General features: G+C 44.2%; 9 protein-coding genes and 1 long non-coding RNA gene across 16 annotated transcripts; 5 read left to right on the top strand and 5 right to left on the bottom strand.

Annotated features, from left to right (window-relative positions):
* Positions 1–6,795: 6,795 nt before the first annotated feature.
* LOC122231114 lies at positions 6,796–14,532 on the top strand. The gene is made up of 3 exons (XR_006208266.1): positions 6,796–6,842; positions 7,652–7,732; positions 14,261–14,532. It is a non-coding gene; the product is annotated as an uncharacterized LOC122231114 (long non-coding RNA).
* A 2,608-nt stretch (positions 14,533–17,140) lies between these two features.
* Positions 17,141–18,082, bottom strand: LOC102960439 (olfactory receptor 1030-like). The gene has a single exon (XM_007083287.2). The coding sequence runs from the start codon at positions 18,074–18,076 to the stop codon at positions 17,141–17,143; it is 936 nt and encodes a 311-aa protein (XP_007083349.1). The 5' UTR covers positions 18,077–18,082.
* A 6,997-nt stretch (positions 18,083–25,079) lies between these two features.
* Positions 25,080–40,000, top strand: LOC102960164 (olfactory receptor 502). The gene is given in 5 exon segments (XM_015537928.1): positions 25,080–25,172; positions 38,501–38,576; positions 38,579–39,158; positions 39,160–39,434; positions 39,873–40,000. Coding segments are annotated over 5 exon segments (1,152 nt in total).
* An 8,147-nt stretch (positions 40,001–48,147) lies between these two features.
* Positions 48,148–49,140, bottom strand: LOC102959861 (olfactory receptor 10T2-like). Its single transcript, XM_015537927.2, has one exon. It carries the CDS (start codon positions 49,138–49,140, stop codon positions 48,148–48,150), a length of 993 nt encoding a protein of 330 aa, XP_015393413.2.
* A 20,193-nt stretch (positions 49,141–69,333) lies between these two features.
* On the top strand, positions 69,334–70,326 carry LOC102959581 (olfactory receptor 10T2-like). The gene has a single exon (XM_007083286.2). The coding sequence runs from the start codon at positions 69,334–69,336 to the stop codon at positions 70,324–70,326; it is 993 nt and encodes a 330-aa protein (XP_007083348.2).
* A 14,236-nt stretch (positions 70,327–84,562) lies between these two features.
* Positions 84,563–131,612, bottom strand: LOC102959295 (olfactory receptor 481). Of its 6 annotated transcripts, XM_042958847.1 has the most exons (11): positions 131,374–131,612; positions 127,711–127,933; positions 119,577–119,665; positions 118,653–118,729; positions 112,309–112,593; positions 107,398–107,609; positions 104,666–105,039; positions 104,449–104,551; positions 103,326–103,502; positions 102,076–102,226; positions 84,563–85,996 (listed from the first exon to the last, which is right to left on the bottom strand). In XM_042958847.1, the coding sequence occupies exon 11, from the start codon at positions 85,499–85,501 to the stop codon at positions 84,563–84,565; it is 939 nt and encodes a 312-aa protein (XP_042814781.1). In that variant the 5' UTR covers positions 85,502–85,996; positions 102,076–102,226; positions 103,326–103,502; positions 104,449–104,551; positions 104,666–105,039; positions 107,398–107,609; positions 112,309–112,593; positions 118,653–118,729; positions 119,577–119,665; positions 127,711–127,933; positions 131,374–131,612. The 6 variants fall into 6 exon arrangements, with proteins under 6 accessions (XP_042814781.1, XP_042814783.1, XP_042814780.1 ...); XM_042958849.1 differs by lacking the exon at positions 104,666–105,039 and having other exon boundaries at positions 127,711–128,698; XM_042958846.1 differs by lacking the exon at positions 104,666–105,039.
* On the bottom strand, positions 96,461–97,227 carry LOC102959024 (olfactory receptor 481-like; the record flags this gene model as incomplete). Its single annotated transcript, XM_007083284.2, is given in 2 exon segments — positions 96,461–96,951; positions 96,954–97,227. Coding segments are annotated over 2 exon segments (765 nt in total), but the record flags the coding sequence as incomplete, so codon positions are not given.
* Positions 100,863–108,882, top strand: OVCH2 (ovochymase 2). Its single transcript, XM_007083283.2, has 7 exons — positions 100,863–101,019; positions 103,113–103,222; positions 104,877–104,968; positions 106,925–107,097; positions 107,469–107,564; positions 107,825–107,976; positions 108,605–108,882. The coding sequence occupies exons 1-7, from the start codon at positions 100,932–100,934 to the stop codon at positions 108,812–108,814; spliced, it is 921 nt and encodes a 306-aa protein (XP_007083345.2). The 5' UTR covers positions 100,863–100,931; the 3' UTR covers positions 108,815–108,882.
* Positions 131,613–131,965: 353 nt separating the features above from the next.
* Positions 131,966–140,455, top strand: LOC102950775 (NADH-cytochrome b5 reductase 2). Of its 2 annotated transcripts, none has more exons than XM_042959178.1 (9): positions 131,966–132,117; positions 132,959–133,099; positions 133,380–133,452; positions 136,040–136,146; positions 136,423–136,552; positions 137,151–137,234; positions 137,965–138,050; positions 139,185–139,284; positions 140,176–140,455. In XM_042959178.1, the coding sequence occupies exons 2-9, from the start codon at positions 133,025–133,027 to the stop codon at positions 140,346–140,348; spliced, it is 828 nt and encodes a 275-aa protein (XP_042815112.1). In that variant the 5' UTR covers positions 131,966–132,117; positions 132,959–133,024; the 3' UTR covers positions 140,349–140,455. The 2 variants fall into 2 exon arrangements, with proteins under 2 accessions (XP_042815112.1, XP_007083247.1); XM_007083185.2 differs by lacking the exon at positions 131,966–132,117 and adding an exon at positions 132,341–132,461.
* A 1,543-nt stretch (positions 140,456–141,998) lies between these two features.
* Positions 141,999–286,932, bottom strand: PPFIBP2 (PPFIA binding protein 2). Its single transcript, XM_007083180.3, is given in 28 exon segments — positions 141,999–143,940; positions 145,218–145,283; positions 147,514–147,690; positions 149,022–149,210; positions 149,895–150,020; positions 151,177–151,299; positions 151,607–151,695; positions 151,938–152,049; positions 152,305–152,455; positions 158,426–158,513; positions 158,516–158,553; positions 159,199–159,340; positions 159,766–159,798; positions 160,999–161,137; positions 164,500–164,541; positions 165,448–165,505; positions 167,088–167,155; positions 169,124–169,227; positions 170,261–170,336; positions 171,502–171,563; positions 173,927–174,038; positions 178,366–178,458; positions 191,873–192,004; positions 203,044–203,157; positions 207,592–207,684; positions 237,260–237,462; positions 255,156–255,252; positions 286,593–286,932. Coding segments are annotated over 27 exon segments (2,766 nt in total). The 5' UTR covers positions 255,220–255,252; positions 286,593–286,932; the 3' UTR covers positions 141,999–143,868.
* Between the last annotated feature and the right edge of the window lie 1,426 nt (positions 286,933–288,358).

Raw genomic sequence — 288,358 nt, 5'->3', positions numbered from 1 at the left:
ACACACTGGACCAGGTGGACTTAACAGATATATTCAGAACATTTCATCCTAAAGCAACAGAATATACATTCTTCTCCAGTGCACATGGAACGTTCTCCAGAATAGACCATATACTGGGACACAAATCAGCCCTAAGTAAGTACAAAAAGATTGAGATCATACTGTGCATATTTTCAGACCACAATGCTATGAAACTCGAAATCAACCACAAGAAAAAATTTGGAAAGGTAACAAATACTTGGAGACTGAAGAACATCCTGCTAAAGAATGAATGGGCAAACCAAGCAGTTAAAGAGGAAACTAAAAAGTATATGGAAGTCAATGAAAATGATAACACCACAACCCAAAACCTCTGGGACACAGCAAAGGTAGTCATAAGAGGAAAGTATATAGCAATCCAGGCATTCCTAAAGAAGGAAGAAAGATCCCAGATACACAACCTAACCTTATGCCTTAAGGAGCTGGAAAAAGAACAGCAAATAAAACCCAACACCAGCAGAAGACAGGAAATAATAAAGATTAGAGCAGAAATTAATGCTATTGAAACCAAAAAAACCAGTAGAACAGATCAATGAACCAGAAGCTGGTTCTTTGAAAGAATTAACAAAATTTATAAACCACTAGCCAGTTTGATCAAGAAGAAAAAGGAAAGGACCCAAATAAATAAAATCAAGAATGAAAGAGGAGAGATCACAACCAACACAACAGAAATAAAAATAATAATAAGAGAACATTATGAGCAATTACATGCCAATAAAATGGGTAATCTGGAAGAAATGGACAAATTCCTAGAACCATATACACTACCAAAACTCAAACAGGAAGAAATAGAAAATTTGAACAGACCCATAACCAGTAAGGAAATTGAATTAGTAACAAAAAATCTGCCAAAACACAAGAGTCCAGGGCCAGATGGCTTTCCAAGGGAATTCTACCAAACATTTAAGGAAGAGTTAACACTTATTCTCTTGAAACTGTTCCAAAAAATTGAAATAGAAGGAAAACTTCCAAACTCTTTCTATGAAGCCAGCATTACCTTGATTCCAAAACCAGACAGAGACCACACTAAAAAGGAGAACTATAGACCAATTTCCCTGATGAACATGGATGCAAATTCCTCAACAAGATATTAGCCAACCAGATCCAACAATACATTAAAAAAAATTATTCACCACGACCAAGCGGGATTTATACCTGGGATGCAGGGCTGGTTCAATATCCACAAAACAATTAACATGATTCGTCACATCAATAAAAGAAAGGACAAGAACCATATGATCCTCTCAATAGATGCAGAGAAAGCATTTGACAAAATACAACATCCTTTCTTGATAAAAACCCTCAAGAAAGTAGGGATAGAAGGATCATACCTCGAGATCATAAAAGCCATATATGAACGACCCAAAACTAGTATCATCCTCAATGGGGAAAAACTGAGAGCTTTCCCCCTAAGGTCAGGAACAAGACAGTGATGTCCACTCTCGCCACTGTTATTCAACATAGTATTGGAAGTCTTAGCCTCTGCAATCAGACAACACAAAGAAATAAAAGGCATCCAAATCAGCCAGGAGGAGGTCAAAGTTTCACTCTTCACAGATGACATGATACTCTATATGGAAAACCCAAAAGATTCCACCAAAAAACTGCTAGAATTGATTCATGAATTCAGCAAAGTTGCAGGATATAAAATCAATGCACAAAAATCGGTTGCATTCCTATACACCAACAATGAAGCGACAGAAAGAGAAATCAAGGAATCGATCCCATTTACAGTTGCACCAAAAACCATAAAATAACTAGGAATAGATCTAACCAAAGAGGTGCAAAATCTATACGCTGAAAACTATAGAAAGCTTGTGAAAGAAATTGAAGAAGACACAAAAAAATGGAAAAAGATTCCATCCTCCTGGATAGGAAGAACAAATATTGTTAAAATGTCGATACTACCCAAAGCAATCTACATATTCAATGCAATCCCTATCAAAGTAACACCAGCATTCTTCACAGAGCTAGAACAAATAATCCTAAAATTTGTATGGAACCAGAAAAGACCCCAAATAGCCAAAGCAATCTTGAAAAAGAAAACCAAAGCAGGAGGCATCACAATCCCAGACTTCAAGCTATACTACAAAGCTGTAATCATCAAGACAGTATGGTACTGGCACAAGAACAGACACTCAGATCAATGGAACAGAATAGAGAACCCAGAAATGTACCCACAAACATATGGCCAACTAATCTTTGAGAAAGCAGGAAAGAATATCCAATGGAATAAAGACAGTCTCTGCAGCAAGTGGTGCTGGGAAAATTGGACAGCGACATGCAGAAGAATGAACCTGGACCACTTTCTTACACCATACACAAAAATAAACTCAAAATGGATGAAAGACCTCAATGTAAGACAGGAAGCCATCAAAATCCTCAAGGAGAAAGCAGGCAAAAACCTCTTTGATCTTGCTTGCAGCAGTTTCTTACTCAACACGTCTCTGGAGGCAAGGGAAAGAAAAGCAAAAATGAACTACTGGGACCTCATCAAAATAAAAAGCTTCTGCACAGCAAAGGAAACCATCAGCAAAACTAAAAGGCAACTGGCAGAATGGGAGAAGATATTTGCAAATGACATATCAGATAAAGGGTTAGTATCCAAAATCTATAAAGAACTTATCAACCTCAACACCCAAAAAACAAATAATCCTGTGAAGAAATGGGCAAAAGACATGAATAGACACTTCTCCAAGGAAGACATCCAGATGGCCAACCGACACATGAAAAAATGCTCAACATCATTCATCATCAGGGAAATACAAATCAAAACCACAATGAGATACCACCTTACACCTGTCAGAATGGCTAACATTAACAACTCAGGCAACAACAGATGTTGGTGAGGATGCGGAGAAAGAGGATCTCTTTTGCATTGTTGGTGGGAATGCAAGCTGGTGCAGCCACTCTGGAAAACAGTATGGAGGTTCCTCAAAAAACTAAAAATAGAACTACCCTACGACCCAGCAATTGCACTACTAGGCATTTATCCAAGGGATACAGGTGTGCTGTTTCAAAGAGACACATGCACCCCCATGTTTACAGCAGCACTATCAACAATAGCCAAAGTATGGAAAGAGCCCAAATGTCCATCCATCGATGGATGAATGGATAAAGAAGATGTATATCTTACACACACACACACACACACACACACACACACACACACACACAATGGAGTATTACTCGGCAATCAAAAAGAATGAAATCTTGCCATTTGCAACTACGTGGATGGAAATGGAGGGTATTATGCTAAGTGAAATTAGTCAAAGAGAGACAAAAATCATATGAGTTCACTCATATGAGGACTTTAAGAGACAAAACAGATGAACATAAGGGAAAGGAAACAAAAATAATGTAAAAACAGGGAGGGGGACAAAACAGAAGAGACTCATAAATATGGAGAACAAACTGAGGGTTGCTGGAGCGGTTGTGGGAGGGGGGATGGGCTAAATGGGTAAGGGGTATTAAGGAATCTACTCCTGAAATCATTGTTTCACTATATGCTAACTAATTTGGATGTAAATTTTAAAAAATAAAAAATTAAATAAAAAAATTCATGTTATTGACACATTGTAAGAAAAAATGGAAAGAATTATTCAATAATCAATATTATTACAATGCTCATTCTGGGCAGATGAGATTATAGGTCACTTATATCATTTAAAATACTTTCTGATATTTTCAAGTATTTTCCAGCAAACACAGGTAACTATTCCAATATGAAGTAGAACTTCGAGCAATACAGACAAGAAAGGGATGCAGAGTAACTGAGGCCATGGGTGTGGTGAAGACTGAGGCATTTCTGGAGCCCCACTGACCATACAGCTTTTTCCCTGTCACTTTTAGCTCCTCTCAGGATATGTTTGGGTCCATTTCTCCCCTTTCCACTCCATCTTGATATTTCCCTCTGGCTCTTTGATTTCCTCTTTTTTTGATTTTTCTTTCTTTTTGTTTTTCACTTACACTGTTGTCCTTTCCTTCATGCCAGTCCCCCCGACCTTTCCTTTCATTTCTTTTTTTTTTTTTTAAGTTTATTTGTTTGAGAGAGAGAGAAAGCATGAGCAGGGGAGGGGCAGAGAGAAGGAAGAGAAAGAATCTCAAGCAGACTCTGCACTATTAGTGCAGAGCCCAATGTAGGGCTCGAACCCACAAACTGTGAGATCATGACCTGAGCCAAAGTGGGACGCTTAACCCACTGAGCGACCCAGTGGGTGATAAGGCAAGAAGGCTATGCATTAAGTAGCTTTGTCTTGTGTTCTGTAATCTGCAAGACTACAGAGGCCAGCAGCCACCCTTCTGTGTAAAGTGGGCATTTACTGAGGGCTTACCATGTGCCAGGTTCTTCTGTGCTTTACACATGTTCTCTCATTTAATCCCCAGGACACCTATGCAGTTGGTACTATTGTTGACCTCATTTTATGAAGCTGAAACAGAGATTACATGACTGGTGGACCCAAAATTCAAACTCAGGCCACCTGATTCTAGAGCCTTTAACCACTACGTAATCCCAGTAATACCATCCCTAATTCTGGCCAATGGGCTGTTGACTCCTGGCGCCACGCCTGGCCAAATGTTGTGGCATTATTCCTCATTACGGAAAAGAATTCTACATTCTTACTTTTCTGGGTCCTCCATTCACGTAATAAAAAAAGGTGCTCCAAGATTTAAAGGCATTTAGAGACTCCAGAAGTGTATTTACTATACATAAACCCTCTAAATGCTTTCTGAGGTTGAAACATTCACATTCTATCAGTCTTGTAAAACCATTATTTGATCAATAAAATCAGTGAACCTCAAGGTTTCCTGGTATTTTCAGTGGCTCCCTATGTTTTCTTTAGTTAGTGCCTCCTCCTGATTGCCTTCTAATGAATCTTGTCCTATTCCTGGAGGGTGTTTATGGAAAACACACCTTTCTCCCAAAATGTAGATGGCTCCTCTCCTACACCCAGATAGAACAAATGGTTTTCTTTTGCTCCCACTGTGCCCATACAGTCTTCTACCATAGCACACAGGACATATTTCTTCCACTTTTCACTTGTGAGACTCTTGCGGTGTGGGATCATGTCCAATTCAGCCTATCCACTCAGCACTGAGCCTGGGGCTGAGGACATATGAGAGAGAATGGTTTTGGAGGTAGGTGTGTCATCCAAAAGAGGCCGACTTGTAAATAAACTATCATCCTTGCATAGGAACTCTCCCTTTGTCCCAGAGTTGATCTGATTTGTGGATTTTGAGTCACTCTAATAAAGCTCACAAAAGGCTTATGGATATATGGTCAGATGCCACTTTACTTAATTACAAGAAGGAAAATTTAAAATCTAAGTTCAAGTAACCTGGAAAACTTCCTCTCCCCTAAGGATGGAATCAGAGTAGGGGAGTTCTGCTATGATGTAGCCATTAAATGGCTAGAGGTCCTGGTGTCTTGATGCATCCATTCTCTAAATCAGGAGGACCAGATATTAGGGTTGGATCCACAGGGCTCCTCTCCCATAGATGTTTGATGTGTTGTTGTTGTTGTTGTTGTTGTTTTGTTTGTTTGGAGAGAGAGAAAGCAAGCAGGTGAGATGGGTAGAGGTGGGGGGAGAGAGGGGGAGGGGGAGAGGGAGAGGGAATTTCAAGCAGGGTCCACACTGACTCTGAGATCATGACCCAAGCCAAAATCAAGAGTCAGACACTCAAGTGACTGGGCCATAGATAATTTTTAGATGGTACTATTATTGGTGCCTCTGAAAACCTTTTTTCTTCCTTTGCTGATACATTCTCCTTTTAAATGGCACACTGTTCTGAAGTATGAACAATCCTGTGTACTATTCATTAAGGACCAGGACCATAGGATATGAATGGAGGATGATGTAAGCATCAACAAAAATGAGAGAAACTGAGCATCCACATGAGATTATGATGCATTTCCTGTCCTCAAGGAGCTCACAGTCTGGTGGGAGCCATAGGCATGTCAATGACCATTGCAACATAAGTGGTGGGTGCAGTGGAGGAAGCCTGTGGAGGAGAGAGTGAACAGTTTTCTTCTGGCCTGCTCAATCTTTTGTTTTCGTATTATTTCTACTGGGTTCTTTTAGACTGTTACTGCTTTTATAACTAAGAAAGGCATACAAATAAAACCACTTACCAAAAGCAGAAATAACATGTGACTTGATGTAGAGTTTACAAAGGCTACAAAGACCAGGGGCGCCTGGGTGGCTCAGTTGGCTAAACAAAGGCTACAAAGACCAGCTCCTTTTCAAGAGGGTCCAAGTGCTGTAACTTTCCTAATAATATCCTCATAATTTTCTCAATAGCAGGATTAGTATTAAATCCCGGGGGAAAGTTGCAAGAACCCATTTTCTCAAGTTATTTAAAACTCAGACTTGACAGACTCCCCCCATTTATACCACAGTATGAACCTGGAGACCAGACATTCAAGGTAGCAAGGACATGCATGTACGTGGCTGCTAGCTGCAATGCCTCAGATCTTTTTTGAAAAGTGAATTTAAAATTATACAGCCCATAGGCATTATATCTGGCTTAAAGAAGATTAAAAAGTTAGATTTGAATTCATCAGAAGGAATGTGTAATATATCTGACAGTTAAGCTCAACTTGAATTTTAAATCAATATTTTAAAATATTTTTATTACAATATGCTTGAATTCTGCAAAGTTTTTAAGTTATCATAACTTGGAACATTTTTTAAACAATGCTTTAAAGGCTCTTAATTAAAATGTTTCTTCTTAGTTATGGGTTTTTTTTTTCTTGCAGGGGCTTATGAATTATGTGTTGCTGCTCTACTAATCAAGCAAAGGTTTGTAAGGTTTTAGAGGCTGTTCCTTTCTTTTCTTTTATTCTTAGTCCAGAGTGTTAGCAATGGTTAGATGCTCATATATCACATCTCAAAATTTGATTTTCATTACAAAACTGGGAGGTTTAAATGGGATTTAAATTGTCAAAAAAATTGGGTCCACTCTCATGCTTTTTGAATCATGCCAGTAATTTGATCCTGTAGCTTAAGAATATTGAGAAAATGAGAGTATAAAGAAATATAGGGCTCAGACATCTCCTCTGAGGCCAATGATTTACCAGAACGACCCATAAGAGGAGACCCACTTCTTACCATAAGTAGCCTGAAGTGAGTGTTCTTTGGAAGAGAGGAGGTAAAGCCTTCAAAAAACCTGCAGAATATAATAACTCCTTATTATATTTTGGTCCCTGAGAACACTTGGGACAAAAGAACACTTCTGGAGCAGAGGGCGGACTGTGTATGGAAAGCTATGCTGTGCTAGGGTAACCACCAAGAACAGTCTCTGGCCAGGCCAGCCGGGCCTCAGCTTTCCTGTGTTCTCAGCACTGGGCTCTCCCACCTGAGCCGTGGGGAAGCAGGTCAGTCCCACCAGGCAAGAACAATAGGTCACAGCCCACTACCACGCTCCCGGAAAGCAGTATGGGGTCCAAAACCAGCACCACCCTTTACTTTTGGGTTATACCCAACCACCATTCCAATAACATGCCTGCCACACTGCTAGATTTCTTCTCCCCACATTGGAATCTGACCTCCATCAAATGCATGCTCTGTGATCCAGGATGTGTCACTTTGCTTCTCCAACTTTGTTTTAGTTACATCTGCTATTGTGATGATGAAGGGAGACAGACCCTTGCAAGCAGAGTGCTCAGCGCCGCCTGAGAGCCCAACGCAAGGTAAGTGCCGGGGGGGGGGGGGTTAGACCCCTGAGAAGGGCCCACCTCTTTGGGGCTGATACCCTGGGCATTCTGAGCAGACTCCTTGGTGCATTCTCTATGTTAGTTAAGTCCAGCACACAATAAGGAAACGAAATATGTCAGTGACAAGTCCAGATGAGAAGGGCAGAGATTTGTGCTTTCCTAGGCACCAGCTGAATTCTGACAACTAGACAAGTGAGAACAGGAGGACTGGACTTCCTTCTTTTTCTTGAACCTGGAAGTCAGGGAAGACCTCTCTGGAAAAGTGGCATTGCAGTCCCAGGGCAGAACCCCCAGATAGAAGAAAGGCTGAGGTGACTGGGTAAAAGAGATCCGATTCTGATTGCAATGTTTTCTTTATTGTTTTGAACTGCCTTGATCAGTCTCTTCTTGGAATCTCCAGAGAATATTGCCAATAGAGTACTGATACATCAAACTATAATAAGGATCATATGGAACCACGTTCATCCATTAAAGAAACATTCAATCACCACTATGTTCAAGGTTCTGTGTTGAGTGTTTAAATACCCAGCATCTTCCAGCTAAACCATCTCCTCTTTGGGCCAAGGGCCTCCCTGTCAGACAGATCTGAAACTCCAGCATCACCTTTAACTCCTCCTTGTCTAATTTCCCCCTTTTCCTGCTATCCTTACTCACTATATATCTAGACTGTGGTAGCATCCTTTAACTTGGCTCCCTGACTCTGGGCTTGAAATTGGGTATTAGAAAGGTAATTTGGAGTTAAAAATGTAGGATAGAATCTTGGCTAAGGGTTTAAGACTATATACGAATTCTTATTTTTTTATTTCTAAACAGCCAGTAAAAAGCACCTGGAAATGACCAATACCCACCATTGCTAGCAATTTGTATATCTCTATATATTTCACATAATTTTTAAAAATAAAATGATGTCATGTGCATAATTGGAAAGCCTTTATACATAAACCATGAGCATTTTCATGAAAATAAACTATACCCACATTTTTAATGGATACATTATTATATATACTATTGTATCACTATTCCTTAATTTATTTAGCAAATCCTTCATTGATTTACCTTTTTATTGCTACTGATGTTTTACTGTTATAAACATTATTATAGCAACTTACAAAATGCATAGATATTTGTACATTTCTTGGTGTATTTTCATCAAATAAAATCTCATATAGGAAGTTGCTGGATCAAAGAGGTATTTAAGGCTTTTGGTAAATAATGTCAAATTGGCCTCTGGAAATTTTATACCAATTTACACTCCCAAAAGTAGACTAGAAACATGGCTCTTTCCTATACTATCACCCAGTTATTAATATTCTTTAATATCTTTGCCAATCTGACAGGTGACAAGTGATATCATTATTGTGTTAATTTTGTATTTCCTTGAATACTAATGAGATTGAGCAATTTTTGCATATTTTAGGCTATTTATATTTCTTGTTTTTTGAGTTGTCTGCTCATATCCTCTCATTATACTGTATTGATTTACCTGATTTGTCTATATTAATTCTGCTATATATACATTAAATATTTTCCAACTTGATGTTTGTGTTTACCAATTATTGGAATAGAAATTTAAAATTTTGATTTCACCAAAACTGTAACACTTTTATTTACAATTTGTGACCTTAGTTTTTTTTTTTTAGAAAGGCTTTTCCTATTTCCAGACTAGCAAATATTCATCTATTGTTTTATTCCAGTATTTTCAAAGTTACATTTACTACATTAAAATCATATTGATATTGAATTTATTTTGATATAAGGCATAAGATAAAAAAGTATATGTATGGCATCATTTGTTCTAACTTACTGATAAATCCATCATTTCCCCGCTGGTCTGAAATGCTGATATTATCACTGACTATACTCACACATCTGTGAATCTGCTGAGGATCTTTGAGGTGGGCAATTAGAAGAAAAGACACAGGGAGGTTCAGATATGAAGTTACGATAAGGGCGGTAATAGGAATGAAAGGATGGGGATTATGAATGCATAGATTAATAATGGATAAATCTTCTCTTCTCCTTGAAATGTGAAGATAATAAGGAGAGCTAAAGAGTAACAATAGCTTTTTTTGAACCAGAAAAGTGTCATGCATAAAACTGTGAAAAGCAGGAGTTGGTTGTGAAATAGAAGATGATGATTATTTGATCATTAAGATTTTGAGCTTGTGGTCCCCATGGGGCATCTATGTGATGGTGATGATGATGATGATGATGATGATGATGAGAGAGAGAGAGAGCGAGCGAGCCAGGGAGAGAGTGAGGGAGAGAAAGTAAATTAAACTAAGATTCAGATGAATTTTATTGAGCCTCTCCTGTATTTCATAGGCAATGCTGCAATTTCCTGGACGGTTCATTGGCACTTGAAAGATTTTGCTTTCTTCCTCAGAGAAGTAAAGCAATAGCCAGGGGCACCATGGAGTCTGAGAAATGGCGCATCAGCTACTCCCTAGTCCTCCCTCATCCTCCTCCCTCCCCTCCTGCCCAGCCTTAGAGCCTCACATCTCATGTCCCTAGTCACCCTCCTCCTGGTGTGAGAGGAGGTGGAAATCCCATCCTGGAAGTCCATATGGAAGGTAGATAACACTGGAGAGGAGACAGAAGGGAAGAGGCTTCTGCAGGACTGGCACTCTGGGGTTATCTCCCCTAAACTTCCTCCAAGTCTACGGCCAGTGCAAGCAGAGGTTGAGGAAAAGGAGCAGGAGAAAGTGAGCAAGAGCCCCAACACTGCTCCACCACACAGTCTGGCCTCCACCCCACAGCTCACTCCTAGTTGCTCTTTCACAGGCTGGGGTACAGCCAGAGAAGCTCAGGGTAGCCACGTTCATGGGCATGAGAACCCTGCCTTCCACAACAGTAGCTGTAACAAGTAGAAGTGAAGTTTCCAGTGGCCTGATTTGGAATGTCAGACCTTTGTTCTATGGGAACATGTGAGCTGAGTCGTTCAGGGTCAAAGAAATGTCTGTGGAAATTTATATGAATGAAGAAGACTTTCATGGTCTGCTCCCACATGCAACTATGTTTCCATGGACAGTGTGTCCATGTTCCAGGTCACTGACTTGTGAAAAGACATTAGGACTGAGGCTCCTGGAAATTGGAAATGGGCTGTACTAAGTTTTCCAATCAAGCAGATGAAATAAAGAAAATCAATCATTGGAGACATACACAAACTTCCATACTTCATTGAAACATTACAGGCAAGGATTTTCCAAATTCTTGCTTCAAATCAGAGATCCTTGAAGTTGAACACTAGTCAGAAGTAGTAGAATCCGGTTATTAAAAATAAATGCTTTATACTTTTAAAATGTTTTTATTTTTATTTTTGAGACACAGAGAGACAGAGCATGAGCAGCAGAGGGGCAGAGAGAGAGGGAGACACAGAATCCAAAGCAGGCTCCAGGCTCTGTGCTGCCGACGTGGGGCTCCAACTCACAGACTGTGAGGTCATGACCTGAGCTCAAGTCGGACACTTAACCGACTGAGCCACCCAGGCACCCCTAAATGCTTTATACTTTTAAATGTTTCAAATATACTTTAGCATACCTCTACTATTTTAACCCATGATGACCTTGCAAGAGATGATTTCCCCATTTTCTAGATGAAAGCTAAGACTAGGATGGACCAACGCACTTGACTGATACCATGGTTCAGAGCAGAACTAGGACTCATGAGGACCTTGTGTTCTATCCCCACTCTCTATTACCCCACCAACATGCTGCCATCCTTGAAACTCTGCCTTTTGAGGCCACTTTTTTTTTTCAATAGCAAATCTTCAGCTCCCAGACCATACATTTTTTTCAGGCCTCAGCATGGTTTATTTTGCTTGTTTGGCATGCAGGCATCCGTTACATATCCCAAATGTGAATTTACAGATATGATCCGAAGTCTGTTATAAATTTAGCGAAGTGGCCACACAGACATAGCCTCCTTTTGATAAATGTAACAATTTAATGTCCTGGGAACATGAATAGGCCAGGATATAAAAGCTTAACGGATCATGTTTTACTACATAATCAATGAAAACAGAGAACGTTGTACTCTTAGATAAATGTGTATAGTGTTCTTCTGTGTCTATGGACACTTTAGGACATACTTGTGATTTGTGGTAAATATAAGAAGGAAAGATAGCCCAACGTTTGTGAAAGATACTTTAACATTTTTTATAAAAATCACTCCTCTCAATATAAATAGCATTAATCAGAATTTCTTTTCAAGTTGCTCCTCTATGGCTATATTAATTTTACCATTAATTTCAACTCCACTTATGAAAGACTTTTTAGGCAGGCTTCTCCCTAGTTTTGGTGAGCAGATGATAAGGAAAACATACTATTTATGATATCAGCCTTCAGATGAAATAGGAAATGATATGATAAGGAGAGTTAAAAATGAGTCTACTAGGAAAGACACTAAGAATGGAATAAAAACCTGTGGGAAATCCAGAGATTAACCTAGGAGTCCTCCTAGTCTTGCCCAAGTATGAGAAGCCTGTGTTCATGCAGAGTTGAGTCAGACATGGGCTTGAGAGTGCAAGCCTGGCTGGCCCCTTGCCCTATCCCTTCTCCTCATACCATGTCCCATGTGGTCAGAAACAGGACTTCCTGTAAAGAGGGAAAGATGCCGCAAGTTGTTAGGTGTCCAGGTGCCAGAGTGGTCAACACACCCAAGCAAAGAAAGTGAGCTTGTAAGAATAAAACATTCTCTTTCAGGACACAGAATAAAACCATCTGGGAAGTGTCTGTTAGGACAGGTAAGCTGTTGCAATGGTGAGAGAGATAATTATTTGACTTTTATTTAATTTTTAAGAGTTTACTTATTTATTTATGAGAGAGAGAACATAAAAATGAGCAGGGGAGGAGCAGAGAGAGAGAGACAGATAGACAGACAGACAGAGAGAGAGAGAGAGAGAGAGAGAGAGAGAGAATCCCAAGCAGGCTCTGTGCTGTCAGTGCAGAGCCCAACGCGGGGCTGGAACTCACTAACTGTGAGATCATGACCTGAGTGGAAACCAAGAGTCAGAGGCTTAACTGGTTGAGCCACCCAGGTGCCATGAGGTAATTATTCGATTTTTAAAACAAAAGATTATCATTTCCTCACTGCAATTTGCATTGTATCACCAGAGATGGAAGTTCTAGTTATTTTTAGAACATTTGTATTTTTACAGCAAGAAAAGAGCTTGGAGGAATAGGCTAAATCTGTCACCTTCCCAGGAGCCTAAAGTCCCCAAGTTCTGACATTCGTGGTTCCCTATCTCTCTGGTGGATGTGCCACTTAATTGTAGGCAGAAGCCACTCTGAAGCACTGAATTAACATTTTCCTGTCTCACCTTGCTCTCCAAAGAATGTTGGAATTGCACATCCAGGGCAGAGTTGAAGATTTGGGGGCACACATTTGAGATTTTAAAATTCTAAGTTTTTGAAATACTTACTATACATCAAATAATACAAAAGAAAATGAATAGTATTTGCCTTCTCATATTTCCTTTTTCATTATCAACGTCATAAAAAAAATCCTCTTGGTATGTTTCTAAGTATGACAAATTACTAGCGTAGTAAATGAGGATAAATAAGACATCTAAAATTAAGCTGATTAAAAATTCAGCATTTATATGCGAATCAGTATAAATTTATAGACACATATGTAGGTGTCCAATGTTTCGGTAACATATTACAATTACTAATGGAAGTTGTCTATATGGTAAACATTGGCAACTAATACCTTTTTAGGATTACCATGAGGAAAACAGATTTCCATTTTATTTATGAGCGAGAGAAGTTTTATTTTCACTTTTAATGAAATGTTGGACTCTGAAAATCCAATGAAGATAAAACATTTTTATTTTGGCAACATTACATATTGAGTTATTTATTTTGGGCTGAAAAATTAGCATAATTATTATGAGTATTGATTGAAATAGGTTCACTTTATAAGTGAACAAAGATCGTATTGGTTTCTTATATGGCTTAAATATTGTCATGTTAATACTACACATGTGTATAATGTGCTATATATATTTTTTAATGTCACTAATTGATTAGAGAATTCTGCATCTGAGACTTTTCTTACCATAAGGCCCAAATCAGGGAGATAAACTTATAAGAGTAAGGAGCCCCAATGAGAAAGGAAATAGAAAATAGTATCTCAAATTCAGCTAATAATCAACTCTTCTTCATAATCAACTCTTTGTTTTATAGGTCTTCAGGAAATTTGTGAAAACATAGATTCATATCCTTCATAACCTATGAATATATTATTATTAAAATTTTTTTTAATGTTTACTTTTGACAGACAGACAGACAGACAGTGAGCAGGGAGGGGCAGAAAGAGAGGGAGACACAGGATCCAAAGCAGGCTCCAGGGTCTAAGCTGTCAGCACAGAGCCTGATGCAGGGCTTGAACTCACAAACTGCAAGATCACGACTTGAGCCAAAGTTGGATGCTTAACCGAACGAGCCACCTAGGTGCCCCACTATGAATATATTATTATTAATTTTCTACTTTGTTTTACAGAAAATCAAGGAAGCACTTTGAACAAAGTCCAGAAATTCAACAGCTGGGAAGGCATTATGGAGAAAGCAATTTTGATGGGTTTTCTTCAATTTTCTCTAAAAAGAGCCAAAGAACTGATGAAATTTACTCTTAGACCAAATATTCCTTTAAAAACATGAGCATAATACATTCACCAAGAGACATGTGTTAAAACATGATATCTACTTACTATTTTTTTGGTTTCTAAACTAAACTGACATGAAACTAGTTCTAAAAATATTTAAGAAATGGGTATGATTTTTTATAGGAAACATAATTTTCTCATTTGAGTGTTGGTACCTGCTCATTTTCTTCACCTAAAAGCAACCTCTTCCTATTGTAATGGTCCCTTGCCTGTCACTGTCCATTGTCAGCTCTAGCTATTGCCATCTTCCCAACAGACCAACTTCCTGGATGCATCTTTTTCACTGGCCAGGATGTGTTGCATTCATACATCTTTCTGCCTTAAAGATGTAGCCTCCTTGGGGGGACATTAAAAAACGGTGTTCCTGTCATGACTGCTGTAACTTCCTTTTCTCTGTTGCTTCCCAACCACAGGGCCATTACTGGGCACCATGTCCTCCCATCCACCAGAATCAGGAATAAGTATGGAAGAGTTCATTTCGGTAGAGCAAACAGATATGGTGTTTCTGTTCTGCGCCAGGAACTGTGGTAGGTGTTGGGGTGCAAAGTGAAGAAATAACGTTTAGTCTCAAGGAGCTTATGGTTCAATAATCTGTCTCAAATTATCCTTCAGTGTGATCCTATCCACTTTGCTTGCTCCTTTCTTGTTCATTACCTGTGCAAGCTCTCCTAGGCTTGCTTCATATCTTTCCTCCCTTTGTTCTTTAATCCTGTAATATCTTTCTTTTTAACCCCATTCCCAAGTGTTCAGGAATACAGCTTGCAATGGAGGTCTCAGAAAGGCTTTCTGAGCTAAATAAAAGAAGTTATAAACATTTAACTGGTTTTTTTTTTCTCTAAATTACCAGATCAAAAGCAGCAATAAAGCAAAAGATCACATCACATTATCTGAAGTGTTAATCTGGGGACAATAGAAACCTCTTAGTTTCTTGATTAATTTAAAATTTCTATGTAATTGATTGACAATATATGATTTTAGTTACTTAAAAAAATTTTTTTAATGTTTATTTTTATTTTTGATATAGAGACAGAGCATGAGCAGGGGAGGGGCAGAAAGAGAGGGAGACACAGAATCTGAATCCGAAACAGGCTCCAGACTCTGAGCTGACAGCACAGAGACCAACGTGGTTCTAGATGTGGGGCTGGATGCAGGGCTCGACACAGGACTCAAACCCACAAACTCAGATCATGACCTGAGCCAAAGTCGAACGCTTAACCAACTGAGCCACCCAGGCGCCCCTGGTCTTAGCTACTTTTTAAAAAATCAAAACAATAATCACATTTGAAAACAATTTAGGGAGAAAATCTAATGGTTTATGGAAGATTTGTACATCTTAAGAATTTTTTTGGATGAAATATTAAAACTGAGACTTGGAAAAACCATAGAATGCTCATATCCTTGCTTAAATAAGAAAAAATTAAAAGAGATTTTTCTTGTGCCTATCCCCAACAACAGCAAGAACCTGTAGATTTATAGTTTCAACTCTAAGGAAATTGGACTTCAGATCTGCAAAAACAGAAATAAAGAACATGGAAAATGTTGCAAAACTAAAGTATTTCTCTAGATTATTCAAATTATGTAAGACAATAATTTTATTTCTCAGAAACATGCATACTCTGGCCTGGTACCTTAGGAGACTCTCTCTCTTTCCCTTTCTTGAACTCAGGTAGGACTCCCTCCTCTGCCCTGTAAAATCACTGTAGCTGTGGTTTCCAGAGACTAGAAAAATTAAGCCCTAGATGTTGAATAAATGACCACTTATAGCATCTCTGAAAGTAGCCTAAACCTTATCTCTTCTTTTTTTTTTTTCAAGTTTATCTATCTTTGAGAGAGAGAGAGTGAGTGTGTAAGTGCACATATTCTAGCATAAGCGGCAGGGGGTCGGGTGGGGGGTGGGCAGACAGAGAAGGAGACAGAGGATCTGAAGTAGGCTCTGGGAAGTCAGCACAGAGCCTGATGCAGGGCTCTAACTCACACACCATGAGATCATGACCTGAGCTGAAGCCTGACGCTTAATGACTGAGCCACCCAGATGCCCCAAACCTTATCTCTTCTAATTAAACAAACAATTTCACTGATTTCCCCATATTCCCCCAGTTTCCCCATATTTCACTGATTCATGGTTTTTCTGTTCTCCTCTCCACTTATTCTTACTATAATACTATTATTTCTATTGTTCATTGTAAGCATGTAGTATTTCAACTACATTTAGAATAAATAAGCTTCTTGCAACCTGGTCTTGAAACTTAACCACGATCTATAGTAATACATTATGAAGAAATATATTTAAGACTAACAAGTGATTTGCTACAAAACAGAGTGTTTTAAGCTGGAAAATATTTCTAACACTATAGATATTCATGTATGGATTTTGTACTTAGGTTCATTAATTTATAGTTTTACCCAGAATATTGCTTCTTAGGATCCTTTAAATTTTAGAACTCATATTATTATGTAATTGGTAATAAGTCACTTCACATTCAACATACAAAAGAAGTAGGTGTTAACAGTATAGCTTGTAAATCAATTCTGATTAGTCCATGATAATTGGTTGGATTCAATATTACGACATCAAGCAAGTGGTCCAGTACTTTTGCTCTTAAAAACATGCAAATTGGATTGACCGAATGGGAATAGGCTGCTAAATTTCCATCATGTTGGTTATACTATGTCAGAGTATCACACTTCCCCAATGCTACCTTATGACAACTCACTCACTATGGCTTTTTGCCTTCTAGCATCTTTTTCAGGGTGTCCTTTACTTCTGTGTTCCTCAGGGTATAGATCAGGGGGTTGAGCAGGGGAATGACAAGACTATAAAACACAGAGACTACTTTGTTGTACTTCCATGAATTCCCTGCTTTGGGTTGCTGCATGTACATGAAAAACAGCGTTCCATAGAAGACGATGACCACAGTGAGGTGGGAGGCACAGGTGGAAAAGGCTTTGCACTTGCCTTCAGAAGACTGAATTTTTATAATGGAAAGGAGGATGCAAATGTAAGAGATGAGGACAGTCAGGAAGGATCCACTGAGATTCACTGCAGAGAAGATCAAGAGCTGCTTCTCTTTGGTGTGGGTGTCAGAGCAGGAGAGGGCAAGGAGAGGAGGGTCAGCGCAGTAGAAATGGTGGATGATATTGGAGTCGCAGAAAGACAACTGAAAAGTCAGAACTGTTTGTAGTACAGAGTTCAGGAAGCCGTAGGTATAGACGCCTATCACCAACTCCTTGCAGACCTGCTGAGTCATAACGGCTGGGTAAATCAGGGGGTTGCAGATAGCCATGTAGCGGTCATAGGCCATTGTGGCCAAGAGGAAGCATTCAGTAGTGGCAAAAGCACTGGAGAAGTACAGCTGGGCAAAACAGCCTGAAAAGGAGATGGTTTTTTTCTTTGCCAATAAATTTTGTAGCATCTTGGGCCCAATGGAAGATGAGTAGCAAACATCGATGAAAGCCAGGTGGCTAAGGAAATAGTACATGGGGGTGTGGAGCCTTGGATCCACCTTGATGAGTAGGATCATGCCAAGGTTTCCTACCAGGGTGATGAGATAAACTACCAGGAATACCACAAAAAGGGGAAGCTGCAGCTCAGGACGCTCTGTGAATCCCATAAGGACAAATTCTGTCACTGTGGTACGGTTGCCTCTTGCCATTTTGTTCTCTCTCTTGTTGGGAAAAAAAAAAAAAAAAGAAATAAGGCTTCAAAATGATTAGACTAAACAAAAAGGTTCTTACCTCTTTGTTCCAGTACCAGATGACAAAAATTTGGCTTCACAATTCCAGTGGCTAAAGACTGTCATTAGTCATGGGGCTTTACTCTGCTCACTCAGAGGGTTGGAATTCATTCACTTTCTCTTTTGATGGAAATTGACCAATTGACCTCCACGTAAGTTGCACCAAGTTACACTCCCAAAAATGTACAAGAATGCTGATTTTCCCACCAACCCAAAATCTTATCAAATTTTAAACCTTTGCCCCCATGATGGTGAATACTGGGCAACTCAGGTCCTCTTGATTTTTAAAAATGATGAGTAGGGATTAGCATTTTCTCAAACAATTATTTGCATGCGTATTTCTTTTTCATGACCGGTCAGTTCAGTTCCTTTGCTAATTTTACTATTAGGTTCTTGATCTTCTAAGCATTTTATTTACAGGGCCTCTTTGTTTATTAAGGAGATTAGCCATTTGTTTGCTACATGTATTGCAAATTAATTCTTAGTTTGTCACTTAACATTGGTATGGTATTTTTTTTTCTTTCTGCTACGCAGTAAATTTTAAAGGGTTTTGCCAACTTTATCGATCTGCTTTCTGAATTCTGATCTTTGTGACATAGTTAGATACATTTTTCTCTATTTAAACTTATTTTAAAAAATGATCTCTTGCTCTATTCTAGGGCTTTACGGATTTCATTTTTACATCATTATCTTTGCTTTATCCAGAGTTTAAGTTTGATATAAAGAATGAGGTAGTCAACTCATTTTACTTATTTCCCCAAATAGCTAGCTGGGTGTCTGTCCTAAGGCCGTTGGTTAGTGAAACAATTTTCTGGTTGATTCTGCTGATTTAAAACTCCAGCCTTAATGTACAGTAAAACATTCATAAGTACTTGGGTCAATTTCTGATTCTTTTTCTTTGTCCTCTCTTCTAGAACAAGGACCAAACATTTAAATCTGAAGCTATAAATTTAATTTTAATATCTGGTAATATAATTTCTGGCTATTTTCACACGTATATTTTCAAGATGAACTTTGGCATTATTTTAGCAAGTTCCAAAAAAAAAAAAAATCCTGTTTTCACTTAGAGTGCTATTGCATTGAATTGATATGTTAATTTGCTGAGAATTGACAGCTTTACAATCAAAACTTCTATAACTAAGGAATGTATGTATTTATTAATGACGTCCCTAAATAGTCTTTCCTTAGAGTTTTCTTTAAACTTTCCAGATAAATATCTTATATTGTTCTTTAAAGTCTATTCACGAATGTTTTATTTTATTAACTATTGTAAATGAAGCTTTTTTTTTCATTTTGTGGTTTATTTAAGTACTGTTTACATATGGAAAAACTACCAATTTTTGAAAAATTGATTTTATAACTATCTTCTTTACCATAGTTTCCTATCATTTAAAAATAGCTCTTAGTTGATTCTTTTGGGTTTTCAAATATAGATTCATATAATATGAAAAGGATATGAACTTTTTCCCTCATTTCTGTAGAGCATCTCTCATTTTTTTCACTTTTCAACTTGTATTGGCTAGTACTTCCAGAGTATTACCTTTCAACCTTTTAAAGCATGCTCTAAAAGTGCAAGGAGACCCTCAGGTATATAGACATACAGCATAGCCTTTGTAATATAACTGATGTTTGAGAAAGACAAGGCTTTAAAGAACTGCGCATATTTGGTGTGGTTAAAAAACTGACTCCCTAGGAGCAAGCCCACCTTTGACACTGGAAGAGCCCAGGGCAAGAATAACAAATGGGGGCTCACATATCTACGACTTAATAAGAAAAAGCTAAAAATGAAAATAGCAAATTAATAAGATATGTTCTAGATTTCCTCCTCAACAAATATACCCTCATAATAACCTGGATGATGGAATCCTCAGAATTCCATGCTGGAATGAGGTGGTGGGAGAACTTGTCTCCAGCTCACATGTGCACAGCCACACGTGTGTGCATCTGTTCACACCCCTGCAAATAGCCATCCCTTGGTTACCCCTAAGGCCTAAGCACGTGAATATCAGCATTGTGGTTTACCCTTACAAGGGTGATCTTGGAAAGTGACTCTTGTAGACTCTGGAAATAAGTTGAGGGCCATCTGGGCACGGAATTTTAGGGTCCTGTTACCTGGAAGATGGTCTAGAAGGGGTGGATAGGATGAATGCTGTGTGGGCACATACCTTTGGCCTTGTCCACTGGAGTGTGGTACAGTAGGAAGAGGCCCAGAATTTCCCTAAAGAATGTGACCAAGGCGGTGTCTCTTTTCTTTGGCTCTAAGGGTAACCAAACTTACAGGTTTGCCTATAAGTAAACGCATGTCTGGGCTAGATAATTGAGGGTCTCACTCATTTTAAGGAGTTTGGTCTGTATCCTATAGGGAGTGGGAAGCCTTGAAATGAACTGAGATGGTGATTGGAAAATGGAAAGAACCTCAAAAGATGAAAGATAGATTCAAGGAGAGCATTTTAGGAGGGGGGTTGAGTCAGAGCAGCTCAGAGCATGTTTGGGAGACTGTGCATCCCTTCTGTTAAGAAAAGTACATCTGAAAGAGAGTAGTGAGAAACAAACTGGAGGGGGGTAGGGGGTGCTATATTGTTCAGAGCTTCCCATGTCAGGGAGATTTTAATGACTAGATCAGTAGTGAATGTGGACACAGTGAACATCCAAGCAGTAGAATGACTTGGCCAGTGTTCAACTTTTAGGGAGTTACTCTGGGAGCATGTGCAGGATGGGTTGAAGGGAGAGAATAGTCAGAGGGATACCAGCTAGGATATTAGGAAGGAGAGATAGCCCAAAGGCAGAGTCTGTGTCACTTGGCAATTATCTGGGATTCAAGTTTTAAGTCTGAAAGACCAGGATAATGGTAACCTGATAATTGGTAGTTTAATTAAATTTTATCTTTTATCTAAGGTGATCTGACACAATTTAAATACACACACACACACACATGCACACATGCACCAATAATATTGAGAACATATTAAGGGGAAGATAAAAAGATTTCCCACTGTATTTATAACAAGTCACTGTGAGGTGGTGCTTTTAGTAGGAATAGAAAGTCTGGGCTAGGAGTGGAGTAGGAGGGAAGGAGGTTGAATTCAAATTGAGAGGATTGTGGATGGCTATCACACAGACACAGCTGGTGGCATTGATTTGGGAGTCATCAATGGACAGAGGATGGTAAAAGCTAGGGAATCAACGAGATGGTTCAGGGATAGGGAAAAAGGTAACAGAAGGTTCAAAGACAGACCTTTGGGAAAATTGTATCTTTAAGGTTTGGGGAAAGGAGCAGCAGTCTTAGATGCCTGAAGATGTTCAGGTCAGCTCATATCAGGAAATAGTAAGGGATCTTTTAATATGGCCTTTCTAGCACTCCTGGTGTATTTATGGTAGACAGGGCCTGTTTGGTTGTGGTTTTGCTTCTCTCATTAAGAGCTTAAAGCAAGACCAGACATGGAGATCTTCAGGAGTTACACATAAGCAATTTTTTAAAAATATGATTTATTGTCAAGTTAGCTAAAATACAGTGTATACAGTGTGTCCTTGGTTTCAGGGGTAGATTCCTGTGACTCATTGCTTACATACAATACCCAGCACTCATCCCAACAAGTGCCCTCCTCAATGCCCATTACCCTTTTCCCCCCCCTCCCCATCAACCCTCAGTTTGTTCTCTGTATTTAAGAGCTTCTTATGGGTTTGCCTCCCTCTCTGTTTCAAACTGTTTTTTCCCCTTCCCTTCCCTTATAGTCTTCTGTCAAGTTTCTCAAGTTCCACATATGAGTGAAAACATGATATCTGTCTTTCTCTGACTGACTTATTTCACTTAGCATTATACCCTCTAGTTCCATCCACGTTGTTGCCCATAAGCAATCTTGCTCAGTAAAATGTTTGTTCTTCTGGATTCCATGCCATCTAAAGGCAGGAAGACATTCTTGCAGATTTCTAGAATCAGTCAAGACTTTCCGCCTCCATTTAAAGTGTGACCGTTCTCACTTCAGCTGTGACGCAAAGCAGTTTAGTAAGTCTGGAAGAACCCAAAGAGCCAGTAGATCGACTCTGGCTTTATTCAACAGCTCTTGTGTGATAGAATATTTTTCCTATGTTAGCTATCATGATATAATTGCATATTTGCCTATGAAGTTTCTAAAACATGGTTCATGCATTCTAATTTCTAGATTTAAAAAAAATTCTTTTTGAATAGCCATATATTTATTCATCATTTATCCTATGGAAATTTTTTTTTTGCATCCAAAAGACCTCTAATTGAATGCTTTTTTTTTTAAACAGTTTTCAACCCAGTACATACTCTGACTTTCTTCCTTGACAATTAAGTTTGAGGCTTACTGATAACATCATTGTTTAGCCTATTAGTTCTTAGAATATAACTAGACCTTATGATAAATTCAGGGAAAAACAAAATAATAAATTTCTCATAAAAAATATTTGACCTGTAATTTTCTACCTAAGAGAAAACTTATGGTCCCTTTAAGAAATAAAATACTAATGGAGCACCTGGGTGGCTCAGTCCGTTAAGCGTCTGACATGGGCTCAGGTCATAATCTCATGGTTCATGAGTTCAAGCTCTGTGTTGGGCTCTGTGCTGATGGCTCAGAACCTGGAGCCTGCTTCGGATTCTATGTCTCCCTCTCTCTCTCCCCCTCCCCCACTCATACTCTGTCTCTCTCTCTCAAAAATAAATACAATATCAAAATCAAAAAGTAAATATAATAAAATACTGAGGATTCTGATTTAACTACTCTCAAATTTGGTGAAAATAACCAGTGATTAAATACTTTTTCATGTGCCAAGAATCATTCAATTTTACACATTATTTTATTAAATATGTCATTATCATTTCCCCATTTTCCTAATGAGGAAACTGAGATACAGAAATATTCATTAGTTTTTTCCAAATTCACAAAGTAGAGAAAGTAGATGAGCCAGGATTTGAAACCAGGTAGGCTGATTCTAGAGCCCTCAGCCTAAACTATACTGCGTCCCCATTTATGATTCCCTTATGATATATGTATATATAACATTTATAGTGTTTAATATATTCAATGTCTGATGATTCAAAGTATTGGTTTGTGTTTTACCACTCATTATTTGAGTAATTCAAGTAACTTTGTTGAATGACCTAAGAAATCTTCTTAGCCCCTGGGAAGGGAGGGGCACATGAACTACTTTGAGAATCTGGTAAAAACTAAGTATCTGATCCTAGGAAAGTTTCACTCAGACAACATCCTGCATGCAATTTCAGAGGTTTCATGAGTTTATCAGGTGTATCCTATGGTTTCCTCATAGAATGATACACTGACAAAAAATCCCAGCTTTCCTAGGAGTCAACCAATCCTCTCCCATTGGCTTCTCCGACAGAAGGAAAGCATACCTGTCCTAAAGCCCTGTACTCTTCACAATCCCAGAACTAAAACCCTTCTCTTCACTGCCTTGCTTTTACTATAGCAGACTTGGAAATGAATACAACGTACCGAGCACCTATCGGGCAGTCAGTCAGGGTTTCCAACCTTCTGGAAGCATCCACCTCGAGTATTTCCAGTGAGACAAACAGACTTCTTCATGTCTGACTGGAAGACTTGGTTTCTATGTTCTGCACCGGCAAACCTATGAGTATTTATAAAATGTAATGAGTCTGTTATGTCTTGTTATTCCAGAGCTTCCTGGGTACCAAGGGAACGGTATATACAGAGTTTCTATGAGATATTTTACATTTGATTGAAACCACCCTTGGGAATTAAATCCCTGAATCATCCTGGTAACATAATGATGGCCTGGGTTATGATGCTTTGGTGCATGTACTCAGGATGACTCTCAGGTCCAGAACCTTCGGTGTGATACTTGGAGACAGCCTTTCTGCCCTTGGCAGGGCATATGCAGTGGGGTGGCCTTGAAACTGTGGCTGGGGTGGGTGCCCAGGGAATGTGTTTTAGGGGACAAGGTAAGATTATGCAGATTGTAGGACCAGGTTGCACATATGAGACATTTTTTGCTTGCAAAGAAAAGGTGGCCTTGGCTAGCATATTTATCACAACAGACAATGAAAGAGAAAAGCAGTCTTCATTTTCCCTATGGCTATATATTTCCCGTTGAACCAAATTAAGGAATAAAATCATATGCAAAGCCAGGTCAGCAACTAAATGTTCTAATGGCTCCATAGACCTCGCTCCCTTTCTCTCTCCCTTCCCCATTCCCCTCTGGATTGAAATTGGGGCAATCAGCACACCTGATATGGCCAGAGGCAGTTTTCCGGTTTTTGGATCCTGGCCCTCTAGGTCATTAATTGTAGTAATTTGGTACATTCTGTAAAGCATTGCTGCAAGGAACATTGCCCTCAATGTTGGCACTCAAAGCAAGGTAGAGCTAACGTGAGAGCGTTCTCCAACTGGAAAGTGCATTTGCTGTCTCCGGGCATTTCCCAAGTTCATTAACTCACCACACAAGAGGAGGGAGCTGGAAGAGAAATGTGTTTGTGTCAGACCTAGAGACATGGTTCTAGTGGCCATTCCTAGTCAATTTTTGCCATTTTAAGTAACTTACAGCAGGTAAATATATGGCTTTTCATTCTGGTTAGAGGAGAAAATTTCCAGGCTATAGAGGGCATAGACTGAAACAGAAGTTTGATTTGGCAATTGAAGTAGTCCATGATTTTGCAAATGCTATATCTGATCACAAGCAGGTTACCCTGACACTAAGAAACCGGACTTTTATTTTGAGATTCCCTAGGACTGCACCCCTATGTAGTGACCAAGAGGGCTGGAGAAAGGGACAAAGCAAGAGTCAGCTGAACTACTTCCTGTTCTGTCACATCTCATGTTTGGTTCCAGTTCAAATGATAATCAGTGTCCTTTTTATCAAGAATTGTTTTTTTCTAAGGATTTCTCATTCCCAAATGAGCCAATTACAGGAATTAAATATCTGGATGTGGGAAAAGCTAGGCCTCCTAAAGGCTGTTCTTGCAGAAATGCAGGTGACATTGTACATCTTGTCCGAGCAAATGCCTAGCAGGGGGAAGGTGAGGAGAGAAGCCAATACTGACAGAGCTGAGGAAAAGTGGGCCATGGCACTTTTGAGCCAGAACTTACACTGTGCCCCATTCCTCAGCCCAACTGGGAAAGAAGTTCTAGATCTAAGACTAGCGGATAGTCTCCAGTGAGATTCTGAAGGGGAAGGCATCTTGAAGAATCTCAGTCATGAGATTTCATTGCAGTTTTTAGGAAGGACTCGTATTAAAGGAAGGTGCACATATGATTCATGCATTCAGCTGGGGACAAACTTTAAGAAAGAGCATTGTCTGGGTAGGCAAGAATCTTGGTAACATTTGGATCTAAGGGTGGTGACTAGTACGGGCATCAGAGGCATAACTCAAAACCGTTCATATTTTTTGTTCTACCACAACCAGGAATCATACAGGTTTGTCGATTCTTTCACTGAACTGTGAATCAGTGGGTGCTCTGACTTAGTATGTTTGCCTCGGAGTAGCGTTGCACTTGGTTTGAGGCTTAAGTATACATTTAGATTTTCCTTGGTGGAAAGTCCCCATGTTAATAGGCTGGAGTAAGTTAAGCAACTGGGAGCGTTCACTTATAATTCTGTCCTACTGTTACCAAAAATTTAAATAGGTCTGGAAGAAATGTGGGTGTTATCATCTGAGTGGAAAAAGTGCAGCTTTCAGAGTAAAGAAATCACTCTTATATTTACTATCTTTGTGAGTCATGCCCGTGCTGCGACTTCCCATCAGTTTGGCTTGTTTGGCCTTTTTATGATCTGAGGAAAGAGACACGGTGGGCAGTGATTCTACTGGGGGTATTGCAATTCAGGTGCCTGACTGATGACATCCGCCTGTGGCCAATTTGAGTGATATCAACATATTGACCTATAGGATTTGTTCAATAATGTGCTATCAAATAATTTTGCAATAAAATGAGAACCCTTGGAAATGACAATTAATTTGATATGTATTTTCCTTCAAATAGAAAAGCCTGCAGATGAGAGTAACTCAGGATTTTCGCTGTTTACTTTGTAAGCTCAAAATAAACAAGGTATGTTCCACAATATGAGAAATGAACCCCTTCTGTATTTACTACCCACAGACCCCACAGTGTGCAACGGAGAAAAAAGGAGTGGTATAAAGAAAATTTTTATTTGAGAAAATAATAAATAAACAACCGCTAACCAAAATTTCTAATATGGACTGTTACTCTTGTTTTATGTGCAACATTTTGGTTTTCTGCATTTGATAGACTCTGTAATTCAAACATTGTATCCCAGTTTCCAAGGCCACTGACACCAGCTCAGCTTAATTATTAGCAGCAAGAACTGCTTTCCTTTGAAGTACACTCAACAATCTTTCTCTTTGGTGCTGTCCCTGAGAAATGCCTTCCCTAAGAAAGCCTTGAGGTGTGTGACAGGGGAGCCAGAATACTTAGGGCCAGAGTTACCTGGTCCAAGTCAGGACAAGATTTGAGCCAGTTTGTTTTGGAATCTCAAAGAAGAAAGTTGGATAGACCCAGGAATGAGAAGTGGAAGATGTAGCTAAAAAAAAATGTTTCAGATGGGAGAATTGTTGGGACTAAAGCCAGGATGGATACCTGAGAGATGAAGACAGTCTTAATAGCACTAGGGATCTTTACAGAGACATAATAAAAAAGTAGGTTTTCTGTTGAGTAAAATTCCTAACATCCAAGAGCTAGAGTCTGTGGGACTATATAAGACAAGAGGTGGATGATGGTCCAGTCAGCAAGCAGCAGTAAAAAAGGCTATGATTGCATGTGCCCTTGAACTCAAGTGAGCCCTGGCCAGCAAGTTATTTTGGATTTCTTTAGACACCATGATTGCATAGTTCGTAAGGTGACCGATGGACATGCATTTCCCATAGGATACTCTGGCCAGGAGACAATCATCCCTGGTGAGTGGAGCACATAAGAAATGACATCTGTGTGAAGGTGCCCATAGTAACAATGGTTGTTCTCTGTAACAGGAGACTGTGCAGTAACCTGAGGGAAAGGCAGCGCCCCCTGCAGACTAAAATGTGCATAAGACAAGAGAAATTCCAACTAAATGGGTTTATCAGGATTGTCTCCTGTTTCCATGCAAGGATGATGACATTCAATGCTAAGAAAAACACAAAGAGGGACCTTTGATGTTCTTGATTTTTCTGGGAACTAATGGGGGAAGTGTTTGGGTCTGGTACACTGAATTTCTTCAGTCATTTGTTTGTTCTTGAATTTTTTTCTTCTGGAGGGGAGAATGAGAAAATAACAGACATTAAGGGAAACAATGAGTGATTAGAAGGATTGAGATTAGATGTCAACAGCGATCCCTCACCACCCCTCCCGTATCGTTAGTGTGGATAAAGAACATTGAACATAAACTTTTAAAAAATGACATTTGCTCCCATGGATCTTCTCAGTCATATTTTCTTCACTCCTTCCTTGAATTAAGCACTAGAGGCTTGCATTCAGATAACACCCCACGTACATTACAGACCAATTGTAGCAATTGATTTCTGAAGAATAAAAATGTCCGGGTAAAGAGATGATCTAAAAATCTTCAATGGAAGGAATTCTGACGATAGATCATGGTTTGATCTTTACCTAAGAAGATATTAAAATAGCAGCTACCCAGCATAGTAAGTGCAAAAAAGTCACACACCAAGTTATACCATCATAAAATTTCAAATCCTAAAAACTTTTCAGAGAGAGAGATTTTTAAAAAGGTGTTAGAAAAGCATCAACACACCTCACAACGGCTATGCTGAAAACTGGAAGACAATACATTGGTTCAAAATGCTAATGCAAAAGTATTGCTTTCCAGCCAAGAATTCAGTAACTAGCCAAATTGTTACTCAGTTGTGAAAGATAGAATGTATTTTCAACCTCGAAAAAAAGAGGATATTAAGATATAACTGGCATGGGCACTGTTGACATCTTCATATGGTTTAAAGAGTGATGGTAAGATAAATAAAGATTGAATGAATCAGATAATAAGATGTTGGTATTTGGTACTCCAGCTGTGTCCTCCTCCCCTACGGATAGATACTCAAAGAGCTCACAGTAGAGTTCATTGCTGGACTAAACCATCACATCCATTTCTTTCTGCTCTTTGCAATACCAATTTATGTGAAAAATGTCCCATATTGACCAATTGAATTCCTAGAACTGTAACATTAAATAGCTAATTCATTGTTTCAAAGCTATTGTTGCATACTCAGCTCTATTGTCTCCAGCCGTTCTTTTTTTCAGAATTATTCTAGCTTATTCACAAGCACATGGAGTTAAATAAGAGGAATGTTTTGCTTCAGTCCATGTACTTACTTGTGCCCAATATGAAATTTCAAATTCCTTTTTTGTGCATCTCATATTGCTTTTGCATTTGCTGTTGTACTATTACTATATGTTTGGATATTCTTCCCCCAAGTACTTAAAGCTAAGTAAATGGACAAGCTTAAAAATACACTTTGCATGTAATTTGAAAAGAAAAACAAAAATTGAAATATTCATCTCCTTAATTGTAAGAGAACCCAGCTGAGAAAGGCAATTTGATAAAACAGGGCAGAATATGACATCTGTGAGGACAGAATATGAAGATGTCAGTAATTCTTTTAAGCATTTTATGGTGCAACAAAATGGTGAAAGATTCAGTATCTTTTTGGCCATGGGTTATTTCTACAAAGGCTTTTTTTTTTTTTTTTGAGAGAGAGAGAGAATGAGAGCGTGCTAGTGGGAAAGAGGGGCAGAGGAAGGGAGGGAGGAAAGAGAGAGAGGGAGAGAGAGAATCTTAAGCAGGCTCCATGCTCAGCGCAGAGCCCAATGCAGGGCTTCATTCCACACCCTGGGATCATGACCTGAGATGACATCAAGAGTTGGACGTTCAACTGACTGAGCCATTCAGGCGCCCCCAAAGGTAATATTTTTATGTGAGTTTTCAAATGCCTTCGTTAGCCTCATTTATGCTCTTCTAGCTTCACTGTAAGTCAGATTGTATTTGCTCGAAACCTAGATCCTACCATACCTAGAATCTTTCTCATCTCTTGTTTAGTCAGCATGCACACATTTGCCCAGAACGTGGCTGATGTAGGAGAGGATTTTCAAGCCTGTGTTGATTCCTGAATGAAACCCAACCGGGTGTCCCCTCTCAGTGGTGGGGCAAGCTTCAGATTCAGATGGTACTTACCAGTCATCCATAAAGTCGTTAACAGAGATTTTAGAGATTTTACTAGAAATGCTAGTTTTGGGGGCACCTGGGTGGCTCAGTTGTTTAAGTGTCCAACTCTGGATTTCGGCTCAGGTCATGATTTTATGGTTTGTGAGTTCGAGCCCCATATCTGGTTCTGGTATTCTGTCTCCCTCTCTCTACGCCTGCCCCACTTGCTCTCTCTAGCTCTATCTGAAAAAAAAAAAAAAAAAAAAAAAAGGCCAGTTTTGTTTAATTCCAAAGAGCCAGGTACTTTCAGGCCTCAAGAGAAGATGAATTTCTCTAGTATTTGTAATTTCTGTTTGAATACATACACATATATATGTCTCTTTCTATGTGTGTGTGTGTATATATATATATGTGTGTATATATGTATATATACACATATATATACATATATACACATACATATACATATATATACACACACACACACATACACACACACACACACACACACACACACACACACACACATATATATATATATATATATATATATATATATATATATATGGAGAGAGAGAGAGAGAGTTAAGAATTAATGACATCCCCTGTTGGTCTAATGCCCCTGTTATCTGGGTAAGTGCTATGATTTGCAGATGTGTTACCTTGAACTGCTGGGGAGACAGAGATAGGCAGAGACTGTGTCTCACCTATGAGGCCTCTGGGACCAGTCTTCAGTTCTGTACCTCAACTTCAGTTCCGAATATAGGAGATGTAAATCCCTGAACTAATCCTCAGACACAGCTTGTTTTCTAAAATTGATTATGAGCAAAGGCTGCCCTGCTCCCCGAGGAGTCATTAAAGCCATCTACTCTGAGCCATCTAATCCAAACCTAAAGTCTAGCTTCAGGAAAACAACTTCCTCATCAAAGGCAAGTTGTTGTTCTAATGAGCTTGAAAACTTATTTGCTTATAATTGCAATAAGTAGGCCTTGGTTTCAGATCAGAGCCAGCATCCTTGTAGGACTGAATAATAATGCTAATAAAAAATAAGAGTAGCAGTGTGGAGGTTCCTCAGAAAATTAAAAATAGACCTACCCTATGACCCAGCAATAGCACTGCTAGGAATTTATCCAAGGGATACAGGAGTACTGATGCATAGGGGCACCTGTACCCCAATGTTTATAGCGGCACTCTCAACAATAGCCAAATTATGGAAAGAGCCTAAATGTCCATCAACTGATGAATGGATAAAGAAATTGTGGTTTATATACACAATGGAATACTACGTGGCAATGAGAAAAAATGAAATATGGCCTTTTGTAGCAACATGGATGGAACTGGAGAGTGTGATGCTAAGTGAAATAAGCCATACAGAGAAAGACAGATACCATATGGTTTCACTCTTATGTGGATCCTGAGAAACATAACAGAAACCCATGGGGGAGGGGAAGGAAAAAAAAAAAAAAAAAGAGTTTAGAGTGGGAGAGAGCCAAAGCATAAGAGACTGTTAAAAACTGAGAACAAATTGAGGGTTGATGGGGGGTAGGAGGGAGGGCAGGGTGGGAGGGAGGGCAGGGTGGGTGATGGGTATTGAGGAGGGCACCTTTTGGGATGAGCACTGGGTGTTGTATGGAAACCAATTTGACAGTAAATTTCATATATTAAAAAAAAAAAAAAATAAGAGTAGCATCATAGGTAGTAGTAGTAGCAATAAATTAATTCTAGTGCAAACATTCTTTCTTCCTTTGAGAGTGGAAACCAGTGAGTGACAGGCATCTGTTACAGCTGGAGCAGTGAGGGGGCCAGGGTCCTAGAAGCAGAACAATGCCCATTATAAACTGGGTTACTTCTGGCACACCTGGCTGGCTCAGTAGGTAGAGCATGCAACTCTTGATCTCAGGGTTATAAGTCTGAGCTTCACACAGGGTGTAGATATTACTTAAAAATAAAATCTTAAGGGGTGCTTGGGTGGCTCAGTCGGTTAAATGTCCGACTTTGGCTCAGGTCATGATCTCGCAGCTAGTGAGTTCGAGCCCCACGTCAGGCTCTGTACTGACGACTCAGAGCCTGGAGCCTGCTTTGGATTCTGTCTCCCTGTCTCTCTGCCCCTCCCCAACTTGCTCAAGCACGCGCTCTCTTCTCTCTCTCTCAAAAATAAACATTAAAAAAATAAAATCTTGAAGAAATTAAGCTATTTGTATTAAATTGTAAGTGTTCTTTATAATTTGATACAAGGCCCTAATCAGATGTATGACATGCAAATATTTTCTCCTCTTCTGTGTGTTGTTTCTTCACTGATTGATAGACTCCTTTTAAGCACAAAAATTTTAACTTCAACGAAGCAAATTTACCTATTTTTTCTTTTGTTGCTCATGTTTTTGATATCATCCCTATGTGTCCATTACTAAATCCAAGATCATGAAAGATGGAAGGAGTGGACAATACAGGAGCGTGTATGTGTATTAACGTGAATGGCAGAGGTGTTCAGAATGTCAGTTGATGACTATATAAAAACTTTGGCCCAACTAAAAAAATGGCATAAGCTATAGAAATACAAATTTTAACTTCCAAGCTATTTAATTCAGCCTTGACTAAAGTTAGAGTTACAGTCAGAGGGCTCATATCACTAGCTGCAAACTTGAAAGATTAAGAAACTGAAGTTTTAAGTAACACAGACTTTGAGGTGAAAATGAACTGAACTAGCCATTACATCTTGCTGTATAGATATGAGTAAAATGTTGGAAAAATACTTTTTACATATACATAATTAAAGAAACTAAAGAACCATTTTGAGGGAGTAAGATTTGTATTTCTTAGCTAGAATAAAGTTGAGATGCTTATAGGATAGGGAAAGATAGGATATAATAGCCAAGGAGGGAGGCTGCCTGGGTGTTGAGTATCTGACTTTGGCTCAGGTCATGATCTCAGGGTTCGTGTTTGAGCCTGCATCGGGCTTGCTGCTGTCGCCCTGTCAGCACAAAGCCCACTTCGGATCTTCTGTCCCCGCCCCTCCCCCACTCACTCTTTCTCACAAAAATTTTTAAAAAATAGGCAGAGAAGGAAAGGTTAGAAGTTGAGGTCTCTGGGTGGGCAAAAACACATATTTTGAAACAATGCTGGGAGCATCTGACCACAGTAAGCTTAAGGTTCCTCTTTAGAATGTAACAGTCACTCCTTGGAGGATGGAAAAGAATGAAATCTTGCCATTTGCAACAATGTGGATGGAACTGGAGGGTATTATGCTAAGCAATAAATAAAGTCAGAGAAAGACAGATATCATATGACTTCACTCAGGTAGAATTTGAGAAACACAACAGATAACATAGTGGAAGGGAAAGAAAAATAAGATAAAAAGAGAGAGGGAGGCAACTCATGAGAGACTCTTAAATACAGAGAACAAACTGAGGGTTGCTGGAGGGGAGATGGATGGGGGATGGGTTAAATGGGTGATGGGCAATAAGGAAGGCACTTGTTGGGATAAGAACTGGGTATTACATGTAAGAGATGAATCACTGGGTTCTACTCCTGAAGCCAAGACTACACTGTATATTAACTAACTTAAATTCAAATAAAAAAATACTAAAAAAGAAAAAAAAAAGAATGTACAGACAGCACCTACTCTCCCTCCCCTCCTCAGGTTCCCCTCAGGAGTTTGACAATCAAAATATCTAACCAAAATAACTAAACCATGAAACTCATGTTATACAAGGGACAGTATGACCACAGTCTGACTCCTCACACAGCGGAGTCAGGCCGATCAAGAATGGACAACCCAGCACCTAGAGTTATCAAGCCAATAAGGGTAGAACCTGAGAAGGAACAAGGGGGAAGGGAAGTGGGGGGCAGGGGGTAGCCCAGAACCTTATAAAGCAAAGACCCTTGCCTATAGTTGGGGGTATTCAGCTTCGAAAGCCCCCCTCTCTGCAAAGAGAGCTTTCATACTATTCTTACTTTCTAATTTTATACTCTAATAAACTTTTGCCTGCTGCCATTTTGTTCTGTGTCCACCTCTTTGTGGGACCCAAGGAATTTAACAAAAATCCCCTACCCCTGGACAAACAGAGCAAGACTAACTCCATTTTGTGCTACACCCACCATCTCATGTATAACCCCCACATGACCTACTTATTGCTTAAGACACTCCCCCACCCTAGTCAAGCCGCTGAGCACACCCTTACTGGAAACCGGCTCATATAGGAATGCGGAACCCCTAACCACCAAAGAATGTAAACCCCGCCTTTTGCCCGCCAAACTTGCGTACCAATTCTGACCAGAGTGATAGGCTAGTTCAAATAGTTACTATAGGGTAAATTGTAATTCAATTGGCCACCTGCGTGTGGACTGACATGACTGACATGACTGACTGACATGCAACTTTCTGTGTGTGTTACAATCCCATTGGCCACTGGCCCCTATAAAACTGCCAAGCCTCTTAACCTAGGGGTCCAAGTCCCTGCTCCGCTGTGTCAGGTATACTTGGGCCCAAGCTCGAGCTTGCAAATAAACCCTCCTGCGTTTGCATCGGTATTGGCTCCTTGGTGGTTCTCGGATTCGAAATCGGGGGCATTACACTCTTCATTCTTTGAAGTGGCGAGACAACAAAACCCGGGTATTGAGGTAAAGGATCCTGCAACGCTTGCTTTTAATAAACTTGCCTGTGAGATTCATTTTACCTCTACTTATTGATTGCTATGTATCTTTCAAACTTGACACCACCCCATTCTAATGCTTGTCAGCTGTGAGAAATTATTTTTGTGTTTTATCTTTGAAAAATATTGAACTAAATGTATTCTCTCTTGATATCCAATCCTTGATTACTCTGGTCTGACCTAGTTTTAATAAACTTAATGTTAATAATATCTGTAATAATTCTTAGACTTAGAAAAACCACTGTTTTTCTTCTTGTAACAATTATGTTCAAATTAAATAAGTAGGGAAAATAGCAGTAAAGGTTCTGGTCATGAATTCCAATGTAGTGGGTGGGGGAGCCCCCATAACCACCAAGTAATTCTCTGGACGTTGACTGAGTGTCATACAATTCAACTCAATTCTGACACTATCTACCTGGAGGTAACATCAGATCCTACAGTTTAAGGGCTCAGTCCCACAAAACTACTGCCCTATTATCCAACTTCAGCTGCCAATACCAAGCACAGGTTATCATCTGTGCTTCTGACCCACCTGCTATAGATTAGAGGTTCCTACAACCCCTGCTTGGACTTCAGACACCAGTCACAAGTTCAGGTTATTACCTGTACTTCTGTCTGACTGGCTCTAAATTAGAGGTTCCCACACCCCCACCTTGGGTTTGATCACTTTGCTATAGCACATCACAGAACTCAGAGGAACATTTTAGTTATGAGATTACTGATGTATTATATAAGGATACAACTCAGGAACAGCCAGATGAAAGAGATGCATAGGGCAAGGGATGGGGAAAGGGTGCGGACCTTCCATGCTCTCTGAGCAGGCCATTCTCCCCAAATCTCTATGAGTTCACCAACCTGGAAGCTCTCCCAACCCCCTCCCTTTGGGGTTTTATGGAAGCTTCATTTCATAGGCATGATTGTTTATGGTGGCTGATTCAATATCTCGCCCTCTCTCCTCCCCAGAAGTCAGGGGGTAGAACTGAAAGTTTCGGTTCCATTCATCCATCTAATCACAGGGTTCATTCCGAGGGCAATGAGCGCTAATCCCTACTTGATCCAAAAGTCACCTCATTAACATAACAAAAGGCACTTGGTTGCTCTCACCATTTAGGAAATTCTGAAGGTTTTAGGAGCTCTGCTAGAAACCAAAACTAAGACCAAATATGTATGTGTATATATATATATATTTCTTATTATTCATCACAATATCACAAACAAAACACAGAAATCCTAATTATTCTTTAGGAAACCCTCTGATTTACAGACACTGATGAATCTCAACCGTGAAGTAGTTTAAAGAGTCCAAAGTGGTTTCCTACTGGGAGTGGGAATTTGGATTTGTAAAGAACTGGTCAGTGGGCCATTGTTTTCTTTATGAGCCATTTTAACTAAGCGCATGTAATTACGTGAAAGTACAAAAAATGAATATTAAATTCTTTTAATAAATAACTCCCTCTGGCTGCTGTATGGAAGGCCAGATGTGCATATAGGAAAATCAATAAGGACAGCTAGTGTAGTGTTGAGATCCAAAGGGAGTGGACACATTCGATAGGAATTTAGGAGGTAAAATCAACAGGAGGTGCCCACTAATGAACACAGGACAGGAAATGAGGGTCCTGAGTTCTGGCCTGTAGGTCCCGCCAGTTTTAGGGAATTGGACAGAGTGTCAAGGGTAGAGAGAAAAATGTAAATCGAGGACTAGCTGGGAACCAGTGGTCATCATTGAGGCACTCAAGTCTTGAAGTTCACTAGATGACAGTCCTATTAAGAGTGCACATTTTAGCATTTGGTCTGACCTGGATTTTGAACCTGGGTTTAGTTTTACCATTTGAGCACATTTGGACAAGTGGCTTAATTTAAACCTCAGTTCTCTCTTGGTGAAGTTGAAATAATGCAAATACTTGGTTTACTAAATTATCATGAGGATTAAATGAGAAGAGGTAAGTAAAAAGTCAAGCACAGTGCTTGGCAAGGAGTTAAGTCTGGATGAAAGTTGGTTAGTATTATTACTGGAAACCCATCAAGGTGCATCAGGAGAGCGAGATAGGACTTTCTCCAGTTAGGATTAGCAAGAGAATTAGAATGAGTCTCAGGTTGAAGACAGCTGTTTCTACCACTGTTCTTCTAGTCAGATAAGCCACTAGCCAGCTCTTTGAGGCATGCAGGCTAAATCCAATCTGGAAGTCATCCCAAACATCATCTTACTTCACAGCTCCCTGTGTATACAATTTTAAAAGATACTCATTTCATACTTTTTGCTAGAAAAAAAATGTATACATGTCTTTAAAATTGTGTTATTTAAAATTCAACTTTATATGGCATTCCATCCCAAATTACCCTGGGTAGCTAATGGAGTGCCTTACCTACATCACTATAAAATGCTTACAAAATGAACACATGTTGAATGAATGGAGCTAAAGTTATATTTTATATTTTTTAGTATTCCTTAACCTGAAATATCAAAGTAAACTTAGAGCCAATATTTAGCCAGGAGATTATTTATTATATTACACTCCCAGTAATTATCAAATGAAAGTGCACCAATACCTAGATGAAAAGAAAAAAAATAAAGAGATCATTTGAGAACTGACAGAACCTTTAAAGATTAGCTGTGTCTGTGTGAAGGGAACTGCTCAATATTCACTGGAGAATGTGATAATGACCCTGGTGCTTGTGAATTCACATCTGAAACTTCAGAATCTTCTGAGAGATTTATCCCCAAAGACAAACAACAATATAAGATAGCATGGCTGCTAAATAACAATGACTTTGAATTTATTGCTCTAGGATGAATGAATTCTTATTTCAAGAGGTGAGGTTTTGGCTTTTACAGCTTAATACTATTTTCTAAAATTGTATCATTGTGGAGAAACAGGGCAGATGTAATCCAGCAGTCAGCTAACAAGTGACCTGAGCTGAATTAACCTAAATTTCTGCGGTCTATTTAGTGCATATAAACAGGCATACTTCAAGGTACCGGGATTCGTCATTTATCCACTCATAAGACCAGAAACTCACAAGGTCTTTTTACGCTATCCAAACTTGGAACTCAGCCATAATGCTAGTAAATTCACTAGCTTTGTGATGCTTTGTGGACTTACTGTTTGTAAATATCTCATGGAAAGATTTCCTTTGTTTATTGTTCTGAATGCTTTAGCTTACAGGAAAACAGATACTTTGGACAAAGTCTAGAATATAAAACCAGAAAGCAATGGAGATGAGGTTCAACCTGACCACCTGCTGGGCAGACCTGGGTAAACTTCTTAACTTTTTAGGCTGGAACTTTATTCAGGTGTACGCTATGTCAAAAATAAAATTATTTCATTCTATAATTCTCCAGTGAGAAAACATTGCTACATCAGGAAACGATTTGATTTGTTTGAATAAATGTAGTTTAATTATGTCCTAGATATTAATCATCTATATTGCATAGTAATTAGGCTGATATATCAATCTACTTGGTAAAACAATATTTTAATGGTGAATATTACATGTAGAAATTTACAATAGATGACTTCATTTATAACCTTAACTTGAAATTCCCTTCTATTTCTTATTTGTCCTATCAAGAAAATTGTATTTCTCCTTTTAAAAAATGGTCTTGTTTGGGGGTGCCTAAGTAGCTCAGTCGGTTAAGTGTCTGACTCCTGATTTCAGCTCAGGTCATGATCTCACAGTTCGGTTCATGAGTTCAAGCCCTTATTGGGCTCTGTGCTGACAGTGCTTGGATTCTCTCTCCCTCTCTCTCTCTGCCCCTCCCCTGCTTACTCGCACGCGTGCGCGCATTCTCGCCCTCTCAAAATAAATAAATGTTTAAAAAAATGGTCTTGTTTTACTGGCACTGTAAACTTTGTGATTTACTAGTACCTTTTTTATACGATAAATAGGCCTATATCTACATATTATTATCGTTTCTGTTATGCTTACCATTCCTTTTGTTCTTTTCATAAATCTTACGTTTTTTTTTATCTTGAGCTTTAAAGCTACTTTAAATAGATTTTATAAATATATAATATAAAGACAAAAGAGTGTACCCTGTTTGAAGTTTCCCTAGTATTTCTGCTGAAAACTATTCTTAAGATATAGAATACTCATATAAATATATAAACTTTTGACTCTAAAGTCATATATAAAGTGTATACATTTTGTACTATAAAATAAAAAAAGTCCAAACTTAGCTTCAATATTAACTTTGTTATTGAATTTTTTAAAATGTTTATTTATGTATTTGAGATAAAGAGGCGTGAGAGAATGTAAGCATGAGTGGGGACAGTGAGAAAGAGAGAGAGAGAGAGAGAGAGAGAGAGTGAGCAAGAATCCCAAGCAGGCTCTGAGATGTCAGCACAGAGCCTGGTGGTGGGCTCGAACCCATGAACTGTGAAAACATAACCTGAGTGGAAATCAAAAGTTGGATGCTTAACCAACTGAGCCACCCAGGCGCCCTGAATATTTACCTGCTTATAATAACCTCTTGGTGTCTTAACAAAAATGAAACCATCAAATTTGTAACTTCTGTAATGTTTTCATCAGAGCTTCAGTTCGGTAGCAGCTCTGTGGCCTCGTGGATTCCCTGGGGGATGGGAACCACACTGCAATGACAGGGCTCATTTTATTGGGCCTAACTGATAACCTGTCTTCTGAGCCATCCTCTTCATAACCATCCTTTGCATCTACCTGGCGATCATATCTGGCAACCTCAGTACAATCATTCTTATCAGACTCGCCTCTCAGCTCCACCACCTTAGGTAGTTTTTTCTGAGCTGCCTGCCCTTGGCTGATATAGGCTCTTCATCTTCTGTCACACCTCATATGCTTGTAAACTTCCTATTGGAGAGACATACAATCTCCTATCTTGGATGTGCTGTCCAGGTGAGTTCAGCTGTCTTCTTTGGGTCAAGTGAGTGCCTCCTTCTGGCTGCCATGACGTATGATCGCTTCATGGCCATCTGTGACCCGCTGCTTTATTCAACCAAAATGTCCACACAGGTGTGTGTTCACTTACTCACAGTGGCTTGTGTAGGTAGTTTTCTCAATGCTTCTCTTCTACTATTTGCTTCTCTTTTTTTACTCTTCTGTGGAACAAATCAAGTCCATCACTTTCTCTGTGATTTTGCTCCTTTAGTTAAACTCTCCCACTCTGGTATCAGCACCTCCGCAAGTGTCCCCTCGTAGACGGCTGGCTCCATTGTTGTGGTCACGGTGTGTCAGAGCTGCCTCCTACATCTGTATCCTCATCACCATCCTGAAGATGTGCTCCACCAAGGGACGCCACAAGGCCTTTTCCACTTGTACATCCCACCTCACAGCGGTCACTCTGTGCTATAGGATGAACACGCTCATTTATGTGATGCCCAAGTCCAGCTACTCAATGGACCAGAACAAGGTGGTGTCTGTGTTCTACATGGTGGTGATCCCCATATTGAACCCCCTCATCTACAGCCTCAGGAACAGTGAGATGAAGGCGGCTCTGAAGAGAGAGCTTGGCAAAGCTTATTTTATGATACTTGATATGATAATATGCTGTAAATATAATAATAAAAAGGAGAGAGAGTGTTTGTGGTCTAAATATATCAGTCCGTATGTCAGCCAGCATGGAGCTTTTTAGTCAAGTAAAATTTGTAAATCAGAGGCTTATAGTGAGTTACCTTTAACAAAATTAATTTAAATCTAAGTGATAAGCACAAATTGGTTCACATGAAAACATAATCAACTGAAAATCCTTCATAACTTGTATTCATATTTCTTCAAAAGTTGTTCTCTGCATTAGTTAAGGTTATTGTACCTCTGAACCTTTAAGACTATGTCCATTTCAATCACAGCTTATCTTGAAATGAGCGTGATAATTACTAGGACTGAGTATATTCTGAGGGGAAATGACTAAGGGGAACCAGACAGTAAAACAACTGGAAACATTTTTGCAGTAAGGTTATCTGCTGGGGACGGGCTCTGTGGACCCATAAATGCTGGCCTGTTTGGGGACCCTGGCTCCAGCCTAGCTGCAGAGGGCCTCATAAAAGAACAGGACGAGATGCCCCGGCCTAACCTGTGAATGCCTCTGTCAGGTCAAACAGGTGACTTCTCTGTGGGAGTGAGTGTGATTCCTGAACTCCTCAGAGACTAAGTAAACAAACAACTCTTAGAGTGACGTGTTCATGGAGAGACTCACATCTGTGAAGGAAGCTGGAGGGGACTGGGTTGTGTTTCCCCCCCATAAAGCTTAACTTTCCTTTATGTGCTGACCACTATCATGCTTATTTCTCTTTCCTAGCCCTCTCTTTAATGTTTTAGACAAAAATATTTTTGTCTAATAAAAGCCAAGCACAGCTTATCTCAAACTAAAGTATTATTTCCCACCCCAAATTGCTCCCTCCGATATTCTGTAACCCAGTAAGAGGTACCTCATTCAATCAGTTTATGGATTCCAAACCCCAAAAAGAAATTGAATTCTTTCCCCGCCTTCACATTCCTACATCCGATCACAAAGTGTGATACATTCAGAGTCCAATATTTACTTCCTACGTCTTTTCATTTCTGTTGTCAGCAATTCTATTCCAAACTACTACCTCACACATTTATTGTACAGTAGAACTACTGTGATAGCTTACTTTTACTAGGCTATGGCGATCAGTTGTTTGGTCAAACACCAGTCTATGTGTGGCTGTGAAGGTATTTTTAGATGTTAGTAATATTTAATCAGTAGAATTTGAGTAAAGTACATTACCCTCCAAGGGTAATTCAATTAGTTGTCCAATTAGGGTTGTTCAATTAGTTGAAAGCCTGAAGAGAAAAAAACTGAGGTCCTCTGAAAAAGAAGGATAATACCTTTGGACTCAAGACTGCAACATCAACTCTTATGGAATTTCCAGTCTGCTTGGACTGCCCTGTGGATTTTGAAACTGCTGATTGTAACAACTGTGTGAACCACTTCCTTAAAATCTTTCTCTCTCTCTGTATATGTACTTACATACTCATATATATTTTTTTACTGGTTCTGTATCTTTGGTGAATCCTGACTAATACAACCCTAACTAGCTTTCCTCTACCATCTTTTACTCTCGTCCAATTCATTCTCCATACAACAACCATGACCATAAACCTAAAGAGATTACTTCTTTAATTAATATCCCCCAGAGAGCTTAGAAAAGAGGCAAAATTTATCCGTTTAATTTTAATTCCAGTTTGGTTAACATACAGTGTTATATTAGTTTCAGGTGTTCAATATGGTGATTCAATACTTCCATCCATCACCCAGTGCTCATCATGACAAATACACTCCTTAATCCCCCTCACCTATTTCACCCATCCCCCACCCATCTTCCTTCTTGTAACCATTAGATTGTTCTCTATAACTGAGGCTGTTTCTTGCTTTGTCTCTATTTTTTCCTTTGCTCCTTTGTTTTGTTTCTTAAATTCCACATATGAGTGAAATCATATGGTAGTTGTCTTTCTCTGATTGACTTATTTCACTTAGCATTATACTCTCTAGCTCTATACATTTTGCAAATGGCAAGATTTCATTCTTCTTTATGGCTGAAAAATATTCCATTGTATATATATGCCACCTCGTCTTTGTCCATTCATCTATCCATGGACACTTGGGCTGCTTCCATAATTTGGCTACTGTAAATAATACTACTGTAAACATAGGGTTGCATGTATCCCTTTGAATTAGTGTATATCTTTGGGTAAATATTCAGTAGTGCAATTACTGGATCATAGGGTAGTTCTATTTTTAACGTTTTGAGGAAACTCCATACTGTTCTCCAGAGTGGCTGCACCAGTTTGCATTCCCACCAACAGTGCAAGAGGGTTGTCCTTTCTTCACATCCTCACTACTACCTGTTGTTTCTTTGTGTTTTTGATTTTAGCCATCCTGACAGGTATGAGGTGATATCTCACTGTGGTTTTAATTTGCATTTACCTGATGATGAGTGATGTTGAGTATCTTTGCATGTGTCTATTGGTCATCTGGATGTCTTCTTTGGAGAAATATCTGTTCATGTCTTCTTCCCATTTTTAAATTGGATTATTTGTTCTTTGGGTGTTGAGTGTTATAAATTCTTTATACATTTTGGATACTAACCCTTTACTAGATATGTTATTTGCAAATATATTCTCACATTCAGTAGGTTGCCTTTAAGTTTTATTGATTGTTTCCTTCATTGTGCAGAAGCTTTTTATTTTGATGAAGTCCCAATAATTTATTTTTGCTTTTGTTTCTCTTGCCTTAGGAGACATATCTAGAAAAATGCTGCTACGGCTAATGTTAGAGACATTTCTACCTGTGCTCTCTTCTAGGATTTTGATGGTTTCCTGTCTTGCATTTGGTCTTTAATCCATTTTGAATTTATTTTTGTGTATGGTGTAAGTGGTCCAGTTTCATTCTTTTGCATGCAGCTGATCAGTTTTCTCAACACCATTTGTTAAAGAGACTATCTTTTTTCCATTGCATATTCTTTCCTGCTTTATCAAAAGATTAATTGACCATATAAGTGTGGGTTTATTTCTGGGTTTTCTATTCTGGTCTATTGATCTATGTGTCTATTTTTGTGCCAGTACCATACTGTTTTGATTACTGCAGCTTTGTACTATAACCCAAAGCCTGGAATTGTGATGCCTCTGGCCTTGCTTTGCTTTTTCAAGATTGCTTTGGATATTTGGGGTAGCCAAATTTTTGTGGTTCCATATAAATTTTAGGATTTTTTTGTTCTAGTTCTGTGAAAAATGCTGCTGGTATTTTGATAGGGATTGCATTAAATGTGTAGATTGCTTTGGGTAGTGTAGACATTTTAACAGTATTTGTTCTTCCAACCCATGAGTATGGAATGTCTATTTGTGTTGTCTTCAGTTTCTTTCATCAGTGTTTTATAGTTTTTAGGGTACAGGTCTTTCACCTCTTTGGTTAGGTTTATTCTTAAGGTATCTTATTATTTTGGGTGCAATTGTAAATAATACTGTTTTCTTAATTTCTTTCTGCTGCTTCATTATTAGTGTATAGAAATGCAACAGATTTCTCCATATTGATTTTGTATCCTGTGACTTTACTGAATTAATTTATCAGTTCTAATGGTTTTTTGGTGGAATCTTTAGGGTTTTTCATATAAAGCATCATGTCATCTGCAGATAGTGAAAGTTGTATTTCTTCCTTACCAATTTGGATGCCTTTTATTTCCTTTTGTTGTCTGATTGCTCCGGCTAGGACTTCCAGTACTATGTTGAATGAAAGTGGTGAGAGTGGACATCTTTGTCTTGTTTCTGACCTTAAGGAAAAAGCTCTCATTCCCCCCCCCCCCACAACTGAGTATGATGCTCTGTATGGGTTTCATATATGACCCTTATTTTGTTGAGATATGTTTCCTCTACACCTACTTTGTTGAGGGCTATTATTCTAAATGAAGGCTGTACTTCATCAAATGCTTTTTCTTCATCTATTGAGATGATCATATGGTTTTTATCCTTTCTCTTATTGACGTGATCACATTGGTTGATTTGCAAATACTGAACCACCCTTGCATCCCGGGAATAAATCCTACTTGACCCCTCGGTCTTCTTTTAAATCCTTAAACATGTGCATATTCTTTTTTCCTTTTAATGTTTATTTTATTTTTGAGAGAAAGAAAGAGACAGAGCATGAGTGAGAGAGGAGCAGAGAGAGAAGGAGACACAGAATTTGAAGCTGGCTCTGAACTGTCAGCACAGGGCCTGACATGGGGCTTGAAACCATGAGATCATGACCTGAGCCGAAGTTGGACGCTTAACTGTCTGAGCCATCTAGGTGCCTCAAATATGTCTATATTCTTTGCTGCCGCGGTCAGGACCCTCTTACATGCAGTGCCTCTACCTGAATTCATTTTTCCCCTCACATTGGTAACACCTACTTATGCTATAGATACCAACTTGAATGTTGTTTCTTATCCTCTGAGAAGCCTCATTGAGGCTCCAGAACAAATTAACTATACCTGCAGAACTCTGTATATTTTCTTCAGAATACTCAGTGCACTTACAGTTACAGATTTAATATTTGTTTTCTCCACAATTCTGGAAGCTTTCCACAGATACTACAGTGTCTTTGCTCTTCCTCCATGCATCTAGTTTATACACAGCCAGCCTAAATGTGTATTTGAAATCAGTGAATGAAAAATTAATAAGTGAATGGATGACTGAATGAGCTTTTGCTCTGGCATGAACCGCTGACTCCACTGCCTTACAGTCTTGGCCACTGAGCTGCTGAATGCGTCACACCGGCTCAAGTAAGTGAACGTCTGGGTCAGATCCTGCTACAGTCATGAGAGGCTTTTACACAAACTCATGCTCACCACAATTATGCCACTGCCTCCGCATTGTTTAACAGACTGGCAACTAGAATCTCATCCTAGTTTAGTAAAAGTTTTGTAATCGCCCTCCTCAGTCAAATGATGTCTCCCTCATGTATGTGCATGGCTGCAGAGTTAGAAGATCTAGAAATCAAATGTTAGCGAAAGAAGTAATACCAACTACAGCGGTATTTGCAGCAGGAGCTAACACGATGGGATTGCTTACTACACTCCAGGTACTGTTAGTGATTTACACGTATTCACCCAATTAATCCTCAGAATAACCTTATGAAGTCTTTTTTCTAACCTGTTTTTTTTGTTTTTGTTTTTGTTTTTGTTTTTTTTACAGAGGCTGTAACTGAGGTGCATAAAGGTTAAGCAAAACTCAAGGTCACAAATATCCTCTAAATATTTTGCCTTCTTTTAAGGCATATACTCTCTGGAGGGCTGGAGTGAGGGGATCCTTGAAACATCTTCACCGCTAGAGAACTTTTTCATCAGTCCCAGGTACATTCCTTTCCAGCCAACTCTTTCTGTTCAGAGTTCAGGGTAGACATTTCTGTGTTAGATATGTCAGGCTAGCTTGTATTAGACCAGCTTGTCATCACAACATAAATAAGAAGGTGGATAAATATCTTTAAATGTTTGAAAGCATAGACTTCTGGTTCTATTAAAGATGAAGTAGCTCCATTCCTCTCAGGGCCTCCCTCTTGTTGGTAAAAACAAAAACAAAAACAAATAAAAACAAAAACGGAAAAATCCCCCTAAACACTTACAGATAAAACAAATAAGCAAAGGAACTGAGTAACAAACAGCAGTGAGTCCCTGGGTTTCCTTCTATCCTGGACAGGATGCTACAGAAGCCTCCAGTCCAGAACCACCAAGAGACTCAGACAAAAAGGACGCTAAGAAAACCCAGGTTCTCCTAGCCAAAGTGGAAAAGAATGGCCTTAACAGAACAGAAAACCTTTTGGCAATACCTGCCCTACTCCAGACGAATACCTGTGGAAAATCATACCTGCTACCCACCTCCAGGTTTCGGTGGGGCCAAGCAGGTTGCTGATGTTCACCCCACCCACCCTCTGAATCCCCGGCCAGGGTAATGTCAGCGGAGTCCAGGGGCAAAATGAGCCTCCACTGTCACCTGGCAGCATGAGACTTAATGAGGGAGTGTGAGGTGACTGGTAATGGTATCTGCTCCTTGTGCCTCCAGCCCTACTTGGGAGTGCACCAGTGGGGAGCTGAGCTTTCCCCCATACCCTGCAACAATAAGGCAGAGTGAACCAGCTCTCTGCTCCCCTGCTTAGTAGCAGTGGAGCCCAAAAAAGAACTGAGCTTACCTGGAGGCAAGGAGGCATGCGCCAGTGTCATACTCTCTGAGAAAGAGCCATCAGGGCTGAAGATGTCTTCATCATCAGGGATGAAGATCAGGGCTGAGATGGATCTCAGCCATGTGTGGGCAGGCAGCATGAGTTGGCACTCCATTTTGCTAGAGTTGTGTCAGTAGTGCCCAGTAGGAAGCTGAACACACACACACTCACATGGTGCTTGCAGCTACACCTCAACAGGGCTGAAAAGGTGTTTCATATGCCTAGCTGCTGGAAGCCGAGCTATCCAACCAGCCTGATGGCAGAGCCCGGGCGGTGGACGGATCGGGACTGCATGGCGGCCCACTGACAGTGAAGCTTCTTGTACTCCTGCTTTTATGTAATGTGGCCTTAGCGTTGGTCGGGGCAGCCCCCCTACCAATGAAAGTACCTGGGGATTTGTCAGTTGGGGAATTGCCCACAACAGACCCCCCAGGAAAAGAACCATTGGGGAAAGAAAGAAGATTCCGCAGGGAAATTATGTGGCCCTACATCCAGCCCTTGCCACTCCCTATAAAGACTCCTCTACCTAAAGGAAGGATAGCCCCATATGTTTCCCAGCCAAGGAGGGGGACAAATGGGTTCAAAATCCCCTATCTGGCAACAAAGGAATGTATCCATGGATACAAGTTACTCCAGCCCCTAGGCCCACTTGGCCCCCAGGAGGCATTCCAGATGATAACTGGACCTGGTGGGTTAAGGTACAGAATGATTCATTAGTTCCTAGGTATACATTGTCTCTCTGGGAATGCATAAGGCGTGGGTTCCCAGGGCCCTCCTGGCTCCCTCCCGGCACCCCAAAGTGAATACTTTTGTCCCTTGTACTGCAAATGGTACAAAGGAACAATTAAGAAGTCATGTCCTTGTAAAACATTCCACTTGAGGTGTTGAGAGCTAGATGACCTTGAAAGGGCAGGAGGGAATGTTACAAGAAAATAACTATGTTGTTCCCTAATGGGTGACTACACAAAGGAACATTTTTAGAATTAGGTAATGCCGAGAAACATAGATAACACACGCTACAAGGAATTTGCTAACAAATATAATGCCATGCTTGCTACAACAAAGCGGCCAGTCTAACACACTGCTGTTGTCTGTATCCATGTATTTTATTTTATTTTCGCCAATGCTGTTCATCCTTCGGGAACCCCTGGACCTGCTGGGGCTGGACCCCGGCACCTAACCTACAGAACACCTAGCCCAGCCTTCCTTACACATGCTCAGAACACTAGCACTAGCCTACAGTTGGGCAAAACCATTTGACACAATCCTATTTTATAATAAAGTAGTATCTCATGTAATTTATTGAATGCTGTACTGAAAGTGAAAAACAGAATGGTTGTGAGTACAGAATGGTTTTGAGTGTTATCGGTTGTGTGTTCTCCTGTTGTAACTCCATGCCACCACCCAGTATCACAAGTTCCAGGAAAAGGTCAAAATTCAAAACTGAAGTATGGGTTCTATTGAATGAAAATTGCCTTCACACCGATGTAAAGTTAAAAAAAATTACACGCCAAAACTGTCGTAAGTTAGGGACCATCTGTACTAAAAGCAAAGAATTGGCAAATGTATTTACAACTGGCAAGATATAGCCTTCAGAAACGAAGGAGTAATAAAGACATTTCAGATTAAGGAAAGCTATGAAAATTTGCTCTGTTTAACAAAACTACCTTTGAGTGATTGCTAAAGTAAGTTCTCTAAACAGAAAATAAATGGTAAAAAAAAAAAAAGACCTGGGACCTCAGTATTTAAAAAATAACATACAACAGAATGAAAATAAAAAGGCAAATATCAATACATGTGAGACTCAGCTAAAGCAGTACTAAGAGGAAAATTCACAGCACTAAATGCTAAGCACTAAAAAAGAAAGGTCCTAGAATATATAAAATAATTTTTAAAGAGAAGAATAAAGTGGAGGATACTGATGGAAGTGTGGTACTGATGAAAGAATAGATGTATAAACCACTGAGGCTGAAGAGAACCCAGAGAAAGACCTATACAAGTGTGTTCAGCTGATTTTTTTAAAAGGTACAAAGGAATCCAGTGAAAGGAAGGGCTTTCAACAAATGGCTCTGGAGGAATGAGACATCCATGGAGGGCAGAAGCACCTCAACATAAAACCTCACAATTTATATAAGTATTAACTCAAAACACAATAAGGACCTAGATGTAAAATGTATAACGATAAACCTTAAGAATAGGAGAAAAGAGGAGAACATATTCAAAATGTACAACTAGTCAAAAAGTTCTTAGAAATGACACCAAAACAATAATCCATTAACAGATTCATTCAGTTCCTACTGTGAAAATACTGTGTCACAAAACATGTTTTAATTCACTGATGCATTCTTATATGTATATATGCATATACACATATTTACACATATTTTAAAACTATATATAGTTTGTACTAGAAAAAATGCTGGTGCCAGGATATATTAGGTAATTAGTTAATACTTCAAACGTTTTGTACACAAAGGGTTGATTTGATTAGAAATACTCCACTTTTTCCACTTTTATTTATCAACAGTCTGTACATTTTTAATGTCCAGTGTTCTTCTATTCCCCATCTGAGGGATGAACCTATTTGTCTTGCCTAATACCTTCCTTAGGGCTGTCTGCATGTCTTTGTTTCTGAGACTGTAAACGATGGGGTTAAGCAGAGGTGTCAGCACTGTGTATGTGACCGCCATCAGCATGTCTTCACGGAATGAGTCCCTGTCCTTGGGCCTCAAATAGACAAAGCCAGCAAATCCATAGTGTATGCACACCACAGTGAGGTGGGAGGAGCAAGTGGAGAAGGCCTTATACTTCCCCTTGGCAGAAGGCATCTTCACAACTCTGGACACAATGAAGACATAGGACATCATAATGAAAACAAAGCTGCCCACCAACACGAAGGCAGAGAGCACAAAAATAGCCATTTCATGATGGAAGGTGTAATCACAGGCAAGGCAGACCACAGGTGAGATGTCACAGAAGTAGTGCTCGATGATGTTGGAGTCACAGAAAGACAAGTTGAATACAGTGATGACGATGCACAGAGAAACCAGGAACCCAACCATCCAAGAGGCCATGATGAACTGAAAGCAGATCTTATGGGTCATCAAGACCTTATAGCGCAGTGGGCTGTGAATGGCAGTGTAACGGTCGTAAGACATGGCAGCCATGATGAAGCAGTTATTGGCTCCCAAACCAAAGAAGAAAAACATCTGTGTGGCACACTCAGGAAGAGAGATGGCCTTGCTATCTGACAGCAAGTCCACTAGCATGCGGGGGATGATTGCCATAGTGGTACAAGTTTCTGAAAAGGACAGGCCACAGAGGAAAAAATACATGGGGATGTGAAGGTTGTGACTCAGCTTGATGGCCACCATTATGCACACATTTGCAGCTAGGATGGTCACATGGGAGAAGAAAATCATCACAAAGAGGAGACCCTGCGAGTCTGGGAAACTGGAAAACCCCCACAGAAGGAATGTGCTCGCTGTGGTATGATTGCCCATCATCCTAATGCAGGCAGCAACTTTCTTCCAAAGATGCAGAGCTTCTTGAGGTTAAGACTCTGAGTGGAGTCTTAACCTGCCACTGCACAGATCTCACCTAGACTTTAATCAGGGGAACTGGAGGAAGTTTCAGGCAACTCTTCATGGGAGAGTCTGAGAAAGGGATGCTAAATACACTGGATTGATGTCAAGTTCAGGAGTTAGAGTGATCAGAATGATTCTAGTATGAGAATCTGTATGAATAACTGAGGGTGGGCCCAAATATCTTCTTGGATCCTACTCACAAAACACACTCTTATCTCTCTCTTTTCCAATCAGGATCTGAATGTAATCAGGAAAATAGGAATAAAATTGCTTTGTTCTCACCAACTGAATTTTGTGATGACACATTTTCAAATACTTTTTGAGATCTACTGGTAACTTGGTAGTTTGGTGCGCTTAGTAAACTATTGATTCAATGAGCAATATAATTCAAAAATTTAAATTGTTTAAAATGAATATGTCATTTAAAAAATTTAAGGAGGTTAATGCAATACTTTTTCATCAGTACATCACCATGAACCAGCTCCAAAGGTGATAACTGTAGCAATGAATAGACCATAGAAATGAAGATAACATGTTGTAACTTCTGCTAGATTTCTATCCATAGCAGTATTCAGTTCACAAAGATTAAAAACAAAGAGATATACAATATTATTTGCTTTTTAATACATATCAATAATTTTAAAGTTCTTAAAAACTTCTCATTGAAGTTTTTTTCCATTGTGTATATACAATATAATGGAGTAGTTTGAACTTAACGTGATTTTGAAAGTACTGTCTCATTCTAGAATGGCATATTCTGGTCATAACATTCTAGTCAACTTTCGAGTTTTTAGCAAAACATCCAGGATATTTTCTAGCAGGTATAGTTGTTATGTGGTTTGCCCTGAACTGCAGATCTGAATAGAATCAGCTCAAATTTCTCAGATCAATTTGGGAAATCATATTTCTATTTAGATTTTTCATTAAACATCTGGTCTTATAACAGGTGAGGACAGAGAAGTGATAGGAAGACACTTGATAGAATTTTAATTAAAAAATTTTGTATTATTATGTTTATTTGTTTTGAAAGAGGTGGGGAGAGAGAGACAGACAGAAAGACAGACAGAGTACAAGCAGGGAGGGGGCAGAGAGAGAGGGAGACACAGAATTAGAAGCAAGCTCCAGGCTCTGAACTATCAGCGCAGAACCTGATGCAAGGCTCAAATCCACAAGCTGTGAGATCATGGCCTGAGCTGAAGTTAGACGCTTCACCCAGATGCTCCAAGAGAATTTTAATTTTAACTTCAGTCACTGTTAAAGGTGAAGGGAAAGAAAAATAGTAAAGTATCAGCAGTGGAAAATGAAGCAGTGTACAAGAGAAAGAAATAAACACTGTCTGGAAATTCTTCTATAGGGTTCACAAAGATTAAAAACAAAAGAAGACAAGAAGAAAACAAATATATTGTGAGTTGAAGAGTTGCTGTTTTCTATTTGCATTGTTGTTTGTAGGCAAAGAATACAAGAGGAGTCAGGCCAGGTAACCAGTACCTGCTTAATACTTATAATGTGCTGGGGTTAGATAGAGCTGTCTCACATAATCCTCACCAGTCTATATGGAATTCTCATTCTGATTTCTAAAAGATGAAACCAAAGCACAGAGTGGTTAAATGACTATAGAAGTCATTAATTCATTCAATACATATTGACTAAATGCATATGATGTGCCAAGCATTTTTCTACATGGGAAACAACATGGAACCAGACCCATAGGATCTCTGTGATGTGAGAGTGAATGACTGCTTTTGTCTGTGGAGTCAGGGAAGCTCCCTCTCTGAGAGGGTGACATGCTTAAATGAAGACTAGAATGGCAATATGCCACCAACAGGTGAAGATCAGGGGAGAGAACATTACGGGTACGGTTCAGAGCCAACACAAAGATCTATGTGGCAAACTCATCCACCCAAGCGGTCTTTAACCTAGACCCATACCACGCTCCGTTTCCTTGGAAGGTTCCCTGTCTATTCACCTCTAAAGGAAATGTTTTTCCATTCTCATTGCTTCAACTACCACTTACCTTGTGTGATTCTCCAATTTCTGCCCCCACCAAAAAAGAATCCCCAATGTCCTCTGGCACATTTCCAGTGCCAGTGTGCCCTCTAAGTATTGAACGCAGAATTTTCATATTTCCCCCATCAGACCCAATTTTGACTCTTTCCTCACCTTTATTTACCATTAAGCCACTTACAAAATTCCAGATGTCTGATTGCCCTCATCTTTTTTTTTAATTCCCCCTGCTATAGTTCTGGAACTTTCCCACAGGGTGGATATGGTGCCTGCATAGTTGTTATTAGGCATAAATCTGTTGCGTCTTTATTTCATTCACCACCCTGTAACCAGATGTTAGATTCCTAAACACAGGATATGTTAAGTCACTGATAGCATCAAAAATAGTGAATAGCTGTGTATAGGAGGAAATCAATATACCCCAGCATGATGTCCAATCCTCATCACAACTGATCCCCAAATACTGCTCCTGGCTCAGTTTCTATCATATCCTTTTATCTACCCAATCAGGCAAAGTACCCTCCATTTTCCATGCACCTCACGATCCTCATGCTGCCGTGCCTTTTCTCTTTTTCAGATTTTCTTTTTAAGTTTATTTATTTATTTTTGAGAGAGAGAGAAAGAGAAAGACAGTGCACGTGCATAGGAGAGGCAGAGAGAGAGGATCCCAAGTAGGCTTCGCACAGTTAGCACACAGTCCCATCTGCCAGTTGAACCCACCCATGAACTATGAGCCAAAATCAAGAGTCGGACGCCAAACCCACTGAGCCACCCAGGTGCTCCTGCTCTGCCTTTTTTACATGGTGTTCTCTCTGCCTCCATTTTCCCTGCACCATTTTATTTCCTATCAGACTTTTACTCATTTTCCAGGCCCTAGTTTAGATTAATTTGACTCCTCATTCTCTCTTGTTGTCCAAATTTTCTAGGTTCTACGATCCTAACTAAAAAGTGTCTCCTGCATTCTACTCTACCTCTCGTTTGGATTTTTATAACAGCCTCACCTTTTCCTCTCCCAGTTCTATTCTTCGTCTACCGCCAGCTTTTCTATGTTCTACCTACAATCATGCTACATCTCTTCAGTGTAGGCTTCTTTTAGATCTCCTTTGCTTACACACCAGATAATTCTAATAACTTCTAATCTTTATTGCACGAGTCAGTTACACAACCTCCTACATCCTCATAGCTATCCTAAGAGATAAGTACTATTACTATGATCATATTTGCAGTAATAAAACTATGGCTTAGCAAGGTACTTAATTTGCCAAAGGTGATAAGGCTGTAAGTGTGCACATGCAGTGTGTTTACAGCAAGGCAGTGAGTCTGGAGACCTATTTGCTTGATAATAGGGCTAGTTGATAATAAAGCCTCCCACACGAAAAGTGCCCTGGCATGGCATCCAAGGTCTTACCTGTCCAGCCTCATTTCCTGCTGCTAACCTTCTCTATATGGGGAACGTCCCACTGTTTCCAAAAAAAGTACGTCCTTCAAGGCTCTCCTACTTTGCACATGTTGTGTTTTTTTTTTTCAACGTTTTTTAATTTATTTTTGGGACAGAGAGAGACAGAGCATGAACGGGGGAGGGGCGGAGAGAGAGGGAGACACAGAATCGGAAACAGGCTCCAGGCTCCGAGCCATCAGCCCAGAGCCTGACGCGGGACGCGGGGCTCGAACTCACGGACCGCGAGATCGTGACCTGGCTGAAGTCGGACGCTTAACCGACTGCGCCACCCAGGCGCCCCAACATGTTGTTTTTTATAACCTGTAATGGTCTTCCTGCCCTTCTCTGCCTGCTAAAACTTAGCTCTCATGAGCAAATGATTCAATGTCTCCTCCCTCTTGAAGCCTCCTCAGGCCTCCCTGGTTGTGTTGGTCATATCTTCTTTCAGATTCACATCTCATTTTATTGTGATGAGATGAGGCTTTTTTAAATTTTAAATTAAAAAAAAAGTTTTAGCTTGACTCCTATATTTGATAGGGCAGAGATTTATTTTAAAATTTTGTCTCTCCCAAGTTACAGGGTAAGCCTCATGAATGCACAGTTTTTGCTAAGATTAGTTCACAATCTGAAGGAACAAATGGGATAGCATATTCTCCAGAAAGCCTCCATGGTTACCACTTCAATGTACTCATCAATACACTACTTGGTCGACTCAGTATTTATTTTATTCGGACATGCACTGAAGATAATTAGTTGCTCTCTAAATAGATTTTAAGAGTAATGTTACCTAGTAGTGTGAGTGCATATTTAGATGCTTTATACATTCTTATTTTAATTTACAAGAGGTGAACAAAAAATTTCTCAAAATTCTAGCAGTGGTTGCGGAAAGTCCAGGAGAAACCATTTGTGAACTCTAGACATAACCCCTATTTACTATAGTATTGAATCACATTTGACCTACATAAGTGATCATCTACTAAGGGGCATCCCAGTATTGCTAGAGGAGCTTTCTGAAAACAACACATCTCCACTCATATCCACAAGTTTTTTGCAAGCTTCTCCGAGAAACGTCCAGGGTGTGAGGGTATATGTACCCTGCACAATCTTTCTCACGGTTTTTGGTTGAAAAGTTTTGACTTTCATGATACATTATTTTCATATATGTTGATGGTAAATTCTGTTTTTAAAATACTATTCTAGTACATTAGTGGTAGAAAGTTATGTCAATATGACATTATTTCCATTCTTCCCGATGACTTTGTTAGGTGCTGGAGAGCAAGACGCCTATCCAATTTCTCAGCCCTTCTGTTTGTTTTCCCCAAGCCCTGCCCTCTTTATTAACCTGGCTTTTGCCTTGAGTTTACTATCCTATTCTCTGTTTTCAGTTCTCCAAATCTTCCCTTGTGGGGTTTTTGGATTCCCTCTCTACCCAGAAGTAGGGAGTTGACATTTTTGATTTCTAGCTTCTCTGAGGCCACAGTTTCTTTAATACCTCCTAACATGCTATTAACCCCATGGGTACTTAATTATTAAAGAACATAGAAAAATGTTCATTATAGGGAGTAAAACGACTGTAAAATTCCTACCTTCCACAGAAAGATCACCTCCAGTCCTTTAAAATCACAAGGTATTAAGCTACAAGAACGTACAGTCTTGCAACTCAGGTGCTTTTCTACAGTTCTTGCTGTGAGTTCATGTGTCTCCTAATTCAGGGATAAGTTTTAAGGCTATTTTTCCCTTTGAATGCCTGTGATGAGTCCCCTCTGACACTAGAGTCTCCTATAACATAAAAGGTTGAGTTTTCTCCATTCCTTAAGAATGGAACTCAGTACCATGAAGATTTTAATGAGAATTCTTGGGCCACTGGAGACCATTATCTTGAGACCACTGTTTTCGACACCAGGAGTCTTGTGCTCTATGTATCTAGTACCCAGTGTGATGTCCTCAAAAATATTTTTAAATCTCGAGGAAATCCAACATGCTGAAAATATATCTTGGGATATAGATATTCCCTCAGGGATGTTTTACTCCCTGTCAAATATCATTTATTTTGTATTTCTGAAAATTTGCCAAGTCCCTCAGATCTCCTCTGCCCTATACACAGGGCAATGGAAGGACAGGTCTGGAGAAGCTATTGCCTGGGGAAATGTTCAGAGGAAGGGGAGTAGGAAGAAAATGAACACACAGCAGGAGCACTGTGATTTCTCTCTCATGAGGCAACTCTGCTGGGGAAAAACTTGCTAAAAAAGAAATTCCCAAGCACTAACTGCTCTTCATGATATTCACAACAGCTGCTAATTGCCTCTCTCATCAGCTTGGACTTCCAAGTCTTCTTCCACCATCGGTGCCATTGTCCACCTAATGTGCAATCAAGTCTTTTCTCCAATATCTGCTATCATAACCCTCAATAATTGTGGCAAGCCAGTCACTACCCTGTCTCTTGATTACATTCTGTGCTTTCCTCATTCTGAAGTCTATTCTGTCTGGAAATTCCTTTTCCTGAGTTTACCTATCCAAACTGCTGCCCATTCTTAAAGGTTCAGAACAAATACCTATCCAAGAAGCCCTTTATTTGTATAAAGTTAAAAAAACAAGAGAAAAACTAAGGTCATTAAGAAGGAATTCTATTAGGAGAAATATTTTTATTTTCAAATTTTTGTTTAAATTCTAGTTACTTAGCATATAGTGCAATATTGGTTTCAGGAGTAGAATTCAATGATTCATCTATTACATACAACACCCAGGGCTCATTATAACAAGTGCCCTCCTTATTACCCATCACCCAGTTAGCCCATCCACCTCCCTCAATCAACTCTCACTTTGTTCTCTATCTTTAAGAGTCCCTTTATAGTTTGTCTCCTCCTCTCTTTTTTCCCCCTCCCAATATGTTTATTATCTGTTTTGTTTCTTAGATTTCACTTATGATGAAATCATATGGTATTTGTCTTTCTCTGAATGACTTATTTCTCTTAGCATAATACATTCTAGCTCCATTCACGTCATTGACGATGGCAAGATTTCATTCTTTTTGATGGCTAATATTCCTGTGTGTGTGTGTGTGTGTGTGTGTGTGTACACATACATACCACCTATTCTTTATCCACTCATCAGTTGATGGACATTTGGACTTTCTCCATAGTGTGGCTATTATTGATTGTGCTGCTATAAGCATCAGGGTGCATATACACTTTTGAATCTGTATTTTTGCACCCTTTGGGTATATATCTAGCAGTGCAATTGCTGGATCACAGGGTAGTTCTGTTTTTAACTTTTTGAGGAACCTCCATACTGTTCTCCAGAGTGGCTGCCCCAGTTTGCATTTCCACTAATAGTGCAAGAGGGTTCCCCTTTCTCTGCATCCTCAATCTTGTGTTGTTAATTTTAGCCATTCTAACAGGTATGAGGTAGTATCTCATGGTTTTGATTTGTATTTCCCTGATGAGGAGTGATTTTGAACATCTTTTCATGTGTCTCTTGGCCATCTGGATATCTTCTTTGGAAAAGTGCCTATTCATGTCTTTGAGAGGCACTTTTTAAAAAATTTGTTTTATTAAAATTTTTTAATGTTTATTTATTTCTGAGAAAGAGAGACAGACAGAGCACAAGCAGGGGAGGGGCAGAGAGAGAGAAAGGGAGACACAGAATCTGAAGCAGACTCCAGGCTCTGAGCTGTTAGCACAGAGTCCAACACGGGGTTGGAACTCATGAACCGTGAGATCATGATCTGAGCTGAAGTTGTATGCTCAAATGACTGAACTATGCAGGTGCCCTAAGAGGCACTTACTCTGGATGTCCTCCACTGCATTCCAGAACCTCAGTCCTAACAGATGTGATGCAACAGTCTAGTGAGCTGTAGATAATGGTATGATGGAACTTTTAACCCAGACAGACATTTTTTGTGCTTTTCCTAGATGTCTCTTGCCAAGCCAGTGAACAGCTTCTTTGAGAGCTGGCTGCTAATGTTCACAGCCACACTCTTTTGAAAATTGCTCCCTGCTGAAAGGAGACTGGAAATATCTGGGGGTGCATGTTCTCACTCCCAGGGTGGCCCATAGCCAACAACTGAATGAAACAGTGATTTAGGAACAACGATGACAAACACACCCTAATGCTGCAGGGTAGGACAACTCTGAGGTGCCATTCCTTGCTCCAGTGCTCCCTGTGGGATCAGAATGAAGCTACACTTCAGCAGAGCCCACAGCTTTATCTGGCTTCTCCTGCTTCTCTCTCATCCTTAATAGTTTTCCCTAGAGATCACTCCTCACTAAACCACTTGCATAAGAAGTGGTCTCTAAGGCTTTGCTTTTGGAGAACTTGTCATAAGAGAGTCTCGATGCATATGCAGGAATGAGGGCTGTATATACTTTACTATGCACACATAAAATAAAAAAAATATAAACATCAGGTTCTGATTGCTGCCTCAGGTTCCTCCTCCCTGAGAGACTAGTTCTAACACCCACCACTGACAGTCATGTCGGTGGAATTTCTGTCTGTGAGTCTTTTCGCACTTGCTCCTTGCTGTGGGGATTTCTATTTGCTGCAAACTGGCTCTGATTAGTGGAGTCTGGACTAACTCAAGTCAACCATTTTTTCTGTGATTTTGTTCCTTTAGTTTAGTTCTCCTGTTCTGATATCAGTATCCCTGCAGTTATCCCCTCATTGACAGCTGGCTCCATCATTGTGGTCACAGTGTGTCAGAGCTGCCTCCTACATCTGTATCCTCATCACCATCCTGAAGATGTGCTCCACCAAGGGACACCACAAGGCCTTCTCCACCTGTATGTCCTACCTCACAGCGGTCACTCTGTGCTATGGGACCATCACATCCATTTATGTGATGCCCAAGTCCAGCTACTCAATGGACCAGAAAAGGTGGTGTCTGTGTTCTGCATGGTGATGATCCCCATATTGAACCCCTTCATCCACAGACTCAGGAACAGTGAGATGAAAGGGGCTTTGAAGAATGCGCTTGGCAGAAAAATATTTTCTCAATGCAATCTGTTATTTTATGGTATTTGATATAATAATATACCATAATAATAATAAAAGGAGGGGTGCGTGGTGGCTCAGTTGGTTGAGCATCCAACTTTGGCTCATGTCATGATCTCACGGCTCTTGAGTTCAAGCCCTGCATCAGGCACTATGGTGACAGCTCAAAGCCTGGAGCCTGCTTCAGATTCTGTGTCTTCTTCTCTCTCTCTGCCTCTCCCCACTTGTGCTCTATCTCACTCTCTCAAAAATAAACCAACAGTAAAAAAATAATAAAAGGAAATAGTGCCTATGTTCTAAATATATTGGTCCATATGTCATAAGCCAGTATGGAGTTTTCTAGTAAATGAAGGGGGTGGATTTTTTTATATCAAATTGTAAATCAGAGGCCCATGGTGAGTTACTTTAATGAAATGAGATTCATAATTAGAAACACACATTGATTCATGTGAAAAATACCTTATCGAAGTTGAAATTCTTTTAAAATATAATTCACATATTTTCTTTAAAAGTTGTTCTCTGCCATAAGGTAGGGTTCTTGTACCTCCAAACCTTTAAGACATTTTCTATAACATTTTATCTTGCAATGAGTGTGATAATTCTAAGTATGACCGAGTACCTCTGAGAGGAAATGACAAAGTGGAACCAGATAGAAAATTGATGGAACTGTTTTCTTACAGGAAGGTTATCTGCAGAAGATGGGCTTTGTGAACCCATGACATTCTGGCCTGTGTACCTGATCTCTGGCCCCGTAACCATATGGTGGTACCAAGAGAAGAAGAGGAAGGGGTGTCCCTGACTGACCTGTGAATTATATCAGGCCAAAACAGGTGACTTCTCTGTGAGAATGAGCAGGGTTCCTGGCCTCCTTAGGGACAAGGAGTGAACAAACTCTTGGAGTGACTCATTCATGGCAACCCTATCCTGCTCAGGAAACTGGAGAGAACTGGATTTTGACTGCCCCCTGCATAGACTTAACCACTTTCATAGGCTGAAAACAACCACACTTATTTACTTTTCCTGTCCCCTCTTTAGCATTTCAGACACACAATCTCTTTTTGCTGACAAACTCAAAGGGCACTAATCATTTCATTCATTCATCTATTCTTTCATACATTCAAAAATTATATTGAATGATCTTTTTGAATGTATGAAAGAAATATAATCATACTGAATGATCTTATATTCCAGGGATTGTCCTAGGCTAGGGAATATATATGGCAAGCATGCAGAGATACCTGCCTACCTGGAATGTATCTTCTAGCATGGGAAAGGCAATAACATAAAGAAGTTGGTGATACAGATTACTAGAAGGTAATACAGATTATTATAAAGCAGAGTAAGGAAGACTAATGTGTTAGGAGATGAGAAGGGTCAATGCAGGTCTCACTGGGAAGATAACATCTAAGCACAGATGCAGGAGGTAAGGGCATTTCTTGTCTTGTCAGGCCATATGGTTACCTGTGTGCATATGTGCAAGTTTAGTCTTCCACTCATATGCATATAGTTTACCTTTGAGGCAATGGCTAGCTTGACCAATCCAGTGGTGAGCACAACCAAAACAAATGATACAATGTTAAACATATCTTTAACACCACATTAGAGGATAACAAGGAATTGCCTCACCAGTGACTGTGAGAACCCAGAGAAGTAGACCTAACACTCAAAAATACTTTTGGGGGTGCCTGGCTGGCTTAGTCAGTGGAACATTTGACTCTTGATCTCAGGGTTATAAGTTTGAGCCCCATGATGGGTGTAGAGATTACTTAAAAAATCTTTATTAGGGTGCCTGGGTGGCTCAGTCAGTTAAGTGTCTGACTTCAGCTCAGGTCATGATCTCACAGCTTGTAAGTTGGAACCGCATGTCCGGCTCTGTGCTGACAGCTCAGAGCCTGGAGCCTGCTTCAGATTCTGTGTCTTCCTCTCTCTGCCCCTCCCCCACTTACACTTTCTCTCTCTCTCTCTCTGTCTCAAAAATAAACAAACATTTAAAAAATCATTATTAAAAAATGCTTTTGCCATGAGAGAATTTGACAAGTCAGAAGGAAGTGCTGTTATCAACCCAGGCTGTGGATTTAGTGTTCTTTTGGGACGAGAGGAGGATAAGTCAACATCTAGGACAACGTCTAGGTGACAATTCTGAACGAAACACCTCACTTGTATCCTCAGGATAAAGGGAAAACTGAAGTAAACAAGTCTTGTGCAGATCTGCAGCCCTGGAGATGTAGAGTCTCAAGCCTTGACTTGGATAGAAGATGGCCAAGGACAGGTAGTGCCTCAAGGTGAACTGAATAAGCAAAGAACTCAAGCCTCAATTATTCCTATCAATGATTATTCAAATACGATAACAAGCACACAATGAAAGATAAAGACTAGCAAGAAAGGAAACAAGGTACCAAACGTCAGAGGCAGTGCAAACAACAAACAGCAGAAACAGAACCACTCAGATTTAAGATATGGGAATTAATAGACACAGACTGTAATAATACTTTCTTTACAAAAAAAAAAGATAAAGAAGACGATAGCAATGTCAACATCCTGGATGTAGTATTGTACTATAGTTTCACAAGACGTTCCCATTAGGAGACATTGGGTTGAGAGTACACAAGGGCTGGGAAACGGACAATGCCCTCATTAAAAATATTGAAGGCATACAAGAGCTACAAAAGCAAAAATGGCTTGAGTGCCCATGATCCTGGAAAGCAGAAAAAGCCCATTCTGGGAGCTCACCATCCTGTATCACTTTTCACCTTGAGGAATTGGCTAAATGTAAAGTAGTGTCTGAGAGGCTAAAAAACATACAACCAAGATTACTTGCTGATAAACCAAACAGAGATTTTTGAAGCTGTAAGAGGCTGGGGAAGTTATAGTTCAAGGTCAAGCAAGGAGGGAGGGTCCCAGTAAAAATCCTATGTTTTCAACTGAAACACTCAGAGCATTTGACTTCGGCTCAGGTCATGACCTCACAGTTTGTGAGTTTGAGCCCCATGTCCAGCTCTGCACTGACAGATCAGAGCCTGGAGCCTGCTTCAGATTCTGTGTCTTCCTCTCTCTCTGCCCCACCCCCCTCACACTCTATGTGTCTCTCTGTCTCAAAAATAGATACACAAACATTAAAAAAAGAGTTCTTAAAAAAATAAAGAAAAATTAATAATAATGAACAGTGATTTTATAAGTACCACCTTTCAAAGTTCTCTGCACAAAACCCAGAACTCTTACCTCATACACAGACAGAACACAGAATTTTTCATGACTGTTCCTTGTTAGTATACAGAGACACAACTGATTTTTGTATGTTGATATTATACTCTGCAACTTTCTTAATTTGTTTATCAGTTCCAACAGTTCTTTGGTGGGTCTCTCGGATTTTCTATATGTAAGATCATGTTATCTAAAAACAGTGACAGTTTTACTTCTTCCATTCTGATTGGATGCCTTTTAATTCTTTACGTTGCCTAATTGCTCTGGCCAAGACTTCCAGTACCATGTTAAATGAGGGATACTAAGAGCTGATATCCTTTTCTTATTCCTATTCCTGGAGGAAAGCTTCCAATCTTTCACCATCGGGTATGATTTTAGCTGTGGTCTTGTCATTTACGGCCTCTATTATGTCAGGGTCCGTTCCTTTAATTCCTAATTTGTAGAAAGTTTTTATTATGAAACTATGTTGAATTTTGTGGATTCTTTTTCTGCATCTGTGGAGATGATCATGAGATTTTAATTTTTTTTATTAATGTGGTGTGTCACATTTATGACCTGCATATGATGAACCATTCCTATACGCCAGGGATAAATCTCAGTTTATTATGGTATCTGGTCATTTTAACATGCTGTTGAATTAGGTTTGATATTATTTTATTGAGAGTTTTTGCTTCTGTGTTCCTTAGGGAACTGGCTTCTAATTTTCTTTTCTATAGTGTCCTCATCTGGATTTGGTATCAGAGTAATGCGGGCCTTGTAAAATGAGTTTGGGAATGTTCTCTTCATTCTTTTGGGAGAGTTTGAGGAGAATTGGTGTTAACTCTTCTTTAAATGTTTGTTAGAATTCATCAATGAAACCATGTGGTCCTCAGTTTTTCTTTGAAGCGATAATCAAAAACCTTCCAACAATCTCTACTCATTATTGGTGTTCAGATTTTCTATGTCTTCATGTCCAGTTTTGTTATGTTCTTTCTAGGAATTCATGCATTTCTTCTAAGTCCTCCAATTTGTTGGTGTTTAGTTGTTCATAGTAGTCCCTTATGATCCTCTGTATTCCTGTGGTATCAGCTGTGCTCTGTCCTTTTTCATTTCTAATTTTGAGTCTTTTCTCTTTTTTTATTACTCAAAGATTTGCCAATTTTATTTTTACTTTCAAAGAAGCATATCTTAGTTTTGTTGCTCTCTTCTGTTTTTTTTTTTTGTCTCTTATTTATTTCTGTTCTTATCACTGTTATTTCCTTCCTTCTGCTAACTTTGGGCTTAGCTTGTTCTTCTTCTTTTTAGTTCCTTGAAGTGTAAAGTTAGATTTTTCTATTTTCTTAATCATTTTTTGTGGAGATATAATTGACATATTACATTATATTAGTTTCAGGTATACAACATAATGATTAGATATATGCATGAATTGTGAGATATCATCACAAAAAGCATAGTTAACATCCAGCACCACACATAAACAAATTTTTTCTCTTGTAATGAGAACTTTTAAGATTTACTCTAAGCAAATTTCAAGGACACAATACATTAACGATAGTCACCATGTTGTACATGAACTAATAGTTTGTACTCTATGACCGATATTATCCCATTTCTAACACCGCTTAACCTCTGGTAACCACTCTTCTACAATTTGTTTCCCTCAGTTCAATTTTTCTAGATTCCACATAGATACCATGCAATATTTTTCTTTCTATCTCTTGCTTATCTCACTAAACTGTATGTCCTCCAAGTTCATACACAGTATTGCAAATAGTAGGATTTCCTTTTTTGAAGGCTAATATTCCATTATGTATATATGTAAGTTTCTTTATCCGTTCATTTATCAATGGATGCTTAGGGTGTTTCTTCCACAGTTTAGCTATTGCAAATAATGCGGCAATGAACATGGAGGTGCAGATACCTCTCTGAGATATTAACTTCTTTTCCTTCATATATATACCCAAAAGTGAGATTTCTGGTTCATATAGTAGTCCTATTTTAAATTTCTGAGGAACCTCTATACTATTTTCAATAATGGCTATATGAATTTATATTCCCACCAACTGTGTACAAGGGTTTTCTCCACATCCTCACCAACACTCGTTATTCCTTGTCTTTTTGATAATTTTCATTCTAATAGGAGTAAGATGATATCTCATTGTGGCTTTGATTCACATGTCCCTGTTGATTAACGATGTTGAGCATTTTTTCATAAACCTATTGGCTATTTGTACATCTTAGAGAAATATCTATTCCGTTCCTTTAACCCCTTTTTAATCAGTTTGTGCTATTAATTTATGAGGTTCCTCATATATTTGGATATTAATCCCTTATCAAATACATGGTTGGCAAATATTTTATCCCACTCCATAAGCTGTCTTTTTGTCTGATAATGTAATACACTACACCAAAGTAATGGATAAAAATCATATCTCAATGGATGCAGAAATAGCATTTGACAAAATTCAACATCATTTCATAATATAAAACTTCCAAAAAATTATGTGTAGAAGCAACAATCAACATAAGAAAGACCATGTATGATAAGCCCACAGCTAACTTCATACTTAATAGTGAAAAGCTGAAAGCTTTTCCTGTAAGATCAGAAACAAGTTGGAGATGCCTAAACTTGCTACTTTTATTCAACACAATTCTGGAAATCCTTGTCAGAGAAATTAGGCAAGGTAAAAAAAAAAATAGAAGGAACATGAAATGAAAGATATAAAATAGTCTGTTTTTAGATGACATGATCTTATATAGAGAAAATCCTAAAGACTCTACAGAAAACTGTTAGAACTAATAAATGAATTCAGTAAAGTTGTAGGACACAAAATCAACATACAAAAATCAGCTGCATTTGTATACAAAAAAAGGAAAACTAAAATCTTATAAAATAGAGGGCATATGATTTGATCCCATTTGTATGGAATTCCAGAACCTACAAGACAAGCCATGGTGAAAAAAATAATCAGAACAATGGGTGACTCTCTTAGGGGGAAGCTAGGACTCGCTGGGGAGGGGTATAAGGGATACTGTTCCCAGGCTGATACTAATATTCTTTTTTTAATGTTTATTCGTTTTTGAGAGAGAGCGAGTGAGCATGAGTGGGGGGGAGGGGCAGAGAGAGAGGGGGACAGAGGATCCAAAGCAGTATCTGAACTGATAGCAGCAAGCCCAATGAGGGGCTCAAAGCCATGAACCGTGAGATCACGACCTAAGCCGAAGTCAGATGCTCAACCTACTGAGCCACCCAGGTTCCCACTAATATTCTATATAATGAGAGGTGTTTGAGTTACACAGATGATGCATTTACCAATTCATAGTGATCATACATTTAAGATTAGCATATTTTACTTTATGTAAATTTTCATAAGGTTGCATAGAATAAAACATGTAAGAGGTATTGAACTGTAGTTATTGATATGTGTACAAAGGTATTAAGGAGGAAGTGTACTGATGTCTGCAATTTCCTTTGTACCGTAAGATGGATTAATACATGGATAAAGTACAAAGAGACATGTGATAAAGCCAATATAGTAAAATCTTAATGTGTGGCATAATGTATTTTCCAAAAATGGTAACAGCAATAATTCCAGTCCCACATGTTCTTCCAGAACTTTGTCACTGTCCCATCAAGGGCCATAATCTCTTTTTACCTTCTAGAACCTGGGTATTACTTGCAGGCTGTCTGAATGAAAAGAATTCAGTACAAGTGAGGTGGAATATAAAAGTTGATATGGCATCCATTTGGCTCTCATGGAATGCTCACCCACTGAACCCAGCCACCATGCACATGCAGAAAGGTTCAATCCCAATGTAAGGTCTCACACAACAGCTAACCATCAACAACCTGATTAGAGTGTGCAAGATATTTGAGATCTCTGTTAATCCCTATTGAACCTCTCTGCATGAATTTAGTTAGACCCACTAAGATTTGGGTTTGTTTAATAAAATAGTGGATACTAAGAACAGTTTAGGTCCTGGATACACAGATGCCAACAAGATAATTATTGTAGCATGGCTTTGTGTTTCAAAAATTTCAGGGATCCTGGGTGGCTCAGTCAGTTAAGTGTCTGACTTCAGCTCAGGTCATTGATCTCGCCTGAGTTCAAGCCTCCAAGTTGGGCTCTGTGCTGGCAGCTCAGAGCCTGAAGCCCACTTTGGATTCTCTGTCTCTCTCTGTCTCTGTCTCTGTCTCTGTCTCTCTCTTTGCCCCTCCCCCTTGTGTTCTCTCTCACACAAATAATAATTTAGAATAGATAGATAGATAAGAATTTCATTACATACTGGGAAAAAATTTTGAGTGGCCCTGCAGTCAATGGAGGTTTCAATTACAGTGGATTTTCCTCTTCAGCAAGAGTTATTTCACAAGGAAGCAGTCACAACAACGTTCTGTGTTCATTATTTTTTCTCCACCTTTCTTCTGGCCAATTCCCCAGGCAACAGCCTGTATGACAGGCTCCTCTCCCTTGGCCTGCTCATAGGACAGAAAGACTTCCAGGACTTGGCACATTTTCAAAACTAAAAAAAATAATGGTATTGAATATGAAGTAAAATACTTGAGGGACTCCTTCATATTCCAAAATGTATTTGAACAAGTTGAATTTCAAATGCTTGATTTGTTTTTTCATATAAATAAGAGCAAACTTCCCTGAATAATCACTAAGTTATATCAAAATAAAAACAAGGTTTTGTGGACATCACAATGAGTTCTAGGTCCACAGAGAACAATCCTCCTGGTATCTAATAGAAAGGAAGAAACTCGGAGTAGTGTCAAGGGGTCATGGTCTCAGGTGACCACGAACCTCTCACTGGAATGTGCATGGAACTCAGCTCCGACCATAAGTAATAGAGAAGATGCTGCCCTAAGGTTATAAGAGACTTTGTAATTTCAGACAGAGTGAGCTCATCACAGTCATTCAAAGGACAAAATGGCTTAAACACTAATCTTTAAAGGGCACTAGAGAATTATAGAAAACTGTACATGAGCACAAGTTCCTCAAACAGCTTACTGTTTTCTTCTTTTTAAGAGTTTGGAAGTGACTCGTCTTTGACATAAGGTGGGAATTTTATATTTCTATTTATCACAAACATTGTGCTCTATCCACTAATAATGAAGTAGCTGTGGGGGTTAATCAGCAGTTAAAAGTAATGCATATACTAAGGGTACAACTGGATGGAGGGAAATGCTGTAGTTTTCCTATTCCTGGCACAATTAGCACACAGACAAAGCTATGAGAGGTTAGAAAGCTGCAGAGAACAGGACTGCAAACTCCATCCCAAAGCCAAGTGCGCAGCCAAGAGGGAATGACTCCACACAGCCAATAAGCAGAAGGGCAAGTACAGCATCACAGGGGACTTGTGAGCAGGCAAGTGTTGCTGAGCCCCTGTTGGAAAAGTTGTCTCTACACCATGCGATGTTTTAGCAAATGGGAATGGAACTAGCAGGTACTTGTCACTTATTATCTGATAAGATAAGGATATGTGCATAGCATTGTAACCCTGCTAGGAGGTATATTTAGGGCCATGGAGAAAAGTAGCTACTTGTACATATGTAATAGAACAGGGTTTGGATGTGAACACAGGTCCCTCTAATTCTGCTCAATACCCCACCTGCCCCCACCGCCGCCTTACAAAACAGACTGCAATATAATTCCAGGTCTAATCTCAAGGCTAATTTGGTGATTTCATTGTATCAAAAGAATTAAGCAGGAAAGAGTAAAGAAAAACATTTATAAAATCCTGCAATTTCCATATTTTACCCATTATTTCATCATAAATTTCACTGTGAACCATTGGCAATTTGATTCTTTGTGGGACTCCCCCACCCCACATACCTTTTTCCCTTTGACTACTTGGTGGACCATTTGATTTCATATTTAGCAGTTGTGATGTTTAAAAACAAGTATTTCTTTGGTGGATCTAATATATAGCTTCATTAAAAGACCCAAGGAAATAAGTTTTCTCATATATATATATATATATATATATATATGCATATATATGTATATATATATACACATATATATACATATATATGCATATATATGTGTATATATATATATATATATATGAACTCAGAAAGCTATTTACAACTAGAGAAAACATAAGCCTTGTGAAACTATGTAAATCTTGTTAATTTCCTATAAGAATTCAGACCTATAAATCAATAAAGCACTCTTTTATTTTCCCATTAAAAATATCAGGGATGCCTGGGTGGCTCAGTGGGTTAAGCATCCTACTCTTGATCTCAGCTCGGGTCTTGATCTCAGGGTTGTGAGTTCAAACCCTGTGTTGGGCTCTGCGCTGGGCATGGATCCTACTTAAAATTCTAAAAATATCCCTATCTTCTCTGAAAATTGTTGAAAACCTAACTCAAAGCTGACTTTTCTTCTGATTGGGTTGGAAGAAACTTAAATGCACTTTTCCAAACACTCGGTTGTAAATATTCACCTTTGAATGTTGCCCTATGATCACAAATTAAGCGTAGCTGTCAGGAAAATTCTCCAGTTCAGGCTGGTGAGGAATGATGAGTGACATAGTGATCCCAGCACTCCCCAGACTGGCCAAGGTTTTGATGTACCTCTTGGGAGGTAGATTGGCTTATGGTGTCCACTGTGCAGGGTTTCGAATGGTAGTGGGACAAAAGAATCTGCCAGGTGGCTTACATCAAGATGCAGCCTCAAATTATGTAGGCCTCACTGCTAACTCAGAGAAATTAGACATACTAAATCCACCTGCAAGGGTGGGAGCACGGATAAACCAGGAAACGGGTTTTTCAGAAAAATAAATCACTTAGGTCCCTTTCAGTCTACAGAAGTGTTATAGCCCAAGGAGGGTGAGTTGATCACAAAACATCTCCTTCAAACTCTGCCCTTGGAGAGTGACTGGAAGTAATGAGAACGATGTCATACTGACGTATTCTCAATCACTAGCTCCCTTGAGTATTAGGAGGAAAGCAGGATTTATCATCACTACAAAGGAAAAAAGAAAGTAGCAGAGTCATAGAGTTTCAAATAATCCCAATTTCTCCTTATGTTTTTCTTTTCTCCTCTTTGAAAAACATGCCAGAAACCTGGGATGGATGTGAGTGAGGATATATAACTCTCAAGAATGCTTCCCTGGTGACCTAGATATGTCCCTATTATAGGAGAAGCTGTGGCAATTGTGTGCTATTTGGTCAAATAAATATTTGTGGAATTCATGAATTGGCTTTGGATAGCCAGTTAAACAAACCTATACCTTAGAGTCCATGTTTGTAACATCAGGACCGACATCCCTACCACAGAGTCACAGGAAGAAATTTAGTGAGAAAATTCTATCAAACGCAAAGCATATTGACCAGCATATTTCAGATGTGAGTAAATACTGGTTACCTGACTTGCCTCCTTGTATACTTTTGGCCCAGTAACTGAGTACACAAGGATTATACAAACTTTACAGCTAAAGGTATATTTTCTTTTTTTTCTCTTCAAGCTTTGTGGATTCTACAAAACATGTGTCTCTACCATTCTTTCTCCAAACTTCAACTGCACACCAATGTCTTCTCAAGGTTTTCCTTTCCTTTCCAGACAATAGTGCCTGAAACCAAACCCACATTGTGTGGGAAGTACCTGTGTTACTTTCATCATGTCATCTAACACACAGAGTGGATAGTTTAAGAAGCAATGGAAATGACCTGAAGAACTTGAGTTCCTCTAAGAGCTGGGCTGCAAAGAAGCTCTTGCCACCAGTGAACCCATTAGAAAATGTCCTGGAAATTTTCCTGAAAGTTCAAGAATTCAACAGGGTATCATGGACACAAATGAGCCATCCAGGATGGCATAGCCTCTCCATAACCATTTTGTCTCTAAGATATGCCTGAATGGGAGACAGGGATTGAACACCTCCAGCCTCAACTTACTGTCATAAATAGGAAACCAACACAAATTTCAAAATGGTAAGTTCATTAATTACATCTATTCATTGGCATAATTGTTAGTCAAGCAGCCACTGCCTTCTGGGGAATAACTCTAGAGATTCTAGGAATGTTTGGAAAATCTTTTCCTTACTTCTTAAACTAGTAGTGATTCAGTCAACATTGTTAGGCACTTCTGTGTGCCAAGCTAGGACTAAACCACATAAGCATTTTACGCCTGTTACTTCTCATACTCCTGTAGGTGAGAAAGTAACATTTTTTCCTTCATATTTCCCTCTTTCATGCAGATTCTCACTGTACAGGACAGAAAGGGGTGATATGAGGGGGTTCCCAGAATATATTTTAGCCTACTCTGTGGCATTTAGGCAGATTCTTCTACTAGAATCTTTCTCCTCATCACTCTGAACTTGAATTCAGCCAGATGCATTTAGCTCCCATTGCTTAGGTTCTCTCATTAACATTTGTCTTGCTGTTGCCCAGGAGCCCTTGATTAAAGGTCAGGTGACCTCAGTGCTTTTTATTATCTTGAGTATTGACCTCAAGAATGTCTGCACCTGTGGGAGAAAGTTACTGAGCCTAATGAATGATGGACAATCATACTACAGTGAGCACATTCCTTCTGTGGGGGTTTTCCAGTTTCCCAGACTCGCAGGGTCTCCTCTTTGTGATGATTTTCTTCTCCCATGTGACCATCCTAGCTGCAAATGTGTGCATAATGGTGGCCATCAAGCTGAGTCACAACCTTCACATCCCCATGTATTTTTTCCTCTGTGGCCTGTCCTTTTCAGAAACTTGTACCACTATGGCAATCATCCCCCGCATGCTAGTGGACTTGCTGTCAGATAGCAAGGCCATCTCTCTTCCTGAGTGTGCCACACAGATGTTTTTCTTCTTTGGTTTGGGAGCCAATAACTGCTTCATCATGGCTGCCATGTCTTACGACCGTTACACTGCCATTCACAGCCCACTGCGCTATAAGGTCTTGATGACCCATAAGATCTGCTTTCAGTTCATCATGGCCTCTTGGATGGTTGGGTTCCTGGTTTCTCTGTGCATCGTCATCACTGTATTCAACTTGTCTTTCTGTGACTCCAACATCATCGAGCACTACTTCTGTGACATCTCACCTGTGGTCTGCCTTGCCTGTGATTACACCTTCCATCATGAAATGGCTATTTTTGTGCTCTCTGCCTTCGTGTTGGTGGGCAGCTTTGTTTTCATTATGATGTCCTATGTCTTCATTGTGTCCAGAGTTGTGAAGATGCCTTCTGCCAAGGGGAAGTATAAGGCCTTCTCCACTTGCTCCTCCCACCTCACTGTGGTGTGCATACACTATGGATTTGCTGGCTTTGTCTATTTGAGGCCCAAGGACAGGGACTCATTCCGTGAAGACATGCTGATGGCGGTCACATACACAGTGCTGACACCTCTGCTTAACCCCATCGTTTACAGTCTCAGAAACAAAGACATGCAGACAGCCCTAAGGAAGGTATTAGGCAAGACAAATAGGTTCATCCCTCAGATGGGGAATAGAAGAACACCGGACATTAAAAATGTACAGACTGTTGATAAATAAAAGTGGAAAAAGTAGAGTATTTCCAATAAAATCATTAGTTTGTGTGCAAAGCAATTAAAGTGTATTCTAATTGTCTGATATGCCCTGGTCTCACTCCTTTCCTATTACAAAACCACAGGTAGTTTTACAATATTTTAAGATGAAAAAATATTTAAAAATGTTATTACACATATGTGTACATATATGCATATAAATGCATATACATACAGGCACACACGCATGTAGTAAACATATCAAAATGCAGTTTGGAAAACCATTTTCATAACCTTTGTTGCCTTTGGAAGAAGAAAAACATACTAAAATGGAAAAGGAGAAAAAAATGAAAGAGCAATGGAGAAGGAAAGAAAAAACACGAATTCACTTAGTCAAAAGAGGAAAAACTATAAGCACACAAACTTAGACTTGAAATGAGTGAAAGGCTACAAATATAGAGAAATTTCCAGGAATTTTAAGAAATACCTTGCTCAATTCTATTCAAAGAAATAAGGAAACTAGATGGGAATGGAAGAATTTCTGGAAAAATAAACTGATGAAAATTACTGCAAAAGACATTTTTAACATACCAAATTTCAGGAATAATATAGAAAAGTCTGTCAAAGAGCTATTTTTCCTATTGCCCAGCAAAGGAGTAGGCCGGATGGTTTCATAATTAACTTTCTCAAGACCTCAAAAAGCAAATAATTCAAACACTATTTGAGTTAGAGCATAAAGATAAATAGCTTCTAATTTATAAAAATCAGAGAGGTGGAATGTGCTATATATAACTGAAGAATCTAATTGAGGCCATTGTGGTAAGGTTCTCATGTGGACTGTGGAAGATGTTAGATGATGTCAGGAAGTCTAAGCATTTTGAAGTCACATTGTCTGATGGCACAGCCAGATGATATGAAGTTGCCAAAGCTGAAGGTCTGAGATGGGAAAAGATCAAGAGGTTGGTGGCAATTTGCTAATAAATAACAAGAAGTGGGGTGGTCAGTAAAAGACTCTGAGGACAACAGTGCAGTTGACCCTTGAAAAACATAGGTTTTAATCCACTCACATGTGGATTTTTTCAATGTATAGAGTAATGTAAATGTCTTTTCTTTCCTTACGATTTTCTTAAAAGAATTTTTTTTTCTCTACCCTACCTTGTTGTAAGAATACGGTATATAATACATATAACATGCAAAATATGTGTTAATCAACTCTTTATGTTATCAGCAAGGCTTCCCGTCAACGGTGGGCTATGAGTAGTTAAGTTTTGGGGGAGTCAAAAGTTTTTGACTGTGTGGGGATCAGTGCCCTAAACCTCTGCATTATTCAAAGGCCAACGATATATTATTTCTTAGCTGGGTAAGATTGGTGCCAATGAGGGAAATGTTTTGTCATAAATATGCAAACAAACGATTTAGAAATATAGTAAGAAGCTAGGAGAATGCCAAGTTGTGGCTGGCCTATAGAATAAGGAAGTGAGCAACTTCTGTTCAACAGAGCTGAGAAGCAATTGTGCCCTTCTCAGACAACAAGGTTTAGTTAAAATGAAGAGATAGAGAATGAGCTCTGTGTAAAGTCGATGGGTAGAGTGGAGAGAAGATTCCGGAATGGAAGCAAAACGTCTTGGGAGAAACCCCTGAAAAGAAAGAAGAATCTCAAGAGAGGAAGCATGAGGTTGTGCTACAGTGAATACAGGTGAGGAGAGTTCCCGCAGGGCTTGAAACTGAGATTCAAATCACAGCTTCATTGATTATATGTGGTGTCACAGCCTATTGGGTCTCCAGGTCTCAGTCTTTGTTCAGCACTGAATTAAAATTTGGCTAGAAGTTCTCTGACCAACCATTTCACAAATTTCACCATTGCATCTTCACAAATGTCCCCTAATTCACACGAAAGTCTCTGTTTCCTCATACGATCAACTTTACCTTTTTCATCTCATTAAGTCTCAATTTTGACTAAAAGGGATTTACTCCTGGGATGCAAGGTTGGTTTTTTATTATTATTCTTATTACTAAAGTTTATTTTGAAAGAGAGAGACAGAGAGAGACAGAGAGAGAGAGCGCACTCATGAGCAGGGGAGGGGCAGAGAGAGAGGGAGAGAGAATCACAAGCGGGCTCCATGCTGTTAGCACAGAGCCCAATGCAGGGCTTCACCTCACAAACTAGGAGGTCATGACCTGAGCAGAAACCAAGAGTTGGACGCTTAATCGACTGAGCCACCCAGGTGCCCCAAGGCTGTTTTAACATATGCAAACCAATCAATGTAATACACCACATTAATAGAATGAAAGATGGCAGAGCAGCATGGAATTTTTTTTTTTTTTTGCCTCTCTCATCCTTGAATGCAGCTAGATCAACACAAATCACCTTGCACACCTAGGAAACTGATTTAAGGATTAACATAACAATCTGCACAACTTGAACCACAAAACTTGGCAAGTATAGTACAGAGAGGTGAGCTGGGGGAGAGAGAAGGCTCAGAGGGTAGGGGGCTGTTTTTGCTTGTGGAGAGAGAACAGAGACGGGGGGAGAGTACAGGAAAAGCACTCCCCCTCAAAAGCAGCTGGAAAGAAAGAGAGTGGACTGAACAAAAAAGGGAGAAAGGAGAAAGGGACTGCAAGGGAATGAACAGAGAAAGGAGAAAGGAGAGGGTTTAAATTCCATTAAGATGCTATAAAAAGGGGAGTGCAGAGTCTGAAACTCCACAGCTCATACCTGGTGGACCACAGAATACCACCAGAAACTCCAACTCTACAAGCATGATAATGGCAATAAATTCAAATCTTTCAGTACTCACTCTAAATGTCAATGGACTACACACTCCAATAAAAACATAGGGTAATAGAATGGATAAGAAAACAAGATCAATCTATATGCTGTTTATAAGAGATGCATTTGAGACCTAAAGGCACCTTCAGATTGAAGGTATGGGGATGGAGAATCATCTATCATGTTAATAGTCACCAAAAGAAAGACGGAGTAGCCATACTGGTGTCAGACAATCTAGATTTTAAAATAAAGACTATAACAAGAGATGAAGAAGGGCATTATATCATAATTTAGGGGTCTAGCCGCCAAGAAGATCTAACAATAGTAAACATTTATGCGCCAAACGTGCAAGCACCCAAATATGTAAATCAATTAATCACACACATACAGAAACTCATTGATAATAACACAATAATAGTAGGAGACTTCAACACCCCACTCACAGCAATGGACAGATCATCTAAACAGAAAATCAACAAGGAAACAATGGCTTTGGATGAGACACTGGACTGGATGGACTTAACAGATACATTCAGAACATTTCATCCTTAAGCAAAATAATACACCCTCTTCTTGGGTGCACATGGAACATTCTCCAGAATAGATCACATACTAGAACATAAATCAGCCCTCAACAAGTACAAAAAGATCGAGATCATACCATGCAAATTTTCAGACCACAATGCTATGAAAGTCAAAATTAACCACAAGAAAAATTTTGGAAAGATAACAATACTTGAAGACTAAAGAACATTCTACTAAAGAATGAATGGGATAACCAAGAAGTTAAAGAGGAAATTAAAAAGTACATGGAAGCTAATGAAAATGACAACACCACAGCCCAAAACCTTTGGGACACAGCAAAGGCAGTCATAAGAGGAAGTATATACCAACTCAGGCCTTCCTAAAGAAGGAAGAAAGGTCTCAGATACACAACCTAACGTTACACCTTTAAAGAACTGGACCCTCCCCCGTTCATGCTTTGTCTCTCTGTCTCAAAAATAAATAAAATGTTAAAAAAATTTTTTTAAAGAACTGGAAAAAGAACAGCAAATAAACCCCAAACCAGCAGAAGACAGAAAATAATAAAGATTAGAGCAGAAATCAATGCTATTGAAACAAAAAAAACAGTAGAACAGATCAATGAAACCTGGAGCTGGTTCTTTGAAAGAATGAACAAAATGGATAAACCCCTAGCCAGTTTGATCAAAAAGGAAAGGGAAAGGACCCAAATAAAATCAAGAATGAAAGAGGGGAGGTCACAACCAACACTGCAGAAATACAAATAATAGGGGAATATTATGAGCAATTATATGCCAATAAAATGGGTAATCTGGAAGAAATGGACAAATTCCTAGAAACATATACACTACCAAAACTCAAACAGGAAGAAATGGAAAATTTGAACAGACCCATAACCAGTAAAGAAATTGAATTAGTAAGAGATCTCCAAAAAACAAGAGTCTAGGGCCAGATGGCTTTCCAAGGGAATTCTACCAAACATTTAAACAAGAGTTAACACCTATTCTCTTGAAGCTGTTCCAAAAAATAGAAATGGAAGGAAAACTTCCAAACTCATTCTATGAAGCCAGCATTACCTTGATTCCAAAACCAGACAAAGACCCCACTAAAAAGGAGAACTACAGACCAATTTCCCTGATGAACATAGATGAAAAAAAACCTCAACAAGACAGTAGCTAACCAGATCCAACAAGACATTAAAAGAATTATTCACCATGACCAAGTGGGATTTATACCTGGGATGCAGGGCTGGTTCAATATCCACAAAACAATTAACGTGATTCATCACATCAATGAAAGAAAGGACAAGAACTACATGATCCTCTCAATAGATGCAGAGAAAGCATTTGACAAAATACAGCATCCTTTCTTGATAAAAACCCTCAAGAATGTAGGTATAGAAGGATTGTACCTCAAGATCATAGAAGCCGTATATGAAAGACCCACCACTAATATTATCCTCAATGAGGAAAAACTGAGACCTTTCCCCCTAAGGTCAGGAACATGACAGGAAAGTCCACTCTTGCCACTGTTATTCAATATAGTACTGGACAATCAGAGAATACAAAGGAATAAAATGCATCCAAATTAGCAAGGAGGAAGTCAAACTTTCACTTTTCACAGATGACATGATACTCTATATGGAAAACCCAAAAGATTCTGCCAAAAAATCACTAGAACTGATTCATGAATTCAGCAAAGTCACAAGATATAAAAAATCAATGCACAAAAATCGGTTGCATTCCTATACACCAATAATGAAGCAACAGAAAGAGAAATCAAGAATTGATCCCATTTACAATTGCATGAAAAATCATGAAATACCCAGGAATATACCCAACCAAAGAGGTGTAAAATCTACATACTGAAAATTACAGAAAGCTTATGAAAGAAATTGAAGAAGACACACACAAAGAATGGAAAAATATTCCATGCTCCTGGATTGGAAGAACAAATATTGTTAAAATGTCGATACTACTCAAAGCAATATACATATTCAATTCAATCCCTATCAAAACAACACCAGAATTCTTCACAGAGCTAAAACAAACAATCCTAAAATATGTATGTGACCAGAAAAGATCCCGAATAGCCAAAGGGATCCTGAAAAAGAAAACCAAAGCTGGAGGCATTAGAATCCTGGACTTCAAGCTATATTACAAAGCTGTAATCATCAAAACAGTATGGTACTAGCACAAAAACAGACACTAAGATCAATGGAACAGAATAGAGAACCCAGAAATGGACCCACAAATATATGGCCAACTAATCTTTGACAAAGCAGGAAAGGATATCTTCTGGAATAATGACAGTCTCTTCAGCAAATGGTGCTAGGAAAATTGGACAGCAACATGCAGAAAAATGAATGTGGACCACTGTCTTACCCCATATACAAAAATAAACTCAAAATGGATGAAAGGCCTACACATAATACAGGAAGCCATCAAAATCCTAGAGGAGAAAGCAAGCAAAAACCTCTTTGACCTTGGCCGCAGCAACTTCTTACTCAACACGTCTCCAGAGGCAAGGGAAACAAAAACAATAATGAACTACTTGGACCTCCTCAAGATAAGGTGAGGTCCGAGGATGCAGAGAAAGAGGATCTCTTTTGCACTGCTGGTTGGAATGCAAGCTGGTGCAGCCACTTTGGAAAACAGTATGGATTCCTCAAAAAATTAAAAACAGAACTACCCTACAACCCAGCAATTGCACTACTAGGTATTTATCTAAGGGATACAGGTGTGCTGTTTCAAAAGGGCACATGCACCCCAATGTTTATAGAGGCACTATCAACAATAGCCAAATTATGGAAAGATCCCATATATCCAGCGACAGATGAATGGATAAAGAGGATGTGGTATATATATATACAATGGAGTACTACTTGGCAATCAAAAAGAATGAAATCTTGCCATTTGCACCTATGTGGATGGAACTAGAGGGTATTATGCTAAGCGAAATTAGTCAGTCCGAGAAAGACAAATATCATAGGATTTCACTCATATGAGGACTTTAAGATACAAAACAGATGAACCTAAGGGAAGGGAAGCAAAAAGAATATAAAAACAGGGAGGGGGACAAAACAGAAGAGACTTTTAAATACAGAGAACAAACTGAGGGTTGCTGGAGGGGTTGTGGGTTTGGGGATGGGCTGAATAAGAGGCATAAGGGAGGATACTTGTTGAGATGAGCACTGGGTGTTATACATAGGGGATGCATCACTGGCATCTACCCCTGAAATCATTATAGCACTATATGCTAACTAACTTGGATGTAAATTAAAAAATAAATTAAAAATATAAAAAAATAAAAATAAAAAAACAGAATGAAAGATTAAAAACCACACGCTATCAATAGGTGTGGTATACATACACAATGGAATATTATTCAGCCATAAAAAAGAAGGAAATCTTGCCATTTGCAACAGCATGGGTGTTGTAGACATTATGCCAAGTAAAACGAGCCAGACAAAGAAATAAAAGTACCGCCTGATCTCACTTAGATATGGAATCTAAGAAAGTCAAATTCATAGAAGCAAAGAGTAGAATAGTAGTTGCCCGCATTGGGGAGGTGGCAGACATGGGGAGATGTTGGTCAAAGAGTACAAAATGCAATTACGTAGAATGAATTTGTTTTAGCAATCTAAAGTACAGCATGGTGAATGTAGTTAAAAATACTGTATTTAATACTGGAAATTTGCTGAGAGAGTAAATTTCAGGTGTTTTCACCACACCAGAAAAAGGTAACTATGTGAGAAAATGGGTATGTTAATGAGCTTGACTTCATTAATCATTTCACTATGTATATGTATGTCAAAAATCATCTTGTACACCTTAAATATATACATTAATAAGAAAATTAAACATTTTTACAGATTAAAAAATGGCAACTCGTACTTTATTCACATCATTTGAATGGAAACTATTGTATTTTTTTTTAACATTTATTTATTTTTGAGACAGAGAGAGACAGAGCATGAACGGGGGAGGGGCAGAGAGAGAGGGAGACACAGAATCGGAAGCAGGCTCCAGGCTCTGAGCCATCAGCCCAGAGCCCGACGTGGGGCTCGAACTCACGGACCGCGAGATCGTGACCTGAGCCGAAGTCGGACGCTTAACCGACTGAGCCACCCAGGCGCCCCGAAACTATTGTATTTTTAAGAACCATTTCTTTGTGAACTTCTTGAAAGAAAAGCAAATGGCATACTCAACTTTGTGTTCTCAGTTCATAATCTAGTGTCAGGAATACAGACTAAATAAATATTCACTGAATTAGAATTAATGTTTAACCAACAGATATTTGTCAAATGCTCGCTCTGTACCAGACATTGTACTTTGAGCTAAGGATAATTCATTCAACCTCCCACATCACTACTTTCACCCACCCAAGTTTCTGCAACTGCATTTCCAACTAGAAATAATCATTCTACTCCTATCTTTCTGTATGTCTCAGTTTAAATGTCATTTCACCAGTAAATCCTTCCTTGAGCCTCACAAACAAATGCATTTGCAAAATGATATCAAGAGGGATAGAGACTGAGCAAAAAGCTACAGCCTGGGGCTTTAGGCGGCATGGCAGGGTGAGTACATAGAAGTTTGAGGTTAGAGGGGCGCCTGGGTGGCTCAGTCAGCTGAGCGTCTGACTTCGGCTCAGGTCATGATCTCACAACTTGTGAGTTCGAGCCCTGCATCAGGCTCTGTGCTGACAGCTCGGAGCCTGGAACCTCCTTTGGATTCTGTCTCCCTCTCTCTCTCTCTGCCTCTGTCTCACTCTCAAAAAATAAATAAACATTAAAAAAAAGTAGTTTGAGGTCAGAGATGCCAAGGCAGCTAAGACTTTCGAGGCCAAGATCCTGGAGAGGAAAAACTGAAAAGATGTGAGCCCCAAATCCTTTGTGTAATTTCTTTTTAAGGAATGTGACTACTTCCGAGTTGCACAAGGGCTGGCGAAAGATCAAAACACCAAGTGGAAATCAGACTGTGGGAGGCAGAAGATCTTACCAGAGATTCTGGCATTTTGTAGTGCTGGCTTGATAGGCTGTTTAAGGTGGAGGGGACCTATAACACCTTATGCTTTTACTTGAGAGTCCTAAAAGACCATACCTTAGGGGTAATTGCTACATCCTAGAAATAAGTCAAATCCGAATTAGATCCTCCCCAACAAAGCACAGCGCCTAACCTACACTGGGAATACCACCACTGTTTTACTACGATGCAAGTTTAGAAGCTATTGTATAAGAATACATAGAGTTGTTTTATTATGTGAATGACCCATTTGGGGACTATAATTCCATTTCTTCAAAGGGATTAATCCAGTGCTCTATCTGCCTGCTAGAAGAATACTGAATACACTTTGGAGGAAGATAATCTCATCCAGAAACTCTACAATTTTTTATCTATACTGCCTATCATTCAAAACAAAACGATAAGGTATGCCAGTGATTTGCCAGGACCAAATGAATAAAAAACAGGTATTTCAAAATAAATGTTAATAACATATTTAAGAAAAACAGAAGAGTAACATGAAGAATCACACCAGAGAACTAAATGCAAAAACTTTTTTTTTAAAGAAAAACAAAGTAAAAAGTATCAAGTTTAAATCTTGGAAATGAAAAATAAATTAGGACTTCAGCAGATGAATTCATAGTAGATTGGATACAGCAGAAAAGAGGGTTAGTAAACTGAGAGGTCAGCAGAGAACATACATGTTACTGGATGAAGAAAAAATAATAATAAAAATACAAAAAGTGTGAGAGCTATACTGGAAGTTGTGAAAAGATCTAACACATGTGCAATGAAGTCCAAGCCAAAAGGAGAAGAAATTTCTGAAGAAATATTCAATGATAATATTCCAAACACAAAAGACCATGAGCTACAAATTCAAGACATCCTGCATCTTCCAAATATGGTAAATGTAGGAACAATCACACTTCCGGAAATCATAAGACAGGAAGCCAAAAGCAAAATAAAGTGTGAAAAGCTTGAGGGTGCTGGTTTGCAAACTCCTCCTGGGAACTTTCAAGGTAAGATTTGAAGCCAGCCCCCTACACAGAGGGCAGCGAGAAACCAAAGAAAGATTGGACGCCACGTCCAGGTTAGAAGGTGGCAGTTGTAATAAGCAAGGGGAATTTACATACCAGGGCTTGTCTCTGGCGGCAGCAAGACGACAAATGGATCCCCACACCCACCAGCGGAACTTTAACAGCTTGTAAATAGGCCTTAAATGGGTGCAGTCACGCAGACCATGCAGGTGTTTTCAATACCACGTTACTATCTCAAGGCTGTGTTCCTTGGAGCAGCCTCTGGGAGCGGGAAAGGAGAGCGGAACCCACATTCCAAGGACAGGGGAGATGCGAGCAGCCCCTGAATGCCCGGGTCCAGCTCCAGGGTCAGTGGGAGCAGCCCCTGAATGCCCGGGTCCAGCTCCAGGGTCATCCTTTTTTGATGACTTTTGATGTTCCCCAACAAGAGGGAAATGAAAGACATATTCCCTTTGAAAAAGAGGAGGGGAGAAGGAGGGAGGAAAACTGAAAGCTAAACTTTTTAGAGAAATGGTAGAAGCACGAGAACAATTACATCTTAAAGGTGCTTGAAGATATTTCACGGATAACCTAGAATTCTACCCAGAGTTATCTTCAAGAATGAAGGTGCACAGAAGGTTACCAATACATTGTATCAATGTCCTTTTCTTGGTTTTGTGTGGTACTGTAGTAAGCCCTGGGTGAAATTAAATAAAGGGTTCACAGGACCTCTCTGTACTATCTTTGAAGCTTCCTTGAATCTAGAATTATTTCAAAATTAAAAAAAAAAATTAAGTGGAAAAAAAATGAAGGTGGAATAACTTTTTATGACCAACCCCCCCAAAACAAGCAAACAAAAAATCCCCAACCCCAAACCCACCTGAAACTTAAAATTCATCACCAGCAAACCTGTATTAAAAGAAGAAATAAAGTTTTTTAAGCAGAAAGAAAGTCAATGCTAGTATAGGCATAGTGCTGAAGAAAGGAATGAAGGGCACAGAAAGAATGAATGTCTGGGGAACTAGAGCAGGTGCAGTAGTTGAGGGAACAGCTTTGGGAAATAATTAAGAAGTAGAGTTGGTCTACATTAATAGGCAGATGATAATCCTATCACCTCCACTGCCTGAAGCCTCAGATTAAAATGAGAAAGAACTGAGTACTCTCTTGTAGAATCTTCCAAAATAGCAACTTTATTGAAGTATAGTAATTTACATACACACAATTTAAATCTACAGCTTGATGACTTCTGACAAATGTAAACACTTGTATAACCATCACCCCAATCACAGTACATGATGATTTCCTTACCCCCAAGAAATGATCTCTTCTCTTCCCCTTTGCCTTCAATCTTCTCCAATACTCCACTACAGGTAAGGTTCACAGAATGGCAGGAATGTCACTGACTTGCTAAATCCCAATCTACTGCAGAAGAAAAATTTCCTGAAATTTATATAGACTAAGAATATTTTAACAATACAACAGTTTTGGATCTTTAAAATTTTTTCCCAGGTCATACTTCTTTTTTTTTTAAGATATTATTTTTAAGTGATCTCTACAGACAACATGCTTCAACTCACAACCCTAAGATCAAGAGTCCCATGCTCTTCCAAATGAACCAGCCAGGTGCCCCACCCAGTTCATATTTCTGCCTTCTAAGTAGCAAACTTCAATCTAAGTGATCAAGAAGCTTCCAAAAACATTTTTTTACAAAAGGAGTTTTTGATTGTTCCTAGTCTACAATCCATAGTAATCAGGAAACTTCAAAAAATAAAATTCTTACAAAAGGAGTTTTTGATTATTCCCACAGGGATATTCTTTTTTTAATTATTATTTTTGTAATGTTTGTTTTTATTTTTGAGAGAGAGAGAGAGAGTGCACGAGCAGGGCAGGGGCAGAGAGAGAAGGAGACACAGAATCAGAAGCAGGCTCCAGGCTTCGAGCTGTCAGCACAGAGCCTGATGCAGGGTTCGAGCTCATGAACTGCAAGATCATGACCTGGGCTGAAGTTGGATGCTTAACTGACTGAGCCACTCAGGTATGCCGCCACAGAGATATCCTTGATCCTTATTTTTTGATGTGCTGTTTGGGGAAAATGCTTTTGACCATTCCTAATATTCTCTATCCCCCTTTGGAAGAGATATCTACTAGCATAACACACTTAAAAAAATTTTTTTTTAATGTTTATTTATTTTTGAGAGAGAGAGAGACAGAGAGCACAAGTGGAGGAGGGGCAGAGAGAGAGAAGGAGACACAGAATCCAAAGCAGGCTTCAGGCTCTGAGCTGTTAGCACAGAGCCTGATGTGGGGCTCAAACTCACAAACCGTGAGATTATAGCCTGAGCTGAAGTCAGACACTTAACCAACTGAGCCACCCAGGTACCCCCATAACACACCTTTCTTAGCCTTCACTCCTTCCTTCCCTAGAAGTAATAAATTAGCTGATAGTAAATTTGGAGGGGAAAACTAGATATATAATAATATTAGCTCAGTACCTTAACAAAGTACCATAAACTGAGTGGCTTAAACAACAAAAATTGTTTCTTTCACAGTTCAGGAGTCCAAGATCAAGGTGTCAGCAGGGTTGCTTCTTTTTGAGGACTGTGGGATTCCTTCCATCTCTCTCACTTAGCTTCTGATGGTTTGTGGGCAACCTGTGGTGATCCTTGGCTTGTAGAAGCATAACCCACTTCTCTATTTTCATATGAGGTTCCCCCTATGTGCTGTCTGTATCCAAATTCTTCTTTTTTAAAAAAAAAAATAAGGATACCAGTAATATTGGATTAGAAGCCCAGCCTCCTCCAATATGACTTCATCTTAACTAATTACACCTGTAACAACCATATTCCCAGGTAAGATCACATTCTGAGATACTGGTGGTTAGGATGAATTTTTGAGGGACACACTTCAACCCATAACAGAAATCCCAGCCTTTTGCCCTCCCCTTTCTCTTGGGAGTGAGTCTGCCCTCAGTGCTCTGGGCTGCTCTTGGCCCTGCTATAAATGGATGGAGACAGGCCTACTCTCACTGCAGAGACCAGGGACAGGGAAGGAGAGTGTCAGATTCTGGGATTCAGAACATGAAAACACATGTCCACAAATATGTGTCACATACTCTAATATCAGCTCCTTCATTGGTGTAGGTTAATATTTTTGCTCTCCCATATGCCTTCTCTTTTTGCCATCTCCTCGGTTGATTGAGAACTTGGGAGGGAAAAGATAAGTGTCGATGCCTATCCTCTCCACTAAAAGTTGTAACAGTGCCACACACCCTACATCTGGGTGATTGGATTATTGAATCCCTTCAAGTGGAAATATGAAGGAAAAAATCTCAGCATGGACTTACCACAATCAACTGGGGAGTCTTTACGTGCCTAGACAGAAGAGACTTAGATATGGGAGACGCCAGTATGCAACATGTCTTCCACCTGACAGAAGGAATGGGGTGGAGGGAGGCAGACTATTTTGATGGGTGTGCAGTGAGAGTTGCCCCAAATCTCTTGCAGTACTACTAGGCCTTACAAAGAGTTGCCACTAATTGGGAAAGAACCAGAGGAAAAGGAATAATTTTGTGAGAAATACGATAAATATAGTCAGGGCACACTGAGTTTGAGAGTCTTGGGGGGAAAGGCCAGTGAAGAAGTTCATCTGTCCTTCAAGGAAGGTGTGTAGGGACTCTGTCACCACACCAGTGGCAGCTGAACTCATGGGAGAAGATAAGATTACCTATGGGGATCATGGGGAGGAGGAGAGGGAAGAGGGCAGAAGATGAATCCTGGTGAAAAGCAAAGTATAGGAGGAAAGATGAAGACAAAGACTTCCAGAAACACTCATTGAAAAACTTCAACCACCAGAGTGCAGATCTCCCACCGTGACTCGAACATGCCCTTTTCCAAGACTGAAGTCATACCTTTGGGAGCCCTCTCTTTGCAAAGGGCTGTGTCCGTGCTGACTTTGGCGCTTTACCAGCTCAGCTTGCAAAGTGGTCCCTCCAAAGTGTCTCAGAATTTGTCTGACATTATTCATATGCTAACAAAATATATTAGCTAAAATATTAATCATAAACCATTGTGAAAGGCATACAGGAGGCAGGGAATCAATTTAGAGGCAACTGCCATAACCAGACGGGATCATAAGCGCCAAAAGTTCAGTGGAAGAAGCAGGGACAGTGGACGCCTCCTTGAGAGACATTACAAAATGTGTGGCAAACGTATTATTTGCCTGACCCATAATTTCATGCCTCCTACCTATAAATTATTGCTGAAACAAAGTCCCAATGTCCCAGTCTCCCCCTCCAAAGAAACCTCAGCTTCTGAAATCTTACCCTAGACTCATCTGGTAAGACTTACATTGTAAAAAGAGTTGGCACAGGTGTATACAAGGTCTCTTCTGTGTTATCTGGGTTGGATCTCTTAATGGCCAAGCAGAGGAATCATGATCTTTGCTCTCACTTCAATAAAGTGCACATAGAGGCTTTCTGGAGACATGAACATCAATGCTCCCAAATGTTTAAATATACATTGACAAAGGCAAGGCAGTACCTTTAAAGGAAGTGGCCTGAACGTCCTGACTTGTCAATATTATCTTTTATTACAGATCTGTTGGGGACAAATTTTTTCCCCAAATGTTATTTAACTAGATGGAATTCAATTAAATCTGATCTTTGGTGGAAATAGCTCTCTGTATTTAATATAGGACTCACAACTGATTAATGAAACTATTTTGCAAGCGGGTATTCTTACCTTGAACAGTTCATATTTAATTTGAATGAAACAGATTTCCACATTAAATGATACATTTAACTTCTTATATGGAAGTAAACATTGGCTTTTTACATTTATAGGAGCTCTTCACTATCAAAGTGATGAAGTTAATGATAAATATCATTAAAGTATCCAGCACAAATGTTTCCCCGAATCATTGCTTTGTTATTTATGGATTTATATCTGATCTGATTCAGGAAAACCAGTGTGTTCTGGCCATTAGTTTTCTCATGGCCCCTTTCACCTCCTTGTTCCTCAGACTGTAGATGAGGGGATTCAACATGGGGACCACCACTGTATAGATGACAGATGCCACTTTGACCTGATCAGCTGAATAACTGGACTTGGGCATCACATAAACGAACAAAACTGTCCCATAAAACAAAGTGACGGCAGTGAGGTGGGAAGTGCAGGTTGAGAAGGCCTTCTTCCTCCCCTCAGTAGAGCGCATATTCAGAATTGAGTGGAGGATGTAGCTGTAGGACACAATTATGGTAAACAGTGTGCTTATGAGGACGGATGCAGAAGAGATGGCGGGAGATATTTCAGCAATAAAAACATGGCCACAAGAAAGCTTCAAGAGTGGAAAGAGGTCACAGAAAAAATGGTTGATTTTATTTGGTCCACAGAAAGATAGATTCATCAGACAGCCTGTAAATGATGAAGCGTTCATGCATCCACCCAGGTAGGAAGCCCCCAGTAGGAGGAAGCAGACCACTGAGGACATCTGGGTGGAGTAGAGTAAGGGAGAGCAGATGGCCACATAGCGATCATAGGCCATGGTAGCCAGCAGGAAGCATTCTGTAGTCCCAAAAGTGACATCAGAGCCAAGCTGGGCTATACAACCAGTGACAGGGATTGTTGTTTTCTCTCTTAAAAAACTCATCAGCATGATTGGTGTGACTGAAGTGGAATACCCAATATCCACAAAGGCCAAATGGCTGAGAAAAAGGTACATTGGGGTGTGCAGCTGTGGGCTGCTTCGGATTAAGATGATTATACTGATATTTCCCACGATGGTAACTACATAAACTCCTAGAAAAATCACAAAGAAGATGGCACATAGTGTGGGATTATCTGTTAATCCCAGAATAATGAACTCTGTCACTGCTGTGTGGTTTTCAGTCTCCATCTATTCATTTAATGGTGGCTATTGAAATCAGAACCAGAGGAGATTAAAATGGTTGAAATTACCCCACATTTAATGAAGATACATGTAGAGAACCCTACAATTAAAATTTTTAAATGGTAACTTTGCCTCACTTCTAGAATACTTTGTGCACACAAATTTTCTTTTCAAATTCCATGAATATATTAAAATTGGAGACTCAATTACCTTAGAATTCAGCTATTTTACTCCTATACTGTATAAAATACTGTAGAGTAAGTCTTCCCCATGTGTACAAGAATATGTAAAATGATGTTACAGCAATACTGATTGTAATAACATAAACTGTAAATAACCTAAGTGATTATAGAAAGGTCAGCTCTTGATTTTCTACCCTCATCCCAAATGTGCCTCTGCACCAGTATTCTCTTTTCAGTAAATACTATCACCATTTATCCAATTACTGGACCAAAAAGTATCGAGTTGATTTTGACATGTTTTTCTGACTTGATCCTTTTCCTGGAATGAAAAAAAAAAATCACATCCTTAGTTATCATTGATACCAAGGGCTGGAAAGTGTTTACGTTCAAGCTGAATGGGCCAAACACAATTTTTCTTATTGTTATGAGCTAAATCCAGGATATTTTGCAAAATCTTCCAAGATTTATCTCTCACATCATACTTTTTCATGCTTCTTGGATTACATGAAGCAGAGAAGAGTCCAGGTATTTTTATGGACTGGGATTAATTGGAAAGTGAACTGAAGCATTTGGAGACCTACATTGGTAAGTGATGGTTTCATCGGTTGTAGTATGAAACTATAGGGAAATAAGAAGTGGGGGCATATGATGGTGATGGGGGGAGAGAGTAGTTAGAGAGGTATGGATGGAAGTAGCCAGCTAGGGAGGCTAGGAAATTGGATTGGAAGAAAAACGATCATTTCAGAATAATATTCCCTTGGTTCAAATTAGAGCACATAATCAAGGACAGGGGAGAGTATGTTAGTTACATTCGGCCATTTCCATGGCTTTTCTAGATTAAAGAGCAACATATTCTCCAGAATAATTTGATTTTTCTTGAAGAACTTCAATCTGAAGACTTAAGAAAACATACATACATAACTATCAGCAAGCATGGACATTTCCCCAAAAGTTGTGTGTGAATCATGACCATGATATCCTACAATATGAGCAGTACTAGGGTTATGTGTCTGAATTCTCACATTCTGGCTTTTGTTTTTTTTTTTAACAAGACAAAGCCTCAGCCTGAAAAGAATTACTTTAGAAAAAATAAATGTATGAAAGGCACAAAAGCTTTCAAAGTTGGATATGAGTGCCAGGAGGGAAGGCAAAGTGATGTGCACAAAGACCATGGACTTTGCAGCCACACAAACTTGATATCGGTTTCTAGCTCTGCCTATCACTATCTATGGAATCATAGGCACATTGAAAGACATTGTTGACCTTCTGTTTCCTCTTCTATAAAAAGGAAATAATGATACATACCTTATGTGATTCTTGTGTTAAATGAAATGATGTGGATGAAAATACCAAGCACTGTGCACACAACAAATAGATGCTCAATTACTAGTGATGAACTTGAAATAATCAACTTGTAACTTCTGGTACATATAAGAGAATCAAATATTTCAGTATCCCTTAACAAAGAACAGTATAAATTTGGGACACATCCACTACAACATTAGGGATAGGCTCCAAGGAGTTGTCACTGTAAAGCAGTGCCATATTCAAGTGAGGCTTATGTCATTTGAGATAAGGCCCAAATCACTTACGTCACTTGTAATTACAAGTTAATTTCTTTATTTGTCCTGGAAAACTACACTGAGAATCCACTGGGATAGAGAAATTACATGCACATATCTACTGGGACAGAGAAATAGCATGTAAACCTGATTATGTAAAAGTGTGTGAATGAAATACTTTCTCAATACTCTGTGGTTCCTTTTATTTTTTAATTAAATATAATAATTAAACATTTCAATTTAAATAAACTGAAAAATATTATAATATTTTACTACCATTGAAGTTGATTATTAGATCAACATGACTAATATGGCTGTGACAATTTGTGACATTTATGAAGTGTGGCTATATTCAGTGGCCCAGGTTTTCATGTCACCTATGTTTAGAGATAATATGGGTTTCCTAGTACAGTTTAACTTATAAACATGAGTCCATTGGAATTGCAATATTATTTTCAACATAAGTGATGTAACTTTTAAAAAATCATATGTATTTTTACATGTAATGTGGATCTAGGACACTTCACATACATCCCATGCTTATTGGTGGAAGAGATTCTCACGCACATGCTATTCCCTCTCCCCTTTGCCAACCTTAATCCATCAACTCTTAATAAAACAATGAATCTCACACTAACATTTTTCTTAGAACCCTGCCTACCACAACTTCCACATTGACTGGCAGATTGTCAAAGATACATGGCCACAATCAACTCTGGTTGTATTCTTGAACCATGGCCACATAGCAGAACATTCTCTAAGGTTGAAGGTCAGGTACCTTTGATTCTGGGCTTGAAGAGCCCATTAGTCAATAACCTTCAGAACAAAGCTAAATGTGATAATTCATATTAGGAGGTTCTAACACCTCAAACACCTCAAAGCCACCAAATTAGGAAATGGGCATACTATGAGACTCCCTCTGTCCTAGAAAGATACTATTCCTTTAGGTTTTTTTTTTAATATGAAATTTATTGTCAAATTGGTTTCCATACAACACCCAGTGCTCATCCCAAAAGGTGCCCTCCTCAATACCCATCACCCACCCTCCCCTCCTTCCCACCCCCCATCAACCCTCAGATTGCTCTCAGTTTTTAAGAGTCTCTTATGGTTTGGCTCCCTCCCTCCCTAACTTTTTTTTTCCTTCCTCTCCCCCATGGTCTGTTAAGTTTCTCAGGATCCACATAAGAGTGAAAACATATGGTATCTGTCTTTCTCTGTATGACTTATTTCACTTAGCATAACACCCTCCAGTTCCACCCATGTTGCTACAAAGGGCCATATTTCATTCTTTCTCATTGCCAAGTAGTATTCCATTGTGTATATAAACCACAATTTCTTTGTCCACTCATCAGTTGATGGACATTTAGGCTCTTTCCATAATTTGGCTATTGTTGAGAGTGCTGCTATAAACATTGGGGTACAAGTGCCCCTATGCATCAGCACTCCTGTATCCCTTGGGTAAATTCCTAGCAGTGCTATTGCTGGGTCATGGGGTAGGTCTATTTTTAATTTTTTGAGGAACCTCCACACTGTTTTCCAGAGCGGCTGCACCAGTTTGCATTCCCACCAACAGTGCAAGAGGGTTCCCATTTCTCCACATCCTCACCAGCATCTATAGTCTTCTGATTTGTTCATTTTAGCCACTCTGACTGGCGTGAGGTGGTATCTGAGTGTGGTTTTGATTTGTATTTCCCTGATGAGGAGTGATGTTGAGCAGCTTTTCATGTGCCTGTTGGCCATCCGGATGTCTTCTTTAGAGAAGTGTCTATTCGTGTTTTCTGCCCATTTCTTCACTGGATTATTTATTTTTTGGGTGTGGAGTTTGGTGGGTTCTTTATAGATTTTGGATACTAGCCCTTTGTCCAACATGCCATTTGCAAATATCTTTTCCCATTCCATCAGTTGCCTTTTAGTTTTGTTGATTGTTTCCTTTGCTGTGCAGAAGTTTTTATCTTCATGAGGTCCCAATAGTTCATTTTTGCTTTTAATTCCCTTGCCCTTGGGGATGTGTCAAGTAAGAAATTGCAGTGGCTGAGGTCAGAGAGGTTTTTTCCTGCTTTCTCCTCTAGGGTTTTGATGGTTTCCTGTCTCACATTCAGGTCCTTTATCCATTTTGAGTTTATTTTTGTGAATGGTGTAAGAAAGTGGTCTAGTTTCATTCTTCTGCATGTTGCTGTCCAGTTCTCCCAGCACCATTTGTTAAAGAGACTGTCTTTTTTCCATTGGATATTCTTTCCTGCTTTGTCAAAGATTAGTTGGCCATACTTTTGTGGGTCCAGTTCTGGAGTCTCTATTCTATTCCATTGGTCTACGTGTCTGTTTTTGTGCCAATACCATGTTGTCTTGATGATTACAGCTTTGTAGTAGAGCCTAAAGTCTGGGATTGTGATGCCTCCCGGTTTGGTCTTCTTCAAAATTACTTTGGCTGTTCGGGGTCTTCTGTGGTTCCATACAAATTTTAGGATTGCTCATTCTAGCTTCGAGAAGAATGCTGGTGCAATTTAATTGGGATTGCATTGAATGTGTAGATTGCTTTGGGTAGTATTGACATTTTAACAATATTTATTCTTCCAATCCATGAGCATGGAATGTTTTTCCATTTCTTTGTATCTTCTTCAATTTCCTTCATAAGCTTTCTATAGTTTTCAGCAGACAGATCTTTCACATCTTTGGGTAGGTTTATTCCTAGGTATTTTGTGATTCTTGGTGCAATTGTGAATGGGATCAGTTTCTTTATTTGCCTTTCTGTTGCTTCATTATTAATGTATAAGAATGCAACTGATTTCTGTACATTAATTTGGTATCCTGCAACTTTGCTGAATTCATGTATCAGTTCTACCAGACTTTTGGTGGAGTCTATCGGGCTTTCCATGTATAATATCATGTCATCTGCAAAAAGTGAAAGCTTGACTTCATCTTTGCCAACTTTGATGCCTTTGATTTACTTTTATTGTCTGATTGCTGATGCTAGAACTTCCAACACTATGTTAAACAACAGCGGTGAAAGTGGACATCCCTGTGGTATTCCTGACCTCAGGGGGGAAGCTCTCAGTTTTCCCCCATTGAGGATGATATTAGCTGTGGGCTTTTCATAAATGGTTTTTATGATGTTTAAGTATGTTCCTTCTATCCCGACTTTCTCGAGGGTTTTTAAGAAAGGATGCTGAATTTTGTCAAATGCTTTTTCTGCATCAATTGACAGGATCATAGGGTTCTTATCTTTTATTAATGTGATGTATCACATTGATTGATTTGCGAATGTTGAACCAGCCCTGCAGCCCAGGAATGAATCCGACTTGATCTCCTTGAGGTTTTAAGGAAGCCCAACTATGGCTGATAAATGACACAAACAGGTGGCCATCAATTCCACAAAAATATCTCAGATTATATCTGCGAGAATTAAATTCCCTTCATTCCTGTCCTCCTCTCAACATTTTGTTCACACCATTTGATTAGTATCCATTATAGTTGGAACATCTTGCTCTTTCCTTGGTTGAAAGTGCAGTGTCTATGACTATTTTTGTATCCCTCTTTAATGGTGCAACACTGAGAATGTAGGAGGCACTGAATACGTTTGTTGAATTAGTGTTAAACAATTTTTAGAAAATCTTTGTATGTATCAGATACTATACTAGGACCTAAAGATAAATAGGTACTCCCACAACTAAAAACCATTTTATGGTTATATTCATCACTCCACCCCCTTTCAACAGAAGACCAATTCCTAGTCACCTTAGGTCTCAGGTTTAAATTTATTTCACCGTTCAAACTTCTTCTGACACCCTAGACTAAGTCATAGTCTCATGGTGTATAGTTTCAGAGAATCCTGAAATATGTTTTACATCTATTACACTTTTAATTATGATGATACTAGTGTAAATAATTGCTTCGGGTCTTTTATTTTTATTTTTATTTTTTTTTTTTTTTGACTACTTTCCTACACTTACGTGAGGGAAGGATCATGTCTGCTTTGTTCCACACTTTATGCTGAGGACATTGCAGAGTGCCTGGTACATAGCAGTACCAGTACTAGACACGAGACATCTCGACAGGCTTTTGGGTGTACAATACGGTCTTGTTGACTACAATACAACGTTCTGCAGCAGATCTTTAGAACGTATTTCTCTTGCTCAACTGCAACCTGATGCCTGTTGATTAGCAACTTCCCATCTCACTCCAATTCCAGCCTCTGACAAGCATCATTCCACTCTTGAGTCTGTGACTTTGAATGTTTTAGGTACACCATAAAGTAGAATCATTTAGTGTTAGTCCTTCTGTGACTGGCTTATTTCACTCAGCATAATGTCTTCCAAGTTCATCCATGTTATCACATATTGCAGAATTTCCTTTTTTCAAGACTAAAAAAGATTCCATTGTATGTATATATACCAAATTTTCTTTATCCATTTACCTGTGAGTAGACATTTAAGTTGCTTTCTCATATCTTGGCTATTGTCAATAGTGCTGGAGTGAACATGTGAGTGCTAATATCTCTGAGATACTGATTACAGTTCTTTTAGATAAATATTTAGAGTTGGGATTACTGAATGATACGGTAGTTCTATTCTTTTTTTTTTTTTTTTTTTTTTTTTTGTAGTTCTATTCTTAATTGAGCAACCTCCATACTGGTTTTCATAGCAGCTGTACCATTTTGCATTCCCAGCAACAATGTATAAAAGTTTGCCCTCTCTCCACATACTCACCTACAATTACTTTTTAAAAAAAATTTAAAATTTTTTAATGTTTTTAGTTATTTTTGAGAGAGAGAGAGAGAGACAGAGCATGAGTGAGGCAGGGGCAGAGAGAGGGAGACACAGAATCCAAAGCAGGCTCCAGGCTCAGAGCTTTCAGCACAGAGCCTGACACGGGGCTTAAACCCACAGATGGTGAGATCATGACCTGAACCGAAGTTGGACACTTAACTGACTGATCCTCCCAGGTGCCCTTCACCTACACTTACCTTTTGTTTTTTTGATAATAGCCATCTTGACACATATGAGGTGATATTTCATCATGGTTTTGATTTGCATCTATATGATGATGAGCAATGTTGAGTATCTTTCCTGGTACCTCTTGGCCATTTCTTGTTTTTGCTATTGAGTTGTCTTTGCTGAGTTGTTCCTTATATATTTTGGAAATTAATGTCTTATCAGATATATCGTTTGCAAATATTTTCTCATTCTGTAGTTACCTTTTCACTTTGGTGATGGTTTTCATTGCTGTGCAGAAGCTTTAAGTTTGATGTAGTCCCACTTATCTATTTTTGTTACCTGTGATTTTGTTTGCCTGTGATTTCGTTGGTTTTGTTGCCTGTGATTTCAATGTCATACCAAAAACATTATTGCCAAGACCAATGACATGAAACTTTTCCCCTGTTTTCTTCCAGGGGTTTTCTTCTTGCAGTTTTATTTCTTACATTTAAGTCTTTAATCCATTTTGAGTTTATTCTTTTGTTTACTTTAAGATAAGATTTCAAGGGAAGCAAAAATAATATAAAAACAGAGAGGGAGATAAGCCATAAGAGACTCTTAAATACAGAGAACAAACTGAGGGTTGCTGGAGGGATGTTGGGTGGGGGGATGGGCTAAATGGGCGAGGGGCATCAAGGAAGCCTTGTTGAGATGAGTACTGGGTGTTATCTATAAGCGATGAATCACTAAATTCTACTCCTGAAGTCATTATTACACTATATGTTAACTAACTTGTATTTAAATTAAAAAAAAAAAGAGTTCAATTTCATTCTTTTGAATATGGATATCCAGTTTTCCCAACACCATTTATTGAAGAGACTTTCCTCACTGTGTATTCTTGGTGCCTTTGTTGAAAATTATTTGACTGCATATGCATTAACGTATTTCTGGCACTCTATTCTATTCATTGGCCTAGACGTATGTCTTTATGTCAGTACCATACTATTTGAATTAATGTAGCTTTGCAATATTATTTTGAATCAGGAAATGTGATGCCTATAGCTTTGCTGTTCCTTCTCAAGATTATTTTGGCTGTTTGGGGGCCCTTTGTGGTTCCATATGAATTTTATAATTCTTTTTTCCATTTCTATAAAAATTATATTGAGATTTTGGTAGGGATGCACTGAATCTGCCTGGAAGGTATGGATATTTTAACAATATTAAGTCTTCCAACCTAAGAACACAGGATGTTTTTACATTTGCTTGGGTCTTATTTAATTTCTTTTATCAATATTTTATAGTTTTCACTATACAAGTTTACAAAGTAAACAAAGGAAGTTTCACCTCCTTCACTAAATATATTCCTAGATTATTTTATTCTTTTTGGTGTTTTGTAATGGGATTGTTTCCCTGTGAGCAGAGAACTGTGACAGGTTGCATATCTGAGGGCAGGTGCATAGTCTGGCTTGCATTATACTGAGAGACCTTGAAGGGATGAGAAGGAATCAGCCAATCCTTAGATGACATCGTGGACTGCCTGGACAGACAGAAATCAGAAGTAACCCTAGTGCAAAAGTAAATCATTTCACCCCAAAATTCCCTTCCCCTACACTCCAAGGAGTTTATCTAAAAAGCAGTCTTGCATGAAAAGACACTTCTCCAAACAACCCGTCCAGATGGCCAACCGACACATGAAAAAATGCTCAACATCACTCATCACCAGGGAAATATAAATCAAAACCACGAGATCCCACCTCACACCTGTCAGAATGGCTAACATTAACAACTCAGGCAACAACAGAGGTTGGCGAGGATGTGGAGAAAGAGGATCTCTTTTGTACTGCTGGTGAGAATGCAAACTGGTGCAGTCACTCTGGAAAACAGTATGGAGGGTCCTCAAAAGATTAAAAATAGAACTACCCTACGACCCAGCAATTGCACTACTAGGTATTTATCCAGGGGATACAGGTGTGCTGTTTCGAAGGGATACACGCACCCCGATGTTTATAGCAGCACTATCAACAATAGCCAAAGTATGGAAAGAGCCCAAATGTCCATCGGTGGATGAATGGATAAAGAAGGTGTGGTATGTGTGTGTGTGTATATATATATATATATATATATACACACACACATAATGGAGGATTACTTGGCAATCAAAAAGAATGAAATCTTGCCATTAGCAACTGCATGGATGGAACTAGAGGGTATTATGCTAAGTGAAATTAGTCAGAGAAAGACAAATATCATATGACTTCACTCATATGAGAACTTTAAGATACAAAACAGATGAACATAAGGGAAGCAAAAAGAATATAAAAACAGGGAGGGGGACAAAACATAAGAGACTCTTAAATACAGAGAAAAACTGAGGGTTGCTGGAGGGGTTGTGGGAGAGGGGATGGGCTAAATGGGTAAGGGGAATTAAGGAATCTACTCCTGATATTTTTGTTGCACTATATGCTAACTAACTTGGATGTAAATTAAAAAATAAATAATTAATAAAATAAAATAAAATAAAAAACAGTCTTGGAGGAGGAGCTGGTAATACAAGCAAAACCACATAGTTTCACACATTCTCTCAGTAAATATATGTGTTGGCTCTGCCCTTTTTAATTCATACTTGAAACAAAGTAAAATTACAGCCCAACTCTGAGTTTCAAAAGTATAAAACCTTTAGAATACATGAGAGAATATTTTTGTAGCCTTGGATTGGGAAAAGATTTCTTGAACTTGTCACTAAAACACAAAACAATAAGGAAAATGTTGTTACATTAGACTTCATTAAAATTAAAAACTTCCGTTCATCAAGAGACAATTAAGAGAGTGATAAGGCAAACCGGAATGGGAGTATAACTTCCAAATGCAGAAATCTGACAAAAGAGTTGTAGACAGATTATAGTAAGAACAAATCGATAAGAAAAGTACAATCTGAGCATAAAATTGGCAAAGGACTTGAAGAGACATTACACGAAAGGAGATATACAAATGGCTGACAAATGCTTTTTTAAAATGCTCAACATAAGAGGTCCAGAGCGATGAGGGGGAACGCCACCTGATTACTTCATTGTAAAACCTGGTGACTAGCCTCGGACTCTCTGGTGTTATCTTTCTAAAAAACTGTGGATAAATAGCATCATCCACAGGAGACCTGAGTTACCAGGAATTCCTGAAGCTATTCCTTCTGCAAGTTGTCTTCTTATCCCTGACTGTTTGTAAAGAGTTCTTCTTTCACCAATTTATATTCTGGGAACATTGGATTGGGGAGAATTGGAATCCACATTTACTCTAGGATTCATACAACACACATCACTTTTGTAATAATTGGAAAACCATATTTTAATCTTTCAACATGATTAATCAAAAGGTTCTGGAGGCAGGGAAGTAATTCAGAAGGGTGAAAACTGTCCAGGCTCAATCATAAACACCTAAAATAAAGTCGTGACAGAAGTGGTGGCAATGAACACTTTGGGAGATATTTGGGAGAAGGATCGCAGGTGTAGTCCTTGCCTGCATCAGCCTGGGTGTCTTAATCCATAATTTTATACCAATTGGCTTGCTGAAAGAAAGTTCCACTGTACCTTAGCCTCCTCCCACCAATACTCCCCAGTAGTTTTTCCTACTATTCAAAAGCCTGTTAGCAAAGGTTCAAAGACAAGTCTTTGGAGACAAACTTTTGAAAAATATGAAAAATCTACTGGGAATTTTCAAAGGAACTCTCAAAGGCTCAGCCTTCAGAGTTCTTCTGTGTTACCTGGATTGAGTTGCTTTGGTGGCAAAAGTATGGAATAAATTCTTTTGGTCTCTTATTCTAGGTGGAAATAAAAATTTTCAAGACTCCATTTCAAAGGTTATGATAACCCTGTATAAGACAGGCCAAGGCTTCCAGAGAAAGTGACCTGGACTGACACTACTATCAATTGCATTTCCATTGAGTACACAATGCTTTCTAAGATACTAACTTACAAGAAGATATTTTAAAAATAATAACCTAACAGAAGAAAAATAAAACCCTCTGTAATCATGGACTCTAACCAATGAGCAAAGCAGAGAAAAAGTAAAACTATAGTCTCTAGGTCTCCTAATGCTGAAATGTATACATTAAAATGAACCCAGCAGAATTTCATGAAATGATATATTTTGTGACCTAGAAAATTTTAAATTAAAGTTGGTACTAATTAACATACTGGCATTGTGTATTTAAGATAGTTCTTCACATAAAGTGATAAGGCTAATGGACAACATAAACATCTATTACATATGTTCCTGAAACTATAGTTTTTCAGTTTCTGGAATCACACTGAATTTCTTTCAAAACGACCTATTTTTTCTAGCCATCAATTTTCTCATTGCCTCTTTCACCTCTTTGTTTCTCAGACTGTAGATCAAGGGGTTCAGCATGGGGACCACCACTGTATAGAACACAGACACCACTTTAATATCGTCAGATGAGTGGCTTGACTTTGGTATGACATAAACAAATGTGACTGTGTCATAAAACAAAGTGGCTGCACTGAGGTGAGAAGTACAAAAAGAGAAGGCCTTGTGTCTTCCCTCAGTGGGGTGCATATTCAGGACCAAGTGCAGGATGTATAGATATGAAACAGCTATGATAAACAATGTGATTACAATGATTGACCCACCTAAGATGGCAGGAGATACTTCAGCAACATAAATATGGGTACAAGAAAGCTTCACTAGTGGTGGGAGGTCACAGAAGACATGGTTGATTTTATTTGGTCCACAGAAAGTCAAGCTCAATAAACAGCCAGTAAATGATGAAGCATTCACCCATCCCCCAGATAGGAAGCAGCCAATAACACGATACAGACTCTGGAAGACATGTGTGTAGAGTAGAGAAGTGGAGAGTGGGTGGCCACATAGTGATCATAGGCCATGGCAGCCAGCAGGAAACACTCAGCCGTTCCAAAGACAACATCAGAGCCAAGCTGAACTATGTGGGTGCCAGTATGATATGGAAAAGCGTGATGTACTGTTGCTGCAATGAAAATAAAAGAAGACTTCAGAGCCAAAAGCTCTGGGGATAAATTTAAGGTCTGCCACCTGGCAGGTGACCTTGAAAATTATATAATCCTTCTGAGACTCAATATCCTTATTTTTAAAATTAAGATAATATTTGCCTCACATGGCTGCTGTTAAGTGAGATGCTGTATGTTAACACACTTAGGAATAGATAACAGTAAACAAATAATTCATAACTGAGAATCTATTTCAAATAAACAACTAGTAGCTCCTGCTACAAATGCACGGACGTTAATAAATCAATAACAAAGAATGACTGTTACCTGCTGGTCAAATATTATGATAGAGACAAACTCTAGGAGTCATCTCTATATGACAGGGTTTATTTACTCAGGATTTAGGACCATTTAGAATATAAAACTTTTACCTCAGGTCAGAGAAGCACAGGTTTGTCAACATCCCACTGAGAATCCAATGGGAGAAAATCCAACAAGACTGAGAAAATTAGGTGTGTTTATGTATGCCTACACCATTATGCTGTCTGAGGTTCATAAAGGTCTCAGGGGCTTCATTTAGTCTTCTCATTATTTGTATATAATAATGGAGAACATCAAATTTGTTTTGAAACTTGATTTGGACCAACACAATTAATGTGGGCTATCCTTTGGTCATCCGTGATATTTCTAAGAAGCAGCCTAGAACTATTTTCTTAAACACTATCTTGTGACTCACAGTTAGTTCCTGAGGAGTTGCAGAAGAGCCACAATGCTCCATGTGAAAGTGACCCATGATTTAATGCAGCATTGGCATTTCCCACTTATTATATAGATCCCCCCACCAAATCTCGAACTCCTTAAATAGAGATGCAGTTATTGAAGATGCTTCTTCCTTTTCCTGCCCCATATTTTTCTCTACCCCAGTCCTCCCTTTGAATAACCAAGAATCTCTTCCTTGTTCCTGATTTCCATATGGTTTTTCATGAGTGATGTTACTGTTTGTATTGCTCTGAAATTGCTTTCTTTTACTCAAAAATATTTTTTAGGTAATTCCCTGTGGGCATGTACTAATCTCCTTCAATCTTTGTAATGATTCATAGCATTCTAAGTGTTTGATCAGTATTTATTTAGCTATACCCTGCCAATGCTTATATACCAGTAGTTCTCTTGGGTATGCTCTAAGAAGTGAAATTATTGGGTCAAAAGCTTTGCCCAATTTAAATTCTGATAGATAATGCTAAATGGCACTTTTTCATTTTTTCATTTTTTTGCATAGATAAGTATATGATATTCTGGGTAATTCCTAAGATCTATCTTCCACCTCATTAATTCTCTCTTTAGTTATGTATAATCTACCGTCTAACCTATTTTTTCTGGGTATATTTTTTTATTTCCAGACTATCTGTTTGTTTGTTTGTTTGTTTTTTCAAATTGTTGTGGTCTTTTCTAAAACAAAAACCCATCTGAGGTTTCTTATTCTTTTATTCCTTTGAAAATATTAACCAATATGTTATACTGTCTACTAGCTCATTCTATTACAACCTGATGGTCTAAATCTGTTCTTTGATGTGTCTGCAAACATACCTTGTTTTTTACTGTTTGCATTTGGGTTTGTTCTTTTATAATTTCAAATTTTGAACACATCTTTTTTTAGTGGGGTTTTGTCTGCATTACTCTTGTCTAGCCTGGGTTAAAAGTATGTCCTCCCAAATAAGTTTTGCTCTTTATTTCTGTCACTTGCTTCTATATCACTGGTTCAGGATAAATTGTGATGCCATTTTCTCAAATTGAAGGTTTACAGAGGAGGAAGACAGTGTAAGACAGTATATTGACAGTATAAAGACAGTATTTTGAACCCCAAACCCATATTTGGTACAGATTTTTCCCCAGAATTCCCAAGAGAGACATTTTTATCTCCAAAAGATTTAACAGTTTGGTGGATGAAAAATTGACTTTATACTACCATGTCAAGCAGCAACACTTCAATATATCCCTTTCTGCAAGCAGCTACAATGTAGAGTTATTATAATCCTTGGAACTCTGGGAGGCTTGGGGACCCGGCCTTATGGAAATTTAGTGTTCCAGAACCTGATACAATCTCCCTAACGATTTTAACAGCAAGGAGTCACAGTTTACACTCTCAAGAGATTAGATTACCAAACTTTTAATGACCAGCTTCATGTTGGGAAAGACTGTGTTGATAACACTGGTAATTATGATATGTGTTGATACAAGAGCTTAAAGGGAATGTCTTCCTCTGAACTGCAGGAACACGCAGGATCCCATCACATTTCTGTGTGGCAGTCAACAAAAATACCCGACTCTCACATGGCAAGGGAAATCTCATCATTTTTCATTTTGGATTTCTTTTTTCATTTTCATTTTCATTTCATTTTTCATTTTCAATTTCTTTATTCTCTGGTACTAGAAACTGACATTAGTTTGAAAGCTCAAACGCTCTATGGTTTAATGGGGACTCCGTGCCTACTTGAGGCCTGTCCGCCCAGGCACATCCCTGGCACATCCCAGGCAAATCCGAGGCTAAGTCTTCCTGCAATTTTTTACACTAGTATCACACAATAAGTAGACAAAATATAATGATTTAAAGTCAGGAAGGCCATATTCCTAGTCAAATTAAATTGGTCTGGAAAGTGATTGACAAAATATAACAGGACCTGAAAGATCACTTGTACAAAAAAAAAAAAAAAAGATTGAGATTTTGATTATACTTTAGACATGGGTTGACTACTTCTTATTGTTGATACCAATCCCCATACCAACAGCCAAAATTTTCCAGCTTCAGGATTAACGTATTTGTGGAAATGTCTCAGTTGGGGGTTTGAGTGTCCTTCATTTTGCATTTATATTATTTGCACGTGATGTAGTTTTATAGAATTGTGTGGTACAAGGGCAAAACTTGTCACAAGGACGTTAAAGCCTTCTGATTTGGCATTTGCTCTTTGGGGCAGTTAATTTGTAAAAGCTGACAGAAAAAATCTCCTATTCCCGTGTGGGCACACATGGCACTGGCCGATCCACAAGGGTTTCTCACACACTGACCATGTGCCAAGAACTCAGTCAAGGAAGAGGAAGACTTGTGTATAATCAGAGCCACTTTCCTGTGCCACATCGTCTACCAGGTGTAGAAGTGAAAGCGATTTAGTGTTTTCCTTCTACAAATATAAAACACGGTGAGAAAATGTAGATTCACAAATGCCCCAATCGACAGTATCCCAAATGACTGTCTGGTAGCTTGACTTCGTTCCTGAGTGTGCTATCAAATTATCTTTCCTCTCCTCCCCTCTCCTTCTCTAACACATAGCTATAACCGCCCATTTACAATTGGAAAATAAGAGAAAGAAAAATGTTTTAGCATATTCTGACGGGTTGTTTGCAAGCATGTAGTATAGCCTTGCAAATAAGGACAACTTTGATATTCAATCCTCTTGTAGAAAGTGGTAACCTATATACTAAGGAGCAAGTAATGTTTGCATATGAAACCTTAGACACCAACCACTTGGCTAGCCAATAAACTCCGGGGGAAGCAACATATTGATGTGGGTGTAATGGATCCATGTAATATTGCTGGATCAAGACTATGCTTCTGTGGTCGACTCCCCACATCTTGAGAAGATCTTTGCAAGAAACCACATTTAGAAACATTGTATGGACATGGTTGAATGACTCAAGTCTTGGTTAATAAATAACTTTCTTTTAAGCTGGTTTATTGCTGGTCTTACAGGCTTTCTATTTGGTGCTCTTTCATCTCTCTAAATTTTCAAGGAAAAACTCTGAGTCTCAAAATGCCTCTGAGCAAGAATAGGCTGATTTTACTACTTGGAATGCTCTGTGTGGAACAAGGTAAATCTGCAACTCTCTCTCTCCCCAAAGGTAAGTTCCAAACAAACATTATCACTGCCTTTGTCTGAAGGAATAACCTTTGCTGGCAATGGACATCACAACCCCGACTCAATATTCCTTTGGGAAAATAGAAGCATATAAATTTTGGAGATCTAATTGTTTTTCATGTAATTATTTTGAGCTTCTGTCCTGTAATCAGCGTATGAAACTGCATAAAACATTCACGGGATACAATTTGAACAAGATGCATTGATCTGGAGAGAAAACTGGGATGATTCACTTATTTGGACATATCCCACAATCCCATCTTTTTTCATGGAGCAAATTCTGGAAATCAGCATCTATTGGTGCATCTATTGGGAAGCACTGGAAATCTTTTGGAAAATTCTCCTATTGGGAAATATGAAGTCTATTTACTGTGGTGCATTATGAATGATCTTTTTTTCCTTCAAGTACCAGAAGGTGAGAGTAGTTCTTGGAAGGCTTCTCTATAGTCAGAGTCGTGCCAGCCCCAAGAATCATCCTGTTTTCTGTCTTTGCTTCAGCGAGTTCAGGAAATAGTCAACTTCATGTCTAATTTACTTATGATCCATTCAACTGAAACAGTTAGAAAATAAGTTTTTGATTCAATGTCATGCCTGCATTGGGTTCAGAACCAAAAAGGCTCAGTATTACAGCCATACTTTGCTGTTAATTAGCTGTGATTTTCTTAGATTCTTCACTTTCTCATCTGTAATTCAGGGGCGATAGTGCTTGATTCACAGGCATTGAATGGGGATTAAATGAGAAGTTATTTGAAAGAACTTTGTATATTTTACCATGTTAATCCAAATAGCTATGCTCTCAAGGATATGCTCTCAAGAAAAAACATTTGTTCATCCATCCAACTTTTCTAAGTGTCTACTGTATGCTAGGAATTGTGCAAAACCTTGGAAATACAGAGATGAATAAAACATAGGGTTTTTTTCCCTCATGTAGTTTATAGTCCAATGAGAGAGACAAACAACTCATTATCACAATACTGCATGGCAAAGTCTATAAAAGTGGGGAGGAAAGTGTACTACACAATACAGGAGAGATACTTACCACAGCTTGAGGAAACGAAGGAAGACTTCTCAGTTGAGGTGTTGCCCAAGTTGAGGAATAAGGATTAGAGGGTTCAGCCAGGTAAAGAAGCAGGGTGATTATAAGGCAGGGCTTTCTAGGCTCTCCTTGAAAACATGCTGAAAAGAATGACCTGCAGAAGGGGCAGAATTACCATCCTCGAATTACCAGGGAGTCCTAAACATCTTTAATCTATCTCATCTGCTAATTGAGGAGTCAAAAAACACATTGAGGTTAAATAAGTAAATGAAACCTTTTCAGGAATAAAGTCTTGTCCACAAAAAGGAAAGAGTTCTTTTTGCCATTACCTGGCAACCCTTCTAGCCTAACACCACTGTGGTGTGTGAATCAGGACATCTTCTCTCCACCCCACTCTTCTCGAACAACCTGCCACTTTCCACTTGCATAAAGATTTAAATCCAATATCTGACAATGTGTCAGGCAGCATAGACCATGGTCTCCACTCAGTTTCCTGGGTGGAGCAAAGAAGATGTACACACAATTACAATCCAAGGCAGAATATGGCATCATCCACTTCACTACTTAACTGAGCAACTTCTATGCATAATGAACTGTTCTAGACATTTTGAATTTAGATATTTCTAAGGTTAAGCTCCTATATTTGAGAATACCACAGCCTAGCTGGGTTGAATGATGTAAAATTAACCATAATGGCATGTGATAAATGCTATAGGAGTACAGAATGCTGTAAGGAGCCTCTAAGAGGGCAGGTTGCTCAAAACCAAGGGGGCTATAGTCCTGCTAACCCAGTGGAGATCTACTTCACCTTCATATTAAAGGTGAGTCCCTTCACCTTCATATTAAAAAAAATAGGTGTCTTCATAATGTGCCCGTTCTATGTGAGAAAAGCTGAAGCAAATCTCACAATTAACATAAAGCCATTTTGTAATATTTCTACATGCTCAATGTCCTACAGTTGCTTGCTCAGTAAAGTTTCCTGTATCCCTCATTTCCAGGAGCTATCTAACCACTAAATTTTTGTCTTTTCTCATTCCCAGCTCCCACTTGTGGGCAGAGTTTGGTGAAGGCACAGCCTTGGAATTACCTTAACATTTTCAGTCGCATTGTTGGGGGAAGCCAAGTGGAAAAGGGTTCCTACCCCTGGCAGGTGAGTCTCAGGGAACATTCTCTGGCAGGTAGACTATGAGCTGTCTCAGGACTGGATCTCCCAGAAACACATGCTATTCATCAGTGAACTCCATTCTGCCTACCTCATAACCAGATATCTCATGAGTGTGGGCCAGGATCCAAGTCCCTCAAGATGTCCATCCATCGAGTTCCAGAAAATGTGTGTTCAGAATAATCATATGCACTATTGGCTTGCTCCAAAAATTGGAAATGCCATCCCAAACTTTCAGCCCCTAAGACAAAAATTGCACTTCAATAAGCTAAAAAAAAAAACAAAACAAAAAAACCTCGTGAGTTTACAATTAAAAAAACCAATTTTCTTAGTCAACAAATATATTATATTGTTATAGCTAAAGATGCTCAGGAAAGTCAAAGCTGTCATATCCATAGGTCTAATTTCTGTTTGGAGATTTGTACCTATACCATAGGACATGTTAGGGATGTCCTTAGAAGCTGATATCCTAAGAATTCTCTCTCAATCTAATTTCCTGGTCTTCCCATGCCATAGAAATGCCTTTGTGCTTCTGTCTATAGCCTACAGTGTTCGCATTTATTGTCTTTGACATTCTCCCAGCTTTCTTTACCCTGAGAGCCGTGTTGTATTCTTGCCTCTTAATTTTGTGAGCAATAGCCCCTTGCTTTTACTTTAAGTCAGTCACATCAATTTTTGGTAAGTGGCTATTTAGTAATGATTGGTTGATTGAATTTGTGCTCAGTAGGTTGACTAAACGGCTGAGTCATTGTCATTTGATTAACTGATGAATTAATTACTTGGTTGAAGAGTCGATTTGATCTGTTGCTTATCTGGTCAATCGGTTGACTAATCAATTCAGAAGTTCATATTCAAGTCATAGTCAGTGGTTTTACTTCCTTCTACTTACTATTCTTCTCTGTATTAAAATTTTTAATAGTTTATTGAATAATTTTTGGTCAAAAAGAGACAGTTCTAATACATTGATTTTTTTCTAATTTTGACAATGGAATTAACAGCATATACTTGTACCCATTTTAGAGTCAAATCAAATATCATGAACAAGATAAACCAAAGATAGCAAGTAATTTGTAGAGGCAGATTAAAAAATAGGCTTGAAGCAGTGGTAGTTAGAAGCAAATAGTTAAAAGCATGAGGAAATTGTAGATACACACTATTCTCTAAGAGGCTTGGAGGAATTGAAGCATGTGTCGAAAGATTACCTTAGCCCTCACCTTGTTTTTCTCCCAAACCTCTTCATCTGGACTCTGCTATATCTTATACTTTTCTTTCTTTCTCTTCACTCACAGGCATTGTTCATATTATTAGGGTAACAGTCTGGGCCAACAGTATTATGAAAATAAATAAACAAACAAACAAATAAATAAATACCACCAGTTTTACTACCAATTCTACTAAACTCTTAACAGCCAACCATCTCAAATTAACTACCTCTTCTGTAGACCAGGACTGGAAGTATTCTGGTTCCAACACTACCTTTCTGAGCTGTAATGGGACAGATTTTACTCCTTCACACTCCACAACTTCTAATATTTGTATATAAGATATCTGGGCCTATTTTTCAGAATATGCTCAGTCTCCAGGTTTTGTGGGGGGGTCACAGGGCATTGACTTGCTCCCACTTAAGCTCTTTGTAATCCAGGTGTCTCTGAAACGAAGGCAGAAGCACATCTGTGGTGGAACCATCATCTCTGCACAGTGGGTGATTACGGCCGCTCACTGCGTTGCAAACAGGTAGGAAAGGCCTAGTTCATGGATGAATGCCAGATTATCCACCTTCTCCTTTGGAATCAGCAGCAACAACTCTATTACAACATGGAAATGTGTGATGTATGCATTAGCATGGGAACATCCTACATGCATGACACAAAAAGGGCTAAGTGACACTGTCAGAGGGTACTTAACTTGATAGAAAACATACTTTCTTTGCAGGAGTAGAAAATTTTATTTACTCAAACATGACTGGAAGTAACTAAAGAATAACATCCAAGTGAAAACAAAGGATCATAAAGATACATTTGTGAAAAGCCTCTCCTACATTTCAGTGAAAAAAAAAATCTGGTTCATTATGCATCCTAAAAAATTGGTAAAAGAACCCAGTGCTTCTAATTGTGCCTTTGTTTCATACAATAAAGTCTATATACAAAATGTGTATTCTGGAAAATATTGCTCCTACCAGTATTTTGCTTTTATAACACATGTCTGATCATACTGATCCCATTTTTGGAAGATTTATTTGTGATTTCTGTCCTTGTAAAAGGAGCTGACATTAAACATTAGTAATAGAAAGCCATGCCCTGGTAGCCCCTGGCCCTGACCAGCATTGTCCATGTTTAGTCATGGGCTCACTGCAGCTGTTGGAATGCAACTTTATATTTCAGTGACTCACTTCTTGATCCAACTTCTCTTCTTCCTTTTCCAAAAGTGTAAAAACAGTTCTCCCCCAAATGCAAAGGTCATTGTTGTTCTATTTTTTTTCCTTTGAAATCAACTTACAGCATTTAAAGATTAAGACAAAATTGATAGAGGAAACCAAAGGGAGGCCAGTAAAACGTAAAGAAGTCTCTCATGTCTGCTTTTCTACTGGTCATGCCTCTCTGAGCTTCAGTCTAACAACTTCCATCTTTTATCCACTTTCCTGTGTGCTCTAAATGTTCTATTGTTTTTAGTGCTCTGGGTAGTCACTAGGCTGCAATCAAGTCCCATATTTGTTCTCTCTCATTTTAAGTCAGCAAACATCCCCTGGATATTCACTTGGCATTAGACACTTTGGTGGGTACCAAGATACAAAGGTAAGTAAGATGTAATTCCTGCCCACAGAGAGTTGATAGTCTAAAGAAAAGTTAATTGATAATTTCACTGTAGTGTGGCAGGTGGTTAGGCTAAAGAGATGCTGTGTATTAGGTTAGGTACCCAATATAGCCAAGAGCTGGAGGGAGTATACCAGGAGAAAATTACAACCTTTTCAGTTCTATATTAAAAAAAAAAATCACTTCTGGGAATAAAGGGTGCCCAAAGACTGTAAGCCCAAAGTTCTTAATACAACTCAATGCATTCTACCGAGTTCCTTTTAGATAACTTTGCTACAGAAAGAATGGCAATAGAGTGGTCTTTCCCATCTCACACCATGTCTCTAAATTACAAACATAAAGAATGTAAGGAGAAGATCCTCACTTCCCATTGTGTTCATCAGTCCCAAAGCCTTAACTGTGCATACTCGCTGAGATACCAGAGTTTTGGTGTTATTACATCTTTCACAATGTACACTGAGCATTAGATCTCTGATATTAAAGCAGCATACTTAGGGGAATCACAAGTAATTCTCAAAGAATCTTACTGATATTGAAGCCAGGCCAGCCAGTTAGGGTAGCTGAATAAAGTCCACTATGGCTTCAGACCTCTGAGTTACAATATAAATGCATTTTTAGACATTTAATGAATAACATTGCAAAATATTCAATTTATCATATTATTGGCTCCATTTGAGGCCACTCTTTACTAGTTCCTCACTTAAATCGGGAATTTTGCACTTTTACTAGTAGTGATGGAATCATTCTCACTTTCTCTGTTCAGTATCCTCACACTCATATCATCCATCCATGTGATTTGAAAGAGGCCAGATTGTCAACCATTACGAGCATATTCAGAGGCTAAATGAAAGTCAGCCATTTTACCGCTTCTTCTTCATAGAAATATTGCATCAACTTTGAATGTTACTGCTGGAGAGTATGACTTGAGTCATATAGAGCCAGGGGAGCAAACCCTCACCATTGAAACCATCATCATACACCCCTACTTCTCCATCAAGAAGCCAATGGACTATGATATTGCTCTTTTGAAGATGGATGGCGCCTTCCATTTTGGTAAACATTAGAGGTTCACTCTGAATTGTCTATCCCATGTGCTCTATAACTTCTGTTCCATAGCACATTTCCTACAGCGTATGTTATGTAGCATACGTCCAACAGTTCTGGGTCATGCACTTCAAGACAGGAATTTGAGGTGGAGGGTCCCCTATGTGAAGCTCTTTTTGCTTGTGGCTTCAAATATAGGATTATGTGGATTCAGGAGAGAGTCTTTCTTTGTCTGATAAGTGGCCCCTGGAGGTGCGAGGCATAGCTATCACAACTCTCACAAGGTCTTTGGGGGAACCACCTACATACCAAATGGTGAGTGGCTTAGGGTGTCCTCTCCTCCGTGGATGAGACAAACCCTGTCCTGCTCTTTTCTTCAGGCCAGTTTGTGGGCCCAATGTGTCTTCCAGAGCCAAAGGAACAATTTGAGGCTGGATTTATTTGTACAACTGCAGGCTGGGGCCGCTCAGCTGAAGGTAAGAACTTGTATGCCACTTCTCTTAATCAGATGTCAGAACTTCCTGGTGGGTAATTAGAAAATACAGTTGTTTTTAATTTATTTAAAACAACAACAACAACAACAACAACAACAACAATGGTGTAAACATTTCAAAAGAGAATATTCATTGTACATAGAAATTCAGGTCTTTCCAAAGGATACAAACCTGAATGTAGCATCTTCAATTGAGGAAGTGCGAGAGTGCCTCACTGGGGCTCTCATCTCTGTGTTTTCTAGATGGCGTTCTCTCACAGGTACTGCAGGATGTGAACCTGCCCATTTTGACCCAGGAAGAGTGTGTGACAGCTTTGTCAACCCTAAAGAAACCCATCAGTGGGCAGACCTTTCTCTGCACAGGTTTCCCAGATGGAGGGAGAGATGCATGTCAGGTAGGTGGGAGTGGTCAGGCTGAAAGGTCCCTGGCTGGGCTTCCCTCAGCTTTGCCATCAGGTGAGGGGCTGAAAGAAGGCTACAGGCAAAACTGGATTCTTGTCAGGGGTGGCAAGGGAGGTCAAGTTGAAATAAAGTGACAGTTTTTACAATCTGTTTTTACTGGAGAGTGTGAATTCAGAGGAGGTCTTCTCCTTTTTCCAAAAGACCAACTAACAGAGATAGTGCCATCAGTGAGCTTAGGGTTCTCTACAGCTGAAGGATGGCTGGCGTTTTCCTACTTAGAAGTTTCCATCTAGTGGATAACCACTTTCCTTCCATTCCTCCCGCTGACCAAGATCTGGGATCAGTTTCACTACTGGGCAAGACTTCTCTGAGTCTGCAGGATGAGATAGGAGATGGAAGAAAGGGTGGAAGGGGAAGGATGGGGAAGAAAGAGGTAGAATTGATAGGCCCTAATGATATTTGAAGATTTAATGTGAATTGTGCTTGGCTGTTCTCCTGGCCACCGAGTCCAAGTTATTAGAAGTGAAGAAATATCATTGATCCTCCTTTAGCATATTCTTGGGGGGAAAGAGTGAGCACAGACACTGATAATGATGGTAATGGAGGCTTTTCCCCCTGCAGGGAGATTCAGGAGGTTCCCTCATGTGCCGGAATAAGAAGGGGGCTTGGACTCTGGCTGGTGTGACTTCTTGGGGTTTGGGCTGTGGCCGAGGCTGGAGAAACAACATGCAGGAAGATAACCAAGGATCCCCTGGGATCTTCACAGATCTTAGAAAAGTGCTTCCCTGGATCCACAAACACATCCAAATTGGTAATAAACCCAGCACATAAGGTCAAGAAGCTAGGGCCAGAGAGAGCGTCAGCAGAGTCTAGGCAAGACAGGACCACTGAGCAGACAGGTTTGCTTCTGTTTTTAGTGTAGTACATAAGAATTGTGACATTTATGAAATTTAAAACAAGAGTAAAATATGGTGTGCAGTCCAGCATACAAATATACAAAGAAACATGAATCCATTCATCCTAGACTTTGTCAAATTGCCTTTAGTTGAAACAATCAGCTAGAGATGTATTTTCACCATTTACTTCTCAACTGTGCTAGCAAGATTTATTAAGCTATAGAGAAATTTTGCTCCCCAGAGGACAATGTCTGCATTGGTTTTTGGTTGTCACAACGTGGGGGTGCCACCCACCTAAAGGGAAGGAGGTATGGATGTTGCTAAGCATCCTATAATGCACAGAACAGACCCATGACAAAGAATGATCCAACCCAAAATGTGAGTGATGCTGTGGTTGAGAAGGCCAGGCACGGATCTGGGTACCATACGTCTGAAAAGATCAGGGTCTATAAACACCTTCTACTAGACTGATCAGGGAGTTAATTGAAACTTCGGTTCTGCCTCCACATCCAACGTAATTGGTTTCTAACTAGTAGCTTCCAGCTTCAATAGGGCTTCTGTTCTGTCCCAAAGGAGTTAATTAAAATTCATTTGGTAAGAACTTGGGTTTGTTATCAAGTGTACAGTGGCAGGCATCCAAGCCCTCAGCTCAAGCAGTAGCTACCCCAGTAACTCTTTTTTGGTTGTGGGCCACTTATTTTCATCTCCAGCATCCCTTCTCATCAACAATGGGAGAAGTAGACCAGATAACCTCTTCCTCTGTGTAACCTCCCAGCTAATCATGGCCTGATTAGTGCACTTAATAAAGAGAGTGAAATTTCATTAAAACACCGAGACCACGTTCCTGTTTTGTCAAATTATGCCTTCTGTTCTTTCCAGAGATCAGATTTTCATTAGTTGCATAGTGACTTAAAAACCCCTGCACTTTTGAGCCAGGGAAATGCTAACTTGTTGAAATATTGTTCAGGATACCACAAACCTTGAACAGCACGCTTCTTTTTCTTTCTCAGGGAAGCAAAGGAAGAGCTCCAGAGGTGGGTATTTCTTACAGCCTGCTCCACGGGGAGCAGGAATTAATATCTAGTATTTCTGAATATAAGTTCCTTTTGTAATCAAAAATCTTAGGAAGAGCTCTCTCTGCTCACTAGGTAGAAATCTACCCACACTTGGGGCACCCACAGCCATTCCCTGCCAGTCAGGGCAGCCCATCACCCAGAAGGAGCTCTGGATTCTCTCCCATTTCACTTCTTCAAGCCCTCCATCTCAACTCAGCAAACACTTGCCGAATCCTAGCTTTAGATCAGACACTCGAGAGGGAGCGGGAGGTGAGGTGGTGCAGATGGTCACTAAGCTACACGCCTTACCCCGAAAGTGTCCTCATGTGTACAGGGGACTCTCCCCCACATTGCCAAGTCTTCAATGAAGCTGCTCTGTGACTTTGGGAAAGCTCCTTCCTACCTCTGGACCTCAGTTTCCTTGTCCATAAAGAAAAGAATCTGGGAGCTTGGGTGACACAGTCGGTTAAGTGTCCGACTTCAGCTCAGGTCATGTTTTGCAGTTTGTGAGTTCTAGCCCCGCATCAGGCTCTGTGCTGACAGCTCAAAGCCTAGAGCCTGCTTCGGATTTCGTGTCTCCCTCTCTCTTTGCCCCTCTTCCACTTTGCGCGCGCGCGCTCTTTCTCTCAAGAATAAATGGTTTAAAAAAAAAAGTCTGGATCAGATAGTCTCTAAGGCACCTTTGGCTCAAATATTCAGTGTGTCTGTGAGTCTGTGGAACTAAATACAAAGATAGTTTCAGGAAAAAGAGTACCTTGAGAGCTGCAGGAGTAAGCGGCTGGGGGGAAAAAGCCAGAGGAGGCTTTGGAACACAGATGCATTTTAAGCTGAATCACAACAAACAAACAAACAAACAAACAAACAAACAACAAAACCACAAAGAACCAGTAGAATGTTGTCAGGTGGAAATGGGATACAGATAAAGAAAAATACTGCAGCTCAAGGAATCCTCTTCGTCGAAAGATGGATGCTAAAAGATGGAGATAGGAAAATGTTGGGGTAAGAGACCAGTATGTCAGTCAGAGCAGCTGAAGTGAGGGAGATTAGAAAATAAATGGAGACCAATTTGTAGAAATTTTGGATGCCTGTCAAAAAAAAGTTTGGATTTACTGAGTAATAGGAAGTTGATTAATTAAATAGATTAGAGCAGTACTCTGGCGGTATAAGAACAGCACATAGGGGATAGGATGGAGGGGAAATCATTCAAGGTGGACTTATGAGATTACATATTAGTTCTAGAGGCTTAGGGCAATGGCCGGGGAATGAAAGGATGGGAATGGAAACAAGAAGAATTGGCACCTGGCAGTCACTTAGATGGGTGGTGGGGGAGACAGGGAGGAACCAAGAATGGTACCAAAGTTCTGAGCCTGAGAAACGAAGCAAAGGGCACCTAAAAGTAATCGAATCAGAAGTGGAAGCAGTTTTTTGCAGACCATCTGTAGCATGTTAAGGGGATATCTAGGAGATGGTTGAAAAACGAGGTCTGAAGTTCAGAAGTGTAGAATAACAGTTGAAACTCAGAGTATGGATGAGACTAGTCAGAGGGCCCGTGTAAAAAGAGATGAAAGCTAAGGATAGAGGGGCGCCTGGGTGGCTCAGTCAGTTAAGTGTCTGACTTCGGCTCAGGTCATGATTTCACAGTTTGTGAGTTTGAGCCCCACATTGGGCTCTGTGCTGATGGCTCAGAGCCTGGAGCCTGCTTCCGATTCTGTGTCTCCCTCTCTCTCTCTGCTCCTCCCCCACTTGCACTTTGTCTCTCTCTCTCTCCTCTCCAAATTAAATAAACATTAAAATTTTTGAAAAAAAAAAAAAGAAAGCTAAGGATAGAACCAGGAAATACATATATTTATAGAAGCAAGTTATGATGGAGTGAAGGAGAAGGAATCATTGAATCTCAAGGTTAAGCAGGATCTAAAAAGAACAAAAAAGAGTAAGGCATCACAGAAGCCAGAGAAATATTTGACAAGAGAGGAACCATGCATCATGAAGAACCAGGCACTTCTGTACAGGTTCTAGAAGGAGAGGACTATTGTGGCCAGTCACCACTGTTACCCTGATTCTCGTGGCTCTCTTTCCCAGCCTCATGCAGTGAGCAGGATCGTGTGCTCCGTGAGTCTCAGGGGGAGCTGCACTTCCCAGAAAGCCCCTACCTGTACTATGAGAGCAAGCAGTGAGTAGCCTCCCTGCCACTCTTCCCCCAGCCCCCACCTCCAGTCTGGCTGTGCCCACTAACTGGACACTTTCTGTCTCGAAATAACTCCCTCTTAATGTATCTGCCTGCAGGCTGTGTGTCTGGATCCTGCTGGCACCAGAGAAGATGCATGTGCTGCTCAATGTTTCCCACTTGGATGCAGAGTCTTGTCACCACACTTACCTCTCGATATATTCCTTAGAAGACAGACTTCTTGGTGAGTGGATGCTGACATTGTCAAATGGATGTCGTGCTGCGAGGACTTAATGGGGCCGGGCTGCAGGCTGTCTGGCACTGAGGCATCTGTAAATACCACACTTTCTGTCTGCAAGTTTCAGACTCAGAATTGACAGTGGAAAGGAACTGATGTGAGCCTGTGTGGTGGTTGCAAGGCCACAGAACACTTCATTGGCTCCATCTGCTTCCCATGGAACCAGACTTCCTAGATTTATTTGCTGGGTCTGGGGCCTGTCAGGGGAAAAATATAGACATACTGCAGGACCTCTCAGACAGAATGCTGCTTTTGTAGGCATAAAAATGACCTTTACTGCATCATCCAGCTAAGAAGGAAAATACCGATGGATAACCATGAGCAGGAAACAAAGGTTATTTAGGCAAGAAACAAAAACAGGGGAGCATTTCTGTGGTTCTTAATAGGAGATTTTGCCCCCAGGAGATATTTGGCAACGTCTCAAGCATTTTTCGTTGTCATGACTAGAGACAGTATTACTGGCATCTGATGAGTATGGCCAGAGATGCCACAAAACATCCGATAAATGCACAGGACAGCCTGAACACGAAGAATGTTCCAGTTAAAAAATATCAGCAGTACCGAGGTTGAGACACCCTGGTTTAGATAACCCTATACTGTCTTGACAAATCCAGTTCAAGGCCAGTTCTCCTGAAGTCTCTTAATGGATGCTGTTTTCTAGACTCTGAACAAAGACTCTTGATTCTTACATTCCAGGGAAGTTCTGTGGAGAAAGCCTCCCTTCATCAGTTCTTATTGGCTCCAACTCTGTACGGCTGAATTTCGTCTCTGATGCCACAGATCATGCAGCTGGGTTTAATCTCACCTATAAAGCTCTAAAACCAAACTACCTTCCTGGTAAAACCATTTGCTTATATCACGTACAACCCAGGCCTTTTAGAGAAGTTGAGGCCCCGCAGGGATGAAGTGAGGGGCAGGGAGCTCCCCCACAGGGTCTGTTTGGTTCCATCACGGAGGGGGCTACAAGGCAAGTGAGAGGCCATGAAGGTGCCCCTTCTCCCGTCCTGCTGACTCGTGCTGATCACGTACCCAAGTGAGCTGAGAGGGTTGAACGAGTTCTGGAGAATCAGTGCACAGACGTCTTCCTTCTTATTAGCTCTGCCTGAGGAGTCAGCTGATGAGCCATTTGTGGGAGACAGGTGGAAGCACACAGAGGATTGATTCCTCTTGGCTTGAGTGATGCCATTGTTAGGACGTTTTCCCTTGTGTTTCAGATTCAGGTTGCAGTTCCCTTACTGTCCTTTTTGAAGAAGGCCTCATACAGAGTCTTCACTATCCTGAATACTATAGCAACATGGCCAACTGTGACTGGGTTTTTCAAGCCCCCAAACACTACCTAATAAAGGTACTGACCTCGGTTACCCTCAACTTTGCTCTGGTATCTCCACAGAAGAGCTAACATAAACACCATGAGGGGAGAGGTTTTGCGTTTTGTTTTGTTTTAATCAGATCTATTCCCTGGTACCCAGCATAGAAAGTTCTTTGATATATACGTGTTGAGTAAGACTAGCCTATTTTCCCTGTAACTACCCACATATACCACTAGATGGCAGCTGTGCACTTTACTCTGTTGAAGGGCTGTCTCCATCTGGATCTGGTAACTGGTTTAGTCAGTTCCTGGTCCCTTCTAGAAACAAGCATTTCTTCCTTATTAATTAAACTGCTAACAAAACACTTTGTAAGTAATGAATAACAAAAGTCAATGCCAATAAGAGCTCAAACATCAAGCCTTCCATGCAGAGGGAACAGAGCAAGCACAGAGGAGCTAGCGTAGAACAGGCTGAGGGACTGGCTGGCCTCGAGTCAGAGCTGTATTGGGAAGGGTAGTGGAAGAGGAGCTGAGTTAAAAGTACAGAGGTTTTTGAATATCAGGATACGGAGTTTATTCAGCATTTGATTCGTAGCTTTTGTGGTTCGTTAAACACTAGTAGGCCATCTGCGGAGAGATGCCACCAGAGAGTTGAAGGTAAGACTGCAGCCAGAATGAGGTTGGAAAGAGGCATTTATTTAGAAGTCCTTCTCTTAAAATAATAATTGAAAGCGAGAGAGGATATGAAGGAGAGAAAGTAGACTAGAAAACAAAGGGGGAGGAGTAAGGATGGATAAGACCTCCAGGTTCCTATATATATATATACATTTTTTTTTTTTTTGAGAGAGAGAGAGAGACAGACAGACAGAGTTTGAGTGGGGAAGGGGCAGAGAAAGAGGGAGACACAGGATCCAAAGCAGACTCCAGGCTCCAAGCTCTCAGCACAGAGCCTGACACAGGGCTCAAACTCACGAACCACAAGATCATTACTGCAGCCAAAGTCAGACGCTTAACTGACTGAGTCACCCAAGCGCCCCAGGTTCTCATATATTTAAGAGGCAAAAAGAAGTCTGAGACTCAGGAGGAAGTGTGGAGTTAGAACAGTCCAGAGAACAGAGCCTTTAATTTAAAACACAAAGCAAGCAAACAAACAAAAAGTTGTGGCCGAGAGTTTGGATTTACCACAAAGTTAGGGTTTAAAGAGGAGGACTGAGAATTTCAGCCATCCAGCCCTCAGCTCATCTCCCAGCAAAAAAGTAAAATAATTGGATTGACAAGTGAACAATAGAGAGCAGGTGGGAGTGGCGGGGGGGGGGGGGGCACCTGAAATAGCAAGTCTGATGTTTGGAAAAGAAAAAAGATCACTCAGGTTTTATACATGACGGGAGAAGAAAACACAGAGGAAATAAGTTGAGAATTTCTCTTTCTAAAAGCTTCTGGAACCCAAACATTCAAAAGAGAAATTTCAGGAGGAAGCAGCACTAAGGGAAGATTGGTTATGAGTAATGGAGGATAAAAGTTTAAGTATGAGCAGATTTCTGGAAGGAGGAAGACAAAATTTAGTTGAAAATCTGAACGTGCCAGAGCTAGAAGTGATTCAAAAACACACCTATTCAATAAATGGGTACTGAGTGCCATGCATCAGTGAAATGATGATTTCACACCCTGTAGTCAGTGACAGCACCAGTGTGCAGGACCCATTCAAGATAGGAATTTGGAGATTAGGATTACAAGTCAGAACTATGTGCATATCATTTGACTCGGAGAGAAAAGGGTTTACTACTGGAAAGTATTGTAGTAAGGATGTAGAAATGTTTGAATGGATCCTACTTCTGATACTCTCCTTTTCCCTGTGCCTACATTCACCATTAGTGATCACTTACCTCCACTTTGTCCCATCCATGCAGCCCTGTGTCTTTTGCTGAGTGTTCAGGCTCCATTTAATCCCCATCATCTGTGTGTTTAAAATATAAATTCCCACCTCATCAGCCCTATTTCCCACTGCTCTGCTCTTCAAAGTCAATTGAAGACCGGTACTATCAAATTGCTCAGATTGTTCTTTGCTGTTTCTTTGGTCTTCCTAGGAGGGCACCAGGGAGCTCAAATATTTACACCTTTACATTTGGTCCCTGTTTGGTAGCTTAGATGCGTCTAGAGTTTAGGAGTCTGTGGTATAGCATCTTCTCCTAAGTAATTTAACCTACTCATGAATGCCCCATTCACTTTCCTCTTATGGTCACACCCCAGAGCAAGCTGAGCACTCTACATTTCTCTGCTTACTCAAAATCAGGTCAATGGGTCATTTGATTTGCTGTGGCTGTAACGTGGAGTCTTGTCAGCTTTCCTTTCAGAGTCTGGAAATAGAAGAGAATGGAGATTGTTCTTCTGACTATGTGGCGGTGCACAGGGATGTGGAAGGACAGGAGGAAATAGGTCTGTGCCCCTGGAGCCTCGGCTCCCCTGGTTTGCCTTTGGACCCAGTCCTTTGGGGGGAATTGTTCTTGGGAGTAAAAAGGGTCTGGTTCAAGCTTCCTTCATTCCCCTACACCCCCTCCTTCCCTCCTCCCTAAGTGGTCACTACCACCACCCCTTCTCCCAGGTCAGGGGCAGGAAGGGCCAGAGGGAGAACCAAAGAGCTATTTGGACAGAAGGTGTGGAAGGCCCCCAGTGATCTAAGGGTCAGAAGGGGAAAGTGCCACTGAAATAAGCCCATTGACTCAAACTAGTTCCCTAAGGGGCATTCTCAGTGGGAGTCTTTCTATTCTGAAAATGAACTGTGACACCACAAAAAAGTTTATTTCTCAACAATTGCCTAAAGGTTAATTTTTTTTCCCTATCCAATGCCATGCCTATTTGCTGGGTCCTTGACCGCGTCTTGCCTGGGCTGGGCTTTAACCAGCAAGGTTTTGTGGTTTCGTTGCTCCTGCCCCTGTGCTGAGCTCCTCTGGTGTAATGCTCATCAGCTTCCAGTCAGATAAAAATGTGACCTACAGAGGCTTTCAAGCTACAGTCTCTTTCATCCCTGGAACAGGTAAGAAGACAGAGGCATCAACATCTTGGGTCCCGATTGCCATCCTCGTAATGCAGTAAGAATGGGAAGCCTTTACAGCCCAACATGGATGCAGTTGGTCCTCAGCATTTGCAGCATCTCTGTCCTATAAAGTCACCCTGAACACCAAATTAGTGATTACTGAACCTCTGCTCCGAGGAGTTAGGTTCCTGGGAGCCTCTGGTTTTATGGGTGTTTCTGTTTAAAGTCACCTTACATATTGTTGGTTCATTAACACTGAGCTCACAGCCAGTGAGCCTGTGCCTGTGCCTATAGCCTGTGCCTCAGCAAAGATCATCTATCACATATATTTTCTCCATAAGGCACATCACAGCCTCCTTGCCCTTACAAACACTAGATGGCACTGCAGCACAATGTCTAGGGCCATTTCAAACAGCAAAATCACCAACAAAAGGCACAAAAATGCAAAAAACCCATGGCATTCAAGGGACCATGGAAAGGACACTTGTTTATAGTATAAGAGCTAAAACAAGAAGGCAGAGTGCCGCCTCATTAGACCTCAGCTAGGAATACGTGCATCAGGTGACTCAAATTGGTCACTGTTCTGCAGGTGTCCTTGAATGATCATGAAAGCACCATTCGTTCTGAGTTACAAATAAATGTTAGGGTGTAGGTGAATTTGCAAATGTGGAATCCATGAAGAATGAGGATCAACTCTATGCCTGAATCATGGCCTGTCCTTACTATATGTGTGATCTAAGAGTCATCTAAGACTCATTTACTTCAGCCTCACCATGGAAGAATAATACATGCCTAGTAAGAAGGTAGAATTAAATCAGATCACCCTTGGCCATGAGCAAGTGTGTAACACATAACAGAGGCTCAGAAATGTGAAATGTCTTCACCAGCTCTCAGCCCCTAGATACTCAAGCAACATAACTCCCCTCCAAGTCCTCACACCCATGAGCATTCTGCCCAAATCCTACAAAGCCATCTGTTGGCTTCTCAAGTCGTTCATTCTTGTTAGACAAGCAGTTCTTTATGGCAAACCCAGGTTATAGTTAAAATACTCCACTTTTCAATTAAAACACCCATGGTCCAGCCGACTGAGATGCTCCAGAATTCTAACAGTAGTAATTTTCTGGTAAGTTCCAAACACTGGCCCTGTGTGTGTGATCTGAGAAGTTGTATATGCTTACACTCAGATTTAAACATCTCCAGATCAGAGGACAAGTCATTGTTTTCGGAGACATGGAACGTACTACCTGAAGATCACAATGCTTCTGGTAAGCTGTTCTGGGGAATGTGACCAAGAGATACCCACAGAGTGTATCAGCCAGGGTTCAACCAGAGAATCTCAAAAAGATATGTTGGAGTCCTAACCTCCAGTACCCCAGAATGTGACCTTATTTAGTGCTAAAGTCTTTACTGAGGTAATCATGTTAAAGTGAGGTCATTAGTGTGGGCCTTAACCCAATATGACTGCTGTCCTTATAAAAGGAGAAATTTGGACGTGGAGAGAGACACCCGCACAGGGAGAACGTCATATGGACATGAAGGTGGAGACTGGGGTGATGTACCATCTACAAGCCAAGGAACACGGGTGATCACTAGCAAACCACCGCAGGCTGTGGGAGAGGCACCATCACCACCCACAGAAGGATCCAACCACACTAACACCTTGATCTTGGGCTTGTAGCCTCCAGAACTATGACACAATAAATTTCTGTTCTTCTAAGCCAGCCCGTTTATGATATTTTGTTACAGCAGGCCAAGCAAGCTAATACACCAGGAATTGGCCAACATAGTTGCAGGGGATGACCAAGCAATTAAACCTATCTGGCAGGCAGTCAGAAAGAGAAGATCACAGGGGACACCTGGGTGGCTCAGTCGGTTAAGCGTCCGACTCCTGACTTAGGCTCAGGTCATGATCTTACCCTTTCCGTGGGATGGAGCCTTTCTTCCGGCACTGCACTGGGCAGAGCCTACCTGGGATTCTCTCTCCCCTTCCCGCCTGTCAAAATAAATAAACATTTGAAAAAGAAAAGAGAAGTTCACAGGACACTGAAATTCCACAGGCATGGGCTGAAGGTATTCTCCAAAGGCAAAATTTCTTCTCTTTTTCGGGGAAGCCTCAGCTCTGTTCTTAAGGCCTTTGCAACTAATTAGGTCAGGCCCACCCAGATTATCCAGGATGATCTTCTTTACCTCAAGTTCACTGATCGGGGATTTTTATTACATCTGCAAAATACCTTTACAGCAACACCTAGATTATTGTTTCATTGAATAACTGGAGGCTGTGGCTTAGCAAAGTCCACACATCAAAAAAGCCACCACACAGAGCTATATGGGATGCAGTCATTGTCCATTTTGCTCAAAGCAACACTGAAATCTTTCTAGTCACAAGAAACAAAATTCCCATCTAAATAGATTCATTTCGTGGAAATGGGTAAACAGTGTGTCAAACTGGGGTCTGACTCACAAGATCTGTGCACTAAAAAAAAGTGAGTCCACCACTACGTTTTAATGCCAATGAGCATTGAGAAGTGCTGGACTTTCTCTTGTCCTTGTTTGCTCTGTGGCACCCAATGACACACCTGTGCCACATCCTGGTCCATGTGGAAAACCAGGTGAGCGGAGCAGGCAGAGGAGGGAGTAGGGCAGCTTTTATGGTTTGCCAATTTGATAGTTTGTCAAGAGAAAATGCAAGCACTTTATTTTTATTTATTTTTTTAGTTTTATAATCTGTCTGACACAGAACATAATATAGAGTGTGGAGACAATATATTCCTTTTAATGAGAAGTAGAAGTAATCTGAGTCTTTTTGTTCTGTTTTCTTGGACCTCATGATGCATAGATACCTTAGGTAGAAAATCCTTGTAGTGTGGCTGCAGTGGCTCCTTCTCTTGACCACCATGGGGGTGCATTCAGCAAAGCCATTTTTCCCAGCCTAAACCAAGTACAAGATTTTCCAAGGAGTCTCATTACAATGCACAGCAAAGATTTATTCATCTTTTATCCACAGTACCTAGTGCAGTGCCCAGAACATGGTAGATGACAAATAAATATTTGGTGAATAAAACTATATAATCCACAAATAGCCCCTGATATAAAACCTCCATGAAAAAATCTTTCCTGTTTTTCTCTCATAGAACTCACACTTGAGGGCCCTTTTCCTTTATACAAATACCCATAAAAATGTAAGAAGTAAAAGAAAGAGTTTACATGTGCCCTGCTTTTTTTTTAATGTTTATTTATTTTTGAGAGAGAGAGAGAGAGTGGGGGAGGGACAGAGAGAGAGAGAGAGAGAGAGAGAGAGAGAATCCCAAGCAGCCTCTGTCCATGCTGTCAGTGCAGAGCCAGACGTGGGGCATGAACCCACAAACCTCGAGATCATGATCTGAGCCAAAGTCAGACACTTAACTGACTGAGCCACCCAGGCGCCCCTACAGGTGCCCTGTTTTAAAATTGGCATGCCTAACCTGGGTTACTTAAATCATTCAATAAGCAATTTTGTCCTCCACTTTTTCTTTTGAAATTTTGCAAATCTATAGAACAGGTGTTTTATAAGAACAAAACAATGAACATCTGTTTATCCTTCACTTAAATTCATTAGTTACTGACATCCTGTCACACTGGCTTAATTCTCATTTGATACCTTCTTTGTACAAACCTCCATGCAAGAGCCCAGGGCATGGGGAAGGAGGTACAAAAAGGAACAAGATATCGTACCTTTCTTCAAGTGATTTACATCTTTTTAAAAAAAAATTTTTTTTAACGTTTATTTATTTTTGAGACAGACAGAGACAGAGCATGAATGGGGGAGGGTCAGAGAGAGGGAGACACAGAATCTGAAACAGGCTCCGGGCTCTGAGCTGTCAGCACAGGGGCCCGATGCGGGGCTCGAACTCACAGACCGCGAGATCGTGACCTGAGCCGAAGTCGGCGCTCAACCGACTGAGCCACCCAGGCGCCCCAGTGATTTACATTTTAATAATGAAAATTATGTGTATAGACCAGACATGCAAAAAGATACTGTGTTACTTCTATTTACATAAAATGAAAATTACTCAAAACTAATAGATGGTATTAGATGTCAGGATACCAGTTACCCTTCCAGGGAGTAGGGTCTAGAGCAGCTGCTGGTGGGATTCTGCTAGTCTGTTTCCTGATCTGAGTTCTGGAGTTACTTTTTGAAAATTCAAAGTACTTTATCACTTGAGTGTTTTTCTGTGTGCGTTGTATGTCAATAAAATTCTCAACAAAAGAAAAAAAAGTGTACAGAAAAACTTAATACAAAATATACTGAACTTCTGGATGAGACAATTAGAAAACTGGCATTTGAAAAAAAAAAAGAAAAGAAAACTGGCATTTGATTTGGGCCTACAAGAATAATGTCGCCATTATTCTATACCCTGTGGGGAGCCCTTGGATGGTTTTGATCAGAGGAATCACATGGTCAAAGAGCACTTTCTGGTGGTTGATTTGGAATGTGTGGAAGCTAGGGAAACATTACCTGCAGGGGGAGTAATCCTGGTGAGCACTATGGAGGCCTCAAACTCCAAGTTAGGAGATGGATATGAGATATGTTGTGGATTTAGGATCCAATTATCTGGTTTGGAGACCAGATAATTGGAGCAAAAAAAGGGGGAGGTGGGTGGGGGGAAGGGTCAAGGTGAGCTTGATATTTTACTCTTGTGTGAAACACCCACTTCCAGTACTGTATTTATTTCTCTCTGTCTAGAATACAATAAGCATTTCTCATCATTCCCAAGTGTCTAATAAAGTGCCTGGCACAAAAGAGATGTTCAGAGAATATGATCTGGGCTTGATGGTGAGGAGGATCCGTGGGTAATAAAGATGAGTTTTCTTAGTCCCTTCCCAGGTGGTCTCTGCAGAGCCACTCCCCCCAACCCCCGGACCCTTCCAGGTTCCTTTCCAGCCAGATGGTAGGAGGTAAGGAGGCAGGTCAGCCTGCAGATTGCCACCAGGCATCTGTGCGAAGGAACCATCTTTGGGAAGACCTGGGTAGTCACCGCTGCCCACTGCTTCACCAGGATGTAAGTACACCTAGAGAGTGGAACATGGGAGCTAATGGTTTAAGTTGGTTGATCATTAATTCTTCAGCCACCACCTCTGATATCCATCAGTCTGACACCACTTCCCCATTCACCACCACTGTGGACATTCCACCTCCCCAGCAGAACCTGAGCTCCTGAGTGCTCAGGAAAGCTCTGCCCTTTCACACTGTGCTCCTAGTTTATTTCAGTTAAACATGAGGCTGGCAATTAGAGACGTATTTATTTTATCAAGTTCCTCCCTAGGACTTTTTTAATCAGAAAAAGTATTACATTTTGTGAAATACTTTTTCGCATCTTTTGCAGTCATGAAGTGATTCCTCCTTTGATTTATCAATATATCAAATCCTTAATTAATAGATTTCCTAAAATTCCTGCATTCCTGAAACGAATCCCACTTGGGCGTGGTGCATTCATCTCCAATATACTGCTGGGTTCCACTTAGTTCCACTTGTTTGCATCAACATCCAGAATTGAAATTGACTGATAGCACAGGCTCTTAAAATGTGGCCTCGAGATGACTGGTGACCTCCAAGATCCTTTTAGGGGGTCTGTGAGGTCAAAACTGAGACATTATTCTCCCTGTCTACTCTCATTCTCTCACAGCATGCAGTGTTTTCCAGGGGCTACATACCACATGCCAGCAGGTAGGACAGGGGTCCCTGGGTGGCTCAGTTGGGTAAGCATCTGACTCTTGATTTCAGCTCAGGTCATGATCTCATGGTTCATGGGTTCGAGCCCCGCATCAGGTGCTGCACTGCCAATGCAGAGCCTGCTTGGGATTCTCTGTCTCCCTCTCTCTCTGTCCCTCCCCTGCTTGCTTGCTCTCTCTCTCTCTCTCTCAAAATAAATAAATGAAGTTAAAAAAAAAATAACAGGTAGGACATCCTGTCTTCTATTTAGCCAGACATTAAACAATTTTAAAAATATGTGAAACTGAGGCAACTGGGTGGCTCAGTCGGTTGAGCATCTGACTTCAGCCCGGGTCATGATCTCCCAGTTCACTAGTTTGAGCCCCCTGTCAGGCTCTGTGCTGACGGCCTGGAGCCTAAAGCCTGCTTCAGATTCTGTGTCTCCTTCTCTCTCTCTGCCCCTCTCCAGCCCCTCCCCAGCTTGTGCTCTCTCTCTCAAAAATAAATAAAAAAACCTTAAAAAATAAAAATATGTGAAACAATGTCAGTCTTATTTAAATTTTATGTTTTTTATTTGAATAAAATAAAATAAGAGGTACAGAAAGGAACAAAATATGGTACCTCTCTTCAAGTAATTTATATCCTAATAATGAAAATTGTATGTACAAACTAGGCATGCAAATAGATACTGTATTACTTCTATTTACATAAAGGGAAAATCACTCAAAACTAATATATACGTATTAGATATCAGGATAGCAGTTACCCTTTAGGGGAGTAGTGTCTGAACAAACATGTAGTTATTTAAATAAACATGTTATTTATGCTAATACTTAATGGTTTTATTGTGGTTATCTTAAATAAATTAGCAAATACATAATTTTTTAAGCTTCTGCTTTAATTTCTAACATTTAGCTACTGATAAATATAACTTGTATAAACAAATATCTTTAGGATTCTCAGTGATTTTTTTTAAAGTGTAAAAGTGTCCTGCGACCAACAAGTTTAAGAACTGCTGACCTATAGCTTTCTTTTTGTCTGCCTTTGTCAGACTTTGATATCAGTGTTCTTCATGAAAAGAACTAGAGAAATTTCCTTCTTGCTCTATACTTTGCACATAATGTATAAGAATGATAAATAATGATGTCATGTAATTACATATATTAAACATCTATTTCTTGAAGCCTTAAAGGTAAATTTCTCAATTTCCTTCATTCTTACTGTCTTTTAGGTTTAAAAATTTCTCCTTCAGGCAATTTTGATGACTTATAATCTCCTACTAAAAGCTATAATATTCAGATTTTCCTACTACTTACTTTGAGTTGTACAAACCATTTCCTTATAATTAATACCTCTGTGTTTGCATGATTTTCTACTTTCCTAATTTTGTATATTATATAAATCTTTTAAAAAAATATTAGACTATCTAGGGGCACCTGGGTGGCTCAGTCAGTTAAATGCCTAACTCTTGATTTCAGCTTAGGTTATGATCTCACAGTTTGTGAGACTGAGTTGTAAGACTGAGCCCCATGTTGGGCTCTGTGCTGACAGATACCCTGTTTGGGATTCTTTCTCTCCCTCTCTCTCTGCCCCTCACCTTCTCTCTCTCTTTCTCTTTCTCTCAAATAATAATTTTAAAAAATTAGACTATCTACTGTTCGGTCATTTTATAGAGATTTTCTTTTTATTTTAGAAGATAGATGCTTTTTTTTTTTTTCTTTTTTTTTTACTGAACCCTTGTCCTCTGTACCCTACTGAATCATTTTAGCTGACCTAGATAGGCAAGCTGAACAGGGGCAGGGGACCGTGCCTCTGAGATAGTTCCTGCAGATGACTGATGGGCACAGCTATAATCCATGCTGATATTACAATGAAGCTGCAAGACTTGATTATGTTCTCATTAGAGCTCTTAACTCATCGAGTGATGTCAGAGAGATTGCTTCATGTTTCTGAGCCCTAGAATCTTTTACATACAAGGAAGAGAGAACATTCTCTGGAGCCTTGCCCTGCGACTGGAAGGGTTGGCTGTTGCTTTCATTGCGATAGCCAAAATGGTAGCCTTGCTATCTCTTTGATTGCAGGGCTCCTTAGAGAACCACCTCCTAACCCCACATATTTTATTTATTTTTTTTAGTATTTATTTATTTAGAGAGAGAGAGAGAGCATGAGTGAGGGAGGAGCAGAGAGAGAGAGGGAAAAAGAGAATCCTGAGCAGGTTCTGTGCAGTCAGTGCAGAGCCCAATGTGGGGCTCGAACCTATGAGCTGTTGGATCATGACCTGAGCTGAAATCAAGAGTCATACGCTTAATGGACTGAGCTACCCAGGTGCTCCATAACCCCACATATTTTAGTGAAGCCATATCTGAGATTCTTTTTCCTCTTATTTTCCAAGGAGCAGCATGCAGCTGCCTGAGTGGTAAATGGAAGAATCCATGATCTGGCCAAAGACTCCCCTCAGGTAAGAGCCCTAGGGGAGGATTCAAGAGTCAATGCCAAGTTTGTCAACCGGGTCTAGCTTCACAATGGAGGCCCTCTTCTTTTCCTGGAAGCCTACTGCCAAAGATTTGTCTGTAGGCCAACCTTTCCTTGTTTCCAGCCCCAACAAGACTGTAGAATGAACAACAGTTACTTAGGAAATGCTCCCTGAGGCCCAAGTCCACCTGGTGCCATGCTGGGCACTTGCAACACAAGGGTGAGTCAGACACCATCCCACAGGGTGACCACTACCTGAACTTTAGGTTGTTTCCTCCTTTAGGGGAGTTGAAGCACCCAAGCTCCATGCGCCTCCCTTCTTCACCGGGTCTATTTAAGGCTCCTTTTCTCTTATCAGAAAACTTCCATCAAGCACGTGGTACTCACTCCACCCTGCCTCCTACAGCACCACCTTGGAATAGGACTTGGCACCACTGTACCTGGCTAATCTGCTTCAGTTCAATGAATATGTTCATCCCAACCGCCTGCCTGAGAGAGACTACGCAGAGTCACAGAATGGGGGCCGTCATCCAGGTCTGGGATGAGCCCTCACACCAGGGTCCTTGGAACTTTACCTCTCTGCAGTATTTCACAGACTCCTTCCTCATGCACCTTCTGTCAGTTGCTTCTCACACGGCCAATGTGCTGTGAAAGGTGAGGACACTTACCCCACGCCCAGAAAAATAAAAAGAAACTGAGGCGTATAAAATTGAAGTGACAGAGTGACACAAGTACTAAGTGAGACAGAGCCCACACCTAGTTCAGAAAAGCCTAGTGATTTTTCCCCTGCCCCTACACTGCCTGTCTTAGAGAAGCAGTGGCTAATTCGACACCACTCTGGTGCTAAGCCGCCCTTCCCTAGCGAATGATCATTTTTTCTTTTAAATGGTCACATGCAAGTCTTCAAGGAGCACCATCTTCTTGCCAGACTTGCAATTAGGCTCTGGGGATGCGAAAGCAAATAGAAGGCAATCCCTGATTTCTCAAATAGGATTTGAGAGCCATGTTCAGCTGCCCCAGTACAAGGGGATAAATGCTGTAACAGATGTGGGCGCTAGTGTAGAGGGAGCACAGAGTAGGAAGTGATTTCCTAGGAGTATCAGGGAAGGCTTAGCTAAGGATTAGACATTTATGCTGGGTCTTAAAAGAATCATATGATGTTCAGGTAAACAGAAAAGGGAGCACATTGCATTCAGGGGAACTGATATGAATGAAGGATCAGAAAGGCTAAGCAGAGGGATATTTACGGCAAAATGTGCCGTTCTGTGTGGCCAGTGCTTTGACAGGGGGAACTGGGGAGATTGTTTAAAATTACAGCCTAGGTCTCAGTTGTGAAGGGCTTTCTTTTGGTAGAAAGGAGGTTGGACTCCATCTTGTAGTCAGATGAAGGGAGTGATTGCCATTTCAGTGTAGAGGAGAACAAAATCAGACCCGACTAAAGAAGAAGTCAACAGGATGGATGGAGAAGGAGAAAGTGGAGGCCGGAAACAGTTGAGGAGATGCACAGATTAAGAACCCAGATAAAATATGATGGGGACTACAAGAGTGACAGGAGGGAAAAACAGGTTCAAGAAACACTGTGTTCATGGAATCGACAAGACCAGGTGACCACTTATGTTTAAAATGGAGGAAAGAAAAAAATCACACAAAAATGATTCCCACCAGGGCACCTGGGTGGTTCAGTCGGTTAAGCACCTGGTATCGGCTCAGGTCTTGATCTCAAGTTTCCGTGAGTTCAAGTCCCATATCAGGCTCTGAGCTGACAGGGTGGAGCCTGCGTGGGATTTACTCTCACCCCCCTCCCTCTGCCCTCCTCCACTCACTCTCTCTCTCAAAATAAACAAATAATCTTAAAAAATGACTCCCACCTAACTCCAGTGATTGCATAGATAAAAGCTAATTCTTATTTACTCTAGGCCAAATCCTTTCTATGCGTTATCTCCTACAATCCTCTCAGTAAGTCTGAGAAATAGGTACTATTATTAACCCTAATTTTGCAGAGGAAGAAACTGGAGCTCAGTGACCAAGTCCTTTGGCCCAAATAAGTGGTGACGTCCCGCTCTCTGATTTTCCTTCTTTCAGGCTGCATGCATACATGTATCATGTTAACTCTATCTTTAGGATAGACTATAATACAATGGCTCAGACCATAGTTTTCCTAACCATAGCCACATGGTACAGCCATCCACAGAATACTGCACCCTAAACAATGTGATCAGACTCCAGTGTTCCCTACTATCCTCAATCGTGCATTTATAAACAATGCCCTGGGTGGTACTGAGGCCCACCCAGTGTCTGCACGAAGTAGTAGATCCTGTGTGTCTCTGGAAGTTAGTAAGCCAACAAAGTCCTGGTTGTGTTCAAGGAGGAGAAGGGCATGCTTCCCTTCATTTCTCTCTTTTGGACGTTTTCCCTTCCCCCCCCTTCCTAAAGGCCAGCCTTTCTCCATTTATAGATCTGAGGCTCCCAACCCCACCCATCTGCCCTGGAAACTGCATCTGCTGCCCCATTTACTCCCTGTTGCCCCCACAGTCCAAGCTGTGAACTCACAAATTGCTACCGTCTGGACACTCTAGCCCAGCCCCCGCCAGAACAGATGCTGTTGGGGAAGAGTTGAAGCAATTGCTGTAAACACTGGAGGGGGACTTGACTGGTATTGCTGGGGTAGCTCTGCAGATGTAGCTGCTCAGGCGGGACTCCTCTGGGGGTGGGCGGGACAGTGGGCATAGCACTCTGCAAGCTATGTTTTGCCTCTTCCCAAACACACTGTGTCTGGCAAATTCTGCTCATTCCCAGTGTCTGGACACTCTTACCTTTCTACCATCTTACTCCGTCAGGCCCACGTCAGCCCCAGATCACCAGGTAAATGCAAGGTTTTCCATGCCACATTTCTTCGGTTCTACAAGTCAAGGCTGAAGATGGTCCAGAAAGCAAGGCGCTGCTATCGTTCTCTGCCCACCTGCAGGGTGCAGAATTCTGATTCTGCAGGGTGGGGAATTCTGATCAGGTGGTATCACGACACTTTAGTTTGAAATCCTGAAATAGGAAAACCAAGGAAGCTCCAATTCAAGCAATGTTTTACACTGGTCATGGCATTGGGTGCTTGGAATGGGTGAGGTGCTCCATCAGTGTTCTCTCATAAAGCTCACCCCAGTCAACTAGGTTTGTCTGCTGAGACCCTTTGTTCAGGATGACATTTTTGCACAATGCACAAAGGACAGGCCAGAGCCAGGGTGAGGAGGGAGGGATGGAGTGGGTGGGCCGCTCATATGGTCTGGCAGAGAAAACAAGCTGAAGACATGAGTAGCAGCAGGAGGCTGCTGAGGGAGGTGGTTCACGGGAGAAAAGAGTCCCAGGGTTAGAGCAACAAGAGCATCAGCACCAGAGGGGAGGAGCACTTCCTGGCTTTTCTGATCCAAATCACAGGAAATATATTTCTGGAATAAAGCCAAGTATAAACAAACAAGCCCTATGAGACAAAACAATGGTTCATTTAGTATATTAGTTTCCCATTGTTGCTACAATGAATTGCCACAACTTTGCTATCTTTGAACAGCACAAATGTATTCTCTTACAGTTCTAGAAGCCAGAAGTATAAAATCAGTTTCAGTGGGTTAAAGTCAGGTATCAGCAGGGCTGGTCGCTTCCAAAGGCTCTCGGGGGAAATCCTTTCTCTTGCGTTTTTCTGATTCCAGTGCCTGTCTGCATTCCTTGGTCTGTGGACCCTCCTGCCATCTTCAAAACTGGTCACTCCAGCTGCTGCTTCTGGCATCACACTACCTTCTCTATTTCTTCCTGCTTCTGTCATATAAGGAATACTGTGATCATGTCAGGCCCACTGGACAATCCAGGACAGTGTCCCCATCTCAAGATCTTGAAGTTAATCATAGTAACAAGGCTGCTTTTGCCACATAAGGCAGTGTTCACAGGTTCTACGATTTAGGATGTGAGTCTATTTGGAGAAGTTCATTGTTCAACCTAACACAATTTAGGCTTAACAGCTAGGACCTCAGAAGTGGCCATCCGTTCAGGAATAAAATGGAACTAAATCATTTTCAAGGTCAAAAAGCAATCAAAAAGCCCACAACAGCCTGGAAATTGTTTAGAGAGCATAGGCTCCTCAAGCTTTGATTTGGCCACAGCATCAGTCCTCCCCAGGGGAATCTCGGCAGTGGAGGTGGCTGGTCCCCTCACCGGAGAAGGTGTTTTGTGGAGGCAGAGCCTCATACAGGCCAAAACAGTGACAGACGTTCACTCTTTCTTTTTTTCAGCATTTTGTGAACCCATACTCGTTGTCAGGCCTTAGGACCACACTGTGGATTTAGAGAGTGAGACGTGTGCTCATCGTGTGTTTCGGGAGAGTAGTAAAACAGGAGCCAAACCAGGCAGAACGTGAACATGCAAAGGGTGCATCTAGAGTGCACAGGGGTGCTGAGGAGAGAGGGGAGGCATTGCCTTCTAAGAGTTACTGGAAGCCCGGACAAACGCCTGCCTTTATTCTCCAAGATTAACAAAGGGGGCTGCCTCTCTGGCAACATGGAGGGAAAATGAGAAGGGAGAACGGAGGGTAGAGGCAACTACTAAGAGAGCCACAGGAAAAATGATTCCAGAGCCCTCCCCAAAAATAGTTGATTGAATCAGATGGAGAAAATTAAGTTTATTCATTCATTCATTCATTCATTCATTCATCCAATACATATTTACTGGGCATCCACCAAGTGCCAGGCACTGTTCTGAGGCCTGGGAAACAGCAGGAATTAAAACAGAACAAGTCCTGTCCTCATGGAGCTTACATGGTAGTAAAGGAAGAGAAAGAGTAAGCAAGTAGGTAAGATATGTAGAATGTCATCTGAGGACATGTCTTACGGAGACAAAGTAAGCAAAAAAGGGGCACTGACGGGAAGGACTGTTCTCTTAAGCATTATGGGGCTCACTACCATGTGCCAGGCAGGGTGTTAAATGTTACAGGGCAGAGAGGAATTCATTCATTCATTTGCTATGTATATTCATCCATGTGACAGTCACTATGCTTAGCCCTGGAGAAACAAGGTCTTTGTCATAATGGAACTTCTAGATGAATGTGAGAGTCAGCCATTTACAATTAAATAGTCAGGATGTATATTACGAGCTGAAGTAAAAGCCATGAATAGCATGTAATGTGTACATCTACTTAAATTGGGGTGTTGGATCAGGCATCTCTAAAGAACTGATATTTGAACTGAGACCCAATGACAGTATAAGTGAAAGATATAAACAGTTGTAATAAACTATTGTAATTAGAGCAGTATGGTATTGGCAGAGGGGCTGGGCAATGAGATCAAAGGGAAAGCTGATATATGACAGGGGTGGCGTTGCGGGTTAGTGACCAGGTATGGGCAATTCAACAAATATTACTGAGACAACACATAACCCATATGGAAAAAATTAAATTGGATCCCTGCTTCACATCATATACAGAAATCATTTCCAGGTGGTTGAGAGACTCAAATGTGAAAGGAAACACTTTACGTGTGTCAGAGAAAATAGAGACCATCTTTAGGATCTTGGGTAGGAATAGACAGGTCATGTAAAGCACTAGCCATAAAGGCAAAAGATTGATACATTGGACTACACTACAATTACAAATTTCTATTCATCAAAAGACGGAGAGAGAAGAAAGAGAGGAGGGAGGCAGGAGAAAAAGAAAAGAAATAAAGAAAAGAAGACAAAAGAAAGGAAACAAGAGAGAAGAAAGTTGTACAACAGGAGAAAATATCTGTAACTGATATAACTGGCAGAGACGTGGTCTCTAAAATCTATATAAAAAACTCCTAAAAATTAGTAAGAAAAGAACAACTCAAGAGAAAAATGGGCCAAGGTCATGAGTAGGCATTTTTATTTTCCAGAAAAAGAATTGCCATGGGGAAAAAAAATATGAAGAATGTTCAACCTCCTATGATATTTGGTTCACAAGTTATCATTTTCATTTAGTAGGTTGTCAATAATAAGATATCCTGCGATAATATTTCAGTACCTGCAGATGTTAGAAGCGGCCACCATGTACGTGGCTGTGCCGGTGCGTGTTTGGGGGCTGGGGTTGGGGTGGGAATCTACTTTCTCAGTTTCCCTGTCTCCCTTCAGGTACAGGAGGCAGGGATTTACCTTTGCAACCGGCAACGGGAGAACTGATTGGGGGAGAAGGGTTACCAATGTTCTGAAATGTGCCGCGGAGAACCCCCATAATCTATGCCTGCCATCCTGTCTCCTATTGGTCTGATGTTGGGTACCTGTTATCTGTCTCTTTCCCAATGGAGAATGAATGAATGAATGAACGTTGCAACGAATGTCTTAACTCCATTACATCTCCGCCTCGGGGAAATACCCAGCACTAGACCAGGCTCAGAGTAGGAGCTCTTTACGCGCGTCAAACGGATATATTCCTGTGCTCTTTGAATTGGCCTGAATTCCCCTTTCCTTTATCAGCATCCCCTTCTTACCACTCAGACGACCCTCCTTTCCTCCAGCCTTGGCAAAGTTTCCACAAGGTGCAGAGAGGAGGTTCTCCGTCCGCGCTGCTCAGAGGGTGCAGGAGGAAGGGCAGGATGGAGAGGGGGTCACGAATAAACAAGGGATGGCCCCTGGGAACGGGGACCCCGCAGCAGTGGCAGCCCCTAGTCGCGTGCGGCCCCTAGGGGCAGGGCGGGGCAGAGAGAGAGTCGCGCGACAGGGAACTCTTAGGGCGCCAAGGGGGTGGGGGGTGGGTGAGCGGTGGGGGGTGCAGGGGAGGGGAGTCCTAGGGGGGCGCGAGGGCGGGGTAGCGGGGAGGGGTGCGGGGGTAAGCGAGAGGCTCCCCGGGGGTTCGCGCGGGGGACGGGGAGCGGTAGGGGGTGTAGGAGGGTACGCTGGGGGTTTCCACGGGGACGCGCGGGTGGGGGGGTCCACGGGGAGGCGCGCGGGGGGGTGGTTAGTGGGGAGGGGTGCGTGGGGGGCTACGCGAGGGGCTCCACGGCGGGGTCGCGCGGGGGACGGTGAGAGGTGGGGTACGCGGGGGGTTCCACGGGGGCGCGCGGGGTGCTCCACGGTGGGGCGCGCGGTGTGGGGGTAAGCGGGAGTGGCCGGGCGCGCATCGCCGGCCGCGGCTTCGAGGCCTCCGCGTCCGCCAGGCGGAGCTGCGGGCGCCCGACTCGCCGCGGCCTCGCAACCAGCCCCACTTCGACGACCTGTTCGGCGTCTCGTTCCGGGTGGGTGCCCAGGGCGCGGCGGCGGGGCGAGGCCGTGGGAGTCCAACGGGGCCCCGGGCGGGCCTGGCGGCCGAGGGCGTGGGCCGGTCGGCGCCGCGCGGGGCGGGGAGCGGGGCGGGCCCAAGCGGCGCCGGGGCAGGCGTGGCACGGCGGGGAGCGGGGCGTCAGGCGGGAGAGGGAGCCCGCGGCCCTTCCCCGGTCCTGCGACGGCTGGCTGGGTGATGGCCAGGTTGGCAGTGCTGGCGGTGGGGGCGGGGGCGGGAGCCCGGCGGAGTGGCTGCAGGTGAGAGTCCAGGCCTCCTTCACCTGCCTTGGAGGGTGCTGGCGTGTCCCGAGGCGCTAAGGTAAGCCCCCCCCCCAGATCGAAGGTAGTCACCCCACCCCAACCCCGCCTGGATAGGGGAGTAGCGGGGAAGTGAACCCCATCCCTGCCTAGCCGCAGCCACCTCCTGGAGGAGTCAGCGCTTATCCCCGTCTAGTTCTGCCGTTGGGGACTGGGACCATGTTCCAGATTGTGGGTTAGAAGCAGTGTCATCACCTCAAGGAGGGGACTCCCAGGACTTGCACCCTCGAATGTAACCAGGATGGAGGCAGATGGGCAGGAAGGGCTGGCCTGGTGACATTAGCACTCCCTGGCCATCTGCTTGGCGTGGTCTGATGTGCAGCTGACCCCTCCCTACCCTCCGGGTCCACTGTAGGCTCAGCCTGCATTGTTTTATTACCTTTCCCTCTGTCTGGTTTCTTCTGTGCCTTTGGTGTGGGAGGGTACTGCTGTGCCTGAGCACAGTCCTTTCCCCGGGGCCGGCGGGACCTGAGGTGCCCTGTTCACACTGTCTGCTAGGACCCAACCCTGCTCCTTGTCATCACTGTCCTTGGAGTCACAGTGCTTCTGTTGGCCCTGAGGAACATGAACTCAAGGAAGAGATGTATCACCCTACAGGACTCTGAAACCAAGTACCCACTGCCTTTGATTGAGAAAGAGGTAATGGAGTCAGCCCACCCTTTCCACTGTCAGCCTGTGAAAGAGAAGAGCACGAGAGTGGTGGGGGATGTGCTGGCTGGGAAGGCAGGGCAATGGGACAGGAGTTTCAGGGCCTCCAGTTTGCTCCCACTGCGTGTGTGTGTGTGTGTGTGTGTGTGTGTGTGTGTGTACATCTATGTGTTCCGGGGTAGTCCCAAATAGAGCTCCTTTCCCAGGCATCTTAGTTGCCCAGAAAGGCTTCTAGAAAGCTGACAGTCTGCCTCTGTTTTCTATTTTATAGCAAATCAGCCACAACACCTGGAGGTTCCGCTTTGGACTGCCCTCACCGGACCATGTCTTGGGGCTTCCTGTAGGTGAGTGGGGTTTAGTATCATCGCCAGGACTGGGCCTTGCAGGCATTCTGCTCCTCTAAGAAACTCAGCTGGGGTGTAGCGGTCTTCTTGTTATCTTTCCTGACACGTGAGCTCAAGAGAGATAGGGAGATGGGCTTGGGGACAGTCCATTTCTTTTCTCACTGATTTGGGCTGACACAGAAGTGATATCTCAGCATTGAAAAGAAGTGAATCTAGGATCAGAAGGTCTGGGATCTCATCACAGGCTCCTTGCTGGGCAACCTGAGTCAAGTCCTTCAACCTCTCTGAGCCTCAGTCTATGAAATGGGGTTTCCCAGGCCTGTCCGCCGCTTGTGTTGTTGTGAAGGTAAAGTGACTGATGGATGAGAAAATTCAGAAAGTGCCAAGTGCTGTGTACATGTGAGGGGTAGAAGGAACTGATGTTCCCCTGAAGTCAGGAGAAAGGCCCAGAATGTGTGGAGAGGCAGGAGGGAGTCAAGTGTGTCTTCCCCACATAGTGTGGCTTTTCAGCAGGGACCTCAGATTCACACAAGGAGGGACCCATTGTGAATACCAGCCCTAGAGGTCTTAGAGTTCCGAGTTACCCCCTTTCTGGTCTGTACCACCACCAGACACCCAATTTCATGTTGGTGAGGTAGAAATCCTCTGCCAGGTCCACAGCCTGGGGATTCAGAGCTTTGTACAAATTGCTAGTGCTGCTTGCCAGCCTGGTGGAGATCCTAATCCATGACCTACTTGTCCTGTGTGTGTGGGACAAAACCTTGACCTCTCCTCAGGTGACCAGGCAGCCAGCCTGGCTCCTGAGCCTCCTCACTGCTTCCTCTCTCTGTCCCCATCCACAAGAGCTCAGTGTCCGCCTGCCTTCCAGCCCTCTGCCTAGTCTGTGGGGTGAGTCCTGTTGGCAAGAAGGCTAAAAGAACGAAAAACTTCGAGGAATAGAAATTTCTTAGAATCTGCCATGACCCACCCTCTCCTCTGCCCTGGTGTAGGCGGTGCAAAGTTAGTGTGACAGGTAGTTTGGAGGCTTCTGGGAGAGTCTGCTATGAGGACTCGGCGATCACTGATGCTTTCCAGGGAAGAGGAAATGCAGCAGCTTAGAAATGGGGCCAGCTAGGCAGCCCCGTTTTCCCCGGGGACGGACACTGCCAGGCCAGGCCCAGGTTGGCTGCATCTGAAAGAGCCTATCTGAGGTCTCCAGGTTCAGATTTGTTCTCAGAAGGAAACTGCCTCAGGCATATATTTCTGCACATCCCTGATGCCCAGCCAGGCCACAGCCAGAGTCATTGAGCCTGTCTTTTCTTTCTTCCCTTCCTTTCTCTTCTCTTCATTTGAATTCCAGTATAGCGCTTGTCCTTTTTTAACCCCGAGTGTTTGCACCTCAGGCTTCAGGGCCTCCTCACAGACCCTGAGGACTTTCAAGGCTTCCTCCTCTCCTCCTTCTCTTCCTCCTTTCTGTGTCTCCCCAGGTTTCCGCTTCTGTCTGCACCTCTGCTCCATCTTTCCTGTGCATAGTTTCTACTCCCTTGGATGGCACAAAGCTTCATTTTGCCTCTGTCTCTTAGCATCTCTTGATGGCAGCTCCTGCCCTCACCACTGCTTGTCTTAGTCACTGAAGCTCCCACTTTAGATCCAGCAACCATCTGAGTTGCCATACCCACTATGTGACACTGGGTTGTAGTCACCATATGTAGGTCTCTGGCCATACCTGGTCCATTCGGTTCTACCCAGGAGGGGCAGAATTCCATGGCTCAAAACTTTACTGCTGCCCCTCGAGCAGAGCCATTGGCCAGAAAGACACAACACCCTTTCTAGAACTCCTGGTCCGCAGTATCCAAATCCCAGGGCCCAGCATGCCTGTGAGTCTAGGGTGGCTCAAGCAGCAAGAGACAGATGAGGGGGTCGTGATTCATTCACAGACCCCACTGATCCACTCAGTCTAAGAAGAAATGACTTTGTGAAGGCAACATATTTTGCTTTAAAAGGGAAACACTCCTGGGATGCCTGGGTGGCTCAGTCGGTTAAGCATCCAACTTCAGCTCAGGTCATGATCTCTTGGTTCGTGAGTTTGAGCCCTGCATCGGATTCTGTGCCAACAGCTCACAGCCTAGAGCCTGCTTCGGATTCTGTGTCTCCCTCTCTCTCTCTGGCCCTTCCTCCCTCTCTCTCTCTCTCTCTCTCTCTCTCTCTCAAATAAATAAGCATCAAAAAATATTTAAAAGGGAAACACTCCTATTACTTTTAATACTCAGCCTCCAACTTTAATGAGGTCTTCCTGTTCCACAGAATATTTTGATGAGTGAGCGTGCATTCACATGAAGCTCACAGCTCCCCTGGGATGGGGGCAGGGCAGGCATATCATCCCCACTCACCCAGAGAGGTGAAGTGACTTGCCCAGGGTAGCATGCCGAGTGATAAGGGCAGGCCTAGGACCCAGGCCTCCTGGATCTGGACTCCTCCTCTGCTTGGCCGTGCTCCCATGCACCCTGCCAAATGCACCCACTTCCCTGAAGCCAAGTCCTTTATGGGAATCCTGGGTCCTGTTTAGGTTGGCTGTGCTCACATTTAACACTGGATGCTTTTTCTGCAGGTAACTATATCCATCTCTTGGCCAGAATTGATGGTGTTCTGGTGGTCAGGGCTTACACGCCTGTGTCCAGTGATGATGACCAAGGCTTTGTGGACTTGATTATAAAGGTAAATGGTGCCTACTGGGTCCACCTGCCTCACCCTCACAAGCCTATTAAAAGTGGTAGGGTGGAGAGGGGACTCGTGTCCTGGGAAGGGCTTTCCAGCACTGTCATTTAACAGTGAAGCTGTTGATTTGGCCAAGTCTTCAGGGGGTGCTTAGAGCAACTGTGAGCACAGAGGATTTTCTCTGCAAGGTTTCCAGTGGCAAATGGAATTTTCAGTTGTATGCAATTGTGACCTCAGGTCTGCGTGTGTGAAAAACAGGCTGCTTTATTTTTTCAGATCTACTTCAAAAATGTACACCCCAATTATCCAGAAGGGGGGAAGATGACTCAGTACTTGGAGAACATGAAAATTGGGGACACTGTCCTTTTTCGAGGGCCCACCGGTCGCCTGTTCTATCATGAGCCAGGTACTAGGGGGTTTATGCTGGACTTCCTGCTGGGAGGAAGATTCCTGTGGTTGTTCTAGAAAACGTCTCATGTTTGGGTCACGTGCACTTGTCCTTAAAGTCTTCATACATTCATTAAACACACACACTTTATGAGATTGTAAGCTTTGTTATGGTAGGGGAGTGCTGGGGTTTTTCCTCATCACTGTCTGTCCAGCACAACGCCTGATACATAAGAGGTGCCCGCTAATGCTGAAGAATGGATAGATGGATGCCATCCACACTCGCTCACTTACTCACATGTTCACCACCGACTCACTCTTTGACTGCTGTGGCTCAGTGCTCTGCGAGGCTCCATTTAATTTCACTGTGTCCCTCTCCTTCCTCAGAAGAAAAGGTCTAGTGAGTCCTCAAAGAAGCCCAGCCTCTGTTTCCACTTTGTGCACCAGGGCACCGGGACTGGTGGAATGGGCCACGCCGACTTGCTTCTCTGGTTTAGAATGGTGTGGCCACTTCCTCAGGTGGACTTTCCTCCTGGGGGTCCCAAGGAGCGTCTGGGATCTTTTGTAAGCTCTCAGGCAAGAGCTGCAGAAGTCAGAAGTATCCTCTGTGTTTCCAGGGAAGTTTTCAATCAAACCATACAAAACAAGTGAGCCTGAAGAAAAGGTGGTCAGTCACCTGGGAATGATTGCTGGGGGCACAGGTAAGAGGCTTCTGGGGCTTCAGCCACAGGGTGGGTCCCCAGACCTTTTTAGCTTCGGACTCATTTGATGCTAGAAGGGGTGGCGTGGGAGACCCTTTCCTAGCTGTTTTAGATGGAAGTGCAAGGTTGATGATAGGCCTGGAAACCAACCTCGTGTGCCCTGCTCCCTTTACTCAACATGGTGGCTGCCCCAGGAAGTCATGCTGGGGACCATAGAAAGGTCTGGGGACCGAGCTGAGTAGGCCCACACATGGTCCCCCAAGGGCTCCTGGATCCAGGTCAAGCCTGATGCTCCCCATCCCTTGAAAATGAATGCCTGAAAGAATGGAACGTGGGAACACCTACAATGTGCCAGGCACCACAACGGGCACTCGTAAAATGAACACATTTACTTGTCGTTCTCTTTTACAAATGGGGACACGCAGCCAGGCACGTGACTGACCACAGTCAGACAGCAAGTGAGGGAGCTGGGTGTGCAGCCCACTTTCAGTTCCGAGCCAGTCTCCTTCCATCTTGCCACAGGAAAACAAGAAAGGGCCTTTCGATTTATTGTTGCATTGGAAGGGGAAACCAAAAGGAGGGGTGGTTTTCCACTTTGAGTTTTGGGGGCAGACATGAGAAAAGTAGGATTGCGGCTAAGGAAGACTGTTAAGGGGCTGCAGACCAGGGACTGTGGGCAGCAGAGAGGGAGAGAGAGCGGCTAGCTGTGTCCCACCTGCTATTATTCCAGGGATTACGCCCATGCTGCAGCTCATTCGCCACATCACCAAGAACCCGGACGACAGGACCAGGATGTCCCTCATCTTTGCCAACCAGGTCAGCTCTGCCGAATCAGCCCTGAGCTTGCAGGGGTGGGATGGAATGTTTGCTGAGCGGGGCCTCTGCCTTCATACCTCCCCCACACTGAGTTCTCTTGCTGCTGGGGTGCCTGCGGCCTTGGGGGAGGGCCTGGTTTTTCAGTTGTTTTTTTGTTTTTGTTTTTAACTGTTCCCCCAGCCACTTTATGTACTAAGCTTTCCTTCCTTTCTTAATATGTAATTCTGGTTTTCTGAGTATAAAGTCATAGATGCCCTCAGTAGAAATTTCAGAAAATACAAAAATAAATATGACTTTTTTTCTATACATGCCATATATTTGCAATTACATCTATAACACAGTTTTGTTTTTTCACCCAGCATTACCACACAGGCACTTTCTTCTTGTCAAAACTCTTTGTACATATTTTCATCAGTCTGTACCAAGTTGCACCATAATTTACTACATCTTCTGCCTTCAGATTGTTTTCAGTTTTCCCAGTTGTAAAGTATATGGTGATGAACAATATAGCCTAGGCTTGATGCCTTTTAGATTATTTTCTTAAACAGAATCCCAGGAGTAGGATTGCTGGTGCAGGAACTGTGAAGAGTCTTGAGATCCAGGTCCTCTGTGTGGTACCTCTGGGCCTGGCACAGGTTTCTCGTGGCTTTGGCTCCCTTTCCCCAAATGAAGCTCCAGCCTTTGCTTTCCTGTCCCGTAGCTCTCCAGTGCTATGGTGTTAGGTGCGATCTTCTTTCCGTATTATGGCCTTCGCCCCTTGCACTCCCTGCGAGAGGTCCTGGGCCCACACTAAACTCGGTCCAGCCTGGCAGGATAGCCTGGTGCTCAGTGTGGATGGGGGCGGGGGGCTGGGCCGTCAGAACGAGGCCACCCAGCCTGTGCACCTGTGCTCAGCCGTGTCCTTCCAGCTGAGGACAGTCACCACCTCTGCCGCACAGCCCACCTCCTCCACCCACGAGAGAGGGTTGGTAGTGAGGAAGTGCCGCCGAACCTTCATTTGCCCCAGGAGCCGTGGTGACAGCATCCAACTGGAGCAGTGGCAGCTTGGGCAGACGTGTGCTGACCCCTGTGCCCAGTGTTGGGGACAAGCAGGATGTCCCTGGAGGGGCTTTGCTCACGTTCCTTCTTTTCTAGACAGAGGAGGATATCTTGGTGAGAAAAGAGCTTGAAGAAGTTGCCAGAACTCACCCGGAACAGTTCAGCCTGTGGTACACCCTGGACAGGCCTCCTGTTGGTACGATCCCCATTGTCCCCACTGTGGGTTAGCTCCAACCCTTGACCCACCTCAGGAACTGGTCCCTGGGTTTGGTTTTTGGATCTGTGCTCGAGGGCTGAGACCTTCAGCCCTGTCTCTGCATGGGAAATGGAGGGATTTGAGGGAGAGAGGATTTGGGATGACCTGTTTGTGAGAGCACTCAAGGGCATGTGTGTGATATCTCAGCAGCAGTCCATACATGCGCTGAACCTCAGGAGGGACTCAGAGGGACACTGAGTCACTGGGTCAGTCTGAACACCCACTCCATGCTACACTTGATACAGCATCCCACAGAGATAGCACACACGTGGCATCTAATATGGCCAGTGACCCCTTCTCCCTTACCACCCGGCCTCTCCTGGATAGCAGTCATCACGTGCTAAGCCCCAGCCAGCTGCCGAGACCCTAGCCAGCACGTGGCTACCACCAGGCACAGCCCACCATCCGTGGCTGTCACTCTCCTGCTGCGCTGAACTGCACCTGCCTTGTCATATAGCTCACTGCCCAGCAGAGGGCGCCCCCAACTGAGCCATAAACCTCAGTCTGCAGGGCCCCAGATCACTGCCTTGACTCAGACCACACCCCACTATTGTGTTCTCCATCCCCGACAGTGCCGGCAGCATCGGACACCTGCTGGGGGCCTCAGAGTCCCAGCAGTGAGCCTGGGATCTGGGGGTAGACACTTCTGAAGGCTGCCTGAGTCTACCACGTCCTTGACTTTGCGGCTTCTCTGCAGAGAACAGCAATGCAGGCTTCTAAGTCTTGGAGAGCAGCCTGGGTTCCTTGTCTAGGGAGGCCAGGCAGGAGGCTTGGGGTCAGGGACTCCACCTGGCACCCCCACAGCTTTCTTCTACTTCTGCTTTATCTCAGGCTGGAAGTACAGCTCAGGCTACATCACCGCCAACATGATCAAGGAGCACCTCCCTCCTCCCGGGCAGTCCACGTTCATCCTGGTGTGTGGACCCCTGCCCCTGATCCAGACAGCCGCCCACCCTAATCTGGAGAAACTGGGTTATACCAAGGACATGATTTTCACTTACTAATACTTCCCTTGCTCTTAGCAAATCTGCCTGGTCCCTTTCCTCTGTTTCAGAGTGAGCTCTGCCTCAGCACATTAAAGTGGCGTGTGTTCACAAGCGCCTGTAATGCACCCTTAGGCACATCGCTCCTTTTCTGGGTGTGGGCCTACGAAGCAGCATTCACAGGGTTGGAGATAAACTGGTTTCTGAGACCGCCTTGCTTGGGAGGCTCAATTCGTAGCTTTTCCCATAGTTTAGTGAAATAAGCTTCAGTCCAAAGCAGACAGCTCATGAGATGGGGCTTGTGGGACACCTGCTAGGCAGTTTTAGAAGGTTAGAAGGACTTGGCCAGCCCTACATGTGAACTGTTCTCTGTCCCAAGGAGGTCAGGACTGGCAAAAGTGCAGGGGCAGAATTCCAGAAGAATCCAAGTGGGGTCACGTCAGCTTCCAATCTGTCTCCTGAACACCCCTCTTCAGAGTGTTCTGTGTTTAAGGCCAGACCTACTGGAGGGCCTAGGGACCCTCCACGTGCATCCTTCCTTCCTTTGTGGCAGACTCTTGAAGTGGGAATGATGTTCAAATGTATTAGGGTAGTAGTAAATCCACAGGGTAGGCAGGCTCCAGGAATGCTGGACTCCTGGGCTTTGTGCAACAAACACAGGCCAGGGCTGTGGTTTTCCTGGCATCCTAGTGTGGTGCCCAGGGTGGTTAATATAGCAGCTTCTGAATTTGCAAACAAGAGTAGGCTCCAGGAGCTATTCCTTAAATCCTTCACATTGCTAATCCCAAATCATACAACTGACCACGATGGCCTCTGCTGTTCCTGGCCAGGCTGATATGCTTCTCTGTTACTGTGAGTGGGTAGAACCTTTCTGCACTTTACTTCTCATCATTCTCATAACAAGCCAGAGATTCTATGGGGGGAGTTATTCTCCAAGTTACAGAGGAGAAAACTGAGGCTCCAAGATGAAGTTATTGCCCCTAGGTCATTCCAACAGGAGGTGGCAGGGGTGGGCTTCAGATCCGGCTGTGTTTAATCCAAGACATTCCCTTTCTACAGAAACTGGATGGTAGTGTTGCTGCAACCTGGTGTCACCGTGTGTGTGTGTGGGGGGGGGGGGGGGGTCCAGGACAAGGGAAAACGACTCTAGAGATCTCACTGAAGTGCAGCTATGCCCTGCCTACAGGGATGATCCCCTGAGGGCCAGTAGGGGTGCCACGGTGGCGGGGCTGGGGGTGGTGAGCCTTCACTCATTTGTGTGTTCAGCACCCCCTCAGCGAATCCCCTACTTGGGGAAAGATACTCTGCCAGGCACTATAGGGTGAGGAAGAGCCTACTCGAAGATATTTTTCTCTAACACACATCTTCCCATGCTTGTCCCCTGCTTTTACTAGTCCCCACCTGGCCACCTGTGTCTCCAAGATAAATCACAGGGACCTGGCTCACAGGGCCTTTCCTGATCTGACCCCAGCTGACTTCACCAGATTTTTCCTTCCCTGGGCCTCCCACTTTTACCCCATTCTGTGGCCCAGTGGTTCTCAGCTAGGGGGCAGTTTTGCCCCCCCCCCCCCCGCCCCAGAACATTTGGCAAAGTCTGGAGACATTTTCGGTTGTCACAATCAGAGGCGGCATGCTGTTGCCAGACAGGGATAGGGATAGAGGATGCCGCGAAACCTCCTACAACACACAAACCAGCCCTCATCACAACAAATTATTCAGCCCTAAGTGACAGCAGCGCAGAGGTTGAGAAACTGTTCTCTGGTTTTAGCAACTTTGGGCACTTCCTGGGATGTGCTGGCATGTTCCACATCCATCTGCCTGGAATGCCTTTCCCCTCTGGCACCCTTGGGGAACCTGATTCATCTCTGAAATCCAAGTCGTTTTCAGTCCCCTCCCCCAGCTCTCCATTAAAAAGGACACCTTGTTCTTTCAGGCTGTAGAGACTTCTACTGGAGCCTCTGTAACTTTCAGCGCACGCCTGTTTGAAACAGATGTGCACCCCCCACTAGACCATCAGCACCCTCAGACAAAGACCTTGACATTCATGCCTGTCTGTATCTGTAGCCCTTCTTAGCCTGGCATGGAACATGCTTAACCCGCACATATGAAGGGGTGGGTGGATGGGGAACTTGGCAGCATGGAGCCCCTAAGCTGTCTAAGGACCAGCATTGGCTCTTATTCCGGTCTGTACAGGAGCCCATGCATAGCAGGTTGCTTGGTGAGTTTGTGCTGAGAGGCTATGGAAAGGAAGACACAGTACTTCAGGGTGAGCCAGGAAGGGCTCGGGCTCAAGGGCAGACTACACAGTGGGACACAGGGACCTCTAACCAACACATCAGTGAAGGCTTCCTGAAAGAAGTGGTGTCATGCTGGGTCTTGTGAAGGGGACCACGGGGGGAAAGTAGGTCCCACGGTGGGGGAAACGCAGAGACACAGGCTACAGAGTGGCTTCTGAATGGCCTTGGGTGCTAGCAAAGGCTTTTGAACTCTACTCTGGCTTCTGGAACTGAGGCGTTCTGAGCATAAAGGTAACAGGATCAAAACAGTGCTTTGGGAAGGCCACTCTGGGGTAAGGTAGAGAACCTTTGGAGGGACCAATTGGGAGGGTAATGGACCAAGGAGGAGACCAGCGTTGGAAATCAGAGGAGAGAGGAGGCCCAAGCCACCACAGGGAGGAAGAGGATGGGGCTCTACCAAGTGGGGAGACCGTTTGGGAGGGACAGTATGGCTGGGGCATGTGGGGTGAGGTAGGAGACACCCCAGGGGAACAGGCTGCTCTGGGAAGATGGCGAGTGGCGGTGGAACCGTTGGTTTGGGGGTAAGCAAGCACTGTCCACTGGGGGGAGCCATTTGATCAGACAACCGCACTTTGGAGCCTGTGCTGTCAGCTAGGGTGAGCTTGAGTGCCTGCACGTGTTAGAGGGGTCTCTGCTCTGGAGGAGGCCCAGCACTGACAACCTCTGTTGCAGAGGAGGGTAGGATGAGGGCAGTTGGGGCAGTGGGAAGAGAGGCTCCTTCCCTGCAGTCACCCTGAACACCAACGCCCTAGCCAGGTTCCTGTGGACGAAGTACTCCCTGTGTGTGGAAGCAGCCCAGGAGGGGCCCCCTTTCATTCCAGCCACTCCAGTACAGCCAGAACATTGTTTCAGGATTTTCTTAACAGCAGAGCTTTTATGAACTCATTGCCCTTTCCCTTTGGTGTTAAGAACCTCCCAACTGTCTCAGGGAAGAGCATGAGCCATTGAATCGAGTCTGTGCTGATGTCTCACTGCCCTCCCCACAGAAGTGGGGTGCAGTCCACGTATAAAAGTACAAAAGGTATAAAAGCTGTGGTGAAGAGCACAGTACAGTTGAAAACACGGGGCCCCCTGGGCCCACCCCCTGACATCTGTTCACCACTCTGCTCGCTCCTGTCAGCACCCACGTTCCAAGATGTCCTGCCAGCCCGTCTGGACTCTGCGGGTGGCTGTGCCAGCCCCCCTTGAAGCAGAGACTTGGGGCCCCCACACGTGCCTCTCTGGCCTCTTGGCCATGAAGAAAGTCATCTCCAGTCCTCAGGGTTGGGAGCCGCCAGGCGAGAGTCGTTCAGCAGCTGGTCCTGGCTCAGCATAGTCTGAAAGGACACGGGCCCAAGGGGTAGTTGAACAGGGTTTTGGTCAGGGCTGCCCTGTGGCAGCTACATGGGAAGCAGTGGGACACATTGGTGTGGTCCCATCTGACACTAGCACCCTCTAAGTTCATGAGATCCAGGACCCCCACATATTGAATCAGAACAGACAGCACTATCAAGAATATGCACTGCTCATACCTTAGAGGTAAAATTGCTATTTCAAGACCACCAAAGGCCTACTAGTGATAATGAGGACAAGGTTGGGTGCATTCATTTCAGTGTATGAGCCAAAAAAAAAAAAAAAAAAAAGTTAAATAAAAATGGTCCCATTTGGATTCAGGGAGATCACCCTGCCTTCCCCTCTACTTCAGTCTTGCCCTTGGATACAGCCTTCTTAATGTGCCTCGATAGATAAGTGAAGGACAGTGACAGGAGCCTCAACATGGACAGATGATACACCAGTGGGCTCAGTGATGGGACCATCCAGGGACTAATGGGCAGTTGGAGGTACAGGGCCTCAAAAATGTGAATCTTCGCTGTGGATGGTCTTTTACTGCCAGCTCTAGCCTGCCTACAAGCCTTGCAAGGAGGATATTATGAGCTCTGCTTTACAGATAACTAAGCTGGGGTATGGAGAGAGAATGCCTTGCCTGAGGTTCCAGAGTTAGTAGGAAGCAAAGCAGGGCCTTGAACCAGATTGGCCTCACTCCAAAGTGGCTCGCTCCTCCCCAACACCATGCTGCCTCCCTGTGATACAGCTTGTCCTCATGAGGCACATCAGGACATGTTCACATGGCCATGATATCCACTAAGTCAGAAGCCTGACAGGAAATACATGTGTCGAGGGTAGAGAGGGCAGAACAGTGTCCAGCAGGTCTGAGATGAGGCCCAGGCACCAGGCTGATAGGCAGGTGACCCAGAACTGCCAAGCACTGTGGTTTCCTCACCAGCCCTGAGCCTGCGAAGACGACTGAGACCTGGCACACTTCAGCTGGTTTCAGCTCAGGGCCCAGGACCTGTCTCAGTGCCCCTAGCAACTCAAGGCCCAGCTCACGGCCCAGCAGCAGGCCAATGGAGAAGCTTCTGGGCTGCTTTCTACCACAGAGCTGGCTCCAGCTCAGGCCACCATGCCTAGCACCATCCTGCGGATCCCTGGCAGAGGCACTGATGACACAGGTTCAGGGTGGGGTGGGGGTCTCAGGCCTTGTGCACCACTGTACCAAACTCACGGGGCCACCCCGGCACCTGTCCTGCTGTGGAGAGAGGGGTCAGAATCCTACCGTGAGACGGTGAATGTCTTGGGAGAGGAGCCCTATCTGCGTCACAGTGCCTTCCGAAGGCGCCATCTGTAAAATGGGCGGCAGCCTGGTCAACACACGTGGACTCAGCTTGTGATTCACAGAGATGGCATGCAAGTCCTGTCCTGGGGGAGTGGGCGAGGAGGGGGCCAGGCCTGAGGAGTGACAGGTGGGCAGAGCACATGCTGTTTCTGTCCCTGGGAAGGGCAGGGCTTCTGGTCTCCCACACAGCCGTGCGCACACACTCCTTTGGGCCACGCCAGCACCGGCACTGGGGGCACACGGGAAGAGGGCACAGATGGCCTGTGAGAAGCAGCCCTTCCCTTCCGCACACGCTCAGTGCTCCAGCTAGCTCCAGGAGCAGAGAGCGGCAGGGATGAAGGTCTCAGGATGCCGAATACAACCACAATTTCCGGTGCCAATAGGACCCTGGACAGGTACAGGTGGGCACCTTCAGGGAGCTGCTCATAGACCTTCCTCACTACCAGGGGCCTCCCTCGACCCCTCCTCCTGAGGTAATGCTGGTCTGCTCCTTCCTTAAGCCTAGTTAGACACCGTAGATCTAGAAGCATCCTCTGAGGGATTTAAGTACAACCCTTCATTTTCTAGGTGGGAAAATTGAGGCCCACAAAGGGATACAGGCCTTGCCTGAGGCTGCACAGAGATCTAGTGATCTAATTCCATGTGGGGTTTGCAAACAGGCACATGCAGAGATTCTCTTACCAGAAGACTACAGGAAAAAAGGGCCCAAGCCTGCCCTGGGGCTCTATGACAGCAAGGTCCAGGTACCCGCCCTAAGGAGCACCTGTCATTTCGTGTCCTGGGTACTGGGATCAAGCACCAGCCATGCCAGCTGGAGAGTTTGTCCAGTTCTCACTGGTTGACTTCAGTGAGGGGGGCGGGGGGACAGCGGCAGGAGGTCATGGCCTGTGGTCATCGGCCATCCCTGGGGCCGCTGGTAGTTTCAGAAGCAAATCTTGGCATTGTCTCCATCTGGGACAGAAGCAGAGTGCCCTCAGTGGGGCCATCAAGCCCTGCCCCTGCCGCCAGACAGTTACGATGCCACTGTTATTCTGCAGACGAGGTCCAGGGGACCCGGCAGGGCCAAAACCTGCCCCAGGGCAAACTGGAATCTCATGAGCAGGAATCCAGACTGGCAAGATGTGTCTTTCCCTCAGTCCCCGTCCAGACAAGGCCCATCTGGAAGAGCCATTATCAGTTAGCCAGACTCTAAATCAGGAGGCCAGGGCTGTTCCATTTCTGCCAACAGACAGACCAACCCCCATGCTGGTTATGGGCCCAGCCAGGCCAATAACAGAGAAGCTGACAAACCACACAAAAGAAAAGAGGCTATTATCAGCGAGGCCACTTTCTTGTCTCCCCCCACTCCCCCCAGGTGGCTCATGCCTCTGAAACAGAAACCAACTTTGGGGTCTGCATGACAGATGTGACCTACAGTCAGCACAAGGCTTTCCATGGCTTCATAGAGGGAGGTGGGTGGAGCCTGAAGTGAAGAGGCCACGGACCCCTCTGAAGAATACTGGGTCCCTCCTTGCTCCAGCCCCCTTGTCCATGACACTTGGCAAAGGCTGAGTGCACCTGGCCAAGGACTGGCACGGTGCTACCAGCTCTCAGGCCATGCCGTACACAGCACTCCCTCTCCAGCTGTGCCCAGCTCTCATCCCCCAGTGAGGTTAGAGCTACACGGCCCTGTTTGCTTTCTACATAAATATTGTTTTTATTACCAGAAAGAAGCGACCACCTCTGTATTAAGGCACAACATAGTTACACCATCACTGTGGCAGAAATCCCTGCTGCTGTCCCTTGGATCTCAGCCAAGACTCTGTGGCCACAGGCCTAAGGCACTTGAGATCGCCCCTCAACTGGAAGCACAGTGGAGGGCCCGAGAGCCAAGCCTCTGGGAATCATCCGTGACCTCTGGACCAGTGTCCAAGTTCGTGTGTTTCCACCGGTGCTGAACATGGCCATTAAGAAATACAAAAATATACAAGCATCTTTGTGTCTTTCCTCCCGAGTCCACCTCTGGCAACAGTCCCCAAAGCCTGGCCCCTTAGCAAAAGTGCAACTCCGTACCCTGGCCACCCTCAGAGTTCAAAGACACTGGCCTGGGGTACACAACAGCTGGAATGTTCTCTGCGAGGCATGCACAGGTGCAGGGGGTGAGGTGCAGTTATACGGTGACACACACAGTGTTACTGTGAAGTTCTCGGGTGCACAGAGAAGACAGGTAACAAGGCCATCAGCTAATCTGTCCCACCTGGTCCAGCCCATCCAGTTCAGGGGCATCGAGGGGGCTGAGGCCCCGGTAGCCACTGTAGACCCTGTGACTGTCACCAGCACTGTCGCTGGGCTCCATTGGGCAAATGTAGTCTGTCGATTCATCGAATTTCTTTTTTCTTATGTTTCCAAAATGTGAAAATCCCAGTTTCCTTGGCTAAAACACAACAAATGTGAGATTATCAAGTCAGTGTGCAGACAGGACTCACAATACGGTTAAGAGCAGGCCCATGAGGAAAGGAATGAGGCAAACTACTTCTAGAAAAAAATCTCAACAAAATACAGCTCCCGGCTAGGGACAGGCAGCAGATAAATAATCTCGAACGAGGAAGGAGAATCTTGCTCCTTCAAGACTGTGTGCGAGAAACCCAGGTTCTGCTGTCCCATGAGTGACATTCTACTTCCCCCCCAGGGGTGGGGAGGCGCCTAGGAGCTTCTAGAGGGTGCTGAGGCGGAGGACCCGTCTCACACAGCTGCTGCATCAGCTGCTTGCAGCGCCCCCTGCCCTGGGGAGGCCATGCTGGAGAGCCCCAGGTGGCCCTTCCTGCTTGCTCTAGCTTCACCCAGCGCTACTTCTGCTGGTATCCCCCAGACACACTTCTGGTCCTGCTCCCTTGGGGAAGGAGGTCTGTGCGTGACTTGTAGCTAAACCTAGGCATCACCGTGCTGCTGGGGACAGGGCCAGCCTGGCCTCCAGAGATTCTGTCTGTGGGTCTGCAGTCTAAGAAGGACACGGTCTGAGGACAGTGCGGCTCAGGCAGTTTCTAATGGGCTTTGTGAGATTCAGAGACCCCAGTGAGTGGTGCTGGTGCCTGTATAATCTCCGGCCCCCTGGGCCGCTGTGTGTTGGCCACCTCCACAGCACAGGCAATCACGGCCAGTTGTGAACAGGAGCACTCCCTGTGTTGGCAGGACAGCTGTTGTTCTTCTTTTTTAATGTTTTTATTTATTTGGTGGCGGGGAGGGGAAGAGAGGGAAGGGGACAGAGGATCTGAAGCAGGCTCTGTGCTGACAGCAGAGAGCCCAATATGGGGCTCAAACCCATGAACTGTCAGATCATGACCTGAGCCGAAGTCAGATGCTTAACTGACGGAGCCATCCAGGTGCCCCAGGACAGTTCTCAGACCCCATGGCACACAGATGAGCCTGACTGAAGGGAACTCAGAATCATGAACTCATCTACTTGCAAGATGAGTCAAGGTGGCATTGGGGTAGAGGACAAGTGCCAGCTGCCTGAGAAGAGATGCTTCCTGGACATGGTGTCTGTGCAAAGAAAATTGTACTCTCTTCCTTGGACCCGGGTATGGCAGGGAACTGGCTTAACAAACACGGACAAGGAGACCGAGCTCTCGGGGCAGGACCCGAGAGAGCCTCCTCGTCCAGGCGGCACACGCTGGTCTGGCTCCAGGCACTGGGCCAAACTCAGTACAACATGGGTGCTAGAAGGCGGGCCCCTGTGACCACCCCAGAGAGGGTCTGGCAACTCACCCGGACTTTGGCTGTGGTGGTCAGTGGTGTGTAAGCCGGGGAGGCCATTTTCTCTCGCTTTTCCTGTTCAGCCTCAGGACCAATCAGGGCATTGAATTTGGTGGTTAGGTGACGTCTGAGGAGCGTCTTCTGCGGTGGAATATTGAGAAGCATAGCCAGGGTGTCCCCAGTGAAGCGGGGCTCCAGGATCTAAGAAGAAAGCACAGACAGAGCCACATAGTGATGACCACAGATGGCTCCAGGTGGTGACAGTGAGAAGCAGGCCTCCGTGGGCCCAGGGGTGCCTCCAGAGCAAGGGCTGAAGCTTATCCACTTGTCCTGTATCCCACTCCCCTCTCTTTTCCTGGCACAGGGCCTGGCTACCACATTTGTTGACTGACAACCTCATTTTCACAGGCCAGCAGAGAGCTGTGACTCTTTGGATAAGATGGTCTCCCAGGGTCCACTCTGACATCTGAACCATCCCTTCATTTTCCCACTGGCTTTACCACTTGACAGATCTGAGTGACCATCATGATCATATCGTGGCAAGCAGGAAGTTACATTTTGGTGGCCAGCCCCTCACTTCCCCAGCCGCTGCATCACTCTAGGTACAGTCTGACATGCAACCCATTTGTCCTGGGAATCCTCTGGGTCTATTGCTACGGAAGTTCTTCCAGAAACCATCCTGTTTCCATGAGGTATGTTAATTCCCAATTGCAAATTATCAAATATTTGAGATTTCAATTGATGCAAGCAAGGGCTTCAGATGAACTACCACTATTTTTTTACTAGGATTTATGTCTGGCCATTGAGAAATAAGTTTCTGAATAGCCCAGAAATAAGTTTCTGAATAGCATTCTGAATGCCAAAGCAGCCTAAAGAGCCACTCACAATGAGGCCTCCATGGACACCACTCCCACGAAGATTGGGCGCGTACTCCGCCAGGTCCACAGATCGCAACCACTCCATCACCCTGTGGTTAGACCACTGTACAACTTCTGAAGGAGAAAGGTTACTCTGTGAGAGGGAGAAGGAGAGTGAAAAAGTTAGGTCTAATAGGTCCTACCTGTGGTCTTCTCTGGGGGCCAGCCCCTGCGAATAAGCCTGCCTCAGATGCCTGACCAGAAGGCAGCCCTCATGCCCAGAGACCCAGGCAGCCATCCCAGCCATCCGAGAGCCTTCCCAGTTTCCAAGTAGTAGAGCTTTCACAGAATCTTGCAAGCTCTTCTACACTGAAATATCTGATGGCACAGAATCCTGAGACTCCCTAATCATCTGGTTAACACTGGGACCAGTAAATGAAGGCATGGAGTCATTCATTCAGTAATTCAACAAAACTTTAAAGAGGACTATCATTTACGAGCCAAGTGTTTTACAGACAAAAGATCTCCATGGCGTGGCCAAATGTTTTAGGGGAACACACATTAAGACGCTTATACATAAGTGGCATCTTGGTCTTCAGAATGTCCAGCACCGTGCCTGACACACAGAAAGCATCCAAAACATATTTGTATTCGACAAAAACGAAATGGAAGGTAGGGGTAGGAGTTTCTAATCCCTCAGGAAGCAGAGTTAATCTTACAGCAGGGTTATACTAGATCCTAGGAATATAGCAGACAGGGCCCAACAAACGCTCTGAGGTAATATAGAACATTATCAGGCACTTCTCCAAAATGAGGGTTGCTGTGTTTACCTACGTGACTTCTGCTCTAGCAAAACCTGCACAGGGATCCCCTATGCACCTGGACTGGAGGTCAGTTAATTTCATATCTGCAAGTAGGGGGATCTGTTCTGAAACGTCTGGTTCCTTTTCTCCTCCGTCTACTTTGACCCCATCTGTCTGTTTTGCTTTCCCCTCCTTCTCCTTTGCTCCACTTGCTCATCATCTTTGATCACTGCAATGGCTTTGAAAGACTTGCTGTTATCGCCTCTGGCCCTGAGCATGTGTCCCCCCAAGAGCGGTGGGAGCTTGGAGGTCTAATGTCCGTTGTGGGACACAAAATGCAAGCAACGGGTGTTTGGGGCACCATGTGGCACTAGCAAAGGGAAGAATCCTAAGCGCCCTGGTCCGAAAGGCAGCCATGTTGCGCTGAGGTCATTCTTGTTTTCTCACACCCAATCGTGCATGTGTCCTGACTCAGGGTTACCGGGATAGGTACTGTCCTGCCCTTACCTCATCAGCTGGCCGCCGGTGTAGGCAGTGGGGGTTGAACTTGTTGACATGTAGCACATGAATGGCACACTTGATGCTGAGATGATGTAGTTGGCTCGTGACTTTTAAGAAGAGGAGATCATTCTGGAAGAGAAATGTTTTGGTTAATAAACCCGAGTTTCCAAAGTGACTAAGATCCTTAAGTTTCCTACCCAGACCACACACAGACAAGTCTACCACATCTCAGGAAGGGGCATGTGGACACAGCAGCTTTTCGTAGCATGGTGTTCGTACTCTGCTACTTCCGACCTCTTCTGTGATGAACAATACTATTTAAAGACCCTAAGAATATGAGGGAGGAGGTGGAATCAGGTTTAAAATAACTGCTGTGGGGATACCTGAGCTGAGTGCTTGCAGGGACAACTGAAACACTGAAAGGGAAAATCCTCACCACAGTCAGATATTGTAGCATTCGCCCATCAACTCTGGATTCATGAAATTGATCTTTGTATTGGGGTAAGCCAATATCATCAAGCCAACCTACAGAAACCAGAAGAAATGGGTGTGTTAGGGCTCCTAAGAATGGGAGACCATACATGCAAATAAATAAATAAAAAGCAACAAATCATCATCTTGAAGTGCAGCTGTATTCCCCATAAGGTTTAGTAATCTACGTGCCTTTCCCAAGTAGATTGCAGTCTGTGAGCCACATACTCCCAGGGAAATGCTTTTTTACCCTTAGGAGCTACTGGAAACATATTACATATACTGCCGGTCCTTACGTGTCACCCAGATGTGGTCGAGCAGTGCGGACTTCTCCTCCTGCTTGGTGTTGATGGCTTTCACTGCTAAAACCAGCTTCTTCCGGTGCAGAGGTTGCTTAATTCCTAACTCCTGAAATTGAAAGATGAAGACAGATATGAAATTCCAGCTGGCAGTTTGACCCTCAGAGGGCGTCATGGAAGTCCACCTGGGGACCCCTGCACAGTGCAAGGGATCAACCTGCAGTGACAGAGGAAATCTCAGCCTCTTCCACCCACCCTCGTGTGTGTGTGTGTAAGGGCAGGGGATAGAGAAGTGGGGGCCTCACCTTCCCAGACATTGGTTTGAGGAGAAATGGGAACCTCCTTCCCAGGACTCAGCCCTTACCTTTTCCATGTCCTGAGGGGTAGCTGACAGTAAAGTGTGGCCAGAAGTCACCCACTGCCTGGCAAAGATCACGTACTGACCCAGGCCGAAGTCCTCCAGCCATGCACACACACGCTCTGTGCTCCACTGGGCAAAGGGGGCACCGGCGTCACTGGGAAGCAGGAAGACAACATGTCCCTGTTAGTGGGAGAGCCTGAGGCTGCATCTGAACACAACGGAGCCACATAAAAAAGGGAACTAGGTTTTAAACCATCCCAACATGGGGTCTAGTTGTACAAAATTCCACTATAATTCTCATTTGCGGTAGACTCTAGAGTTTCCTTTGATAACACCTGGTCTGAATTTCGAGTCTGCAGTGACTGTCAGCAGGGGCCAGTTCTGCGATCCCCAGGAGGCTGTGTTTACACGCCATCCGTCCACTTACTGGGCACCGTGTGCCACAAGCCCAGAGTCACGCTCCATTTGGAGGACGATCTACAACCAATCATGTTATTTACAAGATTTTTGTGGATCAACAGTGTTTTTAGGGAAATGTATAGAAAACTAGGAGAAGGGGGTCAGTTCTCTAACATTAAAAAAAAAACATTAAAAACAACTTCTAAACAACTAATCCTTTATTAATGAAACACTAGGGACATTCACATTAAAGTCAATAAAAATAATGTTTTTAATCAGGACTAATCACACTGGTCTGAGAGTGCAGCCAGTTCAGGAAGAGAGAGAAAGGAGGATACAAAGTAGAAGGAAAAGCAAGCCACTCTTCTCAGATGAGGTAACTGCCTACCTGGAAAATCTAAGAGAACTCAGTAAGGTGGCTACTTATAAGACACATACATAGTATTTATGGGACTTACAAAATCCATAGCAGAGATACTAACATTTCTCTTAAGGTAATTTAAAAGTCCCACTTATAGCAACCAGAATGCTAAAATGTCCAGGAGTTGCTTTTACAAGCAATGTGTACGTGTTGTGTGCTGGTGGGGGGGGGGGGGCGGTGGGGGGCAGTGCAGGGGGAGGTGGCGACTGTAACACTCAACTGAGCAGCATCGAGTCATGAATAAATGAAGAGCTAGCTCGTGTTCCTAGACAGGATGACTGGGTATTACAAAGCCATCAGTTCTTAAAGACATTAATTTTTCATTTAAAGTGTGACTATAATGGTACACTCAAAACCTCAATGGAGTCTGGGGCGAGGGAGGTTGACAAAGCGACTCTTATGTTCACTGGGAAAAAACGAAGCAGGATTTATGGAATGTAGAAAACCGGAGAGCCTGTAAGGTTCCTTCCAGAAAAGTACCCCAACACACTGGTTAAAAAAAAAAAAAAAAAAAAAAAAAAAAAGAAAAAAAAAAAAATATATATATATATACACACACACACACACACACACACACACACACACACACACACATATATATTTGAATGCCTGGCTGAGTTATTCTTAAAGTGAAAGAGTTAGAAGACCAGAATGACAAGAAAATGTGATTCTAGGTGCCTTGGGGTAAATGCCAGACAACTGGGAGTCTAGAACCTGGATTGTAATGAGACATGAGTAGGTATAGATCCAGGTTTTGTGAGACCTAGAACTTACAAAATTTGGGGGGCCCTCTAAGAAAAGTACAAATAATGAAACTGAAAAACATTATGAAATCTAGACATATTTTTATTAATTCCTTTATGAGTTTGTTACCTTTGTCGATATATTCCATCCCATAGAAATCAAGACATTTCAGTTTTCCAGTGTGCTCATGTGACTCACTTTATAGGAACAATAATCTAGGAAACTATTCATGGATTTTGTTTGGAATTTATCTTTTGCTTTCAACGAATTACCGCTTTGGGTATGATCTGGAATTTTGTTGTTGTTTATTGTTAATGTGAGAATACTTTCAATTTCAAATGTGCATTTTATCACTTTTCTTTCACATTCTATTAGTTTTTTATTGCATTCCTTTTCTGGTTTCTGGAAATTGGTAAAAATGGGTATTCGATATACCAGAGGAGTATTTCAGCACTGAAGGAAAAATAAGTGTTTTTGAGATAATTTGAAAATCTCGGTCTTGTACACATGTTCAGAACCTTCTAAAAATCTGGTGCTTGTCTTCAGCAGAATTCCCATGTCCCTCTTTGTAAATGGTCTCCACCCTCCCACCCCTGGGTTGTTCTCACAGTAGCAGACCCTGATTCTTCTTCACCTTCTTCCCCCTTCCCAGCCCTGCCCCCACCCCAGGTTCTCTCAGTTCCGGGGTCACCCAGGGCCTTAGCTGAACAAACTTTTAAGTCATTTAGAGAGGACAGAGAAGGTACCTTTCAGACACAGCCAAATCCCTTGCTTTACTGACATGTTCCAAAACATCTTTCCAAATCGCAGTTAAAACGATGTAACAAGTTATCAGATATGCCTTCCCCGTGAAAGAGGGAGAACATATGAAGTATAAGCTTCGTTAGTGCATTTCTGCCTAGACAGAACTTCTCTTTTCCCTAAGTGTCCAGGAGAACTGAATCCCTTGCCTGGGATTTTGCAGATCTAACAACTGGAAAAAGTTTTCACAGAATAGCTTCTGGTTTTATACATCTGAAATGTTTCTTTTCCACCACCCCATACTTCTGATACTGAGTGCCAAAGGACACATTTATACTGGGACTCAATCTCCAACTCTGCCTTTTTATATCAGAGTGCGTGTTCATACTGGGACATGATCTCCAACTGTGCGTCTTTGTATCAGAGTGCTGGGCAAACTGGCACATTGGGAAGTAGCAGTAATCCTGGAGCCATTTTTATATTGGACAGCTAGTCAACTAAACATGAAGTGAGTGCAAACCACATATGCACATCCCAACAACTCCAAACCAAATGGGTACCCAAAACTCAACTTCCCCTTAGCCAGGTCCCCAAAATGCCCATGCTGCTCCAACGTCATTTGACAGAAGGCAATATGTAGACAATGGGAAGGTTGGAGTAGAGTTGGCAGTCCCAAACTGGACGTGTTAAAATACCTTAGGAAAATTTTGCGAAACCCATGGCAACACCAGCACATTGACTAGACTCTCTCTAGATACTAGAAGACACTCAGGTGCAAGTAAAGGACCTTGAAGCTAAGGCTTTCTCACATTCAGGATAAACCTGACACTGACCATGAATACAGGAGAAAGGCAATAAAATAGTCTGATTAGAAACCCTCATAAAGCTACAGTTTCAAAGGGCAGTAGACTCAGGAGACCAACTCAGAAAATCCCTGCACAAAGATGAGATCCAACCATGTGATGGAGTCTGCCTGACTTATACATTACACACTGCTGCTTTTTCTTGGAAAAATAAAATTACCTTTCACCACATACCAAAATAAATCCCTAAGAGAAGATTTGAACACAGTTTTTTGCTCAGTTAAGCATCTGACTTCAGCCCAGGTCATGATCTCGGTTCGTAGGTTGACAGCATGGAGCCTGCTTGGGATTTTTCTCTCTCCCTCTCTCTCTGCCCTTCCTGACTTACCCTTTTTCTCTCTCACTCAAAATAAATAAATAAACTTGAAAAACAAATCATCAAAAACATTTAATATGGAAGAAACCACAAAGGAAAAGTTCATGAACCTCAGTTTAAACATAAAAATTCCATATATCAAACTGTCAGAGAATAAAGTAAAATTCTGCGAGAAGCCTAAAAAATAATTTATCACAATGAGACATAGCTTAATATCTTAATATAGAGAGAGCAGACAGAAATTTGTCAGACAGACACTAACAAAAATGGGCAAAACAATGCAGACAGCTTAAGAAAAATGACAAACATATGCAAATGAAATTAACAATAAAAATGTAGTATTTTGTGGGTGTGACAGGCACCCTCTATAGCAGTGCCTCCTGGGATGCAAATCAGTAAAACCTGACACCAGAGGAAAAAAGACAATAAAATTCCTTCTTCTATAACCTCAGAGAGGAGTCCTATAAAGTGTCACTATCAAATATGATACTTAAAAAAGAAATATTTCATTAGGAAAAGAAAGAGATTGGGGCTGGAGACTTGCTGTAACAAAGTGTTTTTCCTACAGGGATGTTGTTGGCGATATTTTATAAGGCTATACTGAAACATCTATAAATACCAGAGGACCTTAGCTTCTATCAAGTTTCTGCTTCCGAGTAATAAAGTTCTTTCTTTTCTACCGGCCAACACATGTTGTTACCACCAGCACTGGTAGTATAAATGCAGCAATCTCCTCAGGACGTCATTTTCTTTCCCTTCATCATCACTGTTCCGGTTAACAAAGCACAAAGACATTCAAACAAAGCAGCTCTGTGGGTGGAAATGCCATTTTTCCTTCAGCAGAGAAAGTTCCTGACTTCGGTTACCCCATCCCAAAATGGTTGCCCAGAATGGCAAAATGGGCCCCCTAACTATGCAGTCCTATGTTAAGAAAAAAGGGCTGAAGGGTCTTAGAAAATTTCTTCTACCCCTGCCAGTGATTTCCCTTCAAGAATCAACCCTAAAGAAATTGCCAGATTTGGAGCCAAGGTTCATCATTCAACCTTACTGCAGATTGTTTTTTCATCTCTGAAGAATCAAAGATGTTGAAGTCTACATTTAAAAATTGCTAGTACATTGGAATGCTCTTGGAACGTATAAGCTTTCTCTGGCTCACTTTTTAAGGGCTGTGAATTGGTCTCTGCCTTCTCAAACCATGTCCTTAGATTCTCTTGCCTTGGAAAGCTAGCATTTACTGAGCATTTACATTTGATTAGAAGGGTAAACACCAACACCCTGATCCTCAGAGAGCAGAAACAGAAGTCTACACACCCTCACACTTCTCTGCAAGGCACCTGGAGAAGACGTCTGAGGATGCCACCAAAGTGTGAGTGGATGTGGAAAGGCCCCGTGTGCACCTGCAAAGCCTATAGAAGCCTGAGGGTGGCAGGGTGGGGGGAGTGTGCATTGGTGGGTTCCCTTCCTTGGGGGTACAGGTCTGCCAACAACATGATGCTTTAGGGAAACGTTCTTTGCTCATCATTGGGATCTAGGCTGTATTGTTTCTGAGAATTGATATCTGAGTTGTGCACATCTTACCACCTGCACTCGGCATTGGTGTGTGGCAATCTCAGAGGGATTAAATATGAGAGTTAATGTTACTTTTCACTGGTCAGATTTAAAATGGCACAATCCAGTCTTGAGGAAGGCCCCCAGAAGCCTGATCTTGGCCAAATAACTCAGACTTTAGGAGAACATTGCTGGAGACAATACACTGTAGAAATTGTCTGCTGGGAACAGAGGATATGGGAAGGGATTTTCCGAAAACACAGGAGTGAAGATTTGCCTGGGCAGATCTGAAGGGGGGCATGCTTTCTCAGAATAGGGTGACCTAAGGAAAGGGGGTAAAGCTAGTAACTGGAGGGTATCTACTAGGGCAGTCCAGGAAAAGTGTAACTTCTTTTAATGCTTTTTCGTTTGGGCACGATGGAAGAGTCATGTGAAAGTTCCCATTTTGATTCCAGTGCCCCATCCCCTCTGCAACCCCCTTTAGCTAACACCCTTCAGCAAACTGCGGTGCTTTGTCTTAGGAGGGATAATGGCAACAGGCCAACACCCTCCTGTGGAGGTCTGTGTGGGAGGGGGACTGACCCAGAGAGGGGTGGGAGACAACGCCCTTTCTCAGATTTCCTAGAAAAAGTGGACCCATGAATGGCAGACCACTGATGCTTGGGTTAGATGGGCAGTGGTGCATGTGATCCTCACAAGAACTCTAAGAAAATACTTCTTTTTACCTCTCACTTCACAAATGAGGAAAATGAGGCAGAGAGAGGTTATATAACCTGGTTGAAGGCTCACAGCTAGGAAGTAGTTGAGCACATTCCAACTCGGGTCTATAATTCCAGAATCTGTGCTTTCAATGTCTGCACCAGTGTGCAAGGCACAGAGCTGCTGAGGTCCTCAGGGAGCCCAGAGGGCCCCCACCAGCCACCTTGGTTTGTAGGGAGCCTTTTGCCTTTACCTTAGTGTACCTGTAAAACATGAGCAATGTCTACTCGTGCCAAGTGGGAAAGGTTGAGAAGTTTTGCACTAGAAACTCCTGCCTTCCACCTCTGGAGCATTCAGCACCCCCTTCCCTCTCCACCCTGGAGGGAGGTTTACCTTTTCTGACCCTTGGAGTCTCTGGTCCTAGAAAGCCTTGGCCCTGCGGTTGCCCGGAGCCCACCGCGTCGAAACTCTGCCATCCCGGAGCATCAGTGTTGAAATTTCCTGACTGAGTTCTTCGGATTCTATGTGGAGAGGAATCCATGGAGACTGTCAGGGGACAGCCTGAAAGCATGCAGCCAGTGTACCAGCCCCCTACACAGGGCCACAGCAGCTGGACCCAGGACTCTCCACAGCACTTGTCCCCAGTGCCTCCCCAGAGGTTAAGGATCATGACTTGTGACAGCTCCCCAGACCCAACCTCCATTTTAATTCTGCCTCTGGGTTTCAGGGCACACCATATGGGGTCAAAGTGAGGAATGATGCTTGGTAGGAGGCCCCAGTTTCTGCCTCATTTCACAGACTGAGTCAACTGGGACGGCAAATCTTTCTTAAGACACAGACTGACCCCTCAGAAAAAAGAAATTGGTCTCATCCAAGTGTCTCTCCCAAAGTACATTGTAGTGTAAACTACAGAGAATGCACTCAGGGTTTGTGGGACAGACAGATGCCTGGAATGAAGGACATGTAAGGCAACTGCTACATTTAATGAGTGCTTTCATAGTTCTCCTCCTCTGGGGCCTACAAGATAACTCAAATCCTTCTAATGACCATTCTGTTTTTACTGCTGTTTCAACATCTGATTAAACAGGGGGTTATACAGTTCTTTGCCCATTCAAGAAGAATGCTAATTCTAAGCAATGTAATTATAATCACGACCACCAACTTACTTTCCCCAGAATTTCCTGATGCCTTTGGGGCTCCGTTTACCATCTGGCGTCAGGGGAGACTGGGGGCTTGAGTCAGTGCCCGATGATGTGGATGAGAGGTCATTGGCCACAGCAGTGTCGTCCCAACCACTTTCTGTGTCTCCTGAGATGGGAAGAACAGAATAGTGTATCAATGAGAGGAAGAAACGGGTCCTCTGGAGACCTCCTCCCCAGGCCCGGGCCATCCTTCAGTGGGAGCGGGGAAGAGTCTGCCCTGCTCTGCCTTCAGGGAAGCACTTTACATCCAGATCTCAGAGACCAGCAGGGGGATCAGGCACACTCCAGGTTCTCTGAGGACTGGCGAAGTTAACGTTTCAAATTTGGGTGAGCTAATGTCTTCAAGTGCTAAAGGTTTTGGGGGTCCAAATACTTATGGATAACTCCAACAAGGAGCTTCCTCTTTTTCCAGGGGGAGATGCGGGAATGCAGGCAGGAGGGGGACATGGCTGAATGTTCCAGAAGGGGAGGGTGTTAGGGTAGGGAAACTAGGGCATCTCACTCTCCACCTCACCTGGAAGGGTACAGTACCTAATACGGGGGCACTGACACTCCGGCCACGATCTCCAGCCAATCAAGAAGTAGAGAAGCCACATGAAGAAGCAAGAGAGGCCAAAGTCCAGCCCAACAGAGTTATAGGGAAGCAAAGAAATAAACAAAAGAGTCATCGAGCAAGAGAGAAAAACTCAAACAGAAAGAAAAACAATCCCATGAGAAAAGAAGGGGGGAACAGGGGCTGAACTTGGCCCACAGGGTCAGTGCAGTGAACAGAGGCCTCACACGAGGGGCCAAATACTCCTGGGGCCACTTCCTGGCAGGCTGAGGTATCCACACACACACAGGGAGAGGGGGGGACAGTGGCAGGGGCTGATATACTGGGCCACGTGCACCTCTTCTCTTGTGTGGGTGCCAGTCTGATCACTTAGATCAGACTAGAATGGTCCAAAGCCTTTCCAAGTCCAGAGTCTCCATATTATTAGGACACACTCATTCAAGAGCTTATTTGGAGTTCCTACAGCCAGAGGCAGAACTGGCCAAGGGCAGAAGCTGACACATGGGCTGGCTCAGGGAACAACCAGGAAGGAGGGGTCGGGTAGGGAGAGCTCTGCAGGGACCAGAATGTTCCCTCCTGGGCTCCACTGATCTGTTGTTGTTGAGGAAAGATGGCCTACTCTGCATGAAAAGCAGCAAAGACCTCCATGGTTCCAGGCCTTAAGCACCAAAACGGTACCTGTGGATGGAAACCCTTGCCCATTGGCCACTGACTCCATTTCCCTAAGGAAACACTCTCCCTTGGAAGAGCACATAATATCATCCTAATGGTAATAGGGAGGCTGCAAGAGGAAGGCAGAGACAGGAGAGCAAAGATCAGGATGACAGAGGAGGAGGGGTGGAGTGAGGGACAGGAAGGGTGCAGAAGGGGTCTAGGAGGAGGGAACAGAGGAATGATGGGATAAAAAGGGCCAAGAAAGGAAGATAGGAAGAGGGAAAATGGGGGTGGGGTGGAGTGCTTGCGGCTGGAAAGAAAGGGTGGACTCCCAGCCTGGGTTTCTGGCACTCTACAGTGTTTACCAAAGGAAATAGTGTGCCCAGACAAGGAGTCATTGTCTCAGCAAGTGACGCCACCCAGAGGGACAACTTATCTCGTCCACCCAACCCCCGCTCCCACATTCTCCAACCGTGGGTGCAGGGACCTTGGGCAATAACGGAATGTGCCAAGGCCACTGCTCCAGGGGCCACCAGCCCCAGGGCCTGGACACTCACTCAGCCTCAGCAGGCTGCCCCCTGTGGGGTCGGGCTGCGAGGCCATGGGAGTTGACTTGGCAGCCTCTCCATTGGGCGTAGCTCCCGAAAGCTTCCCAGGTAATGTGGGGTATTTGTGCTCTGCCAGGAAAGGGCCGTCCTATTGGAAGGAGAGAAAGAGACATGTTGAATCAGCTTATCAGGCTCAAAATCAAACCCAGTTAGGAAATCTCTGGATACAGGCACTGCTTGGCTTTCTAAGGGCCATTTTTCACTCAGGTCAACTCAGAGACCTTTCAAAGATCAGTCAGTCCCGGAAAGGGGACCACAGTTCTGAGAAAGGGCCATGCAATGAGACAGGGACAGAGTCAAGCCCAAATCCAGGGCCGACTGCAGCGGACTCCAAACAGGAAGTGGAAGCATCTCGCAAAGGAGGCCTTTGCCATTTGGCCTAATGCTCGAAGGCTCAACGAATTATAGCCATGAATTATCCTTTGGGTGTTTTGAATATACAAACCCAAATTCTAATAAAAGTATACCTATTATATATGTTGATAATACAGATCATATACATTAATTATATCTATATATTACAATAAGTTATCTTGAAAAATAGCAGATTAAGGCAAAGTGAGAAGGTACACACAACTCGGGAGAGAAAACAGACCAGGGGGCTCCATGCCAACAATTCCCTTAGGAACTTAGGATCATAGTTTGCCCGAGGTTCAGCCCCGGTGCAATGGGCTTGCGCACGCACCCTGGCCATAGAAAGGGTCCCAAAGAAACAAGATAATGTAAAGGGAAAGAAGTGTACTTATTTGGTTAGGAAGGACAGAAGGCAGTCAGAGAAAGACAAGCACCATATAATTTCACTCATACGTGGAATTTAATAAAACAAATGAACGAAGTAAAAAAGAGACAAAAGAAACAGACTCTTAACTATAGCCAACAAACTGATGGTGATGAGAGGGGAGGTGGGTGGGTGGATGGGTGAAATAGGGATGGGGATTAAGAGTCCTGTCATCATGGTGAGCACTGAGTATCATACAGAAGTGTTGAATCACTATATTGTCTGCCTGAAACTAACATAACACTGTACGTTAATTATACTAGAATTTTTTTTTAAAAGAAGGGCATAATGCCCCCTAAACCCACAAACCTAAGGGAAACCCAGTCGAAAGCATGTCAGTAAGAACAGAAAATGAAGCAACATTACCAAGGAAATCAACTGTGGATTACTTGATTGGGCCCAGAAGAAAAGTAATACGCAAAGTTTGGATTTCACAACTGACAAGTCAGAAAAGTAATGGAGGGTTTAATGGCTGAGACATCTTTTGAAGTTTCATTCAGTTAGAAGCCAAATGTCCAATGAATTTCTGAATTCAGTGTGCTTATAAATACATCATCCTAGAAACTGAAGTCTGATTCCCTCACTGAACATGGAGTGGTAACCCCTTATAAATAAATAAACTCAGAAAGGAGACATGTGAAAAAAGTAGACTATATTTCCAAGGTATTCTTTTTGTTGTCGTTTTTAAGTTTATTTATTTATTTTGAGAGAGACAGAGACAGTGAAAGTGGGAGAGGGGCAGAGAGAGAGGGAGACAGAGAATCCCAAGCAGGCTCCACACTCAGCATGAAGCCTGATGCAGGACTTGAATTCATGAAACTGTGAAATCATGACCTTAGCTGAAACCAAGAGTCAGGTGGATGCTTAACTGACTGAGCCACCCAGGTGCTTCTTTTCAAGGAACTGTTCAAGAACTGGCTCGTGAGGTGGAAATAACCAGAGCCTTAAGAGAGGGACAGTGCATGCTTTTTACGTTCACGATGACCCACAAGGTAGAGATTGGACCTGATCATACACTGGCAAGACCAACAGTTTCCAAATGCTAGTCTGTGTACCAACTGCTCCACAGTTACCTGGGACACTAATGAAAACACCAGAGATCTCGGGTGTACCCGGTCCTGGGAATCTGCCCCTGTGGGACTGTACCCCAAGTGTCAGTATTTTTAAACTAGCGTTTGAGATTACTCTGATGCACAGTCAGACCTAGAACCACAGACTGTGGGGAAGGCAATGTTCAAAAGGTTTCGTGAACTGTGACTCCAGGTTCCCATCACACAGGAAATATGGAGCAAGGAAGGGCTCTCAAAACCAGATTTCTGGTTGCACCATCACATATGCTCCCCGAAGACAGGGCAAAGATGACCACGGCTGCAGACGTGGGCTGTCCTGGGTGCTTGATGGGGAGCTGGGAGGAAAGGGACACAACCTAACTCAAGGATGGGTCATGCAGACCTGTAAGAAAGACAACAAAGGAATCAAGGGTAACAGAAAGGGCTCTCAGCTCTGTTCACCCAAGAAGGAAACCTGGGAAGGAAGTGCTCGCTGCCAGAGAAGGTCAAAGTCAGGATAGGCCACAGAAGGAACAGAAGAATAAGCCTGGTTGTGGGGGTAATGGAAATCCCAGACAGGGGGCAGTGTATAACTGCTCAGCTGCCTTAAGTTAGAACAGAGAGGGTAGCACACCAGAGTGACACAACACATCAGACAGGACTCAGGCAACTCTCTCTCTCTCTCTCTGGAGCCTCCCAGAAACTGTTTCGTTGTTTCTAAATAGGGAACAATTCCTGCCTCAGGCTGAGCACACCAGGACAGTACATAAACAAAGGTACAGAAACTATCACATTCCCCAGGGTTTGGACTGACAGCAGGAACTATAAGAGCAGTCCCCAGCTCAAGGAAGGCACCAATTAGACACCATCTAGAATATCGTGCTCAAGAGTGGACCAGGCCACAAGCTAGAGAAACTAGTGCTGACCCTAAGGAGACGGAATAGAAACTCGGAAGGCTTGTGATCTGTGCACGTGAGAGGGTGTTCAAGTCAGAGAGGGCCTGAGGGACTTTGATTCTGGAGCAGTCAGCAGCAGGGGACACTGGTTCCTTCCATGGGCTCAGCTGGGGGAGAGCTGGGATCAGAGGATGCACGTTCTAGGGAAGTCCAGAAGATGTATCTAATAGAGCTGGGAAAAAACACAGGATGTGTCTTCTGATGTGATGAGCTCTCAGTCACAGAAAGCAAGTGCCAGACAGCAACATTAGGGGATGTCATAGGAAGATTCTTGCACCGGTGGCTGAGTGTGCCCCTGTGTTTAACCATGACACATCAGCACAGAAAGGATGAGAGCTGTCACACTCCTCTGATTATATGTGGAAGTCATAACATTCCCCCTTCCTAGCAATCAGATCTACAATGCCTTGTTAAAGATGGGTTTTTTTCTGAGCCTGTAAAACGGAGATAATAATAAATCCTATCCACAGTCAGTGAGGTGAAATCACATTACACAGCGGGGTGCACATAAACAGAAAATGGTAGAGGAAGCTTTGTCTTTCCTCCCGCACTCTTACCCGTTATGATTAATATACTTTACAGTTACAAAAGCCGTAACCTGCTAAATGAAAACACACCAGCAGACATGTGACCACAGATGCATGACAGGGGCATGCAGTTAATATACCTTGGGTTCTATCACTGGGGAGAGCTGGTTCCCATCGACACACTATGCAGTGGCAAGAAGGATTTCACACATGTGGAGAAAGAGAGGCCAGTGTTAGTCGCAAACAACAACTCAGGACCAGCTGCCTGCTTATATCTGCAGGGCTCATTCCCTCCCTCCCCATCTTTATGTCAGGTAATCACCAGCCATGATGGAAACACAGGCCACTGTCCAAGTCACGGACAGATGTTCTGGACAGCTGCCAGCAATCAGACCAGGAGGAGCAAGAGGCACAGGACCACAGGAACAGAGCCACTGAACGGGCCCAGTGGCCCCTGCCAGCTCCAGCCTTCATGGGTTTCCACTGTAATTACCAGCACTGGTACACTGATCAGACCAAGGGACCGTAGGCAGCAGGGCTCCATTAAGGTGCTCCGTCAGGGAAGGACCCCCCTGGTCTCCAGTGACCTTGCTCAAGAACCAGCATAGGGGTCACCCACATGGTCAAGGGCCACCCTCATATATGGGGCCACAAAGCTCTCCTCATATCTTTCTAGACTCTCAAAAAAGCTTCCTCTCCAGTCTTCTAAATTATCCCATAACTCACTCCTGGGCTCATCAACTTTATTCACATTACTTCCTCATTCAAAATCTCTGCAATGCTCCCAAGTGGCCCTGGGGATATAGAGTCAGGATTCAAGACCTTCCATGGTTTGATCTGACTCATGGCTCTAAACTGACATCTTCCTGCTCCCTACACCTCAACATCTCCATCAACTCCAGGAAGCATTTCCTGTCCTGCCTCTACAATGCCTTGGGCCACACTTGACCGGTTTTCTCAAAATGTTCATGTAATTCCTGTCTCCCCATCAGCTTTAGAAAAGCCTCTATAAAGTGGGACCTGTACGTCCCAGCACTGCTGGGTAAGAAGTGACTCAGGAGTCTTTACGGAGAGGCTGACGGGCTGACCTTGTCCACAGGTTCACTTCTCAGGTCTTCTAGACTACATGAGAGCTTTTTCTGAGCCCTGGAAAAAACACAAAGGGAACAAAGAAACAGAAGGAGGTGCATGGGGTCAGTCATGCAGAGGACATTCCAAGTGTTTTACCAATGTCAAGTGGGTTTAGGGTCAAGTTCAGAAAAAAACCACCCTCTAATCATAACCATTACATAGGAGACTGGCCCATTTCAGAGGACAGCCTGGTCAGACAACATGTTGCCGAGGGCATGAGAGCATCATTTAAATCCAAATCAAAAGGCCTTGGCATTTCTGAAAAATCTAGAATACACTCAGTTCTATTACATCAATGGGAGCTAACTGTTACGTAGTCATAAAAGACAACCTGCAGGGTCAAAAGAGAGGAAAGGTGCCAGTACTGTCTTGTCTGTGAGTCTAAGATGGAATCCAGGGAGGAGGGCGCTGTGCCACATTAAAGATGAGCACATTAGCCAGCCACAGCTCCAGAGCACCACCTGCTAGGATCTTCTCACCCTTTGCTCTGGCTCTGTATGCCCTGACTAGTCTGCTCAGGGGAATTTGCTTTCTCAGAGGTTATTTTGCAGCAAAGGGCACTAATTATACAGAGAAGAGGCAATGCCACTGGTGGTCACAAGGGTTACCTTGTGATAAGTCTCCTCAGCAAGGATAGTTCTCTGTTTAGGTGAATAAAGAAGAATCTCTTGGTACATTGGTTTCTTGTGAGTCTGGTCAGTGTGACTTAATCGGTGTTGACTTCCTCTTGAGTGAACTCATAAACTGACTGGCCAACTGCCGTCGCTGACACTGACATTTTTCTCTAGGGCTGAAGGCTCAGGGAAACAGTGGCTCTCTAGAAAGTGGGGTCCTGAACACATACATTCTGAAGACTCAGCAGCATTCTAGAGAAGCTTCTGTCATACTTAAGGTCAATGTTTCCAGACACCTTGGCTGAAAGACAGTCTGTTCTTGACAGTAGAGCTTCTAGATCTCCATCACAGGGGGCCCAACTTGGAAATGTTCTAAATTGTTGACATAGGGAACTAGAAATAGGTTCATTTTGGAGTGAACCAGGCAGATGGCAGCCAGGTAACCCCACAGGCCAGTGCATTATAAGCTCATTGCCATGTGAAGCTTCCCCAAAGCAACTGGACCAACCTCCCTATAGGAGAAATGGCTCTCCCTGGGGAGCCTGGACTGTCACAGGGCTCTAGGGCTCCTGAGAGCAGGAAGGACTTTCAAGAGGGCCTGATAAAAATGAGACACACGTGATGGGATGCTCCCAGCCCCGAGGAGCTGCTGGAGGGCACAGATGACCTGCAGCCAGCTCTCCTTTGAGAATCCAACCCCCGGCCAGGTCTTTTCTTAGTGACAATGGCCCAGACCCTTAGCCCACGGGAAGGAAAGCCCCTCTGTGGCCAGAGGAGGTAGGCACAGTTCACGACTGCTCCACGGCTTGGGCCACATTGTGGCCGCTTCTGGGGCCTGGCATGCTTCTCTGACAGTGAAAGGGCAGGTGTGCCCAGGACATGGTGGCCGTGCTCACCACCACACATGGCCAGTTCCTGCCATGCAGGAGCCCCAAGAGGGTGTGAAGGCACAGCAGCTCTGGAGAAATGATCAGGCCTCCTACCTGGTTTCCAGTGATTTCTGCGGGAGTGGAGGTGGCCCCGCGGTGGGAGAGCTACATCTTGGAGGCATCTGCACCAGAAACAGAAGTCACTGTAGAGGACGGTTACTATCTAGAGACCTTTCCCCTTCTTTGGACAATTCCCCTTGGGGAGTTGCACTTCCTCCCTTGGGCACAGCCACGGTGGCTGTGTCAATATGGATGCCTTGCTCTTTCAAGATGCCAAGGAGAAAGGAGTATCGAAAACCTAAGGCCAACCTGTCCCTCCTTCCCGGGCCTACGTCCACATCCCTGCAGTAGCGTCCTGACACCTGAACCCCTGGGGATCCTGCTGTTCCTGCCCTTTCTGAGCTCGGTTCTTCAGCTTTTCCTTTCATTCAAGGAGCCACCACACACCCTTTCAAAAACGTGCCTCCGTGGTGTAGGCTAGCCAGAGTCGATTTCTGTCGCTTGCAGTGAGAAGCACTACAATTGTTATGAGCAACATCTACTGTCGGCCAGTCCCCATGGGGGTGTGGGGGAAGCGCTCCCCTCACCAGACAGACCATTAGGATAAAGATCAGCGTGCATGTCCTTATGGTCCTGATACCTACACTGCAATATGGGGGTAGAGGGGAGGGAGGGGATACCACAGAAGAAGGTTTCAGAGGGGAGAACACCTGAGAAACAAGAATGGGCTTAGTGAGAAGGCAAAAAGGGAAGAGCATTGCGGGTGGACCAAACATGAGCTAATGGTGGTGTCTAAGGACAACACAGCCTGATGTCTTCAGTACTGTACTAAGTGTAAAGATGGCCTTTTCTCTAGAGCCCAGGAAGTACCTTTTTGGTCTACTATAGGGAGAACCCTGGCATTATATAGGGCTGTTAAAAGCCTGAGCTTTTTGGCCAGATAGATGTGGATCCAATTCCAGGTTCTGCCATCTACCCGCTGTGTGACCTAAAGCAGATTATTGACCCTCTCTGAGCCTCAGCTTCACCATAATAAAATAAGAATCCCAGTGGGGTGTCATGAGGAGAAACGAGGTGAGCCCTATGTACAGGGCTCATCACAGGGACCCCACTGGGGTACTGTCAATCACTGCTATTTTATTACTGTCAGCAATCTGGAATAAGCTCATTATAAGCTCATGTTGGGATGTTTGTCTGACTTAATAACTGGGTCACTCGACGACACTTTGCTCCTCCCTTAATTAAAAGGGTTGAGCTAGACCTCTGAGACCCTTTTTGGTGTGGCCATTCTAGAGTTTCATGAAACTTTTACATCCTGGGCCAAAGCCCCTTCTCCACTCGAGATCTGGATCTATGAGTTTATTTGCTTATTTGTATCTCGTCTAAATGCAGAGAGGTTTGTATAAGAGGACCAGACTTTAAACAAGCAAAAGGGAAAGAAATCTGTATGCTGGTTACAGAGGCTGGAGGGGAGGTCTGCGGAATAGGAACGTATCACAGCAATAGGTGTGTTTATTCTCCTCAACGAGCAAGACACTTTCACTCAACAAATATTTGTATTCTCCTGGGCGTCAGACATTATTACAGACACTGGAGAAACAGGGAGAAATAAAATGAAACCACCTATGGTCTCTGCTTACATCCCAGAGAGGAAGGACCAAAAGAAACAAGGAACTGGATTGAAAAGAAAAGTCCTACCCTTGAAAAGTCCAGTATCCACTATGCCACCCCTTGAGTGCTCATACAAATACTAACACTGTCTGCATGTTGCATTCAGCCTGTGCTCCAAATACGACAGACAGCCCTCCCTGCCCTGTGACCTCCTACAGGAGCCCATGTACCCAGAGACTCAAAGAAGGCTCCCAATGTACCCCGGAAATCTGCCGGGGGAGCTTTTAGAACACAGGTCTGTGCCTGGGCCCCTCTCCACCCTCGATGCTTTCCCCCCGGCCTTGGGGGCCACTCCATCCATTTAATTTCTCACCTGTCAAGATTTCTACCTGACAGGTACCTGATTTGATCCTCCCCCAAGCTCAGAGCAAGATCCTAGGGCCTGCTGAAACCCCACATCACGGATGGAAACACAGCACCTCTGGCTTAAGTAATTCGTCAGGGCCTTTGTTTGCACTGTTCCACTTTCGGAAACTTCCCTCGAGTTCTTCTTCATTGATTGAGAGAGTTCTGTCTGCAGGCCCTAGAAGCATTAACGCAGAAGGAGGGGTCATTCCTGTGGGATTCATCTGAAACCTGTGATTACACCACAGATTTCTAACAGTGCTTCTTCATCAAGAAAAACTAAGACACATATAAAGGGACATTACAGGTGTAATCATAAGATTCTTCGGGGAATCTGAGAAAGGGCTGTCATGAGGGTCATCTCAAGGTCAAAGCTCATGGGAGGAACAGAGAGAAGGCAGCCCTTACTATTCCTCCCTAACCTTCTCATTCCTTGGCCATGGGTCATGATGCTCTGACTCGACCCCAAATACCAAAGGAGGAGGGAAAATAGGGCTGTGATACATGTGCAGGGCCAGCAGAAGCTCAACCAGAATGAGGTCCCTGAACACCCTCAAGGCGGCCCTCTCCTGTGAAGCAGCTGCTTTCCAGGGATCTGTGACAGGAGCCTGGGTCAATGACATGAACGGTAAGGCGGGCAGCCTGGCCCAGGCCCCACTGCGCTCACATGAACACTAACACTGCCCGCATGGTACGTTTAGCCTGTGCAGCAAATATGAAGTACAGATAGTTCTCCCTGCCCTGTGACTTCCTACAGGAACCCAGGTACCCAGAGACTCAAAGAAGGCCCCCAAAGTATCCTGGAAATCTGCTGGGGGAGCTGTCCGGAGGTGGACAAGCTCTAATCCCCAATGAGGGTATCGAACTGGTTTTTGGTCCAGGTTTGACTGCATTCATTGCCTCTAAAAGGTATCCTGGAAAAACACACAGGAGATCCCCAAGGATGGGGATTCCTAAGGGCTCACGTTAAAGGCTCTATTTTCTTGATAATATGCTTAGTCCACAGGAGCTCTGGACTATCATTAGACACAGTTTCTAGAAACCAATAGCTGCCAGTTTCCCACTGTCCAGGACAGTCTAACCAGCTCCATTATCCAGCAGAGGATCTTCTCCAAATGAAGGTTAATAACCTTCTAGCAAAATGCCCCTGGATTTAACACAATTGATGGAATACCTTTGGGAGAAAACAGCAGAATCCTCCTTTCCCTCACCTTGAGTTGCCATCACGATCTCCTTCACCCTCCGATACTGGTTTAACAGCCCTGTGAGCTCCTCTATCCGACGGTCCTGTCACGGTGGGAGAGCAGACTATATGTAAACACCACCACTGGCCCCATGGAGGATTTCATTTGGGGGCCCAGACTACATTCTGGGCACACTGAGAAGAGATGCTATGTGGAAACTAAGGGACACTTCGACGGGAAGTTCAGTGTCCAGCCTCCTTCCCACAGAGCCTGGGTTCCCAGTGGTCTGCCCCCTAGGCAGCTGCAAACATTCTTGCCTCTACCCAAAGGCTAGGAGTCCAATCCCTAGCCGTAAAACAATCCCTTCCAGACACAGCCTTCGAGGGGCTTAAACATTTCAGAGGCAGGAAACGCACTATCTCCCTACCCTCCTGAGGTAGCTTTTGGAATCTGTCTCCTGGATCGAATGCTGTCCTCTGGAGCTACATACAAAGAAAGATTAAAATAAAGCCGTCCTATTTATCCCCAATACCCTCAACCTGTTCCTTAGGAGCCCGAGATTCCTTGCACAACAGGTGAAATTACCAGAGGAGATCAGTTCTTTCAGCAAAGGCCTGGGGACTTGGGAGGCCACGAAGATTTGGGCATTAGACAGACCTGGGTGGGAACCCTGGCTCCACTACCTACTGTTAACGAACCTTGGACAAAACTACTCAAGCACTTTGAAGGTCAGTTTCTTTATCTGTAAAATGCAGGGTTGTGATCCTCAGAGGTGATGGCCATCCCAGGTAAGTGCTCTATAATTACAGAGGTGGCCACTCTAGGATTACGCAGGCAATCAGATGTGAAGAATGGAAGGTGGTGGGGTAAACACATCACGTGCTGCCTAGTGTCTCCGTGACGGGTCTGTCACCAGATTGTGTGCATAGGAGATTGGTGGACTGCTCTCAAGTTTTGCCAAGAGTCTAAGCAGCAGTTATGGCATTTGGCAGTAACCACAGGGGTATTTTTTTTTTCCCCTGCACCAGCACGAACAGGCATGACTTTATTCTGCATTTGGGAGATTTCGCTTAGGCAAAGTCCCCAGGCATCAAAGCCAAAAACAAACGGCTGAGGCTCAGTCTCCAAAAGGCAGAAGCCATTCTCCTGACACATCCCTGGGTCACTGGCCTGATGGGCATGACCCTGCCCAGAATATCAGAGACCAGTAGGGACGAAACAGCCTGTTAGCAGAGGAAGAATAGGGCTGCCTTGATGGACCATCTTACCTTATCTTCATTGGCAACAAGCAAAGTTTCCATCCCCATTTTCAGACGTTGAATTTCTTGGTCTGAAAGAATTTAGGTGTAGGGAGAATTATTTACACACAGACAGCCATCCCCACATGCTAAGCTGCTAAGAATTCCCTTGTGAATGAATTGCATGTGGGCTCCTTTACTTCTTTAAGAGCCCATGACGGTGTCTGGTGTAGTCATTCTCATTAAATATTTGTTGGATTACTAAATGAATGCACAAACCCAATCTCTCATGTTCTCTTTGTAGAAATTAGTGGGGAAAATACAAATTCCATTTACTCGAAGTTGACACAAAAGAACCCAAAAACCTTTCAAAACCAACATCTCAGAAGAATACAGACATTATTACTTGAGTGGGTATGTACCTGGGCTGCTAGCTAGTTTTAGAGAAAAATAATACAGTCCCATGGATTGTAGCAAAGGAGAATTTAAAATAAGAAAGAAAAAAAAAGTCTACAGCTGAATGAAGAAAAGAATGATTATGTAAAAGAGCTGGGTACTTGGCTTAATTTAAAATGCTATAGTCAGAATTGACTAAAGAATATTTAGACACATCTATAAATATATTAAAACAAATTCTACAGTTAAGGAAAACTATCTTATTTCAGAAACCCACAGAATATCTCTATGGGCCCAGGCACTTGTGTCAGTCTGTGGTGGGCAACCTAAGGCCTGCTCTCACTCTGGACCTAATAGGGGCTCTTGATTTCTTCCCAAACTGGTCTGAAGGACGAGGTCAAAGGCCAATGCCTAAGGGAGCTGGAGGTCAGTCTGCTATATATTTAGGTCTAGGGAGTGGCACATAGTGGAATATTCAAAACAAGGACCTATCCCCATTCCTAAACTGATTATTACAAAAGGAAGAGGGGGTGTCTATATGAGAAAAGTCCAGGAGACAAGGGAACCAAAATACAGGCATCCCATTTGCAACAAGAATAGGAAGAGTAGACTTGTGTAAATAGTCATAGGGATTCATTTTCAGAGGACAATACAGAGTGCCCGTTCACTATCTTAGGCTCTTGGCAGCTGAAGAGCAACCCCACAGCCCCGTCTGTGGGACGAGGGTGGTAAGCTTCATATGAAGAGTGGCAAACCTCAGTGCTTTGGGCAGGACCCAACCTGAGCAGCAAATGACCAAAGGACCGGCCCCAAGAGTTACCGGATGATGGATCAGAAGGCCTGGACTCCAGAGAAGCATAGTGTGGAGGGGGAAGGCTACCTGGCCTAGGATCAAGGCACAGAAAGCACTCTGTCCAGATTAAGCATCACAGAGAGTCTGGGATATGTTAGGGGGCCCCAGCATCCACCTTGAGCCATGGCAGGTAGGTGACACACTCAAAGGCTTAAGAAGACACTGAGAAAGACTAGGGGAGGCATGAACATATCGGTCACTAATTTTCTTCTCCAGCTTAAGCCACCGTTTCATGCTGCATAGCTTCCCACCCCAGCCAGGGACCCAAGCTAAGCAGTGCTGAGGCTGAGAGGGGACCCGGTAGTAAGGCCAATCCATAGGGCTACAGGACCTCCTCCAGCATCATTCTGCAGCCTCATGGGAAGAGGAAGGTATGTGATCATTTTGAATACAAGGTGGATAGCCTTAAATATTAAATATGTGTTAATAAGAGTATTTGAGGATTCATCCTCTTTTGAATCAGCAGACTTGGAACTGATGAGGGACCATTCACCATCCTTTCACTTACCCAGTATTTCTTAGGAGCCTACCATGGCTGAATGCTGTGTGAAGTTCTGTGGATATGGTCTCAAAGAGGACAGACACAATTCTTGCCCCACAGTGAGGACAACAATCTACCCAGAGACCTCCCCAAATGCAACCCTGATGAGTTTTAAGTGCTATGAGGGAAACAAAAAGAATGCTGAGCTAGAGAAAAATAGGACTGGGGGCATCTGGTTGAGGTAAGGTAGCCAGAAAAGGCCTTTCTGAGAGGTACCATTTAAGTTGAGATCTAAAGATGAGAACTAATGGATTTGTTTCTGTATCCTCGGGGCCTTGTATGAGTATCAAGCAGGTATCCATTCAAGGAGTGAATGGATTGCTAAATAAAGCCTCCCCTGTGGGAATGACACAAAGACAAGTCCTTCCAGTCAAGTGCAAAGAAAACCTCCAGAGCTTAATGATCAGACTACATGTGAGAGAAGCCTTCAGGGTGAAGTCTTCTGGACAGGGGAGGGGCTCATGGCAATGGTTCCACAGTAGAACTGTGCTTTCTAGGCCCTTTCACGCACACTCACGCATGTATCTGTTCACTTGGACGTGTTTGCACACACGGGACATATGTGCACATCAGTAAGCCTACTCACATAGGCACACACATAATCATCCATAGACACACATGCCCAGAGGGCCCAGGGGCAACTCTCTCCCAGTCAAGCCAGTTACCTTTTTCTGCGTGGTCGCTGTGTAGGGCTGCAGTCCGGGAGAGCTGGCTGTGCAGGCGCTCAATTTCTGCATCCTTCAGGGCCACCTGCTCTTGCAGCTGGGCTACCTCAGCCTGAAAGAGCAACAGAGGATCCCCACCAGCTCAGAGGGACTACCAGACTGTGATGAAGTACCTCAAGTCATTCATAGCCCGGGACGAGTGGGTCCCAGAACATGCTGGGAAGTCAGGGGCAGAGGCGCCAGAGGTGAGCAGTTAGAGGTGCTTACCGCTGTCCCCACCACATGGGGCTCTTCAGACTAAACTCATTCTCCCTGGCCAATCCGGCCCTGCCCTCAGCTCCCGCTGGTCACCTGCATCCTTCTACCTGACCAGGCTCTTACCTCCCCTGCCCTCTGAGGCCCAGTCGCCCCTGAGGCCCGAGGCGCTGGGACTGTGTTCAATGGGAGAGCTGCTGATGCACATTCTCTTTCCGGATGTGGACTTCCTTCTCTCAGGGGATTCATGCAACAGCACAGATGTACATCATTGCAACGAGTGCATGCATCTTTCATTTATCCACACCCATACAGGAAACATAGTGGCAATCAAATCACTACTGGTAGGTAGACAAAGAGTGAGCCAAGAGTACCTCCCTCATGTACTCTCTTCATGCACAGCCACGGCCTCTGCCCAGCCTCCATATGAGCACCTATGCACGCTCACCCGTATGTACCTCTATACAAGCGTTCAGATGTGCTGAGCAGATACACTTTTGCAAATAAAGTATGTAAGTACAGCCACAGATGTGATACATACATTCATATGTAGACATGCACGGGCAGTTGTGCTAGGTGCTTCACACACCTCTACTAAGCACCGCAGGTTAAATCTCACATGTAACAGTAGGTGTGACTGTCCACGCCTTCCCACGCTTGTGAGAAGATCAGAACCGTGTAGGTCCCATCCCAGGGGCCACACTGGCTTTGGAGCCAAACAAACTTGGATTCCCTCATTTCCTAGTTGGAGGACCTTAGGCAAGTTAACCTTTCTGAGTTAACTTCTGAGTCTTGCTTCATCTCTAAAATGGGGAAAACAGCATTGACCTCAAAGTGCTGTGGGGAGGATTAAATAAGATAATGGTCACGGACAACTTAGCCTAATACTTGTTACACAGTAAGGGCTCAATAAATGCTGCTACTCTTGCTTCTCTCGTCTTATTCCTTTCCTAAGGGTAACCAGGTAGTTCTCTGAGCATCAAACCAGACAAAGAAAGGGGCTGAGGACCAACTCAGGAGCCAGCCAACATACAGCAAAGGCCTGTACTCTGGCCATCCCTCCCCATGTGGTAGCCCAATCACATCCCCCCTTCTTTCCTCAAGGTCATAGAATGGGGACGCCAGAGCTAACTTTCGAATAGTTTCAAGTAACCGAAAATGAGCACTGAGACTCTTGGTGGCTCCTCTGCCAACAGGCCTTGCGTTCAGTTTCAGGCACACTGACTGAGCGTCCACTCTGCCTCTGACCCAGTGCTCACTGATTTCTTACGTCCAACCTCACTCAATCCTCACAGGAGCCCATGGGAGGAAGCAACATCACTGCGTGTCGCTACCGGGGAGACACCAGGAAGAGTGCAGGATGCGATGCCCAAGTCACAGGGCCACTTAGTGACCAGGACACAAACCCCACCTGCTCGGGAGCCAGCTTCTGAATCAACAGCACAGATGAAGGCTACTATTATGGGCCGAGAGCTCCCTGAGCCCACCTTAGGCGTTCTGAAAGAACCTTCCCTAACATCCCTCAAATGGGAAAAGAGAGGGCCACGTAAAGAAAAAAAGAGGCAGCAAGGGGTAGGCTCTCCTTCTTCTGAAGTGCCCTATGGAGCCCTGCCCCTCTGCTCTGTGGCATCTACCCAGAGAGGCCAGAGAGCAAGCCCAGCGGTGGCAAGCTGCTAGCTGAGACCTACAGCCACGCAGCACTGTCCCCTAGCTCACTCAGGGCCTCGGTGCTTGCGGGCCTACAACTAACAGCCTCGGTGGCTTCTGAATACCTTAGCCTTGAGCCTTTCGGTCCAAATGCCTCTTATTTCTACAAGGACCATACTATTCTTAGAAGATCTTCTCCTAACCTTTCTTGGACCTTCCACGACCATTTTTCCCTTTCTTTGCAGACCGAGTGAGAGCTGGTCTCTGTTAGGAATCTGCATGCCTGATGCTGGTCTCTGGGACCCACAGAGGATCTCAGTGATATGGGTGAGGCAGAGCCCAGCACAATGAGGTCCCCTGTCTCTGAAGCCTGCCTCTGGGTGAGATCATCTATTTAAAGCCCTGTAGACTAGAGGCGCCTGGGTGGCTCAGTCTGTTGAACGCCAACTTCGGCTCAGGTCATAATCTCACGGGTTCATGAGTTTGAGCCCCGTGTGGAGCTCTGTGCTGACAGCTCAGAGTCTGGAGCCTGCTTCGGATTCTGTGTCTCCCTCTCTTTCTACCTGTCCCCTGATCATGTACTGTCTCTTTCTCTCTCTCAAAAAATAAAACATAAAAATAATTTTAAAAAATTAAAAAAAAACCCAACAACTAAGTGGCTGAGTCCTAGCTGCCAGGTGTCAATTTCCAGAGAATAGGCCAGAAATGACAGGTGCTCTGCTGTGCTTAGCATAGTACCTGTGCCCATAGCTGGGAAGTCTGCAACAGGCTACAAGCCCTCTACCTGACCACGAGGGCAAAGGATGCCACTGCCATGGCCACAGAGGCTGGAGCTGTGTGGCCAGAGGTCTGAGGCAAAGGTGTGCAGGCTGGTGCCAGGCAGAGGGGTGCTCCAGCTCCCTGCAAGTACTCAGCTTCGTTAAACCCAGGGATCACCCCTGATTGCTGCCCTGGAAGATGAGTCGCCTTCAGGGGCTGACAAGCTTTATGCAGAAGACTAAAGAACTTTCAAGAATAGTACAGGCTTTTACTTGCAGGGAATCAGGATTTTATAAGAAAAAGAGCATGGATTTTGGAATGACACAGATCCAGGTCTGGACCTCACCTTGGCCACCTTGGGCTTTGGTTTTCTAGCCACTGAAATGGGGATAATAAATCAACAGACCTCACTAGGTTATTTTTACGGATCAAATGAGAAAATGTGGGCAAAGAGCTTGATGCATTCTGGCACATAGGGGATGCCCTTACCCAATAGTTACTGAGTAACCTGTAGTATCTCAAAGGTCTCTATGCCAAGGCAAAGAGCTCAGGTGACCTAAAAAGAGTTGTTTGGTTTTATAATACATGGTTGTACAACTTCAAAGCCTTCCCCAAGACAGGACTCGCCTGAGTGGAATTCTGTGACAGAAGGCTCTGAGCTATTTGAGAAAATCACTGCTGCTGGAACAGGTACAGCACAGTACACACAAGGGTGCACTTAGATAGAAACAGGGCTGGAGACAAATGTGCTGGGATTGCCTAGGTTGGTGCTGACTTGGTAAGATCTCGGGAAAGTTACTGAACTGCTCTGTACCTCGGCTTCCTTGTTGGTAAAACGGTTAAGAAAATCATTTTATACAAGCAATTATACAGATATCAATATCATGTTCAGAGTTTTAAGAGCATGACATAAATTGCATATAAATTATCAACACTAGAAATTGGAGAAAAAGCGAGCGAGATTCCCCCAAAAGAGAAATTCCTAGAAGGAAATATTAATAGTGGTAGCTCCTAGGTGGTATAAGAGTGACTTTTATCCATTTTTTTATGGTTTAAAGATTCTCTGTGATGAGTATTGTTTTCATAATCATTAAAAGTTAACTTACAGAAAAAAATACAAGTATAACCAGAAATTAGGAAAACTCTTAAGTACTTTTTAAAACCCTAGTAAGAAATAAAAATGAAAATCTAGTTAACACCTCTGGGTGGCGCTACAGAGGCCTTAGTCAAATAGCAGGTGTGCTTTCAGGGGGCTGCCTGGGCCAGGCTCCCGCAGGCAAGAATGCTCCTCCAGGGCTATTCCTTCCCCAGCCCAGGCTGCTGAACTCCCCAGTTCAATAGAAACATGGTTTAGTTAAAACAACAAAGTAGTGGAGTGCATTCAATGCTAAAATACAGCATACCTATTTAAACCAACTAGTTATTAAAAGGGACCGCTAAATTTAAAGTGATGCAGCCGAGGTAACATCGACGTTCATCTGCCTTAAGACTTCTCACTTGCTCACAGCCCCTTACTGGTCCCATGTCAGCCTAGGGGTGCCACAGAACACAGCATGACGAAGGAGCTCAGCTATTCCAGCAGTGCATGATCGCAGGGGGCTTTCCCTAGGAGAAGAGCCTTCCCAGATCAAAGCTATCTACTTGCACAATCTGCGCACTATTGCGTGTGCACACAGTAGGGTCAATCTGCACTTCTCCAGCTCAGATCCCGAGCTTGAACACAGACCCTCCCCACCGGGCCTCAGCACCTCTCCATAAATATTAGAACTGCCTTTTACCTTAGTGGCCTTCAGCTTCCACTCATACTGATTCCGTTCATTCTCCAACTCTTCTACCTTGATTTTGAGGTGCCTGAGCTCTTGCAGTAACTCCTAGAAGGATAAGGGACAAAAACAAAGTTCTGATGGTTACAGAGCATGATGTTCCCTGGATAACCCTGGTTAGGCTCATGCAGGGGATGCCAGGGGCAAGAGATCCAGGGTCATGTTCAACACTGCAGCTCAAATCCTTAAACATGGTCCTGTTTCAGGAAAAGCTGTGGGCCATTCGAAAACAGAAGCCAGGGGTTCCAGGCATACGAAGAGAACACTTTTTTTTTTTTTTTCTTTAGAACTAGTTCTGCCTGCCCCTTTCTGACATCCATGTCCTCTGTGGGGTGTGCCCAAATCATGCACAAATGTGGAGGTGCAGGACAAATAGGACTTGGGAGCCAGAGGAACAGAGATACAAAAATGAAGCAGCTTCTTACAGACAAAGTAGCAGGAAGCAGGCTAGGTGGACGCACCTCTTTGTGCTGGGGCGTGGGGCAAGGAACCCCAAGAGGGGTGTGTGATCCTGGAAGGCTCCAGAGAAGAAGGGGCAGCCAGCAGGACAGAAAACACTAAGATAACAAATGCCAAATGCAGAGTGCTCTGGGCCAGGGGCGGGGGTCGGCTTGAAGAAAGGAGGGAATGAGAAGGCAGACCGGCAGAGGGTGGATGCAGGAGGCACAAAGGGAGACAGTCTGTTGGGCTAGGGCAGAGGACAGGTGGCATGAGTGGGAGGTAAGGCCAGAAAGTAAGGTGCAGCCCTACCAGAAAGTCTTTGGATGAAAATACAAAGAGCTCTGAGGCCATTCTTTGGCAGTAGGGAGCCACTGAAAGTTGCTGAGTGAGGAAGGGATGGTTGACCAACTTGCCCGGGGTGAGTTGGAAGTCAGGTTTGTTTCTTCCAACTACAGGGACCTTGCTCCCTAAACTACTCTTTCAGCAAAGACGACACCACTGAGCACCCTTGTCCCAAACCAAGTTTCCTTTGATGGATAATTGGTCCTGCCAACTGGCTCGTATCAGAAAAATTAATGTGTATGTGATCACTTCCAGACTTCTGAACTCCAGATCCCCACAGACTCCCGACCTAACACCTCTAGACAGGCATCTCACGACTGTCATGGCCCAAGTGGAACACTTAATTCCCCCTTTTAGACATTCCAACCTCACTAAATGGCAGCTCCATCCACCTACCTCCCTGTGCCAGAAACCTGGGGTCCACCCTTGGCATCTCCCTCTCCCCGACAGATGCAATCTACCCCCAAGCCTTGTTAAGTCTATCTCCAAGGAAATGGATCTCTCCTTTCTCTCCAACTCAACCACCACTACTCTGATCTAGCAGTTCATGTCAACAGGCCGGGCAGTCTCTCCAGGGGTTGCTCGTCTGTCGTCTTGCCCTTCTTAAAGCCACTGTCCCCCGCGGCATCCAGGGGAACAACACAATTAAAGGATAAATCTGATCCTGGCGCTCCTCTGCTCCTCAAAACTCATATGCTCTCACCAGCATTGCCTGGACTGACCCGGTGCCCTGCCTGCCTCTTGGATTACTCTCTCCCCCCAGTGATGCACCAACCAAACTGGATACTTTTTAGTTCCTCGTCTACTTGGGCCTTTACACACACCGCTCCCTCTTGTCTGGAGCAGTCTGCCAGGTGAATTCCCACCGATCCTTCCTCAGGCCTCCTCAGCAAAGCTATCCCAACCTCTACACCATATTCGGGTGTGGCAGAGTACATCCTTTCTGGTGTGGCACCCTGTATCTCTCCTACGTCATTTGCAATTAGATACTTACTGGTCTGATCGCTAATGGCTGGTTCTCCTCCTGTGTGAACTCCAGGAGGGGTTTGGTTAACTCCGAGCGTGCTTTGCTCACCACTGGCACATGGTAGGTATGTATTATTTCCCAATGAACGAACACGTGAAATTCAGTTCATCGCTTAACTGACCTGGAGCTCTTTGTGTTCTGAGATAGTCTGCCAGAAAGTTCCACTGCTTACACTTAAACTTTGTAGGGTAATCCACTAAGATTTTCTTACAGCCAAGGTAAACATTTATTGATGCCTCTTTTTGAAAATGTCTTCGAAGTTAAGGTCATTGTACCCATGACCTGCAGCATTAGATTTTAAGGCCTGGTGGGACTTCCAGCCGACCCAGGATGGTTTTCTGAGAATGTTTCCGGCCCTGCCTGAGAGGCTGCCACCATGGAGACACAGAGCATGATGACGGCCAGGCTCTGATGACCTTTGGCACATCCTCCTCTTTCAAGGTTGTCTGTGTTGCCCATCATCGGCTATAAACACTGGTACAAACATTAGCCTCTTTTAGACGTCTTTCTGGGTCTCAACATGGGGCACTCCCAGGACTTCTCTATTCAAATCCACATTTACCTCTGGGCTCTCATTTCTCCCCCTTATCATTTAATGTAGGAGGAAATCTCCCCACCTCAACCCCCACCTGCCCCCAAGCTCCCCCTCTAATGTCTGATTCTGGGTAGAGTTTCAGCATGTTCCACGGTTGAGTATGGGTTGTGATAATTTCCCACAGAGCTGAGGCGGACCCTCTGTAATGCTCACAGCTACTATGACCTTGACCTTCCTTCAGGCTTCCAAGTCCTCTTCGACAGTAGGTCTCAGAGGCACAGACTCCTCTCTGTGCAACTGCCATCACCAGGTCCAGTCAGGTCACGCAGGCCCCGGCCCCACCAGGATGAGGGGACAAGTCCAGAACACCAGTCAGGTATACCCCATAGGGTCCAGAGGTCATGAAATCCCTCTAATGCGATCAGGTGGGGAATTTTTCCTAGAAATTCAGATGATGACCTAACTGTCATAGCAAAAGGAAACTGGTGTTCTATTTTCTCACTAGGGATTAACTTCCTTAAAAATAAACTTGAAAGGATTCTCTCATGATGCTATTTTTTCTTTAAAAAAGAAAATAAAAATCACACGAGATAAAACTTCATTTAATCTCCCAGCCCAGGAGGAGAATCAGCGCCTGAGTCACACCTGGGAAGGGGAATCCTGAGGCTTCCTTTTGCATGAATGCCCGTCCCTCAGGGCACCTGACACACCTCATTCCCAGCCCTGAGGAAGGCCGGTGCCACCACCTGGCCAAGGGTTGGCCTCACCCGCTCAGACCCTGCTCTCTGAGGGTCGCAGAGCTCAGCTCAGACCCTGAGGGGAGTGCACCAGTCCCAAGCTCTGCCCGGAAGTAACAATAGAGCCGTGTTAAGCCACTGCACTCACTTGTGGTTAGGAGAAAGCCCAGCCCCTCCACCAGTGAAATGCCCCCACACGCATGCTCTGATATACTTAAGTGTGGTTCCTACAGGTGACCCCTCCCAACAGGCACAGTCCTGGCTGCAGGGCGAGGGCTCGGCTGCGCCGTCACCAGCCGCCACCTCCTCAGGGCATCCCCTACTGAGTAAGAGGCGCTCTTGAATCTGCCTGTGGATGTCCAGCTGCAGCCTACACATCTGCTCCTGCAGCTCACTGATCACATTCAGAACCGACTGCAGGAAGGAAGAGAGAGGAGAAAAGAGCACTCAGGGTCAGTCAGCTCTCAGACACAAAGCTCCCCAGGAGAGCGGCCCAGAGAGAAGGAAGCATGCAGGGGGCGAGCTGCAGGGGGCGACCCAGAGGTGACCGCCCACTTTCTTCACGGGAACCAAAAGACCTGGTATTTTTCCTGAACCCGCCCCCTCTACGGGGTGGTCCTGCAGTCTGAGCAAACCCCCAGCAGCTCCTCTGTGCCACGCAGTGGGGGTGCGGTGGGGGCATCCTTGCACACCAACGAGGCACCCGGCCAGGTGGCAGCAGCAGAGACAGGCGCACAGACACGACCCCTCTTACACACGCCCGGGTATAGCTGCCCCTCTCCCACCCCCCAAACACACCAACACCCACGCGGTGACGTGTGGCATATACCACGCTCGCACACGCTGGTACGTCCCCAACTCTAAACTCTCCCTCACGCCCATACCAGACCTTACTCCTTCACTTACCATTCCAAACCAGACTTCCTCTGTAGCCTAGAGAACATCTTGGCCCTTATATGGCCACTTTGAAAAGCTGCAGCCCCTGGAATTCATGCCTACTCAGTTCTGAACCCCTGTCGCCCACAGGTCTGCTGGGATCTCCCTTTTCTACTCCCTAGACATTTAGTCACCATGTAGAGGCACACACGTAACCATGACAGTCTGTGAGTGTCACCATCCTGAAAACCATGGGGTTTCCAGGGAGTAGTGAGTGGCTAGTTCTGTGTGGGTCAAGAGGAAGGGGCGGCACGAGTCTAGGTGATGTCAAGCAGACACCTCCGGACCCCTTGCCTGAAGGTGGGAATGGAGAAGAGACTGCCACACGCCTGGGTAACACAGCTCACGACAGTGCCGCTTGTGGCAGCCAGAAACCGGAAAGGCTGAGGGAAACTATGAGCAGCCCATGGGGCAGGGATGCGGACTTAAGGAAACATCACAACAGAGTGGAACAGAGACCTGGGTGGACAGGGTGGCAGCCAATGAACCTGTCAGGCCTCCCTGCCCACCTTTACTGATATTCTAAACACCAGCATCTGGTACTGGGGTCAGCCACTGGCACTGTGGGGACTGCCCAGGCACGCTGGGAAGAAATTGCCCATCCCCACTAGTGACAGCGGGGTCTAAGAAGAAAAACTCCCATCTCATACCTTGTTTTGTACATCCCCTTCTCCAGTGTAGAAGGGAAACGGGGTCTGAGCGGCAGCTCGGGGCTGAAAGGATGCTGGGCGAAGGTGCCCGCCCTCCTGTCTGGTGATGCCATTTGGACTCAGAGCTGCAGGGCAGTCCTCGCCATCATCAGCAGGCCTGGGGCCTCCCAGCCACTCACCCTTTGAGCTAGCTCACCTGAATTGTCCCAGACAGCCCAGGCTGTCTTCCTCCAGGGTCATCTGTCTTATAGCATTTTCCTACCAAGATGAGAGGATTGGGTTGTGAAGTCAGGGTGGCCTTTCTGGGCCTAAGTGCCCTGGACCTCAGATCTCTACCCAGCTTCATTGTTACTGGTCCCTGCACCCTGATGAGCCACTTACCAATGGGCTGGGGCCATACCTGCCGTCTGTGTTCTCAACTGCAGTCCTAGTGGAGACACCGGGCTCTGACGTGGCCTTTGTTCTGTGTGCCACTGGGTTCCAAACCCCCTGCTGGCTTAGCACACGTGCCTGACAAGGGTAGAGGATTCACGCCTGACTGGCCTGAGCTACTAGGCGTCACAGGCCAGCTCTATCTCCTGTTGTGAATTTGCCACCGTTGGAAGGTGCTAAACAAGGACAGTCCACATTCAATTTGTTCGTGCTTTTTCATCTGAGAAGTCTCAGAGTCTTTTGGTACTTTAAATACTTAGCATACCTGCTGGGTGGCAAGAATTAAGAGGGAGGAAAGGAGCTGGAATTGGAGGCCCCAGCAGGGGATGGGGGTTGGGGATAGGGTTAGCTAAGCACAAAGCATGTATCGGGGGTTCAGGTAGACCCTAGATGAGCAACAACAAGTTAACAGAGATCTTTCCAATGGTCTTGATCTTTGTAAAGTAGGTAAGGTTGCCCTCTCAAAAGACATAGCAGCGAAACAAAAGGGGGTACAGATTTAGAATGTGTAGGCATGAGAGGAGGAAAGGTAGGTATGGATAAAAGCAATACTAAGGAAAGGGGAAGATTTAGCTGGGAATTCATTAGCATGGGGGCAATTAACAGAAAAATTATCTAATCCTCTGACCAAGAGCCCCAGGCCGGAAGGAAGGATTGCCAGTTAATCAAGGATAGAGCTAAAAGCAATCCCCAAGGTAAAAGATCGGCATTTACGTCCCCAGAGAGGGAGGTCAGCCTGTTATGGGCGACTAAGCCACGACGGGCATAGGCATGATGCTGTCGAAGCGTGCAGGCAGCTACAGACTGCCTTTCACTTTTGTAGAATGAGGGTCTATCTCATCAGGTTACCTCGAGGGGTTAACCAGGTGAGCCTTAGGTGAAGCACCTGGCACGGGGCCTGGCACACGGGAGGCATCCGACAAATGTGAGTTCACTTCCCCCACTGCTGCTCCTTTACCAGGTGTTTGATCCGTAAGAAATGAACCAAACTGGGAGAACAGAAAACACCCAATGGTGACCTAGTTAAGGCCCACGTGACATTGATGGCTAACAACAAAAGCCCAGCGGCTCCGCACTCTTCTGGCATGCTCACCTTATTGGCCACTCTTTCCCAGAACGTTTAGTCCCTAAGTCCACTGGCCTTGCTGGTTTTCAGACCTGCTTGTCTCTCTTATAGAAGCTTCCCTCAATTGTTACACCTCTCAAATGAGGAGTCTAAACTTGCTGCCTGATTTCATCATCGCATTCATTCCCTCCCCTCCCCCTGCACAAGTGGCCTCCAGGCAGACCAGCTTTGTCCCCAAGACTGATGAGGGACAGGGCTCTTCCTCACGGCCCCAGGGCCCTCTTCCTGCTTAAATCACAGGCGTGCTCCTGTCCTCAAACTGCTTGCCTCCCTCTTGAAGTGTTTCCTTCCCTACCTTTAGCGATTTTCCACCACTCAGGTTCTTACCTCTTTTACCCCTTTTCTGAGAACCTAGCTATTGCTCAAGTCTGTGTAGGTTTATAGATCCCAATGCTGGCTGGTCGAGTTGATTTTTCTTTGGCTTCATGTCATCACTGCTTTATGATTTTCTAGATCAGCATCCACATTACACATTAAAAATGCTCAATTAGGGGCGCCTAGGTGGTTCAGTCAGTTTAGGGTCCGACTTCGGCTCAGGTCATGATCTCACAGTTCGTGGGTTCCAGCCCCATGTCGGGCTCTGTGCTGACAGCTCAGAGCCTGGAGCCTGATTCTGTCTCCGTCTCTCACTAACGGTTCCCTATTCACACTCTGTCTCTGTCTCAAAAATGAATAAACATTAAAAAAATAAAAATAAAATGCTCAATTGGTAGGAAGAGTAAAGGCAGAGGACTCTCACCCTCTACAATAAACCTTCCTAGAGATGGTCTATAGATGCTATTATCATGGGGGTACCAATATGCCCATCTTAGCATCCATCCTATACTCCTCCAGTTCATCCACAAGACTCCCCAAGCAGGGTTTGTGCAATGCCTCACAGAAGTGTGCATTTACCAGGTCTATTCCACTGACGCATTCCCAGCCAGACACAGGAGGTCAAGCTGATGTAACTCACTATATTTTTTTTGTTTTTAATTTTTGAGAGAGTGAGAGTCTGCAAGCAAGAGAGGGGCAGAGGGAGAGGGAAACAAAGGTCCAAAGCAGACTCTGCACTGAGAGAGCACAGAACCCGATGTGGGGCTTGAACTCAGAAACTATGGGCCAAAATCAAGAGTTGGACGCTTAACTAAGCCACCCAGGCACCCCAATGTAACTCATTCTTAACACAATCCCTACTTGATCTTCTGGCCTCCCACAAACCATCATAAGGTTGGCCCCAGCCTCAACAGACTAAATTTTATGGAACCCATCTAACTTTCTTTGCCATCTGGGGAAAAAACAAACAAACACAAAAACGGTTCACTTCTAGTTTGCTAGCAACTCACCTGATTTCCCTGATACCTTAAAATTCACTTATAGCCAGCAGTTTGGGGACCACTGTCCTAAGTTCTTTGTGCCTGAGGCATCAGAACAGAGCCCATTCTTTCTTTGATCTTCTTATGGAGAACATAACTTTAACAAAAAGTCTCTCTCCTGTCCTCAGCATTGTCCTTTTGTTTAGGGTTTGCCCCTGCTGCTGTTACTTGTGCAGGTGCACTTTGTTCAGTCCTTTCTCTTATATTTTTTATTATTTTCTAATGTTTATTTATTTTTGAGAGAGAGAGAGAGTGAGAGTGAGAGTGAGAGAGAGAGAGAGCGCCGGCAAGGGGTAGAGAGAGAAGGAGACACAGAATCCGAAGCAGGCTCCAGGCTCGGAGCGGTCAGCATAGAGCCCAACGCAGGGCTCGAACTCACGAACCGCGAGATCATGACCTGAGCTAAAGTTGGACGCTTAACCGACTGAGCCACCCAGGCACCCCTGTCTTTTCTTTTATACGAGCCCCTTTGAAAACAAGTTTCTCTCAGGGTACTTCCAAGTTTCTCCTTTTTATCAGGAGTATTTGTGACATTGCACAGAGTTACATTATTTTTTAGTTCAATATTCTTGAGTCACCTTCTATGTTATTTCTGAACTTTCCAAGGTATGATTTATGAAAGTCTTGGCCATGCCTGGCTTTCCCTCCCTCCCTGTCATGGACTCACAGAATGGCCGCTCTCTCTCAAGGTACCTGTCACTTTTCCCTCCTAAACTAGTCTCAACATTACAGCCAGAGCAGCAGTTTCCCAGTTTCTTTCTCTGTCCTCTGGGTAGAAACAAATAGGGGGGTGGGGCACCAAGAGCCAACCTCTCAAATACTTAGGTTTTAAGCTGGAGGAGATTTTTAGGAACCATCCAAACTGCTGCGCCCTTCCATTTAAGCCCCTTGTCTGCTTCCATCTTTCTGGGGATCTGAACAGGAGTGCATCTATTTTCTTCCTCTGCTTGGGGTGACTATGTGGTGCATCCCAATGTTTCAGGGACATTCCCCTCTTATTCTCCCAACCCACGTGTTATTTTCCAGTATGTTCATCCTCAGGCTCAGCATTTCAACTTTCTTTTATACTTCGTTCTCTCCAGGGCTGGCTCACCTCCCCTCTTAACAGATCTGTTTCTCCTCCATAGGGCAGACCTATGTCTGTAGGTCTGTAGGTTTTGTAGCTGTGTCTCATTCTTGGGTCCCCTATCACAAAGTCCAGGTGACATTAATGAGGCTCTAAATGCCACTCTGTGTTGAAATCTTAGCTGGCTTTATGACTCCTGATTCACTAACCATCAAAGTTCTTCTTTACGGTTCTTTTCTATGTGAACCACGGGGCACCTCCCATAACCATGTCTTTCCCACTCCCTCCTACCTGTTAAACTTGTTCACGATATTACTTAGTTCTTTCTCTCCCTCCTTTATGCTCTGCTTAATACTGGCCCGGCACTCTTACACATCACTGATGGGAACATAACCTCTACGTTCCACGAGACAAAGTGGAAATATCAGTCAGAATTTCAACTGCATGTACCATTCGGCCCATTGATTCCACTTCAGTATCCCCACGTGTGCAAGAACATTCACAGCAGCATTATTGGAAGTAGCAAACACTTGGAAACCACTTACATGTCCATCAAAAGAGGACAGGCTAAATTAAGGTACGGTCAGATAATGAAATAATAGGTATTTCTATCATAAGTTTTTTTAATGCACTTGGTGTGAATAAACTCCCAGCATGCTACATTAGAAGGTCTAGAATAGTGTGCATTTGCACAAAAATGAGGGAAAGAATGTGTGTGCATATGTGCATATATATCTGTCCACATAAGTTTGCTTGTCCACGGATAACTCTGGGAGGACACAAACTGGTCACGGTGGTTCCTGACTGTGGGCCTGAGGGGCGAGCATGGAAGGAGACTTTTTGCTGCATATACTTTTATGAACTCTTAATTTTTGAACTGCTGGAGATTTCCTAGGCTAATAAAAATCAGTAAGTAAAACAAAATCAACAGAACAGTAAGAATCTCCCGGTCGACTTCTCTGAACAAACACAATCTTCCCAGTCTCCACTCCGTGCTCCATATCCATCATTCTGGTTACCCCAGTTCAGAAATCAGAATCCTTCCCTTCCAAGGTGCTATAACCACAGGAAGGAAGAAGGAAGTCAGCACCACCCGTGCTGTAAGACACTCCGTTTTCTGCCAGAAATCCTGAAGACTCTTTCTGGTTCTCTTCTTCATATCTGTGTATAACCCTGATCAACTGCACGGACACCACTTTCCAGGACATGCTGGATCCCTGCTCCCTTCTTTACAGGATGCTGTAGTTATTACATGCAGAGCTCTTTAATCCCATAAAGAGATCCAGCTGTGGGGCCCCCTCCATCCCCAGGGCTCGGGGAAACCAGACTCCTCTCCATGGAAGACGCCTCTGAGGGACGTGCCTGTGATATAATATGCCACCCAGACATTTTCCTCTGCCTCTGGATCTTTTACATTCCATCCTCCTCATTCTCGTATTTACTTTCCGCGCCAGCCACTCCTCTGCAGTCCTGCTTCTCAGGAGTAAACCTAACTGATTAAGCTTGGGTCTCCTGGAATGACCCGGAGCCACTGCGAGAGGCTCAGGAGGAAAGGTAAACAGGAAACCCAGTATTCACCCACATCTCACTGACAGACTCCTGAGTGAGGCTGGCTGTCAGGATGGTCTCCATTTGACAAGAAACCTGCATCTTGACGTCCTTAGGTTTATAGACAACCATGTATAATCACGTCCATAACTTTCTACAGGCAGCAGGATACAGGCTTTGGGGGGATCAGAGTCCGACAGAAAGAACAGCCTGCAATGCTCTTGTTAACAGTATCCTTTTTCTTTTTCTTTTTTTTTAAATTTTCACTGAAACATAAAATGGAATTTGAGGATAAAGCCTGAGCTACATAGAGGAAATTTCAGATCCAGCTATCCCAGAAAACAAACAAAACAGAGAAAGATCCTGCCTTTCCAAACCACAAGCAATAGGCCTTGGGCTAAGTATATTCACTGGAAAAAACCCAGCAGCAATGCAGGCTGGGAAGCAGCATTCCCCTTGTTCACGGAAGTACAACCCCTGGTGACCTTAGCTCAGTGCTGCACTCACACACGTCCACGCACATGACAATGGAGTCCCCACAGCAGTACTCGCCATGGTTTCAAGCCCCTGGTGCTGCACATATTTGCAAATAGTGGCAGAGGCTCTAAGCATACCAGCAAAGATTATGTTCAATTACAAGAAGGAGAAATGCACTTCAGGTCATGTGGCTGTGCATGGAGTGTCACAGGTTTGAACAGCCTTAAAAAAACTTAATGTTTGTACTAGCAACTGGGAAGGGCCATTATCTGGTAGGAATGAAGCCAGCGGCTCAGGGTCTATGTTGCCTCATGCATGAACAGCCTGATGGAAAACAAAAACAAAAAATTCAGATTGAAACATAATCCCTCAGAAAAGGAAAAATAAAGCAAACAGCAAAATGACTGCTTTCGGTGTACTTGGCCCAGAATTGGGAGCTCTCCTTTCCATCCTGTCTTCCCTGGAAAGGAACGGAGCTGGCTCAGGTTGGTACTAACTCCGCGTTCTTTCCCAGACAGATTCACGCACACATACCTATGTGCTCCCTAGTGGCTGGCTGGTTCGGAACCAGGCATGTGATCCAAAATGGCCCAGGGAGATGCAAGCCCGAGGCTTTTGCTGGAAACTTTGAGAAAAAGGTGCTCTCTCTGCCAGGTCTCCAGGCCGATAGGATGTAGTGCAGAGACCCTTCTTGACAATAAGGCTAAGTCAGAACGAAGACATACGCTAAGGCTGATTTTTAATGACATTGTGAGGTCACATGGATCTAGTGATATTGGACTTTAAACTCTGGACTCTTCAAGCTGTGTGACCTAATACTCTCCCACCTATACTTTTTTTTTTTTTTTTTTTTTTTAATTTAAGTGGTTTTGACTTGCCTCTATCACTTCAAGGCGTCTCCGAGTTTACTGAATTCTGCCCCCAGAGCCCTAACCTATGTTCCCATGTCATCACACACCTCGAGACGTTGGTAAAAACACAACTCCAAACCTGGAGAAAATTCAGTTGCTTCTTTCTGAACATTTAAAAAGCAAAGTGTATTTGAGGTGCCTGGGTGGCTCAGTTGGCTAAGCATCCGATTTCGGCTCAGGTTATGGTCCTGTGGTTTGTGAGTTCGAGCCCCACATCGGGCTCTGTGCTGACAGCTCGGAGCCTGGAAGCTGCTTAGGATTCCGTGTCTCCCTCTCTCTCTGCCCCTCCCCTGCTCACGCTATCTCTCAAAAATAAACACTAAAAAAGTTTTTTTGTATTTTTTTTTTTTTTTAAAGCACTCTATTTAACTAACTCCTCACAAAGATAAGCTTTCATTCTGCGGGACCTTTGCAGTTTATAAATGTATCTTAACCTACATGTCCATTTGCAGGATGCTTTGTGACACAATCAGAAAGTAATCGATAAAAGGTAGCGGTTACTATGTGTCCAGCACTATGCTAAGGACTATACATGAATTATCTCATTCCCTCCTCCAAACCACTCAGGAAATAGGAAGTGTTACTATCTCCACTTTACAGAGGGAGAAACAGGTTGTGTTATGCCTACAATGACAAAGCTAATGAGCAGCTCAGCTTGCATTACAGCTGGAAGATCTGATTCAAGGCCCCGCCCTCTTAATCACTACAAGACAGGGTCTTCAGGTTCATGGAGAGATCTTTTGGCACCTCTACTTACAATGAGCAGCTTCTCAAAAGCAATGCACAGAATTGCCCACCCGTTTTAAGTGTCTCAATCACCAGCATTTACCACTGTGTAAACACAGCAATAGGGCAGGTTTCAGTGCACAATAATGGGGGTGCTTAATAGAAAGGAATGATATCCACTTTTAGATTTTGGAGAGAGCTAAATGTTGCGAGGGAGCATATATGAACCAAGTACCTACAGGATGCCAGGCACTATGATAGGGACTTTTGTGATTTTTATTTGGACTTCACACAGTTACCTACTTTACAGATAAATAAAGTCTCGAGAAATTAAGCAGCTAACTTATTGAATGAAATTCAAAGACCTATTAAGCAGTTAGGTTAGTGATTGAACCAATGTGCTTCTAAACCTAAAGCCTATCTTCCTTCTACATCTTACATGCCAGGTGCAAATATGGGCACTTGTAGGTAGAGACATATGGAAGGTGGTTATCTAAGGTTAAAACAGGATGTTCTTTCTCAACAAAAGCAACTCTGAGCCTAAAATTTACACAAAACATTTATCCTAAAAAGGAGTCTGGCATGTTCTGGCCAATGGCATTATAGAGTGTAAAACAAAAACAGGAACAATGCAGGAAAACATTAACAGAAGGCCTGTACATGGGCCTCCTCCTATGACCTATCAGGAGAAAAGAAACATAATCTAAGGGTTCCATCTAGGTCAATGAAAAGCACATCAAAGAATGTCTCCAGACTCCTTGGATATAGTGATGGTGGCCTATTGGGCAGCTGACTTCATCCCAGATATATCATTACCTTGGCTCTCACAGAGGACATCTTGGGTCCCTTCACATCTTGCCTGATCCTTCCCCCTCTAATGCTTCCCTTTCTATCCTTGTCAGCAGCTTGAGGGAGGATAAAGCCTTAGAGCCAAAACTGGGTGGTTTGGGCATTGCTGAAATCTGCAGCCACAGCAAAACCTGATAACTTGGTATTAACAGATCATTGTGTCTCTAGTGCATAGATGCTTCTGGCGCCCAGTGGCTGCCAGGCTTGGGGTTGACCAGATGGCCTGAATCCACATTAGGATAGTTTCCTCTGCTCTGAGTTTAGAACTGTATGGATCCCCCAGAATTTGGTCTATCACACTCACCTCTGCTTTTCTCTGCTTCTCCTCCTGCTCTCTCTGCTCCTTCTCCATGCCAACCAGCTTGAGTTTCAGCTCAGAAACTTCAGTCATCAGATCAAGCTTCTGGGTCTCAAGAGATGTGCGACTTAGCAGCTCCTGCAAGCAAAACCAGATGTCAAAATCAGAGCTTCCATGGCAACAAGGACAGCTGTAGCTCCATCCAGAGCATACAAGGCAAACTCTGTTGGACAACAGAGCTGAGACTGCTGCATATGAGCTACAGGGCTATTAGGGACAGGTCTCAGCTGATACTGGGTCACTCAGGGAGAGCACAGCCCCTGGCACCACCCACTGTGCTCTGAGAAACAATGTGAACTATAGCTCTCAAAAAACAAGTTTGCCATTAGAAGCCATTATTTCCAAGTACAGAAAAAGGGACAGTTTTGCTCAAAGAACGAAACTTCTCCACCTCTATTTCCAATGCAAAGCAGCGGGTCCTTTCAACCAAAACAAACAAAAAAACACAAACAAACCCAGGCTTATGTTAACAATATCTTTTTTAAAACCAAGGATTCCAAATCACCTCCTGGGCTCAATGTTCAGCCCACATTTTCAACAAATTTCTTTTTAAGGTCTCACTGCAAGGAGCCTAGGAGGGAGCTAGAGCATAAAGCAGATATTCAATGAGTATTTATTAAATGACAGAATCCTGTTTATGTGATACAGACTTTTCCTAGCCTATGTGATAATGGATCTTTTCTAGCCACTACGGTATGTAGGTAAGAAAATTGTTCTTCCCTTATTGTAAGACCAGACTCAGGAAGTTATCAGTCCTGCCCTGCCATAATAAGAACAGTAGTAGACGGCAACCTGCCATTAATATATATAATTAATAAGCATAAATAAGACAAAAAACAAAGGTGATTGACAAAATACCTGCTGGGAACCACTAGGGATTTTGAAGGACCTCAAAAACCAGGAACATTTCTGGTCCAGGGGCAACACTTCCCCATTGGCCAAAGGCCATGGTCCATAAGCTCCAGAGTCTTGGCACACGGGAGACACGGTTTCCAGCAATGAGACTACAGTATGGCCATCAGGAGAGTGACCAACTAAATCAGCAGACAGAAAAGATACACTATTCCATCTCAGTATGAACTTTCTATATTAAGTTGGGCAACCTAACCCTCATACAAGAATGGTGATCAGCATTCTGACCAATAGCTATGATTTCACATATTCTGAACCATCCTCAGACTACAAACCAAACCACACAGGACACAGATCTTAACTAGGAAAACATGATTCCCTAGGCCAAGCCCCTCAATGTGTCAGAAAGCCAGGCTACAAACTCTTCATCTGCTAATCTGAAGGGACGGGTACGTAGAAGTTCAGCAAAATGAACTCACTGAGCACTGGGCAAAGGAGGACAGTTCTTCCTGTTTCAGCTAGACTTGAACTAGCTTAGAGCACAGAGGCAGCGACCCTGCCATGCGAGAACCGCAGCGTACTTGGTCATGAGTAGTCAGCCAGATCTATGTGTATAATGGTGGAGGTGGGGAAGGAGAGAAGACACACAGATTCAATGAGTGCCTCCTCTGTGCCAGACCCCACAGGGTACTTTACATACATGCTTTCAATAAACCCTCCTAGTGATTTGACAGTAAATACTATCCTGACCTGAGTAATAGACAGTAAATACTAACCTGGCCCAGAGACTGGCCTTGTCTTGACCAAAGACACATGCCAGTCAACAACAGCAGAGTGCGTTAGTTTGCAAACCAAAGTCTGTTTGATTCCAAAACTCTTTTCTGTCTAACGTATCACATGGTTTCCCAAACAGAGGAAGAAGTCCAAGGATTTTAAGGAAAATAAAAGAAAAAAAATACCTGCTGAAAAAAAAGCCAATCAACAAATATTCACGGAGTCACGGAGTGAGGAAATAGCCACTCAAACTGTTAAGATTTTGTTGAGCACACACTCTCTACCAGGGCCTGGCGCGAAGGCTCTCTGAAGATCTAATCCTCTCTGATACCACCTACTCACTCCCACCTCCTCTCTCTTCCTTCCTCACCTTCCCCTCTGTTCCACCACCTCATTCTACGTTTCTCTCTCCATCCTTTCATCTACCTGTTTTGTTCCACAAATGACTTGAGGCGGTTTGAATAATGGACAATTTAAGTTAAAATGTAAAATCATAAAAGTTAAAGCAGGCAGGAAAAGAAGTTGAGGCCAGAGCCACCGCTGGTATAAAACTCCTACCCTAAAGTTCTGTGGGTTGCTAGAGATGGACTATACTGTGTACGTGAGCTCTCCAAGCCACCAATGCAAAGGAGTAGAGAAGTAATTCTATAAATCAGATAGCAACAATTGCTTTAGAGTACGGACAATTGAGAAAATGTTGTTCCATTCCATTCCAGACTTCAATCATTTACTCAACATGTTTTTAAGTATCTACCAGAAGTCAAGGCCTAGGGATATGATTATTAAAAACACAGCCCACTGAGTGCTTGAATATCTTACATGCAGTTTGCCCGCTAAGCAACATTCACGATACTGCCGCCTTGGTGGGATCAAAAAAAGCCTCAGAATGTATCTCTCCTGAACAGTAGGAATCTATTCCACTTCTGTTATTGCCAAAATCCCTCTAGCTATTTTAGGTTGCCTGGTTGTAATTGGTCACACCAATGTTCCCACTGACAAGGATAATATTCTAATTGGTTGTACTAAAGTTCCAATAGCCGTTCCAGTTGGTCACGGCAGGGTTCCAATTGGTTACACTAACATCCTAAGTGGGAGTTCCAGTTATTAGTGATTATATTCCAGCTATTATATCTATTAGCATATGCCTCTACCTTTCATTGTCCTTACCCCTCATCCTTGTCATTGGTAAGTACTGTCCTACTCCCTGAATTCAAAATCAGCCTTCAACAAGCTCATCCAGTCCAGCTCCACTTTCCATCTCCAGGGACACATGGTCCCCAGCCACTATTACGTGTTATATTCTCTATCATATGTGTCTAAAGAAGATTTACCCTACATTTTCAACTGTTCCTTCTCCTTCCAGCATAAACTGAATCCCGACTTTTGCAGCCTATCACATACCCTTCCCAGTCATCTCAAGTGGAGTCCATCCTGTTTCGACAATCCAACTTTACCGGACATGCTTCCAGACCACTACTGTCCTTATTGATCATCTACATCTGCCCTCCTCTTCTAAAGTGGTGCCATTCAGTTACAGCACATTCCAGAACCCAAGACAACTTATCCAGAACCCAAGACAGTCTCTCATTTTCCTCAGGGCTTTTTTCTTTTGATCAATGGTTTCTCTACCTAGTTTGGGCACATTCCTTCTCCTCAGTAACTTCAACATCCTTGTTCCCTCCTTGTTAGTCTTCCAATATCCACTCTGGTTTCACCTTTCTTGAGCACAACACCAACAGGTTTGCTTCCACCTTGCCTCAGTTTCTCAGCAGGATGGCCATCACCTTAGCCATCATCTTTATCCAGAATGCATTTGCTCTGCTTCTAAAATCTTCAGCTCTGATACAGTCTCCTTTGGCCACAGTCCTCTAACCTTTCAAGTTTCCCATTTACAGACTCAAACAATCTTTCATTTCTTCTACTGTGGCCAATACTTACCTGTTTTCCTAGTTAATAAACTTCCTTTAAGTAGTATTTGCCTCCTTATCCATTCTATACCTGAGGTCATTTCAAGTGTATCATATCTGCACCAGAAAATTCCTCATTCCAGTTCATCCCTACCCTTAGACCTAAAGTGCATTTGCTTTACCAGAGCCCAGTCCATGCCAAACCTCAAAGTCTTTTGTCTATGTTTCTACTCCCTGTGGCCTGAAAATTGCTGGTAAAAGACACTTGATGATGCCAATTGGTTTCCATACAAATTTACGCTATCTAATTAGAGCTGATCTTCCAATACCACCTGGCACCCTTGCGTTCATCTCTGGTTGGTTCCTTTCAGAGATTGTTCCAAATCTTTCCCATTCTCCTCCAGCCATAAACCTTACCCTTTCTTCCTCTTCTCCTCAAATAACCTCTCCTGTATACTGAAAAGGTATTTTAAATATTTATTTTTGAGAGGGAGGGAGGGAGGGAGAGGAAGAGAGAGAGAGAGAATGTACATGCAAGCAGAGGAGAAGCAGAGAGAGAGAGAGAGAGAGAGAGAGAGAGAGAGAGAGAGAGACAGGATCCAAAGCAGACTTTGTGCTGACAGTGGAGAGCCCAATGCAGGGCTCAAACCTGTGAACCATGAGATCATGACCTGAGCCGAAGTCAGACGCTTAACTGACTGAGCCACCCAGCCACCCCCGGAAAGGTATTTTAAAATAATCTGTTCATTTGTTGAGCTGACATCCCTTTTTTCAAAATCTCCTGGAATCATCTCTCATTCATGTCTCTTAAATCCATGTCTTAGAGCAAGCAAGTCCATGTCTCATGTTGGGTTCTTTCACCTTTAAGAACCACTCTCAAGCCTAGTAAGTTTCCAGGTTGCACATAGAAAGCATATGTTCAAGGACACAAAGATTCCAGAGTGTGCTCTGTAATTACCCCATCTGACCCTCCTTCCCATTGCTGACTATCTCTCAGTCTCTAGACTTCATGTCATACCCACATAGCTTGATGTTCAGGCTTTCAAGTTACCTCCCCGGTCAATCGTTAGTGTTTGGCTGTGATCTCTGAGTTCTGGTCCGGCTTCTCCTTCCAGCCGGTAAGTCTGAAGGACGAAGGACGACTACTCACATGGTCCTCGGCTCCCCCTCACCTCTGTCCTGACTGTGAGGAAGTTCCCACCCAGTCTGTGCTTCACAAGGGTAGGACCATTAATCATCTACTCTGACAGGCATTTAATCTCTTTCACCATCAGCTCCCATTCCTCAGGCTATAAACATGATCAAATTTCTGACATTCGAAAGAACTTTCCCTCTTGACCTTGCCTTCCCCTTAAGCAACCATCATCAACTCTCTTGTGCTCTCGCTAGGCAAATGCATGTTCTGTGTGCACTGTTTCTATGAATGCACTCTCTCCTCATCCCCTCCCTCACCCCTTCCCAGTCAAGTTCTAGAAAGAATAATCTAACCCTTGCTGCCTCTTCTTCCTCACCTCCCTGTCTGGATGCCTGCAACCCAGATTCTGCCTTCACCAGGTAGGGCACACAAACAGTTCTGGTTCTGGGGACCAATGTCCCAACTTTCAGACGCAACCTGTACTTCTCAGCTTTCAAACATTTAACTCTTCACCCACTGATCAGTGTATGATAACACTTGCCATCCCATCCTTCCTTCCAATTTCCTGATCTGTCTTTTTTTTTTTTTTTTTTTTTTCTTCTGTCTCTTTTGCTAGCTTCTTTTACTCCGGTCTACCCCTTAAGAGAAAGGTTGTTGGATCCCTAGCTCTCAGCCTAAAGACTGGATCCAGCCCATTTGTCTGGAGCATGAAGGCGAGGCTTGTTCCCTGCTCCAACCTATAGGGTAGATCTAGCTGGGAGTCTCTCTGAATCATGCAGCTACCATAATGTGGGGGGAGGTGAGGTGTGGGGAGACAGGGGGCTGGAGAGAAGGGGGACGGGTTTCATAAGCTGCATTAACTTCTGCTTTCCCAATTGTTTCTGGGTTGCCTAGGGACAGAGGGCAAGGGGAGAGGAGTGGATGGTACATGAGGCAGGTGATTTTTGTTACTACAAACCATGAAACTAGGTAATGAAACTTTAGGGGGAAAAAAACAAAAAACAAAAACCAATGAACAAAATCATCACTCACCCCTCTCACTTCACCACTACCAGTAACCTCTTCCAGAAGGGCAAAGACATCTCCTTTCCTGGAGATGGAAAAAAAACTTACATCTCAGAGAAAACCATCATTTCCTTTTTCCAAAGCTCAGTCTGAGACTGGAGCTGATAAAAAGAAGTGGCCTTTCAATTTATTCTCTCCTTAAAGGGCCACATCTTGAAGCAATTACTTCCATCTTTAAGTGTGGAACATGACCCAGGGAGTTACTGACCAATGACAGAGGACTGGAGCCAGACTGGCAATCTGAAACCAGAGTGAAGGAAGGGGCCATGGAAAGACATGAAAGGAAAAAATGCATCCCTTTGCTCTTTGAAGTAAGAGGCCTAGGCTGTGCCAGAAAGCCGCTTTCATGAGTAACACTGCAGTGAGGGGCTTGTTGTCAACCTGGGTTCGAGTCCAGACTCAGCCCCCACTACGGAAACCATCTCTCTGGAACCTCAGCCCCCTTATCCGTGAACAAAGAACACCTACTTTGCATGGTGGTATGGAGATTCAACGTCGAATAAGATCAGCTTGAAGAAAGCAGTTATTTCTGGCTCCTACATCTCCCAGGGGGCAGGTTTGGGGAAGAACTGGCAAATCCTGGTTTTCTTCAGTCACAAATCAGGTGTCTCACCTCTGAGACAGAGTCGTGCTTCCACAGAATCAGGGGTACATAGCTCTGTTTACTATTCTTTTTGGGACAGAGATACCCCTTTAAAGGCAGTCTTGGAAAATTTATCTGCCAGGTGCTGACGACACTTTTGAGTTCATAAACCCGGACACATTGTCCTTCACTCAACTCAAGGGCAGGAACTGGGTATCTTAGGCCCTTAATCCGCATGCTCAAGATCTTTTTTTAATGTTTATTTATTTTTGAGACAGAGGGAGAGCGTGAGTGGGGGAGGGGCAGAGAGAGAGGGAGACACAGAATCTGAAAAGGCTCCAGGCTCTGAGCTGTCAGCACAGAGCCTGATGCAGGGCTTGAACCCACGAACCGTGAGATCATGACCTGAGCCGAAGTTGGACGCTTAACCAACTGAACCACCCAGGCACCCCATGTGTGCTCAAGATCTTAAAACTGATGACTTGTGAGAGAGTTCGGTTTTAGCAAAACTGAAATAACAGCTCTAAGAAGTGGGCAATATGGAGCCCATATGATCATCCCTGTTCTCACTATATAAGAACACAGGTTTGACAACTTTCCTGGATCAACAGAAAGGCACGTAGACTGACTCCAAATCCCAGAAATTTGTCTTTCCCCACCTCACCTGAAAGACAGCCAAAACAATGAGGATGCCTAACACCTGGGGCTCTAGGTCAGGTGGGAGGTCTGAAATCGAAGCTGTTGTCCTTCAGGATTTCCCCAAAGTTTGGGTTCCTCACAAGGAAGTTTGCATCCTTTACTTCCTCCCCATTTGGCTCTCCTAGCCTGTCCTCTTTTTGACACTGAACATTGTTTCTGCTCTCGACATTGGTTACATCTGTAAACAGCTAGTCTCTGGAAAGTGCTCCATTTGGCTGTCAGCTCTGTATAAAGTCTATTATCCACTAAGTAGCATCAGCTTCTTCCTCAAAGTCATCATCCTCTGGAGAAGGGTCAACAATCAGAGGCAGAGAAGTTTGCTGTGCAGGGCCCTAATAGACTCCAGAGGCCACTTTAGAAAAAGTCACCAGGGACCTCAATGCATCAGCGGGGCCATGGAGAACCCGCTCTGTGGTGTAGATTTCGTCACCAGCACGGTCTGAGCTAGTTACAACAAGGATATGGCTGGTCCATGCCTATATTCTCAGGATGCTAATTCTAGACAGCCCAGGGGTGCAGCTCTCAGAGATGCTGGTAGGCAATGCCTTGACCTGCTTAGGATACAGAAGGCAGAGGTCAGCCCTGTGAGCTCTGTACCCAGGCCAGACTGTCCCAGACCTATGAAAACAAACCTAGGCTGCGGCCTCTTGGAGACCCATTTATGGATTTCCTGGAAAATCCACACCTGTTCAGGGAGTCTGAGACCATCCCTGAGTAGGTGCTTCCAGAGGCAGTCCCCAAAGAGGCTCAGAGGTTCCTCTTTGCCACCCTGAATTTTGCAGGGGGCTGCAAATATATTTTACCCTCAAATGCATCCATCACCTATGTGCTGCTCACGTAGACCGGCTGGTGCTAATAGTATTTGGTTCTGGCTTGCCTCTCTAACCCCAAGGCCTTCATTCACGCTCTTCAGATGGGTTAGTGCAAAGAAGAAAACAGATGGGACCTGAGAGATCAGCACTCAGCAGGGACAGGCTGAGGGGTGCTAATTCCCTCCCCTCTTGGGCTCCTGCTGGAGGGAGGCGGACAAAGCAGCTGTGGAGAGAGATGGCTCAGTGGGGTTGCTGGAGCCTATGTAAGCACAGGGCATGGGCTATACTGGTTGGGTTTGGGTTTCCTTAAGTCCTCCAGGAGCTATTCCAGCCAGTGGAGGGGGTTAGAGGCTAGAGCAGGGGTTGTAGACTACAGGTCTGCGGACCAGGCTTGGCCTGCAGGTATGCATGGTGTGGTTCACACAGTATTTATTTTTTTCCCTTTAAATTAGTTGCCAATGCTTTAAAAATAGACTTATCTTTAAATCTGGATTTCCCACCTGCTGTGAAGAATGAGACTATCTTACAGCACCAGGCCTACGTGGGCAGTCAGCTAAAGGCGGGGAGCAAGTGCCTCCTTTAGACAAGGCCACTCCATGTGTAGGCGTAGTGCTCCCAGGGATGGTGTACCCAAGGGCGGTGGCGTCAACAGGCAGTTGTCAGAAGGCCAGGCCTCACACTGATTGGGAAGGGGCCTCACTCAGAGCTCCGCAGGCCTCAGAGCAGGAGGCCAGGCTTGGCTCAGAGCATGAATAGTCTCCAAGGGCTGGCAAAAAGAGGCAATTGTTTGCGTCCCTCCTCCTCCTCAGGGCTGGGAGTCCTCCTAGTTCCTACCACCAGAAGCCAAGAGCCCTGCGGTCCAGGATATCAGCATCAGACAAGCAAGTCCCTGCCTGTCCTCAGTTCAGAGGACACATGCATAACATCCTGTAAGCTACAGACGGCATTACCTCAGCACCATGGGGCAAGAAGGAAGTGCCTTTTCAAAGAGCATCAAGCAGATTTCAGGAAAGGACTGGCATGTGCCACAGAGGGTTCAACTCGGGCTTCAGAGCTGGGAACCCAAACGTCTCCAGCTCAGGTACCACCAAGCCCAGCAAACACACAGGTGGGAGCCGAGGCTCAAATAAGTCCCGTGAGTTGAACTCAGGAGGTGCCAAAGAGGAGTCTTCCACACTCCCTTCATTTTATCCTTGAAAGATGGAGGGAACACAGTGAACGTTATGAGCATAAAAATAACCTGGGTAAGTTCAAGGGAAGATCTTTAAACCTGAGAGGTGACAAATAAGACCTACCACACTCCAAAATATACCAAGCCAAGACATCCACCTCTGTGGCACACGCGAACCACAGGCCTGATACCTCACCCACAACACAAAAGATAATTGATCTTAAGACTTTTTCAAAAGTCTAAAATCCAGTCCATGGGCTGATGTTTGAAGAGCAAGACAGCCTAACCAGGTGGAGTTGGGAACCGACACCAGACTCCTTGACCCAGAGACGCTGACGAGGGAGCAGAACCACTGCACAGAGAGGGGTGTAGGGCAGCCCTGGAAGAGCAGCCGGGACAGGCGGTCAGGTAGCTCAGGCACCAAATGCGGCCATGCTCTGACCTCCGATCCCGGGGACTGCCACCAGGCAATGCCTTCCTGAAACATCAACCTGACGTTTTCCAGACACATTCCCTTCCACATTCAAATCTTCTTTGTTCTCTGGGGTTTTGCAATACTCCATCCCCACCTCAAAGCCATACCTCTATCACTCTTTGTGAAAATGCTTTCCCGCCCTTTGAGAGCTTTCCATTTTCTTTCCTGGTTTTCAAAAAGAAGACCAAGCTTAAAAAAATAAACTCAACTCCTCCTGCTACTCAGGGAATAGGATGAGCAAGAGAAATGCACACAATTTAAATAGAAAAATCAAATGGAGCCACGAATGTGGTAACTTATTAATCAGAGATGAAAAGAAAGCAAACTAGAAAGCATACAGCTTCTGAGCTGTTGGAACTGGTTCCATCTAGTTGAGGACATCTACACAGAAGTACTGGCTTAAAAAAAAAAAAGTTCTTCAAATGCACTAAAAACTAAGAAATACTTGGAAGCAAACGTTTCTCCTAAGACCAAAGGTCAAATGCAAAGCCTGTGTTCATTACCATTCTATTAAAATGCTATTTGAATTTTATGCTGATCATGACAACAAAAAACATTCGAGCTCTGGAGGAAAGATTACATATAAGCAGCCATCTACTTGAACCCATGCATGTTAAGGGACTGTCATTCTTTAAATAATTAGTGAGCACCTCCCATGCAACAAGGACGATTCCAGGAACTCCAAAGCATAAACCGTGATTGAAGTTTGTGTGTTTGTGTGTGTGTGTGTGTGTGTGTGTGTGTGTGTGTGTGTGTTTCCCAAAATTGCTGAAAATATAAGAACCATTCAAGGAAGTTAGATCATCTTGATAGATTTCATAAAATTTCTAATCAGCCTCTCAAAAGATTTGGAAAAGCCTGAATAAAAACTCAACACCCCTTTCTAAAAATTCAGCTCATCATTTACCATACGGTAAAATCGTTCAAGGGTAGAAAAATGATTATTTTACTTTCCCTTCAAAAAAAAAAAACCTCTCAGTGATAGTATACAGTAAGATTTAAAAATGGAAAAAACTTCACTCTGATGCTAAGCATACAAAATCAGAGAACCAAATCGTATCTGTGGTGTGCAGAGAGCTTTGTAAGTTACACCTATACCTGATGACAAGGAAGATGAAAAGGAAACAAGACATTTACGAGTTTTAATTGAATGGGATGAGAACAGCTCCATTTTTCATGTTGACAGCAATTAAATTACATTAAAATATTATGTGTGTAATACATTTTACCAAAGAAGACTACGCAAACTGGGAAGGGAAGAGGGAGGTGGGAAGGGGGCACACAGGAAGCTAACCAACTTCCTAAAACCCCAGATGCCACCAACAGTCAAGCTGTGGCTGGTGTCAGAAGGGTGACTTTGCCAGCACAGCGCCCCTGAACCTGAACCTGGCTAGATCAAGTGCCACCTGGGAATCTGTCTAACCAGCTCAACAGGTTATTCCTCTCAGGCCAGCCCTTCTCGCCCCTCCCTGCAAAGCTCAGTTGGGGCAAGTTTCACCTGCTGTACAAACACCACACGCAGAGCACCCAGCCTACCTCCAGGCAAGATGGGGGAGTGAGTAGTGAGAGTGGTGACTGGACACAGCGACTTTTAACACATGAGCTGCGTTATAACCCCAGGGCCTTCAGCCCTCACGCCCTTACCTGTTGAAGCATCTCTTCGGCGGCATTGAGTTTCACCTGGTGTCCTTCCAGGCACACCTCCAGGTCCCGAATCTTTTCTCCTTGTGCTTCCACTTGGTCTGTGAGGACACTCACCTGCCCCAGGAAATAAAGCAACGGTAGAGGAGCAGAAATGGCTCACCTACTGCTGGGAAACCATACTACTGATCCGTACATAAAAATGCCTTTTCTTTTTGGCGGGCAGCAGGTGGGGGGAGTGAGTGTCCTGGATGGAGAAACTCCAGCTGTTTTCTTACCTTGCCATTGCCTAACTGACGTTGTCACATTTCCTGCTCTTGACACACTCCAGAGAAAAATACCCAGCAGTCAGGAGAGCTGCCTCCGGGCTGGACTCCCGCTCCTTAGTCCTCTTACAGAGCTCGCTCTGGCAGTCTGGACCTCAAGGCATATCTCTGCCGGCAGGCCAGGGCTCTGCCACCTCATGTGGAAGAGCAATCCAAACTCCTGGGGAAACTAACCAATGACCTTACCTCTCTCATAAGGGTGTGAGGGCTGCTCACCTATCAGGCGAGTGTTCTGAAGCAATTAAGGAATGTGGGATGTAAAGGGCATGTATTAGCACCGACAAAACTTGGCTCCAGAAAGGTTTTTGTGCTTCACAGGCCAAAACATGATTCTAAGTCATAACACACACATGCCACATTGCACATAGAGTGGCAGGAAAGTCGTCTTTCTAAAAATCATGGAGAAGATCTCTTGGGATTAATAAAGATCCATTTATAGGAAGTCCTTTAAATTATACCCTAACTACATATGGAGGATTTCCATAGTCTGCTCTAGTAGCAAACTGCCCCCAGATCCTCCCTTTTATTAAAAAGGTGCCTCAGAGCAGGAAGATGAAGAAAGAGAATGGATGGCCTCCCCAAATAAAGAAATCAATGACTGGTAAATTAAGATCCTTTAGACACTTTTGGTTTTCAACCAATGGTTGAGTCATTGTCATTTACATATAGATTATCCTAAATGATTTCTCAGTCTGTAAAGGAATGATAGCTGGAGCATGAAGGAATTAATGTAATTCACTTATGAGCGTTTAAATAAACTATCAGTTATAGGGGCACCTGGATGGCTTAGTCGGTTAAGCATCTGACTTTGGCTCAGGTCATGATCTCGCAGTTTGTGGGTTCAAGCCCCGAGTCAGGCTCTGTGCTAACAGCTCAGAACCTGGGGCCTGTGTCTGGGGCCTGGATTCTGGGTCTCCCTATCTCTCTCTCTTTCTGCTCCTCTCCCACTCATGCTTTCTCTCAAAAACAAACATTAAAAAAAAAATTACAAAGCTCCCTTTACAAAGGAAAAAAAACCCCAAATGAATACTGCTACTTTAAGCTCTCCATTTTTATGTTCCCAAATGGATAATGAATTATTGAAACCCATTCTTGGAGTTGATACACAGTGTACAAATATTCCAGTTATAATCCAAAAACAGGTGCCTTCTGCCAGTTAGGCCCATCTTGAACACAAACCTTTGAGGTGGTTTTTTCAATCCTCATGACCCAACACTCTCAGCAGTCCTGGCCTTTTATAGCTACTAGCTCTACTTTCAAAGGGGTAGGAATCCAGAGGGTGGCCTTTCAGAGCTCCCTGGGTTTCAGAGTTTCTGTTTGGGAAGGTTGCGTTATGGTTAATCTTATTATGAGGATTAACACATATCATCTGCACCACACCTCAGGGCCATGCGCTGGCGGTACCCACATGACTATGTGGTCCCCAGCGTTCCATGCCCTGTAGCTCAGCTGTGTGTAAGACTCAAGACATGCAAGGCTACGGGCTCTTTACAAAACTTTTTTTTTTTCCTTACAAACTTGAATACTCAGTAGAAAGATCATGGAGAGAGGCAAAGAAAATTGGGACAACTGTATAAAGATCCTAGAAGGTGACCTTTATTCAATAAAAACAAATACTTTGAGTCCCTACTCTGTGCTAGGCATAATTTTAGGCACTGTGGGGAATACAGAAGTGGAAAAAAAGGGAGGGGGTGAAAATCCTTGTCTTAAAAAAATGACATTCTGATGAAGATATATAAGATTTTGATTTTAGTACATAGGCTGCCAAAGTGAGCACAGAAGATTTTGTGTGTGTGTGTGTGTGTTTTAAGTATTATGAAAACAAAGTAATTTGTTATGTGTGATTTGCCTCGTTCTTCTCCAAGTAGATCTAGGAAAACATTCTGGGCCAAGTGATTGAATTAATTCAGTCTGGCTGAGCTGCCTTGTAAGTTAACCGAAAGGCTCTACCATGTTGAGGGTCTAACCGGCTCCATGGGTCACTACAAAACAGGGTGGTCACCTACGAGCAGCTCTGAAAGGCTGTTCACAAGCTCCTGGAATAGAAACCACTAGGATCCACTTCTGACTTCTGTGATTAGTTTCCCATGTGTGTTAGGACTGGAAATAAGGATTCTTCAAGGATTCAGGGTTAAAAATTTTTTTTAATATTTTATCTTATTTTTGAGACAGAGAGAGACAGAGTGTGAGTGGGGAGGAGCAGAGAGAGAGGGAGATACAGAATGCGAAGAAGGATTCAAGGTTTAAAACAAAACTGTGAATGTCAAAGAGAACATTATCACAGAGGACTTTATTAAATTGTGTACCTTTAAACAGAATGTGTGGTTTCAGCCACAAAGGTTCCTGGTTCAAAGGTTTGTGAGTTCATACTTTTTGCCACAAAATTTCAAATTGGAAACTCTGATCAATTGCTTCATTGGGATGGAGTTTCAAATTACACATCCCTCAAAATATGTGCGATATAACGTGCTATATAATCTGCCCCCTCCTACCTCTCTGAAGGTAGTTCCTCCCCACCAGATTTCTTCACGGTCATCAACTCCAGCCACACAGACCCTTGTTGTTCATCCTATACACCAAGCACACTCCTTGCTCAGGGTGTGTGTGGGGCCAGCCTCCCTGCCTGGAATGTGCTTCTCTGGGCATCCACGGGGATCCCTCCTCCCTCGCTTGCTTCAGGACTCCTATCAGGGAGGTCTTCCCTGACTACATAATCCTTACCCTGCTTTCCTTTTCTCCATAGGATTTATCACTGTCAGAAACCTTTTATGTATTGGTTTATTGGAGAGACACCCCCCCCCCCGAAACACACACACACATTCTGTAAGAACAGCAACTTAGTTTATTTTCTTCACGGCTGCAACCCCAGCACCTAAAACTAGTGTCTGCCAAATTGCAGTCGCTTACATATACATATTTAATGTTTATTATATATTTTTGAGAGAGAGAGAAAGAGAAAAAAATGAGCATGGGAGGGGGAGGGGCAGAGAACAAAGGGGAACAGAGGATCTGAAGCAAGCTCTGTGCTGATAGCAGAGAGCCTGATGCAGGGCTTGAACTCATGAACGAACCATGAGATCACGACCTGAGTCGAAGTCAGATGCTTAACCGGGTGAGCCACCCAGGTACCCCTCAAATATTTTTTTAATTAACAAATTAATGGGAAAAAAAAGATATAAATTATATAATTGCACATTTGGCCCAAGCTTATTTAAAATAGGGACAGGAAAAAAAAAAGAAAAGGCTAGGGAAAAAAGGCCAAAATGTTAAACTCTCTTTTTGACTTCCAAAATTCCTAAAATAATCATTCATTACTCTTACATTCATAAGATGAATAAGATGAAATAGAAGGAAAAAAGCCAAATAGCCTCTTAATTCCAGTGCTCTAAGCTAAAGCCCACAGTGGAGGGTTCTAGAACCCTACCCTGCCCCCTCTCCCAATACACTACCAGCCCTGTCTACCACGCTTCAAGATTTTGAAGGAGCCAGGACTGGAATATGTCCTTTCTGATCCTCCAAATCATCAATCACAGTGCCTGATACATACCAGGCACTGAACAAATGCTTGATTTATGCGTTTGAGAGTGAACACAGCAAAGAGCCCCTATCACAACAAAAGGCCTCATGTAAGAATGCTCAACTTCATGTCCTGCCAAGGAACAGGAGTTTTCAGAACTGAAATGTTCCTTTGACGATCTTTCTCCATAACAAGTTTTGGAGTTCCTTTCTTTGAGGCAAGAAAGTCATCAAAGGCTCATTAGCCCATGTTACCAGCTCCAGGGGATTTGGCCTCAAAGTGATCAGTCTAGATCCAGCTCCAGACGATTTGGGCCTGATCCTGTCAGCATCCAACCTTACATCCATATTACTCATGGCTGTTTTATTAGAGACATGAGGACACATCTTATCTCCCTTAGAAAATTCCTGGGCTCCTAGAGGACAGGGCCTCATTCATCAGCCTGGCCACAGAGCTTCCAGTGTACAGGCTCAGTAGTACAAGGATGAGTAAAGGAACACATTCACGGCCCGAAAGCCAGTCCAGCGTTTCACTGTGGCCTCAGTGACTTTCTGCTTTGTTTCAGGAAGAGTCTATTTAAAAAACATACACTTCAGGAGCAGGATAAATCCAAAGGGAAAAAAAAACCTCTTGTACTTCCCTTCCACTTAGGGCACCTACAGAGGCGGAGGTAACAGGATAAGCCGTTTCCCATGAAAAAGGACCCACCTGTAAAATGAGGGACTCCTTATCTCCTTCTAGACGTGCCAAGCGTTCCTGGTACGTTTCATTACTAGCAGCACCGTGGTGATTCACCTGGGACTAAAAAGGGGGTAGGGGGGAAAGAATTACACTTAAAAGGTTGGGAAAACATCTTACCAACTTTAAAACGAAGTGTGTAATTTGTGAGGACAGCACATGCTGGTTGCATGTGCAAAACCACCCACCTAAACAGGAAGCCACAGGATTTCAAAACTACTACGAGGAGGACCATTGAAAGGTGCGCCTTGAAAGCTGGCAAAATCATCCCCCCACCCCGATGACCTCACCCTTGGCCAGGAAGGCCTGAATGGAACTCCAGACCCAGTGGTGCTTGACTTGACTGGGCGTGTTGGGTCTGGTTTAGGTGGAGGCACAGCCTGCCAGACGCACCAACTGCAATGAGGCTACTCTTTGCGGAGGCCGGGGAGCTGGTACCATTCACCAAGGAGCTATGTGGGAACAAGTTCTGCACAGATCTCGGTCTCTCCTAACTCTCACACCAGAGTTCTCCAGACCCAAGGCACACCTCACGGCATGGAGGCCCATCCTGAGCACCGCAGGGAGCACAGAGGATGGGGGACACCAGCCACAAGGCCCTTCATCCACTCACACATGCCTTCCAGGAGTGGCTAATCCCTCCCCTCCATAAGGGCTCTAGCAGGCCAGGCTGGCATGCTGCATGCTTACTTCTCTCGGTTCTCACACTACAGGGGAAGATGAAACATCCCACGAAGACCCCAAATGATAGCCAGAGGGACCTCAAAGGACTAACAGGAAACAGAGAGATCCAGAAACCAGAAAACAGCATAAAGGGAGAAGAAATAAAATGGCAGATGGGAGGCAGAGTTCATAAAATGCTCTGAGCAAGAGACAGGAGGCTTCAGTCACTTTTTGGGTGTATCTGACCTGGTTATAAGCAGGGAAGAGGGAGAGAGGTGGCTGCTAATGTGACTGAGCTGGCCCAATGCCACCAACACTCCCTTCCTCCATGCTTAAAGGAAGGCCGAAACCTAGAGGCCCAGGGTAGGCCATTCAGGGGCTTGGCAGCCTGAAAAAGCAGATCTGATTGCTAAATGGGGAAGTGACAATCATCAGAATCTGGGCTAGTCCAGAGGAGTAAATGCTCTGAGGTTTATGAGGCAGTCTCCTCATTCCAGAGGCAAGTCATGGTTTGCAAAGGAGTGGGTCAGAGAGGAACCCAGGTGGAGAGGTGGGCCCCTTCTCCTGAGCCCATTTCCCCACATTCCAACCTTCAGAATGGGCTTGCCAACCCCAGGCTAGCCAGGCCTGCAGCACCCGCCTCGGCACGACTGCCTTTCACTCCAGCCTCTCTCCAGTGTGCATCTTGTTCATGGTTGTGGAAGCTCTTTCATACCAGAGACAAAGGGCCTTAACAATCACAAACGACTTCTTTGTGTTCATGGCAGTTTATTGTTGCTAAATTAATTCTGATCCTCATATGGTCAAACTCTGACTAGTACACAAGGATATAATTACAACCGAAGTATTCTCAGAACCTAAAACGAGAGGAAAATAATTCTTAACAGCAGGTCAAATGCTTCTCTGTCAATGAACTCACATGATGGTGATTTTCAGGGAATAGCGAGAAAAGGACCCAGGCACCCAAGGGAAGCTGTGCACGTCTGATCCCACTACCAAAGTCGACACACGTATAGGGCCACCCACCCCTGGTAGCTGCCATTTCTCCAGCAGGAGGTGAAGGAGAGAAGACCAAAGGGAAGACTGCAGCAAGCCACCACACCACTGTGCCTAAGTAGGACCCATACAATCACCCAGAGGCACAGCTGTTTTTACTAACTGGCCAAAAAGCAAGTTGATGCCATAAGTTCAGTTAATACCCAAAATGCACGCCACAGAGTCTATAACAGATGACAGAAGTAGATTAAAAAACAAACAAACAAAACAAAAAACGAATCTGGATCCACTCTAGCAGCTGAAGGAAAAAGACGAATATGGTAAATAAAGTCTAACTGGGAGAAACAGAACTATTCCTACAGAATGGAGAAACTTTCAGATTTTCAGAGACTCTATGCAATGGGATAAACATCCCAATATCCATGATGATATCCTCACTGTAAACAGAGCCCAGGAGAACTCACTGCTTTGCTATGATACCCTCTAAATAGATCAAAGGTTAAGGGATCATATAGGCTAAAGGCCAAAGCAATTCAATGGAGAACCAATGCAATGTGGCCCAAGCAAAGGACAGCAGATCTATAGCAAGAACTTATATAGTACTAGACATGAGCCAGGTGCTATTGACTGTACTTTGCATGCCTTAACTCTTTTAATACTTCCCATAATCCTGTAAGATGAATGTTATTTTGATTCCATTTTGCAAACGAAGGAACTGAGGCACCAAATGTATGAACGAGGCATACGTGGATATTTTGCCTAACTGACTACGTGGGAAATTAATTTTCTGTTGTAGGTTAATTAAAGAGATCAAGTACAAATTTTGTTTTAGATATTGAGACTGTATGAAATTTCACTTAAAATAAGTTTTAAAACACTATCTGAACCTAAATGTCCATTAATAAAGGAGTGGCTAGAAAAACTACGGCTCATCCATATTGTGGACAACTTGTGGCATTTCAGAGCATGAGGTAGGTATTTATGAACCATCACAAAAATATCAGATATCTTGGAGAGTGAAAATAGCAAGATCCAACGAATCATACAGTGTGGTATTAGAAAACAGTACTACACAGCTCCGTGGGTATATGGCAGATGTATGAAAATAAATAGACCAAGTGTCTGGAAGGCTACACAACTCAGAACAGTGCTGTCTCCTGGGGATGTGTCTGGGCTACAGAAAGCTGGGGGTGGGAGGTTCGGTCAAGGTGGGATTTTACTTCATCCATAAACATTTTTGTAAGAAGCTCAAATATTTTCTTGAGTAGTTAAAATACATTTTAAGATCTAGGAACACTGAGTACCAACAACAGTGGTTTCTGGTACTTGCTTCCTCTCATAGCAGCCTTGAGGGGCACACCCTCTCCCCCAGCAGTCACACTGGTCCACGTGATGGTAATCCTCATGGCAGAAAGGCACCTCCCTTGTCTCAAATCATGCTTCTAGAGTAATAGAGCATCTTCCTATCTTGTTCAGTCTACCAAAATCACTTCTGCTCTCTAGCAAGCTTTCAAGAAGTATTAAACAGCAGTGAGATGGAGAGGACATCCCAGACAGAAGTCTGCAGTATCACCATTCTTTGCTTTTCCTGACATACAGAGCCAGGTCTTCACAATATAGAAAAGATTGAGGTCTTGAAAACTGCAGTCCCTTAGAAAGGCACAGACCAGGATAAAACACCATCTCCACTTGAAGAGCCTGAAAAGCATCTGAGAACAGAACCAAGAAGAGGATTATTTTAGAACTATCTCGTTGAATGCCAATATTTATCGGCTGAAGGTGAGGATTTCATTACGGCATAAAAGACACATGGTTAGGAAAATGTCATTCCAATTATTCAGAAACATATTCAAAGAGAGATGGGGAGGGCCTGGGTGGCTCAGTTGGTTGAGTGTCTGACTCTTGATTTCAGCTCAGGTGGTATCTTGTGGTTCGTGAGATTGAGCCCACGTCAGGCTCTGCACTGAGTATGGAGCCTGCTTGGGATTCTCTCTCTCTCCCTCAGTCCCAACCTCACTCATACTCTCCCGCTCTTTCAAGATAAACAAAACAAAAAAAAAGAAGAAGAAGAATTAGGACACAGTTCTGTCTTGTCCTACTTTAAAAAGAGTTTGTAGGGTGTTGGGGTGGTTCAGTAGGTTAAGCATCTGACTTTGGCTCAGGACATGATCTCGTGGTTTGTGGGTTTGAGCCCTGCATTGGGCTCTGTGCTGACAGCTCAGAGCCTGGAGCCTGCTTCAGATTCTGTCTCTTTCTCCTCTCTGCCCTTCCCTCTCTTTCTCCTCTCTGCCCCAAATGCTTGGTTTCTCTCAAAAATGAATAAATCTTAAAAAAAAAATTAAGAAGAGCTTGTTTAATCAGAGGGTATGCCAGTTTCCCTAATTCTAACAGTGGAATTGCAATAGAAGACTCAGATCAATTTGCAGATCTGGGTCCCTGAGTGACTCAGGTTTGGGTGTCTCTGAAAACTCTTGTCCATGTTCTCTAGGAGGTAAATCAGTGATAGAGTCGCTGCTCAGCTCTCCACACCTGAAGTTGGACTGAGAGACCCATGCTGGCAACCAACCAAGGGAAAATAGTCAAGTCAAATTCTGAAGGGTGCTACATGCTAAATTTCTATTCCTCCACACTCTGGCACGGCAGGGGAATTTAAAGGAGAGTTCTACCCTGTTCTACTCTATCAAGGATGCTCACACTATTGATGAGTAAAAACGAAATTATTTCTTATTTATATTCAACTAATGAGGTTAGCCCCTAGGCTAGATCTAAAAGACTGCTGATGTACTACTAGGTAGGATATACATCAATTTGATTTTCTGTTTTATTATTTCTACAAATGTGACAGAAGAAAAATGGATCTTCTCATTCAAATTTGCTACAGTCAGAGATGTTCCTGAATCTATAACTGAGGTTAGTTACCTGGTACATTGTGTGGGACCAAGAGATACTGTGTGGAAGCAAGGTATCTGTGTACTCTATGGAGGTGAAATGGCAAGTACAGATTGACATTTCCATGTCCTCTTGCATCTTGACAGAACGTCACAGTGAAACATGCTCCCTCTCTCGTATCACAGAACTTAACAGAATGGGGAATTCTTCTTGTATGTATGTTGTCAATAACTGAGTAACTTTAGCCAAGATTATTGAAGCCAAACCATCTTTGCCTTTATCAAGGCATTGCTCTCAAGAGTCTGGGAAATCCATCCTCTAAAAGCCAGAACTCTTGAAGGCAAATATGAAACACAGTCCAGAACTTTCAGATCAAGCACTTCCTGAGGCCTTGAGAGTGATGTTACTGTGAGTCCTCAGGAACAGAGAAAACACAGCACTTTGACTCTGGCAGGTTATGGATCTATTTTTAGAAGACCCCAAATGCTATTACTTCTAGGGCTGGGCAAGCATAGTATAGAGCTCTAATAATCAACAGTCTAAGGTGGGGCTATTTCCTAAGCCATTATGAAGCGGAAAAGAGAGGCTTTAGGATGATTTAGCAGCCATGTGGGGTGTTCTATGGTTGGGGGTCATGGAGTTGATCATAAAAGTTAATCAGTCTCAGTGATTAGGAGGGCAGGGAGAGGCGGGAGAGAGGACTGTGTGTGTCTAGGAAGGAGAGCACTGACCAGACAAGATTCCAGCATGGATAGTCTCTACATAAAAGGAAGTTTGGGCCAAACAAGGACACTAGTCTAATCTAGACTGAGTCCTGCCTCCACCTCTCCCAAAGGTTGGTGAATAAGCCACTTACTCTTAGTAAGTTCCTCATGCACAGAGAGCTGAATACCAACAGACCCAAGAAATAAAATAGGCTCTCCATATCTTGGGGGTCACTGCATTTTAATTAGGGATGAGATTATCTGGGGGACATTTAGAGCCCCCAAAAGAAACTTATTAGTTATAAAAAAACAAAAAACAAAACAAACCAAAAAAACCCTCCAGACTAGTCAATTTCCCTCTTGTTTTCTTGTTCGGGGGGGGGAATAAAAGACGAATACAGAGAATTCTTCTGAACCCTGGAATCTACTGTCTGTCTAGAATAGGCTGGGCCATTACCTTTACTGTAACCACATGGCACAGGTGAGGGCTGCCACCTTCTTAGAGATATTCTCACCCCTCCCAGCCACCTGATCTAAAGCATGGATGGTTGAATCCTTTTAAACTGAAATTTTAAACTTGGGAATAGAAAATGGTAGTGGTTGTGCTAGAAGGTTCTTACGTTTGTTAGTAGCCATGTCCTCATTCTGTGGAAGCAGCTGGTTTGCGGAAGTCAACAAAGAAACCAACATGCATGGAAACACAAATAAAAGCCAAGAAAGAGACTGGTGGCATTCTCATCTCAGATTCACGTGGTCTCAAGGCAGTGAGATTTCTGCCCTTCCTGTTGGTTCCCTCTTAACCTGCACTGGGTTCAAACTGAGTTTCTGTTGCTTGCACCCGACAGCCCAGTCTCATGCATTTGTCTAAAAAGGTACTAAATCAATTGACCGAAATCTACTCCTTTGAAAACAAGAAAGAATTCCTGTGTTTTGGATAGAATACTAAGTTACAAAGAAATTCTGCTTACTGCTGATTTCCTTGAATGGGCAGTTGAGGAAAGAATGGTCAGTTCTGAGCCAACTATAGTCAATACCAGGATCATTAGCGAAAGCCAGTGTGGCACAGAGTATGTCTGTGTGGGATGCACTGGGATAAAAATGGCACTCAGTCTCCTTCATGTGTGAAATGGAAGACTTCCTATCTACCATCTGTTGGCCTCCATTAGTTCGCATGTAGAGAAAGAAGGTTAAGGCAGGAGATAATACAAGATGTGATAGACCCATGGGTATCAACTGGTGTGTGTGGGGGGGGGGGTAGTAAAAATAAATTAAAACACAACAATAAATAGGAAGGTAAAACAGAGCTAAAAGATGTAAGGGTGAATGAGAAACGAATAAATAAAGGGCAATAAGAACATGAAAACACCTAACTGCCATTTAAGAAGTTATATTGAAAGACTGACATGTCTGTACATGCTGTACAAATGTGAGGTCTGGGAGCTGGGGGGCCAAGAGCTGGGGTACCCACACCCACCCTTTGCCCATCTGGAATTCAAGGCAGGGGATCCCTGGAGACTTTGTTGTGGGCTTCCATATGCATGTGCAGAATTCCTATAGCCTCCTCCTACACAGGCATGACCTCTGCAAAATGACAGCTACGAATGTCTAGGAGGCAGGGCTGTACTAACCATGTGTACTCTTAGGTAGGTCATCTCATTTCAGGTTTTCCTATCCTTTAAATGGAAAAAATTATACCTCACAGAGCAATGTAGAGGGTCAGTTAGGTCATTAAGCCTCAAAATCTACAGGAATAAAGGCACAGAATGTTCTTTATAGAGGGATGCTCTAATATTTCCTGTCTAATACAAACAGCTTTTGAATGATGGTGGAAATATGGAAATCATTTAAACGGCTTTGTTTAAGCTAAAAGACCCAAGTACGGTTACAAGCAGTTCATCCCTTGTACTGACAGTTTTAATTAATTCATTCTTTTTGTTCAAGAGAACAAAAAGGCAATGTTTCTGATTAGGACACCTATGAAGTATCTGTAAAGATCTGTACAAACAGCCCAGGGGAACAATAACCAAAATATCTTCAGGCTATAAAGAAAGAAAGAAAGAAAGAAAAAAGCCCAAGTGACAACATAGAACTCACTGCTATCTAAGAGCTCTGGAATCATACTTGTGGTGTAAACAGCTGAGGATGTGTCACTTTTCCATCGTCCCTGAAAAGATGCCCATGCTTTGAGTCAGATCTACAGGACCACAAGTTTTTCTTCCTTGTGAGCATTTTACTACATATTGTAAGTAATATGTACTACATACATTACAAAGGAGCACAATGAGAATTTCAATAGCTGATAATCACCAATCATAAAAACTTGAATTTTTATTTCTGTTCCAATCTGGAAGTCAGGTCCAATTTAAGTTAAACATTAGCATTCTAGCCAAATCACCCCTGGCAGCTTCCCCAGAGCCATCACCCTCTGACTCTAGTGGCTAGTTAGATTCCATGATGCTTGCTCACTCTTGGCTGGCCCCTCCATTGTAGCTTGGCCAAGGAAGAGCCATGTTAGGTCTCTGCAGAGGTCTGGAGAAGAGTGCTTGATGCCAAGGCCAGGAGCCATGCAGAATCCCCAGGAGGACTCTTTCTCCTCCCGGCCAGATTCTACCAAAACGGCATGCCCTTTGCGTATGGTATGGTCCCCTCTCAGGAATGCTGGGTAGGCCACTTGTACAGTATTCCCCTGACTGGTACAGGCTAGAAGACCTCCTGTCAGCATCTCACTTCTCTGAACATGGGGAAAGAGCTGGTTCCAGAACAGTCAAGTGGGGCAGATGAGAGGTCACATGGGGGTATCATGGGGCATGCAAGCATGGAGTGTGGGCAAATCCTAAGGCTGTATAGTGTGACAGCTCTAGCCATCACGGTGTTATTCAGAGCCAACAGCTACTTCTCAGAGCTGCTGCCTTGGGCTCCAAAATACATCTGCCCCCATGTTTTGATACCAAGATCTTCAGTCTTCACAAGGTAAAGTCACATTTCCTTCAGTGCTTCTAATAAGCTGTGAATTCCAGTCCCCTCAGGATCCTGGCCACATTTCAAATACTGTCCCAACTGGTCAGATCATTTTATATGATGGCCTCTTGCTTGTAAATACATGAAGATTTTGAACAACATACTGGATAAGGCTCTCCCTTCATTAGTCATTAGGAATGTGAGATGACGTGTTTTTAGCTGAATAAGAAAACAAGGGAAAATGTGTAGTATTTCCAGGCTGCATAGTCAAGAGGATTTTATCAAATCCAGAAAACCAATTTTAAGTGAGTCATAGCTGCCAGGCACAGAAGAGAGGTCAGAGTCACTCAGGCCAGACTTCAAGCTCAGAAGTACCACTCACATACCAAACTTTTTAGAAACTTGAAAAATGTAGACCTTAAAAATAAACGGACCAAAAAAAATAAAAAGTGGGTCATGAGGCAATACTCAATTCCTGTTACATAGTTCAGGTTACCTATCACCAAGGGAACCAAGCAGTAGGAGTGTAGGTGGGTGCTTCTAAATAGGAAAGTCTCCCTAGATTTTTTGGTTAGGGAGTTAAAGGTTTTCTGTCAGTTATTATAAAACCAACTGTTCCCAGGACCAGTTCCACCTTTTCTAGGCAAAGAATAGTCAAGCCAGTTTACAATCTTTGGCACAGAGTTAAAGAAGTTTCTTCCAGATGCAGTAGGAGTGGAGTGCGATCAGCTTCTTGACTACTCAGAGTCCAACAAGAGAAATCCCATCCTGACCTTGACCTCTTTAGGTCTTCCACCTCCTGGTTTCAATTATATCTAAGAGGAGGATAAATGTTGCTGGTAGAGGTGTCACTGTCAAATGATCTAAATGCCCACCTTCGAGGGAAAGTAAAGCAAAGTTCATAAATAGCAAACAGGTTGGTCAACTAAAGTTCATGTAATCACACATTCTTTCTTCACTTATCTATTCAATGACTCAAATATTCCTGAATACCTACTAGGTGCCACACTGTGCTAAACAAATGATTCATTCCCTGCCCTCAGAGAGCTTTGTAGTCTGACAGGGAGATGTGATAAGTATGGTCATAGAATAAGCCAGCAGCGGTGGTACAGGAGAGGGACAAATGGATTATACCCTCAAGGGAGAAGACAGGCTTTAGAGTGGAGTCACTGCTTGAATGAGCTTGGAAAGCTATGAAGGAACTCCCCCAGGAAAATGGGAGAGCAGAATCTCTGGAAAGTTTTCCTAATAAAGACTACCCATAAAGCGATGACCATCAACTACCCTTCAGACACTCTGGTTTCCCCCAGACTAACACAGAAAACAAAAGACCATCTACCTATAAGCTCCCTAATCAAGGAGTTGGTGTGATGTGCATGATGGCTCCTAAATGATCATCCTAAGGACGATCTGGAGTGAAAGAAATGCACTGGATTTACTAAGATCTTGTTCCAAAAGTATAGCCTTGGAGAAGCGTGGTCCCCACTACAAGCTCTTGATCAGGTGGCTGGATACAGAAGGGACCGACAGTGTTGGGCTGCAGAAGAAGTGGCATTTGTAAGTGCGCTGGTATCTTGTGAAGGGAGGACATTAAAGCCAGGGGGATAGTACAAACAGGAGGTTCTATGAGTGGTGCACTTTCCTCATCTTGCCAATACCAACAGACACACTGGCTCATTGTTATTAGTAACATTTCAGGGACAGAGGGGTAGCATCAGGTGCTGGGGCTGGGGTGGAGAGCATGCTGTGACTGGAGACATTAGAAGTAAGTGCCCAGTGCTTCTTGGACTGTCTGGACACTCTGAGGAGCCAACAGTCAAATCAGCATGAGACAAAGATCCATAGGTGGAAAACACGGGATTAGGTGGAAGGCCAGAGTGAGGAGCTGGTTCTCTGGTCACAAGAATCCTGTTAACCCTATGAAATTCTCAAATGGGAATGAATCCTGGGGGAAATGGATACTAAAAGTTGCTAGGGAATCGGAGGCAGTGAGAACATTATAGAAGGAATTTGAGAGAAGTCATTCGGGACAAAGCCAGTGTGCAGTGGGTTTGGAAATGGTCAGGAAAGAGTAGAATGGTAAGTTTTCAGCCCACTCTTTCAAGATTTCTGATGGGGAAAGGCAGACACGTTATCAGGCAGCCTGGAGAAGCAAGTACCAGGTCAAAGACAGTCGTGATTTGTTTTGCTCTAAGAACAGAGGAGAAGCATTTTCTGCCAAGGACACGGACGAGCAGGCAGGGCAGAGGACAGAAGAAATGATCAGAGGCACAAGAGGCTGCAGAACCAGACTAGGTCAGGAGGACAGGATCCCAAGTTAGCCTTGGCCCATGAAACAGAAGTTGAAAATGTTGGCTGTGAACACAGTTACATTTTGTGGTGAAGGGGAGGGAAGGGGAGAAGTTCATCTATGGGTGGCTATTTTTCCCCCAGCAAAGTAGGTGGTGACATCAGTTGAGAGGGGAGAATGCAGGGAGGAGTCTGGGATCCCCAAACACTGCTGCCCACCAGGGAGCTACCAATGGCTGTGCTGCTCTACATGATGCATGAGCTTTTTAGCAAGCAGCCCCAGTATGATGTCACCTTGTTAAACCCTGCTGGGAAAAAGGCCTGAGGGCCTCTCCAAGAAGCTGACAGACAGGAGTCACGGGTGCCAGATGTCAGAGATGGTAGAATTCCAGCTCTTATACTGAAGAATAGGATGGTTGGGCATGTTGGGTACATTGACTAAAAACGGGATGTACCTATACAAAATTGCAAACAGCTAGAACCCTTGAGTAACCATACCCACTGTTATCCTCCTCGTGGTCTTGAAAAACTTCTCCACCAGGATCATGGTGGGCATGTGGCTCTGGAGTAACCAAAAGCTGCCAGTTATGGTCCAGATCATCACCACCATAACTAATGCTTATGATGGATTTCCTAAGCACTTTACCTACATCAAATTATTTATCCATATTTTATGGTCAAGGTGATTAAATCCCAGGGAGGTTAAATCAATCATCTAAGGTCACATAGAGCAGAGACGTGAACCCAAGGAGCCGGACCCAGGGTGGGTGTGGTCAGCCAGTAGGAGAGACTTTCGCAGAGGCTGCTGCTTACTTCTCTCCCTTGCACTGGGGTCCAACCACAGTGCAAGGCGAGTCAAGGCCTGAGCTAGGATGCCTGTGTGTCTGTTAATCCTTGGAACCTGTAGCACTTCTGGCCCAGGCTACTGGATCAACCATTTGAGTGCCAGAGGACACAGAGTGAAATCTCGCATTAGCAGTTTGAGTTCATCCCATATCCTACTCCAGAATGCAAGCTAACTGCGTAGGGGAGCCACGGTAATTCCTTTTCCTTTGTGACTTTGGGCTGGAAGTTGGCTTAAACACTGAAAGTGCTAGAAGCCAGCAGCAGTGTGAAGAGGCTGACGGTGGTGGCATTTCTGTTCCTGGGAAAATAAGCTCCACTCCTCAGAGGGCAGTGGGTGGGCCCCATAGACCCTGCCTGGAGCTATTTTTAGGGACTCTTTTCACAACGCTGTGGGTTGGAGCCACTGTTCTCAAAGCAGGGCAGGTGTGAGCTGTTTGTCGGTCAATCAGGAACCAAACAGCTGAGGGGCAGAGGCCCTCTGGATGCTTGTGGCAGGAGATTCCCTTGTCCCTGGGCTCTGTCTGTTGGAGCTGGAGCTGGAGGAGCAGCTCTGGCCGGCCTTCACTTAGCAGCCATGGCCAAGCTGGCCAGAGCCAGCAGTGCTGGGGCCTCTGGTTACTCACAGCGAGCCGGGACACAGCCGCCCCTCTTAGGTCTTTGGTTTGAGACCTGGCATGGAATGCAGAAAGGAGTGGAGAGTCGTAGGAACCAATGGCCTGACATGTGCTGCTAGAAGAGAACCAAACTGGTGCCACTGTTCCACTTTCAACCCCCGCCCTCTAATTCCTCATAATGGCCAGTAGGAGTTAATGGTTAGTGAAGGTCTCTCCCATGCATGGTACTATGCTAAGCATTCTACAGACATTATCTTACCTGACCCTGTATGTGGCAGACACTGTATCTTCTTTATTTCATAGAGGAAGAAATGTAGGGCTTGAGGTAATCTACCTGAGATCACATAGCCAGTAAGTGTGGCAAAGCCAGATTCCAAACTTCAAACTGCACGTTCTTAATGACGATAGTACACACTATCTCCTCCCCCAAAGGCCACAGAACAACACCCCTTTTCCAAGCCCATGCTTCCCTTCTAGCTCTGTGCCTCCTTGGCCATAGGCATATCCCTCATCGCCCCCACATTCAAAGCATTGGTCTTGCTCCAAGGCACTGACCTCTTAGACTGGTCAAAGGGTGACGGCTGCTAGCTTGTGCACCAGGCCACACCTCATGCACCTTTCCTAGAGTCACCCCTTCTGCATGGGAAGATGAAGGAGACAGTGTTTCCACTGTCAAAACCCCTGGGCCAAGAGAAACCAGTTCTCCAAGCCACCTTGGCTTGAAGACGAGTGGGAAAAGAGGTGTGTGAGCCAAGCAGATGGAATGTACTAGATACCTATCGTGGAGGAGCCCACTAGAGGGATGGGGCCAGCAAAGGAGTGCTGGAAAAAGAAGAGCCTCAATGGAGTCAAAGTGCGTGGCAATTAGGAGGATGCTGGGCACAAGCTCAGAAGAGGGAGGGAACACACTTGGGAGCTCAGAGTAGATACACATGATGAGACTAAAAAGGTAAGTTGAAGCCGAGTTGCAAAAAGTCTCAAAAGCCAACCAGACAGGTGAGCCTGGGCTTTCATTTCCAGACTAACAGCAAGTCCGGGGGGCTTAGGATAAAGGTCACAGCATGAAGGCATTTTTTAAAGGAGATTTAAAAGAGAAGAATCTGGGGCACCTGGGTGGCTCAGTTGGTTGAACGTCCGACTTCGGCTCAGGTCATGATTTCACAGTCTGTGAGTTCGAGCCCCACATCGGGCTTTGTGGTGACAGCTCAGAGCCTGGAGTCTGCTTTGGATTCTGTGTCTCCCCCTCTCTCTGCCCCTCCCCTGCTCATGCTCTGTCTCTCTCTGTCTCAAAAATAAATAAAAACATTTTTAAAAATTTAAGAAAAAAAGAGAAGAATCTGTTTAGGGGGAGAGATAACTCTGATCATGCTGTCTAGGTCATATCCAATACCCTGTGCTTTGTTTTTTAATGATCCTTAACACTCTACAAGTGGAAGAAAAATAATCTGTCTTACTAGGAGTCATCCTAGGGGTTTCTGAAATCCCCTTGTTTGACTTCCAGCTATGCACAGGAGCCAATGTGCACAGCCTGGGTCTCAGGACAGAAAGGGCTCTCTAACATTGCAGCACATGCAAGATTAGTTCCTCTACAGACAGAACTTCTGCACGAGGTGTGCAGTTATATCCACTGAGACATTGAACATCACAGCTGGAAGACCTCCTGGTTAAAAAGCTTCATTTTCGATACAGGAAAAACAGACTAAGGGATGAGAAGCGTGCTTCTCACCTATTTTGCCCCAGGATCTTCAGTGAAGGCTTTTGAACGCTTAAGACAAAGGATACAAATCTTTGCCAAAATCTCTGGTCCCGCCAGCACGCTCTCTGCTGGCTGCAGCGCCCCCATCCCAAAGCTGAGCAGGGGCTGAGCACAGATAGGGTTTTCTGCTGGGTTCTAAACCAACAATTTTCTACATATTTGGCGAAAGAGAGGAGGCCAGAGAACTGGAGTGGAAGACAGAAAGCAGGGTACAAGGTCAGGCTGCACCACGAATATCTCTAACATTAATAATCATGAGGTCCTTAGCCTCTCCCGGGCTTTGTTAAATGGAGGGTTTGTACCAGTTGATCCCAACAAGCCCCCAAAGCTCTAGTCTTGTTTAGCTGCCTTGCAACACAGCTTGCCCTACGCCACACCACAGCTAGAGTTATCGCCTTAAAATACAAATTGGATCTGCCTGTGTCCCAGGTCATTTCCCTGCCACAAGTCCCCTGTCCTATGAACCACATCCCCCACAACCCTTACCCTTCACTGCCTTATGAGACCAGCATCTGCCAGCTCCCCCATCGCGGAGCTCAGCCACACTGGCTTTCTCTCAGTCTTGAAGCTTGCCTAAATCCTTCTTACTTTAGGACCTTTACACATACTAGCCTCTTTGCCTGGAATGTTCTTCACCCCATCTTCCACCTGAGTCACTCCTACTTTTCAGGTTTCGGTGAAGGGCTCCTTGCTCAGAGGGCTGCCTCACTGCTCCTTCTCACTTATTCAAACCCCTCCATGGTGGCTAGTAGCAGTTTTCACAATTCTGTTCCTCAATGCACTTAATCTGTAACTTCAAGTTTATTTACTGGGATGGTTTAACCTCTGTCTCCCACATTGGATGGTGGATCCACAAGGGCAGAGACAGATTCTGCTTTGCTCACCACTGGACACCCAGTGCCCCCGTCTCTATAAATATTTGCAGAATGAGCGCTGAAGAGAGCGCACACAAAAGCTGCAGGCCCCGTGTGCAGGGGCTGGAGTCAGGGGCCTTCTAAGCCGGACACCTCCTGTCCCTCCTGCTCCTCTCTGCTTACAATGTCAAATCTCTTATCTGTCGGCTGCCTTCGCCTTTCCTGCTTCTGAGAAACACTCAGCCTCGGCGTGAAAAGAAACAAACGGACAACCATCTTCGCCAGTTTAAAGATGGTCATGAAGGAGTGAAGAGCCTGAATTCTGCGATCATTCATGCTACTCGAGCCCCGACATTCATTTCCTTCATTCATTCGTTGCTCATGCCGCACTTGAGCTCGTCCCCCAAAGAAAAGGCATAAAGGTTGCAGCCCAAACCCCTGGCTTCAGAGCATTCAGAAGAGAGCTCTCCCCAAGAGCCTGACTCCGGAAACACAGAAGCTCTCCGGGCTGACAGCAATAACACCATCAGATAACATCAGAGCAGAGAAGTTCAACGAGGTCTGAATTCAGTGCACTGGAAAGGCAGCCGCTTCTCTGTGTCCTCAAACCGAAAGGCAGTAGGGACACCTTTTTCTGGTCACGGTGTTTGGAGCCTCCAAATGTTTAAGTGCCAAAGTTAAAATAACTTTCTTCACCCCATTCGTGCCTTTCTGTACAGAGACTCATTCACCAGAATGTCAGCGGAGAAACAAAGACAGCTGACTGTTTTCTCCCCTAGTGCCTATAATTAGATTCTCATGGAGAATTTGGCCACGACAGGGTTTTGCCGGACAAATACTACCCCCCCAACACCCCTCCCAAGCATCTCTCTTGCCCTCATCTCCAGGGAGACCCAGATAAAGCAGCCAGTCACTTACCCTCTTCAGCCACGCAAAATGCTTGTAAACATCAATGTCCCCATCCATGCTGGGCACCCATGTCAGCAGTTAGATTCCTTGGTTGAAAAAGCCCTTTTTCTGGCCAGAGACCAAATTCTCTCCTCTTCCTTGTTTCTGCCCCCTCCCCCTGGGGACGTCAAGCTGTGTTCAAGTTTCCCCACTTCCCTGGCCTGCGTCCTTCAGCCTTTCCCTAAACAGTTTCAGATATACAACGGCTCCGACCGGACCGTGCCGCTCCGGTATCCTCCCCCTCCACCCCCAGACACACACAGGCACCAGCTCTGGGATCTGGAGCCTGCAAAGCAATCAAACCTAGCAAAAAGGTAGGGAAAAAAGACAGAATTGGACAGGAGTTGTAAACACACACACACACACACACACACACACACACACACACACAGGAACATTCTTTTTGGTGATAATACCAGAGCCTGCCAGAGGGAAACAGTCCTGAAGAAAATTCCTCGTCTGGCTTCCCCTTTCTGCAGTGGCTGGAACTCATTACCGAGAGACCCCGATTTCCTGTCTCTGCTCCACTCTGCATTTACCCACAGGCTCCCAGCTGCTCTCAGTTTATTTGGGACTGGGGAGAAGACTAAAAATAAGTGCTGCTCTTGGAGGAGCTGCTGGTTCCCACACATAGCCTGACCTCCACCCTGAAGCCCACGCCTACCCCTTTTCCAGGCGGGCGTCGGGCTGGGCCCTGAGGAAAGCCTGTCATTTCCAAAAAAGAACACATTCAGAACCAGCTCCGCTCTGGGTTCCTGGCCCCACCGGGTGTCTGCTGTCCTTGGCGCTGGTGGCACCATCTGCCAGGGGCGAACCTCTGCTCCCCAGGAGACATCTGCCATCGGAGGCATCTGGCCCGGTGCTGCTGTTGGCCACCACGACCAGGGCTCCCTCGGGCATGTTTAGCACTGGGATGGGTACAGTTCCCGTTAAGTCCCAGGCCTTGCCAGCTGTCCCCCACTCTAGACTAGCTGCCTCAGAAGCCAGAGAGGGGGGAAGGTGAGGCCACCGCATGTGTGTGCCCGTGAGATTTAGGGAGAGCTCTGGGTAGGAGCCCTGGGAAGGCAGTGGCTGACAGAGACGGGGAATTGTCAGTCTTCCTTCGCTGGCCTTCCAGGCTGGCCTCCCCAGCACCACTCCCCACCCCACCCCCTAGGCTGCCCTCCACCTTCACACCCCACCCCCACACTCCTTTCAGAGCTCCCCTAAACACAGCTTGTCTCCCTTGCCTGGCCCTTAACATGCGGCCTCTGGCTAGGCCGATTATGAAAGCGGTCCTTGATGTGGGTGCAGTGGGAATGTGGTTACACGCAAGGCCCCCGAGCACTGCTGCCATAAACGACTTGCAGATGTACATCTTGTGATTGTGTGGGCCTTGCCAGTGCCCTTGGGGGTCACCAGGGGGTTCCTGGAACTGCCGGCCTGAAGAGAAGTCTTTGCTGGGGGTGGGCATGCCCCCTAGCATGGCCTCGGCACCCACCGCTGCCCCAAAAAGAACAGAAACTGGCCTGGCAGGCCAGTCCCCAGCAGGCTGGCCCAGTCACAGCGATCAGAGGCGGCGGGAGGGCTCTGGCCAGCAGCTGGCACGAGGGGAGGAGTAAATTCCTGGAGACACACCCAGATCAGAGGCTAGAAAGGAAAAGCAGGCTCTGCTGTCCACACACTGGGCTCTGGGCCCTCCTCACCTCTGGCCCCACCTGGTTGAATTTCCCTGACCAGAACCAGGATAGGGTGTGTTGGTGAAACACCTCTCCATGGTTGCAGGGGTAGGTGAGCTTCCCCCCACCCCGCCAAAAGCCTCGGGAAGCTGAAGGAAGAATTCATTTGGTCAACACACATTTAACCAGCATCCAAGGTGAATGAAACCACCTTCCTGGCCTGAGTAAATACAGAATTACCACATGTATGTGGTAAAGGGGTTTCTGGGACTCTAGGGAAACAGAGGCAAGAGTGGGTTTGGGGGGCTGGATGGGGAATGCTAGGGCACAGTCCCAGCCCCTGCTCCCCTTGGAGGGGGCTCAGTACCCTTCAGTAGATTCTGATGTGAGGAGGCAAGAAAGGACAAGGGAGCAAGGTGGTGGCCCCTCTCAACCTTGCTAGCTCCCACCTGCCCATGGGGGTTGGCTCGGGTCACACCCTTTCTCCACTTCACCACTTGCTCTCTTGTACTGTTGACAGGTCTGTGCACTGCACTGGACTGGAGAACATGTGTCTGAGGCCTGACATGCTGCTCTGACCTCCATGCCTGGGGCAGTTCTTGGCACACAGGAAGAACTTAAACATTCTTTGAGTGAAAGAGTGAGGTCACACGGGAAGACTGGCAAGATAAACCTAAAATTCTACTTGGAGAACAGAAGTCTTGAAGGTGTGTTTCCCAAGGGTAAAGATGCTCCACTGAGAGGAAAAATAGGGCGGATTTCCATCTATTAGATCATCTCATGTGATGAATGTGGGGAGGGAGGGTAGAGAAAGGGAGAGAAGAGAAGGGAGGAATCCAAATCACAGCTAAATTCTTGACATATTTTTATGGTATCCTCAAGTAGCAATTCCTACCTCAGCCTTTAAAAATAAAGGTGTGTTTTATAAATCAATGCAAAATTCACAAAATAACACTCCAAAAGACCTAGGAGCAGGGCATGTGTTTGGCTGATGGGCTGAGTGAGACAGGACAGCAGAGCCATACGCACCTTTTTGCTCACTGACCCACAGGTGGCAGTTGGCCCAGGCATGGCCCGGTCATCCCGCTGGCAAGACAAACCCATGGCTGCACCACCCCCCTCAGAAGGCCATCCTGGCCAGGGGAATCTCACAGTGGTCCACAGGCAGGCTTAGGGGGGTTAGATAGGCCCCTGGAGAAGTTCGTAAAATGCATACGAAGCGCTATTTGGATGTTTAAGTCACTATTTTTCTGAAAACCTTATTTTCAGATTATCAAAATGATCTGTGACTCCCAAAGGGTTTCATCTGGCCTATGCAGTTACTCTGAAAGGTTTAGTCTTCCCTTAAAGGGGCGTGTTTGTGTCGGGGGGGGGGGTAGGTCCTCCTTCCATGATACCTCCTTAGACCCACTGCTGGAGAGTGCTCAGGACCCACAGGGGAGACACAAACAGGGATCATTACAGCAACCCTAAAAGCCTTTGGGGCCTTCCAAAAGCAAGTCACCCACCAGCAGCCACACTCAGCTCATCACCGTGTAGAACATGAGGCAGCCAACTGAGGGCAAAGAGCAGGACACGTGAGAGACTGACCATTTGGGGACTAAAAAGACAGCTAAGAGGACACAGTGGTCAGGTTTGGACAGGGAAACTCACACAGCTTGTCCTCTTCCTCATCCCAGGGCCTCGAAGGGGACCCCACGAATGTCCCCTACATGCTAGAATCCCACATAGGCATGGGAATGACTGGGGATGGGTTCCTGCGGTGTTGCTCCTCCTGGCCGGCTGCCTGGAGTCGGCAGCATCTGATCCGGCAGAACTGTGGATGGAGGGGTCTCGTGGGTCACCTGCGTCCTGAACTCTAGCTGAGCCCTGAGCCTCGGGCTCTGGGCCATGGTAACAAGTATCAGGATGCCCCTGGTATGCCAGATACAGGTTTGTGTTCCACAGGTATGTTGCACATGGAGCCTGCCACTGCGGAGTGGAGGTGGAGGAGCCCAGCCCGAGGACACTGCCTGTAAAGCAAGTCCTGCTTGTAAAACAGCATCATGATCACCACAGCCCAAGTCCCCATGGTTCACAGGCCCGGGAACCTACCTCCACAAGGAGTTAGGACCAGGATCGGCAGACTTTTCCTATAAAGGGCCAGATGGTAAATGTTCTGGGCTTTGTGGGCCATCTGGTCTCTGTTACACCCAAACTCAGCCATTTGTAAGTGCAAGAGCAGTCACAGCCAACACATAAACCAAAGAGGGTGGCTATGTGGATGCTATTTGTGGACACTGAAATTAGGATTTTAGGCCATTTTTGCATAAAAACATTCTTATGATTTCTCAATCACTGAAAAACATAAAAAAGCATTCTTAGCTCATGGGGCATAAGAAATAGGCAGTGAGCCAAATGCACACCATCGGTTGCTGACCCCTGGCTAGGGCACTACCTCTCCATCTGTAATGAATCACCTGGGTTGGAGGCTATTTCTGGTAAAAATGCAGATTCTGACCCAGGAGGTTGGAAACAGGACCTGAAACTGTGCATTATTAAGAAGCTCCCAGGGGATGCTCATATATGAGGAGCTCAGCACCATATTTGAATAGTCAGAGGTTAGGAAACCACTTTCAGAAGCACAAGGTATTTTTTTCTTAAAGCACAAGGTATTGAGCAAGTTTCCCTGGAAGTGTGAAGCCTCCAGAGCCTGTCTGCCTACCAGTGGTGCCTAAAAGGGCAGAAGGTTGCTGGTGGGTGTTTGCATGCTCAGACCCCAAGTCATGCTAACCTGGCAACATGGGCCACCACGTCCCCTAGGTCCGAAGCAGGAAACTTGTAGGGAACGATTTATGTGCTTTTTCACCAGTGTTTACACATTCATGGCCATTTATAAACATTGGTTCTTAGAGACTGAAATAGTTTCTTCAAGTCAGGTCTGCAAGGAGCCAGACCTCTAGAATTTAGTAGGGTACAATTTACTTGGGGGAGGTCAGGGGTGGGGAGCCAAAACCCCAGGAAAGTTAAAACTGCTAAGTTTATACTAGCTGAAAGATCCCCTCTCTGAGAAGCTATGCCAGGAAAAATGTATTAAAAAAAAAAAATCCAAGGTACAGGTGGTTTCTCCAGGGCAGGGCCTGGCAACACAGGGCCAGGAAATGCCTCCTGGAATGGAGGGAGCCATCCTAATAATGCCCCAGCAAGAAGCACTGCACTTAAGGGGTCTGGAGAGGTCTTCTTTTTGACAATGGAAGGCCAGGTCTGTGCTCCCAGGACCAGCCCTCAGCCCTCCCATTTCCTCTCCCCCAACACAAAACGCAGAGACCTCTCTGGCTTGCCCTTTGTCTAGCAGGTTCCAAGGAAGATGGGAAAGAACTCCGCCAACTGACCCAGGTACACTGCCCACCAGTTTCATTAATGAAAGGAGCTTAGGCCATCTCTCTAATTGAAACAAAGCTATTTTTCCTTGTATAAAGCCTGTACCTTCTTCCTTGGGACTTGGGATTCCGACTTTCTAGCATTTATCCCTGACTCCCACCTAGTGGCTTTATCCAGTACTGCATAGGAACAAAGAACCCGACAGGCACTCGGGCCCTGCTCAGGGAAGGAGCCTCTTGGGAGGGAAGCACGTGGGGGGGTGGGACAGAGTGGTGCCGACCCCTATGACTTACAGCTCTCACTCAAAGGAAAGGCAAGAAACACACTGGGAACTGGTTCACATAAGCCTTTCTCCACCCCCGCCTCCCCGCCACCCACCTTGAAATACAAACACAAAGTTTCTCCTTCTCTCAAGATTCAGAGAAAAAGATTTCCCTATAAAACCCCTGAAACTTTCCAAAATGAAGAGGTCCAACACACATTTATCCTGATCCATCTTAGTTCTAGGCCCCCGGGGTGGAGAATAAAGATCCAGAGACAAATCACCTGGCATAAGAAACAAGCTCACAGTTTGTAATTCAGAGAACAGCCTTTTCTCCCTACCTTTTCTTGTAACTCCTCTGGCTTTTCAGTATGGTAAACAGATTTGCCTCTTTGGCCAGAATGAAAGACTGCACACTGAATCTGGCAGGAATGACAGGGCTTTGTTTGAGAAGCTGGGAGCTAAGGAAGCCACCATCTGTGACAAGGCAGTGGAACGAGGAGGGGGGCAGCCATGTGCCCTCCTGGGCCCAGGCCACTTTGTTTCTTGAGAGAATAGTGAAGAAGGGACTTGAGGGCACCCAAAGCTACTGCAGGCTGTCAGAGGTGAGCACATGTCCTGGATTTCCCCTCACTTCCCTGCCATGACATTCCACTGCTTCTGGGAGGTCACAGTCTACCAGACTGTGGGGCAGCTACCCCTAGAGAAGCTCCCTAATCTGTTTCCACTTTGGAGACCACAAGGCCTAGGCTGTGGAAGGCAATGGCTGGTGCCTACCAAAAAGCCAGCGCTGGAATGCTTGGCAGGCAGATTGTCAAAGCAGTGGTCACTTCCAGTAGGGAAAGAGTCCCAGAGGAGGGGAAAAGATTCATTCAAAGCCACATGCAAGTGGCAGAGTGCTGGCCTCTTGACTCATTCCTGCCTCCCATGATGTCTCACCCAAGTTCAGTGTTGCCCAAGCACGCTGACCAGGACACCTGTAACCTTGGGGAGAAAAGTCTGGGCTCCTGCTGGATGGCCAAGCCACTCCGTGAACGCTGCTTCCTTAGTGGGGCCTGGAGAACAGTTCTGCTGTGGGTTCTCTGTCCACCTCCTCCCCTCACCCTGACCTGCCCTCACTCTACTGCTGCTGGGTTTGCCAGCCTTTCCTTAGACTTCACCTTGAGCCCCTGAAGCTCAGGTCTTTACCCTGGATTCCTGTCCACATCCAAAGCCATTAAACAGCAGGACAGACCTAGCACTTTGTGAGAGGAGAGGAGGGGTAGTTACTGAACGGTTAGAGAAGCACCCAGAGCTGCTCCATCTGGAGACCCTGCTGGCTCTGATAGCTCTTGGGCCTTACCCAGGGACCAGAGTCACCACCTCGATAGCTGGCTGTCCCCACTGGAAGCTGGAAGACCAGACCCTCTATGGGCTCCACCCTGCCAGTCCAGCCCTGGATCTACCCAACCAGCCTCTGCCCAGCCAAGGCAAGCAGGTATAGAAGATTAGGGATACCCCTTCTAGACCATGGAAAAGCGTCACTCAAGGTATAGCCAGATTCCTGGAAGTGCCCATAGTGGCACCAGCTCCTGTGGTCAGGTCAGGGCCACAGATGAGCACTGGTCTCCTTTCTGGCCTTCAGGACCATCTGGTGGGAATGAGGAGCTCTTGACCAGAAACGGCCATGCTCTCCCTGAGGGCATCATCAGCACTTCACCACAGGCCGAGGAGGTGGCTGCAGGGAAATGAAGGAGTCAGCCCCTTGGTAGAACTCAGTTCCGTTCCCAGCACAGGAGAGATGCCTCAGCCCTCCAGCCAGTCTCAGCTTCATCCTCTGCTAGTACAGACCCTGAGGTTGGCCCTATCTACCCAATGTGAGAGATGACATTTCATCTCCTAAGGTCATATCGTTCTGCTGTACCACAGCACAGGACAGCCCCACAGAAGCTTCTCTGCCGGTCAGGCCCCAGTTCACCCTGAACCCCAGGACACTATCCCTACAAGAGGGCCTTACCAGAAGCTCCCAGGTACCCTACCAACTTTCTAGTGATAGGCCCAGAATTGAGACACAGATACTGCTTCCAGGGCAAGGGAATCTGGGCCCTTTGTTCCTTTCCTTATTGAAGCCCCAGAGGGGGGGCCCAGCTTAGAGAGCCCCACATATACTCTTCTAGGCCTGGAGCCCACTTTTCCTCATTTACTGCCTGCCAAGGAAGGGAAGACCCTGTTTTAGACCCTAAATCTCTGGAAACTCACTCATAACCCAGCACTATTGAATCCTGGACAGGTCTGCTCTCCTTGGTCTTTAGGAGTCTGGCCTGTTTATAACTATCACTAGGCAGAGTCTGCTGCCAATCATTATCTGTCCAGCCCGCCAGCACCGACAGGGGGAGGACCAGACCCACTGTAAAGAAACACAGCTGCCTGTGATGCACTAGGACCAGGGGCACCTTCTGCACCTGAGACAAAGGCAGGGCCCAGATTCCTGTTATTTGCTTCTATTCTAACCACCAACCATTCTCCCATATCCACCTCTGCCTCTTCAGCGCCTGTTTTCCTTATGCACAGATGCCAACATTGGTGTCTGAAGGTCTACAGTACAGAGGAGAGCATTTTTTTTTTAATCACATGGTCCTCTCACCACAGCTAACTGGCCCTTGTGTGACCCAAGGGCAGCTAATCCATAGCCGTGCGTAAATGAAAGGTCTTTAATTTCCATTTCTTTTGCACTTAACATCTCTTTGTAGGCCTGGGGAACTTAGCTCAAAATTAGGAGCAGCCCAGGGCACCTGGGTGACTCAGTCAGTTAAGCATCCGACTCTAGACTTTGGCTCACATCATGATGTCACTGTTGGTGAGTTTGAGCCCCTCATCGGGCTCTGTGCTGACAACACGGAGCCTGCTTGGGATTCTCTCTCTCCCTGCCCCTCCCCTGCTCACACTCTCACTCTCTCAAAATAAAACAAACAAACTTAAAAATTAGGAGCAGACCAATTAGATTCTCTCTTCCAGGAAATGGAGTTCACACACACACACACACACACACACACACACACACACACACAGCAGGATAGAGTGGGAAAGAAAGAAGGGGGGGGTAATGAATGCAGGAGAGAAAACATGAAAAGAATTTGTCAACAAGAATAAAAATCAAATCTAAAGGCCATGTGGCAGTTGCTCTGGGCTGTCTTTCTAAGAGCCATTCATTCCCCCTCCTTCCTAGTATAGTTCCTTTCGGACAAAGGCTACCTACCACTACGGTGAATGAATGTGCCAATACTGATTTCCCAGCCTCCCTTGCAGCTAGGGCTTACACATGTGAACAGATCCAAACTTTGGGACTATATGGGAAGTCTGCTGCAGGGCTTCAGAGAAGATTTTCCTTCCTAATTGGCGGGTGGGGGGTGGGGGGCGGGGGCGGAGAGTGGGAAAAAGGAAAGGACACGTCCTACCTCTGGACATGTGGCCTGGAGCTGCACTAGCCATCTTGTAACTGTTAGGTGATAGCCCTGAGGAAAAACCAACCCCCTAAGGATGTTGGGGCAGAAAGATGGAAAGAGCCAGAGCCCTTGAGGTCATCCCAGAACCACTGATTTGATCCTGGAACCACCCGTCTTCTGCCTATCTTGTTAGTGACATATAAACCTCCTTACTGTTTATGCCACTTCTCTGGAGAAGCAACACCAACTGCCAGAGAGGTCACGAGGCAGAACTGGACTACCCAGGACAACATATGACAAAGCAGTAATGGAGGCATATGGCAAAGCCAGTTGACTAAAGAAGAGAATAGCACAAACACGAAGGGACACAGATATCCTGGATGACAAGGCATAAGCATGAACTGCCTGACCCTTCAAGCTGCCTTATTAGTTCCAATTCTAAGCCACACATACTTTTAAATAATTTAAGTCTCTGTGGTTTATGGCAGCGTTTCTCAAACGGTAATGTGACTAGGAATCACTGGGAGATAGTTTGATGGGTATAGGTGTGGGGCTTCTGCCCTTTTATAAAAACACAAAGCAGCAAGCAAACGATCAGAGAGGGTGGCAAGGTTGCTGGTCCACAGACCACAGTTTAAATGGCAAAGTCTTCTGACTAATGGTACCCATCTAAAACCAATCCAAAATGGACCAGTGGGTTTGTTCACTACTTTGGACTCTATTTCCACACAGGGAAGACCTACTATAGAATGTGTGTGTCCCCAGATTATAAAAGGACTTTAGGTCTGCAACATGTAATATACAGACAGGCGGTCTCTGCCCAGAATCAAAACTTAACATCCTGTGCTGGTATCCTGGAATGTTTATATGAACTTCTGACCTGCCCTGAAAGTACACCGTTCATAAGCTGCTGATGGGCCATAATTACTGTAGAAGACTCTGAACACAACTTTCAGGAAAACTCTCTTCAAAGGCAGGCATTCCCCCAACCACAATAACCCCAAAACAGATCTATAGATCTTAATATAAGTGGTTTTCAGCAACACATCTTGAAAAACTGATAACCATGTCGACTGTCTTCGGATCAGAAATATTTAAGATTCCTTTTTAGTAAGTTATCGAAGTTAGAATCCTATTTCACACCACACATTAAGAAATATTGCAGGTGAATTCAAGTGAACTCTAAGACACAAATCAAACCATGAACTTACTGGAGGAGGATACAGGTGAGTATTATTTGATCCAAGGTTAAAAAAGGCCTTTCCAGGGATAAAAGAAAAACAAGAAACCCAAGCAGGAAAGATTGATAATTACAACCCTTTTAAAGTTTTGTCTCAAAAAGCAACACAAACAGCATTTTAAAAACAAAGTAAGAAAAATGCCACAAAGTGACCGCTCTTAAAAAGGTTAATATATAAGAAAAGCACTAAAATCCTCAAGGGGAGAGGGGAGAAGAACATAGAATATGAATAGATGAGGGTAGGGTAGGGAGATCCAAGGTGAACTCCGGGGTGTTGGCAAGAAAATATTAGAACTATTTTTCAACCTGTCCTTTAAAAATCTTTATATGGGGCTATGTTTTATAATTTACATACATTAGGAAAATACTGTGTATATAAATATGCATAAATGGAAAATGAATTTTTCCAGATAGGGGTAGGAGATTAGAACTTTGGATACCATACAAAAGAATACTAATAAATATAAAATGTTTAGCCTTCCACTAAGCAAAGAAATGCAAAGTGGTAAAAAGACACTTTTTCCTAAGAAATTAGTTCAGTTGGTTTTTAAATCTTAGTGATTGTTGTTGATCAGGATGTACCTCAAGCCCTGCCAGTGAAAATATAAATGAGCAAAATCTTGCTGAAAAGTGGTTTGGGAAGAATGTGTCAAAGGCTTAAAGATATTAATACCCTTGGATTAGAGTTGCCAGATTTAGCAAACTGCATGGGACATACTTATTAAGAATTACCCATTGCTTATCTACAATTCAAGTTTAATGGAGTATCTTGTATTGTGTCTGTTTACTTTAGTTCCACCTTTAGGACTCTATCTTAAGGAAATATCTAGAGGTAAAAAATGTTCCTGGACATTCTCTGCAGCAGAGCTATATATTAGTGAAAGATTAAAAATAACCTAAATGTTAATATTAGAGAAATGGCCACATAAATTCAGGCACATCCATACAAAGTACATAATCATTGTAAACTATACAGTGAAGAAAAGAACCAAGAGCTATTTTCTGTACTCTGGGAAGACTGGACTTTCCTGGGGAAGACACTCCAATGAATCTCTTGGTTATGTGAAGGTAAGGTCCTGGGCAAGCTGAGAAGGGGCATTTAAAACAAGATGCTCAACTACCCCGCAGCCTGATGCAAGCAAGGGGTTCAGGAAACCGTGGAGAAGGCTGTTTGGGAGTTTCCAAGGGGCCCCAGGCACATGGTGACAGGACAGCCCAGGGACAGAAAGAGTCAACAGGGACTTTAGGAGAATTGTGGCAGTGATATCCGACAACCAACATTTGGTTTTAAGTTTTGCTTTCAACACTGAAACATTCCACGTAGAAGCTCACCATCCCTTACCTACAATTCTGAAACCCCAACAGCTCTGAAAACCAAGAGGTTTGTTTTTAAAAAGATAATGTTGGTGCCATTATTTGGCAGTCTAACTGGAACTGAACTAGCAAAATATTTACAGTCTTTCTTTATCCCACTTCATGTGGACATTCAGGAGTTTCGCTGAAGAAATGTTAATGTGTTCCTGCTCCATATCTGCTAGAGATAGAATAGGTTATACAGCAGATATACACCGTCTTACCCTTCTAAAGTTTAGTAAGTCCTGACTTCTAAAATGCATCTGGGCCCAAGGGTTTCAGATGGAGGGGCTAAGGACCAGTAACTCTCTTGAGGCGTCATAAAGTTCCCCTTAAACATGGCAGCTAGAGTCAGTCAGGCTAGTGGGAACAGAGGGAGAGATGGGTGACCAAACCCGGGGAAAAGTAGGCAAAAGATGGTCAGAGGGGACTGGAGAGAAGCCAGGCACAATCTCTAGGGCCAGAAGTTCAGGAACATCCAGAATTCCTGGTGGAACTTGAGGGAGGCAGAGACCCTTCTGCCCTGGGACAGGAGAGAGGAACCAAACTCCCAAAGCCCCCTGCAACTCCTGACTGACCACGGGCTGGAAAGGGTGAGTGGAGGAGCAGGTGTGGCCTTCTGTCCGGTAGTGGCACAAGTCTGAGAGCCCACCAAGGACTATCTTCCTTTGGGGACAACACGAGGCAATCCGCAAAGCTAGATGGTAACAGGCCCACCCACAAGCCATTGCACAGCCTTTCTCACCCTCTTCCAGGCAGCACCTGGCTGTAGTTTCTATTGCTGCCTTAACAAATTACTACAAACCTTGTGGCTTCTACCAAGACAAACATACTGCCTTACATTTCTTGAGGTCAGAAGTCCCAAGCGGGGCTCACTGGGCTAAAGCAAGGTGCTGGTGGGAATGCTTTCCGTGCTGGAGGCTCTAGGGGAGAGGCCACCTTGCCAGCCCCCAGCCCCTACCTGCGTCCCTTGGCTCCTGACGCTGCTCCCACCTAGAAAGGTCGGCTCACGCCGCTCCCACACAGACTCTTCTGCTGCCTCCTTCCACTTATAAGGACGCCAGTGACTACATTGGGCCCACCTGTACAATCCACACTGCTTGCTCTTTGTTAAACTGTTAAACTCTGCTGATTAACCACATTAATTCCATCTGCTACCTTCTCCTTTGTCATGGAAGGTAATATTCACCGCTTCTGGCAATTAGCACAAAGATGTCTTTGGGAGGCCACTACTCTTCCTACCACACTGGTGTAGGTATGATACAGGACACCAGGCAGGCAGCCTACGTAACGAAAATCTTGAGTAACACATATGAATATAACGAATTCTTCAGTGTTCAGAGGAAGGCACGCATATGAGACTGTATCGACAATGTGCCCACCGCCACTGTGTGTTTTCACCACCAATAACGGCGGCCACCACCAAAGAGATGAATTCCCCCGCAGAAACGTACCGTCCAGCGAACTGCACATCTACACTTGTATGGATGCAACTTTGAAAGAACCGACTAATTTAGTAGAGGTCTACCCAGAAGCTAGAAAGGAGGGCACACACTTCAGTTTTGCAATTGTTTTTACAGATCCTAAAATAGCCTGGCTATCAAGGAAAGCAGACTGGCAGCACCATGTCCGGGAGGAAGGGGACTGATGACTCCATGACACTGCAGTCGCAGAAGTTCCAAATAGGAGACTATCTGGACATAGCAACCACCCCTCCAAATCGGGCACCGCTTCCTTCAGGGCGCACGAGACCGTATTAAACTTTGTTTACTATTTCATGAATCATTTTCCATTCAGTTATGTAAAACGAACTTTTTCCTCCCCTCAAAAAAAAAGAAGAAAAAATGTCAGCTAGGACATCTGGGATGCAACCTGTCTAAGGGCAAGCGACTTAGCCTCTGGACAAGGATGTCTCAACCTCCTGCATTTCCAACATCAACCTCCTCCTCCCAGTAAAGTGGTCCCATTCCTGCCTTCCCCCTTCTGTGCATATTTTCCCATTTTGGATCAGTCTGCAGGACTCCAGCTTTAGAAGACTGCATTTTGGCTTCAGCTTCAGCTTAGGCAATCACATGCTCCCTCAAGCTTCCATTTCCTCCTTTCTGCCCCGGAATGGTTGCAGTTTCCACACCTCTTCAGCAGGCAAGCTCCTCACCTTACCCATTCCCAAATATCATCAGCTCTTAAGGTAGACCAGCTGGTCTCCACGGGGAAGGAGATAGGTAACCAAAGTCATATATTTACAGCTTTGGTTACTCGTCTCCTTCCCTTAGAGACTAGCAGGTGTACAGCCTTGATCCAGAGAGAGCAGAAGGGGAGTTAGGAAACCTGCATCCCACTCGGGACAGAATGCACCAGGGGAAAGAGGTCTGAAGAGCAAGGGCAGCAGTGAAGGAGTGGGTGAGGTGACAAGGTTCTATTGCAAGAAACAAGGAGTGGGGGGCACGACCAAGTATAGAGACCCCAGCTGGGGATTATAACTCGGCATGTTGTACATGTAATCCTGCCTGGAAAAACGCTCATGCTTGCTCTCCTTTGACCCCAGATTTCCCCCTTCTCAGGGAGCATGACGGGAGCACACAGGCAGCCTGACTATGTGGCTTAAGCTGCTTGCCTGGGCTCTCCTTGCTTAAGCTGCTTGCCTGGGCCTTTCCTGCTGGAAAGGACCACCCAGTGGGAGCTGGCCAAAGCTGGATGGGAAGCAGGAAGAGGCTGCAAAGTGCACAGATGAGGCAATAGTCCCAGGCAGTGTGGCATGCTGTAGGCCTCGTGGTTGTGTGGTTATGTTTCCCAGTGGTTTCCCAAACAGGCCAGGGGCCCACTCACCAAGCTCTCCTTTATGTAGGCAGCTGTGGGGCCCGGGATCTGGCTCAGGAGGGCTGCTCTCTCCTGAGGATGCTCCAGCATCTCCAGTGCCAGTCTCAAGTCCTCAATGAGATGGAGCACTGGGAAAGGGTTCGTGTGGGAGGCCGGAGAGGCCAGTGCAGGCTCGCAGCTACTGTCACCGATATCTGCACCTGTTTTAGTGCCTGGAACGAAAGAGAGTCAGGAACTTTGGTAAGAAGGGTGGATGCCATGGGCAAGGAACTGGTAAAGGGCAAAGAGAGAAGAGATAGGGGAAAGAAGATTGGATAAGAAGATCACTAGAAAATCACTTCTGCCTCAGCAGAATCATTCTCAAAGTAAACTCAGCAGTAACCATCTTCCATCCTGGGCACGGCATGGCAGGAAGAGACCGGACTGAGGTGAACAACTTGTCCAAGGAGAATGATGTACAGAAGCTCACACCCCTAGACAACTGGGAGAACACAGCCGGCCCTTCCCAGTGACCTGAAACACACTGGCTAAAACAATGAGCTGCTATTCGTCAGCTTTTAGATCCATCAGTTTAAGTTAATGTGGTAGGGCTGTCTGCACAGATGGCACCAAAAATTCCTCTCCTCCTTGTATATGTATTCCTCTCCTCTCCTCTCCACTCCTCCCACAGTGATTCCTGACTCTAGCCTGGCCCAGTGACACGCTCTGTGCAATACAATGCCGTAGACTGCCAGTCTCAGCTCTGATGAGGTTTAGTGAATCGGAATCTTTCCAGATTTTCCCACTTGGGGGACCTCAACATCCCCTAACGTACTCACACTTTAAAGCTGCACTAGTTACAGTGAATCCATATCTCATCCTCCCTATTATGGACCATGAAACTCTGACGGCAGGGTCCCTGCCACAGTTGTCTGACTTCCTGCCATCACGGCCCCTGCTCTGCAGATGTCAAAGGGGCATCTGACTACATGCACGCATGCTTGGAGGAACAGCTAAGAGGAAGAGAGCTCAGACTGGGTCAGCTCTTTCTAATTTCAAGTGTCCTAAACAGGGGCTGTTTTTGCCTTTGTAAACCTCACCATTTAAACAAACAAACAAACAAACAAAAAGTCTTCTTTGCATAAACACAGTGGTCTATTTTTCAAACCAAAGACTGGGGTGACACAGTCTGACAAAGGATTTCTGTGCTTTTTTCAGCAATAAAAAACACTTTAGAAAATGTGTCGATAGTGGAATTTCTAGGACATTTGGATTGTTTGTAAGGCCAACAGGATAAAATACTTGGAATGCAGGGCTCTGCTGGAAAATATGGGCAATAGGGCCACCACATCCACAGTTACGGGCAGGCCTGACGTCTAAATCTAGGTCCCTCCACCCCGCTAAGAGCCAGCTTCCTAGTTGCCACGGCAGTTTTTGCAAGAAAAAATCCACACAGAAGGAAACAATTACTATTTGATTGCTGGTTTGCTTTCTGAAAGCACAGGATAGAGGGAATTGTGGGTCACAATCCACAAACAAGTTCATGGCTCTGGGGAGCTGGGAAACTGCAGATTACCCACACTCTAGTGTATGATCAGCAGTTTCTAGGCCCTACAAATCTGATGGAGAGTTGACTATGAAGGGCCACAGCCAACCTCAGGGAAGAAAATGGACCGAGCAGAGGAAGATCCCCCAGTCTCCAATTCACTGAGTAATCCCTGATCATCCCAGACATGCTCCAACACAGATACCTTTATAAACAGAGGATAAGTCAGGCCAGTCAGGCCATGGGTAGGTGAAGAGACCAAGATTTTCATTAACTTTAGGTCACTCTGTGGTCTTGGACAAGTCTCTTCCTTTCTCTGGGCCCCCTCTCTGCCCTAAAGCCTTGGGATTCTTCCCTACCATTCAAGGGGTGTGTGTGTGGGTGTGTGTATCTGTGACTATTTTTGGATGTGGTATATGTATACATAAAAGACTTAAATCCCTGTAATTTTTTTTTTGCAATTTATATCAACATACAGGCTCACAAAATGGCCCAGAATGGTGAAACTCCTAAGGCCTAGCATTAACAAAGGCAACAATTGTCTAGAAGACTCAATTTCATACTCCACGCATTCCCTTCAGATAATTAGCTCCTATGGAAAAATTACAACCACAGGGGGAAACAAATCAGAATAGAACTACAAGCTACAACAAAGAAGAAAATATATGCCTTCATACTTGAGGGTAACAGAGCAATATAAAAGAGACAATAACATAACATATAACACAACATAGAAAAGAGACAAGGTGTTATTCCCCAAATTACTTCTCAGAAAAGAGCAATTCACCTTATACTCAAACCCTAATAAAGCTTCTCTTTGGGGGCACTTACTTTATTTTGAACAACAAAGCACTCTTTGGGGAAGATAGATTAGCACAAAGGTTTTCAATTTTATATGCATAGTGAGTTTTACAAACTATAGATGCCTGGGTCCTACCTCCAGAAGTTCTAATTGGTCTAAGATGTGATTTGGAATAATAAAAAGCTCCTTAGGTGATTTTAATGTGCAGCCTAAGTTGAAACCATCTAAGAAACCTGAAACCTACACAAATCACCACAATGAATACTAAATTTTGATGTTTAGGGAGGTCACCTGGTAATTTTTCATTTAAAGAGGCAAAACTAAAGCTTAATACAGATTTACTAATTATTAGAGGAAATAAGACCATGTAAAATGCAAGCATAGGATTTTATTGAAAGCCTTTTAATGATCACTTCCAAAAGCAAGTAAGAAGGTCTGTGGTAATAATTAGGGTTATTTATAGATGTTTTGGTTCTCCTCTACTTGGGCTCACAGCGGGATTACATGTCTGCGCCTTGTTTACTTACGGCCACATGACTTCCCTTGGCCAATAAACATGAAAGTTTTTAAGGACCAGTACATAATTCCCCATATCTCTTCCACCTGCTCTGGCCTCCGGTAATGGTAGAGAGTGAATCAGCCCGTGTCCAAGAAGGATGATGACATGGACCAGAGCCCTCAGCAGATCTGGAGGGAACTTAAAGTATGAACAAGAAACAAACTTTGCTGTTTCAAGCTACTGATCTTTTAGCCTGTTCGGCTGCAGTAACAATCAGTCCTACTTCACTTATACAAAGTATGTATGTCACACAGTTCAGAAATACATATGTGAAAGATCAAATTTTTAAAAATGATCTTTTAATGGGTTCAAATGTAAGCAGCCATCAACTTAATGTAGACTGTTATATGTGTAAAATGTTAACCACAAAACAAAAACTGGTAACAGGTATGCTAAAAAATAGAGAAAGCAATTCAAGTATATCAGTAAAAAAAGCCAGCAAACCTTGAAAGAAAAGAGCAAGAAAGGAACACAGAAGAAATATAAAAACATCCATAAAATGAGTAACAAAATGGCAATAAGTACATACCTATCAATAATTATTTTGAATGTAAATGGGCTAACCGCTCCAAACAAATGACATAAGGTGACAGAATGGATAAAAAACAAAACAAAACAAGACCCATCTATATGCTTCTTATAAGAGACTCATTTCAGACCTAAAGACACATGCAGATTGAAAATGAAGGGATACAAAAAGCATTTATCATGCAAATGGAGGTGAAAAGAAAGTCTTAGTAGCAATACTTATATTGGAGAAAATAGACTAAAACAAAGAGTGTAACAAGAGAAAAAGGACACTATATAATCATAAAGGGAATAATCCAACAAGATATAACAGCTATAAATATTGATGCGCTTAACATGGGAGCACCAAAATACATAAAGCATCTAGTAAAAAAACATAAAAGGAGTAATTGATAACAATACAATAATAGTAGGGAACTTTAACATCTCACTTACATCAATGGATAAATCATCCAAGCAGAAAATCAACAAGAAAACAGTGGCTTTGAATGACATTTTGGACCAGATGGAGCTAGCAAATTTATTCAGAACATCCCATCTTAAAACAGCAGAATGCACATTCTTTTTAAATGCACATGGAATATTCTCCAGAATAGGTCACATATTAGGCCAAAAGACAAGTCTCAACAAATTCAAAAACACTAAAGTCACACAGTGCATCTTTTCCAACCATAACACTATGAAACTAGAAATGAGCCACAAGAAAAAGTCTGAGAAGAACACAAATACATGGAAGTTAAATAACATGCTACTAAACAATTAATGGGTCAACCAGGAAATCAAGAGGAAATAAAATAAGACATAGAGACAAATTAAAATGAAAATACAGTGGTCCAAAATCTTTGGGATGTAGTAAAAGCTGTTCTAACAAGGAAGTTTATAGCAATACAGGACACATCAAGACAGAAGAAAAATCCCAAATAAACAACCTAACCTTCACCTAGAGAAGTTAGAAAAAGAACAAAACCCAAAGCCAGTAGAAGGAAGGAAATAATAAGATTAAAGGAGAAATAAACAAAATAGAAACTAAAAAAACAATAGAATAGATCAATGAAACCAGAAGCTGGTTCTTTGAAAAAAATCAACAATATTAATAAACCTTTAGCCAGACTGAGCAAAAAAAAGAAAAAGAAAAAAATAGAGACAGGGCTCAAACAAACAAAATCATAAATGAAAGAGGAAAAATAACAACCAACACAAAAGAAATATAATGGATTATAAGAGCATAGTATGAAAAATTATATGCCAACAAACTGGACAATCTAGAAGAAATGGATAAATTCTTAAGGGCATACCACCAAAAACTGAATCAGGAATAAATAGAAAATTTGAACAGGCTGATTACCAACAATGGAATTGAATCAACAGTCAAAGAAACTCCCAACAACAACAAAATTCCCAACAAAGAAAAATCCAGGACCAGACAGCTTCACAAGTAAATTCTACCAAACACTTACAGAAGAATTAATACCTATTCTTAAGCTATTTCAAAAAACAGAAGAGGAAGGAAAACTTCCAAATTCATTCTATGAGACCAGCATTACTCTGACACCAAAACAAGATAAAGACACTATAAAAAAAGAACTACAGGCCAATATTTCTGATGAACACAGATGCAAAAATCCTCAATAAAATATTAGCAAACTGAATCCAACAACAGATTAAAAAAATCATTCACCACGATCAAGGGGGATTTATTCCTAGGATACAAAGGTGGTTCAATGTTCACAAATTAAGTAACATGATGCATGACATCAATAAGAGAAAGGATAAAAACCACATGATCATCTCATAAAAAGCATTTTCCAAAGCACAACATTCCTTCATGATAAAAACCCTCAACAAAGTAGTTTTAAAGAGAATAGATCTCAACATAATAAAGGCCATATATGAAAAACCAACAGCTAATATCATACCTAATAGTGAAAAACTGAGGGCTTTCCCCTGAAGATCAGCAGCAAGACAGGAATGTCCCCTCTCACCACTTTTATTCAACATACTACTGGAAGTCCTAGCAATAGTGATCAGACAACAAAAAGAAACAAAGGAATCCAAATTGGTAACTAAGAAGTAAAACTATCTTATTTGCAGGTGGCATGAAACTATATATAAAATACCTGAAAAACTCCACCCAAAACTACTAGAACTGATAAGTGAATTCAATAAGGTTGTACGATACAAAATCAATATACAGAAATCTGTTGCATTTCTACATACAAAAAGTGAAGCAGCAGAAAGAAATTAAGAAAAGAATCCTATTTACAATTGCACCAAAAATAAAATACTTAGGAATAAACTCAACCAAGGAGGTGAAAGACCTGTATTCTGAAAACTATAGAACACTGATGAAAACAGTCGAGGAAACCACAAACAAATGGAAAGATATTCCATGCTCATTGATTGGAAGAACAAGTATTGTTAAAATATCCATACTACCCAAAGCAATCTACAGATTTAATGCAATCCCTATCAAAATACCAATAGCATTTTTCACAAAACTGGAATAATCCCTAGATTTGTGTGGAACCACAAAAGACCCCAAATAGCCAAAGTGATCTTGAAAAAGAACAAAACTGGAGGTATTACAATCCCAGATTTCAAGTTATACTACAAAGCTGCAATACTCAAAACAGTATGGTACCGGCACTAAAATAGACACATTGGTCAATAGAACAGAATGGAGAGCCCAGAAATAAACCCATGATGATATGGCCAATTAGTCTATGACAAAGGAGATAAGAATATACAATGGGAAAAAGACAGTCTCTTTAACAAATGGTGCTGAGAAAATTGGACAGCTACATGCAAAACAATGAAACTGGACCACTTTCTTATACCACAAAAATAAACTCAAAATTGGATTAAGGACCTAAATGTGAGACCTGAAACCATAAAATTCCTAGAGGAGAACACTGGCAGTAACCTCTTTGACATAAGCCATAGACACAGTTTTCTAGATATGTCTCCAGATGCAAGGAAACAAAAGCAAAAATAAACTATTGGGACTTCATCAAAATAAAAAGCCTCTGGGGCGCCTGGGTAGCTCAGTTGGTTAACTATCCAAAACTTAGTTTCGGCTCAGGTCACGGTCTCGCAGTTCTTGAGTTTGAGCCCCACATCAGGCTCTGCGCTGTCGGCGTGAAGCCTGCTTGGGATTCTCTTTCACCCCACTCTCTCTACCCCTCCCCCATTTGCTCTCTTAAATAAACAAACAAACAAATAAATAGCTTCCGCGCAGCAAAGGAAACAATCAACAGAACTAAAAGACAACCTTTTGAATGGGAGAAGATGTTTGCACACAACTTAACACCAAAAGATCCCCAAATAATCCAATTAAAGAATGGGCAGAAGACGTGAACAGACCTTCAAAGACATCCAGATGGCCAACGGACACATGAAAAGATGCTGAACATTGCTCATCATTAGGGAAATGTAAATCAAAACCACACTGAGATACCACCTCACACTGGTCAGAATGGCTAAAATGAAAAACATAAGAACCAACAGGTGTTGGTGAGGATGTGAAGAAAAAGGAACTCTCGTGCAATGCTGATAGGATTGCAAACTGGTATAGCCATTATGGAAAAACAGTATGGAGGCATTTCAAAAAATTAAAAATAGAATTACCATATGGTTCAGTAATTCCACTACTGGGTATTTACCCAAAGACTATGAAAACACTAATTCAAAAAGACATATGCAGTCCTATGTTTTTTGCAATATTATTTGCAATAGCCAAATTAGGGAATCAGCCCAAGTATCCCTCAATAGATGAAAGGATAAAGAAGATGTGAGATATATACACATATATATGTATATACGTGTGTGTGTGTGTGTGTATATATATATATATATATACACACACACACACGCGTATATATTTATTCACATGTATATATTTACAATTTAGAAAAATTGTAATTTCAGTACAGTTAACATACTTCTCTGAATGACTTATTTCACTTAGCATTATACTCCTTAGATACATCCATGTTGTTGCAAATGGCAAGATTTCATTCTTTTTATGGCTGAGTAATATTCCATTATATATGATCAATGACCATAAAATATCATCCACAACTTCTTTTTTTTAATGCTTATTTATTTTTGAGAGAGAGAGAGAGACAGACAGAGTGTGAGCAGGGGAGGGGCAGATAGAGAGGGAGACACAGAATCCGAAGCAGGCTCCAAGCTCCAAGCTGTCAGCACAGAGCCCAACACAGGGCTCATACTCAAAACCCGGGAGATCATGATCTGAACTGAAGTCAGACATTTAACCAAAGTCAGACACTTAACTGACTGAGCCACCCAGGCGCCCCTCATCTACAACTTCTAGAAAACCTGTCACTCAAGATTAAGAATAAAACAAGGATGGGCTCTGCGCTGACAGCACAGAGCCTGCTTGGGATTCTCTCCCTCTCTCTCTGCCCCTCCTCTGCTAGTGCACACACGCACCTGCTCTTTCTCTCTCTTTCTCAAAATAAATAAACTTTTAAAAGAGAATAAAAAGAGTACATTTTTCAGATGATGACTCATGCAATTTATTACTGAATTAATTTTAAAGGATCTACTTCATGAAGAAAGAAACTATGGCAAGCAAAAAGGTGTGGGATGAAAGAACCAACTGTGTTAAAATTATTTGTTAAACAGAATAAACACTGCCAATTAAAAAACATAATAATTTGGAGGATATGGATTAAGATGACATTAGAACTCTGCACAAAAATAATGTGGACAATGGGGCACTGATAGAAATCAAAGCGTTCTAAGAGTCATGTATTAATGATGAAGCATTACTCTTCTTTAAAGATATTTATCTTTAGCCTTCATGGTAAGGAGGCATGTTAAATATATAAGTATGAGCCTTAAAAGAATAGTAATAGACATTTAACTTTCTAGCAGAGATTAAAAACAACAACAAAGGCCAGCAAGACAAAACCAAAAACAAATTTAAGACACACACACACACACACACACACACATACACACACACACACACACACACACACACACACACATTAACTGGATAAAATGATAAAAACAAATAAAAAATCATCTGAATAGTCCTGTAAAATAAACAATTTAAACTATAATTTGAAGCATTTGAACCATAATTTAAATTTCTTTTCCAAAGAACATTTCAGGCCGAGTGTTTTTACAAGTAAGTTCTATCAAACTTTCAAGAAGTGAAAAATTCTGCTCTATTTTGTTTGAGTGTTGGAAGGGACTGCTCCCAGCTTATATAATACAGAGAACTTGCCAGCACAACCTGTAGTCCAGAGTGTACATGGCGCCCCCGGAACCATACAGCTCAGCAGTCCTGAGCACAATGTAGGGGATTCCAGGCCTTCTCACTGAGGAACTTGGACACACAAATCTCAAACACAAATTTTAAAAACCAAATCCCATGGTGTGTAAAAAAGAGAGCATGTTGTGACCATCTAACCTAGGAAATGACAGATCAAGCAGAGCTAAACAGGAAATAAAAAATGAAGTGATACAATAGAACAACAAAGGACAAAGAACTCTGTCCCAAACAACGAGAGATGGCACACCGTGTTCAAGCACATATGAAATATTTTTCCCCTCAAACTGACCACATACTTATTAGAATGACTAAAATAAAAAAGACAAGAAATAATAAGTATTGGAGAAGATGTGCAGAAAAAGGAACCCTCATATATTGTTGGTGGGAATGTAAACTGCTGCAGCCATTGTGGAAAACAGTATGGAGTTTCCTCAAAAAATTAAAAATAGAATTATACGATTCAGGAATTCCACTACTGGGTATTTACCCAAAGAAACAAAAACACTAATTCAAAAAGGTACACGTACCCCTGTGTTTATTACAGCATTATTCACAATAACCAAAATACAGAAGCAACCTATGTGTCCATGGATAGATGAATGGATAAGGAAAATGTGACATGTATAAAGGAATATTACACAGCCATAAAAAGGGGTGAGATCATGCCATTTGCGACAACATGGATGGACCTAGAGGGCATTATCCTAAATGAAATAAGTCAGACTGAGAAAGACTAATACCATATGATTTCACTCACATGTGAAATCTGAAAATAAACCACACAAATGAATAAACAAAAAGCAGAATCAGACCTACAAATACAGAGAACTGATGGTTGCTAGAGGTAAGGGGGTTTGGGGACTGGGCAAAATGGGTGAAAAGGAGGGGGAGATACAGGTTTCCAGTTAAATAAGAAGAGGGACACAGATGACTGGGTCAGAGGGACACGACCTGAGGACTCGACCTGTCACCACTTGCTCTGAAGATGGCAGAAGGGGATGGTGAGCCAAAAAAGGACAGCATCACAGCAGCCAAGGGGCCGGCAGTGGCAGACTAGTTGTACAGAGAAAACCCTCGAAGGACACCCCAAAATTCAAAAACCCATGTGCACACACCTTTTTAAGCAGCTAAACTGAAGGAAATCTTCAGAGCTCAGAACCTCAAGGGAAAGAGAGCATCTGAACTGGTGTTTATCCAGTATGCCACTGCCAGTTCCCTGACAGTCTAACACCTGGGCCACAGACCACTTGGGGGGACAGGAGACAAAGTTTAGGCCTGATCCAAGGGAGAGGTCAGATGGGAGACCTCTGCACGAAGCCAGGATACAAAAGGGCAACACCTTCAGTAAAGTAGAGAAGCCTACCCTGCAGAAGGAAACTGGGCCTGGAATCTGGAATAAGAACACATACAAATAATTTGATGTTTAAAAAAAAAAAAAGAGGGGGGTGAGTGAAGCCCAGAAAGTGTGAGACAAGTAGAAATCAGACAATAAGATTGTTGAAAAATGGTCAGATGAATTAATCATCAAAATAAATGTATACAGACGACACCGGCTGGTTGAAAGACAGGTATTGTTAAACTGGTTAAAAAGTAAAAGGGTACCTATATCCCATTGGCAAAAGATATATCTAAAACAAAAGCACACTGAAAGCTTGATACTGAAAAAGGATGGAAGAAGGTCAATACCAATATAATGCCAAGAAAAACCAAAACAAAGTTGGAATGGACAGATTAACATGAGAAAAAATACTCTTCAAGACAAAAAACATTGCCAGAGATGAAGAGTGTTACTCTATGCTGATAAAAGTGTTCACCGGGAAGGTAGAACTCTAAAAGTGTATTCATATAATACAAAACACAGCTTCAAAATATAAGGCAAAATACTCAGAGTTATAGGGAGACAAAATCCACCACCTAGTAGAATTTTAATATGTATTTCTAAGAAACTGATGAGATCAAGCAGACCAAAACAATCTGTAATGATAGCAAAGATTTAAACAAAGTGGATGTAATGAACAAATACAGAACATTGCACCTGACAATTGGGAGAATGTACACACCTTTCCAGAACACCTGGGACATTAATGAAAGCTGACAGTGCTCTAATCAAGGCCACAAAGCAAGTATCAATAAATTCCAAAGAATAAGTATTAGAGACCACTTAACCACAACACATGGAAGTTAGCAGTCAATTGAAAACATATTATTATTGATTGGTTTTTTAATTCGGTTAAAAATTTTTTTAATGTTTTATTTATTTTTGAGAGGGGGGGAGGGGCAGAGAGAGAGGGAGACACAGAATCTGAAGCAGGTTCCAGGCTCTGAGCTGTCAGCACAGAGCCCGATGCAGGGCTCAAACGCAAGAACCACCAGATCATGACCTGAGCCAAAGTTGGACGCTTAACCAACTAAGCCACCCAGATGCTCCTTAATTTGGTTTCTAAAAGAGAATAGATACATTTAGGTAAGCAGAGAAGAAAATGACAAAAACCATTCAAGTAAGTTAAATATGAATATATATTAAGTATAGATACAGAATGCATATTTATTCACATATACTGTGGTGGTTAATTTCATGTGTCAACTTGGCTAGGCCAGAGTACCCCAGTATTTGGCCAAACCTTAGTCTAGATGTTTGTGAAGGTATTTTTTAGCCAAGATTAACATTGAAACTAGTAGGTTGTATCTAATGCAGATTGCTCTCCATAACATCAAATTGGTGAAAGGTCATAACGAAAAAGGACAGATCTCCCTGGAAGAAGAAGGAATTCTGCCAGCAGCTGGCCTGCAGTCTGGAACTGCAACATTGGCTCTTCCATGGGTCTCTGGCCTGCTGGCCTATCCTGGAGAGACTGAACTTGCTAGCTCTCATAATCAGGTGAGTCAATTCCTTAAAATCAATCAGTCAACCAACCTTTCTCTCAGAGATCTCTTTCTCTAAACACACATGGACAGGCACACATACACACAGACATGCACGCACGTGCACACACACACACACACACACACACACTATTGATTTTGTTTCTCTGGACAACCTGGACTAATACATATACATATTTATGTATTTACAGAATAAATAATAAACATGCCACACACATACGATGGAAAGTCATCAGCAAAGTCAGTTCTTTGAAAATAATAATAATAAAGATAACCCTGGGTAAGACTGATCAAAAAATAGAGGGCATAATGAAGCACTATTAGGAATACACAACAGGTATAGCAGATCTTTAAAAAATATGACAGCCATGCTTATGCTAACAAAATGAAAGATCTTAGTAAAATGCACAAATTTTTAGAAAAATGCAACTTGCCAAAACTCAACTAAGAAGTTAAAACCTGTTTCTAACCATTAAAAACAGGAAATCTTTCAAGGAGAAAATACCAGGCTACATGGTTTTGTATGTCAGTTCCGATACCTACAACTAGAGCAGGTATTTAAGGAACAAGTGAGAATTCCAGTTTTACTCAGACTCTTTCAGGGAACAGAAAATGAGGCTGTGCAGCCCTGAAGGAGGGGAGGAGTGCTCTGTAGCAAGGGGAAAAATCCAAACGATGGTTGTTGAACAGTGCTTGCCACCATGGGCCATTCCGACCTCTTTACACAAAGGATAGATGGTCTTGATAGCTCAGGCCCCTGGTCACCTCCAAACTTCCACTCTGACCGTCTCCAGGTCAGAATCAGAGCACAGTGCTCTCCACCTGAATCTTGAGTGGGAAGCAGGCAAGGTTAGGTTCTCCCACCCCCTTACTCATGACTGCTATATGCCGATCTACCTCAGAGAGGACCTGGACCAGACCAGTTAACTGAGCATGTGCAGAGCATGGACTGATCAGCAGCCTTCAATGCCACAGCCATTCATCAGTCAAAGTGAATAATCTCAGTCTTGACCAGAACTTACTCTACCCCAAATCTAAATCTTAAAAAAAAAGAAAGAAAGAAAGAAAGAAAGAAACACCAGACACTAATCAGAGTTCACAGCAAGGCCCAGAGCAACCTCTTTTTAAAACTGTCACAAAACGGGCCCCTTTTAACTCTTCCTCATCGATGGGTACAGCTTGCAGATGACTGCATGAATGACCCCCTGCTATGGTGAAGAGGAATGAGTGGCCATCTGTGTTATGACCATGGGCTTCTCTGTACTACTGCAGAAATGGCCTCCCAGAGCAGCCACTGAACCTGTCAGCCCACAAATTAAGCCAGATGCAAAATGAGCATATGTGGCAGTTGCCCTGGGTCATGCAGGGCAATGTACTTAAGCAATATGTGGTTCAATTTCAACAGTCAACAGTGTAATTCAATTATAGTATTATTTGTGGGCCGAATCACAGGGATTAATCAGGAGCAAGAGCAAAGGTTAACATTGTACCGGAAGCTACAACAGTGGTCTTTTGTACTAGAAACATCATTTTTAACAAGGGTTCTGGGGTCTTTCAGTCACCTCCTTCCAACTTTCTGGCACAGAATTTTAGGGCTCCAATCAAGCACAGTCATACCCAGGAAACACCCATTCGGGTTTCAAAAATTCAACCATGTAAGGAGTTTCATTTAATGGTCCTGTTTCTGCTGGCAAGGGATTTCTTTTCCTTACACCTCCAGAGCCACCAAGTGCCCTGAGATAAGGGTCACCACACCGCGGCTCGGAGACAAGTAAATTTGACACTTGTGCATCAGGATGTCCTCTCAGGGTATTTCTGGCCTGGTTGTTTACAGTAGTGATAATCTCCTGCAGTGTTTGCATTGTTTACATTGATTTGGAGGAAGGAGAATATTCTTTTTTCCCCATTAAAGACTTACTTACATAAATACTGAGATCACATGCCCTAAGTATACTCTTCTAGGAAGGAGTTTTGGAAAGTGAACCTGAGCCTAGCATACTCCAGAGTAATTAATAAAGGGAAATCTCTTGTCATATAGTGTTGTGCCTAAGAATCATCATTGTTGAAGGAACTGTCCTTTTAGGAGGAATCCATGTTGTTTTTGCATAAATGCTTGCGATATGGGGTATGCAGGAAGCCTACAAAAGTTTCTTCCATTGAAATAAAGTGGTAACTGTGTTTTCAGAAAGTGAGAGAACACAGTCCTTGGGTGCTCATTTGAGCAACTTAATGGATGCAAAAGCAATTGTGTTTTGGTAGTGTTGGCATCACGTGACACCATTCGACTTCAAATTAATAGGTGAATAGAAATACAGAAAGGACGATTTAAATGTTCACAGAGAAATGTCATTTCTGCAGGATTTGTGGCATCATGATGTGATACCACGGTTTTCAAATTTTCTCTTAGCTGCCACCCTTTCAGCAGAGGAACCCTCACTTGGAAGTCTCATGCGTCTGAGAGAGAAGAGAGCAAAGTCACTCTGGCTAGGGGACCAGGAGCAAGAACTGAACCGGACTCCGTTCCCAGGTAACTTTTCTCTCAAATGGCTTCACAGAGCCCCCAGAACTCCGCTACACAGCATCATAAAACCAGTGCAGGCATGAAAGCAGCCCAGAAGAAACTCAGATGGCCCTAGACTGGAAATCCAGCACTGCGACCCTACGTGGTAAAAATCATAATGTCAGTGCTAACCTCAACAAAACAAACTAACTTATACCAACTGAGCACTAAGTGCCTTACCTCCATTAATTTAATCCTCCCAATAATATGAGATAGGTACAATTATCACTATTTTATATATGAGGAAACTGAGCTCAGAGGGATTAAACAATCTGCCTAAAGATCCCACGGCCAGTCCTAAGTGACTGAGCTGGAATTCAAACCTCAACGGTCTAACTCCCTACTCCACATTAACAAGCATAAAATCTCTTTTTAGAAAAAATTTTTTAAAACGTTTATTTACTTTTGAGAGGGAGAGAGAGAGACAGAGTGCAAGCCAGGGAGGAGCAGAGAGAGAGGGAGACACAGAATCCGAAGCAGGCTCCAGGCTCTGAGCTGTCAGCACAGAGCCTAATGAGGGGCTCGAAGTCACGAGCCGAGAGATCATGACCTGAGCTGAAGTCCGATGTTTAACTGAATGAGGCACCCAGGTGCCCCACAACCACAAAAACTCTTAAGCTCTTAGATCTAGTTTGGGCCAACCACCTTGAATATGAGGAGGGTATTAATAATCTTGCGGAAGAGTATCCTGCACAAAGGTATTCAATAATTATCATTCTTTTCATCACAAATGGCATAGAATATATACCCTCCAGACATGCACTAATTACTTCAATGTTCAATTATCTGCCAAATAGCTCCTGTCAAATGTCTGTGTGAGCCAATTATTACTTGAGAGATGGTTCACAGACATGCCAATCACTGAATCTTCAAAAAAAAAAAACAATTAGCGCTTTGTTATTCCAGAATAATCAGTGAAAGGTACCAAGAAAAGAATAAATGAAGTTCAGTACACAGGTAAAAGGGTATATATATATATAAACTAACAACTGCGCCCTAAAAAGGAGAGCCTATTCACAAAAGTAAATAAAACGTGTATGTGACAAATACTTATTAAACACCTAATATGTGCTGCGGACCAACGGAGGCACTAGGGATGGAGCAGCAAAGCCTCTGTCCCCATGAAACTTACAATCTGGTGTGGGAGGCTGACGATACACACAGGGAGGCAAATGTGAATGTAATAGGTCAGGTGGTGAAAAGTGCTATAAAGAAATATAAACAGGATATGAGGACAGAGTGGTGGGAGGAAAAGATGCTAATTAGAGAGGGTCAGGGGGGACCTCTGTGATGTGGTGACATTTCAGCAGCGATCATATCTGAGGGTATCTGGAGGATGGCATTCCAGCTAAGGGGGCAGCACGCACAAAGGTCCTGAGACAGCCAGTGTGTGGGCTAAAGGGAGATAAGCCAGGAGGAAAGTGGTAGGAGGTGTGCCCATACTTGCAGTCAAAGACCAGATCATGTATGGAAGGGCTGGGTCTGCTGAGGACTTCAGATTTTATCCTGAGATGGGAAGCCATTGACAAGCTTTGGAGAGAGGAATCTGTGGTTTGAAGTGAGTTTCAAGGATGGCTCTGCTGCTTTGTGGGAGACAGAGGGTAAAAAGGGCCAGGAGCCTGACAGATAACAGTTAGGACATGTTACAGTGCCACCAACAGGGGCAACAGCACAGAGACCACTCAGAAGACCATGCATTAATCTTGCAAATCCCAGGCGAGTCTAGCAAGGCCCGCACAAGCCTTATGCAATGAAAAACACAAAACACAAATGGGTGAAACAAGGCCCTGAATAAATAAGAACTCTAACATGTCTCTAAAGACGTAACATAATAAAGATTTTTTTAATCCCTCATTAATTTCTCAAAAGTTAACATTTTATAGGGCTTACTACGTGCCAGGCACTGTTCTCAGCACCTTATGCATGTAAGCATAGCAACCTTCTAAGGAGGGTACTATGATTATTCCCATTTTAAATGTGAGGAAACTGAGGCACAGTCAGGTAAATAGGGTGTTGTAGAGGCAGGATTTGATCCAAGAAGTCTGTCTGCAGGTGTTTCTCCTGACCAATCTGCAAAGAATGCCTTAGAATGTAGACTGTTCCAGGCACAGCTGCCCAAGGAGCCCTTCTAGAAGGAAGCAGCCAGTGTGGATGATGAAGGAAAGAGAAGGAGGTAGCAGTTTGTGCTGGAAATGCAGGGGGATGGGCCTCCTGGGTTCTGTACCACCCAGTCACAGGGCCCTTCCTCTTTGTCCATCCCAGATCCTCACCAGCAGATCCTGGGTTAAGGCAAAGCCCTGATGGTCACATGCTGCTCTCTCAGAGACAGCGTATTTTGCTAGAGGCTTCATCATTTTAGGAATGCCAATGTGGAGAAATTAGGAGGCAGGAAGCAGGACTGGCCCCACACCAGCTGTCTTCTTTAGAAGGTGTCCATTCAGCTTTCACAGCCATCCAAGAGCTTTGAGGTCGGAGGGCCTGACCCTGTGGCTCTGATCCCACTGCACATGAGCCCCTGATGGCTTCCAGATGAGACTCTACAAGGACTGCTAGGAAATCCGCACTCTTGACTGTTTCCTTTTAAGGGGGTTTTGGAGGCCCTAACCTAGAACAGGACATCCCAATCTGTAGAGCCTTGGAGAAGCAGAACATTATCAGGCCTCTCAAGAGCTCTTATGTTCACTGAGAAATGAGGAGCCTGACAGATGACAGCTAGGACATGTTACAGCGCCACCAAGAACGTGAAGAAGCTTCAACACACAGCCTCTCCCACCCAGGTGCCAACACCCACAACCCTCGGTGAATCAGACTGTCCTCACAGGGTGGAAGGAAAAGCAATTGCCCGGCAAGGGGCGGTGTCCAGTGCCCATGCACATCCTAGGCTTTAGCCACACTCAGCCCAAGCCCTCGTCCCTGAACTCCTCCAGCCGCAGCTCTGCACAGAGAGGAGCAAAGTCTCAAAGAAGCATGGCCAGTCAGCAAATAAGGCCCCTGACTTGTCATCTGGTCAGGGCAGAAAGAGGACCCTGGAGCCTTCCAGAAAGATTTTCAATGAGAGGTTTATTGTAATCAGTACGGGCTTGGGTTCCCCCCACCCCACCACCATCAAAGAGTTAATCAGCCCAAACAGCCCACTGGTGCTCCTTTCCAATTAATCAGTTTCATCGGATCTTTTCTGGGGACTATTCTTAAATGGCTAATGTGGACCTGAAGTCAAACAATGGCCAAACAGGTAAGAAACAATATGGCATAAGGAACATTCTTTAGGTGAGGAGGTGAATCCATACCAAACTGCCTCCTGATTCCCAAGCACACTGGAGACCAGCTGGGGAAGGGAGTGGACACCCGCATGAGGCACCAAGGTCTCCAGACTCTGAGTTTTGTCTCAGCTCACCTGTGATAGGCCAAGTTGTACTCTGACAAATTTACAGTAAAACCTCGGACAAATTTACAGTAAAAACAATCTTAATGCACCCAAACTGCCTCTCGGCCAGGAGCCAAAGTGTGCTAACGTATGGCACACCCACACTGCCTCGGCAGAGACCTAACCTCATGCCAGGGATCAAGGTGTTCCACAAGTCTGAACTCAAAAAAAGAGACGGCATGCACAATAAAATCAAATAAATCAACCGAGGGGCTTCTCGCTGTGCCAGAAAGAAAGGTGGAATGAGAGAAAACAGTCTTTGAGGTGTAGAGGACGAGCCATCAGTTGTTGGGACCCCCTGACCCCCTGACCGTACCTGCAATGATCCCGTCCATTTGCTCCAGGGCAGCTTCTAGCACGTGACTGGCATCCGAAGCCATGGCTCCTCTCCCCTCAGTCTTCTTCTTGTCTTACTGAAAGTTCAAGCACAGGACAAAGGAAAAGTTGCAGAGAGGCCCACATTACGCAGGCAAGACTGCAAACCCTCCTCTTTCAACATCACGTGGGCCTCTCTAGCAAGAATCCGAGCCGGCCACCCTCCGGTTCTGCCGTCTCTAGAGCCTCTCCCTCCTGGCACAAGTGATCCGTCTCCCGCGGCTTTAGCACACTATCCCATTCACATCTGAGATTAAGAGCCGCCATTATAGTCCCAGGTTCCAGAAGCTGCAGCCAGCACGGGGGAATCTCCCTTACGAGTTGGATAAAGGGACTCAGTGAGGACGTGCCCTGCAGCAAGCGGGCGTCAGGAGTCTCAGGAGGCACGTTTGTCTTAGAGCCGCATCTGTCCCGCACCTGCAACGCCTTCGTCGGGTAGGTGTGATCCAGGCCGAGAGTCCTCGGCTGCCACTTTCCTGGATGGTCAAAAGTGCCTGGCCTAGCGGACACACTGTTGTGGGGAGAGCTCCGTCCCAGGAACCTGGAAAATTCCTCTCACCATCTTAGTTCTAGACTACCCAACACCACGCAAAGTGCAGCACCCCACCTCCCCAGGACTGAAGAGCTTCTCCCAGGACACAAAGGCCACCCTCCCCCCAGGCTGAGTCTCCCGTCTAACGGAGATGGCAATTGGTTCTATCTCTGGACAACGCTGCCTCTACGAACGGTCTTTCAGCTAAACTGTCTTCCTGCAGCCTCTTCTCGTTTTATTGCTTCCCACCCACTCCCTGGTGGCAGGGAGCGACAACTGTATTTGTAATCCCTAGTTCACACCTATAAATGGCAGGCAGGAGCTGTTGTTTGCTCCTTCAGCAAAGCCTGTGCATGTGTCCAACGGGCATAAGTGCTGTGGAGAACCGGCCTGGCTCCTCTACCCAAGGATGGCCCGGGTCAGGAAACAGAGGGTCCTGGGGGTCTCGGCTCCTGTCCCCTGTTGATGTTGGACTTTCAAAGGGAAGAAAGGAAAGTGAGCAGCCACAGAGAAGTGGCTTTGGAGATGGTATGGATAAAGATTTTAGGACTACAAAGAACCACATTGGACTATACCAGGCAGTAGCTGTTAAAATAGACTGGGTTCAAACCCTGCTCTACCATTTACTATGTGATCTCTGAGCCTCAGTATCCTCATCTGTAACATGTGGATAATACCAGCACTTAACACACCAGGTTGATGTCATGATGAAATGAGGAATTAATATTTCATAGAAAGTACTCAGTACATTTCCTTACAGATAGTGAGTGCTCAACATATGTTAGCTGTTTTTGTTTTTGTTTTTGAAGTGAGGCAACGATCTCAGGATGTATTTGTGCCAGGACAGTGCACTGGATGAGAGACTTTAAACTAAATGAGGTAGGCTCAGGAACAGAGAACCCAGGTAAGTCCAAGAGGCTGGCTCCCCTGGAGGAGGTAGGCATGGCAAAGAGAGATAAGCAACTATTTGTATGGAGAGGGAGGGCAGTGATTCATAGGAGCAAAGGCCAAGGAAGGTCTGGGAACAGGCACTGAGCCTCGGCAGTCCAAGGGCCATTGCACAATCAATGCAGGGGCATGAGAACGGGAGCCTGCAGAGGGGGTGGGAGCCTCATCAGCACCTCAAGGCTGTGGCAGGAGCTACTACAGGAGGCTGCAGCAAGGGACAGAGCTGCCACTGCTGAGAAGAGCAGCCCAGGCCACTAGAGACCCCAAACATGTGCAGATCTCATGGGCTGAATAGAAGTAAGCTTGGGGGTTTGGGGGATGAGAGTAGAGGTAGCAGGAAAAGGGCACACAATCACACACAATTATTGCAGGTCAATAATCCACACATTCCCACCTGTTCAGAGATATTAAAGGTCTGAAATAGTTCCCTCTGAGGACCTCCCACTACTCCTAAGGAGAAGTCCACACTGCTCACTCACTGGGACCTTCAAAAGAGGCAGTGTAGGATCCGGCCAGGCCAACCCCATATTGCTTTCTCCATTGGTCATGTTCCAACAGCAGTGGCCTCCTTTCTGTGTGCCACCCCCCTCCCCCCGCCGATACTCCAAGACCATGTCTTCTTCTGAAACTTCACACCTGCTATCCACTCAGCCCTGAGCTCGCTTTCCCAGCTCTCTGCATGGCTCATTTATTCTCATCTTCCGGGTGTCAGCTCCCATGTGTCATCTGAGACAGGCCTTCCCTGCACACCTCCATCTATAGCAGCCCCTTCCAAGTGCAGCAGTTCCAAAGTATCTCGTCCGTATACTTGTATGCTTGCCAACTGGCCTTGCTCACCCTCTCCATGGAGGCAGTGGGGCCCTGTCTGCCTTGTTCACCCCTATATGCCCAGTGCCCAGCACAGTGCCTGGCACAAGGAAGCTTACGAGTGAATACTTGTGAATAAATTGATAGATCCCTTTCACCCACATTCCCCAAACCCTGCTGTGCTGGGTACTGGGGAGATATTGACAAATCAGACCTAGTCTCTGTCCCCACGGACCATGCAGTCTAGTGAAGACAAAAGTATAAACAAATTAACGATGACACAGTATGGGGTAAGCTGATAGAGGCCGGTATGCAGTTTCTCTGGGTCTTGAAGGATGAGTAGAAGTTTTCCCAGAAGATAAGGGGGAGAATGCTATTCCAGGCAGAGGGGATGGAAGGGTGGAGAAGCATGTAAGGGCAGGATGTAATTGGCAAATATCAAAGTGGTTGATGAGATTACACCAGAGCATCCAGCTGCTCATGATGAGTCAAAACCTTTCACAGAATTCACATAAGTGTAACGAGGGCAATTAATAAGAGGAGCTTGGGAATCACACCCACTGCCAGTGCACAACAAACCAAGTGGCCTCAGATGTAAACATATCAGATCTTTAAGAAGATCTCGTATTTTAATAGGCAGGCCCCATTTGGGGCCTTACTACCAGGGTAGAAGGGAGAGGACAGTTAGAAGGTGCCAAGCCTGGAGGGTCCAGGCTACAACCCCCTGCAACAGAAGGGCCATAAGAGGAGGCCCACAGGCCTTCTGCCCAGGGATGAGTTTGTACTTGGCAAAGAGCAGGTTGGGTGGACCCATGGGAGGTGGTGTGAAGTGACACATGAGTCAAAGGTGTATCATATTTAAAACCCAGGAGCCCGGGGCCGGTAAGGTTGTGAGTGCTCAGAAGCCAGACCTGCTTAGGGCAGCTGATGAGCTCAGTTCCAGACCTGCTGGGTCTCAGGTGATGGCAGGACACCTGTAAGAAGGGGCCCTGCCAGCTTCTGTCACAGGGCAGCTGTGAGGTGTCAGTGGCATGGGGTACAGAGAGACTTTTGAAGGGCCAAACATGCCATCAATGTGAGGCCTCAGGCCCCCATCTGTGAGCACAGACACTCTCAGAACAGGGAAGCCACAAGGTCACCAACCATTCCTATTCTGGCACCTAGTAGGCATTTTCTCCTCTGACCACTGTTGAGGTTAGAGCTCCTGTCATTAACACACGATGGGACAATCATTGCCCTCAGGGAGGTTGGAGCCTCAGAGGCACACATGTCACACACCACATTCAGTGTCTGTTCATCCCTGCAGGGGCACAGCACCTCCACTGGGAGCCTGGGTTCATCAGGGATGTGGAGCTTATGTGCACGAAGCTCCAGAAGTTGAATGCCTGGAGGCCTCCTGGAGAGAAGCTAGGTGAAGAGGCGATGACCCAAAGGGGCCGGGAGAGAGTCGGATTCCAGAAGCACCCCAAAGGCACAAGCGAAAAGCAGGGCAACTTCTAAGCAGGTGGTGGGGAGTGGAAGTGAAATCATGTTCTCTACCAATGAGAGGGGAGCTATAGCAGCCAGCCAGGGGCCTGTCACAGCGTGGATGCTGGGGCAAGAGATAGTGTGCCTGGGGGACTCCCTGGGGGCGGGGGGAGGTGCCCCCAGCCCAGGAAGGAGAGGAGCAGGCAGAGGATGACATGGCTCTTAAGGAGCTTAGTACAGTGACAGCTGTTGTGGCCCCAACCAGTTTTCATTCTCTCTGGACACCTGGACTATTAACAGAGCCCTGCATTTGATGGTGAAGGAACAGGAGGGCTTCTCTTCTTACCAAGTGACTAGCTCACACTTAGCTACAAAAAGAAACTGGGAATGTTAAGAAAAAGTGTAGCCCTTTCACCATTCACCCTTCCCTTCACCTGCAGGCCTCTCTAGATGCTGTCATCCTCCTATCTGAGGTGATGTCCCACCAACATAGAGCTTTACCCTCTTTGCCACCAGCCAGACAGAAAATGACCCTGTAGCTATAGAGAGGAACTGTCTTGTTTCAGAATGACAGCATCTGGTGACAGACGTCATAGCCACATGAATTGCACCACGCAAAGGTCAGTTTGGCACCTCGAAGTTGATAAGGGTGTAGGATTAGGGTTCTGAAATTTAGAAAGTGAGCCTCAATTAGCCACCCGTTATCTGATGCACTCTCAGCAAGCCGTGATTTAGATAGTGCATTAAGCTTTCATGTTCAGCAAAGTAGAATCAGAAGTAGGCAGGAACTGTTGATTCAGATAAGTCTTGGGCAAGTAGCCTTGACTTATCCCACCCACACTGAATTGCCAGCTTCCATTCCATTTTATAAAGTACTTTTCCTTTAGTAAAAGTGGTTAGAGCTGCAAGTGGCACTGGCCAGGACCAGAGAAGGAATCAGGAACAGATCCAGAGTCCCTGGTACCCCTGCTCCTTCAGGGTCTCCTGTGCCATGGACACAACTGAGCCAGATCTGGGATCGGATTCCTTGGCGGCTCCGTCCAGATGAAGGGATGGGGGTGGGGTAGGGTGGGGACAGTGTCCCCAACTAGAAGGCAAGGCCTGAAGAATGAACCCTGAGCCAAGAACCCACCACCACCAAACTTTGGACTCATCACACACCTCCTCCTTCTGCAAATGGCCATCAGGTGGTAAAGAAGTGTTGTGTTATCACAACCAACCAAAGCCTTTTCCCCATAATTTACAGATTGCCCATAAACCAGAACACTCTTAAACAGTTATTTTAAGAAATCCCTCTTGCTATGCCTCTGCTTGGGAGACAGCTTCTTAGAAGGATATAGGAAATTTATCTCTTTGGGATAAGAGAGCAAGAAGCCATTTTCAGTATTAAGAAAAAATGAAGATGGAAGAAGACACAAGAGAAACTGATGGCGGAGCCTAAATTTTCAATCACATCCCATATCAGTCAAGAACACCTTTCTTTTCAAAGGACAAAGGAAAAAAGAACACAGTCTGGAGTTAAAACATGCACTCTGCTGCATAATGACTGTGGATCTTTAGACAAGTTATTTAACCCCTCTCAGACTCAACAGTCTCATCTGTATCAGGATAAAACCAATCTCATTGCTACCAGTGAAAGTAAACAAGATAGACCTCAGGTAAATACAGCAGATTGAACCCAAACATCTAAATTAGCTACCCACTGAAACAACAGTCGAGAAATTTATTTTGAAAGACATAAACCCACAGGGACACTGAGAATATGCTAGCAGAGATAAGGGAGATGCCAGGGCAACAGCTCTGCAGCAAACATAAAAGGACAGCTGGTCCATGTTGGAGAGCTTCCGAAAGCTCTGGGAGAGATTTCTCCAGCAACACGAAATTAACAGGACACCTCATGCTTCAGAACACCCAAAGAGATTTATATATGGGGAGGAATTTGTTTAATTCAATGACAAGAAAGTTGAAACTCAAGCCAATGACAAAAGAACTGCATGGAAACCAAAAAGTAAAAGTAACCATGAACCTTACAGTGAAACACCTCATAGCAATCTAACCGGAACTGCAGGGGCAGCATGGGGTCGGGAGAGAGATGAAAAGTGGTTGTGGGCAGTGGAGGTGGGGCTGGAAAGGGAGCAGATTCCTCACCTCCTGGAGTGGGCACTCAGAAGTCACTAGATAATGACAACTGAAAACAATTAATAAAGCAGCAGAACAAGCATTTTTTCCCCCAGCAATATGGATAAAAATACTAAGAAATGTAAAGTGGCTGCTTCTGAGGAAGAGCAATGGGGTTGGGTAGGCAGGGAGACAACAGCTGTTTTAACAAATCGTATACAATTATTTCACTGTTTAAATTGTGTAGATGTATAGTAGTGATCAAAATCAAAACACTTAAAAAGTAATATGTGCAGTGTGCCTGGCAGAGAGTAGAGACTCCATGCTCCTTCCTCCTCTCGGGCAGGTGTCTGTTAGCTACTTGCTGGGAGTTTCTCCAACACTGTCTCACGTAATCCCCATGTGCCACTTAGGAATCCTCTCACTTTGCTGATGAGCAAAAAATTGGGCAGCTTGCCTGAGGATGCACACCGTTCTTCCACTTTGCCTCTGAAACGGGAACCCACTGGAGGGTTTTGAGCACAGGAGGATCTAACATACCTTGTTAAAAAGGAACACTATGGCTGAAAATGAACAGGGCTGGTGGGGGTGCAGTGCATCAGTGAACACAGGAAAACCAGGCATGAGATGAAGGTAGCTTGGACCAGAATAATGGTGGTAAATGTTCTCATTCTTGATATATGTTGAAGGCAAAGCCGGTAAACTATACTGATGGAGTGGACATGGGAGAGAGGAATCAGAATTACTATAAGGTTTTTGCCCTGAGTCTCTGGGAGAGTTGGAGGGACTGCAGAAGAAACCATTGAGGCAGGGGAAGGGGTCATCAGGAGACTGGTTTTGGAAATGTTCAGTTTAAGATGCCTAAGGACACCTAGGAAGATACACTGGAAATATGAGTCTAATGTTGGGAGGGAAGTTTGGCTGGAGAGAATTTGGGAGCCATTTGTATGGATATGGAATTTAAAACAACTGCATGAAGTAACCTAAGTAGTGCAGAGAAAGAGAGACAGAGACAGAGACAGAGACAGAGACAGAGAGAGGAAGGAAAGGAAAGGAAAGAAGGGAGGGAGGGAGGGAGAAAGGAAGGAAGGAAGAAAGAATGAAAAGGGAAAAGAAAAGCAAGAGGCCCCAGAACTCTCTGGAACACTACAACGCAGCCATCAGGAAGAAGAACCAACAAAGGGGACTAAGGGGGAGCAGCCAGGAGAATTGAGAAAGTGCTGCCCTAGAAGCCAAACAGAGGGTTCAGGATGGAGAAGGAAGCAATCAGGGGAGCCAAGTGCTGCTGAGTCAGACCAGAAACCATCTTCTTGCCCAGTGCTCACTGCTGGTGATCTCATCTGCTCCCACAGCCTCACCTGTCCCCACATTACCTCACCCTAGACTCTTACAAGAGCCTCCTAACTGGCTGCCTGCCTCCAGGCACCCCTGTCCACCCACCTTGCACTGAAGATTCACCTAACTCAGTGGTCCTCAAACACTGGTGTTCATCGGAGTCAGCTGGAGAGCCAGTCAAGCACAGAGGCCTGACCTTTGTAACCTGACCTAGCTCCTCTGGTGATTCTGATACTGAAAAAATCTGAGGGACACCTGGGTCGCTCAGTAAGTTGAGCGTCCAACTCTTGGTTTCGACTCAGATCATGATCTGGCGATTTATGGGTTTGAGCCCTGCATCAGGCTTTGTGCTGACCAAAGCCTGCTTGGGATTCTCTCTCTCTGCCCCACCCCTGCTCATTCTCTCTGTGTCTCTCAAAAATAAATAAACTTAAAAGGAGAAAAAAGCTGAGGAGCCAATGAGAGAATGCAAACACAGCTCAGGCACTTTTCTGCTTAGAAAAGTCTCGGAGGCTCACCATCAATCAGCCCCTACACTTCATGCCCTTTACCACATGGACTCAACCTACTGGGTTGCAATTTTAACTTCCATCCTAGCCCTCAGGTAAACCTCCACCCATCCCAACCAAATGTCTTGTCCTCAGTGGACGGATTCTAATTGTTCGTTAATTGACTGCACCAATTGCTTTCCTGCTGTATACCCAACCCAGCAGCTTTCTTTGCTAAATTCCCATCTTCTCTTCAAGATAATTCCTCCAGGAAACCGAACTTGATCCTGCCCACCTAAAGGTGGTCTCCTCATCTCTTTATTTTTTTAGGAAAGGGAGGAAAACAGCAGCGCACAGCCATCTCCCCTGCAACTCTTCCCTGTGTCTCAGCCCCTGAGGGCACCCCCGTTCAGTAAACCCTGAGGACACTCCCACAGATTCACAACTATTCATTGTCAGTAGGAAACTAAAGCCAGGTGCAGCGCCGCCCCCCCACATAGTTGATGCCCACCTCCCTCTCCACGCCCTCACACTTGGTGGGCCCCAAAAGATGGTCTTCCCCAGTATGCTCCCCCACCCACTTTGGTGACGCCACCACAGTTGCCAAGCCAGAAACCTGGGAGTTTCCCGGGGCCTTCTGGCCTCTCACCCACATCCAGCAAAGTCTCCCTCATCACCTGCTCTCACATCTGTCCACTCATCTTCCACCCTGCTTCAGGCCACATATCATCTCCCATCTGAACGACCACAATGGCTTGACTGCCTTGCCTGCCTACAGCCTCACCCCCACACAGCCCTCATGCTCCACCCTGCTGCCAAGAGCATGGGTCTATTTCACAAACCTAACCAAGGCACTCCAGCACCTGTACAACCGTTCACCACCTCATACCCCAGAGACAAAGTGAAGGACCCATGAGGTAGTCAAGAGCATTCGCTCTCTAGTCAGGCTGCATTTGGGCCCACGTTCTTCTTGTCATGGGCTAAGTCCTTGGACAAGTTCCTCAACATCACTGAGCTTCGTTTTCCCTATTTACAAAGGGCAGGGGAAAATATACACATCGTGAGGTTACGGAGAGTCAGGGAGATAATGTGTGTAGAAGTCCTTTGCATAAAGCTGGGTGGGAGTTCACAACCACAGCAACAATAATTGTCTCAGCCGCACTTGGCCCCATTGGCCCTGAGCACTAACCATTTCACCCCACCTGCTTTTGCTGTGAGCTCCCCCCACCCCCGCCAACATGCAATGTTTTAGCCCAAGACCTCCCTTCCCCCTGGTCAATTCCTACTCCTCATTCAAGGTCCAGCTCCAATATCATCATTCTAGGGATCCCCTCCCATCCCCCCCATGAAATGACTGCTCCAACTCAGTCCCCCTCTTCATGCCCATGACAGACTTCCTGGACAGCGCCTGGAACTCTCTAGAGCGCTGGCTACTCAATATGTGCGACTACTTCGTCTGAATGTTAAGTTTTTTGTGGGCAGAGCCAGTCTCCAAAGCCCAGAGTTCAGCCCTGGACCTGGCTCAGAGCATGTGTGGATAGACATTCCCATTCCAAAAAGGAGAAAATGGAAAAAATGAAGAGGTCACTGGTCTAAACTGGAAGTTGAGAGGCTCCTGTGGGTGACAGGGGCCCCAGGAGGCCCTGAGGCCTGAGGTCCTGTCCAGTCTGGAGGACTTTGTCCCCAGAGGGAAGGGCCTGCCGATGCAGTAAGGCAGCACGCATGGCCTCAGGGCAACGGCAGGGCCCAGCAGACACTGGCTTTGTATCAGGACTGAAGGACAAGGCTACAGGCATTGACTTTCCATCAGGAGAGATCAGGGGACACAGAGACGTCCTGTCACAGGAGAGGGGTTGGAGCAGGACAGAGGGGCCAGGATGCCGAGGAAGCTGCCATCAGAATTACGGAATGCCATCAGTGAATATCGGAGTCTAATAAAAGCGAAGAGGCGGGGCCTTGATTTCTTTTGTCAATGAATAGAAGCTGAAGTAGCCTAAGAAAAACTGCACAGGAGAAACAGAAGAAAGCCTTTGAAGGTAGAAAAAGCCACTTAACTTGCACTGCTCTAATCACAGTATCAGTCATGTCTGATAGCAAACATTTGTTTGACGCTTTCAGCTTCAAACATATTTTTCACACACAGGCTTCTCATTCCCACCTAAATATCCCAGATCAGGCTGCTGTGTTTAGTCAGCCAGTTAAGCTGAGGCCGGGGGGCTGAGGTGTGCCAGAACCGCTCACGGGTGCTAAGCTGAGGCACAGGCTGGCAGTGCCGGGGCCAGCGGGGGACGAAGGCAGTATTTCTTGCTAAGCGTCTCTTTCCCGCTGTGCCAGGTTAGTGAGCTGTGTGCACTGGGCATTCCCAGCCACTCCCTGCGGGGCCAGTTCCAATAGATCCCTAAGAACATTTGTGCTGGAGCCCAGCTCCACCGAACCTGCTGGAAGGAGTCCTTTTTCTTTCTGCCCCTTCCATTGAAAACCTGGCCCAACTCCTGTCACATGTCACTGCTCCTCCACCAGCCTCCTTTGGCACATCCAAACCCAGATGCTTCCACTTAAGCTCTTACCCAAAGAGCTCAAGCCCTTCTCATCAAACCACAGCCCGTCAAGCAAGGCTCCGTGACCCCAAAAAGCTCTCCCACCAACACGCAATCGTAGCAAGGGAATAGGCCACAGAGCTCAACTCCCTCCTCCGAAGAATGCAGTGAGTAGCATCAGGTACAGACACCTCACCTCCAGGGACTTCCTCCCAGCTTAGGTGTCCCCGGGACTCAGGAGCAGGGCCGACATCCTCCCTCTTGCTGGGAATGGCAAGCTTTTTAAGAGAAGCACCACCCTCAAAGATATGAGCATGAGACACAGGAGCCCAGCCCAGAAGGAGGAGCACGGGGTCTGGCCAGGAAACGGGTATGAGAGAGCGTGAGGGTGTCGTGGCTCACACCCAAGCAGCACATCTGACCTTCTGGGCTTCGGGAACACTGAAGACCTGATGTTGGGTTTCCTTCCAGGTCTTTGCTTAAGATTTTTAAACACTTGCTTCACCTTCCTCTGGCTGTTCTCACCACCCATTTCTGCTCTTAACATTCTGCCCCCAAGCTGGTCCTTTTCCCCAACCAAGGGCTTGTCATGGTGAAGAGCCCACAGCAATCTCAGTGACCAGGGCCATGGGCCTCAACCCAGGCCTGAGGAGGAGAGTCCGGGCAGATCTCCGAAGACAAGCAATGCAGACACTCCAAGTAGGAGAGGGATTGACGGGCAGACAGCCAGGCCCGAATCTCTGCCTTTGGGAAGAAGGAGCTGGGGAGCCAGACGGTGTCCAGGGGACAGAGTATCACCAAGCCCCCATCAACGTGCCTCTTAACACTGTGTTTACAACAAGTATGTCTGTGTCTTCACTACAGTGGGGCTCACTGCAGCCACTTAGAGAACTCGGGCGGAAGGTTCTCTCGCTTCCTTCTGAGAGTCTCGGAAACATCAAGTCCAGGGAGTAGACACAAATGAGCATCCCCTTCCAGGCTGGGATGTGAAGGACCACGCCGCAGCCACAACACCTCACATGCTCGGAGATCTCTCTGCCTGCCCTGCCACTACCACCATCCACAGGACATCAGATGATGGCACGCTACCTCCTGCCTGTGCGGTTTCCACCTGTGTGCAAAAAGCTGCCTGTGCCAGAAGCAGCAGCCCCTGTGAAAAGACTCCATCCTCATTTCCTCATTTAATCTTCCTGGCCATCCTGTGTGGGATGTATTATAATTATCAGCCCCATTTTACAAAAGAGGCAACTAAGACATAAAGATGTTAAGACACTGCCTGAGGTCACATGGTTGCTGAAAGTCCTTCCATGGAGTCCAGTGTGTCTGTCACCTAAGTCCCTGCTTGCTGTCCCCACCATACTGCCTTGTTCTGCAGACTTGCTCAGAGCAGTGAACGGTGGGAGACAGGAAGCTGGCTTCCATGTCCAAACAAACAGGGCTCAAAACACCAGGGGCCAAGACACTGCTAACTTCTCCCCTTCATACAGTGTCTTCATGGGGATTCTGTGCACTGCCCTGACCCCCTTCAGCTGTTACAAGATCATATTTTACTTGAAAAAAGAAAACATGGGACAGGAAACTGTCATAAAAGATGCATGACTCCTAAAAATCAATGTATATATTTTTATCTATTTATCTAAATTTATCTATTTAACAAACACTATTTGCCCCGCATCATCTGTAAAACCCTGGAGTCGATGCTAAGAGGAAATGAATGAATGCTTCTTCTTTATCTTCCAAGGGTCAAAATGCTTTCGTTGCTCATCCACATCAATTAAAATGTGAAGGGTCCATGTAGAACTGGGCCTCTATCTGGGATCTATAAGGCAGAGCCAACAAACTTTGGCTTTACCAACTTCGACTTCAGAAATGGATAAGTTAATGGTCTAATTTTAAAGTCATCAAGGTATTCCTTTGTGAGAAGAAAAGCATCATTTCCCTGAAATTCCCATCATCCCTAAAATTAAGTTCAGATAGCAATTTAGTGCTAATGGCAATATTACAATGTCACTAGCTCAGTAAGCAAGCAACATGTAAAATATCACACAGAAGTTACTTTCAAAGAGAAGCTGAGTTTTGAAAATTGACCGTTTGCTCATCATTTTATGGGTAATAAGGCTCAGTGTGTCACCCACTCATACAAGTGAGGATCAGTCGAGGGGAAGCTGGTAGGTGCCGGGCACCATAGATTGCCCTGTGATTCCAGAAAGACACGTATGCAACAATACAGCACCCGGTATACTCCCGGGAGAGGGAAGCTGAGCATGTTCAGGGTCACAACCATGTGACCTCATGTTCAGGAAGCTGAGCGGCAGGAGGAAGGAGTGACCAGTGCAAGTATGGGCAATCCCAGAAAGTTTCAGGGAGCAAGTGTAGTATCTCTGATGGGCAGCACGCAGAAATGTGAACGCACTGCAAACGGAGTAAGGAGTGTACATATCCTAAAGTATGTTGGGGGACAGGTGTGTGTACGTGCATGTGCATGCATGCTCGTGAATGCATACAGCTTGGTGTGACCAGAGGACTGGGAAAGAATGACAGCAAATGAGGCCAGGACCAGCTTATGAGTGGTCTCTCTAGAACTTGGCTTTTACCCATCAGGCAATGGGAGTCACTGAAGGAATCTACCTGGAAGCTGCCTATCCTTTACCAGCAATAATGCAGCAGGATGCTAGGACCTTCTCAGGGAAGCTCACTCAGAATTCCCCCTCCCCGAGGACCGGGCCATGGCAGGCTGTCCCTTCCATTGCCCACCTTAGGAACCTTCCCACACTCTCCTCTGACTCCATTTCCCCTTTCAACACCCCTGGACAGCAGGGATGGGCCTCCTACTGCAGGGGCCTGATGTATGTCAGCAGTCAGCACACAAGATCATTCCCTGAGACCTGCCCACCTCCCTCCAGCCACCTCCACAGCTCATGCCACCGGGTCACTGTTCACCCCATCTCCCCCTGCCTGAGAAGGCAAGTTCAGGAGCTTCAGCTCCGCCAGATCTTCCTGCACCTAGATCTTTAATCTGGTGCATCCTTCCTACCAGACTCTCCTCGGCAAACTACCACACATCTTTCTTTGGTGAGAAACCTAATCCCTCAACTCCCCTTCTGGCCTCCTAAGACCTCCCCTAATCTAGTACCACTGTGGCCCAGGCTCTCAGTGGTGTCCTCTCTACACTGACTGTGCCTCTGTCCCCTCTCCTACTCCTTCCTCTGGACCACACAAATATCAAAGCCTCTGTTCTCCTCAAACCCTTCCTTCAGCCACCACCTCATGTTTCTCCTTGGCTTCACTACCAAAGCTCTCACCTCCTCCTGTTCTCTCCAGGCCTGCTGCCATTAGATCTCCATTTTTGTGCCTTGATGCTACTGCCCCCCACCTCCCAAGCTATATCCATTCTTACTCCTGTGAGAGGCAGCAAAGGGTGGGCTTAAAGCACAAGCTGAGCTGTAGAGCCGGACTGTAGTCAGACCCCGTCTCTAATGCTCCCTGGCCAGGGGTCTCCTGTGCCTCTGCTTCCTCATCTGTCAGATGAGGATAACTTAAGCACGTGTCTCAAAGGTGGTTGTGAAGGTTACAGGAGTTCATACAAGTAAAGCACTTAGACTGGCAATCAGTCAGTGTTGGCTAGGATTGCTTTCCTTGGCATCTCATCCACACAAAACCCCATGAGATGCTCTCCTCCTTTGGCATCTGGGACAAAAAGCTCTCTGGGTTCTTCCAGATCCTCTTCCTTCACTAAATGTCCTATGTCTCAGCTTCCACTCACCATCCCTGTGCTCAGCTCTATTCCTGTTTCTTCTACAGTCTCTCCCTGGACAATCCATACTTCACCTCCATATTCACAACTCGTAACACTAGACTACTTTTGTAAGCTCCAGACCAAAGCATTCAAATGCTCTTCAGCTTTCTGGCTATTTCTTAGCAGCCCCAGAGATTGAGCATGATCAGAAACTCTCTCAGCATGGTCCTGCTCTCTCTTGGTAGCTCCTGGCCTGCTTGACCTGCACACTATGCGTTCCCCCATGACCCGCCCTTGCCTTCAAACAGCAGACAGGCCCCTGTGGATTGCTCTGGGCAGGGAGGCGCTGCTCCATATCATCCCTCCCACAGCAGGCCCAGTTGTGTTCAGGTGTCTGAACTTAGGCCTTGGAGGGCCTTCTCTCACCTGGCCTCTCCCACAGCAATCCAAGCTCATGAGTCTGGCATCTTAAGCATCTGTTAGCTTACCCCAAATTGTCCTGGACAACACATGATGGTAATACTAACGGCTGCCATTTCTTAAACATTCATTCTGCACTGAGCTAATATTTATGTGTGTCTCATACCTCAATATTTATAAACTATTGTTATCCAAATTTTACAGACAAGGAAACTGAAACTTGCAGAGGTTAAACGATTGCTCAAATCACACATCCTGGAAGCAGTGGAGATGGGATTGAACCCGGGCAGTACAACTCCAAGGTCATATTCTTAACCACTCTGCAGCACTTCCTCGCCAAGCCTGGCCACTTCCAACTGTACCCTTCTGATTTCTTGACATTCCAGCCATAGGAAGGCATTCTCATTTTGCAGTGCCTTTCTCATGCTGTCCCCTCAAAATAATGGTCCCTTCTCTAGTCTCTATCCATCGAAACTAATTCTTCAAGGTGATTCTCCTTCCTTTATGACAGCATCCCTACCCCTACTTGTCTAAGAGCATCTCTGCTGACCCACAACTTGCTCACACCTCCGTTTTGGTTGTTTCATGTTGCCATGGGGATATCCAACAGGGGCTGACATCCTCTTTCTTGGACCGCTAAGTATCTGATTGAGGGAATGGGGGAAGGAAACTCCACCCTTCCCTCTCTTTTTCCAGAGCTGCCTTGTTCCAGATCTCTGGCCTAGGTAGATATGCCAGGTAAGGAAAGGGATGCACTGGGAACCCTACTGGCCATTCTCAACATCTTTATTAGCCCCAGAGCTGATATGTTAGTCTCCATCTGTCTGATTCTTGGTCTTACTTTTCAGTTGGTGCTAAAACCAGACAGCGCTTACACAGTACAAATAATTATCAAACGCGCACCAACCTGGGTCACTCAGTGAAGGATGAAGTGGCAGTGGCCATAGGACTGGTCTGTGTTGGTCTGTATGGCACACTGGTGACCAGTGCATCATCTCTGGAGGTATGAGTACTCGTCACTAGCAAGGAGGTCCCACAGCAGCTTGGGTGACCCCTACCATCCACACAGTGCCCTCTGTCAGGGAACCTGGATCCCCAGCAACCTGCAGATGACCCTGTAGTCCACCTGTGGGAAATGCCAGGAGGGCAGTCTAGGAGGACAGGTGTTTGTGCTGTGGCCACTGGGCAATGCCCGCCAGAGTGAATTAGTTCATTGCTATTTAGTTTATAGATTAGTCTTGTCAATTTTCTCAGCAGAGACCAGGCTCTCAGGCCACAGGCATCCTTCAGTGAGTGGATAAGGAGGGTGTCCAACCCTGAAAACTGCCCCCCGAAGGCCATCCATGCCTCCACTCTCTCCCATGTCCACACCTCACCTGCCCCCTGGCAGACAGAACCTTACCCGCTGATGGGCACTGCTAGAAGTGTCTTTCCTCAGCCCCAGAACACAAAGAAGGCTGCCCTCACTGCCCTTCTCACAGCAGAGAACACACACACATGCACAATCTCACCTTCAAGGAGGAACAAACAGACATCAAGTCATTTCAGTGCCTCAACCTGATGACAGACAGACTCAGAGAAATATGCTTTAAATGTAGCCTCAACGTGAATACTTTCAAGAAGCTTCATCACAAAAAATATCCCCTAAAAATATAACCAGCAAGGGCTTATGGTTGAAGCTGGTTGATAAGTAAATTGATTCATTATATGATTTCTTCTACTTTTGTGTGTGTTTGAATTATTTTTATAACAAAGGTTTCCTTGTGTTTGTTTGTTTGTTTTTTAAATCCAGCACTTAGGGATCTGAGCTTTTCCAGAGGGGGGCACAGGATTCCACCTTTCCTTGCTGGGGATCAAGAGAACCAGAACTGGGGTTTGAACCTCAATTCCTAGTGACACAAATGGCGCTTCTTGTACAGTGCCATTCAGGCTCTCTGTAGATCCTAACACCTGACCAAATGACCAAAGGCTCAGCTCACTCTCCTTCAGACCCTTATCATCTCTCCACCCTGCCTCCACCCTCTCCCTGATTGCCAAAGCTGCCTCCTCTAGGCTTCCTACTTCTGGATGACTCTTGTCCAACCCACCTTTCCCAAGGCATTACTACTCTGCTCCCAAACCCTCCATGGTTCCCCATTGGTTCAGGAACAAAGCTGTATTCCTTAGCTCAGCCATCTAAGCCCTCTTATAAGATCCACCTTCCCAGCTGCACTTCTCACCACACTCTTAGTTCAACCTCACTGAGCCAGCTCCTACTCCCTAAATAACTGAAGGATTTCCCTATTCCTATGTTTGGGGTGCTTTTCTCCAGCTATACTTTTAAATCTCACCCATTCTAAGACCTTATCCAAATGTACCGACCCAAGGAAGCCTTTCCTGACACCATCACCCCCCAGTGCCTGAAGGTGCTGGCTGGCTCTTCCTCTCTGCTTCTGCCATACTTGGTACTCACCTGCATCAACTTGCTTACAGCTCTGGTTGTCCAAGTCCTCGATATGTCTGTCTCCTCTTCTAAATTAAAATGCTTGAGAGCAAGGAGTATGTTCTATTCACCTTCCCATCCTCAGAGCCCAGCCATGAACCCGACACACAGGTAGACACTCAGTATATGCTAGCTGATGAAAGATGTTAGGTGTGTGCACTGAGTGGAGGGCAAAAGGAGGAGGGGCATGTGAGAAAGAGCGCGAGCGAGCTTGGCCAACTTTCTGAATAAACGTGGGAAGTCGTCCATGGCAGCCTCTCCCCTCTCACTTTCTCTGTACACGAGACCCCCTCTTCACGGACTAATCCTCAGAGGTGAAGGAGCTCTGCTGTAAGAATGACTTGACCGTGCTTGGCCCTGGCACGACCTAGGGACAAGTGGTGAATGCAGGTAGATTTCCACAGGACTGACGGGAGAAGAGAACGTAACTTCCCCTAACAGATGATAAAACCAGGCATTTCCACTTATTCTATTATTTTACAATGCTAAGCAACAAGAAAAAAAAACATCTGAATTGGCGAGTTTTCTCTATCATCTAGTTCAGGGGCCTCATACATAACTGTAGCCTGTAGCTGGATACCTCCTATGTGCCTCCCAAGCTGGCTCGGGGGGAGCACAGACCCCAGAATTTGGCAGGCTTTAGGTAAATACTAACTGGATTAATCAAAGTTTATTCTGTCTTTTGAGGCTTCATTTCAACACTTGTCAAACAGTTTAATTTTGAATCGATGCAACAGTTTTCTTTTTGCACTGGGGGGGAAAACGTTTAGACCAGTAAGAGACCAGGGAATTTCCCTAAAGGCAGGCTGTGTGCACTGGCAAGGACAGCCTGGCTCCTGTCTCTGTCAGGAGAAAGGGGCTTCCTCTGTAGGCCTGGGCTGGAGGGTTTTCATTAGTAGGGTATTAGCAGCTCTGTCTTCACTGGAGGCCTGAGGACCACATGGGAGGCAGATGAAGACGGCACACAGAACCCACTGCTGCTAGAGAGCCTAGACTACAAGGGAACTGCCTGGCCTGGACTTTTCAGGGCTGAGCCTTTGGACAAGGCCAATCAAGCCTCCTGCACTGACTGCGTTGGGCCTACCTTCCTCTCCTGGTGCCTCGGCAGGACTGGCAGTGACTGCCTCTCTTACCTCACCAGGACACGGAGGCTTGTTCACTGAGGATTTGGGAAACATCCTGTCACAGGCCAAAGTATATCCCCCTCCCCAAATTCGTATGTTGAAGTCCCAACACCCAGTACCTTAGAAGGTGACTATCTTTAGAAGCATACTCTTTAAAGAGATAATTAAGTTAAAACGAGGTCATGGGGGTGGACCCTAATCCAACATGACTGGTGTTCTCATAAGGACACATATGGGTACAGAGGGAAGACCATGTGAGGACACGGGGAGATGACCATTTACAAGTCAAAGACAGAGGCCTCAGAGGAAACCAAGCCCGCCGACACCTTGATCTTGGACTTCCAGCCTCCCGCCTGAGAGACAACACATTTTTGTCATTCAGTCCAGCTAATCTGTGTGTGTTGTTATGGCAGGGTTAACAAGCTAGGACCCACCCCGGTCTGATCCTGGACACACTAACCTGCAGACACAGGGCCTTCTCCCCAGAGATGTGGGGCCCTGTTGCCCATCCCTGTCAGTCTAAGGAAGACAAACAACATCCAGGTAGGGACAGTTCCTCATAGTCCTTTATCTATCTTTGCAAGTCAGCTCCAAATGGGACATGACCAGGGATCAAGGCCAGACTTTGTTGGGCTTCAAGGAGGAAACTCTGAGACGTGGCAGCTGACCGGCTCTTAAGCTGCATTCAAGGAGCTAAGTGCCCTGGGCCCAGCTGTCTCCTCTTCAACCCAACTCAAGAACTCCAGCGTGTGATGGGGGGAAGGAGGGCAAGGCCCAGGGCACTAATCTCAGCTCACCTATCACAAGACATTTGCCCCTGACAGCACTTAGGCCAGAGTGATGTGGGGGTTTTCCTGAGAAAAGTGATCCAGGAATCTGCCATTGCACACATACTCCTGCAGACCAAAGACAAGCCAGCTAGAGAATTCCCTTCTCCGTGTGCCCAAGAGGTCTCGCTCCTGGAAGTCAGTCGGTCTGATCCCCGGGTGGTGGGAGCGCCTGCAATTGCTCCTGGGAGCCTCTCTCCATATTTCTCACTTCTTGTCCATAGAGCAGGGTTATTTCCCATGGGAGATCCCCCAGCAGTTTCTCAGATTCATAGTGAAAGGGTAGAAAGGACCCACAGCAGGGGAAGTAAGTACCAACAGGAGATCCCTCCTGCCCCCTGCCACCCCTGTTCCGAACTCCTAGCTCCTGCACTCCTTCCCATGCCCCTGAGGAAGGAGAGGAGCAGGGGGAGGCAGTAGAATGAGTCCAAGCTTTGCAGTCAGACTTGCGTTTAAATCCTGGCTTTGCTCCTTAGAGCTGGGTTAGTTTTTGATCTTGGGTAATAGATATTAACCTCTCCGGTTACTATGTAACGGAGATAATAATACCTGCTTCACACAGGGCTGGTCGGAGGGTTACAAGAGAGGACAGAGTAAACCACCCCGCTCAGTGCCCGGCCCAGTAGATTTGTAACACGTTGCCTCTCTCCTCTCAGAGAACATGTCCCTAAGTGCACTATTCCAGAAGATGGACTTGGCCAAGACCTCTTATCAGGCCCTAACTGCTGGGGTTAGGGGAAAAAATATATGACACTGACTCCCTTTGAGAAGTTACCAAATCCCCTGGAGCCAGCCCCCAGTTAGGCAGAGCCTGGGGCTACAAACACAGCACACGTGCTCCAAACTTTCTGTGATTCTCTAGCAGTATTGGACAGAAAGGTCCAGGCCACCAAGTCTTCCAGAGCAGAAAGTGTCCCATTGATCTTGTGCTTACTCTTAGAGCCCCTTGGCAGCTTTCTCAGCCATTCCACCAGGGTCTCTCAGGCACCTCACTTTGGGACAGTGAGCAGGCAGGGTTTATGTTGTTCACGGGCCAGGCAGGCACCTGGCAGAGAAGTCACAGCCGGGAGATGGATTTGGGAGACCCCAAACATGGAGGCTGAAGCTGAAACTGGGCTCCTGGGGTTGGGGGCAGGAAGGGCCATGTCCTGACCACATTCATGGAGCAGGAGGTCCCTGGCCCTGGGCACTGGTGTCAGGAGAGCCCATTTAATTCAGAGGTAGCTTTGACAGAAGATGGTCAAGTTGTACTGGTGGCCCAGAGAGGCCCCACAATTGCTCCCTGTGGACATCACACTCTCACAGAACACCTACCTATGGCCAAACGGGCAATTGCTCCCGGGATTACTTAGGAAAGGTTGCCATACACGGTGTGTGACTGTGATGCAACAAGACGTGGGTCTCATGTAGCCTGTGGAAGCCTTCTCACGCCATCCCTCATTCAACTGTCGCTAGATTTATTTAAAATTCTCTTTCAGGGGCACCTGGGTGGCCTAGTCAGTTAAGTGTCTGACTTCAGCGCAGGTCATGATCTCATAGCTCGTGAGTTCAAGCCCCGCGTTGGGCTCTGTGCTGACACCTCACAGCCTGGAGCCTGCTTCAGATTCTGTGTGTCTCTTTCTTTCTCTGCCCCTCCCCTCTCTTGCTCTCTCTTGAAAATTATGTGGTTTTTACAATAAATTTCACATTTAAAAAAATAAAAAATAAATGTTAAAAAAAGTAAAAAATAAAATAAAATTCTCTCTCAAATACAAATAACCATGACATTTGAGGACTAGGTTCATGACCCTGGAGCAGCCCTTAACAGTTTTCAAAGTGCTCCTGATTAGTAGGCAGGACACAGAGGGAGGGCACTGTCCCACCTGAAGTCTCCTGTTATAACATGAAATCCCGAGTCTCTGCAGCCCAGATATTACCAATCTGCACCCAGCCTCCCTAAGGTGGTCTTCTCAGGCTTTCTCTCCAGGCTGAGGGGAAGCGTCCCATTGGGCAGCCCGAAGGACCCTTCTTTAGGGTCCACCCTAAAGAAGAGGCTGTGGCTGGATCTGGGTTCTGAGCTCCGGCTGTACGGCCAAGCTGAACAGAGAGGATGGGGCCCTGGGTAGACACAGGCACAATCAGCAATAAGGACTGGCTGGCTCTATAGCATACAAGATAAGGAAGGAGCCCACCTTCAGCAGGCAGCCACCACCAGCACCCACCTGCTCAGAGCCTGAACATGCTTGGTGGAAACGGTGCTCTCCTTTCACACAGGCACCCCAGCCCCCACTCGACACCCCTGTACAGGCAGGCTCCCAGCCAGTTTACTGAACAGTGTTGGCCTCTCTCCACCCCCACACCCCTACCTGGGTTACTGCCGAGGTTTCTCCGACTTTAGTCCCTCACCCCACCTTCCAACCCAATCCAGAGCGCCATCTTGCATATCCCTTTACGGCTGACACCCTGGGGTCTCCAACAGCTGAGGTGGGTTGTAGGCAACTTGTCACTAATGGTAAAGTAGCTAAGCCAAGAGGCTTTTTGTAGAAATTAGATTAGATTCCAGGTTATCTAGCCCCATTCTCATGTACTTTATAGAGTGGGAGGAATCCAGCCAGGAAATCAGCAATTGCCTATGGTGCTCAGGAAGTAACAGTTTCTATGGCACCACGGAACTATGCAACTTCCTACTATTTTAGAGACTTACTTCCAAATAGGTCTTTGTGTGTGTACATATATACTTATTGGGGCTGGCTGTGTATCCTTAACAATCTGGTCACGTCCACCAACTGCTTCTCACAGGTTAATGTCATCCGACACGTGCAGACTGACCATCTTCCCACCTCAACATGAAGAGTTGGATCTTCATGGTAAACTTAAGACTCTGAAAAATCTGACCTCTCAACATGGTGGCAAGATAGAGTGGAAAAAACATGGGTTTGAGGATCAGGTAGACCAGTCGTAAGTCTTATTTCAGACTCTTGCCAGTTAGGGAACCTTAGGAAAGTCACTTTTCCTGCTGGGTGAAAGCTCTGAGAGGCCCCTGTGAGATGTACATCAGCACAGATGGCTCTGTGCTCGGTCCCTGACGCCCGGCGGGGACTTAATAAATGATGATTTCCAATCCCAGTTACCCATATAACCCCATTCCTCAGTTGTAGCCAAAGCAAACCCTTGGCTGTTGTCTGCAACCGCCCCTTAATTCACCATCCCCACACCTTCCTTTGTGCATTGCTGTTCCCTGAGCCAGAAATGCCTTTCACCCAGAGGAAGGGGAGTCTCTGCTCCCCATCTTTCCTTCCAGACACATCTCAAATGCCACTTCCTCAGCAAGCCAGGTACCCCAAACGCTTCTTTCTCTGAATGTTTTCTCTGTGGTTTGGTCATTATTGCCTGTTTTGAGAAGGGAGTACACTCCTTAAGTGCTATCCAAGCAGAGGACATGTCTCACTCCTCTCACGTTCCCGCCATCCCACTCCTCAGCATAGAGGATGGTCAAAAATCATTCAGTGCCTGAAATAATAAATGAGGTCACAAGTCTATTGCCTCCAGAGTACTTAGAATTATGCTCTACCTCTGCTCCTGAAAGGGGGACTTTCCTCAGATCCAGTGGGCCATTTCTGACTTTAGGGCTTCCCTGGCCTCCCTCCCTGCCAACCAGGCCAGGATAGCGTGCCCCACAGGCATCCACGTTGCTTAACCACAACACTCTCCATCCTCCGCCCATACACCCCACCCAAAACCTCAGCCTACTTGAATAAGGCCCTGCTGCCCACAGCCCTTCCCCGACTCCTTTTAGGGCTGGAAGCTCACTCTGCAGCCCAGGCTGCAGACAGACAGTCAGACTTCCCAGTGTCGTGCCCAGTGCCTTCCTGGATGTCTCCTTCCTATACCTGCCATCTCCTTTTGGATGCTGTGAGCCAGTGCCTCAGACCACATGGCCCAGGTTCTTCAGATGCCAGGATGCTGTGTTCTCAAAATCTTTAAGGGGTGACCATGAGTCTGTAAGAGACTTCGAGCCCCGGATAGGTGGCTGAGCCAAGGTAGGCATGAACAGAGAATACACAGAGTCTAACCACTTCTTTGGGGTCACAGCTTCAGAGTTTCAGGCCACAAAGCTTCTCTTCCAAACCCTGTTACGGGGCAGGACTTTGGCCTGTGGCTTGGGACAGAGAAAGTCCTGCAGAGTTTGCAGCCACCCCCTCCCGGCCTCCAGCCTTCATCCCACCCTGCGTTTGCTGCAACTCATCTCTGCTCAGAAGCCAACTATCCCCCACAGTCCTGCCGTTCTCTTAGTTAGACCTCCCAGCAAATCTGCCTCCCCTACTATTTTGCAAACTTCTCTCTAACCAATACCGCTTGGACAACACCCTCTTTACATAGACCACAACACAGGCTGTAAGACTGCTGCCTCCCCCTAAAGATCAGCGTGAATTCTGTGGAATTTCTTACATCAGTGCGAACTGAAATCTGCCTCTTCTCTAATTCTCTCTCCCATCACCACCATGGACTCCCAACTCTGCCCTCTGAGCAACACGCAACAAGATAGGTCCGACCTGAAAATCAGTCATGGCCCTGGTGTCTTCCTGTCAGTTCTCAAGTCCTTTCAAACCTTGCAGAGCACAGACTCCAGCTTTGCAGCAGAGAGCATCCCTCCTCCACCTACTCCCAGAGTGTGGTGTGTCCAGCCTTGGCCAGTGCAGGAAAAAGTGGGATGATCTTCTAGCAAGGTCTAAAGCCAGGACTTCTATTAATGCAACCAGGCTAAGGCAACCTATATGGGCTTTTCCACATGGTCAGGTAGGAAACTCACACCATTGATTTTTGGAGTCTGCGGGCAGGACTCTGCACCTCCCTGACACATGCCACATCTCACAGAGCTGGTTTGGGTGCTCAGCTCTCTCTGCTGCCTTCGTCCTGTACATGGGTGACCAGCCATCTGAAACCAGGCTCTCCCGCCTGCCATGTACTTCTGCCTTATGGACTCCCTGCTCACCTTCACCAGGGCTGCCCCTTCCGTGTCACACCTAGAGACCCAGAGAACGCTACTTGCCCCGAAATTTCAGAATAAGCCCGCTAGATGATGTAAATCACTCTTCTTGACAACGTAGTTTTTTCCGGGCTTCCTGAGAAAAGGATGACATGGGATGAGCCAAGCACCACAGGCAACACGGTATGTGCATCCTCTCATTTCATCATCACAAGAACCAAACGAAATAGGCTTATTATTGTTCCCATTTAACAGATGAGGAACTTAAAGCTCAAAGCAGCGACAGAAAATCCGTGTACAGGGGGATTTAAGGGGGATTTAAAGGGAGGCCTGTCTGGTTCAAAGTCCATACTCTAGAGCTAGCAGGGACCTCGGAGATCAGGGAGGCCAGGTCCTCATGGTGGAGAACACCTGCTGCCCGCCATGCTGGAAGGAGGGGGATAGGCAGGAGTCAGTTTCCTCATCTCCAGAAGCAGGACAATAATCCGTGCCCGAGGCATTGTGCAGTGCCAGTGAGCTGGCGCGGCGAAAACCTAGACGGACGCACAGGGTGGTTGTTGTTGTTACCGGGTGAGCGGCACTGCATAGAAGAACCAGATGTCTTGGCTGGTCACAGGAAGAGCTTATGTAATAAAACTTTTTCATGACATCCAGTCAAGGTCAGGTGTCAGAGCCAAGAACTATTCCTTTGCTTTGGTAAAATGTTGAATTAAGAAGAATCTTCCTTTCCCGTCCAAATTCAAGTTCTAACGTCTCCCCTCCCCCTACTGCAATCCTCTCTCCTCAGTCCCCCAGCCACCACCACCCTCCCCCTTACCTGACCTGGTTGCTTACTGAATCTGGAGTTTGACACCACATCCCTGGTACACCCAAGATAGTCCTGTCACCCCAAGACCCCACCCATATTTGTCTGCCTCCTTTCTCTCTCAAGAGTGTCCCAATTTGGACAATAAATTAAATCTAAAACTCTGGGTCTTTTTTAAAAAATCACTTCTCTGGCACGTATTTGCCTCCCGTGAAATGGGAATAATATCACCCACCTCATGAGACAAGCCCTTTGTAAACCCCGTCAAAGCCGGAAGCCCCCCATATCCTTCCTCTGGAGGCAGCTTTCTGTGGGGCCAGTCTGCCGACACCTCTTTTGTCTTGGTGAAGCCACGCAGTGTCCAGCTAGCTATTCCTGCAAAACCTCTTTGATTCAGGGGAAACAAGGCCCTGTGTTGGGAAAAGGACTGTTGCCCCTGAAGAGAGTGGAGTTGCCACGAGTGCATGTAAGAAACAAAGGTAACCGATTCTTGGTGTTCCTGGCCTCAGCTGTGGCTCTGCCCTCCTCTCTTCCCTAATCCCTACAACAGACCTTTGGCTCCTATACAACTACCTCTTTCTCTCTCTCTCTTTCCCTTCCTTCTGTTCTTTCCTCCTTCCCACCCTTCCTTCCTTCCTTCCTTCCTCTCTCTCTCTCTCTCTCTCTCTCACACACACACACACACACACACACACACACACACGCACACATGGTTTATCAACCTTAGGAGTTCCTTTTGGCAGAGATTTCTGGGCTTTTCTGCCAGAAGCAGGTTGGAGAAGCTTGCTAAGACTTCTTGAGATAGCAGTGCAGTCACAAGGGTGGCTCTCCCAGTTAGAGTGGTCCCTGCCCAGCTGAGAGGCCCAGCTACATGTGACTGGTACATTCCAACCATGCACACAAGTCACTATGGATTTACGTTTTCACCCGGGAGTCTGGGCAGGAGTTCTGACTATGCCCACTGAGCACACTCCCAGCAACCAGTGGTTATCCCTGAGCAGACAGAGATCAACCCTGGGATTTTGGATGAACCCTTCCTTATGCCTGTCCTCATCACCAGGAAGAAACAGATATACCCAAAGCAGAGCCGCCTGAGACCGGCTCAGCAGCTATAGGCCCGAGGAGAGGCCAGGCTGCCATCAATTCCCGTGAACAGCCTCACCTGGGTTAAGAATCTGTTCTTGGAGATTTGTCAGAAGGCCCTCCACCCACTCACCTCTGCATAAGTCATTCCTGAGTCATTCCTGGACAACCCAAGTCCCAAGTCTGCAATCCATGGCTATCCTTGATTCTTTACCATGGATGAGAAGGCCCTGCACCCATTTTAGTATCAGTAAAAATAAATAATTAAATAAATTAATTAACAGCACAAAAACAAAAAATCAAAACAAGATAAGGTAGAAACTTCCCAGAGATTCAGCTGCATAATTCAAAAGAGCCAGGAGGCTTGACAAGTTTTCCCTTGAAGTTGAACCCCAGGCTTCCTTGTCTTTGTTTTCACTTGGCAATTACCACATACCAGGCAATAATCTAAGTGTTTGACATGCATTAGCCCAGATCTGTCTTAGCAAACTAAGGTGACCGCTGTGCCATGGCAAAGGCAGGACCTGTCCTTGGGAGGCTGGAGAGTGAGGGACCTGGCCAGACAGAAAGGTGTGGAAGGGAGAGATGAGGAGGAAAGGAAATCCAGCCTCAGGGTCACTGAGTCTCCAGGCATCAGTCAGATTCTAGATAAGGTCTTCTCCCCTCCCCTGACAGCTATGGCCCTCCCCCATCCATCTGGCCCCCTGACACTGGCCCTACTCACAGGCCTCTGCTTGGAGGAACGAGGTCCCTAAGGCTGGATGCCTTCCCCGGATGGGTGCCACCCACCACCCCCCACTCCAACACTGCACAGGCCACTTCTCGGGACTGATTGGATGCGTCCCTAAAGTTTGTCGGGGGGGGGGGGGAGGCAAAATTGTGTGGGTTTTGGAATACATCTTTCCACGGAACTGACAGGTTGGTGGTTGTATTCCCAGAAAAACCATCCGATACACATGTACCAACATGGAGCACTAACAAGTATGAATGTCCATACCATAAAACACTCCCTACTTTCCATCAGCCCACATATAGTAGGCCATAGGACAGAAAGGAGGACGCATGAGCCTTCAAACCCACATTGGCAATGGCTACCAACAGACTCCCTTCTGAATTCTTGACCTCTAAGATTCCAGCCTTAGCTGCTCTGCAGACTGAATTCACCCAAAACCTGGTCTTTTTCCCATTTTTCACTGCCTAATGGAATCTCCATCTGGACCTCTGGCAGCTCTTCTCTGGCCAACTCACAGTGCTACAAAGGACAGAGGCCCAGGCCAAAGGGCCAGGAGGCCCGGCTTCTGCCACCAGCAGCAGGTGACCCTGCATAGGTTCCTTTGGGTAGCTTCACCATTCGTGTGTGTGTGTGAGTGTGTGTGTGTATGTGTGTGTGTGTGTAATATGAGAAACTACTCAAGGCTCTCTTCTGATTCCAAAAGGAATCAACCATCCTCATTTCCCTTCCCCCTTCCAAGAATCTCCTCCTTGCTCTCATGCTACTAACAATGCCTCGTTCTTCTCCCAGCACATTAGCACAAAGTGTCAGTGTCCAATTTGATGCCTTTCCCTCTCCCTCAAATCCAGTCAGTCACCAAATCCTGCAGGATTTCTGGACAAGATCACTCACTCTCCATCTCTATTGCCATTGCCTTGATTTATACCCTAAGCTACCTCTATGGGTTATTCCAAGAGCATGTTCTCACAGGAAGTTGCTCCTTGGCCCTGCAACCTGCCCTTTTCAGCCCTGAATCCTCCTGAAAGCAGAGAGTTCACCACGTGTTTTCCACACCAAAAGGCCTTCAATATCATGAGAAGAAAATGTCAATTCCTTAGCTTCAATGCTCAAGGCCTTCCCTGACCTCTCCCCAGCCTAAGACTGCAGTCTCACCTCTCCCGGTGTCCCCTCCCCACTCCACCCTCTGACTCTAGCCATGTGGGCCACTCCTCACTGGGCTGTCCCAGTCTTTCAGGTTCTGTTCTTGTTTCTTCCCTCATCACCTGTGCAGAATAGCCTACTCTTTTCCCCTTTTACTGAAGCAAACATTGCAAAACCAGCCAGCTCCAGGCCCATGTTTATCACAAACTCTTCCTGGACATCTGCTAGATGTAGAGCTGCACACAGGAGTCTGGAGTGGGTGTGGACAGAGACACGCCAATAAAGCGCCTCAGGACCATAGCACAGTTCTCCAGTTGATGCTACATGTATGTACTAGAGAGAAGAGTAAAAGTGACTTGGAGGTGGGGGGAGGAGAGGTGCTTCAAGAGTTTGATCTGCATCCTGAAGTTAATAAGAGTCCGTTCAGCTCACGGGGCAGACAAAAAGCTTTCCATGAAGAGCAAATAGTGAGTGCAAAGACAGAGAGGCACAAAAGATAGGATCTCTTGAGCTACTCGGTTTGGGGAACAGTGGAGATACAGCTGGCGAGCTAAATTATTGCCAGCCTTTGCAGAGCCTGGAAGGCCAAAGAAGGATGTTATACTTTACCCTATCAAGGAGGCAACCCTATCCCATCTTGTGCAGACCTTCCATCCACAGATACGTTACAGGGCCAAATGACTACATGACATGGAACACGGTGATTAAGAGCATGGTGCACAGTGAAGAGTCAGTTCTCTGTGTGCATAAGGGCATACGTGACAGACAGAGGAAATGAAAGCAAGAATTATAGAGGAGCACCAAAGTAAGAATTACCTAGGAGCACTAAGTAAAAATCATAAATTTCCTGAAGACAAAGCTGTGTTAGCAGCCCCCTGGAAAATCGCAAGGCCTTGAGGAGATCTGGGTCTGAAGCTAAACAGATTGCATCTCCCAGATTATTTACTGAGTGTGTCAGAGATAAGAATGGGTGTCTTGAAGCTCTGCAAGGGCTAAGGAGACCTGACTCTCAGAGTCTATAAGGGACACAGCCCACCTTTCTGAAACCACCTGTGGGCTCTTTGAAAACCGAGACACCTAGATGCCAGCAAGTGTTGAAACCAAAGACTGATGCCAGGAAACATAAAGTGGAACCACTGTAAAGAGGAAGCAGGAAAAATAGTGACTCCAGAAAAAACAAAGCTGCCAAAAGCTTCAGCCTAGTTGTGCCCACACCAAGTGGTGACAATGTCACATCTCCCCCCACCCAAGTGTCGCCTCTCGAATGGGGGTGCACAGTCTGGGAACTTAATAAATGTCTAGATACCTCATTAGTTGCATTCATATTAGCTTTTCCTCCTTATATTTTGCAAGAGGGGATCAGCCAGAGGATTTTAAGCAGGGAAGTCATGAACAGGTTTGTATTTCAGAAAAAAAAAAAAAAAATTTCTGACATCCACGTTAAAACCAACTTCCAAATGTTATTATGTCAAATGGTATAGCCTAAAGGGCATGCCATTCTTCTCCAAAGCTGAATTGGCTTGGAATCATTCCCCTATCCTCACTGCTGGAAGCAGTCTGGTCAGTCTGAAGACAGATACCACATACTCCCTGGCCCCCTGGCCCACAGATTCTATCTTTCCAAAGTCTCTCCCACCTGTCCCACTCAGGCCCAATAGAAGGCCTCACCGCTTCTATGCTGGTGGATTTTCAATGTCCTAACTGGTCCCTCCATCCCAGGGTCTTTCCCCTCTGCTCACTCCTTGCCACAGCCACAGTGGGCTAGAGTAGGCTCCACCTTGGCCTTCATCAGAATCACCCCTGGGGGAACTTGGGAACACCATCCTGGACCCACTTCATCCAAACAGTTTAAAAGCTCCCCAGGTTTGCAAACCATGGTCCTTAATCCTTGCCATAGATAGTGAAGAGCACCACCCTGGAATGTGTTAGAAAGGCAGATCAGGTTCCACCCCTGACCTAGGTAGGAATCAGAATCTGCATTTGAATTAAGACCCCCCTCGTGATTCTTAAGCTTGTTAAAGGTTGAGAAGCTCAGCTCCAAAGGGTTGCCTGACCATTCATTCCACAAATATTTACTGGATTTTCTCCCAGTCTGGCTAGGGGTTGGGAGGGTCAAGGGCCAAGGTCCTGGACTTTGAGAAGCTCACAGTCAATCCCTTGATTAAAACTTGTCACTGGCTCCATGCTTTCTAAGTCCAGACTTCTGCACCTGGCTTTCACGGCCCACTGGGGCCATGTTTCATCCTTGTCACCAGCTTTATTGTCTAACACTTGCTCTGGGAGTCCAGTTAGACCACTTGCCACTTCTCATGACTAGCTGGTGCTTGCCCTGCCTACACAGATCTCAGCCCAGGTCATGCTCTACCCACCTCTGCCTGGAGACGCCCAGGAGAAATCCTCCGAGATGGATCACACACATCACCCCTTTCTTGAAATTATCCCAGATCTTCCCTGCACAGGTGAAAGACAGGAATTCCCACAACTCTTTGCTCTTCCCTCCTTCAGGGCATTTGTCATTGTACTTAAAACCAGTGCATTGTCTTAAAACCAGTGCACCTGCCATAGCTACCCCAGTAAAGAAGAGACCATGATTCTCAGTTTGTCCCCCCCCCCCCCAGTAGCAATAAGCTAATAACTGGCACATCATCTAATTTCTAAGAATAATAATAATAAATGTATGAATAAAATGATGTATGAATGCAGTGAGAAATGCACTAATCTCTCTCATCTCCCACTTCATAGTTGTTTAAATATGAATTTAAGCAGAATACTAATGGGCTGCCTTCCAACCCCAAGAGAGAAATAATCTCGAAATCAAATAATATTTTGTTTTCCAGATACAAACAATAATCAAAGACTGAACATCTTGAAGATGAATTTTGTGCACAGCCAACTACCTTCCTGTAGTTGGGCATTTAACTTCACAAAATGCAACATACAATTTGGAAACACTTCCGATTTGTATTATAATCAATTAAGGAACTGGGAAAGGAAAGAGACAAATGAAGAGAAAGATAGGAAGTAGACCAAAATATGCAAAGGGGGACCCACCGATACCAAATATCCAGCTGCTCTGAAAGCAAACTACAACACTCTGGGTTTGTTTTTTAAGAGGATTAAACACTAGTTAGAGTACCTGTTTCAATCCTACACAAACTTTGGAAATTCTAGCTTTTAAATACATAATCTTATTTTCATTTGAAGAAAAACTGCAGGTCTGGAGTTGGGATGTCATGAGGGAGAGGAGGAGCCCACTTTTAAGTAGGACCATCCCCATCTGGCAGTCTCCTGGGAATGCAGTGGCTTGAGACTTTGATGGCATGTTGCATTTTTGCAATTAGAGTATAGAGTTGGTCTCAGTCGAGGCGTTGCATCTGACCACACTGAACAGATATGCTTGGGCAAAGAGACCCTAAGCTGCCTGACCACCACCCCCCCCCCCCCCCCCGCCTTGTGCTCTCTAGTTACTCTGATGCTTCGGTGACATACCGCACAAAACTGAAGTGAATGACCACCCAGCGCATCTCTAGGGCCATGCTGGCACCTGCAGGGGCGCGGATTGTCCATGGATCCCAGGCAGGGTTGGGTGAAAATTCGAAGCAAATCCTCCTCGGGAGTTATACCCTCCTCCCAGTCTTCTGGCCAGAGAAGAGAAAGAGGGTTCCTGCCCTCGCGTCTGGGACCCACTCTGGGGCCCTAACTGGCACTGACCCCCACTCCTCGAGTGGTTCTTGAATCTGGGGGCTTTCGGTTACCTAGGCAATGTACCCGCGGGGGGCTCCCGGTCCGGAACGCGCAGGGGACCTGGGGCGTGGGGACAGCCCACTGACCTGGGTGCTGGGCTCCTCTCCGGGCGGCTCAGGTGTGAGGGCCGCTCCCGTGTCCCTCCCACCTCCGAACATGAGAGCCGAGAACCGAGCTGCAGGCCACTGACCCACCGACCAACTGACCGACCAACCAGCGGACCGAGCGGCAGCGGCCGGGTCTGGAGCCCACGTGACGGGGGCGGGACCCACAGGAGGCTCGTCCCGGAGCCCCCGCTTCTCCCCGCCCTCCTTCCCCTGGGACCGCCCCTCCACTCCCCTTCCTTCTCGGGCTCCGCGGCGGTCCGCAGGAACCGGTCCACCACCGGTTCCCTTTCCTCGGGGACCGGCCTCGTCAACTCCGCCCTTTCGAACCTGCCTTCGCCTAGTCAGCCCAGCCGTGGCCCCGCCCCCTGGACGGTGCTACAAGCCCCGCCTCCCGAAGACCACGCCCCCGTGAGCCCCGCTCCGCTCCTGTTGCCTCCCCGCCCTGCACCCTTCCGGTCCCGGAGACACCGACGGGCGGTTCCTGTCTCTAGTGCTGCCTGTCCCCTGGGCTTCTTCAGCCCTTCAGCACCATTCATTCCCCGGCCGTAGGAAATGAAAACGAGGAAGCAGAAAAGCAATTTGTATCTAGAGTTGCAAAGAGAGAAGCCACGGAAAAACCGACTGGAGGCACACCCAGAGTAGCAACACTTTGGGTGTCCGGACTTCCCGGACCCGTAGGATCCAGTCCAAATTGAGGTTGGCCTGAAGGCAGCCTCATTCCCTGTCTCTGATCAACCCGTCTGGAAGGCTCTGCGTCCCACTAGAGTCCGGCTGCGCTCGAACCCCGCGACCTGGCGTGGAGGTCCCCCTAGTGGTCAGCCCCGACTAAAGACACTTTGCGCCTGGTCTTGTGAACAGCTAAGGACAAGAAGCACTTCTCTGTGCCCAGCACCAAGGCGGGGTTCCATAGGGCCAAGAGCTTTGGCGACTTCTGACCACAGGAATGAATTCTGGAATCAAGGCGGGACTGGGCCTTGGGTACTTAGTCCAACACCTTCCCCTAGTGTATGGCCTGAATCCCCTTTGGTTGTGCTGCTAGGTTGTTGCCTTGCCTGGGCCTCCCAGGACCAGTTGCTCAGTTCAGCTGATTAAAATCCCTTTGGGCCGCAGATGGTATCTACACTGCACACTCTGGCATAGTCCCGAGCTCTGGCAGGAGTCACTACAGCCCTGGCCTCGGTTTTTATCTACATTTCTACAGGCTGGACAAACTCCGTAAGACACATCTTTTTTTTCAAATTACCCTGGTGGTCTGAAATTACCCGTGTGCCCAGAAGGCTTTTACATGTGAACAGAACTTAAGCCACCCTGCAAATATGAGACTCTGGTCACTGCCGGAACCTGGCCAGAAGCAGACTAAAGGCAAAGCCAGCAGAGGAAGGCTGGGGCCCACAAGAGTTGTGTTACAGCAGGACACCCTTCAGTTCTCTTTCACTTCCTTAAAATAGCAGCAGAGGCTTTTGTAGACCTAGGCGCTATAGTTCACATGAGTTCATGGGTGTTTCCAAATCCCACATGTTATTGCCCCAGTGGACACACTGCCCTAGCCTCAGTCCCTAGAAAATGCTAATCTGCTCTCTGAATTATACAATTACTTTTTTAAAATTACCTTTAAAAATGGTGTAAGTCACTGGTTCTCAAGCTTATTCACGCTCTAGAACCATGTTGCAGGAGGGGGCTTAAAAAAATACAGCCTGGGTCCTACCCTCAGAGGTTCTGGCTTAATCGTCTGGGAGTATGGCCTG

Source organism: Panthera tigris, chromosome D1 (assembly GCF_018350195.1).
Source record: "Panthera tigris isolate Pti1 chromosome D1, P.tigris_Pti1_mat1.1, whole genome shotgun sequence".
NCBI lineage: Eukaryota > Metazoa > Chordata > Mammalia > Carnivora > Felidae > Panthera > Panthera tigris.
The sequence above is the reverse complement of the archived record's forward strand: the minus strand, read 5'-3'. Positions and strand labels throughout refer to the sequence as shown.

Excerpts from the sequence above, each read along its gene's own strand:
- LOC102960439 (XM_007083287.2), bottom strand. The coding sequence starts at position 18,076 with ATGGCAAGAGGCAACCGTACCACAGTGACAGAATTTGTCCTTATGGGA.
- LOC102959861 (XM_015537927.2), bottom strand. The coding sequence starts at position 49,140 with ATGATGGGCAATCATACCACAGCGAGCACATTCCTTCTGTGGGGGTTT.
- LOC102959581 (XM_007083286.2), top strand. The coding sequence starts at position 69,334 with ATGATGGACAATCATACTACAGTGAGCACATTCCTTCTGTGGGGGTTT.
- LOC102959295 (XM_042958849.1), bottom strand. The coding sequence starts at position 85,501 with ATGGAGACTGAAAACCACACAGCAGTGACAGAGTTCATTATTCTGGGA.
- OVCH2 (XM_007083283.2), top strand. The coding sequence starts at position 100,932 with ATGCCTCTGAGCAAGAATAGGCTGATTTTACTACTTGGAATGCTCTGT. Across the intron at positions 101,020-103,112 it reads AACTCTCTCTCTCCCCAAAG|CTCCCACTTGTGGGCAGAGT; the intron begins GTAAGTTCCAAA and ends TCTCATTCCCAG. Across the intron at positions 107,565-107,824 it reads CTGGGGCCGCTCAGCTGAAG|ATGGCGTTCTCTCACAGGTA; the intron begins GTAAGAACTTGT and ends TGTGTTTTCTAG.
- LOC102950775 (XM_042959178.1), top strand. The coding sequence starts at position 133,025 with ATGAACTCAAGGAAGAGATGTATCACCCTACAGGACTCTGAAACCAAG. Across the intron at positions 133,100-133,379 it reads TGCCTTTGATTGAGAAAGAG|CAAATCAGCCACAACACCTG; the intron begins GTAATGGAGTCA and ends TCTATTTTATAG. Across the intron at positions 137,235-137,964 it reads AATGATTGCTGGGGGCACAG|GGATTACGCCCATGCTGCAG; the intron begins GTAAGAGGCTTC and ends CTATTATTCCAG.